General features: G+C 39.5%; 4 protein-coding genes across 7 annotated transcripts; 2 read left to right on the top strand and 2 right to left on the bottom strand.

The window, feature by feature from the left end:
- Positions 1-145533: 145533 nt before the first annotated feature.
- Positions 145534-146511, top strand: LOC103755069 (C-C motif chemokine 4-like). The gene is made up of 3 exons (XM_008920969.2): positions 145534-145707; positions 145945-146053; positions 146223-146511. The coding sequence occupies exons 1-3, from the start codon at positions 145599-145601 to the stop codon at positions 146314-146316; spliced, it is 312 nt and encodes a 103-aa protein (XP_008919217.1). The 5' UTR covers positions 145534-145598; the 3' UTR covers positions 146317-146511.
- A 2932-nt stretch (positions 146512-149443) lies between these two features.
- LRPAP1 (LDL receptor related protein associated protein 1) lies at positions 149444-159160 on the top strand. The gene is given in 9 exon segments (XM_018088969.1): positions 149444-149552; positions 149555-149637; positions 152826-152970; positions 153305-153429; positions 154196-154316; positions 155025-155183; positions 155713-155795; positions 157920-158096; positions 158408-159160. Coding segments are annotated over 9 exon segments (1053 nt in total). The 5' UTR covers positions 149444-149458; the 3' UTR covers positions 158474-159160.
- An 11335-nt stretch (positions 159161-170495) lies between these two features.
- On the bottom strand, positions 170496-228692 carry DOK7 (docking protein 7). Of its 4 annotated transcripts, none has more exons than XM_008920918.2 (12): positions 228585-228692; positions 228405-228450; positions 225998-226228; positions 221990-222190; positions 214913-215032; positions 207151-207258; positions 205676-206547; positions 186845-186887; positions 178218-178283; positions 177079-177150; positions 174164-174316; positions 170496-172285 (listed from the first exon to the last, which is right to left on the bottom strand). In XM_008920918.2, the coding sequence occupies exons 1-12, from the start codon at positions 228636-228638 to the stop codon at positions 172149-172151; spliced, it is 2103 nt and encodes a 700-aa protein (XP_008919166.1). In that variant the 5' UTR covers positions 228639-228692; the 3' UTR covers positions 170496-172148. The 4 variants fall into 4 exon arrangements, with proteins under 4 accessions (XP_008919166.1, XP_017944439.1, XP_017944446.1 ...); XM_018088950.1 differs by having other exon boundaries at positions 225998-226243; positions 228585-228668; XM_018088957.1 differs by having other exon boundaries at positions 178218-178262; positions 225998-226243; positions 228585-228668.
- A 2667-nt stretch (positions 228693-231359) lies between these two features.
- HGFAC (HGF activator) lies at positions 231360-274081 on the bottom strand. The gene is made up of 14 exons (XM_029962563.1): positions 273888-274081; positions 272276-272330; positions 270250-270346; positions 264835-264908; positions 259982-260095; positions 258758-258889; positions 257293-257403; positions 244886-245060; positions 242581-242666; positions 241037-241277; positions 238461-238600; positions 236237-236377; positions 235045-235193; positions 231360-232619 (listed from the first exon to the last, which is right to left on the bottom strand). Exons 1-14 carry the CDS (start codon positions 273951-273953, stop codon positions 232449-232451), a joined length of 1752 nt encoding a protein of 583 aa, XP_029818423.1. The 5' UTR covers positions 273954-274081; the 3' UTR covers positions 231360-232448.
- Between the last annotated feature and the right edge of the window lie 14277 nt (positions 274082-288358).

Here is a 288358-nt window from a genome sequence, read left to right as displayed (position 1 = left end):
AAAAAAAAGACCGGGGTGTGTTTGTGAAAAAAAACAAACATAAAATAGACTGTTTGTTGGTAGAGAAAGAATATGAGCACACCATTGGAATGAGATGAATATTTTATATTGGTATAATTATATATAAATATATACCTATTTTTATGTATCTGTTTCTGTCTTTCCAGATACTTTTTTACAGAAATCAAAAAATACTCAACGTTGATAATATCAATGACAAATACGTAAAAAATGTGGATCCTCTTTCATCGTATTTAGACTGAGTTTTATATCTCAAAGATTCTCTCAATTTCTTCTGACTCATATCTGTGCAAATCTGGGACCAAACCACTGAAGTCAGTTATACAGTCACAGATCTGGTGAATGAAAGACCTGAATAAGCACATAACCAACATACAAAGAAAAAAAAGAAGATTACAGTAATAGTCCCCTTAATAATAGTCCCCTTAATATTAAGTCATATTATGATAGAAGCATAATTTCTATTTCTAGAGTGAATGGTAATCTGTCACAACTAGCAATCTCATAAATACAAACCTGCTTTCAAGGATTTTAAATTCTTTTTCAGATTTTGAGTGAACCACAATGTGGTATATACGTATGTATACAAAAATAGTCCAAAAGGAAAAGAAAGTTGCCATTTAAATAAATAAACAAAACAGCAATCTTTTCTCTCCAAAGAGCTGGTGAAGGATCTGGAGCACAAGTCTCATGAGGAGCAGCTGAGGGAGCTAGGGGTGTTTAGGCTGGAGAAAGAGAAGCTGAGGGAAGACCTTATCACTCTCTACAACTACCTGACTGGAGGCTGTAGCTGGGTGGGTGTCAGTCTCTTCTCGCAAGTAGCAAGTAACAGGACAATAGAAAATGGCCTCAAGTTGCACCAGGGGAGGTTTATATTGAATATTAGTCACAGAAAGGTTTTTCAAGCGTTGGAACAGGCTGCCCAGGGAAGTGGGTGAGTCACCATCCCTGTAGGTATTTAAAAGACTTGTAGATGTAACACTGAGAGACATGGCTTAGTGTTGGATTTGACAGTGTTTGATCTTATTGTCCTTTTTAACCTAAATTAGCTATTTACAATGCATTATATTTTGGATTTTTTCTTGGACAGACATGTTGCTAAAAAATGACCATGTGTCATGCAAGCAATGAAGATACTCCACAGAGGCAAAAAGCAAGTTAGTGATGAAAGCACATTTATCTTTAAAGTTACAATATGAATAAAAATTTTTGTGAGCCCTTAAATATCATACAGTAAGGGGTTGGGTTTTTAAAAAATTTATTCATAATTCAAGGAGTCTTGACAGTCTGAAATTCTCTTGTGTACTTACATGAATTTCTACACGGGTGAACATTAGGGAGCTTGTGTTCAGTAATGCAGATGTAATTGTAAATTCCCATAAAACAAATCGGGATTGGTGGTGGAAATTGCTTATAAAAATAAATAAATAATAACAGGACCAGAAAAATTCTTAAATGGTGATCTACTTGTTTTTTACATATTGATAATCCATGTCTGACCCTTGACCCAAGCAAGAATTGAACAGAATTCTTGAATTCTAGTGTAATTCCCAATAACAGAGACAATACTTCTCTCCTCCCAACGCAATCTATTCCTCCCTTGGGCAGGCATTATCACTAGAAAAGTTTCCCTAATGTCTGCTGTAAACAGTCCTAAGAAATTCCTAAGGAAAATTAAGCACTCTCCTTTTTGTCCTGTGTGCTGTGAACAGTGGGAATGGACAGTTTTCCTCCTCTCCCAGACAGTTCTCAGGAACAATGACATGGCAAGTCTACCTACTTCAGCCAAAACTAGCAACTGGTTGTCTTAGGAGAAACAGAGTTATTGATGAGGGAAACTTGTTACAAGGCTATAGCCTCCTGCTTTATAAGAGATTCCATGATTTCAGGATTTATGCAGTGGCTGGAAACTGTTATTTCATCACACTGATGTCATCCCTTTATTAACTGATAACAATAAACAAAGTGATGAAAAAACGAGTAATCACTCTTTTGATGGTATGAAAAAATTCTCAGTGTACTTCCTAGATTGATGTCAAGCAGTGGCAAACTTGCTAGTATCTCTTCTCAGTCTCTGCCCTAAAACATTCCAAGTTCTCTGATTTTCTAATTGTACTATCTTAGGAAGAGCTGAGGATGAGATATTCCAACTATTTCGCTTTACAGCTTTTCTTTCCAGTACTGCCAATCAATCTGCTTTACCAGAGTTATAAATGATGCCATTTGATTTGAAATTCTGTTGTTACAGCTCCCTGTGCACAGTACAAAGAGGCATGAGAAAAAATTAAGACCCACGATGACAACAAACAAAGCCATTTAAGCCTCTAAAATTTTTAAATGAGCCCTGGGCAATAGCTGTTCAACAGCTCAATTCTGTGTTTTCCAGAGAGACTACTTTGGTTGATTTTTATTTTAAATTTTAGCTATAATACTTATGCAAACAATATAACCTTATAGCTCATGATCCTTTTCTGTGAAAGAATACTGAAACTGAGTCTTCAACAAATTCATGTTAAAATTCAGAGTAAAATTTTAATATTTTAAAAAGTTAGGAAGAAAATACGTTTGCCCAATATAATTTCAGAAGTTCACCTGTCCAACAATTTATATTTGCACTATTCATGGGAATGTTCGAACCTTTTACTGTACTAAGCATGTTCAGTATGCACATGATGTGATCTGGTGATGTTCAACTAGAGCAGAGTGATGTTCGCACATGAAAATGAATGTTGGATAGTGTGATGACACAGTTATAAAATGAAGGCTGATACAGAAAAATTACTCACAGGTGCAAAATAAACCACATCTGAGAGTGTTGGTATGATAGAATTCATGGTGCCAGTGAGACAGAAAAAAGCTGTGAGAAGGGGAGTTGTTCAGTGCATGAGGAACAAAGAAGCAGGGAGACAACAGTGAAGGCTGCGGAGGGAGGGTTTTCGATAGGGCAGCCATGGCAGAGAGTCCTTGATACAGGAATTGTATTGACCCATTACTTTGATGTCATGAGGAAATCTGAGGGACTGGGAGAGGAGTTTGGAAGCTCTTATTGCAGTTCAGTAAAGGGATGGTACTGGTTTCACATTTCTTGAGTCAGTGGCCAGTGTGGGGTGAGCATCAGGAAAGCCAAAAACAAGAGGAGATATGAGATCAGACTAAAATCCTATAAAACCAGCTGTGCTCTGTGCCCTAAAAGGAAAGAGTGACTTTAAAAAAATGTTTGCTGGAAGTATAAGTAGAAGATATGCACACATTTTTTACATGTTAGTTGGACTCTAGAAACCAATGTAAAACACCTGCAGGATGGTTAGACCAGTATAATTAGCTACTCTTCATATTTTCCGCATAATAACAACTTCAACTTTATTGCAACAGAAAGCCGTATAAAAGTAACAGAGCAGGAAATTATCTCCACAGTGGAAAAGATTTCACTGTTGTGACAACTGATGCACATTGCAAACTGTCTGATGATATAACTGTGGCATCAGAGCAGAAAATATTCTATTCTGTATCACCCCTAAATTCCCCATTACAGCTGTTGTAATAGCTCAGTCATATTCTTTTTGGAGATCACAGACAAAGCTGAATGTTATCTCAGTTATTGCTTCTTACTTAATGGTTATTTCATGATGTGGGTTGGACACACTAAGGACAAGTATGGTCTTTGAGCTAAGAAAATGCTTCATCCAAGGAGCTTAAAAGCCAGACATATGTGCAGGCACTTAGTGAAATATCACCATTTTGAGAGATAACTTTATGAACTCAGCTCCTCTGCATAACTTCAACTGCTTTAACTCATGTTTGTGTGTCACTGCACACCCCTAGAAGGCATTTCCCTTTTTTATTCTGAGGTTAAGAGATGCTACAGAAGGTCTCAATTTCTAAGAGAAGCTATGCTGCTCTATTCTCCTTCATCATTACTGGGGCTTTTCCACAGCCAAATTAGGTGTCCTGCGCTACCCATGTTCATATTTCATTATTTCAATGCCAATTAAGACCTAAAGGGTCCTTTATACTTTAAGGAACAGAGAAAAGTTTATAGAGATCTACAAAAGCACAAAAGGAAGTAAATGTTAATCACTGATAGCAAACCATGGGTTTGAACACACAATCTCATTCATCATTAGAAAAAGGTTCTTCACCCGGAGGGTGGTTGGGCACTGGAGCAGTCTCCCCAGGGCAGTGGTCACAACACCAAACCTGACAGAGTTCAAGAAGCATTTGGATGATACTCTCAAGCACATGGTGTGACTCATGGGGATAGTCCCGCGCAGGCAGAAAGGTGGGACTCAATGATCCTTGTGGGTCCCTTCCAACTCAGCATATTCTGTGATTCTGTGATCATGTGCAGCACATCTCCTAGAAAAGATCTGCATTGGCCTGATATTGAGTGAGGGCTGGTGCTGGAGCCATACACCAGATTCCTTTCTTTCCTTCCTTCTTTTCTATCCTCTATATATCTATTTCAGATTTATGCCCTTAGAAAGAGGACTATGGCAGGGACTGGCACTGTGAACCTTTATGTGTTGCTCCACCAAGTTTATGTCAGACTTTCCTTTATGTTAGCCCACAGCAATCCATGTCTTTGTTCTGGGAAGCCACAGCACTAACATAATCAGGGATAAGGCAGTATTATCACCAAGCTGATCTAAACCTTTCTCAGGCTGCCCTCTTCACCTCTGCTATACACGTCGTGTTGTAGCTCAGGGAACTGTTCGCCATATTTCTGGTTCATGGGTCATTATTGCTCTTTGCACAGGTGATATCTGAGTGAAACAAGATTGATCACTGCATTGTTTGAACTGTTCTTTGACTGTCCATCTGCTGAATGTTTCTTGGTATTAATTTCAAAAACTGAAGAGCTCTGAGCCAGAAAAGCACTTTGAAGAACCTCCTCTGGGATATTTATTCAAGCATTACAGCAGAAAATCTGATTTGTAAGATAGCTTCCAAGATGTAGGCTTCCCTTTATGAAACTAGGATCTCGATAAAAGGTGACAATATATGCATGAAAGTTATCTAATTTTCCTTTCACTTCAAAAGGGGTTTCAAAGGATCCATCTTTGCAAACCCCATTTTCATCTCCATGTCCTTAATCCAAAGAAATATAGTATATTAATGTTAGAGTGAACTGAAATAAAATAGGAAAATGTGGCAAATACTCTGAAGCTTCTTCAGGGATTTTTTACTCTGCTTTTTTTATCCACCTCTGCATTATTAAATGAAACAAAACATTGTCATTACCTTTCTTCTGCAATGTAACTGAGGTGAGGCATTGTCTTCTCAATTCTGCTCTTCCTTCCTGCTTGAAGGATGGATTGCTAATTGGACTTTTCCTTAAATGGTCTAACAGAGATTTTGAAAGCTTTCCTATATTTTGATTCTACATATATTATTTGAAACCCCAGTTTTGATGAACATGTGGCTTCTGTTAGATCACCAGTTTATTATAGTCATGCCAAGGCTCCTCATATCAAGTTCATGGAGAGTCTGGCTCGTGATAGACAAGTCAAGAACATCAGGCATGATAGTGAAATGTAAAACCAGAACTGCAGCTTGCATGGCAGAGGCAGTAATCCTGCAAGCTCCTCAGCCTGAAACAACTGATGGGTAAGAATCCACTGGAGAGAGTCCAGAGGATAGCAATGGGAAACAAAAAAAATGTGGAAAAAATTTCCCCTTGAATAAATCTGTAAAGCACTGGGGTTGTTTAGATGTGAGAAAATCGGGGAAGAGGCACTGCAGTAGTGTTTCAGCCCAAGCATTGTCTAAGCCCCTTCTGGATAAGGTGTGAAAAAAGTTATATATTTAAATAACTTCCAGATGGTAAAGATAGTGAGGCTTTGAATGCCTTGCCTTGAGAGACTGGGAAATGACCACGGCAAATCTCACCTTTCAACAGGAAATGAATGGGACTTCCATTGGCTACTTCTTTGCCCAGTTTGTGATTCTTGACATATTTACTGTTTTCACCAATCACAAAATCATAGAATGCCTAAAGTTAAAAAAGACTTTTAAGTTTAGCAAGTTCAACTCTCAACCCAGCACCACCACCATCTTCACCATTATATCATGTCCTCAAGTGCCATATCCACATGTTTTTTGAACACTTCCAATGATGGTGACTCCACCACTTCCCTGGACATCCTGTCCCCTGATCCCCTCCATGAAAAAAAATTTCCTAATATTATCTAATCTAAACCACCCATCACACAACTTGAGGCCATTTCCTCTCGTTCTGAATATTCAATTAATATTTTCTCTTACAAATGTATATACACAGCTTTTACACATTCATCTGCTAAATCTGCTTTTTTCTTTTTTTTTAAAAAAAGGGATAGCTGCTGGGTATCCCAGCTTAGCTTTGACACAGCCTTGCAACTCAGCCCAGGGTACAGCAAAGAGCAGCTCTGTAGAAGCAAACACCACAGGTCACTGCTCCCCTCAGTGGTGTTACTGAAGTCATTTCCTGCAAGATGAAGAGTACTGTCAGCAGGGCCTAAGTAAAAAAGAGGAGAGGATTTCTGTCCCTCACCTGGAGTTGTGATTATTGAGTGATTCTGAGCAGATACCAATAAGTCAGGCCCTGAAGCTGCAGCATATGCTATTCAACCATTAACCAGTTTTATTCCCATCTGGCCAATGTTGCCTGCAGACCTCAGAAACCTTCTACCCAAAAGCCTGCTGTCTAATTTACTGAATTTATTTGAAGGATGAGCAACTGAGGATGAGCAACCTGTCAACTTAAGGCAGCCTGGGTGGGAGACTGGCTGTCCTTAGAGAGGCTATGAATGATGATGGAGCTAAACTTGGAGAGGTAAATTCTTCTGATGCGACAAATAATCATATGTGAGGCATGTATTGTTGGCTCCTAACTGAGAATGACAACAAAGTGCAGTAGGAGTGTTGTAATAGAGATGCACTGAGCCAGGTGTTGAAAACTCAAGCATGTCACCCGGATCAGAGTCAGTGCTCCAAAGGCAAACCACCGATTTCCACTGCTTACTCTCTTGTTACCAGCTCTAGCTCTTTTTTTGTCTCACTGTCAGCATCACTAAGGTTGTGACACAGGTAGTCAGAAAGCAGGAGGTAGAGGCCAGCTGCCTTTAGCCCTAAAGTGGGATACAGTCATTTAGGACTGTCTGTTGTTTCCACAATGAGTTGCAGTCCTCCTCTTGCCTTACTTAGCATTTACAGGGTAAGCCTCATTTGCCCTGATGCTCATGCAACAGTAAATGGATCTTCATGGTACAGTTTTTCACCTTCATCAGAAGCCTCAGAGATGTTTAGCGAGTGGTATTTTTTCCAAATGCGTAAAACAAAGTATTTGTCCCATTACTTTGTATTCCTTCAACACCTTAACCTGACTGGAACACAGCTAAGCATCACTCTCTACCTTGAAACACCACACAACTAGGCATCATCACATTGTGCTAATACCCCCAAACAGTACTGCCATGCCCTGCTGGCTTGTTGGAAGTGTGTGCTTGTGACAGCTTCTAGAAACCCCTTCACAGAGTCATAATCCAACAATTCACTACTGTCTTTGCTGACTCCTATCCCAGTATCATGCTTGCCTGGGTGCTTGCTCCACACATCACAATCCCACACATCTCTAGGCAAGCACATAGCTCTGAGGGATAATATGCAACCAGTGTGTTAAGCCTTAAAATATTTCTTTTTTTTTTTTTTGTCTGAGGCTTAGGGAGTTTAAACACCTTCTGTTTTGCTTTTACAGCATCCAATTTATCCAGTTTGGCTCATGCACCTACATCTGTCTGCTCTGAATGAATTCTGAAGGTTACTTGTGCTTCAGTGTAAGGGAGTTCAGTATGTTCTGCACAGCAATTCATGCCCTTAAAGATTCCTGTTCTACAAGTCCAGTTCTCTTTCAGCATCTCAATCTCTTTCTTTGCTTTTGGTTACTATAAAGCACCAATTGCACAGTCTGATCCTGTTCGGGTTAGGTACTAGTGTCAGTTCTCAGACAGTCTGTGAACTTAATAAGCTCTCTCAATTAATGATACAGCTGCCTTCTAAACAATGCTGTTGTTTTTCTAGGCTTTCTGAGGCAAACATGCTGTCCTTGTGGCCTATGGATAGTTCCTTTAGAAAACAAAGCAATTTCTCAAATTTTCCTTTATAATGCTTTGCACTCTTCTGCTGTTCAAGTAAAAAGGATTTGGTCATTTTACTCTGCCTCCTTTCTGAGAAGAAATGCAAACATGAAAATATGAATTATCTAATAAAGGGTGAGTTTATTTTCTTGACTAGGATAATAGGAGGGTTTCTTTCCAGATATCAAATTTCGTTGAAATTGTAGGAATTGATATTTTATTTTTTCATTGTATTGAGCAAATATTCACCATCATTTCTAAAAATATAGAGAGGGACAGTTATATCCACACACAGAGTTTTCATTTTCTTCGGAAACAAGGCTAAGTACACACAGTTCCTATCCCATGAGCAGAGCTGACAAAAGAGGACATGAGTAGGAAATTAAGTAACAGGAAGGAGACCATAGCCAAACTAGAAAAATGTTTGAGGGATTTTTTCCTATATTTTTTTCTATTTTTGTATTTCCCTAGATCAGTTGAGGGGTTTTTTTTACCCTTATAAAGCCATGTAATAAATAAAAGGTGATGCCACCTTTTTTGTGTGATGAGACATCCCAGTGCACATACCCAGTAACTAGCAGACTTTAACAGGAGATAGACTGCCACAGAGGATTCAGTCATTTTTGATAACTAGTTTCTTCCCCAAAATTAGAGCCTTAAAAGAAAGACCTTGGCACTTTTGACCTGCATTGACACAAATTCTCACCAGGGAGACAAAACAAGTTACAGCATCCATCAGGAGAGCAGGAACTACTTCCCACTAGGGAAAGATCAAGTGTCTCACACTCACCTTGCCTTTCTTTTCTTGCTGGTTTCTCAGAGAACTGTCCCTGCCTTAACATTTCCCATGTGTCCCATCTCCACTCCCCGTGGGTACCCACAGCTTGAGCCCCCTTTCTTACCACACCCCAGTCAGCACAACCTCCCAGCACAGCATTAGCACACACCACAGCAGGCGGCTTCCTACATGCTAGCTGCCTTCACTCCCCTCCACTTCTCTCCTCCTTTCTTTTCATTCTTCACAAAAAATACCTTCGGGCCCCTCAACCCCCCTAACAATCATCTGAAAAAGTGAGAAGTGACAGATTTTATAGTGAAAACTGGCAAAATGTAATTAAGCAGCTGCCAGTGATGTCTGTTTTCTGTACTCCCAGCCTCATTATACATCTTTGCTCTCCCTCTGCTGCTGCCCTATAATCTACCATGATATATTAGGCTGAAAATTGTAGTCAACGTTCCTCAGCAAGACTGAGCCTGTTGGCTTCACACTTAAATATTGCTGAAATCACTCAAACTCTCCCCGTGAACACAAAATGTGCGACCCTCTTAGTGGTCCCACATGCAGGCAGAGGTTGAGCTTCCTGCCCTATTACACAGCACTACACCTGTGTGAGTAAGATTGTATGATAGTTTGCCTTTTTTTTTTTTTTTGACATCACAGACTTCAGCTCCTTTCTTCATGTGCTAACTGGTAATCTTCTGTCTCTAAGGCCATTATTAATTCGCAATTTTTATATCATATTGTGTGAGTTCTTCTAATTTGGTTCATCTTGTTTAGCTGTCTTCTCTCTGCTTCTACTAGTAACTTAACATTGGAACAGTCTTTCATAAAGCCAAACTGCTCACTTAACATTGTCTCTAGTCACCTTTTTCCACTTTATTATGATGGTTCAACAGAATTAATCAATAATTACATTGAATATCAATTATGTCCATGTGTTGTTCTAACTGTGGTAGAATATACCAGATATTGTACTGGGTATTTGCCCAAGCATTCCTCTGTAAAATTACAACATTGCAGTGTATAATGCACTACTCTATACCACTTCCTCATACTATAAAGCAGAGATAATAAATTGAAGAAAACTCTAAGAAAGCTATCACCCTTCTCTCTTGCCAAAGCTATCACCCTTCTGTCTTGCCATAGGACATTCTAACACTTTTTGAGTTCTTAATTAGTTTTTCAGCAAAACATTAAAAGATACAAGCATTAAATAGCATTTATGTGCTTTTTCATTTTTTCATTAGCTAACTATAAAAAATCCACAAAACCCTCAGTTTACATAGAAGTGTAGATATGAAACTTCAGACATCTATGATTATCCCCACAGTTATTTTCAATTTCAGTTGAGGTAAACAAGTGATAAACTGAAAAATAAAATTAAAAAAACCAACCAACCAAAAAAACCCCAAACAAACCCCCCACAAAACAAAACAAAAAACGTCCTCCAAATTCTAATCTTCCTTTTGAGAAAGCAGATGAATCTGCTCAGGGTTTAGGGTTGCCATACTCAGGTTGGGAAGGCCAAGATTTAGATTTGGGGCTTACCTCTCACAGATATTCTTCTCAAGGCTTGCTGAGTCAAAAAATTGGCAAAATGCATCTAATCTCAGATCATCTTTGTCCTTTCAACCCTGAATACAGAGGACATTGACAGGATACAAAACTCATTAGTTCACATACATTTACTTTCTCAGCAGCTGTAGACAGCTGAGTGCATGAATTTACACATATTCCTCCCAGAGCTCTGATTTACTTCAATCCATTTTACCCAGTAACTTCTCTCTTCCTCCTCAGATAGTTCTGGCTTCTCCACTCCATGACTGGCTTCTCTAAGACACTGCCTTGTTGAGATGGGGTTAATGCACTGAATTTTGGGTTTGAAAGTCTGTCCTTTTTCAACCCATTTTGGCAGCCAATATTACTGACACTCCTTTAGGTTCCAGCTACCATAGTTACCGCTCATTTCATTGCTCCCAAAAGATGATTCTTAGGGGAAAGATGTCATACGACCAGAAGATGAGAAGGGAACTGGCAGTGACAACCTGTCCTTATCCACATCTTACATCTCCTCCCTCTCCTCCTAAGATTTTAGTTGACTTTCATATGACCTGCCTGTGTTCCTTGGAGCCCAGTGCCTCAAATCACCACAAACACTGAACATCAGAGACACTCTGACACTTTTGTGCAGAAACCACAAACACATGTCTTTGGTGTTGTAGAATCAAAGAATCATTATGGTTGGAAAAGACCTCCAAAATTATCAAGTCCAGTCTTTGACCAAACCCCTAGAATCTTTTGAAACAGCTTTCTGTCAAATCTCAAAGCACCCCAAGGCACAGCAGCAACTGTCTGGTTGCCTGCTTGTGTTAAAGTGTTCTATGACTGCACAAAGGCAAATCCAGCAACAGACTATCCAAACTGAAGAGAAGTTTAGGGGGTGCTGCCTTGGTTTATGGTTCCTGCTAGGTGGCCACCTGCATGTTTAGTCAGTACCACAGAGGCAGGCTGGCATCATGCTGCCTCCAGTAAAACAGTCCTTAACATCCCACTCAGTTGATTATTCTGGCACTGAGTAAAAGGAAGGCATTGCCCAGGGTTAGAGTCACAGGCAAGCACTTGAATTGAAAAGGAGGACTTAGCAGAATGGCATGTGATCCACTATCCTTATTCCTCAGCATCACTGCATTTTAACGGAGCTCCAGAGCTGAAGGAAATCTGAGGACGGACACACTCCCTATGAAGTATAGGAGGGACAAGGTGGAAGCATGCCTGTATGTACTACACAAGCAAGGTAGTGCCCTGCACTTTAGAGCCTGGACTATATATATATTTGAGATAAGAACACACAAGCGAACAAGTGGTCAAAGAACACCTATTGCTGATAACTGACCCTCTGTTTTGGGAAATCGTGAGTTATATCTTTAGAATATAAGTCCAAAAGAAAAAATACTTTACATTTCATCTTTATAAATCCAGAGATTAAGCATGTAAGAGCTAACTTTTAGAACTGATTCCACTATAGAGCTGTAAAATTACAATCCCAGCCAATTCTGTCCTCTGTATTGTGCTTCGAAGAATAAAAGCTGGCTAATGACTTCCCATATCTCTTTAGACAGCAAGAGATTCTCTGAAGAAGGGTGCTGGAAATTATAAAATCAAGCAGCTGCATCCTCAATACCAACAGCTGCAAAACCGCCTTGCTGAGCCTTTGGTTGTACGTGCCACCCACTTTATGCAGAATTGCTTGGGAAGGAGATTTGTTAGACAGACAGGCTACAGACAGAAAGAGAAACATTCGCCTTCCTGGTGCTGTTTTTAAATCCCTTCTCCCCCATCCTTTCATGGCCCCATTTGCTTTTTCATATTAAACAACAGCAGAAATTCATATTATAATGCCAGTGACACAAAACCTAGAGAGAGAGTTTCTTGAATTATCCCTTGTCTGGGCAATCTCTTTCTCTCTTTAAATGAATTATATAGGATTTTCATATTTTGAAACTCATATGCATACAGTCTGTACAGTGATGGCTGCAGACAAGGATTTATCAAGGCCAGCAGACACAATTTACTCATGACTGCTGGGTGCCACCTGCAAAGGACAGGGTCACTGGTGCAAAGTCCATTTGGAGCTCAGTTTTCCCAAAAGCAGCAGTTCAGGTCTCAGTGAACAATCCAGAAAGGGAACATGAGAATCAGTACTTCTTTCAGGCACCACTGCCTTATTGTCTGTCAAAAAGATCCCTGACTAATAGCAACCACTGGAGAACTTTCAGGGACCTGCTACATACATAGAATTACATAATTCTGATATTTGCAATGATCTGGGCATGTGAGCCCTTGATAATATTTCCCAATAGATTCTAAGGAATGTCAGATCCGTGATGGGTGAATTATTTTAAATAATTTAACTCAAGGTAGGTTATGAAACAAGCAACATCCAAATTCAAAACAAGATAATGGAAAACGAAAATGAAGAAAAAGACACAGGCATACAGAATTAAAAGGAAATAAGTTGCTGATGAATTAGATCATGTTTAAGGGAATCTCTTGCCTTGGATGGTTCAGCTGACAAGCTGATGGACTTCTCACCATCTTCTCAACTGAGGATTTCTCACATGACTCATATTGTCATTACAGAAGGAATTCAGCATCTGCAAAACACAGTGGTTAAACTGGTGATCAACACCATCAATAGATATTCTCTGTAGATCAATACTTACCTTTTATAAAGACCTGCTAAGTGGCTAGCAGGCTTCCATAGAATCATAGAGTGGTTTGGGTTGGAAGAGGACCTGGAAGATCATCTAGTTCCAACCCCCCCTGCTGTTGACCGGGACACCTTCTACTAGACCAGGTTGCTCAGAGCCCCATCCAACTTGACCTTGAACACTTCCAGGGATGGGACTTCCACAGTTTCCCTGGGCAACCTGTTCCAGTGCCTCACCACCCTCACAGTAAAGAATTTTCTCCCAATATCTAATCTAAACCTACTCTCTTTCAATTTAAACCCATTCCCCCTTTTTCCTGTAACTACTTGCCCTTGTAAACAGTCTTGCCCCATCTTTCCAGCAAGTTCTCTTAGGTACTAGAAAGCCACAATTAGGTCACCCCAAAGCCTTCTGTCCAGCACCAAAGGAGACACTCTGCTACACAAATTTGGTATGATAATGTCTTAATCAAAATCAGGAATGTGAGAACAATGAACTCTCTGAATCTTCCATGCCCCAAACAAAGACAATTTCAGATTCTCTCCCTTCATTCCTTAGGTTTTCAGACCTCAACAGGTTTATCAGAAGGTCATGTTCTCTGTGCCTGGGAAGTTGGTGTGAAAATCAGAGCACCAGTGCAGCTGTGTGTGAGCCCAGGCTGAGCTGAGCACACTAGACTTTGAAGAACTGTGTTGAACTCAGATTATTAACAGATGAAAACTCTCTGATTCCCAGACTGTTCTAACCAAATCCATATGATCAGAAAACACAATATGAGTCCAAAACATAGTACACATCTACTGATCCAGCCTGGTGACTGTTTTTCACAGTGTTATGCTTTTATCTGTCAGAAATGGAAGAGAGATGCATAAATAGGAGAGAGATATAAAATACAAATGAAGGAGACACAGCAAAATTTTTCTATACTGTTGAAGGTATCAATTTTTCTCCATAGTTTGCCAACCTAGAACAAGAAGATGCAACTGAGACAGCTTTGCCTGCTATCTTTGTCCAAACCTCTTCTGAAGTGATGATGCTACACTCCTCTACCCAACTAGCTTTTGAATTAACCATTTTATCCCTGATCTCCTGGGAGGGATTAAACATGATAGTCACATTTAATAGGGAGAAACCTAATAGGTTTATTCCTGTAATACAAAGATATCTACTAATTTCTATGTAGTTTCCCAAGGAGAGTACACAGACATGTATCAAACAACTCCAGTGGTGTAATCAGAGATACAGAAGTAGAGAATTTGGCTTTAATAACTGCCACACAAGACTGGCTCTTGTGAACCTTTGACAGCCTCACTGCTCACACCTGATCTCTCAGGGTAGATGGTTCCTGGACCCTTAGTTCTGGTGCACAGTGACAGCCCAATTAGGAGACTTTATTTAGGTGAGAGAAACACCAATTAATATATGCAAAGAGGAAATTGAGATGGTATGAGTGTTTTAATAGACATCTGTAGAACAAAAAAACTAGACATGTTTTCTTCAAAGCTTTCCCCCTCACAGTTTTACATACTCGCATGAAAGGTCTTTGGTTTGGTAGACCATAGTATAATGAAATCATGTTACAAGAATGTACATTCTGAGAACTCGAAGTTATTTAAGAATGAATTTCTAACATAGGCAACCTAGTCATCCTTTAAGGATATGCCAGATTGCCTTCCTTCCTCAGCAGTTTTCTATCTGTCTTCAGTGATGTTACTAGCAGGAAACAGTTTTCTAAAAATTTTCCCAATTCTTCCAAATACTTCTTGTCTCTTTTTCCACATTATATCAACTAAAAATATCATACTCTTTAGGTGCCTTGCTAGTGGTCATCTTCATTAGTGCCTTATTTGCCATATTTTTCACTTTGATAAATAGTTACAGTGTTTGAAAAACAATCTCAGCATGCAAATAAGTCTTACCACTGTTTCTGTCAAGGAAGTGTCCAATTACCTGGTTAGAATACAAATTAAAGAACACCATGCCGGGTAGATTTTAGTCTTCTGCCAGCCAAATGAAAGAAAATGTTCTAGATTTATAGAAGTACAAATCTAATCAAAACCAGGCCCTACCTTCTATTCATACTCCATTTATTCGCCACAGTTGCACCACAGAGCTGTGTTAAGCTCTACCTACCATCATTTCAAGACTGTAAATTAACAAGCAGCAAGCAATTTCTGCTGCTAAGTTTATCTGCAATGTTAGTTTCAAAGTTTTATTGTAACTTAAGAAGAAAAACTACTGTGCTAAGGAGAATGACAGGGAAGAAACATTCATAGATAGAGACACATCAGGCTGAATTATAGCAGTTACCTACAGTTATATCTGCTGGGCAGTAAGAAGCAATAATGCAAGTGTACCAATTTTAATGATCTCCTCATCAAGTGCTGTTCTTCACAATCTCCCTTTCTGTGTATTAAGTCTTGTAATTTTCACATTTTTTAAGATATAGAAATCATATAACATTCAACTATAATGAAAGCAATAATGGAAATAATGGCATTACTTGAAAATGTCCAGATCATTTTGTGGAAGCTCAGGTAAAACGCAATGATTCAGGAAAGAATTTGATCCAGAGTAAGATATTTGCTATAATTCAAGGTTCAGTGAATAAACAGATGGTATTTCTACCACAGTCATTGGCTGAGGTGGAACAACACAGTCTGTTCAGGAGATTGGGCTTGCCCGGATGTTACCATCCACTTTTCAGGATCCATTGTCCTCCATTTATGAATAAAAAGAGGGATTTCATAGTGCTGCTGTAATATTTTCCCAGAAGACTTCATCACCAGGTGAACTGAAAAAGTACGTGTAATCTAAGGGTGATTTTAAACATTGCTACACATCATCTGATGTTTTGACAAGGCCCCATTATAATGGACTATGCTCCCCCCAGCCCCAGCTCCAGCCCCTTACTCACTAGGCTGGCAGAGTTTCTTCCTGAATCTGGAGACAAAGCACTAAATCTCTGTACCAAAGCTATAAAAATGAAAACATAAAATATACCTGAAAAAGGTACATTGGACTTGTCTATTCCAGAAAACATATTAAGGATCCCCAATTCTTCATTCTCTGGTCAGAGGCATGTGCACTTTCTGCTTTGGTCTGGCTCATTAAGGCCACATGTATATTCTTTTTGTCCTCCTTTTCCCTCCTAAATTCTGTGAAATTTAGTCTTTATAAAATTCTGTACAATTAGAGTAAAAAAATACAAAGGATGACATATGAATTCTGTTTTTAAAGAAAGTAACACCCTGAAATGTCAGCCATTTTTCTCTGCACAGTTGCTATGAGAATATCAAAACATCTTCCCCAAGTCCATCCTTCTGGCCAAGGCACCACATTTAATGAAGTGCACCATTTGTTTGCTAAAACTCAGCAGTGCTAAGCTCATTTTATACTTTTAATAAGGCCCTGGCCAGTGGTTGAATGATACAGTAAAAGGTGAAGGCAACTTGGGCAGAAGAGAGGAGTAAATAAAGGGAAGTTGTCTCTTCTGATATCATTTTGCCTCAGTACAGAGCACAGCTCATGAATATGATTCTCTCTAAGTTCCAGCTGTCACAAAGCTGTCAGTGTCTTCGTGCTGAATATGAATTTCTTGCTAAACCACTCACACATCTCAACTCTATGTACTGTTCATGTCGCTAAATGGTTGCTTAAAATGATTTCCTTAGTACTTGTGAATTGAGCTACATGTGGAGCAGTATTCCCACAGAGAAGATCTGAAATTTGTTACCTTAGCAACAAAAGTGTGTTAATTTAATATGTATGTGTGTTTACTTTCACTTATTTCTTCAGATGTTTTACAGGAAGGAAAATATACTGAGAGACATTCCCAGTTCCTAAATCTAGGATTTTAGATTACACGAGTAAAAGTCAGGTTAGTTAATAATACCATAAGCAGGTCACATTGCTATTCACTTCCAACTCACCCAAACAGAATCTTCTCAAACTGAAATGATCACATGTTGCTGTAATTCCCAGCCAGCCCAAATGGGATTTGGCCCTTGTTGAGATTTCCAGACTATTTCTTTTTCAGGTAAAGGTAGTTCTGTGCTGGACCAATTTGCCACAATCTGTACTGATCAGTTGTCCACAAAATACACTAAAATGCCATTTCCAACTGTGCTGTATTCCAGAACCTATAAAATGAATTTAATTAAAAAGGTATGTAAATTACGACTTTTATTTTGGACTTAGATTAAGAGTAAATGAAACATCTTAAGGTCCTAATATTTTCCACAGCACCCATGGGTATCTGGGAGTTATTCAACGCAACAACATAGCTCAGATTGCCTAAGGGCTCTTTCTAGAAGAGAAATCCTCCTATATATCAATAGTTTAACACATATCTTAAATCAGAATTCACCCTGAATTTTAAGATAAGGAATGATACAACATATTTTAGCAGAAATTTATATGTTTCAATCAAATCGACATGTTATAAAGAATATTGATCTTTTCTTTGCAACCCTGGTGAAAGCAAACTATTCCTTCTGTATTCTGTGTTTTTCATATAGAATTGTATATATTAATTTTTAATGTAAAAATGTACCAGGACAGTCTCAAGTTGTTGTAGATACCTCAACAAGCATCTGTTATGACTCAGAGAGATGTAAAACTGAAAGCAGCAGAAGTATGTTGTAACCCTCAGCCCCAGCCAAGTCAAATATATCTGAGCCTCAAGGCCCATTTGTGCAAATCAGAACTGCGTGGCCTTTGCTCAGCTCTGCTGGAAAAATGTCACTTGACTGTGGGAGAGGACATACGCTGAGCCACGTGGAAAAATAAAATCAAAAAACAACAGGAGAGAAGGTAGATTGTTGAGATAATAATAGTAACTCAAGTGAGAAATGAACATGTGAAATGGCATAAAACCCTGAGAAAACATTGACATTTCAGAAAGCGACATTCACCAGATGAGCACATTGAACTGGTGATGGTGGCACACCCATCACGGCCCTGCCCACACAGACCCCTGGAGTGCCCATACAGGGGTGAGTGTTTCAATGCTCAGCTCAGCAATATGCAGCCCCAGCTCTCCCTGTGAGTACCACCAGTAAGTATCTACTGGGTGAAGATGCCCAAACAAAAGCAATCCAGCAGTGGGAAAGTCAGGCTGCAGGACTCTCTGATAAATCCTGCATGCCAACTGTGCAGAGAGTAGAAGACTCCCAACATTACTGAAGTCTTCCTATTCTGCTTGTTACACCTTTGTTGCCTCCATCCAAGAGCATTTTATGCAAGTATATGGTAATATTATGACCTTTCAGAGAAAAAAGTATTCTCAGACTAAGCACCACTCCACAAATTTTAGAAATGGGACAAATAGGACCATGAGATTTGCTGTGCTTGCTTTGCTGTAACTGGCATTTGGAGCCTTGGCCTCACCTGACCCCACAGAGCTATTTTCCCTGAGTTATCAGTGTGATTCCACCTAGCACACGTTCATACGGTAAGTAGCAACAACTCCATTGGAAATTAGTATCACACACCACTGATATTGGGTGTATTTATTTTATTTTTTTTTACTTCCAAGAGTTGTTTCGTTATCTTCAGGGAAATATTGTTTTATTGGTTTCAGGCAGCAATGAAAAGAAAGGAATGCAGTACTCTGATGTGTGCACAGGAACAAGATAAAACCAGAACACAAGCAAAAGGCAGCAACGCTCCAGTGAGTGTCTTCAAGCCATTTAATTAAATTTTGCACTGTCTTGCAGCCATATAATCCCGGGGGTGGCCTGAACCATCTGAAACAATGGAGCAGAATTTGGTGCTCTGTTCATTTTTTTCCACTTTGAACAGAGGACCAAAACCTTCTCTGCAAGAGAAGCAAGAGAGATGTAGACTTTTGGCTTGAGCTAACTGGCAGAGAAAGAAGTGAGGACTCTCTCTCAGTCTGTTAACATCAGCTGAAAACAGCAAGGCTGCATCATGCTTCCTAAATCACTTAAACAGGGCAGACAGGGAAAAAGGAAGTATCACTGCTTAGCAACAGCAGTTCAGTCCATGACAGGTGTGTTGTGCCACTCAGCAGGACCATGATCCTTCCACCCCACTGCAGGCAAGGAGCCAAGCACACAGCAACAAGCAAATGCATAGGCTGTAGTCAAGATTTCATGAGGCTGAATACTAAAGCAAAGCCTCAAAAGTTGGTTCTTGTCTCTTTTTCAAAGATGTCAGATGGTGATTAGATTTTTTCTGTTGGTTTGTTGAGGCCTGTTGGGGGTGGGGAGAAAGTTTGCTTGTGTTACTAATAATTAGGAGATGTGAAGAAAAAAAAATAAGTAAAATCCTGCTTTCTAAAACAGTTGGATGCACAGCATGGATGTACACAGACAAAGCTTCTTGTTCCATGTTGCATGAGGGAAGGCCCTGGAATCAGGAGCAAAGCAGACTAACAGCTATTGCTTAATTCTAAAATCTTAAGTACAGGTTCCCTCCTTTTCCTGGGCCAAATACACCGTTCCCCCCTGTGCATCTATTGATCTCATAAACTGTCCCAGAAATACATATTGTGACTTTGATTAAGGGTGACAAAGTCATCCAAATGCAGAGCAAAGTTGCAGCTCTCTTTCAACTCCAAGCATGAACAGTAGCATCAGCAAGTTCTTAATGCCCCATTGACTTCACTTCTGCATGATGGCAATACAGATGGCACAGTAAAAAACTAGCAGCAAGAAGAGCTACATAAAATGCAGAGTTTCAGGATCATCCTGCAGAGTTCCATCCTGTTAAAACACATCTGTTCAGCTACAGAGACAAGCTGTGCTACTTGCAGATTGATCTAAAATAACAGTCTGAAGAAGGGATGTTACAGTCTGCACTAGCACAAGTGGAGGGTTGAAACAAACAAAACAAAACTAGCAGCAAGTTTTTGATTTTGGACTAACTTTGACTCAAATTAGAAAGAGTAAAGCAGAAAAAGCAGCCTAAACTGCCCAGTGCATCCGAAACCAAGTCCAGCCATACAGCACTAGTCTAGTCAGGGATTACATAGGGAACTATCAAGCTGATTTTAATACTTATCTGTATTCTGCAACACTTACTCTATAACTATTAAAAGAGTTGCTTAGCCTCACAAACATTTATTAAAGAACCATGTCCTGCCATTTATTTATATGCTAAATTTCTTTAAAAAGTTCACAGATATTTAACCTGGAACTGTGGCATGTTTAGGGCTCTGAAAGTTATATTAGGGAAGGAACATAATGATGAATATCTCTCCTCCCAGAAAGAAGAATGTAAGACTACAGATGGGACTAGCTAACAGCGGCTCCTACGTTCTGCTGCTACTGACGGCTGCAAATAAATATTGCAGATTTTTGCCTTCTGTATATAGGGAAAAGCATGTCTGCATCTCTGTTCAGCAGGGCCCTTTGCAGTCCTGCCATGTAACTCTTGTGCTGCCTGAAGAGCTGGGCAGATCTGTGGTACTTCGCAGGAATATTCAGCCAGGCACAGCCCAGAGTTCAAATGTTGTAACAGGCCAAAGGCGAGGGAAGGCTCTCTCTCAAAGGAGTGCAATTTCACTGAGGCAAATCCCTGATGTGTTGTTGGGATTTGTCTTAATTTTTCAGAGCAAAGAAATGCTAGAGAAAAAAATAAATGTTTTAAATAAAACAGCACACACACACACACACACAAAAAAACCCCCAAACCAACTAAGCAAATAAAAAAGTGGAATCTCTCATCTCCTACCACAGACTAAAAATCAGAAGCTATGAAACCCAGTAAGAACAAGGCATTGCTTCCCATAATAGGAGAAAGGTTTTAATAATAAATTAATGCTATTTGAGGGAAAAAATGAAACAGGAAATTTGTACTCAGCTGAAAATCATTTAGCACAAAGGCCAAAGGAGGGAGGAGAAGGGCCCCTTCTTCGGTCGAAAACAACAAATTTAATGCACAGAAAAGGCACAGTAATCTCTGTGGAAAGTAATGATATAAAGTCCTAGGAAGAGTCCAAACAGACTAAATTGCTATCAAGAACACCAAAACAATCTTGTGAAGAGCCAGTGAACCACATCATTAACAGAGTATTAGGTGATGTGGGTAATATGTACCTATATACACACACCGGTGGATAACATCTTCCAATATTATGACATTATTTAAGCCCTTCATATAGCTTCATTCATAAGCATGTGTTGAGTTCTAATCACTTATTACTTGAAAAAAGTTTCAATGGAAGTGGTAAAAAATGTATAAAAATGGCTTATATAGAAGACATTAAAAAGAAACTTGTCAGAGAGAAGAAATGAATATTACAGATACTGAAGAGGTGTATCAGATACTTCCAATTTTTGAAGCAGACACTCATGTCTCCTACTAACTAACTCGAGAGTAACTTAATATGTATTTAACGTGGAAATTTGAAAGAAATTTATTTTAAAATCAGACTTATCCTATGCAGATCACTACCACAACTTGAAAAAGGCAGATGGATTTATAGAACAAAGGCAGAAGTGGCCTACTTAAGATTAGAAAAAAACAAACAAACAAACAAAGCTTCAGATATTCAGGCAAGGGTATGATTTAGGACTGGGAAAAAAACTTTGAAATACTTATTTAATTAAAAGTTGTGCAGACAGGATTTCTAGTGCCTTCCCCTAAAGAATCTGACTGCTTAGATAATGCAAGAGCAGAGTGACAGGTTTCCCCTTGAGTGATGTCTGCTCTTTCTGCCTGTGCTCCTAAAGTGGGTAATTGGGAATTGACATAAAACTCATTGGCATTAATGACGAAGAAACATAGTGTGTATTCTGCTAGTTGTTCTTAGGTAATAATATAACCAGCTAAGATTGTGGGCAAACTTTTTTGTACTCAATTTTTAGTCCCTGCTGTTTTCAGAACAAGAATAAATATACTGATCCTGCACTGGACAATACCCTGCCCCTAAAAAATGTTCCCCACCACAGTGCATTATAAAAGAAGGCTAATTTGGGTCTCCTGTAGCCCCATATACCACACAGGAAAAACACACTAAGGATTTTTTTTCAAAGTCATCAGTTTCAAAGATGCAAGAAAAAGGCAGGCACTGATTTATGGACTGCAATAACTTGGAGGATATTTCATAGCCCTCTAATTTAACAGCGAGCTGAATTTTCCATTTTTAAAAACCTTTTTAGGAATACATTCTCATTTTCTCACAAAAAGTGTAAGTGAAAATTAAGGGGGAAAATCATCCAGGCAATTCCAGAAAAAAAAGATCATATATATATATATATGGAAAAAAGTGCTATTAGTTGCTAGGTGACAACATTTTTACCTGTTCTGTCAGAGTATTTGCAAAATACATACAGCCAAGAACATGAATTTCAGCTTCTCATCAATTCTATATCAGGTGAATATATACAAAAAGACATAAAATCATGTTTGAGAATCAAGCCAATACTGCAAATACCAGCTAAATAATGTAGGACAATCTATTAAAGTTAAACATGCAGATGGAGGATTATGAAATGAGATTAAATTTATTAACACGTCATGCATATCGTGGAAGAATAACCAAATGGAAAGATAAAACTGCTCAAAAGCCCTCATGATCAGAGATAAGTGCTCTGACTTAGTTTGCAGTGTGAGATGAGAGCAGAAGATACAAGTTCAGGCTTCACACACAAGTTAAACATCATGAAGTCGGATGCTAGCAGTTCTCCAGTGCAGTAGCAAATAAAATACAGGGCAGACTTGTAAGAAATACATCACCTGAAACAAAAAAGCAGTGGGAAGAATTCTGAAAAAGAGCAAAGAAATGGTACCATGGATACCAACAGGGATTTATGCCAGCAATTAAAATCATTACATATACCTTGATTAAGGGATTACAGAAGCGAGACACAGTGAAATGTCAACATATTAAAGCAGAGAAAAGTACAGAAATCAAACTGTAATGAAATTTTCTTCTTCCAGAGGATTCTCTTAACTCTGAAAGCAAAGACAAAGTTTTTACATGTAAAAATCAACTAAAACACTCACATTTTTTATTAATATACATAAAAATTAATATATGAAATTAATATTAAAACAATTTTTGCTTTGATGAATTATGTACATTACCCTTACAGTTATATTTTATCTAGTCATACAGACCCAGAAAAGAGGAACTGAAAAACAAGAAGAGTAATTTTCATACAAAATGAGATATGTGCTGTGGCAGTTACTCTCCAGACCTTCACCTCAATTTGTTACACCACTACCACATTGCTGGAAGCTAATAGTACAGAAACCAAAGCCAGTCACCGTCCATCACAGTAGGGATCAAACATCATGACTGCACTGACCTACAGGGAGGTCAGAGCCTTGAACACATGCTGACAACTTTCCTGGCTGTTATACCTGCTTGCAGAGGAAAAATCACCAGTGTGTTCCGCATGGCTTTACAAATATAGATACTAGAAAGTGGATATTGAATAATCACCTTTTTCAAATTATTTAGGACAATTATGGTAGTATACTTCACCTAAGCAGTATGAGTTGTATACTTGGCAGTACAGGAAAATAATTGCATTCTCTTGGCTGTCCAAAGGGAGCACAAATAAGACGAATCATAAACCAGGTATTAAATCTCATTTAAAACAGTGCAGTACATTAGTGTCTGATTGCTTTCTTAATCACATTTGTTCTGTGCAGAGCATCTTTCTTAGTCATTCTTTTCCCCTATACATAACAGCCCCCATATAATTATGCTGCTTTAACATTATACTCTTTTGGATTAAGGAAGTGCCTCCTCTGCTCTTAGTGACAATTATTCTACTCTGTGCAAGAAATTGGTTACTTTTTCCCAGCAACAGAGCTGACGTCCATTGTGGTATCTAAAGTGTTGCTTGATTAGTTAAATGGTGATCATTTTCAGAAATCACTATGTGATAATTATCTACTTTTTTGATACCATGGTTTTAACGAATTTGTCTCCATATATGGAACCTGAGAATTCCTTGCTAGGCTTTAAGCCTAAATCTTAGTAAGATAATGGAAACTATACCAAATTTATTTTCCTGACAGAAAACTCAGATCTGTTTATCTTCACTGTCACTTGCCATCTATGAAAATGGCTCCCAGTGACATCTACCCTTTTACCATCTTTGAACGTAACTTTTTAACTCTGCAGCTCTCTTAATGCTCACAAAACCTTACCTGTGTATAGCTACATTGTGGGGTTTGATGGTCCTACCACAGTTCCAAGCAGACACATGTGCACTGTGAAAGCACTTAGCATAGTGACAATAAAAAGAAATGCCTCTGCCAGCATCAACAATTAAATGAATGAACAAATAGGTGATGCCTAAGTGTCTCCTCTCTTTGGATGTTTTCAATGTTGAAAAATCAGGGGTGCTCTAAAACCTGTGTGTGGAGTATTAAATGACTGAGGCTGCACTGCTACTGACTGCACTACTCTGCAGTTGGAGAGCCTACTCTCTCTGAAGTAGTTTTATAGAAAAAAAAGAAAGATGAACACACACTTACAAAAGTAAAAAAAAAATGCCTTTACTACCTACAAAGGAAATTATCTAAATTACAAGATTTATAGAATGGCAATCCATGAGGCCAATTTTTCCACGGCTCATAAAAGGCTGATATATTTTGTGCAGAAGCAGAGTGACTTGGATCATTCATTTAAATGTCATTGAATCAGTATACGCTGGTTTCAGTCTTCGAGTTGTGACTCCCAGGGATTTACAGCTAGTGATAATTCATGGCTGAATAGTACTGGTCCAGAACAAAACAAGCAGAGAAATTGCTATTTTTTCACAGATCTTACTTTATGGTTCCGCTCGATGGAAATATTTCTTCTTTAATGAGGAATATTAATATAACAGCTACGGGTCATTTAGTTAATTAGTGGGTCATTAATCTGCTGATCTCTGCAGAATGTTATATCTCATTATTCCAAGAACTAAGTTATTTCAACAAACTTTAACTGCTGAGCTAATCTTTCAGTGATGAGTTCAAACTATTTGTTCCAACATCTGTGTTGCTGTTCCAAGACTTCATAGTAAACAAATATGCATAGTAAAATCTCTTCATCTCTGAGTAATTATTTCAGCGTTTTTTAAATGAACTAAGCACTAAATGCATCTGACTGAGTCTGCCAAACTAATCTTCAATTATAAAAATTCATAAATAAAACAGAAAATATTTTCATTAATGGCAAAACAAATGTAGTGAATATGACAGAACTGCCTTTGGATTTAAGTTCTTAAAGAGATAAAATGAGTGAATTTTTTTTCTTCTTAGGTGCTACTTATCTCTAAGTTTATCCTTAAATACCTCCTCAAATTTTCTCATGTACAGAAATTATGATGCCACCTATACCAACCCTTTTATTTAACATGAACATGTTCCCATTTGGAACACCCCTGATATTCTACTTTATATCTCAGGGAATCTTTACACTTCTCTCATCTTTTTTATGTCTTTTGTTTTTTCTTACTGTCCTTGAAGACAGTACCCTCTGGGCAAAGCAGTGTTACCCTCATGGCTCATCTTTATCCATTAGTTTCTATCCCACTCTCAAACAGAAAATAATATTCCCAATTGTTTTCCTGCAGCTGAAAACATTCCTAGCTAAAAGCTCATCTTTTCCAAAGCAAAGTATGAAAAGTAACTGCAACAGTCACAGTGCAATATTTGTTCCTGTCCTGAAGGTGATTTCTTCTCTCTGAGCCAACAGCTCACAATCTACCACTGCCCTCACCCTGATGCAGTATTTAGGTTTCACTGTCATTGCCTCTCATTATGAACTTCTAACCAGTCACCTGGCCTGGAGCAGCATAGTTTGCCAAAGCTTTGATCTGAAGAAGGAAGTGTCTGGCCTCCAATAACTCACCATTTGCTTTTCTTTTATGGGGTACTAAACCGCTTAGCCATCTCTCAGAAGAGGCTATGGAGCAAAAATTAAAGAGGGCAACCGACCTCATCACGCACCATCTGAATTTCCTTCCCAAGGAAACTGTACTCAGCATCCTGCATGTCCCTGAATAAGCAGGAACCGTGGTGAGGGCCTCCTCTATGTTCTCAGGTGAGTAGGAAGCCAAATCACTCAAAAGTGTTAATTGAAATGGGCATATAGTTTTCTTTCAGCTCTTTCAATATCACAAGATGAGCAGAACAAATCTCTCGCTCAGTTACATGATTCTGACAGAAACCAACAGCAGAGGCTTAGAGAAAACAAGAAATGAACAGGGAATAACACAGTGAAGTTTTCCCCACTGCATACTTCCACCTTCTGGCAAAACACAATTCAGAGACTTCCTAAACCAAAGTTTATATCTGCATCCTTATTCTGAATGATTCTTTTTTTTTCATGAATATATTTTTGAGCCTTTTTTAGCTTTCAAGGTCCACATCACACTGTAGCAATGCAAGAATGGCAGTGTTTCTGCTGGGCAACAATTTTCTTTCTTGTATGTTCTTCAAACTGTATGTGATCATTTCAGTTGCTGCCCTACAGGTCTCATCCTGTGAGAAATAACAAACAGTTGTTCCTTATTCACCTTCTGTATGGTATTTATGGGTTTATATGTTTCTATCTGTTCAGCCTCTCTTTATCTAGCAACTGTTAGGCATTTTTTATCATCTTCAACAATCTTCTATATATAAGATCAAAGATACAAAGTATTCAAAACATGAATACACAGTGGAATTTAGACTGATATAGTGATATCTTCTGATTTTTTCACTGAAGTTTTCCTACTAATTGTTTAATACGCCATCTGCGTTTTTGACCACTGCTGATCATTGAGTTGACATTTGTTTGAACTATGCACAAAAATGCCAAGATATATTTACTGAATGGTAATATGTAATTTACAGACCAATTTTCTTTAGTTTAGTTAGGGTTGATTCCCCCCCCCTTACCCTTTCTTCCATTACTTGGCACAAATCAACACTGAATTTCATCTGCAAGGGTATTACATATCTTTCAGCATCATTAGATTCTCTTGCAACTTCTCATGGCCAAATTTTGTGTCCTCCACCTGTATCAAGACCTATAAGCACCAGCATTGGGGCATCAGAAATACAGTAAACAAAAAGGAAGATTTGGAAGGGAAAGGAGTGATCAGAACTGTTGTGCCTGAGACTGCTTTTATCTGCGATTATGCTTTATTTTCAACTCAAATATATCAGGTTTCTCTTCTCTCTTTGCAACTGGTGATCTCAAGTATATCTAGCTAAAGTCTAAACTGCTGATAAATGTGGAAACTGAGAGAAAAAAAAATGTATCTAGTTATAGGAAATTCACTGGCACCACAGTGCCAGCTCCATTCACAACCAAAATCTGAGATTAAATAGAAGAGGAGAGAATCAATGCAAATTGCTCCAGACAGCAGTAAACTTAGTCATTGGAGGTATTGCTGGTCAGGAGCCAAATGAATCCGTTTGTTATCTAGTAAAAATGTTGCCATGTGAGTTATTAATCAAGGTTAGAAAACTATTTCCCTCTTTTATTTATAGCTCCAGGTATTTTGTGCAGCATGTGAAAACATTCTTCTAAAAGTAGAGGAGTATTTCTTTGGCTTCTTTGGTACATTACTTATTTTACTGCCTGAGCTTCATTCTGTCTATGCATCCATTTTATAAAGCACACTTTATTTAAATTATGATATAGCATTCTCCTCCTCCTATGAATGCCTACTTCATTTCATACAGAACACTTAAATGGTTCAGGAAAAGGAACAATGTTCACTGGGGGGGGGGTGTCACTTTTTTTCTTATCACTTCAAAGCAAAATTCCTTTTTTTGTTTGTTTTCCCCTTACAGATATTCCTGTAGTTTTGAATTCCATAATCTGTGAGCATTTCATGAGCCATAGTGAGTTCTCGTAGTATCATCCTGGGAGATGCTGTAGAATTCAGACTCCTCCACCAATCAATCCCTTTCAGGCTCCTTCCAAAATGAACAAGATTGTGAAAAATAAGGTAATTATATAACAGCAGTTCAATATTGTGCAGTATGTTGTAAAAAGAAAGGAAAGAAAATCTATAACATTCAGCTCTTTGGTGTTCTGCAGTGAAGTGCATAATATTTGGAATGCACGAGGCAGGTCTCAATACACAACTCTGGAAATTACAAAATTATTTGCTCTTTAATAGTATGAGCAAATATTCACATTAAAATCCATTATTTTAATCCACTAAAGGCCATTAAAAAAAAATCAGAGAATGTTGGACCACTCCTAACCAAAGCATTTACAGAAATCCTGTAATTGAGAAACCCTTAAATTTCACTGAAAAGTTCAATCATGCCAGAGAAGCTTTCAACTGCTGACACACCAGAGTTATTTGGAATATTCATTTTATGGTTCATTTTTATGCTTTTAAAATTTAATTTGACTTAGGGAAAAAATGTTTGGCTCTAGTGTGAATTTACAGGTGAACTATATAAAATTGATGGCAAGTCACTACAAAAACCTTCTTACTCACAGGGCCCATTTCTGAGTAACTCTTTCCTTTACCTATTTGGGTAGATTTATCAGTAAATATATCAGCTGTTAATGTCTCTATTTGTGAATGCAAAACGGACAGTATAGACCATACATGTTTCCCAGGGTTTCAGTGCCTATTTCCAGCTTAAAAACGAACGAGCAAACAAAAACCATCTTATTTCCTCTTATCTTTTGACTTTTAAATCATAGTCTCTGCCTACTTCTTCTGGTGCTTCCTCCCCTCACTCATCTGTTAAAAAAAAAAGCTCAAATCGAACATTTGCAGTCTGTAGGTCTCACTCAAGTCTCAAGCAGATATTTGCATATATAAGACATGTAGGAGCAGCTCATCCAAAACAAAGCTTCTGCTTGTGTCACCTGTGAAAGCATTAGTTTTGTTAATGCAAATAACAGTGCAGTGTCCATGCAGGTAACATGGTACAAGTAAGCACAGTTCATAAAAGATGCAGAAAAGGCCTGCTCCAAATTTTGAGTTACCTGAGCAGTAGTCTGGGTCACATTCCCTAGTACAATCAGATCTTTATTACTCTTTTCCTATTCACTGTGTTAACTGTTTCTAACCATGTAAAGGTCACTTAATGTTCCCACTCATCACTGCTTACAGGAGTGTTTTGTTGCTTCTCTGAGAACTTTCCTACTGAGAGTGTTTGTCAAGTAAGAGATCTCCTCTACTTCAGTCACATATGAGTCTTCTGGCTGAGTGTGGGAAGTAAAAGCCTTGCTGCTTACAGATGGCAGGAGAGAAAAGATACAAATCTCCTTCTGCCCTACCTCTGCAGCAACTCAGAGAGTCCCAGGAACCCTCAGATTCCTTAGCAACCACGTATTAGTGGAGAGAAACTCAATATGTTTAGCCTTCCTGTAAATATAGTTGATATCTTGTGAAGTCTAACAGTTGAAGCAAAATGGGAACTCTTTCCCAATAGTTATTTTCTAAGAAGTTTTTTTGCTTTGTCTAGGAGCACAGGACTCCACACACAGACTGGACAGTAATTAGATCATTATCAGCCCATGAAAGATAGGCTAGAAAGGTGTCGCTTCATACATGTCACCCAAAAAGAGACTTCTCCTGCCAAAGCAGAGCACACTATTTCCCTGGTGAATAAACCACAGGAAAGGATGATTGCATTTGATACGAGCAAGGAAAAGAGACAGATCAGCTATCCAGGTGTGTGTCTGCATACACACATACAACTTCACAGAAACACAAAAGGTGGGGATTTGGCAACACTTGTAGAAGGGTCAATTCCTTTCCTCCAATTCCTTTCTTTGGCCTAAGTCAAAGATGCCTGTCTTGTGAGGTCTGCTGTGGATATCACTGAGGCACGCTGTGAGTATTCTGACCAGGATTTCTGCTGCCGTTTGAAAAGTATGATGCTGCTTTTCCTGAATATTCAGAAGAAGCTGATGAGATAAAGAGGAATTCAGAAAGACAATAGCTGATGGCTTTCTGACTGCTCAGCATCTGCTATCATCAACTTAAGAATATCCTCATTTGATAAGTGTGGCAGGACATTCTACTAATATTCATTTGAATTTGTGACTCTTACCTCATTTTTCCTCTCCTTTGCCACCTCTATGTAGCTCCACACTAAAAGGTATGAAGCACTTTTACCTAGTTATTGGACTTGCTATAAAAATTGCCATTTTCAAAAATGAAGAGCTGACAAAATACCTTTGAAATCAAATTTTTATGCACTTGAAAAGGTTTAGGCATTTGTGGGGTTTTGTTTGCTTTTCTTTTGTTTGTAAATTGTGCAGATAATTACATAAAAACCTAAAGGACACTATTCATACACACTAAGGAATTGCATTTTACCTGTCCTCTGTAAAGACAACAGTGTAAAATCCCTGAAATTGCTCTAAAGTTAATTTCCAAGAAGAGAGGGATACTTATCCTTATGAACATTAGCATATATAGTAATAACTCTTTTTAATACAGTATTATAGTTTTTATTCTAAAAATTGATCCCTGTCTAGACATGCACTAAATCTCTAAAGTAGTAGTTTGTAATGCATGAAGGGTGTTTATAGCTCAACTTTAGACTGGCCATTTTCCTGCTTTATTGAAATACTGTGAAGTAGAGATATACACAGAGTAAATGAAAAACACTGTAGTAGAAGGAAAGAGCTCTGAATGCCTTATTGATTCCTTGATTTTTCTGATCCTTTTATTATCCACCTTTGAGCAGTCTAGTCTGAGGTGCCTGTAATTGCAGGCTACATAATAGTATAGATTTCTAAAGTTTACACTGTAACTGCCAATCTCTCCCCATGCCATCTGCTTTTCTCCCTCTTTCTTCTTTAGAGCACACTTGCTAGCATTGTATCTTCACTATTTTGCACAGAAATGAAGATGATTCCAGCTGGGATATTTGGGGACCTAAATATAAAATACAGCAGCTCCCTCTCTGGGAGGGTTGAGCTCTGCTGAGTCCAGCAAACAAACTCTGGTAACTCCAATAAACACTGCATGCAGTTTGGGGTGTCTTGAGATGGAGAAGAGGTAGAGAAGAAGTTAATAGCAGCAGGAGGGATGATCAGGCAGTGCTGTTAGATCAAGGACAGTACTCCCAGGCATTACATTGTGTCAGCATTGCTGAACTATTTAGGTAGGAGAATAAATGGATCAAAACTGGCCTTTTACAGATTTTGCTTTCTGAGGGTCAGACCAATCTGCCTGCCCTCCAGTACAGTCCTCACCCTCATAAACCTGTAATACATGTATAAAAAAGTGTCACTTTTTCCCTGATCCAGAAGTTAAATAACTACATAAGGGTCAATTTTATCTCTGTCAGGCTTAATGTAAAAGCCTTCCCACACTTGGGCACAGGCAATCTGTGAGGCTGAGTTTGCTTAGACTTAGGTTATACAGTAAAAATAATGACAAATTTCCCTACAACTTTTTATTTCTTTGGAGACCTGGGAGAAAATAAAGATTTCAAAGAGGAGTTGATTTCTTTTTTTTTTTCTTTTTGTACTTAATTATCAGTGTTGCCTTTTAAATTCAAGTCAGTTAAACCCAGAAAAAAACCATTGAAATAACTGAGATGATGCTGAGGGTCCAAAGTGGCATGGGAAACCTTTGCTCATGCCTCTGATGCCTAAATTGCAAATGACTGACCTTGTGGAAGGCAGCATGAGGGAGAGAAGGTAAATTTTTAGTGAAAACATAATTAAACTCAATATTTCTGTGAAAGCCGAGTGCTTTTGGTTAGGAAAACACAAAGGTTCCATGAGTTTAGGACTGTGATACATTTCTGCAGAGTATATTCAAACTAGAAATCTCTTAGACCTTAGTTTGATTTGATGGAAGGATTTTCTACTTCCAGAAAACATGCTTAATGCAATAGGTCTGTATCCTGGTGATATTGTAGGGATCTCACTATTTATGGACTTTTTGTGTACAATTCAAACGTTCCTGTTTGTACAAAAACTTATTAAAAATACTGCTTATCCTTGAATAGCAAAGTGTGTATATAACTTCTAAAATAGACATATTGGACAACACACTCCCATCCAGCTGCCTAATTCTCTCAGTTGCTTATGTCATTATTAACCTGGAGGTTGCCACCACAAAAGGCAACTTTCCCAGGAAAACACCAATCAGCTTCACCCACTTGAGGAAAAATTAGTAAAATTACTGAATAAGTCAAGGTGATTCAAGATAATTCCATTAGAAAGGCTGATAAGGAGATTATAAAATTAAGTATACCCAAGAAGAGGTGACAGGAGAGTGGGCCAGTCTGCAAACTTTCATCACTTTGACTATCACTTACGTGGGGCTGATGCAATTAATAGTCAAGAATTTCATGTAGCCAGCTGGGCACTAAAGCAGGTTTTGAGGAATACACCGTCCTTCAGAGCTGAACCACAGGCAGTAACCACCTGCTCAGTGGTGGCAGGAAAGACAGAAGGAACACTTTTATCTCAGGTCATTACAGCTATTTCTCTGCAGTGACTCTGCATTTTAATGATTGTTCTTTGACAAACAGCAATTAGTATACTGAAGAGCTTGACAGACACCTAGAGAAGTAGTATTTTTCTTATCTATCAGAAGGAAAGGGTGGAATGATGAGTGATTTGAAATCTCCCAGACAAGAAGGAGAGAAAAAGGTAAAAAAAAAAAAAAAAAAAAAAATAATATAAAAAGTCATCAGGGAATTTAAAAAGGCATCACAGACATGAACCTGTGAAAGGCATGAAGTAAACTTTGTAGGAGAAGAGAAAACAAACTTTAGATGGACTTCTCAAAAGAAAGAAAAAGACAAGCAGAGGTCAGGAAAGATGGATGTGCACATGGTCCAAGAGCAGCCTCCAAAAAGTAAACCCTACCCAAAGTCTTCTCTAATCAGTATGACAGCAGAGAAAGAAAAATAAATGTGTGCAGGCTTTTGTTTGTGCAGAGAAAGCAAGAGGTGTTTCCGAAACTGTCTGCTCCTCTGTTGGAAACTGTATCTCTTACAAGAGATACAGGCTTTCCAAGATACCTGAACTTCTGAGTGAAAGGAAGTTTAGATTAAAGAAGTCCAGGAGTGCTCTGTTATCGCAGCTCCAACATAGTTGCACTGAGGTCTCCGCTCTGACTCCTTCCTCATCCTTACTTTCAGTGTGATTTTTTTTTTTCTTTTGCGATAGTCTGATGTTCACATGCTTGGTGATGACTTAGTGCTTTCAGCTGTATTTCAGCAAAGTACAGAAATACTTTACAAACCCCAGGAAGTCCAGAAGACACCACATAAGAGCCTACATACGATGATTTTGTGGCAATTCAGAGAGTCACTTGGTCCTTAAAAGCCTGCCTGAAAAATTTGTTTCCTGTGATTTTTTTTCTAAGCTTTTTCTCTTTAAAGGTCTCTCTACTCTCCCTGGAGACCTCTGTTTTCTCCAGACTATACAGGATAAAGAGAGAACCCTTCTTCTGCTACCTTCCTTGAAGTGAGGCACCTGGTACATGTGTAGCAAGTTAATATGTTTCCATGAGCTACATGGTTTGGAAATCATACACACTGATGTTTTGAATACTTTTTATTCAGCCAGAGCTGCATAACACTATGCCCATAATAATTTGTGGTAAAAGTTTTTATTCTAAACTCAACATCTGCATTTGCAGTGCAGACACTTATGTCTGAGTGCTGCAAGAACACCAATATGTGCCCACCTTTGTCTGGGTGGATTGTCCTTTAGCCAGCACCCGCACTGGTGTTTTAGTTCAGAGTTGGAGGATGAAGTAAATCTCCCAGGTGTCCCCATTTCCTGTGCTTTGTTTCATGTGGTGGAGAGGGTTTTGAGGAGGTGGACCTCATGAAAGACCAGCTGCTGAGCTGATCCCAGCCACACCTCTGTCTCTGTGCATGGCCACTTTAACACCCTTCACATCAGCAAATCCACACAACGATTTTACAGTTCCAGTCTGAGTTTTGCTGGAATGACTCTTGGAACATGGATATGGACACCAGGAATGAGCTATGCTGTGTTTCCCACCAGGTGGGTCATGGTAAAGGGCAGATTTCAAGTCCTGTCCCTAATTTCTTGGTTCTCAGGTTATCAGTATTGCCGTGTGCAAATTCCCAGATCAGGAAAGAGAAACCTAGTACTTAGGCATTTGCACTTTGTGTTCTGTTCCCTGTCATTTCCATTCTGAGTCCGATTTGTCAGACATACCCCCAGGTCTGCATTTTTCTTTAGGGCTGATTTTACAGGAAACCTTACAATACTGTAAAAATATTGGTACAGAAATGTTACTGTGAAGAAAATAATTATGCAGATAAAAAGCAGCACATACAGGCAAAAGTAAGGTAATGCTGTAACTGACAACACTCATTATTTGAGATTTTTTATTTATTTATTTTCTGTAGTAGTAGATTATCTTTTTAATCCTTTACTGTTTGAACAATAACTATTTTAATTCTCAATTCTCAAAAGAGAGACACCCTAATGTTATTCTGTGTAGTTTTGAATATCATTAACAATACTATTATACTTACTTGGCTACTCATGGAATAAGATAAAACTAAGAATAATGTTATCAAGGTCTTTTCCTTTACATATCCCTTCTTCAACCGGGCTAGGCCACAGTTGTTCTTTCTTTTAATTTCTCTCTGGATCATAAAGGCTAAGACATATAGGTGAAAATGAAAGTGCAGCCTATATCATCTTCCATATGTCCTGTCACAGGAAGAGAATTTGTGTTTCCATCTGCTTTCTCAAGGGCCATAACAAACTTCCACCACCGAGACAGCTTCCCAGTCTTTGCACCTTGATGGGCATTACACCTGTAATGTGTCACATTTAGGTGTAAAACTCACATTTGCCTTATGGAATTGCACTCAGGTGAACCTCTTCAAGATCTGTGTCCTGTTAAATGTTAAAGTGCCAATCACCATGCAGGAGTTTAATACAGAATTAATTAACAAAAATAATATGTAGCCCTGGATATCACCTTTTGTTTGAGAAAATATGACTAGGATGAACAAACCAATTCAAAATTACTATTGATTTAGTTTCCCCCAAATAATGACAGCTTTAAACATCACATCTATAAGGTCCTTTAAGGAATGCAACACTTTAACTCCCTTTTCTCCTAGCTTGAGACAGGTTATTAAATTGAGTTCTTTACACTGTTTAAATCCCAAGCAATCTTTTGAACTTATGTGAGTTTTGCACAGCTGAAAATCATTTAATAACCCTACAGACCTCCAGTCGACTATTTTTCCCTCTCCAATTTAACAGCACTAAGTCCAAACATTATAATCAAAATCCTGGATCATAGTTTGCCTTTGAGCTATTTGAAATGGAGAATGACTGAAAAGTACCAGGGCATGGAGTGCCACCATAGAAGAACTAAGCTGTAAGCAATTCAGGCGTAATTTCTTTACAAGATGGGCATTATGGAATAAATTGCTTGGGCTATTCAGGCAGCGAGGCAGGCAAGTACCATAAATCAGCTCTGAAATATAAACTGGGCAGCTGGAAGTGGGAGTAATGACAGGGTTTGATCTCGCTGGTTAGGTGTGTCATTTCAGTTTGGGTTAAATAAACGTTCTGATCTGAAATTGCACAATGGCAACTGGGGGAGCAGAGGGAAAACCTGGGGTTGGCCAGAGGAGGAGGAAATAACAGTTCTACTCTAGCTGTATTGCATCCAACTGTGAAACAATCCTGTTTAAATACTGCCAGTGGCCAGAACCACAGTTGCTGGACAAAGATAACCTGTCTTACATGCTTCTTTTGTAAAAGCAGTTTTAGCTTTCCTTGCTCATTTCTCATCTTATTGGAAAGTCAGGCTGAAAGGGGAGGTTTGGGAACTTTTTTGTTTGGGGTTTTTTTGTGGTTTTCTTTTTTCTCTTTAAACTAAGTTTAAAAGGACATCATCTTTTGCCCTTTTAGCTCAGCAATTGAATTCCAGAGCATAGTACATTACCTTTCTGGCCATTTGGTCGTGGTCAGATATAATTGTCATCTGAACCCTTCACCACCTCCTCAGATGAGTAATGAGTAGGTGTCAGGAAGAAATCAGGCTTTTTACTACATGTGGAAGTTGGTTGAAAACTTCAGTAAGGAGTCTTTCAGGGAAATACATGAGCACAGAAAGCAAATAAAATATAACCGAGAAAACAAACATTTGAGGTGTGTTCAAATATTTGAGGGAGAAATTATAATAGGAATGTATAAACATAGAAAGGACATGACAATATTTTTATGACAATATAAAAAAAAAAACAAAAAAAAAACAAACCAACCATTAAATGTGAAATAACATGGATATGTGCTTGCTCCACCCTGGTGTGATGAGGAGGAGAATCAGAAAAAAGGTAAAGCCCACTGGTTAAGATAAGAACAGTTTAATAATTGAAATGCAATAAAATAAAACACTAACAATAATGGTAAAAACAATGTAATGAAAAGGAAGACAACAAAGAGAGAGAAATAAACCCCAAGAAGAACAAGTTATGCACAATGCAATTGTCCACCATCTGCCAACCTCTACCCAGCCCATCCCCAAGACACAATTGCTCCACCTTCCAGGTAACTCCCTCCAGTTTTTATAGTTAACAGGACTCTGGTGTGGAGTATCCCTTTGGTCAGTTTAGCTGCCCTGGCCATGCCCCTTTACAGATTCTTGTACATCTCCTCACTGGCAGAACAAGGGAACCTGAAAAGTCCTTGATTTAGAATAAGCACTACTTAGTAACACTCAAAATATTAGAGCGTTATCAACATTTTTCTCATACTGAACCCAAAACACAACACTGTACCTGTTACTAGGAAGAAAATTAACTCCATCCAGCCAAAACCAGGACAACTAACCAAGCTTTGCAATGTTAGAATAATTTTTTTTTCTTTTGTATATGTCTGACTAAATACTTAAATGCTCAAGTATTTAAATGCATTTCCTGGAACCGGCTCAATTTATTCTCTAGCTGATTCCCCTTTTACTTGTGTCTTACAAGGGACATGGAGTAAAAATTATTTTAAATTCTTCCTTCTTGTGCAGTGATTTACCATACTAGCCCCAAAGAACCACTTGCAGCACAGTAAGAGCATTTTTCAGTCCTTTGGCCCTGGTGAGGTCGCAGCTGGAGTACTGGGTCCAGATCTGGGCTCCTCAGTATAAGACATGGAGAGCTCCTGAAGTGGGTCCAATGGGGGGCTACAAAAAAGATCAGTGCATGGGAGCATCTCTCTTACAAGAAAAGACTGAGAGCCAGGTCTTTGAGAAGAGACGATTGAGAGGAGACCCAGTGACTGTCCATAAGTATCTGAAGAGAGGGTGTCAAGAGGATAGACCAGGCTCTTCTCAGTGGTGCTGAGCAATAGGACAAGGGGCTGGAACTCATGCACAGGAAGTTCCACTTGAATATGAGGAAGAATTTCTTTATTGTGTGGGTGCCCAAGCACTGGAACAGATTACCTAGAGAGGTTGTGGAGTCTCTCTCACTGGATATATTCAAGAACTGACTGGACACAATCCTGTGCAATGTGCTCTAGGATGGCTCTGCTTGAGTAGGGAGGTGCTGAGGATCCAGAACTGAACACATTCCTCCAAGTGGGGTGTCACAAGGGCAGAGTAGAGGAGCAGAATCACCTTCCTCAACATGCTGACGATGCTGTTTTCATGTAGCCCAGGATAATGGTTGGCTTTGTGGGCTGCAAGCACACATTGCCAGGTCATGGCTATCCACCAGTATGACACTTTTATCATGAGAAATACAGCATATGCACTTTAACTCACCATGTTCACACAGCTCTTCCCAGAGCTGACATATTAATAAAAGAATTGGTATTAAAAGCTATATTTAAATTATTTTGTATTCCCCTCATCTATGTACTCATACAACTATCATTAGTTTGGAGGAGAGGCAGGATTGCTGTCAAATAAGATTTGCATGCTAAAATTGTGATAAACAGCCTTACAGTGATGTCACAGAATGCAAAATCCTTCACATCTGCTTTCCCCAGCTCTCCCTTTGCTGTGCTCGGGGTGCTCTGCTGAGTGCTGTCTGCCAGAAGAAGGGTATCAGAGTTGTGATGGAAATTCACTTCTCTGAGAATTAAAAGATTCCTCTTCACTTAGCTTTGGGATGTGAACAGTAAAATGGTGACGACCGACTCTCACCCAGGAGCACTGCACTGCACAGTGCACACAGCCTGTGTGCCAGAGGCATTTTTTGTTAACTACTAAGTTATATCATAGATGCATAAGCAGTCACAGCTCAAGGGCTAAAAGAACATCGTATAAATTCTTATAATTATTTGTAATGACAGTAAGCAGAGAACAGCTTAAACGCAGGAAATATTTATGGGACTGGGTAGAGAGCACACAGGCTGGTATGCACTGTTCACCTACCAGGAGGGAGGATGAGCAGACTCTGGGGGCTCAGACAGAAAAGATTGCTTCTTCTTTCCTTTGAGATGAAAAACTGCCACACAGCCAAGTGCTTTGGCCCTGTGACCCTGCAAATTTCACCTCCGTTTCCGCCCTGGGCACAGCATCAGACACAGAACCCCTCTTCTTGCCCATCTCCCATGGTTTGTGTCAAGATATTCATGGAAGACCTTAAAAACATAGATCTGATCTCAACTTACCTCTGCCTCAATTCCTTTCTGTCCTGAAGGTATTGGTACTGCCAGTATGACTTCTTCTTCATATGCATGTACTAAAAAATTACTTCTTCCATCTCCATATAAGCTTAAAAAAAAAAAAAACAGAACAAAAGGACAGTTCTCCATATTGAAGATACGGGAGCAGATTTGGGGCAGGGATTCCCAGTTACGTAATGGTCATGAATTCAGATACCAGAGGAGACCTAGACTGTGAACTAAGATACTCTTTTTGCAGGAAGGCTGTTTGGTTTTTGGTTTTGGTTTTGTGTTGGGTTTTGGGGTTTTTTTAATAGTAAGTTTAAAGGAAAATATCTCTTTCCACTGCCAACTTATCAGTTTCTAAAGTAGGAAATTCCTGTAGACTACAATAAGTTTAAAAAAATTTTAACATTTTGGAAGTACTCTATTCAAGTTTTCTAAATTAATACTCTCTCAAAAACTATATTTTTAAACGAAATTAAATCTAAGTACACAATTCAGAATTTTTTAAACACTTAATTTCTACGCTTTCATAAGGCCAATTTATTTTTCCTTTGGATTTCTGTTTGAAAACTATTTGTGAGATTTCAGATTTTTACTTCAATTTCAGACAGGATAAACATCAACATTTTAATTATTCTTCTCTTGAAAATGTAGGAAAATTATTTCCTTAACTGATTTTCTGAAGTCCTTCATCTTGTAGGGCAACTGCTAAAGAAATATTCATTGTCCAGACCTGTCCATGCTCCTAGTTAAGAGCAGTGAAATTTATTAGGCAATGAGGTGACTCTGAGGGATGCCTCTCCCTGGCAACACTGCAAGTGAAAGAATGAATTGCCTCTGAATCCACATTTAATTGAGATACTATGGAGCACAGCAAAATGAATGAAATTTAAATCTGCAGGGCATTATTTGCTGCAGTTTTTGTCATATTAGTTCCAGATAAACAGAAATCATTTATATTTGAGTATGTGGTTTACATACCCTTATATATACATGTTTACATAGCCACTTTCTGTGATACATGTATTCGCAGTGTATACAGCAAATACTTTCCACCACCCCACACCACAGTGGAGCACACAGAGGTCTATATTTTTATGGTGGATTGACAGTAGGACTGATTATTCCTAATTAACAGAGCAATCACACTGCTGCCAGCTTGGAGAATTTTATACTCGCAATGCAGAAAATGAGTCCGTATAGTGCACCCAAGGGCCTGAATAACAAGAGCAATTTGGGTTTAGTGGAGAAAAAATGGCATTTATTTACATTAGAGATATAGCAGACACTGACATGCTCTGGGTCACAGAAGACTGCTTTGTTTGAACACCAATGCATTTTAAGGTGAGGGCAAATTTAAACAGTATAACTGCACAGAAACAGCAGCTGAGCCTGATGGTGTGACACGCTGTGATTTGCTGCTAGGGTGGGAAGGAGTCCCCCGTCTTATAGCACATGCAATTTTTTTTTCTTTTTTCTTTTTTTGCAAGTTTTGTTTCCAATTACTGCAGATATAGGAGAGCAAAATCCTCCAAATTAGTGAATGACTGTTTAGGTGGATTTGGTATTTCACTTTGTAATGGGACTGAAGAAAACTTCAAGCTAAACAGCAAGATCCCTGCCTAAGAATGCATGTGAACATAAACTAATAATAATAATGATGATAATTACATCCAGCTGGAATTCAAATTCCCTTCTAAGCTCCTCAGTGCTGTTCATTAAGTGATGTAGAGTTAAAGCTTTAGAATTCTTCAGTTAGGCAGCAAATGCCAGCACAACCTCCAGAGGATATGTGGCTATCGTTACCTCTGAGGACAACAGCTCCTCAAAATATCCTTGAAATATGTGTGTTTGTAAAAAGACTTGAAGCTTTTGATTTCTGGTGTCCTTAAGACCTAATCTCCTCTAAAATACCTGAATCTTCAAATTCCCTGTATGTCTCCCTTATGCATAGCTAAATATTAAGAATGCAAAATAAACTTAATTAGCTGGTATGCTAATATACTCATAGCCCTTTGTAGTCATTGGAAAAATCTCATATTTTAAAAAGGGAGTGAAGTACATAATTTTTTCCCTAACGCAGCAAGAAAAGCTGTGAGAAAGTAAATATGAGCTCTCAAGACAGAAGCTGTTATAGTTACATATTAATTTGGTCTTTTTTCCCAAGCCAACGAAAATTCATTTCTGTAAGTATGTGAAACGTTAGTGTACTGCTGTAGCAAAGCTTCACCTTTCCTGATGACAAAGATGCTGTTGGCATTTCCCTAAGGTCAGCAAGTTAAGCAGATAGTCAGTCTTCCAAAGTATCCCATTGCTAATTTTCCAGCTGTCCTTGTTAAGCAGAGAACAAGCGTGGAGGATAGATCCAGAACACAATCTACATTATCTAGAGCTTTCTTAGATGCCATCTGAGCTTCCATTGAACAGAAGAAATGAAGTTGGTAAATATAGTTTTCAGAATAGTTTTTCTATGTTAACATGATAATTTCCCTTTTATTTGTGGGTGATTTTTTTTCTTTTACATATTGATTGCTCTGATTAATTTAGGTAATTGCAGTTCAGTTAAAATAGATGATTGTATCTCAAGGCATAAAAATTGCATGAAGAACTCAACTGCAATCCAGTCTAGTTTGGTCTGTATGATCAGATGAGAAAAAATGAAGCTATAGTATTAAATCCAACAGAACTGAAATGAAAATAATGAAAAATTCTATAAATGATGCATTTTTAATTGGATGGAATTTTTTTTAAAAATTAGGACATGGAACCTGGGTAATTTTATCTTCAAATATTTCTCATATTGTGAAGCTGAAAGAAGTTTATGAGCTTCAAGCATTTTATAATGCTTCTTGTTTTCTAAAAAGAGAGAAATATCCAACCCTGCAGACATTTTGCTTACAATATTGAAACCCTTGGATGTGTGAAATCTTTTATTGTGGCTAAATTTTCCAGCAATACACACATTCACTATATTAACTTTAGACATATTAAACACTGGAGACTAATATAAATGTACACTGTAATGCTAAGCTTCTGAAGTTAAAAGGGCAGACACGAGAGAAAATTCAGGCCAGAGAGTCTTTTAGAGGGATTACAGCTAAATTTTTCACAAAACTACTTGCTTGGTGTAGCCTCACTTCTAGACATAAATCCTGATAGTTTAGGATCGCTCACAGATATAGACCCCCTGGTGGCTGCCCCACATTGCACCTCTACAGGGCACTCTCAGAGTCACTGATCATGCATTTTTGAGACCCATGATGGGTGGAAGAAGAGGCACCTGATGAGACTGAGCGTTGTGCTGTGTGGCAAGCAGGGAGTGGAGTGACAGGGACTCACCAAGCATCTTCAAAGGAAGATCATAATTACAGATCCTCTGAAAGCATATATGCCTGAGATGGCCCCAAATCCTACATAAGTTCTTACTGCATTTGTCATATAATCAGTGACTACTCTTTTTGTAGAGAAACAGTGCAACACGCAACAAGACAGGATGTTGGGTTTTCCCCGCTTTCAGCTTGCACACACAAAACCAGGGAGAAGATTCACTTCTTAATCCCCACATCTAGCCTACTTCTCTGCAAGATCTGAAGCAATCCACATAAATTATTTAAAACTTAAATATCGTACTGCAGGAGACAAGGTTTAAGAAAGAGAAGTCTGTAAGTTTTCTTAACCACAGAAGATAGGAAACTTCACAGATACCAAGGGATACCTAATCTGTGAGAGAAATGCATAGCAAGAACCACCGACTAAATTGAAGTCAGACTCAAGTTCAGACGAGATACCAGGCACACATTTTTCAGATCAATACAATATGCTTTTCTGGAGAATATACTTCAGATAAACATGAGTTGATGGTTGAATAAGGGGCATAGTAGGAGAAATTCAGCACCAAGATAACATGAATTAAAGTTTATTATTTGTAATATCAAAGATATCTTGCAAATATTAAATATTCAACACCATCCATTTAGAAAGAAGGTGATCTTGTTTCCATGGTAACTTGCTTGTGGGCAAGCCAGTAGTTGGTCACAAATTCTTCCTGAGATGCTACATGTTTGTCCCTTGAATACTTTAGTTCCACCAATTTTACAAACTACATAATTAAAAAAAAATAACTTTTATTTAAGCCAAACATAACAAATCTTCAGTTTGCATAAAATGTAATAAGACCTATGCATTTTAATTTCTTTCTCAGGATGATGAGTTTCTCTTTTGTGATTCATAAATTCCAGCAGATGCGGCAGAAAGTTACATAAAAAGCTTTTTAGTGTAATTATGTCTTCAGCTGGAAATTTTGACATTTGTGATCTCTTTCTTTGATCTCTACTATTAATATCTCCTTAGCAGCTAAGACTTGTAACCAAGAGTTAACTAATTGATAGAAAAAACTCCTCAGAGTTGCAAGAGTTTTCTCTTCTTTATTTCAATTCAGGCGACAAGACTGCGCTGAGATGGATCATTAGCTTTCCAGTTAATAGAATACTCAATAGATAGCAGTAAAAACATGATGATGACTACTGAAAAGCTGGGATTTTTGTCTTTAGCTGGTACCTAGGTGTTTATTTATGGTGTACAGGTATTTGCCTTAACATAGCGCCTGCAGCTTCACCGCATTTCAACACACTGTTGCTTTAAGAGTGAAAGAGGTGCATGTTAACAGCCTGAACAGTTGGTGAACTAGAGAAATGAGACAGAGAATAAAAATACAGAATTAAAATTACTGTACTGATAGTCAGGGAAGTGACAGCAATGGAGCACCTACAGAGATAAGTTGTACTGGCCTTGGCTGGTCCCGTACTCTTTTTATTGGCCATCCAGGAAGCCTAGGACATTAGAAGTCTTGGGCAATTCAAAATTAGGTGGCATCAATCCACCCCATAGAGGTTAAGGCATTTACCTGGCATCATACAGTAAGTCCTTGGGTAAAGTGCAAAACTTGCCCACACATAATTTTGCTCCCAATTACAGCCTAGTCTAAGCTCACATCAGAAATCCTCCACATCCAATCTGCAATTCAGTTTAGTACATCATCATCTCTTCTGATTTAAGATTTTGTAGAACATTGACTGCCCCAGGAAACTACCTAGATTTACTTTATTGAGAAGTATTGTACTAAATTTTCTTTAAAAATAGATTATAAAAATGTCAACATTTACTATGATGTGGCACAGTTTTTCTTGTCTCATGACTGGGCTTTGCGAATGAAGATTTGGGAAGGGCTCTACCCACGTTTGTTACAAGTACACTGGTGGCTAAAAAGGTCAATACGAGATAGACACGTCCGGTTGCAAAAGGCACAGCAGAAAGACTCCTTAGGTGGTAAATTCTGCAAGACACGATTCTTTCTGCTTTGCCTTTTCTCCTCAAGAGTGATCCTGCGTGCTTTCTCAAAAACATCAGCAGCGTTGTAGATGGTGTGTCTCCAGACCTCCCGATTGGAGGCCAGAGTAGACCAGTTATGTTGATCAATATGGCCAAGGCTGAGATGTTGTTTCAGGGAGTCCTTGTATCTCCTCTTTGGGGCTCCTCTCTTGCGGCAGCCAGTGGCAAGTTCACCATAAAGCAAGATCTTAGGGAGGCGGTGGTCCTTCATCCTGGAGACGTGCCCTGCCCAGCGCAGCTGTGTTCTCAGCAACATGGCCTCAATGCTTGTGACTGCTGCTTGTTCTAGAACAGATGTATTGGTCACATAATGTGACCAGTGGATGTTTAGCTAGAGAACAAATTAAACTCTTTTTTGCTTTACCTAAATTGAAACACACCTATTGTGGCCTTCAAACTTTGAGTCTATCAGATGAGTGCTACTTCTGATTAAACACGGTCTGTATGCAGCAGTTTACTATCACGTGAGGTATACTATGCACTGTGTGCACTAAATAGTTCTCTTGATGATTAGAACTTCTGATTAGCTTGAACAAGTAGCCTTCTTTCTCTGACTATCCTAATGAAAGAGCGTCTCTGAAGACAAAATTCCCATGAATGCTGTACTCCTATCTACAACTTTATCCTTTCTTAAAGACAAAGAAGAGCAAGCTTACATTTTCCCTACTTTGTATCACTCAAAACTTGAGTGAAGGAAACCACTGCCTCATTAAAGCACATAGGCCTATACACTCACAATCTTGCCAACATCCAGATAAATGGGGTATGGAAATGATGTATCACTAGCCTAACAGTTATAGTATGTGAATTGGTTAGATGTGACATGGCATATCCTTTTGCTAGCACACTTTATTACTTTTTTTATGGTTGAAACATCAGCTTCTTAATAGAAGTTATGCACCATGAATACAGTCTATTTATTTCCACCTCCACAAAAATCACAGATTTCAAATCTGTCCTCACTGTCACACATTCTTTTTTGAATAGCAGAGCAGAACTCTGATATCAGAGTTTCCACTTATTTATAAAACTGCTAAGCTGGTCATCATGATTCCCCTTGCTTACTCCCTTCCTCCAAAAACTGCCAAAAATAGAAATGGAATTACAAAAGAGAGATTTCAGAGGGAAAAAACAGAGGCATTAGAGTATGTTTCTTTGGATTAGGGAGTCAGGGTCAGAACAAGGACAGGCCTCTGTTATCAGACCTATCACACCCTGCCCAAGCTGGACAAGGCTAATCCCTTCTGATGTGTGGATGAAGCACCTTTCTCTGAGGATACCAGGCCCATCCATATACTGTGTGCAGCAAAGCATCACCTAAATTCTAAGCTGCACAAGAGGTTTGACAGTGTCCTGACTTCAGACTGAATTAGATTTGTATTTTTATGCCATAAAATTTCTAACAGAAAGTAAAAATAAAAAATCCAGGTTTCGTAATCCTGCAGTCTATGGAAACTATTTGTGCTTCTTTTCAGTTCAACTTCTGCTAAAGCTCCTGTTGTTAAACAGCCATCACTTAGGCACATTTGGGGTAGGAAAAGTGTCTTTTTTCCCATATAAAGAGATTCCACGGGAAAAATTAATGTAACGTTGGAGTGAAAAGCAGTTATTTATTGCCTAATAAGCAGGAAAAAAAGCTAGGAGTGAGGTGTTATGAGGCTAAGCTTTACTAGACTTCCCATCCTGATGAAACACCAATGAATCCCTGATTACCAGACGGCCAGGAGGGGAGGACGGTCACCCTCTATTACACCTTGTATTGGCTCATCTACCTTCCATTGAATTTGCATCTTCTGGGTGTCTGCTTCTCTCGTAAGGTTCTATATTTTCTCACTAATTTTTACTGTCTCAGCATTTCCACTTCAGTCTCTTTCTTATGTTTATTAGCATAAGCATTCACAGCTTGCAAACTTCATCACACCTTGACAACTTCCTCAGTAAAAGTGAGCCAAAAATTGCATGGCTCAGCTGCACCAGATCAGGCCTTGAACCCTAAACAGCTGAACTGGCTGAACCTTGGGCCAGGGCACACTCTGGGCGTTTCAGTTGAAAATCTATATGACCTTAGAGCAGTCTTGATATTTATAAGTCTTTTTGTCCAAAATTATTTCTTTTAGTTTGTCTCCTCTAATACTTCAGTTAAGGCAGTTGCTGGCCAGGGCATAAGACATTAGCTGAGTCTCAACTACTTTGAAAGCCTTTTCCAGTGCCCATCAGGTCAGTCTGTCCCACTGTCACCACAGAGATCATCTCTGATGTAAACACAGCAAAATCCACACTGTCCCACCTGCAGTTGCCAGAACTAAAGGAAATGCAATATTAGGGAAATTCAGGCCAGAAAATGATTGAGTGGGAGACTAGATAAAACATAAATCCTCCAGGAAGTTTTCAGCAAATACGGAACAATTTACCTTCACCTCACCTGCAAAGGGTTGAGCCCTGCTCCTTAGAAACCCATCGACACCTCCTTCCAGCACCAGCAGGGAAATGTCTGCCTTTATTTAGGTAATTGCTGCCTTGGTGCTGCTTAGCAATTCTTCTCCTCGGGTAGGAGAGCAATCATTCTCATTAGATGTCAGAGCACGACAGCAGAGTGCTTTTGTTTGGAGTACAGCATGCAGAATGATGATTACAAGTCTGAGAGCTGGGGAGAGCACTCCTCCCTTTGGAAATTAAGCAACTGACAGATGTTAGAACATCATTATACATATACAAGAGCTCAGGGCCTTCTTGCAAAGTTCATTGCTCTATGCAGAATTGGCTAATTCAAGGAGGAATTCCATGCTGCAACACAGGTTACTCAAACATATTTCGTATGAAAATGTTGGACTGAAAGCAAAGGTGCCAGCTATAACCTTCCAGGAGCATTGTGCAAATAATCTCAGCAGCAGAGACTTTTAAATGTCATCCAAATCTCATCTGTAGGCCATGCCAAAAATGTTTTGTGCTTTTTATGAGCTAATTCTGCTTTATGCCCAGTGCCTTCTTTTCTCATGAGAGCAGAGGGGGAGTTCTGTCTTTATGCTTTGTGAAACAAGCAGTTATTAATCAAGTATGAAATTTTATTGACAAGTCAGTATTAAAAATTAGGTTCATGCACAGAGTTTCAAACACTAGAGATGATTGAATTGTCTAGTTTTGTCTTCTCTACATCTAGTAAACCTAGTGTGATAAATAATTGTGATTCGTGAAACAAATGGGGGATTACATCAAAATAAAACAAACAGATTGTAAAACTTAATTACACCCCCATAAAGAAATAAAACAGACCCTTACAAGGTCAAGGGGCCCTAAGAATAAAATATGGTAGAACTTTAAATCTTTTAGGTGCCTGTTCATCCAAGAATGCATGAATTATGACCTGTTGTAGAGATAACCATTTAGCTTTAGCTGTAAGAAACCCCATATATTAAATACTTAGCAAAAAACTGTAAAATGTATATGTATATGATATAATTAATATGCATGAAGTAGCTAAGATAAATGCCAAATGTACACTGTAGTAGGCGTGCAGATTTGGGAAACTTGTCCCCATTTCTGTCACCCAGCCGGCTGCTTGCTTTTACCATATAATAAACTCCCATTCAAAAACTTATAGAAAATCGAGACTTTGTTTATCACACCTAGTAAAATATGAAATCTGTATCCAGAAATAGGAAAGATTATTTACACAAGAAATTCAGATAGCTGCAATAGTGCATACTTGGATATGAAATAAGAATAGGAAAGGACAGTACTTAGACAGAATTCCCATATGGAGGTACAAAGAGTGACTGGTAAAAAGATTGTGACAAGAAAAAATTAAGGAGAATAGACTAGGACAAGACATATAAGGAAAACAGGACCTAGCCTTAGCAGAGACTAAGAGACAGGAGCAGGCAGAGGAGGCAGCAATGATCAGAGCATACAGCCTGTGATGCCAGACTTTATGTCTTTTCCTCCTGCTGGTAAATATCTCTGCAGCCCTTGACAGAGTGTGTGCAATCTCATCCCCTGCACTGTGGGATTTGACCAGGACGCTGCGGTGGCCACTAGACTGCCGTAGGCTGCCACTTTTGTCACTACTCCCCTGCACGCTCATCAGAATTACTACCCCAGGAATCTGTCACTTTTGCACATGCAGTTACAGCATGAGCTGGTTTTAGAAGCATTGTGTCTTTGCCCGCAAAGTAGGGAACAAGTGTGTTATTGTGTTCCCTTACCTCATTGTGCATGATTACTTCCTTGAAAGCAGAGGTTACTATTAAAGACGCAACAGCAAGAATTCTAACCTAATCCTTGAAACTATGGAAGAAGTTCTAGGGAAGAAAGTGCTGTTCCCAGATTAGGAAAGTTTTTTTTACACATTTTTCACATTTATTGTTTGGAAGGTATTGCTTTTTTTGGCATCCATTTGCATTGCAAGTGTTGTGGTATCTTCTTCCTAAGTGTTATTTTTATTGTTGTATTTTGTCATGATCTTAATTTATCACTTAGACTAAAAAAAAAAAGTGTCATTATAAGACTTAAGAAAACTGCATTCTGGAAAATAATATAAGAAATATTAAAGTTTAGCTCCAATCTCTCCCTCTTGCAATGGCAGTTATTGGGAATACAGGATTACCTATTAAGGAGCAATGACACTGTGTAGACTTCAGTAACAGTTACTAGGGCACAAAGCAATAATATTTGTAGTTCAATGGCCCTTACATAAAGCATTTTTTTAATTTAAGAGATAGGAGATGGAAAACTATTCTGTGTACACCTCTTCCAGTCAGAGTGCTGCCAGGCTGAACAGCTCATTTCCCCTTCCTCTGAGGGCAATGACAGGTTTATTTTTAATCCAACTATCTTTTCCCCTCTCACTATCACATAGGCAAAGCTTTTTTCTTCCTCAGATGAATTAAGCCTTATCTCATCTCCATCAAACATCTCCTCACCAGCTCATGTATCATTAACAAGCACCTCACCACAAGTAACAAAGCTTCTACCAGCAACCCACAAAACATCTTTCCCTGCAGAACGGAGCAAATCCAATTAATATGTTCAGCTAATGGAGACAAACGAGCAAGTCCAGGCCTGGCAGCAAGCAACCAGGGTGATGACTGGGTAACAGATGGTGAAGGATTTGGCACAGATGGTGAAGGATTTGGCACAGATGGCTCCGATCCAATTTCCTGAAGGGTCTGCAAGAGGCCCTCAGTCTGACAGGGTAGTGATGAGCAAGATGCAGATGCAGAAACCTGGGGCAGTGTCATCCAGTTCTTGCCATACTATTACCCCAGCTGAAACACATCTGATCAGCATCCCATCCTTTCTCAGTTCTAGGGATGAGTTGAAATAAGACAGTTGGTAAAACCTCTTTTTCCACTCAAGGAAAACAACCACGAGTTAAATAAGCCTAGGGAGGAGAAACAAAATAACACTCCAGCTCTCAACAAGTGAAAGTGCCTTCTGAGGACATTCAGGAACCCTCACTGAAAGATTGTCCTCAACATAAGTTTTCTAAAATCACTTCTACATCTTTGAAATGTGTCAATATGGATGTAGCAAAAGAAGTTTCTTTCTCTTTTTTTCACTACATATTTCAGTGAAAATTGCAGAAAATATTTAATCCCAGACCTAAAAGTGGTGTGTTATTATCAAAAGTACTAAAGAAATAAAATACACCACTGAGCTACTTGAAATAAAAACATTAGCATCACAAGATTACCCCTCAATTAGCTCAATCTAGTCAAACAACTAAACCACCCATTTATCTAGCATGGAGTTATCTAGTTCCTATTTCTCATTAGAAATAATTAGCTATGTTGATTTGATTCAATTTTTTTTTCCATCATAGAGAATAGAAATAGTTCAGGCTGATGTCTGATAATCTGATACTGTCATTCGCAACTGAGATTTTAAGTAAACTTAAAAGAGATAAGGTTCTTTATTATAAGTGTGGAGCTGTAATTAATAGTGAGCTCCTATTGAAATTGTCCTTCCAACTTTATGTCACTCTTTTTGATCAACTGCAAACAGTTGAAAAATCAAATTTTTAATATTTAGGTAGTATAACTGTACAATTATGTCTGTATTAGTAAATCTAGTACATAAAAGGACATGCCCAATTTTGTATTTCAGATAAGTTTTATTTTCAAGATATTTCTTCACTCAGAGGCATGGAGCTTGCTTGCTTAAATTGATTTTTTTTTTAAAAAAATCATATTTTCTGCACTTCAAAAAGGAAATATGTGTCATTTGCAAAAGACACAAGATGGGAAGTAAAGTCAATGCAGTAAAATAGTGAATTGATGTACAGAAGTACATGTAATGTACTGTGTGACCTTGAAAAGGAGTGTAATATTAAAAATGTTATGGTCATGTCCATAGGGAAGAGAAACAAGCATTTTAAGCACTTTTTTTGCCATAGACTATGGGCTTCCTGTCTGTAAGTGACAATGAATGAGAAAGAAGTAGGTGTATCAGTCAATCATGAGATGACTACAAGCTATCAATGTGATACAGACATAAAAAAGACAATTGTAATTCTTAAATATATCAGGTGAAGTTTTTTCCATAGAGACAGGGAGTTTTTAATGCCATTTTACAAGGCACTGATAAAACTTCATTTGTTACAGTATATGTAATCCTGGACACTGATGTTGAAAAGAGATGAACCAAAATCAGAATAAGGCAGAAAATTAGATATTAGCATGTTCAGAGTAACAAGCAGGTAATTTCCGAGAGAAATCAGCAGTTTTTTAACCTTATAAAACCACAGCTGCAAGGGGTAAAATGTTGTATTGCTACAAATACATCAACTAAGTAAAGACAAGATGAGGAAAAAAGGTTAAGGATAATAATGGAAGAAAAAGATGACCCTAACTTGATCATGAGTAAGTGTAAACTGGAAATAAAAACAAGCTTTTTAAGCTTTAAAAAATTCAAAATTGCCTTCAGCTGAATTTTCCAATAGTGCGAGGTTAGAGCTCATAGCATCCAAGCACGGAAATGCCAGTCTTGGTTCTCTTGCTAATTTATTTCTTTCAAAATCTCTATTAAAATGCTGTCATACCTTTCCTGGAGGCTACAAGGAGCTCTATAAGAATAGGAGGAAGGAAAAAGTAACTAGGAAATTCTGAGCCTGGAACTTGCCACGACAGATGAAAATCTTTGCCTTCCTCTAACAGCCACTATCTGTCTGCCAGGGCAGCTGTCTCCAAGGCAGTCAGCTCAATTTTCCTCTTGCTAGAAATCCTGCACAAAGTCTTTCATACTGGTCTGGTTCCCAGCCCTAGGACAGCAATTGCATGACAGAATGAGCCAGCCTGAATCTGGGTGCTGCTCTGGCAGTCCTCTGCACAACAGTGTTGATCTGCACAGTGAGCAGAAGGCTATCCCTCATTTTTGGTTTGCTTGGTTGTTCTGACTTACTTTTTCAGCTGCTACATCTTCCCAGTGTAACTTATACTGAGATCAGCTGAAATCCAGCACTGGATGGAGGAGATCATGTCTAGGCTGGAATGGGAAGGGTAAAACTAAACCAGCATCTTCTTAGGTTAACATAAACTGTGTGCTGGTACAACCAAATGAGGGGGGAAAGTGCGACCTATAACCTTACTGCAGACCATGGATTTACTTGTTATTAGACAGTTCTCTGAAGAATCTACAACCTCTGCCGGGCTTCAGGTTCCTGAATGTCCAGAAGGGATAGAAATGATACTGGGGAAAATTTCTGCATCTTTCTCCCTGTCAACAGCTGATAAACAACTGTGTCTCTTTCCTGCTTTTCTTAGGAACACTGAGAGAGCATTTCTGAGAAATGGTTTGGTATTTTTTTTGCATCTGCACAGGATGGTGGCCAGGACCCTTATTTTTGATTGCTGGAACATTGTTCCCCGAAGGCCAGAGCTAAAATCTAGACCCAAAATTTAAGTGATGGAGAAGCCATTTCAAGGCACTGTATGGATGTCAAGAGGAGTTAAAGTTGTCTGCATACACAAAGCCAAACAGATTCTTGGTTCATAGGCCCTTTTTCTGCAACCATTAATCTTTTTGGAGGCTTCCTAATGATGTCTTCACTGACAACCTTGGGAGCTGAGTTTTCCCACCACCACTGCAGCATTGAAAACTGGACCCCAGAGCGTCAGGTGTCTTTTGGAAGCTGGCAATCCTCATTTGTTGATTTAGGAAGTCTACAGCTCAGACTTTGGCTAAAGGGCCAAATGAAAAAGTGATGAGGAAGTGGTTGTACTCTGGCAATGTTTCTTCTTCTCAGTGAGCAAGCACAGCAGGGCCCCTCTGGGCACAGGCAGCAGGAAGCAGCCAATTCTCAGAAACCATGAGACAACACTGCAGAGCTAAATTTCAAGATATAACTTTAAATTTTTAGGCTACACATATTCCTTATCCAACAGCCATCACAGTCCAGAAATTATTCTCTTCCCTGTCTAGAAATCATATCTGAATGCATTGGTTGTTTGATTATTTCACCAGATTCCTGAGATTCCTTGGCAAAGGACTATTCAGATTCTGCTTAGTTTAGGTGATCATTACAGAGATATAGTGGCTGCCTTAGACATTACAGCATGATTTTAAGATTGTTTGGTGAAATAGATTTAATCTTAACAAGCAGAATCATATGCATATTGTATTCATTTCCAAAGGAAAACTGGGCAAATCTTTTCTCTGTAACTAATAAATACAGTCTTGGAAAGATAAAAGATTATTCATAAAATTTGTTTGAAGTTTAACGAGTTGGAAAAACAGGGAAAGAAAAAGAATAAATTCACAAAATTTTACTTTTGACTTGCCAGAAAGAAATATTTTGGATACCTTCAAAATATTTTCTTTCAAAGTGTTCTTGTTTTTACAAAATGTAGAAATCATTCAGTGATGTTGCCTTTCAGGTTATACAAGACGTATCAAGCCAAGACCTGATTGTTTTTGTTTCAGGCACCAATCACTGGAAGGCCATTATCCACTCAGCCTACACCCCAAAAGATTGACCTTGCTCGGTCTGGGATTGATCTACCACTACTTGAAGGGCAGGGAGATGACTGGGTCATTGCATTGTCTGCACTGAGAGGAGACAACCTAGAGGAATTGCTGCTGTATTTGAGAGAACTGCATGACATTTATGTGAGGAAAGAACAAGCACAAGGGCAAAGTCTGGTCCAGGGTTAGGAACTAGAGCTGCTGTGAACTGTGTTAGAAGAAAAAGCATAAAATCATAAATTGATTATGTTTTACCTGTGGGATTTTTCCTATGTGGGTTTTTTTATACCTGTAGACCTCATAGAAGTCTTCTAACTGACAACTCACATAATTTTATGGGTAGATCCAGTTAAAACAATTCCGGTGTTGGCTGCCCATCAAGCAAATGCAAACCTTACAACTGATCTTTCATCCACTGTGGTCAGGTAGCCTCCTAGAGCTCAATACTCAGGTAATTCCTCCAGAGTAAATAAGCAGAATTACTTAGTAACAACAGTTTTCTCATATCTATCCCATTTGTAATTCCATTTATAAGAAAACCTTGTGTCAGGATTAAAAAATGCCATATATTTTTTTCCTCACTCCTGGGCTATGCTGCCCTGGCTTATTAGTGTCAGCAGACGCTTTGGAGTACAAGAAGGAAGGACAGGGTAGCACTCTGATCCTGCAGTCCAAATAGATGGGCATGAGGCCAGACAGCCAAGAGAGCAAGCCATGTACACCTACATAGGAGGTGCAAAAACTCAGTCCTAGATTTACAGTACGGCATTGATCGATATCAGTATGCACTTAGAGTATAGAAAAGAGAACCACTTAGAAAGAAAACCACTAAATGCGCCTGACGCATTTACCAAACTAGTTTTTGGTCTAGTTGCATTATCTGCAATGCAGCATTTTGATTATATGTTCTTTTAGCCAGACAACTTGCTAAAGGTCTTTGTGAAACAAGTCGGCAGCCTTCTGCAGGCTGGCTGAAATTCAAACTAGTATAGAGCTTGAAAAGTGTACAGAAGTGATACTTAATTATACAACTGCCACAGAACCTATCCAAGCAAAGCAGCAAGAGGCAAATAGCTTTCAAGTCACTTTTAATGGCTGTCAAAAAAAAAATGCTTTGATACATTATATAACATTAGGTCAAAATTTCTAACTACCCTTGCTTCTCCAAGGGCTTGAAGAGGCAAGCTAGCAGATATATTAACGGCCTCTCAAAGTTATGATACCCTTCTCTGAGCTGATTTTCTTGGCCAAATATTTGCCAAGTGAAGAAAAGTCCAAACTGTGACTTGGCCTTTGTATTGCATGATCTCTCTAGTCTTTTATCAAACTGGCTCATCTTGGCTTTCATATTTCCTTTTCACAGCTCTTAATCTCTTTTGCCTACTTCAGCATTCTTTATTATTTCCTCACTTTGGCTAAACTTTTGAAAACAAAAATCAAGATTCAGCCTTAGCGATACATGAGAAATTAATTTCTCCACGTGCATTTACTACAGGAAATATTTTATTTGGCTTTTCTTTATGAGTTAAACCTGAAACCATTAATTTTTGCTATTTGTACCTACTCTAATAGTCACTGCAGCAAGTTACCAAAAGTCATGGCCAATGAAATTTTCTTTTATGTATTTGGCATTGAATTTCTTCATAAATTAAACAATCTCTACTAAAAATGTTGCAACCAAGCATACCCTTTCTGCATTTAAGAATGCAGAAAAGTACCTGAAAGAAATAGATATGCTGCATACTGAAATTGTTTTCTAAGAGAATGGTTGCAAGCAGTGAAACAGTTAAACAGTTTAAACGCCTAAACAGATGATTACACATGAAATAAAGACAAAAATTCCAGCATAACTGTGGTGAATCTATCAGAGAAAATCCTTCAATGAAGAAGTCTCCATCCATTTTTGCTCACACCATTACATTTTCTGATACTAACACTACTGAGGTAACCTGTAGGCTGTTTCTTTGTTCACTGCAAGATAAATACATTTTATCTTTTTTTTTCAAGTTGTTTATACATTTTAAATCTTGCCATTATTCACAGTGGTAAGCTTTATCTTTGAGTTACCATTCAAACTGCAAAGGCAAAAGTCATAAGGAATTCATTGTATCTCGTTGCAGTTATCAGTCCTGTTTTCCAGAGACCAATGTTGGTTGCTGTCCTATTTCTTACCTTATAATTTACTAATTGAGTCATGCATCAGCCACTTTATTATTTAACTTATATAGGCTATTAAGCTATTACTTAGGCCTGAAATTACCCAAGTCTCCTGTACATCATTTTTCAACATTGATCCAACATTAGTATTCTGCCAATCTTTTGAAATTTCATTACAGACCAAAGCTTATTGAGGATAATTCCTTGGCTGACTGTTTAAAAACTCCTGCATTCAAGTTGCTTCAGACTGCTTTTAAAAATAATTGGTTTTAATAGTAACTGTTTTCAACTCCAGTAGTAACTGAGGAGAATAATAAGTGCCTTCAAATGTTCAAATATTCAAACAAAGGCAAGAAACATTTATCAATTAGATCTTTGTGATCTGTATGGTTACTAACCTGACTATTTTTCCCATTTCTGTCTAACCTATGTCAGAGCTGGTATTTCTTATTTTTCTTAATATATATGTTTCTGTCATTTCCTTGAGGTATCCAGCAAGTACCCTTGTTACTGTTTGCTCTAGGAAGGCTGCACTCATTTTAACAGTATCTACTACTAAATAAAAATATTTAATCTCCACCATCTACACTGGAAATGGAATGGTTCTAAGTGTGTACCTTTCTGGACCTACCACGTCTCCTTGGAAACCAGAGGTTTTCTTTCTCTTTGATTTATTTCCACTTTGAAGTCATATAAAAACAACAACAATAAGGGGAGAATTCAGATCAGAATCCACAATAATGCCCTTATTTGAAACACCATACAGTTTAACATTTTATAGTGGAGGAAAAATGCTAAAAGTAAATCATGGGAAAAATATATAAAGTTAAGAAAAACGAATGGTTATCTTTTATTAGTAAACTTAACACCCTAGGGAAGATATGAATGTTTTTCACCTTTAGTCTAGACATCCTTGGATTCCATATGCTCCTTAACGGGTAAGACAGACTCAATTTTTGTGTCATTTAAACAAGCTGAAAAAGCCACAAAGTTTTGAAATTCCCTTACAGTAAGAGTCTGTTTCAGTTACAAAAGAAATATGAGCTGTGTGGTAAGGTCATAATGTACAGATCCCAGCAATGCTGCTAGAGATGGTAAAATGACTTCTGACACTGAAAATGGTGAAAAACACTATGAGGTAGAATCTTCCATAGAACAGTTCTGTAGTACCAAGAAAACATGAAATAATCCTGCTTTCCTTGCCCAGCAGTTATAACTAACACTGGATAAAGAAAAACAAGGGACAAGAAGGATATTTAAAGATAAACATTTCTGACAGGAATGATCCAGAAATATGTGTTTACAGTCTCAAAAGAAATTCCTGTATTTCACAGCCCTATAGATTTGAACTGTATGTCTGTACATTTATGTTTTTCAACTTATCGACTAGAGTCTTAATACTTTAATGAACTTTGGCCAAGGACAGGCTAAGGGATGTGAGGTGATGAATATCACAGGAGCAGAAGATGTAGCAAACCCCAGTAGCGACTGCTTTTCCTGCACTCATGTTTTAAATGCAAGGAAACTGCAAGGTTTCCCTGATACATCGGAACTAAAAGAGAGTTTGATTTGGGGCAAATACAGCTTTCCAGATACTTCTGAAGTTCTGAATCCCCCACTGGGGCCTTTTTTGCCAAAATAATTCATTCTTTGTAAGCTATGCTCTGTCAAATTTGTACAGCCACCTTTCTAGCTCAGGAAATGTCGATACAGATGTAAAAGATCATTCATACAGAGAGGGGCTGTGAGGAAAACCATAACTTTAAAGACAAAACCAGAGGTGAATTGAAACCACTGTGCTAGAAAAATCTTGGCCTCAACTGGCAAAAAAGACTCAAGTTTGCCTGAATCATCTGAAGCACAAAGAAAATTATTCATTAAATAATATAACCATCATCCCTTCTTAGGTTTGGACAATTTGATAGAAAGGATGAAGATAAGAAAATATGAAAATCCAGTAAGATATATACATATAAATACTATAGGCGTTGTTTTGGGGCTACTGTTACAGTTTGGAGATCTGGAAAGGCCAAATACTACACTAAAAAAATCTCTTCTTGATGTAGTGTCTGCTAAATACAGGACAAAACAGCTTCAAGATATCCTCCTTCATGGGAATTAAATATAGGATAGTCATCCTTGATCTTGTTCTGAGTAAATGAGTTTGGACTACAGGTAAATGATAACATTGCCGACAAATCCCGGCCTGAAGTTTGATAACTGAGAATGGCAGGGAAAACTCTCCCAACCCCACTTCAGAAACAAGATGTACTGATAGGATTTGATCCATGCAAAAAAAAAATGAAATAAATATTCAAGGAATAAATATAGTTTTTAAAAAAAATCCTTTCTAATCTATTTCAATGAAAACAGAAAAATGGTGGCTCTTTTACTTACTACTCCACTCTATACTCCTTTTAAATCCTTCTCATTAATCTTGCACTACCTTGCACTGATGAAGTAATATATGACGCATACTTCCTGAAAAGTAATTTATATTGCTATGAGTTCAAATTGTTTCTCTGGAATAACTTGTCAGTGGCTGCTGTAATTCTTAAATAACCCAATTCAAAAGGCGTTTTTCTTAAATGACACCTTTAAAAGTATTAGAACTTGCTATTACATACTGAGTATTAAGAGGACAGAATATATAAAACTGACTAGACTAAATAGTAGATAAAATAGACAGTATTACTATTACTGATATTTGAATCACTAATAAACACTTGAGTTACTAGTTTGATGTATAATCTAATATGTAAGTCACCAGAAATAACTCAGCCTAAGCACAATTTAAAAACAATTTTGTTCAGAAATCTTAGTGAAAATTTTTTTCTTCCCACTGTGCCTTGATGGAAAGTTATCTCTATCAAATGAAACAGCCATCCCCCTTGTAATTTTTTTTGCTTGCTTCTCATGTAGGTGTCTTTTCCACAACCTATATAATGCGGTGACTCAATTTAAAAATAATCTTCAAAAAGTGAATGTCCTTTTTCAATTTTACATGTAGTTTGTCAGAACAAAATCTGAGAAGCCTGTAGGTTTCCTGTGTGATTCTGAAAAGTTTAATGCAGTTTGAAAGTGAGCTCCACAACTTCCTCAGCCTGCTTAGTATTAACTTTATTCAAAAGATTTGCAAGTCATTAAGGTTTCTTCATGCTCATTGCTGCAAAGAGCATTGGTAAAGAGAGTCAAAACAGGAAACTTCCTTTAATTCAGAATAATTGCTAGCTTAGTCACTAAAATTAGTTCTGTACAGCGCTTTCTTCAGAATATGCAAGTAGTTGATGTGCTTGTTCATACAGAAACGAAGAAGAAATGTGCACTTAAGAGGCAAGTGAATGTGGATCCAGTCTGAATTTACTGAATTTCCTTTTCCTCTGCTACCTAGGCAGGCCAGAGGGTTACAACAGATCACAACCAATAGTGATCCCTTCGATAGATCAAAATCAGATCTTCTACGCAATGATCCACTATGTAAAACTGTAAGTATTCCACCTCCCCCAGCTTTGAAATGGAGGAAAAACTTTCCACAAAGTATTTACTGCCATTACCTGAACTCTCTAGTGTGTGTGAAGCTTTATTCCTCTTTCTTGTGATCAGGACTGGATATTCTAACACGGTGTCATTAGTACAGATAACCCACATTGCGGAGCTGTGCTGGTCTTGAGCTTCCTCTGCTGCCAGTGACTATGGCATATGTCAGATACAGTACATCTGCTTTTGCCTGTCAGAAGATACAGAGGTCTCTAAGAATGAGCCAAACTCTCTATGTAGGCTACAAATTGAGTCTCTCACTGATAGAAGAAACAATATTGAACGAGTATTAAATAGGTGGGTTGGGTTTTTTCCTTACAACAGTTGCAAAATTAAATTCCTTTAAAAGCCATTCTTTTTCATTGATGAGCTATAAGCCAGTCCTGCTCCCTGAAGATATTTGTTCATTTCCCCCTCCTTTCCCACTGCAGGAGGATTAAACTATTTCTCAGTGCAGTGAGCTGATTAATTTTGTTCAGCCAGTGCAGCTCCTTTCTGGGCAGGGAAGTATCACAGATTTACAGTTTTCATTACCTAAGGCTGAAACTTAATGAGGTTTATGCTTGCTGCAGGAGGCTGAGGAAAGGCACTTCCCATTTGCATAGCTGGGCTGAAAGGATCCCTTGCAGAAGACACCACACGACTGCAGATCCCCACACATGCTAGAAATGGTTATTTCATTTGCTCAATATGAGTACTTCTCTCCTGATTCACAAACCATGGTAACACCCTGGGGTTCTTCCTTACAGTTGTGAATCTTGATGCAGGTTGACCTGACTGTTTTCTCTAGCAGTTCTAAATCCTGACTTTAGGATATGATCATAAACCCACTGTGGATCTCAACCCTGAATGCCCTCTCATGTGCACTAACTGGACTAGTGTCCTTTAAATTGTAGTGATGAGTACCCTTTTTCGCTTTTTTTTTTTTTTTAATTACGTGAGGAGAAGGAAGGAATCCCTTTTATATAGCAATAGAACACTGCCCTGAGAAGTGACATGTCCATTCCCACCCTGGCTCCTCTCCTAATCCCCAATCCTCCTAATCCTCTGGCTAAAAGGCTCTGGGTTGAGCACAATGAGAAACATTTCATATATTTCCTGCTGAAGTTGTGCCATCATGGGAAAATAGCTCACAGGGCTAGATCAGAAAGTGTGAGGGAAGCCAGTATATGTGCTCAGGCTGTACCTCTGGACCTGCACAGAGCTCATCCTTGTAACTTCACAAGTCCCACCTGCAGCTCTCCACAGATCAGCAGCTGCAAAAATGGAGCTCCTCTGGACTTCAGGTGTCTCCTAGTTACAGAGAAACTGAAACAACTTCTTTTGAGCATAAGATGAATGTATCCCACTGAGAGGGAGCAGGATGTGCTCCTCTGCACACAGAGAGGTGTTCTTGCAGCCCTCATCCTTTTAGTGCTGGAGATGAAAACGGTCCTAGGCAGCTCTGGGGCCATGGGTTGTCCCTCCTGTGTGTTGATGATGCACATCAGATGCTTAGGATTTATGGCAAAAGGAAACCTGAAAACATTAACTAATTCCTTCTAGGTAGGAAAGAATTACTTCTATTGAGGCACAGGAGCAGTACATTTCTATTCTAAGTCCACTTTACACAGTTAAACACATTCTCTGGGCTGTTGATGTAACAAGTGAGAAAAGACAAATTGCTTTATGAAATAGGATATTGGACAGGTTTTTTTGTTTTGTTTTGTTTTGTTTTGTTTTGTTTTTTCCAAACCCATCCAACACTACATTGTATCCATATGTTTAATTAAAACCTAATTGGAATAACAGTGTTGCCCTCTTTTCATCTTTCTAGTACATGACATGACTAAGGATATGGAAATATTTTGGTGTTAGTTACTGTTCCTGCCTGAATAGAACAAGAGTGACAATAATTTTTCATTATATAACACACAGGAAAGAGCACTTTCATGAGACAGATTATATTGCTGATTTCCAGATAAGGACCAGCTTCTTCTGCTTTTTAGAGTAACTTCCAACACAAACTTTGAGTTCTTGGCTCACTAGTCACAAGGCTCTTTTGGAGCCAAAGATCAGCACATTCAGTATTTGTACTGAAGGTAACACAAAAGCATTCAGTAAGTTAATTAAAAGAGTCCAGAGAAACAGGGAGCTGCAGGCATGGAGACACTGCTAGGAATAGCAGAGGGGGCAAGGAGCACTTGGGAATCCAGATTTTCTTTATTTACACATCTCCAGGTTTACACTCATGTATCTGGAAAGTCTGTCTTTCACAGACTTAGAGCTGTGAAGGGTTTTGCAAGCTGTTATTATTTTAGTCTGGCAAGTCACCTACTCAGAGAATTCAGAGCACAAAACATTGAAAACCTCTATCAACTGGGTTTGGGTTGTTCTTTTTTTTTATATCAAATGAGCCTAAAAGATACCTAATTTGTGCAAGTTAGCTGTGCAGCAAATGTGTTCTAAGGCAAAGCACTGGGCTGAAATGCTGTGAAGGGAATTTTGCTTCAAAGGATGTAATAGCCCAGCTGTGATCAAGAAGAAAACATGGTTAGATGTGAAAGCATAACAAACATGGTATCGAAGTTCCTTGAGTACAGATCTTTAGAGAATAGATTTAAACAACTCAGAACAAAACCAAAACCTCTTTAAGTCATTCTGATATAACATAGAAACGGATGTTATACAGTGAGTAAAACATTAACAAAACCTCCTTAAATTTCCTATAGCTAAAACATCACATTGTTCATAGTTCTGTTGATTTCCTCGTGGCAAAAATATTACCCAGATTTATTAAACTAAAAATCAAGTAGGATGTCACTAGAGTTATTCAGCATGGGAGAGTAAGGCTGAATGTTGTTTGATACCACCAAGGCAAACTGTCCTGGTGGGACCAGCCCTTCAGTTAGACTTTCAATAATGTGTTTTTATTCCCTGAGAGTGGAAACTAATTCAGCAAAATGTAATTTTTATTCAAAGAATAGGCTTGCCTTTGCTTTACAAAAGCTCATATCTGGGTTAATTTACAAACTCCCTCTGGGTTATGCTTTGAAATGAAGATTTAATGGAGACAAATATATTCACCCACCCAGAAAAAATATTTTAATTGCTATATCTCTGATATTACCAGAACATTGAGAATGCTGGCAACACAGAAAGTGCTTATATTTCATGCAAAGGTAGAAGATTAAAAATGGCAGTGAACAATATAAAAATTTGAAGTGCCTGATAAATCAGTCCTATTTGAAGTCAATGCAAACATTCTTCTTGGACCCAATATATTTTGGCTGAGGCCTTAAAGGGTTACACACCTGAGCTGTGAATCAAACATATGTCACAATCCATTCAAAGTGTGTGTGTGTGCTTGTGCATGAAGCAGAAATGATACTGCTATAAGCTCCTGTTTGTTTCTGGATGAGTTGCATTATGGAGGTAATTTAGATACTGTGTTGTGTGACATTATTGTCATAATGAATAGACTCACTCCTGGGTAAAGGATAAAATGAAAAAAAAAGCTGGATGTGCTAGAGTAAGAGAAAAGAACCTAAAAATTTGTGATTTCATTTTGCATTTTCATGATGCAGAGATATTATTGAAATTAAACAAATACAATCCAGAAGGTGAATAATTTAAAATTCCTCTGTTTTACAGAAGAAAAATAAAGAACATAGGTCTCCTTAGTATAGAAACTGTCTCAAGTATGGCTCTGAAGTATGAAATACAGCAATTCTGAGAGCTTAATTAAGATCTAGAGGTATGACATAGATTGAAAGTATTAAAAAGATTCAGACTGAAAATACACACCTGTATTTGGGTAAAGGATACCAAAGAGATACCTTATATTGAAGCCAAATTGAAAATCCTGGAAGAGTTGATGATGGCAGAGAAAGAAATAAATAAGACAGTGGTAGTCATCCCTAAATGCTTGGCAACCCAATATCTTCTGGAAAATTACATTATATCTCCTGGAAAATTACATCCTGATAAATTATGGTAGAAGAGGAGATAAAAAGTGGTGGGGTTCAGCTAATATTTTTTTTCCAGAAAAGCATAAAGAGACCAGTGGAAGAAACTGAAAAGTGGGAAATAAGGACAGGGAGAGACTGAAAGCCAGTCAGGGTAGAGGTCAGAAAGGTTTTGGGAGAAGCCTAATACATGGGAAGGATTGCTAACAGATTTAGTCAGAGGTGTATATTTTTATCAAGTGATGTTAAGCATTGTTTAACATGCAACTTAACCATGTAGGATTTCTGGTGCCCTCTTGGTCTTTCTTTCTTTGTAATCCAGTGCTCTTTGTTCATTAAGTGCTTGAAGAGGGTTTCGAATCATCTCTAAGGCAGATGGCAGAAAGGAACACACCTTGTTAGTTTAAGCCTGAGTTTGAATCAATCAGCATTTCTTGCAATCTTGATTTCTGTGTTGCATCTTCACTTTATTATAAAAAAATCACAAAGGAGGGACTTCATCAACCTCTTGGTGATCAGAGGAAAAGGCTGTACTAAGAGTGTACTACAATGATGCTGAGAAGATGCACCTTCTGCCATCCTCCTCTATATAATGTTTCAGTCAGTTAATTTTTGCCACTTAATGCCTCTGTTAATTCATATCAAACACATGGCAAGAACACTAACGACAGTAATAAGTCTTGTATGAAGACAGATGTCTTACCTCTGTGTTCTTCTGTTCCTCCTAAACTTTGTACAGTTGCAGCTACATTCAGAGGAAACAGTCAAAGAAGTAATGCCACAAGATGCCAGACTGTAGTTTTCAGACTCACAGCAAATGCAATAATCAGCATCTTATTAATTTAATAATATTCAAATTCATGGAGGGAGAATAACGCTATACATTTTGGTAAGCTTGCTTCTCTGGGGACAGCAGGATCTTACCCAATGCTAATCACCATTCATATCATTTATAATGAGACTTCTCCAGGCCATACTGGGAAGGACACACCAAAGCACGCTGGGTTTGCTCAGTGTGTGCAAAGTTGTTTCAAATCCTCGTCCAACTCTCAGAGGATTATGTTACCTCATGTTGTACACGGTCCTAAGGAATCCATGTTCCACCTCACTGCATTTTGGCTGAGAGGGACGCTCTCTTTGCCTTTTCTAGCATCTACGTCCTTTGTCCTCATGTCTGAAAAAGAAATAGGTGGTTGAAGAGCAATGTACTTTTTATAATAAATTGCCCATGGTGAAAATTCACCTTTCACTTGCAGAATCTGTTACCCAGAATATGCAGTGGGCAGGGTTTTCTTGGAAATGGAGTATCAAAGTGTGACAGCACAAAAGCAACACACTCAGAATAGCTCTAACTGCAGTCTGGGAATAGTTCCTGTTCCTGTCTGTAGTGTGGAAACCACAGGTCTTGCACACTCCTGGCATGGGAAACCTCATCCCAGTAGAATAGAGATGGCAACAGCTTCCTAAGAAAATTCTAAAATGCTTTCAGCCTATTTCTCTATGGGAGGGTTCTAATTTTGTTTTTACTTCACATCTTAATTCCACTGCTCAGCCACAAGCTAGAGGTCTAAATGACAGGAAACAAACCTAAAATCCCATACGAATTTTCTAATTTTCTCCAGTCACTGTGCAAATCAGGGCTATTTGTTCCAGCATCACTAGGAAATAAAAAACATAATTCTTCTGTACTCTAACTGAACCTCTACTAAAGCTCTTAAATCCAGTTCTCTGATGGAAGGAGTTTCATTAATTACAACACACAGTTTTGACATAGTCACTGGAACAATGTTCCTGGTTTCTGAGCTACCAAGGCCCCAATTTGTGCGTGAACCATTGCCCTGTCTGCATCAACTCCTTCAGCAGTCTGTGTCTTCGTGCTCTTACTGAAATTTCTTACTAGGACACATGCACTGAGTCATAGTGATTATTTCCTCACTTAAATTGTTTCTTCTGTCTCTATCTGCCCTTGTTAAGTGAAGGGAATACAAATGGCAAAACACGTTTGCTCACTAGAATGGAGGAAATAACAGCAATATAGAATCATTTTATTGTCTTTTTCATCCAAGACATTTTTATGACCCCAAATAACCATGACTTCAACCATCCACAACTACCATAAACTGGGATGCTTTTAGTCTTGTAGAACAGGGTGTCATACTGGACTAGGCCCTGAATAACTATAATTTAGTCCAAAGAATCTCTGTCTGCAGCCCAATCCCTCAAAGTTCCTTTTTGCTTCTTCCTCCCATCGTATTAACCACATTACTGGAAAGATCACTGAGTTAATCAGCTAGGTAATATAACACTTGCAAAAATGAACAACAAAACAGGTAACATATAATACATATATCCTTACCCTTTGAGGAGCAGAGCAGCCGTATCAAGTCACACAGAAGAATAATTTCTTGAAAGCAATGAGAAGAACAATGTTGTCACAGTCTGATGGAAAAGTAAAAACTTTAATTGGAATATCTTTGTAGACACTAGAGGCAGATTTTCACTGTGACAACTTTGAATTCATGAAGTAAAATGGACTTTTTCACCATTCCAAGTGCGGTAAAGTCATAAAATATCTTTTTCCTGGGGTCTGGCTTTTGGTTTTCTTTGTTGTTTGGATTTTTGAAAGGATTTAAATGGTGTCTCTGTTATTACGAATAATTGTTTTGTGTGGAAAATACCAAAAATTCTGTAGACATCATGCCTGGAAAACAATTTCCTCTTTTGAAGTGTTTTGGATTTGTGCTGGAAACAGCACTGATAACAGGATTGCTTCCATTATTGCTGGACAGACCTACACACAGTCAAGGCCTTTTCTGCCCCAGTAAGGTGGCTAGGGGAATACAGGAAACTGGGATGGAACAGACCCAGGACAGCTGACCCCAAATGACCCAAGATATTCCAGACCATACGGCATCATGCTCAGCATAGGGGGAAAAGAATGGAGGAGAGGGAAGTTCTGAGTGATGGAGTTTGTCTTCCCAAGTCACCGTTATGTGTGATGGAGCCCTGCTGTCCTGGGGATGGCTGAGCACCTACCTGCCCATGGGAAGTGGTGAATGAATTCTTGTTCTGCTTTGCTTGCATGTGTGATTTTTTATTTACTTATTTAGCTGTCTTTAGCTCAACCCATGAGTTTTTCTCACTTTTCCGATTCTCTTCCCCCTCCCACTGTGGGGGAACTGAGTGAGCGGCTCTATGGGTTGAGTTGCCATCTCAGGTTAAACCACACTTCTATAAAGACAGTAATAACAAATAGTTGTTCTGTACAGGATGAGCTATTTATGATTCTAACATAATGTTATAGAGAAGCACAGGTCTGGTTTGACAGCAGGGCTTGTCAGTCTCCTGGGTAGGGACTACAGGATGACTTGAAGAGGACTATGGGCATGGGATGATAAAAGATGGGACACAATCTGACCTCAAGGCTGTAAATCAATCACAGATGGTCAGTTAGCAGAGTGCAGATCTGGAGCTGGATGAAACTCCAGCTAACACAGAAAACAAAGAAATAGTATCTAGCATACCAAAAAGGTAGCGTAGTAAGATTGGATGCAACATGGAGCTGCAGACAAATGAAGATCAAGGTGTAAAAGCGGTAATAAAAATTACTCCAAGTGGATGCAAGAACAGGGAAGAAGAAACCATTAACTTGACATCACTGTTCTCTCAGCAATGGTGTCATGATGCTGATACTTCATCTTTCCCCACATGTGCAACAGGCTGAAGCCATCAACCTTGGGACCCAGTGGGTGAACATAACCAGGGAAAGTCGTAGCTTTTAAAAAGAGGGAATATCACCATTATTACTGAGGGGGGTTTTGTGTGACAGTATTAATTTCCTTTTTCTTCCTTTTTTTTTTTCCGTAGTAATTAAATTGGATTATAAGCATTCCTGGATGAGACCATTAAGACTTTCATTATACAAACAGCAAAACTTGTAGGATGTGTTTCTTTTTTGCCCTTAACATTATTATGACTGCAGTGGTGCACCTATATTCCTTCTCTACATTAACATGATGGAAACTTCACATTCAGTTTACACATGCCAGCAAGTGGTTTTCTTTTCAATACGGTTTTAAAACTGATATCCCCATCCATCCCATTGGTAAGAAATATTCTACCTATGACTTCTGAAGAAAATTTTTTCCTTGCACTTCCCTGCTGGCCCTTGCAATGACACTGCTTGACAACAACTACCACAGCACCTACTACTGGATCCTTTGCACCTTTCCCCCACTGCATGCTGAGGTAAGAAGATAAGTAGTCAAGATACAGAACATTTATTCTGCCTTCCCAAAGGTCTACATGCCTAACAAACTGGTCCTCATAAAGCTGAAACAGGCAAAAGCACATCTACTGTTGATAGTTTGATGTGTCAGTAATCATATTTCAAACAATAACTCAGAAACTGCGACAGCTTACTTGAGAAAGAAAAATTCAGCAAAAGGATTTCACCAATTTTAAAATCAAATTAACTTTAATTGTAATGTTAATTTTTTTCAGACAGTACTTTATTAAACCTTCTCAGAGAATGAGTATTCATAAATATTTAAAAAAAAAAAAAACAAAAATTAAAGTATTTTAGTATTTTCACTAAAACAATACCTCTGTGGCTGCAAACATACCCAAGCCTTGAAGGACTTGTTCTTCCTGATAATTTGGTAGTTTTATCGTGGTTTTGTCAGACTGGGCACCATCTGTGAGATGCCACCTCACTTGAGAGAAATATGAATTGGAGAAAGAAACAACAGCGCCACCCATGAGAAAGGAAGGAAACCTTTCTATACCACTGAAAACAAATCATACAAACAAACCTCCCACTGAGAACAAACGTGTCTACTTGCTGATATGCTTTATTCTTGCCAAGTTGTATGCAGAGAGGTTCTGTGTCATTAGCTAACACAAATCCTGGTTCAATGAGATCTTTGAAGTGACAAACATAAAATGACAGGGGATGGAAAAATAAACTGTGTACCCAGCAAGGTAGAGCTCTCTTTTAGGACAAGTGTAACTGGAATACACAACAGAGCTGAAATAGTAGCTTTTAGGTTCGTTATACAAACAACACTCAATGAGTAGTTACAAGTTAATGAATGATAGTGCAGGGATAGTACAAAGGATGCTAAATGCAGACACTTAAGCCCAGGACTTCTAAAGTTAAAGCCTTCAGATCATGGAGACTGTTACAGTTCTTTTGCCAATAATAGTGCTGTGACAATTTGCATAATTAGAGGGTTTAGCTTGTTGATTTTGTTGGGACACCTCATGTAACATGCAACACTGGGACTTGAATTAAAAAATGTAGGTCCACAGCAGGTATGGTACTGCAGTCATAGGAAATGGCAGGAACAAATTCTGTGAGGGCAGGAGTAACTCATGGGATTAGACTAGAAAAGGTCAGGAAGAAGGAAAAACTATTTATGCATGCAGACAAGTTTAAACCTCATATGATATTGAATGGGAGCCATTTGTACCCTGAGCTTGTGCAGTTGTTCAGGCAGTGGCCCTCCACCTCTCTGCTGCCAGAAAGTAGGCTCTGACAGGATTCTCATATTGGGGCATTTTCACAAGAGCTGATTTATCTGGGTCCCTTAAACCAGATCTTACTTTACACAAGATTTTCCCAAAATCTATGATACACAGCTGGGATGTGTTAGGATCAGAAACCAATCCAGAGGTAAAAGGAAATTTTATGGCTTCAAGTCCTGAGGCTATGGGCACTGGGGTAAGTACAGCCTGTTCTCAGCTGTAATTTGTGAGGCCCAACACTCAAGAGTGCCTGTCAGTCTGCTTTGAAAATCTCCTGTGCAAGTCAGGCTCCCAGACCCCCAGTGGCACCTGAATTAGGGGGTAATCTGAACATCAACGGGCAGAAACGTCAGCATCTCTTAGGCCAGACAGCAAGATCTGAGCAAGACTTTTGGGAATTCCGGTGGCATATGACCTGTGGCTCCAGTGGCTAATATGGCAATGATTTACCCTGGTCCCTCTGCAGATTCAGTCCAACACATCCAAACACTTCCATGAATCTCAGCACTGACCTTTGATCTGCATTCTCTTTTCCTCTAGTTGTGAGTGCCTTGTGAATCATTTTCATCAAGTCTACAAGGACTAATGTCAGTTATTGTTTTATCTTGGGCACTTTAAACTCAGAAATTAAAGAAGTTACAAAGGGCACATAGTATACATTTGAGACCTGGAAGCCAACACCAGAATCAAGGGGCTTAACAGCATTAACTCCTTGAAATCTCCTACTGAAGCATCAAAAAGAGGCAAACTCTGTGCTTTTTAAAAGAAATTTCAAGGCATCTGGGATTTAAAGATTACCTAGTTTGACTTTGGATAATAATAACTGAAGGCAGAACCATAAAACATAGTTACTAACATTACAAAAATTTACAAGAACTATTTGTTCTGTTTCAGTAAGGAAGAATGTAATTAACAGCAACCAGGAAATAATAGGAGGAATTCCCATTTATGTCTTCTGACAAAAAAAGAGGTAAAGAACATTCGATTATAACATACGGCAAAGCATTTACTCAAATTCAAAGACCCTACTGTCCCAAGATCTCGCCAAGATCAAGAGCAGAGGCTGGTGTGACATTTTTCAGAGCAACATTTTTTTTCATCAGAGAATGGCTGCTGGTCGAAAACTAAAACAAATTTTCAGAAATCTGTTTTGACAGAACTGTTTTCTCAAGTCTAAGCTGGAAATATTGATGAATAAGAAAGAAAGAAACATCATTTTTTACCTTCTCTCCCACCAAATTGACATGCTGGGCCATGCATCTTGTTGGCATGTAGACCATGTTCAAAACCTCGCCACCACTTAGAATTTTAATTTCTTTCCTCCACTTCTTAAGCAAGTGGCATATGAAATGACCTGTGAGCTCATTCTGTCTATCCCAGCAGGAAGCTTGCAGTTACAGAAAATGTCTCCTAAAGGAGAGATCAACACAGGTTTGGAGGAAAAAATTCAAACCACAACTATGCATTAATGTGCATACTTCACCTACAAAGCAGAGGGTACATTCCTGTTCACAAAATGCTCAGAAAATTTTTGAGCATAAATTTGTTTTTAACTTGACATTTTTTTCTGATTTTCAGCCACCCACTTAATGCTAAACAATGTTGAGAAACAATTAGCAATGAAAACAGATATTGGAACCATTAGCAAACATGTTGTATATGTTTATAATCCGCTTTAAAAATACTGAGTGTACTCAAAACACAATGACCAAAGACAACAGCCTTTGGTAGCTTTTATAATATATCTTCCTTCATACTGATGCCCATTTATCTGCTCTTGCCTCCTGTCAAAAATGGAAGCAGACGTCATTATAGGTCTAGTGAAGCATGGCCATCTGTATACTAAAATATAGGTACACAGGGAGTAGAAAAACTGTCACTGTGTACCCAGAGATGCAAAATACATGTAGTGCCAATATCCTGGTTTCATTACTATTATTATTATCATTTACCATTGTTACCATATTTTATTTCATTTTCAATTATTAAACTGTTCTTATCTCAACCTACAAGTTCTATTTTGATTCTCTCCATTCCACCAGGGTGGGGGGAGAGAGAGGGGCTGAGCGAGCAGCTGCTTGGTGCTTAATTTCCAGCTTGGTTTAAACCATGACAACTAACTGAAAAAAAAAAAAAATAAATAAATAAAATTTGAATTCACATTTTTCATAGCAATGTTACATGAAGTGTGATATATTAGGCCTTTTTATTCCTCGACAGAAAGTTAAAATCAGAATCAGAAGTATCAACTTCATTGGTATCAATGATGCCAGACAGAATACAGCACTGCATGCAAATTGGGAAATATCTATAAATTAATGACCTCTGAAAACATATTTCCCTCATGTAGTTCATGTAACGTGTAAACAAACAGACCTAAGATTATTATAGTGAGAATTTTGGTTGCATTACAGGTAAATTGGACAGGAAACACAGAAAGACAAATGATTTCTTTGAAATATCTTAAGTATTGTGGCATTCTCTGTCTATAATTACCAACCTTTCTTTTTAATTACTTGCTAGCCATGACCAGGCTCTGCCACACTGACATAAAATTAGCAACATTTCATTGCAATGAAATTGAGTGGTTCACAATCTTTCTTTCCCAGAAATATGTTGACTTCCTGAAGAATGACATGATCTTACTGTACAGTAATATAACTGCACTTTTCTTTGATGTGCTAAAAAGTGTCATGTGTTAAAAGAATAAACAACCCGGTAATTGCTAGTTAGAACTAAAGTAGGTCTAGAAGCTGCATTTTGTCATGAAAATTGTGACAAGAGAAGTAAAAAAATTCCTTTAACTCAATCATCTTCACAGACTGTCTCAGAAAAATGAAAGCCTGAAATCTCTGCTCTAGATCTGAATGTCTCTAATGCTTTGTGCTAAATGGACAAATGTGGGTGTGAAAATAATGTTTTAAACACTGTGTTTTCCAGGTGAGCGGCTCAATGCTTCTCCAGGCAATTGCTCATATGCTTTTTATCTAAGGCAGATGCTATTAGTGCTCTCAAACCATATTTTCATTGCCTAAAACAAATGCACACAAAAAAACAAGTGTCCTTACTAACCCAGGGTCAGTTCCTGCCGCTCCATTTAAATTGATGTAAATCTCTCCGGAATATGAACTTCAGCAGTTTTTCTTTATGTTCAGCATCAAATTGGCTTTCATAGTGGAATTAATGATGGGAAGTCAAATATGAAACTCAGAAGTACATGAAGAAATGATTTAAACTACAAAATACTCTAAAAGGAGCACTGCTGTAAGATTGTCCTGCAGGGTTTTCCTATCAAATATGTATCAATAATCTCTGCTATGTTACATTTTCCAGATGTAAACAAGAGAGAGTATTATTTTCTCATTATCAGAAGAAAACTACTTATTTATGCGACACGGGACCTATTTCTATTCCTGAAGCAGAATGAAGGCATAGGCAAAGTCCCTAGCTGGTATCCAAAATTGACAGAGATTCCCTCCTCCCCTTACAATTTTCTCAAAGCCTTTGCCAGGAAGTTGGTTGGCACCGAGATGAAGATATATTTCTCTCTTCCAGTTGGTTTGTAAGCAGCTGAGGGAGAAGGCAGAAGCAAAAATCTCAAGGACTACTTCAGTCCAAACCAGGATCTAGTTCAAGCCTTGGGTAAACCTTCACAAGAGCCCAGCATCCAGGAACATGAAGAACTCCCTACGTTGTCAAGGTGTGTGGGGACCCATCTGGAGACTTTGCTCATTTTCATTTTTCATAGCTATTTCCTAAAAAATGTTTATTTTAAAATGTGGGCTTGATGTTAAATGCCATGTTTTGCTTAAAGATACCAGCTCTTAAATGTATCTCAAAGAAACCAGACACCAGAAAGATTTTACCTTCATAAGTTTATTTCTATTTTTCTTCATATTTTTTTCTTTTTTTGCTTTATAACCCAATAATTTTCTTTATATTTTCAGATTTTCTTGGTTACCCGCTCACCCTTCCAACCTGCATTGCCTTTTGTCAACAATGTAGTTTAACCCACCAGACAGCCTGTTCTAGGTGGGAGAAACCTCCATTTTCTTACTGGCCAATCAGGCAACTAAGAATACAAAAGGCATGAAGACTGAATAAAGGTCAAAGCAAAAGGGGAACCTGACCATTGCTCAGAATTAACTAGACTGTATCACTGCCCTGGCAATGGACATTGTCACACTTTATGTCCATATAAAGCAAAAGAAATCTTCACAAAGATAATATAGAGATGTCTTTGTATATGTACTTAAGTCTACTCAAGTCTGACTGTACCAGGTGGGAAACACGAAAAATACTTAAAAAATATAATAAACAGTGGATTCTGGTAAGGGATATTTTCATATTGAAATAAAAGTGTGAAATAGGATTGAGAGATGCTGTGGAGAACGTGAAAACATGTGAATTGTATTTGGTCCTACCAGAAATAGGTACCCAGCAAATAAATATGTCATCTCAAGTGGTGACAGGGTCAATGACAAGAACTGAATTCCAAGTCTGAGTCTGAATTTGATATTGATGTGATGGTGATACACTCTGTGCTACAGGGAAAGCAGGCAACATATTGAATGTGGATAGACAGACAAAGCTGCATTACTGGTATAAATGGCATTTAATAACTGGTTTCACAGTAGAGAAAGCTAAGGGCAATAAATTGCCCAGTCCTATTTTTAGCTGCTGAGGGTTTTGGAAAAAATTCAAGTACAGCCCTAGATGGACTGGGCATGACCCACACTGAAGTCACTAGGATATTGCTTAATAAAGATGCGTAACCACCACAATTTATGAAGGACCACAACTGTCTCACTGAATTTTGTTGGCACCAGAGTTCCTGATTCCTTTAAATTCTCCTGAAATCCCCAGTACACAATTTAACAAAGTGTTACAATAGAATGCATTTCCAAATTATGTCAAATTGAAATTCAAACATGGCTGGCTGCACTAATACATACTAATGGAGCAAAACACTCATACCCTTAATCCTCACTGACACTTCTGGTTTACATTCTTCTCTCCAGTGTCTCATTATGCACAATTTCACTACTCTTATAAATTTTCATTGATGTCTCTTCTCCCTTACTTAAAATGCAAACATCTGGATTAAATCAACTGAATTCACCCTGTCAGTTTTGCACATACTCAATAGTTTTTAAACAGATCTTCCAGCTTGTCTGTATTTTCAAACCTCCATCATTAAGAAAACATAAACTCTCAGTTGGTAGTTTCACTGTCTGATCATTGCCTTTGAATTATTTGTGCTGGAATGTAAATGTAATCACTCAGATTTGGTATTTGTTAACAAGCTGCAGATTCACAAATAAATACAGATATGTGGCCACACAACCTACACCTTTTGTTAACAAGAAATTGAGCTGAATTGAGCCTCAACCTGAGTAAGCAATTCTTTCCAGCTCTGAGGCAGGCAGGTGTAACTTGTGTTCCTGTGCTGAGCTTCTGGTACCGGAAACGTTGTTGGGTCTTAGCCCCACTTAGCATGGAAAATTTTGTCCAATTGTAAGACCAGCTCCACAATAGGTTGTTTGGGTTTTTTTTTTCCACCAATGGATTATCCTTCCTTGGTGTGTTGAATTATAAACGACATCTCTAACCTCCTTTGCTGAGCATTCCTCAACAGGGCATCTACAACGCACTACCAGAGCAAGCAAGCTGTGTCACAAATAATTAGATGGCAAGTATCTCAGGAGCATTAAGGATTGTGGAAACTACTTGTGAAATAAAAGATTAATTAAAAAAAAAAACAACATGGGAAAATTCCAACCAAAGAGAAGAGTGGATCACACCTGACAAGCATCTTTACAAGAAAAGGTGTTACCCCTCTCCCACATCACCCTACAAAAGGAAGTCTGTGCACCAAAGTGTGGCAAAAGGGGGTCATGTAAGCCAAGTCCTGATTAAAAACAGCTGGTACATAGAGAGTTTTGATGGAAAAATTTTGGTATAGCTTTACAAAAGCCAAATGTATCCTGGCTTTTATATCTCTCTCCACTACACTTCCTCAACAGCCTTTCTCAACAACTTGATATCTTGATATGGCTCAAAAAACAGCTTTTATTTAAGGCCCCTGTATACCCATGGATGTACAAGGTAACAGAGTGTGTCAGAGCAGAGCTACAGCAAATCTAGACAGGGTGTACAAGAGCAAACTGCAAGGTATGCAGCCAAGAACTGCTTCTTGTTCCAGAGTGGCCCTGGTTTATGTTACCCTTTCATGCTGGGACCTGTGGCTGTGAGATGACCCTTCCTAGATGCAGCAGGCCTTGAAATAGTATCCACTTAAATTATAATTCAAGTAGGGGAGAGAAGCAAGACCGTAAACATTGTTTCTACATCTAGTACATCACTATCCCTCTTGTCTAGAGAGAAGTGCTAGCCATCATTAGTGGCTCAAAGCCTTCTCCTACTACACAGCAGTATTTATAGTCCCTATGAATGTAGAAAGTGGTTTTCCTCAAAATATCATTTTTTTGTCTTCAGACTAAGAAGGGTCTTTTGGGTAACTTTTTTTATTTTTTATTTTGGAGGTGGAATGCCCAAACTGGAAGATGATAGCCACCAAATTATCTAAAGCTTATAAATTATCTAATTTAAATGCCTAAAAATGTTCTTACCACATTCTTCACTTGCCACAACGAATTTCAAGGATCTCTAAGATGTGACTGCATATGCCATATTTATATAACCATAGCTTGTAGACAAAACAGACATTCACATAACCCAAAATAAGCACCCACCTGAATGCTGGATTTCTGCTCAGTCCAGGTTTGTAAGGAGAGGTGTAAGAGCAACATTCAGAAGGCCATATTGCATCTTCTGCCCCTCTGCTGTGTTAGCATTTCGTGTGATGGTATCATGCAAAATCCTCCCCAAAGCCCTTTCTCCCCTTCTCAACTCAGACCAGAGCTGTTGGCAACCCTTGGCTTTGAGGGCAAGAGACAGTAGCAGTAAAAGCAAAACTGTACATTGGAAAACAGGTCGGGAAACACCATCTGGTTCAGCCCACAGGAGAGGTCTGCAGATGCCTTGTTCGAACTTCTCTTTTGCCTGAGCACTAATGTTGGAATAAGCACTGGGAACAAAGACCCGATTGCCTCCCACTGGGGACATTAAATAAACAGGACACCACCAAAGAGACTGATTTTTATCATCTTAAAGAAAAGTAAGCAAATCTGCAGGATCTCCTTCTACAGCCACTTTTGGTTTCAGCTGATTATTGCCAGAAAAATGAGCGGAAATGCCCTGATTAAATCTTGTTATAAAATGTCAGGGAAGTAACGTCTGCAGGAATGAGAAGCAATTAAATGTTCAAATAAAACAATCAAATGCAGAAAACTGCGCTCTGAAAGTCAAAAATCATAGGGCCACCAGAGAAAATTCAGAAAAAGAGCATAGGTGACTAGAAAAAAGTTAAAAAGGAGACTTTTGGGAACTCATCGGTATGAAGAAGTGATTAGTCTCCTTTGTGAAAAGAGTAAATGGAGGAGAAAATAGAATTTAAATACAATTACCAGAATGAAGATCTAAGAGATGTGAAGTTCACAAGATGTAGAAAAGAGATCCAGAGAAAATCACAATTAAGAAAAATCAAAGGCACCAGAATAAGGCATCTTAGTTGTATTTCTCTGTAAGAATGATGAAGTTCTTAAGACAGAAGAAGATAGCTGCAGTTCAAATGTCTCTAGTTTAAAGGCTGTTGTCATCAAACTGCCAAATGTTGATATTTTTAAATATCAACACCCAATAATGTCATGTATTTAGGCCATGAAAGGTACTTTACAATTTTTAATGCATGCCAGAAGCAGCAGATAATTTATTTGTTGAAAAATTCAAATGGAAGTGATTCCTTTGTGAACAGAGGTTTGCTTTCAATCAGACCTCAAAATATGGAGGAGAAGGTACCAGTTCACATCCAATAGTAAATGAAGAGTATGGATTTTAAACAGACATCCCTCTAGTACAGACGGGGATAGCAATTATTCATGTTCGGGTAACATTTTACTCTTCAGAAAAGGAAAACTGAATATGTAGATGGATTACCCACTTCCAAGATTAATTGAATGAAATCCAGTCTGCTAAAATTTTTGCCATCAGATATTAAGCAGATGAGAGAAGTAGGAAATTAAAACAAATTCTTAAAATATTGATAAGCCTAGAGTTGCTGGGATGAAGCTTCTTTGCTTTTTCTTTAAGTTTATATGATGGTTACTCATATACCTCTGGTTCTGTTCGTTTGTGTGTATATTCAATTCTTACCAAGACTTTTGAAAATGTATGAGTTCCACAATTTGAATAAAGAAAATCATGTATAGAAATGTCTCTTCCACTTTTTTTTGATGTAACTGTAAGTGATTTTTCTTCAGCTGTATTTCTTCTTTCCATCTTCTGTGAAACATGAAGGATTCCCTTTGATCACTCTACATCAACCTTTTTCAACTCTGTGCTCACTTTACATTCAAATACTTTAGTTGTATCTGTTCTCTACCATAGCAACAGTAGATTCCATTTCCTTAACGCTAACATCAGTTAAAAAGCTTTGAAGATCTATAACTGCCGTGGTAAATAGGAAGTGCATGTCTCACCCTCTCCCTCCAGTCTGTGTCATGCTGAATGGATAGCAAGAACTTCTTAAGTATTAATTTTTCCATACTAACAATACCTGTGTGATTTATACCATTACACCTTCTAGCAAGACAGCTGCCTTTAATCTCTCTGCAGTATGTGCACAGGAAAATAAGTTACTTTTCCTCTCCACTTGAATGTCAAACTAGTGAAATACGTGGAAATATTCTTCCTTTAATGAGTGTTTTACACAAAACCTGCTGCCTACCCTCAGCTGAGGCCACAGAACAGAAAGATGTGAACATGGGGGGTGACCCGAAGTGGGGAGTGACATTCGCACCAAGAACCTTGTTAAGTTTCCTCCTCAGCTAATTTGCTGCAAATTGATTTGTTCCTCTTGTGAGCAGCCAGGGTGTTTTCTGGCACAGAGGGGGAACAAGGTGGATAATGTGGAGGGCAACACAGTTCAATCGACTAACCCTTTTTGTATGTGTGAGTCGGAGACTCTTGCTTTTGAGCTCTGACACTCATTTTCCTTAAGGAGAAAGTCCAGCACTGCCAGCCACAATCCTACACAGCTCCAGTGTGCTCCATGAAATGGGAAAGGGGCCTTACAGCCTTCCCTCAACAACACATAATGGATTACAGGTGCAGATGGAGGAAGGGCAGGTACATGCTCCTCTGTCTCCCCAGAAAGCAGTCTGTGTATAACATCAGAGGAGGTGATCACTAGAAGCAAAAAACTTTCTTTCCCCACCATCAGTAGTCACTCTGACAGCCAGGGCTCCCTGGCTGCAGTAAGGTTTTCCAGGAAGAGAGGTGTGAACAGCAAAAAGTGGAAAAAACTCTACAAACCCCTGTGTTTTCTTTTCTTTACAGTTACTTTTCAAAGCAGATCTATCCTGTTTTGAGACAGAAATCTACAGATACCTGGAACAGTGTCTGTAAATCAAAACCTTATCATCTATTCATTAAAGGTGCATCATTGTTCTTTATCTCATATAGAAAGTCCAGGTACGTTCTCTGACACTGCCCAGGAGATCATGCTTAACTTGCCACAGACTATTTCAATTTGTTATGAGCCACTGCAGTTTGTCAGGATCTACTATTGTCAAGAAAGGGCAAGCAGAGTTTTTTCAAACTGTTAGGTTTTTTTCCTTTACTTCATGAGATGTCTTGTATGCTGGTACATACCTGGAGCAAAACAAAACACGTGGTTCTGCTGGATTAAACACACTGACAGGAGAGGCCTTTTTAATCCTTTCACTGAAGGTCTGTTCCAATTGTAGTGCCATTATGGGTCCATATTTCCTTTTAAGTTGCTTTTTATTTTGCAGGTAAACGGAAGCAAGCTGTAAATTTCTAAAAACACAAGCAAGATCTTGCTCACAAGGATGGCAGTAATTTCCCACTTCATGTTGTGCACCAAACATAAGCCAACCAGCAATCATCACAACAATCTGCAGTGTTTTCTAGGTATTGCTGTTAGAACTAATCTTGCAGCAAGCTGAAAAGCATGGCAGTGGCTAAGTAACTCCTCTGTGGGATTGTCAGAGCATAACAGCACGACATTTTGCAGTTCAGAGTAGAAAGAGAGAAAAAAAAGAGGGAGAGGAAGAGAGGTAGTCTTGGTGCTAGGACAGCTCTTGAAAAGTACTCACCTTTCTAAATTGCACTGGACTGTATGTGGAGACAACACAAATGTAAAGATAAGAATAATTTTGTGCATATAAATTCTGAAATGAATGTGACACCTTGCAGCAAAACTTAATCCTCTCTGAAATAATCTCCAATACATTTTTTTGTGACACCAAAGAGTTCATCTAGGACCACCTTTTACCAAACTTTAGTGAAATTCAACCATGATCTCAACAACTGCCTATTACCCTTACTGAAGAGTGAGAATACTAAGAAAGTCATAAAGAGCATCATCTGCATTTGGTGTGCACGTTCCCAACCATTGCATTGCCTTACCAAAACAACTCTCACCCCAGAAAGATTGGTTGATCAGAAGCTCTAAGGACTCTAACCACACCTTGCTCTCCAAAATCAGCTGTTCACCCACTGACTGTAGGTGCTCTTTCTAGAGTTTTGTTTTCCATTCTTACTCAAAGATAAGACTGATTCAGGGTTTTCAAGCTGTACAGCCCAACTTACTGTCACACTTTTCATGTGATAAAGTTGTTCCGGAGTTTAAAGGATTCCTACCATTGTGTACAGGCAACGAGACAGCATTTGGCAGTGTTTAATTGTTCAGCAGCTTCAGTAAAAAAAAACCCAAGCTATAACTTTTTGTAACTTAATAAGCTTCTTATTTACTGTAATAAGTATTCATCAGTTAGGCAGCATCTCATTGCACATGCCACCATCTACTCGCCGTAGTGATGAATCCTTTAAGGATGGAGAGTAAGTACTTTAGAGGTGCAATTTTTCAAAAGTTTTAAGTCAGGTGAATTGAACCCTGAGGATGAATCAGCCTAGGTCACAGAGCTGTAAAGCAAGATATTACTCAAGCTGCACAGCCTCCTCGACAAATCACCACAGGTGTCTCATGCATGCCTTTGTCAGCCCTTTGAGGACTTCTGTTATCTTCCTCTTTAATGCAGTGCCTGACTGCTTAGGGTGCACACTCTCAAGCTCCCCATGCAATTGCATAATTAAAACAATTGAATTTCTTAATTTTTAGGCTTTAATACTATTACTTTACCCTACAATGAGATTCCTAGATCAGTGAACTCCTAAGAGCTCATTAATGTCATTACAGCACAGCCTTGAAGAGAGGGAAATAAAAAATATATTTTTTAAAAAAATAAAGAAATACAAAGAAAAAAGAAGAGGTACTATTTCAATATTTTAAGAGCCTTTTCCCTAAAATTATTTTACTTAGTGATTTTTCATCTCTCACCACATGTACTCTTGGTCTGGCAACTCTTCCCTACATGCAGCGTAGGGGAGCTGCTCTTAATGTGTGACAGAGCTCAGAAAGGGCTGTTTTGTCACTGGCAACTGCTGGGTCTGTGTTAGTATCTCACTGTTCCTCTGTCTTGCTGCTGAGAAGATGACAAGGTTTAACAGTGTTAAAATGCAGAAAGGATTCCTCCACCATGGTATGCCCAAATAATGGAAGTTTGTGCCTGAGGGGGTGTTTAATGTTGCCCCAGTGCTGGGCAGCAGTTCACTGCCATTCTGTTAGTGAAAGGAAAGCTGAATTTCATTTTTTATTTAATCCCAGCAATGAAGAATCCTGCAAGACATTAGAAGTGGTTTGTTATTTTTCTTTTTCAGAAGGGACAACAGATACCCATAGTTTATGCTTTGGGATTATGTTATGGTGTTATGCTTTATATTATGTTATTATGTTTTCTCACTTGTGTTTAATTGACAGCTGTAGTGCTGAACGTTTGTGTTGCAAAGTCTTTGAAAAATGATTTCCCCTCAAAAAAAAGAAATAGTTCTTGCAGTCCATTATCCCCATGCAGTGTTTGTAATAAGAAATGTTTTTTCAGAAACTGCTGTGCATGTTTGGCAGATTTATATGCATTTACGTTGACAGCTTCCTTGAAATCCCCATAGAAAGAAAACATTGTTTAAAGCCACAGTTTAAGGCTATGCATCTCTCAAAGGTTGCCTGGCACTAAAAGGTTACCATGTTTCATGAAGACAAAATTTCAAAGAATGAAAGCAATGACTGTAATCAAACCAAACACCCAAATTACAACATCAATTCATCCACCTCTCACCTCAATTTTGTTTTCTAGGATATTTCAACTGCAACTACAAAGACACAAAGAAATAACCTGAGATAACTCAAGGTTTATTTTGTAGTATGTTCCTAAGTAAACAACCTGCTGTTTAGAAAGTAGAGCTCCAGCACTGCACCACAGCAGATGGTGATCACTTCACATCTCTGCAGCTATCAGCATCTGTAGCCCCAGCCCTGCAGATCCTTGACATATTTAACTTCAATTATTTAGGAGGTGGGGTTGTGAAACCAGCGCAAATGTGATTCCAGCAGGTTCTCAAGTGAGTAACTGGGTACGGGCCTTGGGCTTCACTGGAGCCGTTTAAATGGTTCGAAGGCTCCTCCCTCCATCCTGCCATTGAATAACACTTTGGTTGTGTCCACATAAAGTGTCAATCTCAGCTTGGCAGCAGCCTAGAGGTAGTTGGAATCTCTCACAGTCACCCATGAGAAAACCCCTGGCAAGATTTTGTACTTGCACCTCACAATGCACAATGCTTTCTTTGGATAATGGGAATAATCTTGCACATGAAAAACATCTTTCGATAAGCAGAAGTTTACCATCCATCTTGGAGCTGGACAGGCTGGTATTCTAGTTCAAAGTGAGCAGTTTCTACTGCACTGTTTCTGTGCATGCCCACTCTTCAAATCTGAAAGACCTCCTGTGTTCTTCTTTTCCTTTTCAAGAATTTTACAGATTTCCCAAAAATTTTGTGAACCAAATTATGGTCCTGCCATTTTTTTTTCTAAATTCCATTTTCATTATCAAGGAATAAGATGGATACATGGACAAATACAAGAAATGAATTTATTTTTTTTAGCTATATTGTTTAGTCGCCATGTAGTTATACTGGAAAAGAAGGAATTATACAAAAGTAATTGTTTTCTCCAAGGGAAATGTGATGTATAGTCACTAAAATGTTTCTTTCTGTCTTAGAAAACTTCAGCGGTCTAAGCCAAATACTGGGTGGTAACAAGTCTTATCAACAGTAGCCAAATAGATAACATCTAGCCAAGGAAGACTGGTGATATTTTATTTGCATATATAACAAAGATATTTCATCATGAAAAGGGTTTGTCATCTGTTTTGTCTCTGTCCACAAATAAATATATACCTCTGCTAGGTGTCTGAGAAAGGAGAATCTAGGGCTAAGCCCTTGAGTTAACCTATTTATTCAGATCCCTAAATACAGATTTAGGTGCCTTCACAGATTCTTCTAAATTTGGAAGCAATGTCCCAGATGTCTGGGCTGGTATAGTACTGTAAATAAGTCAATTCTCCCTCAACCCACTACCAAAAAGGAGCAATATCACTTTACACTTCCACACTGCTTTTCCCTCAGGGGTGATGTACTTCAAGAAGCTAATGGCTTTATTTCTGGCTGGGATACTATCTCCATCTCCCTTCCTTCCCTGCTCAAAAATATTCTCAATATCTGAAGGAAGATACGCTACCTGCAGAAAGCCCTTTGAATTTCTTTCATTATCTCAATTAGCATTTTGCATCTTTTAAGCCTTTGATTCATGTGTAATTGGCATTTTCCTCTTTGTTCTCTTCAGTTAGCTGTGCTTACCCCTCCTTCTTTTATCATCCTCATTATGCCCCATGTAGTTTTCCCCTTTCTGTTTCACTTCCTGCTCTTCGACACTTTAATATTTCTTTATTTCAGCTCACCATTCTCTACTTGTCAACAAGGCTTCTATTTTTTCATGCATGCAGGCACACTACAGGCAGTCTGATTTCAAATGTCACCTATAATCTTGGTTTTTATTCCAAGCATCTTAAGAATTCTTCAAAAATTTGGAGGGCCGGGTTGTGCTCTCAGTTTGGTAATATAAGTCCAATTTTCCTCACAATAGCAATTACAGATTTACAATGGTATAAAAAAGAAAAACCCAGAATTTTGAACTAAAACTGAATTTTCTAGGAATTAGAGTAAAAAATTCTCGTCCTTTAAAAAAAAGAAAACATAACCAAAACCAACCAAACAAACAGAGAGTGTAGATTAGGGTTTTTCCTTGTTTATTATATGGAAGTGATATGGAAGAATAGAAGCTCTGAAAGATAATGCAGGAATGTATGTGTATATATATTTATAATAATGCCCAAGATGCCTAGCAAAGATCAGGAATCTCTTTTTGCCAAGAACACCAACAACTACACATACAAAAGGAGAGGTAGTTTCTAATCACAACATCATAAGTAAAACCATGCAAGTTCAAAAAAAAATTTAAAATCAGTTGCTCAGGAAGTCATACAGAGTCCTTGAGGGGGACGTTGTCTCCAAAAAGCCTATTCCCCATCTTTGCTACCTCAGATCTCACTCATACAGAGTCTGATTTAAGCTTCAATCCGTATACACCAGAGGGAGTTTTTATTGTTTCATCTCTCTTCTGCCATCATTTAGTAATGATTTCTCTTTGAAACTGAAACTCTTGCTGAATTACTAAGGGAGCCATCATGTCATGCTGCAATTTTAGTATCTGGAGAAGTAAGTTAGGGAGAAAAATTTCAACAGTCTTTAAAACGTGTACTGTGTTACATACTGATAATCAGACAAATAAAAATAAAATAAAGAAAAAAAATTAAAAAAAAAAAATAAAAGGCTAGTGTGTGGGAAAATATTCAAAATCCTTCTCTGTCTTGGGCTTCCATAGTAGGAGTAATCTGAAGCAGTGTTCTAACTCAGTCTCAAACGGAGGAAGACAGGAGTAGATACATTGTCAGAGAAGGGTGTCAGACAACCCAAAGCAGAAGGACAAGGTTCCTGCTCTGACAGGACAGTCCCACTTTCATCAGTCCTGCGCAGTGAATATGAACAGGCTGGGAATGCACTGAGAAGCTAGAATTTTATTCTCAATCCACGTGAATTGTATTAAAATACCAACCATATGAAGTTCAACAAAGGGAAAGTGCCAGATCCTGCACCTGGGATGGGGCAACCCGGAATGTTCCTATAGACTGGGGAATGAGAGAGAGCAGTGCCATGGAAAGGGACCTGGATATCCTGGTCGATGGCAAGTTTGAGTCAGCAGTGCCCTGGGAGCCAGGAGAGCCAATCATGTCTTGGGGGGTTTCAGGCAAAACATCACGAGCTGGTCCAGGGAGGGGATTGTCCCGCTCTGCTCTGGACTGGGGTAGCCTCACCTTGAATATTGTAGCAGTTTTGGGCCCCACAATATAGGAAAGATATTAAGCCATTAGAAAGCACCCAAAGGAGGGCAACGAGGATGGTGAAGGGCCTTGAGGGGAAGCCATATGAGGGCATTTGTTTTGTTCAGCCTGGAGGAGTCTGAGGGGAGACCTCATTGCAGTTACAACTTCCTTGTGAGGGGAAGAAAAGAGGTAGACATTGATCTCTTCTCTGTGGTGACCAAGGGAATGGCCTGAAGTTGTGTCAGGATGAGTTAGGTTGGATATTAGGAAAAGGTTCTTCACCTAGAGGGTGGTTGGGCACTGGAACAGGCTCCCCAGGGAAGTGGTCACAGCACTAAGCCTGACGGAGTTCAAGAAGTGTTTGGATGACACTCTCAGGCACAGGGTGTGACTCTTGGGGATGGTTCTGTGCAGGGCCAAGAGTTGGACTGAGTGTTCCTTATGGGTCCCTTCCAACTCAGCATATTCTGTGATTCTGTGATTTTGGACCAGAAAGGCTCTAATTGCAGCTACTTGCCCAAGAGGATGTCCCTCTGTTATCTACAGTTTTACAGTATGTTCCTCCACAGATACAGAGACTCACAGAAGAAATCATTCCAACAGTACCTCAAAGTAAATATAATCCTGAACAAAACTTTCTGAAACCTTTCCTGACACAGCTGTAAATCAAACAAAGGAAAAAGAGGTGTAATTAATTTTAGAACCAGAACAGCTGCTTTTAAACTAGAAACAAAATTGTACAGGATTTTGGGATTTTAACTGTCTGATGGACAGCAGAGCCCTCAGCGGCAGTTCTTAGTGTTGGCTTCATTTCATTACCAATAAGTGCTTAGCCAAACATTCATATATTTAGATTCATCCAAACCATGCCATTAAACCTGTAGTTCAGTTATGTGAAAAAGGAAAAACAGGTCAAGAAAGAAAGCTGGTGTTTAAACTTTCAGGGGTTGCTTTACAATGCATTTGGTGTTTTTTTCTTGGAGTCCAAGCTCCTAAGTCATGTCTGTACATAATAATCTCAGCTTTCATTTGGGGAACAAAAAATAAGTTTCCAAGTTCCTATGGCTTAGGAAGATAAGATGAAATATGTACAGCCTAAAGGTTTCCACATCAGAGAAACAAATTTTAAAAATCTCAGAGGTGATCTGCTTTAAAACCTCATGATTTATAATCTGTTCTGGCACCATCTTTGGCCTCTGACTTAATTACTTTTGCAAGCAAGGTGTTGTAAATACTTCACTTCCCATACCAACTTTTAGCAGGGATGCCAGTTCTCCTCATTTTTTTCTAGTCATACAACTTTTGACTAATTCCACTGTAAAACTGGCCTATACAATATTTTTAGGAGTGTTTCTTTAACATCTGCTTATTTATTACAAGACATTTTAATATACAGTTGAGGGAATATAAACTAGCTGTAATTTATCACTGATGCAAAATAACACTGTGGATAAAAGATCTTAATAGGATGTTTTATTCTTATTCCTGATCTGAGTGAATATTTGGATTTGAAAAACAGAAATCATCATAATTGTAATGCAAATGTAGCTACCTCATTCCCTCTCCATAGTCACACAATCAAATAAAATGGCAAAGGAAATTACTGCAATTCCCTGAACTTGTTTTGCTATGCACTGAAACTTCTGAATACATATCATGTGAGGCAGTAATTAAGTTCCTAACTTATTTACTTCTTCTGTTGGGGATACATCATCTGAGCCACAGTCTTCTGGCAAGAAACTCACATATTCATCTACTGTGAGATGCAGAATATCCTGAGCTGTTCTAGCTGCTCACAGTTTAATTTGGAGATTAACCATAAACACATCGGGGATTAGACAATGGCTATACACTACCCAGAAATAAAAAGGCTGTAAAAATCTCTGTGAAAAATCTCTCATGAAGACATAATTGTTGTTCATGAAGAACACAAAACAGAGCTTACTTCCAAAGGGGTTTGAAGTAAAAGCAGTGTGAAAGCAACAAAGGCTGGAGAACTGCCTTTACTTTATACAGGTCCCAAAGAGGGATTCCAGAGATTGAGTGGATTTTGCAATTCCACAGGCTCTCAGCATTTCCTGAAAGGCTTTAAGATGAATATTTCCAAGCAAAAGAGAGAATAAGATATTTTCCTGAGGGTTATTATCATGACCAGTCATGTAGCCCAACAAGGAATAGCAGCAAAGGATAAGAGGCAAAAGTCACTGGGTCACAGCCACCCACCTGTGTACTCTGACCAGACTGTCCCAAATAGAATATTAAAAGTTATACAACAATCAGACCAGAAATGTAACACTGTCAAATTTCACTGGAGGAATGCTACTTTGATAGAGAGGCCTTATATTTTTTCTCAATTGTCTTGCTGTTCTGTCTGGGGTTTTTTACATACATGGACTGATTTTAAGCAGAGGTTCTGCCTTCAAGTCTTGCACAGACATTTAAAACTTGACTAGAACAAAAAAAATCTGCAACAATGATTTCAGATGTGGAAGCATTTACTTGTGTTTTCCACCACTACCTACTGCAAGTGCCAACTTATTAGCTGATTCGAAATTTCATCTCAAGAAGAAAGTAGTATTTATCATTAAATAAAGGTAGCTATAATAACTATAATATAATGACTCTATTTTAAAGACTTGTCCAGCCACATCTCCTTTATTTGTTTTAATTCAGAAGGCTATAAGGGTATTTAATCTTATTAGTTTCATATTCATTGTTTTCTTTCATGCTTAAATTTGTGCCTGTTTTTTATTGAGTTATCTAGAAAACAGAGGCTGAGAAAATCAGATTTAAATACTCATTGATACATAAAATATTATTAACTAAAACCTATGAAGTGATGAAATGCTGTATGGTTCCACTAATACTAAAAGTATAATTTGCTACTTAGTAGTTAACTTAGCTACTTTGCTTCCATCACAGATGTTCTAGACAATTGCATTAAGAAACAGCCCCATTTCTTCATTGTTTAGTCCAATTGCCAAATGTGTGTTAGCTGCTAAATTGTTAGACAGATATGAATGAAAAGGTTATGATAATAGAACATTCTCAGGCTGAAGTCCAGTGGTATCAGTTAAAATAGCATCTGGAAATGGAAGTAAAGACTCTTGAAACAGGAAACAATGTCACAGACGAGGTTAGCAGAATTCAGTTAGAAGAGCTATGGACTTTGGTCTGTTACGGAAAATATTCTCTTAGATGAGTTTTTTCAAACAAACATAAACAGCAGTGAGTTCAGTGGAAGATCACCAAGCTGGCACTGGGACAGAGACACCAGCCCTTTGAGAAGGGGCTGAGGGACTGGGCTTGTTCAGCCCCCAGAAGTGACAGCTTCAGGGGACCGGACAGCATCCTGCCTGGAGGCTCTCCCCAGTGGTGTCAGGTGAGGCAATGGGCACAACAGCCTGTCAGAGAGCACCAAGGGCTGGCTGCTCCCAAAAGGAGGGCGAGCTGGGAAGTTAGGGTGGTCTCAGTGCAGGCACTGCCCTCACCAATGGGACATAATCCCATCTGACACAACAATCAGAGCCAGGTGCTTCTAACAGGACCCACTGGCAGCCACAGCGAGGGATGGACCACATCCAGGTTCCCTCCATGGAGTTCAGCCAGGTGCAAAAGTAGACAGAGACAGAGACAGGGCCAGAGGCAAGTCTACCACATCTGTTCAAAGTGGCACAGACTGAGTGACAAAGTCTGAGCTTAAATGCAGCTCCCAGACCCACAGACAGGATTGTGGCTGAGGTCCCAGGTGAGACCAGTCATGAGCATTAAGGCCTAAGAGTGGCCCCAGAGCCTGGACGCAGGCATACACTGAGAACAGAGAAGTTCAGACTGGACACAAGGAGAAACCTTTTCATTGGTAGGACAGTCAAACAGTGAGACAGGTTGCCCAGAGGGGCAGTGCCTGTCCTGTGCAGGTTTCCTAAACCCAACTAGATAAACACCTAAGCATCGTGGTCAGACCTCGCAGCTGACCCAGTTTTGAAACGAAGGTGTCTTCCAGTCTGATTTCTAATGAGGTCCTATATTTCTGTAAAATTTGAGTTACTCTAGGTTTATCTTCGTTGTCATATTTCATACATGAGTGCAAAAATATGTATCAATGATATTTAATTTACATCACTAAAGATACTGAGAGTTCAACACTGATTTACTTGCTTCAAGAGAATTCTGCTTTATATAATTTCTACAGGCAAGAGATGGTGCAAAGAGGAGTACAGACCAGACTTGTACCTTAATATTAATTTTTCTTGCTCTGTACATGATACAGTGTTTTTATCTCCCCATCTTCATGTTGCAAATAGATTTATCCTGTTGCACTTAAGCATCTTTCCTATGCCTCTTGTACTCTCTGTAGAATACTGTTGTTTCTTTAACAATTTAGTCCACTATCAGATGCTTCAAAATATCATGTATTTCCCTATCAAGTCTATCATTTTTCACTTGGTGAGACAAGTGTTACAATGGCTATTTAATTATAATGAAAGGTAACTGATCAACTTCCTTGCATTTACCAGCACAGAATGGAAATGTTTCTATTAATTTGCTGCTTTGTGCTCTGTGCAAAGAGATCTGATGAGAATACAGAGAAACCTGCTACTTCAGTGGATAGGGGAATGCCAACAGGAAAAAGAGAAATGTACTGCATGCCCATGATTTTTGCTTTTTGATAAAGCAGAGGAGTGTGTGCTTCCCTCCTAACACTATTTTATTGTTAATGCTGCTGTTTAATTTCAGATGTGTTCAAGTAGATCAATACACCAATTCTTGTGATATCCTCCAACAGACCAAACCGAACTGCTTTAAATACTTTAGCAACAGCTGGTTAGAAATGTGTATCATTTAGCCCTCTCTTATTCAATCATTTTCCTTTCCTAGGTGACAATGTTGTACTCTTACACTTGCAACCATAAATTTGTACTACATGAATACAATCTTCCCCATCTCTTTTCTGCCTCATCCTCATCCATTAACATCATATCTGATATCATTTTAGAAATTTATTTAAGATTTTTCTAGAACACTGCTAAATGTTGAGGGAAATAATGTGAATCCATTATTGTGGCAGGTGGAAGAGTATTCCTACATGCATTTTTGACAGTGTATGCAACCAATCCAGTACAACCAATAATTATAGTGCAGACTGCATATACCATAAAGGAGCACACTAGATTCACTATGCAGTTATCAGCCACTGGACCTAGTTATATCTCTAATTTTATATATGGGAAAATAATGCTATGTATTGTCCAATGTTAGATATAGGCTTCTATACCTGATAATCTGGATATCTGAAACTTGAATGACACACAACCTTGACCAGTTTCTCTGCATGTGTTGTTTTTCCTAATTTTTTTTCTGTAAAACAGCATCGTATTTCTTAATGCATGAAGAAAAGAGCACTCTAAATCTGTGCCTTGCATGTAAGCTTCAAAACAGAGCCTCACCTGCTCCTCCTGTAATGACTTCCTTGGTTCTTAGTTTTGCTTATGAGAGACCCTTTGGAGAAAAGGAACAAACTATTTTGGGGAACAGCCATTTTTCATTGCATTCCAGTTACTTACTAAAAGATTTTTAGTATGTTGCTTCTGTAGAGGTTTTTCTTGAGGTAAACAAATCCTGCTTTGCCACTTTTTTCCAGAGATGGAGGTTTTTTTCACAATCTTTGTTACTGCTCTTGTTGATATTCTTACAGAGTCATGCTGCCCCAAACTGAATGCAGCACTCTCATTAGAGCTCAATAAAGCAGAAGGACCTAAACTTGTTTCATATGATATTTTACCAGGCAAAATGTTTTTTTCCAGGCATGCTTGCAATATTGATTCATGTCTGATATGTAGGTTATTCTGTGTGATGGATCCTTTTCCTGGGGCCATTTTTGTTAGCTGTACAGAATGATAGAATTATAGAATCATCATAAGGTTGGAAAAGAACCTTAAGATCATCAAATCCAACTTTTAATCCAGCGCTGCCAAGTCTGTCATTAAACCACGTCCCTAAGTACCATATCTACAAGTCTTTTAAATACCTCCATGGATTCTACTTCTTCAAGACCTGCTTTACTAATGCCCTGGTAGACAACATCCACAGCCTTTCCCTCATCCACTAAACGGGTCGCTTTGTTACAGAAGAGGATCAGGTTGGTCAAGCAGGACCTGTCTTCCTTAAACCCGTGCTGGGTGGGCCTGACCCCACAGTTGTCCTGTTTGTGCTGTATGACGGCACTCAAGATGTTCTTCTCCGTGACTTTCCCAGCACCGAGGTCCAGCTGACAGGCCTGTATTTCCCCAGACCCTCCTTCCAGTCCTTCTTGTAGACAGGCATAAAATTTTCTTAACTTCCAGTCAACAGGGACATCTCTGGTTAGCCAGGAAATACCTAACTACATATAACACTCTAAAGGACTATATCCAAATGAGTGCAGAGCTTCATCCTCATCAGATTGCGTCCTGTTCCTCAGTACATCAGGATCAGCTTAAATTCTCATCCATTCATCCAGAGAATCTGCAAAGTGAGCAAGCATCATTTCCATACTATCATTCAGTCCATTAATAAAAGTGCCAAACAGCATCGTAGCCAGGACAGATCTCTGAAGGACCCTCAAGACACAGCTGTGCACTACTCAGAGCACAACTCATATCTACTTCTTTAAAATCTTCAGTTGGTTTTTCACCCTTCAGAGGTCTTTTCATTACAATTCTCTATTTCACAAAGAAAAAAAGCCTGAGTTTTGAAAAATGGGGTGGGGAAAAATTTTTGAATAAAATTTGAAATTTAGAAATATGAAAGACAAGTAAAATTACTTCACAGTCACACAGTTGGATCTCAGGTATACAAATAATAATACATACTGGTTCTAAAACCCTAAACCTTTCATTCAGTAAATAAGAGTTGCTTTTCTCAACCTCAGAGAAGACAAGCTTTTAAAAAACAGCTGGCTTATTAAACATTAGCTCAGGTGTATTTATGAATAAGAAACCACTTACCTCCTTTGTGATTCTATTCACAATAAGCACAACTATCATTATATTTTATCATTAAGCTATCATGAGATTTGGAAATAAAATCTGTTAAATGGGAAATGAGGCTTTCATAAAGACATGGCTTATTTAAAGTTCATTATATCCATAGATGGCTTTTTCAAATGTCCAGGTTCAGTCACGCTGAAATGACAGGGATCATCTTTGGAGGAACTGCTGTTGCTAGGAGACTCAAGCATCAAAGTACCACAAGTTTGTAATTTATTCTTTTTGTCAAAGGATGTTGAAGATAAATGTACTCCCAAAAATTGCAAGGTTTTAACCAGGTCTGCATCATTTTACATGAAAATCGGGCACTGCAACCTCACCTTATTATGTTCTAACCACTTCCCAAATCCCTGAATTCACAGTATAATGGGAGTTGAACATTTCCTCCTCTTGGAGCAGAAGTGTTTTGCCATACCCTTTTCCCAAGTCATCCCGCTCCATTAACAACTCTCAAAGGCAACTGTCCCTAACAGGCAAGATAAATAGGCCTGGGGAATGAGAGTCAACATTTAAACCTCTGGGACTTAAAAGGTTGCCAAGTAGGAGGGGCAAGGGGAGTTCAGAAGGAGCAGCTTCTGATGTAAGACTAAACTATTGCCTAACTTGAAAACAGCCCACACTCGATGAGAGGGTTCAGTCTTTTATATCTGGTGGAAAGTGTGTTTGGGGATTTTTGCCTGGATGTGGCTATGGATCACCATAGCTCTAGATGCATAGAAGCACCAGTTGGACACAATAACCTATTTTTGTTGACCCCAGGAATCTGATATGAGCAAGCACCCACCTGGTTTGACTGGAGGAAAGCAAATGTTACTCCCATCTTCAAAAAGGGCAAGACAAAGGACTTGGGAAAACTGCTGGCCAGTCAGTCTCACCTCCATCCCAAGAAAGGTGATGGAAATAACACTCTGGAGGTCACTAGAAAGCATGTAAAAGAAATTAAGGTCATCAGGAATAGCCAGCATGGATTCACCAAGGGGAAATCATGCTTGCCCAATCTGACAGCCTTCTGTGATTACATGGCAGGATGGGTGGACGGGGGAGAGCAGTGGTTGTTGTTTACCTTGACTTCAACAAGGCTTTCAACACTGTCTCCCATAACATCCTCATAGGTAACTCAGGAAATGCAGGTTAGATAAGTAGACAGTGAGGTGGATCAGGAACTGGTTGAATGGCAGAGCTCAGAGGGTCGTGATCAGCAGAGTAGAATCCAGTTGGAGGCCTGTAGTCAGTGGTGTTCCCCAGGGATCAATACTGGGTCCAGTCTTATTCAACCTGCTTATCAATGACCTCAATGACTGTGACCTCAGCGAGTGTGCTGATGATACGAAGTGATGGGGAGTGGCTGACACACTTGAAGGTTGTGCTGCCATTCACCGGGACCCTGATAGGCCGGAGAGCTGGGTAGAGAGAAAGCTAATAAGGTTCAACAATGGCAAGTGTAGGGTCCTGTTCTTGGGGAGAAATAACCCCAATTGCCAGTACAAGTTGGGAGCTGACCTACTAAAGAGCAGCTCTGCAAAGAAGGACTTGGGAGTCTTGGTGGATGACAAGTTGACCATGAGCCAGCAGCGTACCCTGGGGGACAGGAGGGCCAATGGTATCACGGGGTAGCATGGCCAGCAGGTCAAGGGAGGTGATCCTGCCCCTCTACTTGGGCCTAGTGAGGTCACATCTGGAGTACTGTGTCCAGTTCTGGTCTCTACAGTTCAAGAAAGACAAGGAGCCACTGGATTGAGTGCACCAGAGGAGCACAAAGATGTTGAAGGGTCTGGAGCATCTCTCTTCTGGGGAGAGACTGCAGGAACTGGGCCTGTTTAGTATAGAGAAAAAAAGACTGAGAAGGGATCTCATCAATACCTGTAAATGTCTCAACATCAGGTGCCAAGGGGGTTGTGCTGCACTCTTTTCAGTGGTGCCCAGAAATAGGACAAGGAGTAATGGACATAAACTAGAACAGAAGTTCTACCTCAACATAAGGAAGAACTTTTTATTGAGGGTGGCAGAGCACTGGAACAGGATGTCCAGGCAGGTCATGGCATCTCCCTCTCTGGAGGTATTCAAAACCTGCCTGGATGCATTCCTGTGTCACCTGCTCTGGGTGACCCTGCCTTGGCAGGGGAGTTGGACTAGATGATCTCCGGAGGTCCCTTACAACCCTGACTATTCTGTGATTCTATGAGCAGTGCACACCAGTATAATGCTTTCACTTCTAAGGTGCAGTCCTAGGGCACTGTCAGCCTCATTATGAACAAATACTTACAGAACTTATTTTGAAGAAGTGAAATGAAAGTGCTGAAGGCAGTCTGTCCTCAACACTGAAATGGCTGCAGAGACTTGTGGGCACCTTGACTGCAAGATTACTGAGAGGGTTTCAGCACAAATGAACTAATACGAAGTAGAAAATAATGGAGCAAGGACATCTTCATAGGGAACAGTTATTCACTACTTTCTGTACCTGTAGACAGACCAATTCCAGGAAAATTCTAACTGCAATTTGAATTTAAAAAAAAAAAAAAAAGCCAGAAAATGTTGCAGCTGCAACAGAATATCAACTGAGACACTTCCATGCCAAGATACTGATGACGTGACACTGAAACACACTGTTCCCAGGAAGGCCTTCAGGATCCAAAGAACAGCACATAGCAGAAGGGAAGATGGGGAAATACCCAGAGGGAGATGTGCACAGTTGCACAGGTGACTACCAGTTTGAACAAATCCACCTGGCTGGGAGACTGGCTGGGGTCAGTTAGGGTCAGCTGTATGTCCCCTCTCAACCCTCATTCACCCCCAGCCTCCTCGCTGGTGGGGTGGTTCAGGAGCAGAAAAGACCTTGACATTGTGTAAACACTGCTTGACAATAACAAAAACAACCCTGTGTTATCAACACTGTTTCCAGCACAAATCCAAAGCCCAGCCCCAAACCAGCTACCATGAAGAAAATTAACTCTGTCCCAGCTAAAACCATCACACCCAGCTTCTTCAAGTCTGCTTACATGTTAACTACATAGGAAGGGCCCTAGGATGATCATCTTGTCCAAAGAGTGCATCCTGTAAAAGAAAATCTGCAGATACCACTTCATAATTTGATATCCACTCTACATGCTGCTCTAGAAGCCAGTAAATGCAGATATAAACACCATACAGCTAATAAATGGGTAATTTACTTGCTGCACTAAAATATATTACTAGTTCAATTCCTAGAAGAAAAGTGGTTACTGATTCATTGTTCACTGATGGGTTTGAAATGTCTCTGATAGCTAATATTGGGAAAGCCTCCTATAAAAACTTAAAAAGAAGTCATACAAGGAGACTCTTTTCCAGAACAGGACAGTGAACTCTCTTATCCACTTTTCATCTTAACAAAATGAAGCTGAAAATCTATACACAGTGTAGGACTGTGACAGTCTATAGCCCTGAATCCATTAAAAGCTTGCTTTAAAGCCACTCCTAGAATAGTTTCTACAATTTAGTCATTCTTTGCTCTTTCAGACTGATACCTCCAAGTCTCCGGTGAGTGCACAATGCAGCACTTTTATTCCTTGTAATAACCATAAGACTTGTAAGACAATAAATTCCTGAACAATAATCTGAGGGGACATTTATTGTGTCTCGTATTATACAGTCAGGAATTCCTCTCAAGGTAGTGTGTAACTGCCTGTTCCTCAGAGATGGCAGATTAACAGGTTTGCCTTTCACCTCAGTGTTTACCTGTCCCTGGCTCGCCAACTGCAGACAGCTGTCCAGAGCAGGAACAGAAGAGTTCTGCTGTTGACCTTGTCTCTGCCCACCCATCCCTGTGATCTGCAGAGCACAGTGTATCAGTAGCAGGACGATAAGATCTTGTTTCTGAGGGATGATGTCCATACCTCAGATTTGCACTGTCTCAGAAGCCCACCTATTCAAGTATATGCCAAATTACATTTAACAATGCCAGAGTTATAAAGAAGTTGAACAATTCCAGCCACGTACTCTATGAAGCTGAAAACACACTTGAGATATCTATTGGCGTTTGGTTCCCCATGCACACACCAATCCTCTGTCCCTCACTGTCATTCACTGGCTCATTTGCATATTGAACATAATTATATTCAGACCAAGACCGAAGTGCATGAACTCATTCCATATTTACCTTCTGGTCTCAGAGAGGTCATTACTTTGAGTACTGGGAACAGCTTTAAAAGTGCTGCCACTTCAGCACCTCTGTGTCAGGTTTCTTTTGACCTCACAGTAATTCTGTGGGGACCTTGGGTTTTGTCAGCATGAGGTTCTCTGTCAGACATTTCAGCCTACCTGTAATTATGAATCCATTTACTTAGTACAGTTCTTGACATGTATTTTCTAATTTATAGGAGCCTTAAAGATAATTACTTAATTTCATTAAAAGTATATCTGAAATGGGAATACACTAGACTGATAAAATTGTCATATTTCACTTTAATGAAAAGAGATATCGACATGTTTTAGACATAAACAAACCATAGAGATATAATGAGTATGGCCACTTAGGCTGATTGAAAAATGACTGAATATTGGCCACATTAGTGTGCACAAAAGTAGATTCCCTCTTGAAGAATAATTATGTTTTTCTGACTAGCTGCAGCAAAGTAGGTGGGAAGCTTAGATTGTTTTGTTTGGTCAAAAGATGACAAAAGTATGGATGTAAATCTGTACATTTATTTTAGGTGCATTTTTAAATAAAAAAATGCCATTTTGAAACCAAGCCAAAGTTAACTTCAAATCACTGAGATGCTGGATTTGGATATTTGAATATTTCCTCCCCTTTTTGTGGTCTCAACTATTTATGAAATTGAATTTGAACTGGAAAAACTGTTTAGTTCTCCTGCTACAGCTCAGGTTTTAACTGAATGTATTTCACCCACAAAATAATATCACTCTGACTCTACTGGAAGTATAAATAAATAATTCAAAATTTCTTGTGTTCACAACCAATCATTTTCATCAGTTATACAACCATACTGCATTTTGCTCTAAAAAATATGAGCTATTAGTCTCCAAGAATAAGGCATCAAATGACCAGGCTCTTTCATTTCTCTTGAGAAATCAAAAAGCAGTAATAATGGTCTATTCTCCTCAAGTGGTCAGGAGTGAAGTTATTATCTGTGTTCACCCTTCTGTTACCGTCATTTTTCCATCATATGTGTTTCCATTTCAAGCAGCTTAAAAAGAGAATATTTTATATTGAGGCTTCTCTTTTTCTACACCCTGAGCAAATGCTAAACAAGATTATGTCCTGCTTCAAGAGCTTACAAAACAAATGAGACACAGTGGAAGGAGAAATGGCACTGACAGACTAAGAGACGTGGCAAGTCAGTAGCTGAGAAATTAGTCCTTTTTTCTCCCGGCTTGCAAGCCTGGTATCTCACATCACACTGTTTCAGTGGGGGCTGTCTTCTTTCCTGTTTGTTAGCACTGGGACTAGATGATTTCAGGTTAAAATCCAGGTGGCTTGGCTCTGTAACAGCTTTACAGAAAGTGACATTAACGAGGAAACTACACTAGTAAAACCACTGATTCAGGCAATGAACACATAGCCACTCTGCTGTCCCAGTGCTATATTAATGACCAATTGATGCAGCATCTCACAGCTGCATCAAAGTTCCTCATTTTGAATGGGGTTAAAGGTGAATTAATTAGTTTAGATGTAGAGGAATTAGAAATTAATTCAAAAGATCCTCTAAGACCAACATACCTGAAAACATTGGAAATATTTTAAATTGCTCCAAGCAGAATGTGAACTTTGTTTGTATAATGATCATGATAGATATCTTACCTTTACAGTCTGATTTCCAAAACCGTTTGAAATGCCACAGAGGATCTGAAATGTCTTGGTTTAGTATCAAGAGAAAATGAGCACTGAGAGGTCACCGGAGGCATAGAGCTCTAGCAGTGTGCTGTCCTCCAGAACATGTAACTTGAAATTATTAGGCAAGCCTTTGCCACTTCAGAATTGAATGCCTGGTAGCAGAGTGTAAACAAAGAAAGCATGCTAAAAAGCAAGTTATTGAACAGAAGCTGAGCATCACTGAGGCAAGCTGCCATTCTGTCCTCCCCACTGGAGGTATTAATGCCATCCAGCTATTCATCCATTTGGCTCTACATGGTAGGGAAGGCAATGCCACACCTTCAAGCAGCACCCCAAAGATTGCTGATTTAGACAGAAGAGCTTTGATCTTCCACTACAAGACCCAAGGCAGTATAAAGACTTGTCCAGGAGGTACTTATGAAAGGAAAGCTGAAAAAAATCTGCAAGAAAAAATCACACATGACCATCAGGAATGATCCTCCAGTGAAAGAATGCTACTACCCTATTCTGAACAGTAATTACAACAAACACGATACAGAAGTGCTATGGCTATATATGTGGCAGGTTGTGTAATACCTGCATGTCAGAGTTACCAGAGGGTTTTATTCCTGAAAGTCAATGCCAAACAAATGACTTTGTCACTTATTCATGGTGCAATATCTATAATGCAAGTAGGGTGAACACCAGTATTATGGACATAATACTCTGTTCCTCATCAGGAAGAAGGCCTCCCTGCCTTAGAGGAAACTGGAATTGTGTAATCTTTGCAATCCCTGTTTGAAAACAATTTTGGTTTCAGTCCTTTCTGATTTCATAAATACTAATCTGTATTAGCATACTTTCTTCATACGAAATATCTCAACATGCCAATTGTTCTGGCAATTCAATTATAAAAAAATTGTATATTCAAATATGCAAACTAACAGATATAAAATGTAAGATAACATTTTCAAACTCACTTCTACATTTCAAGGGTCACCAAACCTTGGGTTTTAGGTGGTGTTCAGATTCCATATTATCCCCTCAGTGCTTCTGATGCTGTGCGTCCCCAGATAGGTTGTAAATACAGCCCTCATATGTTCACCTTCAAATTAGCACCCAAACTCAGTAGTAACAACAGTTTAATGTCCAGTGGGTTTCAGACACAAGATCAGATCTCAGGAACTGAAAACTGTTCAGGCTGATTCCACACATTTCTAACACTTCCCCAGCTGATGGTTACAGAAGAGAACAGATATTTATTTGCACTGTTTAGCTCTCCAATACAATACATCAACAGGGATTATACCTGTGGATGATACAATCTATAGTAACTGTATTTTAAAGAAAGAAACATGATCTTTATCCACCAATTAATCATTTGAAGACTCCAGTGGAAAACAAGTCTCAGCCAGCCTCTCTTACATCTTACAGGATTGTCTGTGAATGAACACATCAAAGCAATGACCCAAAGCAGTTAATCATTAATGTCATTGCCTTGTTAGAACATAGTGCACCTGCAAAGCTGCACTGCTCATTTTAGTCTTAATGTCTTGAGAGATAAAGCTTTGTGCTTTGTCAAAGTCGGATAGATATTCTTACGTGTACAACCCTATCAACTGGTTTACTTAAATGCACTTTACTCATCCAAAGTCTGAAGTCTCTAATACAGTAACATTTACTGAATGGCACCTGGAAGAGAGAAAGCATTCACACTTGTTTATTTTGCTCAAAAGCCCACAGGTGTAGAGGATGATCCTAACTGCTTTGTAAATTAAACAGCAGCTGTGATTTGATTGAAATGGCCCAAGTAATTTAACCTATCACTAAAGCTGTTTATTAGAATTACAAAACAACAAAGATTCAGCATGGCTGAGAGGCCAGTACTCTGTGTATGTTGTCCCTCTCCTAAGCTGTCAGGCATATGCAGAGTTCATGCTGTAGAACACCTATTCAGAAAATATCTAATTTGTTTGCATCAGCCCTGAAGATCCCTTCTTGTTTGATAAATGAGTTTTCCAGTTGAGCCAAATAAAGAACATTTGTGAAATGTTCATTTATAAGAACAATAGTCCTCTACTCATCACAGTGACAAGTAGAAGAATTAGAAATTAGCAAGAGATTACCAGGTAAAATGTCCCCACCTCATGAAGCCCCTCAAAATATTTCAAATATGGCACAGTCCTCTCTTACAAAGTGTGCTGATTTTGATTAACATCCTTCTTCATTTTTGCAGTATAATTCATTATTCTGTTCATATTTGAACTAACACATTGTGCTGGTTTAAAAGTTAACCAGCAGGGGGAATGAACTCAACTCAAAGGAGAGATTATAAATCAGAATAACAATTTATTAAAATAATACAGTAAGTACAATAATACCAACAAACAATTGGTCTCAACCCACAAAAACCCAAATGTATAACCCAGTACCCTGGGGCATGAACAAAGTGGTGTTCCTTGGGCCCTGTTTGAGTCCAAAGTAAAGGGAGAGGGGAAGAACCTGCTGGTGGGAGAGCTGCTGCAGTCTGGGCAGAACTGGTGATCGCAGTCCAGTGGTGGTCTAAGTCTGGTTGAGAGCGATGAGATGCAGCCGTCCTCTGGATCCCACGAGTGGGTTGAAAAATGTTCCAAAACTCCCAGATTATATATCCTCCAGTTCAGGCAGGAATGTTCAGTGCTCCCCTCAGGGCGGGGAGTTCACAAAGGGTGTGAGGACAGAAACATCCTCCTATCTCACAGGCCTCTTAACACCTAGTTTATAGCCTGAGGAGTCAGGCTCTATGGGCAGAGGGTGCGAATAGTCTATTGACAACAATAGTCTAGTTTCTGGGAAATGACATGGAAGGCTATAGAATACAGTTTTGGGTTACACCCACCATGATGAACTGATCTCAGCTGTCCTAACTAGGACACACATGCAATACTTTACAGTCTTTTATTCTTCCTGCAAGGTACAAGGACTGTTTTTCCTATCACTTACTCATAGGTGATTCTACCGGTAGCTAAGGAGACATTTTTGTCTACCAACACAAAAAATATCAGAATCAGACTTATAATTTCCTCAGTATTATTAGATTTGTGATCTCCTTGGTTTTCTGAATATTTCTACTAAGCTTATATCCATTATTGCCCTACATTTATTATTGCTACAATATCATCTTTGAAGGAAGGAATTCAGTAGTGCCCTGTTTGGCCATTCAAATGAAGCTTTAATAACTCTTCCAAGGTTGTACTTAATATTTCCATTAAGAGCATAGTTTCTTGGATGCAAGCTTCTTGTAGAAAACAATGTTAAAGTTTATTACAACATGAAATAATGATGTATTTTCTGCTGTTATTCAGGGCACATAAAATATTTAATTTTTTTTCCACTCTAAGTGCTAAGGCATTTTGCTAATCTGCTGCAGTTTTGTAGTAATTTGAAAAGGTCACAGACCTCTTTATAAGCTTGATAATACAGTGCACTGGCACCCTTCCACCAGCTGATACAATGCTGCCCTCTCTGAAGTCAAGTGAATCAATGCCTGGTTCTAGAAAACATTTGGGGCTCTCCATTATATGAGCACTACTGTTCTTTATTGCTCTGATTTTCTTATTTCCTGGAGTATTTAATGGAACAGCCAGGGAAATACTCTCAATGCAGAATCTCACTCTAATACTAAATAGAAAGAATTTGTCATTTCAGTTAGTGATTTGTTATTTCTTGCCTTTTTATTTCTGTGCTGGGAGAGTAACAACAATTTCTCCATATGACCAAAGTAGCTCTTTAACAGAGATTTCCTAAGAAGAGAGCTTTGTCTTTCTTACTGGTAATACATTGCCTGTGAGTTTTGTTTTGTCTTTTGGTTTCATGCCACGAACTTTAAAGCCAGAGTGAAATATTACAAAGGCAAAAAAAAAAAATCCAAACTTTAAGTGTATCTAACATACCCTCCATTGTAAAAAAGAGGTATTATGAAAAAAATAATAAGGTATTATAGAGCCATATGATAAAATATAACACAAAGTAAGGCCTAATAGGTGAGTTATTGGGACACTTTTGCAATGTACTGTTAGCCAGGACTCTGGTGTCCTTGTACTTTGTGCTGTGCACATGCAGAGTTGCTCTGAAACCCTAACTGTAAATGCTCCATGAACTGGTACCCAGCCACACAATCACCAGAGCGTTGTATCTTGCTCATCAGCCCTTCTTTGGGCAGACCAAAAGGAAGACTTGCTAGAAACTAGGGCTGTCTCCTTGCAAACCTGACATCCCTCTGATCTGTCAGGAATACCCTTGCAGCTCATGTGGCTGTAGGATGGGGTGTTGGATGGGGCAATAAATTCCCAAACTTGGCACTGCCAAGATACTGCAGAGTTGCCCCTCATTCGATGCAAGGCTGGGTTTATCCTGGTCCTCTGAGAGAGAGGGAAGAGTTATGATAGAAACTGGAGGCCCCCTAAAAAGGCACTTTGAGAAGGATTATGGGTCTGGTGAGTGAAAATTTCTGGGCACTTTCCAGACCAACCCCTGCTCCTGCTGAGAACTAGAATGTCAGCAAGAACAGCCCTGGGGATCCCACTGACCCTGCTTTGCTGAAACACAGCACTTTGTCTTCCCAGCCCTGCTTCTGTCCTTAACACTCTCTTAACAAGATCGATGTTAATTGAAACAATTCCATTCCATTATGGATCTTTCTATGTCTATTATTTATTTGATTCAATTCAGAATTTTTTCTACATTATTTAAAGGGCCCCTCTCTACAGTTTAAATGAATAATACAGTAATACAACCGTAGAACAATCTGAATTGATTTGAAAACGGATAAAACAGTTGTATTTAACAGAAATTATTTTGTTTCTGAACTGCCATACATATGTCACTACCTTTTATCTGCTTTCTATATAGCAGCTAAAGCATTAATATTTGCATTAAATCATCTTGCACCTAGGAATAAGAGACACAAACACTTCTGGTACAGATGGATGGAAACAACAGAGTCATCAGGAGAGATGGCAGCCTCTGCCTGCCAGTGGCCCAAACATCAGTGGGATTCAGGAATAAAGGGTTGAGATGTGCTCACGAAAGTTTCCTGGGAATCATTTAATTAGGGGCAGTTTAAATTACCTAAACCAGCAACTGTGTGCAAGTGATGCATTCTGAACACCATGAATTAGAAACACAGCTGAGTAAACTACTCGGCTGGCAAATACACAGCAGATCATTAGCAAAATTTTTACATGGGTAAAAAAAAAGCCTTTGAGAAAACAAATATTGAAGTTTCTTCAAATGCAGTTGCAAGTAGCTTAATATTAAAACCTGGCTTGGGGGATGGACAGATCAAAGCAAACTGTTACCACCTGTTCATCACTGTTTTCTAAGGTCCAGGAACAATCATCATGTTTGGTTTGTTGGCAAGAAATTAGTTCTTAGGCTATGTTAATGTAAATGAATATAGATTATAAAATAATTTGGGGACACTTCTCTGAAATGGCAGAAAGAAATGCAGTGTTTGCATTTCATCAACAAAAACTTTGCTTAGCCTTATTAATTAGCAGACAAGAGAGGCAATGAGTCACACGAAAAGAAAAAGTCTAAGGATTACATGCTTTGGTAGTCAAACATCTTGCTAATTGAAAAAAACCCATGGTTCACACAGAAAGAGTGAACTCACCAGTGAATACACCAGTGGCATGAAGAAAAGAATGTGAGGGGATTCACACACCTACTCCCTGACATTCTGCTTATTGCAAAATTCTTAGTGCCACAGAAGGTAATGAAATTTTTAAATACCTCAAATTCAACAGCAAAGCTGAAAGCAAAAGCTGTGCAGCAACTTCTAGAAACAGCTGAATGAGATATTTTATGGGTGATGTGTGAATTCTGTCCCTCTGGATCTGTTTATTAATCTGAAATAGAAATTACAGAATCCTACAGAAATAGTTTCCTGATCAATGCAGATATGAAAGACTGCCATTTCCTTTAGTAGCCTTGCCATGAGGCACTGAAATAATTTTCTCTGGGTGCCTGTTTCTATCTGCTACAAATATTCTAGCTATTCTAGGATTGAGAAATGAAGTTAATACTGAGAGAAAGTGAACTTTGAGTCTAGGTTTGTATAGGCTCCAGAGGCACTACAATTTTATACCAAAAATTGTATTTCTTTTAATTAGGATCTAGGGAGAAAAAGATTGAGATATTGCTGATAATCTCAAACACACACTAAAAAAAATCAGAAACCAGTTCCTAGCTGCCTCTGGGGAGAGCCCAATATCCAGCAAACTATTTGGTATTGAAATCGAGGCCAATAGTATGGTCACATACTATCCATAAGCAGAAAATTAGTTCTTGCTTGCTCTGACTTATTTTCCTTCTTTACCTAATGATTTGACCTGGTCAGTTTACAGAGTAAAGTCCCTAGGTTTTACTTTATCCAGCATGACTCACATTAAATTTTCATGGTTAGAGCAAGTTTACATTTTGATACTGACACTTCTGGCCCACCAGGTCACATATACCCAATTTAAGACCTTCTTGTTGAAAGTACTGCTACAGATGAAAAATAAAGAATTTATTACACTGTGATTATAAAGCTGAAGAAAAACATACATCATTATATTCCCTTGTGAAAAGGTGAGATTTGAAAGAATACCGATTTTATAAGAGAAATGAAGACCTTCTGGAATTTGGTATTTCTTTTCTCCAGCCAATACATATGGTGGTGCAAATTCATTCTGAATGTCTCAAGTTCTTCCACCGACTGTAGGGCTTCACAAACTCCTGTGTTAACATACAGTCAGTGGATGCATCTCTGCCTTCCAGAACAGCCATAGTGTTTGTCTCTGTGGGAAATATATTCCCAAATGCAAACAGCAATTTTCTCAGCTGGTAGGAAAAAGCAGGCTAACATTTCCACACTAGTCTTACTGTGTAGTTTTGATCCAAATTTACATTTGCAGCCTAGTCAATTTATATAGTTGAAAAGGCATTATATACATTATATTACAGATATAGTTTTAAAAGGCATGTATGCAGTGTTACATAATTCCAATGGCCCATAGATTGCAGAACAGATATAGTTTTAAAAGGCATGTATGCACTGTTACATAATTCCAATGGCCCATAGATTGCAGAAAAAATATACCTTAAATAAAAGGCAAATGCTTCAGCACCACTGTCCAGTCACTACATTGTTTTCATGTGTCTTAATACCTTACTGACAACATCATAACTTCCTTAATTGGAGATTATTTTGGCTATTTATTATGGAAATAATACATCATCCTCTACTGCCCTGGAAATAATTTTGCCATGAGTGCATTGGGAAGAACACAAGGCTCACGTTAGAAGAGCATACAGAGAATTCCCAATCAACACTGGAAAAAACACAGACAAGATCATGAAGTCTAATAGAAAGAATTGCTCTAAGAGGTTCTGTGCCAACTCTTAGAAAAAACTCTTTTGTTTTTATCAACAAAAATGAGAGAAAAATACAGCAGCTGTAAATAATATTTCACTGAATTTGATGTAAGTAATATCATATCCCAGTCTAATAATCTCACCTAACAAGTTTTTTTGCTATAGTGTGCAAAATATCCTATGTTATCTGTACTCAAATCTCCCAGCCGTTCTCTCTTTGACAGCCTTAATGCTCTCCCTGTTACATTTGCCAGTTTTCCTGGTGGGAATATATCAGCCTTCTAAGTTTTATGACTTTCTATATTAATACCATTTTCTATGTATATTTATTGGTTGTTTCAGAACTGTCCTATGAAAAACAAATGCTATTCTGTTTCACTGGTGATCAGTTCCAACACTCAGGTGACATCAGACTCATCCCTACTGTTTCCAGTCTCTGATTTCTGATATCGAAATTGCTTTTGTTGGTACTGATGCTCATGATCAGAAAGACAACCAGGCTCTGACTGCTCTGAGTGTTTTTTTTTTCAAAAAGTAGTTCCTTCTAATAGTGTTTGAAGCCATTCACTATATATTTAGGTCGCAATGTACAATACCCTTCTTGCAAATGACAGACCATGACCATGTTGGACATAATAAACCTATTCTTGAAACACCTTATTTGAAGTGATTTTCTAGCTAGAATTTCTTGGAAAAGGTTACTATTGCTAACAAAAGACAAGCTTCAAGGGCTTTTATTTATCTCTTGGGGCTATAGCTATTTACAGCTGTGGAGAATCAGGACTACAGCACTTCTGCTACTGTCATTAGTAAAGAATTCTGCTCTCTTATTTGCTGTACCTACTCCTCCTTCCCAGGAAGCTATGCTCGATACGCATACACACTTTGTTGTTCCTTGGTTTTGCAGCTTTCCTCCTCTCTGCAGATCTTTTCCCCTGAACTGTGATCCTGCTTCAGATGTGAGTTATCTTCATCATCACATCCAAACCTTCTAGCCATCATTTCCATCCTGAATGCAATCGTTAGAAAGAAATAAAATCAACCATGCTCAATAGTAAATTTATTTTTTAAAAAGTGCATAATTTTACAAGCCATCAAGCTCTGCTCAGTGCTTTCCAAAATCTCTGCTATGCAAAGTACTCCTTGTCTGAAAATCCTTGTATTCTTAGTAACAGCATAGTAACCTGCCCTAGGGAAAACAAACCTTGGTGCTCAAAGAGAAGATACCCGTTAAAGGAAGAGGTTGTTGATGGATGGGGCTTTTCTCCCACATTTCAATTACCCAGAGAATTGCAACAGGCCTAGATTAACCTGCACAACTATAATAACACCACAGCTAATGACCCAAGCCCAGGGAGATAGCAAATTCAATGCTTCATTGACTTAAGCACTCACAGCAGCAGCTTCCTATTCTGCAGAAGAGGAACAAAGTCCTAGAAAGTCCCTCCCCCTTCCCTGGCTCTCTCTGGTCTTGTCTCATAAAATAAGTTGCTGCTTTGTAGAAACCTTTGTGCAGCAGTGAAGGCACGTAAAAGAAACTTGACAGGGGAGCCTTTGGAGACCAGACTCTCTCCGATAATCCCCACAGTGCAATGTGTATTGGAAGAGGATCTAGCAGACCATGTGGAAGGATGTTGAGCACTGTGCTTGTGCCCTTCCTCCCCCAACCTACCATACAGACACTGCTGACTGCATCCCTTGGCACATCAGGGTCAAAGGGAAGACAATCTTGGTCACACTCACCTTGAAGTAATGAGGATAAAACCATGAAATAGGAGGGTGATTAAGCACCTGTGAGCAAAAGATGTTAAAAAATTAAAGCTAATTTTGTATCATTGGAAATCTCAGAAAATACATGAAGAGTCAGAGACTCTGCACTACCTCTGAAATTGCCGAACGCAATAAATGACAATGCAAAAGAAGCAAGAAGTCTTATGTCAACTAAAACAGGAATAAAAAGATATCACAGAGCACACATGCAAATATATTTTAATCTTGCATGTTTTATTTAGGAGAAAAGCAGTGGGGAGTTTTATCTACAAAGCCAACCAGGAAAAATTCAGCTTCTGAAATATTTTCTCTTTCACTTTGGTACAAAAGCTTTCTCCTGGTGAAAAGGTCCTGCAGCATGGAGTGTGGCTATTTTAAATACCTGCAGTGTTAGGAGTTGAAACTTGTGATATTCAGAAGGGAAAAGAAAAAGAAAGAAAGAAGTAAAACTTTCACTGGTTTGGAAATGCATATTGCATTTACCTGTGCATTATTCAGTTGCTTGCCTTTGTTTGCGCTAAAGTGGTCTCAAGTGGGATGCTAAACTCATGCCCACAACTACTTGTCAGGACAATCAAAGGTCACTAGACCAAAATAACAAATTAGATGTCCTGAGTTGTCCAGGCAGAAGTGGAGGTTTTGTTAATGATGGTACCTCCTTCTCCCAGAAAGATACGGTAAAGTAGGTCCTGCTCCAACCACACCTGAATTTCACGAGTACCCAGTCAACTTATAACAAGAAATAGTCAACATTTACCATACTCAGTGACAAGCACCACCTTTGGAAATACCCCAATCATTCATCCACTTTCCACAGCAGAATAAAGCCTTTCCCATCACCTGCATAATTCCACCACGATTGATTCCACATTTGGTGCTTGCTCAAATCACCAGATAAGTGGTACTACTCAGCCAAGCTGCCCTTAAAAATATACCTGAACCAGTTACCACTGACTATTTCAGTTCTCTCATCTTTCATATCTTACTCTTTTCTCCCACCTAGAGTTTTGTTCCAGATGAAATGCAGCCATTTCCCTGCAGGGAATGACCTCAAAGGACAGGACTAGCTCATGGTGCAGAACTACACTGTTAGTAATTTCCTGGGTGGACAAGTCATTGAGGCAAACAGTGGCTGCAGTTCCTGTTATAGCTTTTCTAACCACCTTTGTGAAGTGTTTTACACTCATAAAGAACTGGATAAAATATGTGTCATTGCTATTATTTTCAGTTAGCTGCCTCAGGGTGAGTGCAAATGTGGCCCTAAACTCAGCAGCCATCACTTTATACCCTCACTATGTCTTCAATTACTTGTTCCTACCTTAATACCCATTAGAGATCCCACCTGCAGATTTCTATTCCCACATAAGACAGTTTCTATCAATGTAGGACTGAAGGTAGGAAGGAACAGCAGCACATGAGATATGAAGTACATCACTTCTACAGACACAGATCTGCATAACAAAGAGCTTTGTGCCTCTTATGAAAAAGGAATTGTATGAAAAAGGAATTGTATGAAGCTCACACAGTTTTAACCCTCCCAGCTATAACATTTCTTTTATAGCCTACATGTCAGTTTGGATAAATGACTTGGGAGAAGTAGGAATCTTGTGAGTCTCAGCACTTCTTTCTGGGGGTGTCAGGCTGTGAGACACTGCTATGCTACAACAGAGTAAAGAATGTGCACTTCTTCTCAGCTATGAAACAAAAAATATATTGCATTCAAACTTGATTTCACTAGGAGATTAGCAAATTTGCTCATTAGATAATGGAACACTTGGATGCACATTTTAATAGTATAAAATCATAACACTCGTGAGTGTCTGGTAAAAAATATTTATTGCAAAAGAATTTTTAAAAAGAGAATTTAGGAATTGCCAGACCATAAGTCAATCTTTTCCAGCATCACTGCTCTGAAAGGAGCTCATTTCAGAGCCTTTAGATTAAACACTAAATTATATCTACAGTATGGTATACCTAGATGTTATACCCTGATGATATACCTAGTTGATATGCATAAATTATAAGGTTATACCATGACACACTTAGAAATCTAAATATAACATGTCGTACTGAAGCATGTATCTATGTACAGCAAGTAGACAATCAGCCCCATGGGATTATCTCCTCCCAGACATCTGTATAACCTTCTCTGTCAGATGTTCCATTATGAACTCCAACAGGGGTTTGATTTTGCGTAAAGAAAACAAGAAAGAAGGAGGGAAGATGCATCATTCTAATAGCAGCCAGCCAGAACAGTCCAAGGCTCAAGACTTCTAATGTGAGCAAGAATCTGTCAGAAGCCATGACATGCATAAAGCACAATAGTCCAATGGCTGATGGAGGGGCAGTGACATTCTGCTGCTGGAAAAGGTGAGAGGAAGCGTCATGAGAACTGTCTGAACCACTTGTGTTGCCATGGCTGCAGGGGAGCCTCAGTTCTGGCTCTTCCAGACTACGCTTCTCCAGGAAACTACATTGCCCCTCACTGCCTCTTCATCTTTACCTATATAATGCTATGTCTATCCCAATGTCCTCTAGCACAGTTTTACAATTAAAACCACTTCATCCTCTGAAGTATATATTTACTCAAAGAATGATGTTCTATTGCCACCATCTTATTTATCCATATCCCAGAGCATGCTTACCAATACTTCTAACTTGGCAGCTGTAGGTATTTTTAAAATTAATATTAAAAAAATAGCTGAGCCGGGAGAATGTGCTGGCAAGATTAAATAAGAAGAATTAAAAACTGACAGGACACTGTGACAGACTTTAAATTTTGCTATAATATATTTTATAGTGCAAAAAACCCCACCTAAAACTAAATCCAAGGAGAAGACAAGAGTGACTTGTTCTGTGTAGCTACTGGATCAGAGCTAATAATTTTAAGGCTAAAGGAAATACCTTTATCTACATGAAATGTTCTAGGAGCTACTTTGTTCACTGGTTAAAATAAATAAATAAAGATAAACAAATAAAAACACACTTTATTTCTTACCTGAAATCCTCCAGTTTCAGCCTGCAAATCTTGGATCTTGCTATACCTTTCTCTGCAAGATTGAAGAGTTACCTACAATTAGATGGCTGCTCATGGTAATTAAGTCTTTAGCCTTCTGGATAAAATAAGTAGGATGGACTTCTCGGTCCTTTTACAGTCAGCTATGGTGAACCAATATATTGTGAAGGGATAAGGTGAAGTTAGAATCATAGAATCATAGAATATACTGAGTTGGAAAGGACTCACAACAATCATCAAAGTCCAACTCCTGGCCCTGTACAGGACAGCCTCAGGAGTCACACCATGTGCCTGAGAGGGTTGTCCAAATGCTTCTTGAACTCAGACAAGCTTAGCACTGTGTCCACTTCCTGGGGAGCTTGTTCCAATGCCCAACCACAAAGCAGACGAGTGAATGGTGATTTCTGAAGAGCATTAAGGAGAGGTTCTTAAAGGAAACAGGGGCTGCTCTCTTCCCCACTATTCCTGTACTGTGTGTGGTGCAACATACAGACTCAGTTCGCTGATATGGCTGTGGTTGCATAGCTGTTTTCTGTCCCATTCCCACTAAAGATATCTCTAACCTATTCCCTAACTGAGGCTGATTGGCCTCTATATATTGCTGACACACCACTAGAGCAAAATCCTTGCTTGACAAAGGTGTAATATAATCATACCAGACATGTCAAGCACATTAACCCACTGTTCAGAAGTATCTACAGTGTTAGAAAAATAGCTCCATGTATAAAACAAGTCACAGGATAGGGGTGTCTTCTTGATTGCTTAGCAGTCACAGAACCATCTCTGTGCATCACACGATTTCTCCAAGCTTATTTACAAAGCACACATGTATTGGAAATGTACACCAGTGTGCCATATTGGACCCTGATTCACCTCCCACTGAAGTCAACAGAAAGAGTGTTTTAGGTTTGACAGATCCCACCAAAATATTCAGGTTTGTGCACTTTGACATGGAGTCACATTCATTGGAGTGGTTTTCAGCCAAGCCAATATTGCACTAAAAAACTTTGTCAAAAAATAAAATCTGGAATCAGAATCTCTGTGAGGAACTGAAAACCATACCAAATGTAAGGGAAAGCTGATGGCTTTCCATACTGGGAAGCAGAATTCTGAATCTTCATAACAAAAACATTGCTAAGCCATTTAAAGATGGCTTTTCCTTTTAGCAGTATTTCCATTCCTTTCAAAACTGTTCAGATAGAAATAAATGAAACTTTTTTTTTTAAGTGATGTTTCCATCTGATTTTAAAATAACAACTAAATTTCCAGACATAATAGAGAATAATTTATTCCGAAATAATATTTGTAATATACTTACTGTATTCTAAATAATCAAGTTTCCTGATATTTGTATATACAGCACTTCTTATGCACCAGGCTCTGCCCCTGGACTGGATTACTGAGCACTGTTTATAGAACAAGCAATACATAAGAGCAGTTGCTTACTTCACATATCTCTGTACATGTTTTCACTGCAGATACTTATCTATATATATCATGGCTTTATGGCTCTTGTAGAGGATTAACTGGAAAATTGAAGTCCTACTCTGGGCACTCAAATACTCATGCATTTTCTTGTGCTGCCCAAGTCCTTTCTGGGAACTGATGCAATCTCATTATGATTCCATAAAGCTTTAGAGTCTTTACTAAGTGTTTAAATTGCCAGTAAGTGACCCAGCACTTTCTTGTATTTCGCACCATTTGTGACACTTCATACAGTATCTGGTCCCAGGAGTGTACCCAGTGCAGGGGAGGGGCAGTGTTTGTGCCATAGGGTTGCACAAAAATTTTGTATCTTCCTTAGAGGGAAACATGGTTACATCTCTGCGGGGTATCAGAGCTCAAACTGCAGTGATCAATGTCACAATCAGAACAAACATATGAGGTTGTCACACCTCAGGAACAGAAAGGGCTTTTAGATCAGAATAAAGTTAAACTTACAATTAAGTTTCTCCATATGTAACACCATATCTATCTTCTACAATAAAACCATTAATGGGGCAGCAGTGTCAACTCTATGAAAATCATTTCTAGAATCGACTGCCATTTGCTGCCCTAAAACTTCCACTTTTGACTAGAATCTTGAAGGTCTCCCAATTGCTCTGGTTCAAAAAAGGAATGAGATGATATTACCATGGTGTGGTCACAGTAATTTTATCTTCAGAAAAATTTTATTTCTATAATAATGTTTCTGTGTTCAAATGTGATAAATCAAAATATTACTCTAGTTAAGTTTGTCTCTGAGAGTCGCCATTCAGGACATTTGTTCTGTGCATTTGGGATAATCTGATTAACACTGTGCTGTACCTTGAATTTTGCAATATTTTCTCATAAATTTCAGCATCCTGGCAGGCTTCTCAGTTACAGTGTTTACGTCCCTGAAAATTTATTGTGGCTGAAGCTCTGGGAATGAAGTGCTTATCTGTTGACGTCAGTGAGAAAGTCTTCAACAAGCCCAGAATTTCATTTTCATCTCCTCTGAAGAAGAAATATTGGTTGCACCTGGCAAAAATTCAGTGCACTGTTCTGAGTTTAGGAAGCAAGGTAGCATTGGATAACATCAAAGCTCCATGAGGCCTAATGTTCTCCGCAAAACACTAGCGCCAAAATTCAGCACGAGGAGGTTTTATCCTGATTTCCCACCCTCTAACTATCTTCTCCAGGAGATTCCTGGGCTTTATGCTTCTCTGTGTATTTAGTTACTCTTAGTGAAGCTCTTTTCCATGAAATTGTCCAGTTTCTCTCTGAGCCCATGGTAAATTCTCTTGCATCCAGCAACCACAATATCCTGGACAAAAGCGTACATAAGTCTACAATGAAACATGCAATATATTGCTTCCTCCTGCCTGATTAGACCATGGTTCCCATTATTTTTGTACAATACAGTGACAGAGAAAAGTCCCCATTTTTTTCTCCAAGCTTGCTGTGATTTTGTGGCTTTCACCCCAAGCACCTCTTCTAGTCCAAAGATTCTCCAGTTACAGAACTGCTCCTTTTACAGGAGCCATTTAAAGCCTTTGATCCCTGTTTGCCTTCCCTGAACTTGACCATGCCAAACCCTGACCTTCGCACCAAGTGGAAATGCTAACTTGGAGCCCATCAGGAGAAGTTCACACAACTTTTTCCTGTATTCATCAACTTATCTGCACTACATTCTATGTGACATTCTGTTGACTGATCATTCAGGTCATTTTATTACCATGAATAACTTACTACCTCTGCAAACTTTGTTAATTGTAATGTTCATGTCCTTGTCCAGATGACATGAATAAGAATCCCCAGTAACAACCTGGTGGGAGTGGATAAAGGACAAAGTTTGCTTTGGCTGTGGGTTTTAACATACTGTGAACATCAAAATGCAACTGGCATTTGGATTTCTTCTAGCAATTCCATGCACTTTATTTTGCTGGCCTACTGCCACCATATAAGCAAACATGCCACTGGGAAAATGTTGTCTTGTATAGAGAGGAGTATTGTATATAACGTATAAAACAAGAACACATGAAAGGACTGGGCTTGTTGTGCATAGAGAAGACAAGTGAGAAAACTTAGTGGTCTTCTAGCTTGTCAAAGATTGGAACAGAAATGAAGGCAACAAACCATTATTCACATCCACTGAGAATAGAACAGAAAGTAATGAGCACAAATTGCTGCAACGGAGAAAATGTTTTATTATTCAAGATAATTAAAAACCTGAAAAGGCTGCCTGGAAAACTGGACTTAACACTATTGAAGGTTCTTGGAAAAAGCTTAGTCCAGTATCTGGTAGGGATTAGTGTAGATGTATTTTTCATTTCAGCTTAGGGAAGTAGATGTAATGGGGTTAAACAAGTAGGTTTAACTGAACTCATCATCTTGCCAGTGAGGAAATATGACAGAAACGTCCAAATTTCCATGCTCAACAGAAGGATTTAGGCCCTCAGTGAACAGGATCTAGTTTTCAAAAGGGCTGAACTCCTTCAACTTCTACTAGAAATAAACCACATGTAGGTACTCACAGTCTTTGACACCCTGGACTTTTCTCTTGCTTTGAGGGCTACCTAAATCTGACTCTACATAAGAATTAACTATTTCTTCACTGATAATATTCAAATAGGCACCTGTGAGATGTACACACAGGAATATTTCAGCCTTCGGCTGATATGGTGTTTGGAGCTAAGGAAGTGTGGTGGGGGAAAACAGTTTTCCCCCTGAAGTTATAAAATGATAAATCCCCAGGGGCTGGTGACCCTTGAGGTTTGAACCAATGAGCGCTTTTGCAATATATAAACATATCACAAGCAGACCAGAAAAGAAAGCAGTTGTAGTTGTTGTAGAAGAAGTAGCCATGTTGTGAAAGCCACGAGCTGAGGGGCAGGAGCCCCGGTTGGGGGGCTCTGGCCCCCCCCCAGCCCCTGGCTGGGGGCTACAGGGACTTGGAACAGTGTTAAACTGGGCCAGGTTCTGTAGCTGAGAGCTGAAGGAGTTTTCTCCACCGTGAGCAGCAGAAGCAGCGGCAAAAACAACACTGGCCGGCGAAAGTGGCAGAGAGACAAGAGATAAGAACTGAAGAAGCAGCAAACGAGCATGCAGCCGAGCAAGAGAGACACAGAGTTGTCCGAGAGAAAGAGAGCCAGCAGCAGAGAGAGAGCAGAACTAAGCTCTACAGAGGCAGAGTTTTGGGGTAAGAACTGAACCAAAAACCCCCCAAACTCCTTGTAGACCTCTCCTAGAGAGAGGAGGATGATGGACTCTTACTTGAGAAGAGCTCTGGAGTGCTGCAGCACCAGAGAGAAGAGCTAAAAAGCTCAGAGAAGGAATGCAGAGGGGGTGACCTTGGCCCCCCCCGCTGCTTTGAGTCAGAGCACGGGAGCTCTGCAAAGGGGGCTTGAATCCCCTGAAGATACAGACCGTCACAAAGGCTTCTGTACTTCGTTGATATGACCGTGGTGAAGTGACCTTTGTCCGGGTGAACACAGCCCACGGAAGATAAGACCCTCGCTTGGAGATGAAGGGCCAAGAGGGCTTGGATACTCCCCTCGTGTGTACTGGCAGAGATCCAGTTACAGCTGCTGCATGGAAGAGAGAGAGATAGACTGCTACTCTGAAGAGAATGCTGCTCTGAAAGTAGAAAGGATCTTTTTCTTTTTCCCTCATGGATTTTTATTTGGAAGGGAGGAGAGATTTGATCCATTGTAAATACTGTAATGTCATGGTTAGAGATAGTTAAGATTGTGTATAATGTACTATAGTATTTATTTTGTACAGTCATTGTAATATATATTCCCTTCCCCCCATTTTGAGTCTCGTGTGGTGTCTGGAAAACCCATCTCACACTGGGTTGAGATGAGGGAGGGGGGCTTGGACTCTAGAATTGGCTGAGGCTCTCAAACCATGACAGGAAGAAAGAGTGTTTTCCACACTTCAGCTTCTGAGTTAGAAAGGGGTTGTAGTGAGTTTCTGTTTTATAGGGATGGTTTTGTTACTTTTCTTATCCTGTTTGGACTCCAGAACTCAAAGTTCCTTAAGAAGAGAAGGTAGCCTTTTTTTTTATTGATCAGTAGCTTCTGTGGTGCGGGGAAGCAGACAGAAAGGCTATATCTGCCTTTGTGGGTGTATGACATCAATAATGCTAAATGGAAAACACATAGATTGTGCTGAATGCCAACTGAACAAGGACTGAAAACCTCTGTGCCTCGCAAGCACTTGTCAGTACAAAGGCAGGAAAGTACAATTATTTCTGTTTTGAATATCCCGGACAAATTCAGGCACTCGACCTGGATATCTGTGTGTTTATGTGATAACGATGGGTAAAAAAAAAAGCTGTAAATTTTAGACATTTCCATAAACAAAGCACAGCAGGGTATCTCTGCATTATGCACCGGATGCCGTGGGTTCCTCTCCGAGATTAGGATTCAGTGCAAGGAAGAAAACAGTTCAAAGTTTGTAATGACTTCATTTGAACACCTGCAGTTTCAGGGGTGGGGTAAATCTTTTAGATGAGAAGTTTAGATGAGGAGGGGTGAAAAACAAGTTGCAATCAGAAGCAGAGCCAAATATCCAGATAGTGCAAACTGAACAGTGATGATGCAGTCAATCAAGCTCTGACAACTTGCAAAAGCCAAACTGCTGCTCTAGAATATTCTCTGAGCACAAAGCTTATGTATTGTGCTGTCTCCCCTTATGAAAGCAGGAATTGCTCACAGATTCAGAAAATTTTTTAGCTCTGAAACAAACAGTTCCAGCAGATTTGAAAAGGTTTTGGCCAAGTGAATGCTCTACAACTATGAGAACCCAGTCAGCTGTTTCTGAATCAAAACTTTTTTTTTTTTTAAAGTCAAACTTCTGACAGGTATTAATGAAACTGTGCAACATTCCTCTGCCTCAGCAAGCAAGCTAGATGGTCCTAGAGATGTGATACAATTTAAGTATGTGAAATGAAACCTATCTTCCAGTTCATCTGTCAGTTACTGAAGCAGTGTATAAAAGGTCTTAGCTCCTGAAAATGAACATGCCATAGATATAGTTACGCAAATGAGTGCCTACTTTTTGAGAAAGACAGGTTAATGCTTCAGTTAGATTCAAGAATTAAACTGAAAAGCTATCCTGAATTTTTTTTTCTCTCCACGGAAGCTGGAAGTTGTGAATCTGATAGGATGCGTGGTCCTTGACAAGATTTTAATCTCTCTGATAAATGTAATCGTGTTGACATAATATGTTCACATCTCTGCAAAGCATTTAACTTAATACCATATAGCAGTCTGATTTTAAAATTTTGGCACTACTTACAAATTAATGTTGTCTATATCAAACTGATTGAAAACATTCATATGGTCAATGGAGCCACCAGGACATACAGATGTTTGCAGGAGAGAGAAAAGAAAAAAAAAATCCTGGATGATGTTATTATGCTATTTCCACATAAATGGAAAAGCAGTAACAATTTTGGCAATGCAAAAGTTTATCAGACACTAAGCCAAAGCAATTAACATTATAAACAATCAGCTCATTATTGATGCAAAAATGGCCTTTGATTTAATGACAACAAAAAGGTGCTCCTACTCTGAAAGACCAGAAAGGACCTTTGTGAAATCAACTTCTAAATTTCTGCATAAGGTAAGCTAATAAAATTCCCTATTTTCAATCATGACTGACACAGGGTGCTTCGGAAAACCTGCGTTCTCGACTTAAAATTGCCAGTGATGGAGACTCCATCAAAGACTTCATAAATTGCTCTATTGACTAATTGTCCTCATTTGTTTTAACAAAAAAACCAAACCCATACTCTCTCAAAAGGCAGCAATGATACTCATATCTAGCCTAAATGGAATTATGTTGAAACCTCCAGCTTTTGGTCTGGCAGAGTTATTTGCTTTACAGGGGAGCTCTGGCTACAGTTGGTGGTGTCGGAGCAGAAGTGATGGAATTAGCACGAGGCAGTACATAGCAGCCTCTGTGACTTCCAGAGTGGGAGTCTCTTGCACTCTTTCTGTCTTCTGCAAGGCAAAATAAATATGAGTGGATGAATCCTACGATGCATTTGCTACAGCAATTGCTTCTTGAGAGGCCAGAGCCACACCGCAGGAAAAAAAATCCTTCACTTTGCCTTCCCTTAGTGTCAGAACTCCCCAAATGTGGCCAGGAGTGTAGAGGTCTCATATGATAAAAATTGGTTTTGACACTTACACAGGCATGCTCTTTTCTTTGTCTGTTGTACAGGCAGATGAACTAAAGAACTGAGTATGTGAGAGCCAAAATATATGCCTGCTCTTACTAGAGGAACATGTGCCAAAACAGTGTAAACTTCTTAACTGATCTAAATTATATGAATAATTCCTCTAAAAGCATTGTGTAATCCACTGAAATCCAAAATCTATACACTCATCTCAGAGAATAAATGTACTGTTGTAACCCATCCTTTTTAGATAAGGAAATAACAAATATCCAATAATCAAATACATTAACAGTATAGAAATGCTCACTGTGAACTTATTGATTGAACCTCAAGATGGCAAAACCAGCACACCAAAATGAGAGACTCAAAAGCCTAGAAGAAAGAGCAAACAGAATTATGTTAATAACTATTGACAGGGGTGAAGAATTTTGTATTGCACAGAGATTTTCTAATTTGTTAACCCAGCTTGGCAATATTGACAACAATTACATTACTAGACAACATTATCTCATGTAATGTCTGTTATGTTGCTTTGAACCTCACACATTTGACTTTTCCCTTCTACATAACAACAAAAAGGACATTTATTTAAAACTCCAAGTACTATTTTGATCTTTGTGTTACCAAGTTAGAAGAAATAAATTACATTCTTTTAAACTACCATATTTGCAGTTATTAATGGACATAAGTAAGCCCTCAGCATTTTTAAATTGGTTAAAAGCAACCATAAAACAATGTACATGCATTAAAGCATATTCCTGCAAATTAAATTTAACATTTCAACCATAAAAAACCACCTTGAACTCAATGCACAACAGCTATGGTGATCTAATATGTTACCATATTAGACTCTTTTGAAGTCTTTAAATATTACCCAAAGGTCAAAGTCTTTGACCTAAATTATGAGTACATTTGGTTTTACATTGATCTTCAGTAAAGCTGGTTATCTACAAGACAGTATAGTTTAAAGCCTTATGAAGAGTTCAAATATACCAGAGACCTCATTTTTTGACTGGCAAAATAGCAATAAAAAAGTCGTAATGCTTGTTGCCTCTCTGAAATTGTCATGTGCTTAGACTTGCATAGATTGGTTTCCAAAGCTCTTAGGAATTTAATAGGCCCCATTTCTGTGAGTTGTAAACTACTGCCTGAGCTGATTTTTGGCACGTTGTTCTGAATTGTTAATAATTTGGCTCGGACAGAATACAATGAATGGTAAAATGGATGAATTACCAGGGAGGCAATTGCTCATAACGGATTAATGGGCATGCCTAATATTTCTATAAACTTAATGTCTCTCAGTGCATATAAAGTGTCAGCAACCTATTTTTGCCATACATTTTTTTCTCTGACACCCACTATGGAAGTGGGTTCAGCCTTGCTGCTGGAACTCCTCTTGTAAGAGCAGGAGTATTAATACATATGCCTAGGTCTTTCCTCGGGGGTCTTGTTTTAGACATAGAAAAAGAGAGGTGATGCAATGGCAGATAGCACAATGTACCATGAAATGTTTGCAATTGCCCATTTGGTCAGTAGCTCACACAGCTATCTGACACTATCCTGAAACCTTTGAGGCTTTTTATATGTGTTGTTTCATACATCTGCCAAATAGCTTTTTTAAAGAACATCCGAGAGAAGCAGAGACCTGACAAGAAGCAAAATGGTTTCAGATGTGTTCCAGTTGAGAGATTGAAAATTGTATTTTTGAAGCATCAGAGGAAAAGTAATACATTCACATATCTCATTTTCAACACAATTGAATCCTCGTCAATATAGTGTTCTCAAATCTGTCTTTATGGCATTTCTTTCTTCTTGAAGAAAGCCTCCCTGTACATTTTCATGATGTTTTCTGCCCCTCCCCACCAAATTCAGGCAAGAGAGAAGGGAGCTTTTGGTTTGCTGTGCTTGATTAAGAAAGCACCCTTCTTCTCTCAAAACTGCTGCTGCCACCCTTCAAATCTTAAAAATTCTCAGAATTCTGTGGCATACACAGAACAATCACTTTGGTGTGCTGACCACTCTGATATCATGCTGCTTACTAATAAACAGCCCACTCTGATGTAAATTGAAGTGAACACATAGTCTGCCAGGAGATTAAAAAAAAGCAGAATTATTTGATGGCTTTCAGTCAAACTATTTATTTCAGCACTTTCTACAGCAATTTAAGTATTCACACTGGTGTGTTTTCTCTGGCAGCAGTCACTTTGAAACAGGATGCTTTTGTGTAAAAAATGATTGCTCTAAAAAGGCATTCACATAAACAGGTGGGAAAATAAATAGGACAGCACTTAGATGTATAACTGGTATACAACGAGAAGTTGTGAAAGGCTGTGATCAGCTTGGAGGTATTAAAGCAATCTTGAAATTGGAGCTGCCAAATCATATTATGTTTGTGGTCATCAGCTGGGCGTCATTTAGGGTGATCTTGACGATACTAATCCTTTTGGAGATGTTTGTTGAAAGAAGAGGCCAAGCAAATTTATCCATTTTGAATTTAAAATTGATGAGGGGAAGAAATAAGCACACCTGCTATAAAGCTATGTGGAACGAGCACTATGGGATGGGCAGCAGAGTTAGGGTTTGGGGCATCTCAGTATCTGCCCAACTGGCAGAGAATAAGACAAAATTCTGGACACATGAGCTCCCCCTTGAAATACCCTTCAGAAAACTAGGCTCTATTTCCTTATGTTCTGAACACTCAATTTTTTTTTTATGAAAAGCTTTGAGATTTTTAAACTATAGAGGAAAATTCAAATGCAGCTCAGGGGCTAACATTCTTTTAGGTTTCTTTGTGAGGATCCAGAAGTGCTACATAAGTGCCCATGAGTTATTACTCATCAACCCTTATGAAAATAATTATGTATTAGGCCAGTTTTGAAGATGAGAAAAAGACAAAGGTTAGGCTTGGTTTATATTTCACTAATACTGGTGTATAATGAGTTTAACAGGAATACAATGCCCTTTATATAACCAGGATAGCTCTCTATTAATGTTGTTATGCAAGCAGACATTCAGACAAATTCAGAAGCATGATGGAAACAATGAAACATTTAGTCCTGAGTTTCTTTTTCCTAATTTCAGGTAGAAGCATTCTCAGATTAGCTGGGAAAAATAAGTTACAATTCACTGTGTGATAAACACAAACAAATATTTCCTTTTCCTTTGTATCTTAGGCTGAGAAATTTGGTTTTATCTACATGAAATCAACCACTACAATAACTATTCTTGGGGTTTTTTTAATTCTAACTGAGCCTGCTTATGCTTTCTCTGCTGTTCTGCAGCCTTCTCAAGCTTAGATTCTTTTCTTTAGTATACAGAAAGAAGGTTGGATTTTACAAAAAAGGAATCATTTCCTGTTGTACACAGCTTGTGTTGACCCCAAATCCACAGCTGAAACAGTTCCATTTGGCCAAGTAGCTAAAACTAAATAATATATCCTAACCAACTCTCTCCTCACAAAAAATAAAGCTATAAGGTATTGATGTAGGCAAAGACTGGTAACAGCATAATACCATTATTGGTATACCCCACTACCATTTTTTCCAAAGAAGAATCACACAGGTTTCTTATGGACAGAATATGCATATCTTGTGACCCGTTTGACTAGATAAACAGCACAATTTGCTATGACAGTTCATTAGAACTACACTACAGGATTTTTCTGTCTGTGGTTGAAGTGAAAAGCAGATTTTTGCCATGAGGCTTCCACAGCTGTGGGACAATATCATATGTGAAAACTGGAGGAGAGACAAATTCAGAACCAGTGAAGACCTGGGGATTTCAAAAACATTGCCCATCATCTCTGCTGGAGCTCTTTCTTAGAGAAGTGCTATTACCAAACTCAGCATAAACAAATCATTCTACGAAACTACTTGCAAGACATGAACCTTCAGATGTGGCTGTAAAATCTGCAATTGCAATTTAGGTTGAAGAGTTCTATGATTGTAATTAAACTCTAATTCCAAGACAGGAAAGGCGAATTGTCATGTTCTCCACATGGTATTTAATTTTCAGATGCTGTTCCTTCATCTTTTTCCTCTGGAGGAAAAACTCTGGAGTACAAATTATCAAAAAAGAGCTATAATTTTGGATCTGACATTAAAAAAAAAAATGGGTGACTCATAGACACTGTGCATCTGTTATCATAACCCTAAACACATGATTATCTGGTAGGTTGAACTTAGAGTTTCCAGGAGAGAAAGCTGCAGTTTCTCCTTTGAATTACCTTTAGGTTTGGTAAATAATCACAAGCATACTTTTTCAGCTTATTACTACAATCAAAGTAAAGCATAAAGCACTTGGCAAGTGGCAGGTGTCTTTTAAAGAATCAAAATGATGTAGGTTTAAGAGCTAAGACCCAAGAATTTCACAATAGGATAAAAAATAGATCTAATCTTTCAGTAAAGCGCTGAATATGATGTAAAGCCCATAATATTGTCTTAAAAATGAGACTCAAAAATCGAGGCAAACTTTCTAAGATGTGCAAACAATTGGAGTGTTGACAGGGATAGCAGGACTCCATTTTTAGAGTTTTTAAAGAATCAGTCTTGGAACTGATGCTAGCTAATGTTTTTACAAATTACTTCAACTAAAAGAAAATTATTGTCAATGAAGTTTTTTGTTGACACAAAATTTAAAGAGAACACACGTGTACATCAGATGTGAAGAAAAGTGTGAGTTCGAGAAAACAAGCAAAACACAAATTTCAGACAAAATACACATTTAAATCCACAAAGTAAGATTTTAGGGACAATGACAAAAATTTCTGAAATTTTCTGAGCTGTAAACAATATAAAAATAAACTGACAGTCTGAAACTAGTTAGGATATGTACTTGTTAGATACTTCTGGAAGTAAAACCAGTTTTTAATATTCTAGTGATTATTATTGATATAATTTATTTATACTCTGAAGCAGTAACAGAGCTTCATACACATCCAGTGATTAGTGTTTTGGTCTAGTTTTGTAACAGGAAATTGTAACTTGAACATTTTTAATCACAGTTCATATCTATTTTTTGGCTGATTTTCTTTGGAAATAAGACTTATGTGATAATGTGATCTGAGTGTCTTTCCTAATGAACTGTGGCACTATTGGTCATTCTTCTGTCCAAGAAGAAAGAAGAGTTGACATTTCAAAGATGATTATGCTCTTACTGCCATGACAAAAAAATAAATGGCCAGAAAGAGAACAGAGTTTCTTGAAGTATGAAGACCTGATCTCACACAGAAAATCTGCAAGGCAGAAAGACCTCATAAAATCTCCAGCTGTAGGAAAAGTTTCATGTCGTACTCGCAGTGAAAGTACCTAAGACTCCAGTCCTGTAGAAACATCACTCATTTTGCAAAAGATACGGTCAGTATGTTAAAACACAAGAAGACATACAAAATCTGTGTATCAGTAATGCAAAATTGCCATCAAGAGGTGAGTGCTGGTGCTCATTCCAGGTTAAGTGAAGCATTTGGCTGTGTGAAACATTTAAGAAATTGTGATTTGATCCTCACTTGGAAGAGAGCATTTCAATGTTTTAGTGCCTTAGAGGGGAACAGTAACAGCAGACTGAACAATGTGTATCGTATATCAACATGTTCACTGCTGTGCCTATTTGTATTCTGTGCACTTTGCATGCTGTTTTCTCCTAACCATTCAAAGCTGGAGACCTGCCTGGGGCTCTTTCCTTCTTCCCACATGACACTGGAAACAAAACATGGCAGGGAGGGTGGGAGGATGCCTAAATTTTCTGTTATTTAATCTAATATTTACACTGTTGACTTACAGTGTTTGTATAAGAACCTCATAGCTACTGTAAACTATACAATGCTGTGGGATTTCTTTTTAATTATTTTTTAAGTGGTACAAAACTAAGAAAAAGGATTTTGTAAAGTATATTCTGATATCTGAATAGGGAGGAACAAGTTAAAGAAACAATTTAATGTATATCTTTATTTTGGAAGGTAAAAGGGTGGACAGGAAGGGTCAGTATCAGCTTCTTACAGCACAGAAAATACAAAAAACAATCAGCCAAGTTAATACTTTCTAAGCATCCAATCAGCCTTCAAAGTTACAGGACAAGTGACTACCCAAAACAGAGACTGGGATTACCAGGTAGCTTTTTAGTAAAGGGAATATTTCTAACTCATCCTCAAAAGCCATAGTTGCATATAGAGGGAAGAGGAAAACCTCATGAGTGTATTTTGTGAGGTGTTTACCCAGAGATGGGGCACAACTGAAAAATTACATAGTGAAGAGTTCTTGTAGCTTACCAGCTAAGAGATCTTTTTACAAGTTTTTAGAATTCTGTGTGGAAGGCACAGGAACAGCTCATGAGATTTATGTTTTTAAATATATTTGAAATTGTGTTTATAACCTGTAATTAAACATTTTCTGTACCTGTAACAAGCATCATCTTTTCTTCCTTACACCTGACAGGTCTTGAAAGAATGTCCACGTAAAGGTAAGAAAGTTATGACACATACCCCTTCGGGGAAAGAAACCTAATTAAGGTAATGTCTTGATGATGATGGTGGTGTGGAAATGCATATTAGTCCGTCAATTATCACTGAGGGGGTTTTTGCCCCTGCAAAGACTAGGGTAGAGATCAGTGCTTCTGGGGATCTGAGGCAGAATTTATTTAGAAAGGCTGATTCAGAGTGTATAAATTGACATAGCGCAGGGACATGATCTAAGAGAAAATGCAGGTTTATAATGGTGACACAGTCAAAAAATAAGATTAACACACTGTGGAACACTTTAAAAGAGTGGTGAAGGTCCCACAGCTAGCACTACAACAGCTTGGTGAGGCCAAATACTATGATTTGTGTTGAAATGGTATGAAAAGAAGGTGGTGTGGTGGTACTGATACCAGGCTGAAGTTAGGAACCTGTGGAGCAATTCATAAATTCGGGACAGATTCCTTATGTTTGCTTTGGGACAGTATCTATAAAAAGGCTGAGATGTCTCCTTCCAAAATTTGTCCCCTCAAACTAATCCTGAGGGTTCTTAATAGAGCCACGACTTCCTATGTCTTGATGAACACATGAAGGTAAGTACCCGTCCCAGCTCTTAGCCTCATTCAGGCTATAGTCGAGCACAGCTCCCTCCCTGTCCCACCTGCAGCATGGCAGATATTCTCAAATAAAACCAGTCAAATACCAAAACCATGCCACAGAAGGATGCAACCTCTGCTAACTCACTGGTCTGACTGTATCCACCTAAGATACATGGAATTTGTCTTGCTTACCCACTCCTGTATGAGGGTACCTTTAACACACAGCTCACTTAAAATTTCCATAGAAATTAAGGACTTCGTCAGATCTTCTTACTAAATCTTTACTTTTCAAGGAATAACTTAGAAAAAGGAGACCCTAACCCAGCACATGTTCCCAGCATTTTCTCTTGGATACTCAGCAACTGGAGTCTAGTACTGACCTCTGTCAGGGAAACATCAGAGGTATTAGGTTATAAAATCATTCTCACACTTATTTGCCATGGTCTAGCAAGCACTTCATTAATTTAAATACAGTGGAAGTGTGATACAAGGAATTCAAAGCTATGCTCATACTCAGATCAGGACAGCTCTCCTGAGGGCTCCTGCTCTCCTCACAAACTGCTTTTTCCCATGTCCTGCAGCTTACAGTGAACTCCCCAGCACAGAGCAGTGAGCTGCAGTAAAGCCACACAATCCTCTGCACAGATGGCCAGTAGCTCCAGACAACTTTGCTGGGACAGGACTGGGGCATAGGTAAATGTCCCTATATTTGCTGCCCCTACTAGTAATACAAATACCAAATAGGTATTGCCAGATTCCACTGTGCAACTGCATTCCTTATAAGAATCAGTTTCCACTGAAAATTTTTGGATGGCCAATTCAGACCTGACACAGTTCCTGAAGGATTCATTGTTGCTATTTTTTTTGTTCCAGTTGCTTCCTTGTTCAGCACAAATACAATGAGTAGGCATCAGGCGGCCAAAAAACCTTCATCACCTTTAGTAATTGAGTTCTATCTCTTAGGCACCTTGGTACCAGTCACCTTGGGATTAACGATTAGCCCACAACAAAGTAGCTGAACTTTAATTCCCTTGCTCATGTGAATAAAGCCCCTGAGTCCATGATTAAATCAACCTGTTTTTCAGACACTCAGAAGCTGTGAAGCACATTTTATAACACCAGCTAAGCAAACGACACAAAGGTTTCATTTTCAGTCAAAGCCTCTGTAATGCGGTGTTTCTTTTTCATGGGGGAGACTGAATTGCTAGCTATTCAGTCTTTACTTGCCAGTGTCAATATTTTCTTCAGTTTAGAAACAACTGCAGCTCTAACTAATTGGACAAATCTGATGAACATCCTGTGTGTACCTCTGAGACCAGAGATAATTAAACATTTCCTTTTTCTATAATAAAAAACATCTATTTAAAAGATAATTCTGATTTTTCAAACATACTGAGAGATTTTTCTGTATTTTGGGTATATTCATAATCAGCCGTATTCTTGCAAAATACTACAACATCACTACATGTGTCTTTGTACTTCATAAGGGTCTGTACAAGCTGATAAACCAGAAAGACAAAGCTGAAACTTGAAATACATGGAGTTATCTGTCTGTGGCTCTAAACATCTTCCACAGTGAATATTTTCCTGCTTAATATGATCCAAAAGTCCACTAATCATGAAAACCACATCTGTACTTCTTTAAATGTCACTCTCTTTTACTAGGGAATTAGGCAACAACACCTGCTCTTAGGTGGATTCGTAAAATTAGGTGGACAGAAACTGCTACATTCACAATACAAAATAAGCAGATTTTTCCAGATGTCAAACTATATTCTTGGTTTCTCATCTTTGCATTAATACTTCAAAGCAGTAATTCAAGTGTCAATAAAGACAAACATGACCGCTAGAGATAATGCATACCCCTTCTTAAATTGTTTGTGGTTGGTGGACTTTGTGTTTTCCCCACATACACAACTCTCACAGCTCCAAACATCCCGATTCTCTGAAGATTGATTATATCACAGCACAGCTACAAGGATAAACTCCTACAGTGAACTTCACCAGCGTCTTTGGATCATCATTTTTAGTCCATGTTCTGAAACCGTTCCTTGCAAAATTCTAATGTCAGTGAATAGTTATTTTGCTTCATGGAAAAAATACTCTGTGTTCCCCTATTGTTATATTTAACTATACTGTAAATTTCTACTACAGAAAAATCTTTCTGGGAGATACAGTGCAACAAGAGAATTCAACCAATTAATTGGGTTATTAGCCTGGACATAATCCAGCGCTCTGCAGTTTGGGGTTTTTTTGCTTACAGGAAACACACAAAGTATTTTTCTGTGTACCTGCTTCTTCATGGTCCCAAACTAATCAAGCCAATGTCTCACAAATTGCCTAATTGGCTGAACATTCCTAGCCTTCTGATTTTAATCAGGGACACATGGTGCATATCAATAGCCTACTTCATTACGCCTGAAGAAGATCCAGACTACTGTCCAGTTTCAATTAAATTGTATTTTAAAAGAACAGCAACTTGACCTTTTGGAATACCGCATAATAGGTTTAAGGACTTAAACCGCTTTTTTTTCCCCCTAGAATAGCTAACTAACAAATAGGAACAAGCACCCCTTATTGCAGTGTATCACCAAGGAGCAGCCTTTGACACGGTGTTCCATCCATTGGCTACATCCTGTGATAATAATAACACCTGAAAAAGAATCAACTGCAGGAGAGTACAGACTTGTGTATCTCTACAGCCTTGGAGCTTCCTATTAGCATTTTTTTAATAGAAGGACCTAAAAGCCACAAAAAAAAAAAACAACTGGGTGTGATCAAACAGCAGAACATGGATCTTTTGATTTGTATTACACCAATTTATATGGTCAATTCTATTAATTTTCTTTAATTCAGACACTGACTGAAACATTTATTATTCTAAGACTCTTATGACATCCCTGAAAGGCCATAAAACAGCCAAGACTTTACCATCAGCATAATTTTCCTGTCCTTCAGATTACAGGGGTTCTTTTTGTCTGTCTGTGGTGACAGCAGTTGTTAGTCAATATATCTGTGTGTGAGGTAAAAGGAGAACTGAATTAGGAGCAAGACATTAGGTAGCCAAAGACAGCACTGGTCAGGAACTTTTAGCTACTATGTGAGATTTCATAAGCATCCTGTTAAAGTCTGAATAGAAAACATGAGATGTTTTTACTGTAATATATCAGCAGTTCTGGGGAAGCTGAGACAAAAAAAATGACAATCCCCTCCAGCCTGTGCTGGCCATGTTGTTGAAAACCTCTTTGGTCTCTTAAGTTGATGTGTTGTGTTGAACAGCTGGCTCACTAAAGTACACTTATCTTTGTAACAATATATATATCTGTAATTCATGTGCCCTGATGTTTAGGAATAATATTTTTCTCCAGATTGAATGTCACTGTGGCTCATGTAAGTGAAAAGTGACAAAGCGCTACCACATCTCTAGAGCTCAGAAACAGTCCCACACACAGTGTGCTTGTTCATCACCAAATGAGATGGAAGCATAAAACAAAAGCAAATATAACAAGAAAACTCAGGGAAAAAAGATAAAATTATTCATTAAGAATAATAGCCTAAACAAATGGTACACATCATCTCTGCAGACTGAAGTCAGAGGTGATTTTAGTTTACATAATTGATTATTAGAGACTTTAAATGTCCTGGACCTATATCAATACAACTATTCTCTCACCTAAAAGCGTAAACAATCCCCTAACACTCTCCAGCTAGGATTTCATCTGGCAGAAGCAAGAAAACTACATTTAATTCAGGTATAAATCATTTTCTCTTTATTAACAGGTTCTTCAGTGAAAGTCAATCCTTTCTTTTTGGAAGTACACTTCCTTCAAACAGTCCCCCAGATGTAGCCAAAAGGGCTACTAAAGAAAAAGGGAATAAAATTAAACCTCTCAGAAGAGTATATTGTTGACACCTCGGAATATTAATAGAGCATCCTCTGGGGATCTGGGTAATCAGAAGCCTCACTTTCAATATTCTAACTTAGGTGCTTGGAACTACAATTCTATTTTGTTGATGAGAGAGGAGCATTTGGACTCTTTTGATAAAGTTAGCCTTTGTGAATGCTAATTCTTCTGTCCCACCTGCCTTCAAAATACAGACCTTCAAAACCCTGCTGTGGATAGTTTTCCAAGCTTAAGTCAAAAATATTTGTAAATAGTTCAGCTAGACTGCCAAAGGCATCAGGGTCCAGGAGGAACAGCTATTCTTTTTCATTCTTCTCAGGTACTCTCTCATGAGCAACTAACCAGACATATCCAGATCCCACAGGAGCCAGATGACACTAATTACATCCAGGCTAGACAGAAAATGCAATTTTTAAGTGAAAGTAATTAGGGATTTCAAATATTTACCAGATAATATAGTGATTTTTTGTCACTAGAAGTCTTGAAACAAAATGTAGTATCATTCTAAAAGCCATGTTTCTTGTCTAAAGAAGAATTTAGGCTGGAATTATGGAGTTCAGTTCCTTGGTCTGGCTTGTACAGCAGGTCAGATGAGACAATCCTAATGGTCTCTTCTAGCCTCTAAACAAGTGAATAAATAAACAGCAAATTCTCCATGATTAGCCAGGAGAAGAGGTTGACTATATTAAAGAGAAAGAATTAAAAACAAAAAACTTGGGTTTGCCTACTAACAGTCAGAAGTGGGACAAAAATAAAAATTCGAAGTAATAATCATTGTAAATTGTTTAAAAAGCAGAAGAAAAATAAAAACAACAAGAAAGCAGAAGACTTCTACCAACACTTGGCCATCTGCTTCAACCCCGCGCAGGGCATTACTTTCTATGTGTTTTATTGTTTTGTCTGATTTGTCCTAAAGGTCACAAAGCAAGTTTTGTCTTCTGCATGAGGCTATTGGACACCCTAATAGATTTCATTATAAGGGCTGTTTCTCTGACATTCAGTTGACATTTGACTGCTCATGACTTCTTCTGAGTAACTTCTTGTGACAGAAAATAGGTGCAGACCTATCTAGGAATACACTGCGTGCGTGGCAGAGAGTAAGAAAAAAATCTCAGATGAAAGCAACATCAGAATCATCTCTGACGTGACCATTTTCACACTTTGTAAGTGTTAGAAAACATCCTCAAAGACTCAAAGAAGCACTACTTTAACTCTTCTTCAATACTTAAGTATAAAGTCAACTATGAGATTTTTAAGGTAGTGTTTCAAGCAGAAAAAGTGACCATGGAGAAAAGTGAGAAAGGGATTTAACTAAATACATTAAAAAGCACGCAATAGACTTGGGTGAGTGGCTCCACTTCTTTTATCCTCACTGCATATACAAAATAAGTGATGTATAAAATGAAATAAAAGGAGTCTTACCCAAGTGTTCAATTGCAAAATGTACATTTCCACCAGAAAAACAACATACTCAGCCAGGAAAACTTCATCACATTGTGGTTTGTATCATCACTGCCCATCCTTTGCCAAAGAGACATTGGCTGTCACTCACTAAAATTCATTCCCCTCCTTTTCCGAGAACTTGAGGACATCAGCTTCCAAAACTACTCCAAAAGTTTGGAAGATGATAATTGCCAGTTTGGGCCACAAGCCCTGCATAGGACTTGCCATCTTCCTTGGGTTCTTGGTCTCCTTGACAAGTCAAGCACCTTGAAACTGTCAGATTTGTTTCACTTCACCTTAGACAAATTTAAAAATAAAAGCCATGAAATTTATCTCTGCAAAATAAAACATTATGTTCTTGATTATGAAACTGAAAGCACACTTTAAAAGTAAAGCATAAAATAAATAAATTGGCATTAAAGACAAACCTAACATCAGTGTTCTTTCTTCCTTTAAATACATTCTGTTAAAGTTTAGCACCTTCTAAATAAAAGCTAAATACCTGAGTTTCAGCATTCAGAGTCCCATCAGAAGCAGTGTACAAGCTACAAACTGAAAAACACCACTCAGAAGAATTATCTTTCAGAAGGGGACTTTGAGCTATTATTCAGAAATAGAAACTAAAAGGGCAGCAGCTCAGTAGCATGTGTTCTTGTGTTCTCTAAAACATTTTCATTTCCAGATGACCTAAAAGGTTGGGAGCCAGTAACATATCCTTCATAAATATGCCTTTCTAACTTTTAATATTATTTCAATTTTTCTTGAAGACTATTCCTGTCATATTAATATCACTGATGAGAGAGCCAGTCCTTAAAAAGCTTCCTGTTCTTCTCCGTTAGTTTGGGAAGTACAGTTGTCTCCAAACTCAAGAGATACCCAGACTGCACAAATTACTTTCATATTAGTGTTTAAGTACTTGGAGCATGTTAAGCGATGTATTAAGTACTCAAAAGTACTCACATTTCTTACTGGGCCAAACACCACTCTTAAACTAAATTCTTAGTCTTTGTAAACCAAGTATTCCCCTCCCGTTAAAACTTAAATCCACCAGTCTCAAAGCGCTCCTAGCAGATTAACCTTCATAGAGAACATAGTGGAGTTTCCATTTTCTCTCATAATACCAAACAGTGGTTTCTCTTATTTTTCAAAGGGCCACAAAAGGCACACTCAGCTCTCTCAACTGCTTTGGGGATTTAAAACCCACAACACCTGCTTCTCTGGAGAATCTTCTAACTAATAAGATTTATTTGCCCAGCTAAGAGCAAGGGCATGAATCAACAAAGAGCAAGGGCATAAATCAATAAGCTAATAAGTTAGGACTCCTGCTCCTATGCCTGGATTCCAGAAAAGAATAACACGTCCTCGGCCACCAGGGAAAACACAGAAAATTTCTTAAGGAGAAAAAGAAAAATAAAATCCATCCTTTCCATGGAATACTCCTACCACTATTAGTGAGGTTCTCAGCATTTTCAGTTAAAATTCTCCTTACTTCAGTTTGAAATAGCTGCAGGACAAGGGACAAAGAACACTCCCCCAACACCATGGGGAGCTGCCATACTCACTGTTGTATTGTTTGTGCCACCTTCCAATTTAGAGGGTGGAAGGGAGGATGGCATCAACAGGTATCAACCTAAACCAGGGATGGAGAACCAGTAGTTCCTTAGATGTCATCACAGCTCTCAGATTCTGTGCTGCGATTTGCTCCTTCTGGAAAGGAGGACTGGGAGAACCAGCTGCTCAGCCACTGCAAATATAGCTAAAGGTGTGAATCCACTTCTTGATCAAAATGACTTTGATGACTGTTCACCATGATCACTCCTATTACTCCCTCAGGTACCTGTTGACAACCAGACTTTCAGTGAATAAAGCTTGCCAAATTTATTATAGAACAGTATTGCCCTCCTGTGGCCAAAGACTATTCCAAATAAACGAATCTTACAAGGGTTCCTCTTTGGTTTTTTGGTTGGTTGTTTGTTTCTCATGCACAGCCTCAGATACACCACGCACTCTTTCTGAAGGGAACTGACAACTACAAGATTCACCTCCAAACCCCTCCAAAACCTAGATCCAGAGCTGGTTTTGGTATGTTAAGGCATGGCAGCTGAACAGAAAAAACAAGCAGTAAACATGATGCCAATCCCTCTGGCTTCTTACACTTCTCCTGATGATGCTATTGACATCAAAAATTATGATTATCTGCATTCATCTGCAGTGGTGATGTTTAATAGTGACAGCATTTTTTTCTGTCCATTATCAATTAATCAGTCCACTTCTACTTTAGATTTACTGCCTTTTTTAATAATCCAAAAGTAGAACCTGCTCACTTTCAGAGTAAGAGATCCTCTATTCCTCTATGGGAGCAGGCATGGGCCTTCCAGACCTTACCCAAACCCATATAAGTAAACTGATTTTCTCTGACTTAAAAGTCTTTTGGATCAGGTCCTGAGTGACTTAGCAAACATAATGTAAGAGTCTGCAGCCACACACAGCAATAACAGAGACTACCATGCAGCTCAGGGACTGACATGCAGCTCCCCATGGCAAAACCCAAGTCCCCAGGCCACAAAATTGATGTGTAAAGCAGAAGAGATAATCCCACCCTTGAATACATAAAGTTCTCTCTAAAATCCCTATAATTTAGCCAAACGATATAGCTTAACCAACACAATTACAACCTTTTCACGGGTAAAACACTTGGAGATAATAAAAACTTCTTAAATGTTGATCCATCACACACCTGAGAGAAAACTGTTGAAATAAAGAATTTATATAAATGACAGGATATATGTTGCTTAAAGCAGTCTAAATTCTTCACCATTATGTCAAAGTGTTGTTGAAAATCAAGTTAAAGTTTCTGTGAAATTGCACTTTACCTATTCCATGGAATGTGCTTGACCCAATCTATCTCATCTGCCAATAATATTTCACCAGATAATACAACTCAGCTTTTCTGTTCAGCTGTCAAGGCTGAATAAATAAGGATAAGCAACTCCATCTTCCTTTTCTGATTGCCAGACATGTAGTACGAGAATGACTTGCCTTTCCTTCTCACAAATGGTCTTTTTCCGACAGACACTCTTAGTTCTGCAACAAATGTATACAGAGTACTGAAAGTAATTACCATGATGGAATTTTAAACTTTTCACCATGACTATGCCTGTTCAACCCTTGTGGCTTTTCTGAGGCATGGAACAGAAATAATCCCATGTGATTGATACCCTTGTAACAGCAAAAGAGTCAGATTTTATCACTAACGCTAATTACAAAAAATGTGACAAATGCCCACGTTCTAGAACAGATTTATGTCATTTTTAGGGTGCACTTATAAGGAAGAAGCCCTCTATGAACTTTAATAGGTCAGAATCAATTCCAAAACAACATATGTGTCTTTAATCAAGTCTTACTTCAATTTATACATATGTTTCAGTATTTTCTACACTGGATTTTTGTGTTGTACACTCAAGCTGAAGAAACCAGTCGCAAATAATCCATACAGCCAGAGAAATTTAGGGAATACGTCTGTGCTCAAAATACTCAAAAATATTATAAGCTGTTTCTGAAAAACATACAGCCCAAAACAGAGGATGAATAGGAATCCTGGGCCACAGCTAACTTCCTAATTTAACCACTTTTCCCCAGAAGAGAGTTTTCTTGACAATTACACTGATTTCTTTTTTTATTGGTAGTCCATCTTGCAGAAGCAACACAATCCAACTGAAAAACTGGGGATAACAGGATGCCACGGGCTAGTGCAGGCTTTCCTGCCTTTCTTCTTGCTTTTTGGCCCAGATCATAGCAAAGAAAGTCAGTTTATCATCCCTCCCATTGCTCACACTCACCATTTATCTTGTATTTGTACGCTCAGTACTTCTTGCTGTGTTGTAAAACCCTACCTACACTTCTTCACAGCACATCTCTACCTGGATAGTCCATACTTCAGGCAAGGAGTAGGTCTTTTCTTCCAGGTCATAAGTTATTTTTCAGGCTGTTGTACCAAAACTACGAAAATTGCTCTCATTCTTGAGAATAGTGTGACCTAATCTCCCTCTACAATAATTGTCCTTTGGGGTTCATTAATCTTGAGTGGAAGTTCAGCCGCTGCTACTCAGGCTTTTCATATTGGAATGCCTCATAGCCAATAAGGATAACAAAATACCCTGAAATCTGTGTTTGACTGGTAAAGTCCTTCTAACTCAACAGTGGTCTCTCCCTCCTTGAGAATGTTCACTATGAAGTACTAAGATCTCAGACATAGCAGGCGATGTAGATTTTTTTCTGGCTCTGAAATCCTCTTTGAACCTTCCACAAGAAGAGTAGTTCTTTCACCTGGACTAGAAGATCCCATCTGTTTATTTGGTTTCATTTTCTATAGTTCCCATGATCCTTTTGCTGCATAAACAGCTGAAACTTCAGGAACAGTAATGAGAATGAAAACTACTTCTTTTAAATTCTCAAGTGCTCATGTCAGATCTTGTAATATTCTAAAATGCCAACCCATCTCTGAAGGCTGCTCACCAAACATTCAATTCCCTATTTAACAGTAACTTGAAAAATACTGCTACTTCTCTTCAAGAGTTTTGATAACAAACATGCCAGAAAATAATCAGTTTCCTGTGTGTCTCAACAGATATGAAAAAAGATACTGAACTACATCTGAATAACGCAGAATTGCGACATACAAGTCTTCCTTGAGTATCTAGGAAAAGAGAGCCAGGAATTTTGAAAGGTATAGGTATTGTTTGGTAAAGTTTGAAAACTATATACACAATGGAGGAGAAATGGAGGAAAATTATGTCTGTATTATGAATGTATACTTATAAAGTTGTGATGTCAACACTAAACAAAAAAAATGAAGGGAGCTTGTGAAGATATGTAAAATAATAACATAACCCCAGTTAGATGGGAAGAGGAAGAAGAAGCAAGAGAGGCAGAGAAGCAAGAAGCAGAAATGATTCAAATTGGCAGCACAGCCAGAGATGAACACACAAGTACACTTGCTCAATACTGAAGACCTCCTACTGTCACAGCTCACAGTGACAATCAGCAGTGTAGAAGCCGCCAGGATTGCTGTGCTACATTTCTGAGGAGAAACTCACATCAAGTTAAACTGCAACCATACTTTTAATGAGTCCTTAACTAAATTCCTGATAAAAAGGACACAGTTACACTGACAGAAAGCTGATGTAAAGGAGCACATCTGTCAGGTTTGCTTTTACACTGCACTGCCAGATTATAGAAAGGATGATTCGGGAGGAACAGAGTTACAATTAATTACCTATAATAGTTTTCTGAGAGAAAAACGCAGCACTGAAGTATATTGCATTCAAGGGCATGGCACTTGGCATTTCTCAGAATCCTTTTTGCTATCTCATATGCTGTTTCACTGAACTGCTCTTGCATTTTTTATTGAACTAGACTCAACCATGAGTTGCACTGATGGGTTTCATCTCAAAGGAGCAGCATTTCACAGGCAGGTGAGATGTGTTAGCAATTTATTTGTTTATTTTACATTCATTGTTTATTTTATACTAATAATCTACAGCCCAAATTCTATTCAAAATTTACCTATTCACTTAATATTTAAAATGCAAGTAGTCTTGCAAGAGTAAAGTTTGTGGATTATAATGCATTAGTACCAGAATTATAAAACAAAGATAGTTTCTGGGATTCTGAATGCTTGAGAAACCGCCTCTCATTTCAAATCTTGAATTTATTCAGTATCTAAACTCTGTCTCATTGAAACAAGATTCACCTACAAAATCCTTATCCCCTCCACACTTATGAAGAAAGAGAGACCCTATAAAAGTGCATGTTGGGAATTAGATAGAAAGGAAAGCTGGATTCACCCCTGCAGCTAGAAGTCATCTAGAGCTGTAGTCAGGAGCATCAAAACAAAGAGCTAAGAATGCCAGTGAGTTCTTTGTTTCTTCTTAAAACAAGTCATGTTTCACTTTAATCAGCCACAAAGATCATTTCTGAAAGGGCAGAATTCATAAGTTGGTTTTCACACATCTTCAGCATCAGCCTTAAATAGTTTAGCTAAGGAAGTAATTTCAGGAGGATAATGGCAATAGAAAGGTGTTACCACTTCTGAGAATTAACTACTCTAGAGAGATGTTTTGCAATAATATTATATCAACACTTGCTTTTTTCTTTCACTAAAATCAAGTACATAGAAGAAAGGATCCACTACATGAGAATACCTATTTAAAATAAATCCCAAGCTGATTAGTTTTTTTTTACATTCCAGTAATTCACATTAAGGACATAGGTAAGGAGGGAATGGAATAACAAACATTTCCCCAGCTCATCTTTTCAGTGTGTTATGCAATTAATTTTCTTCAGTTTGACATTGTTTAACTTTCTGCTTGAATGCATAGAATTAAATTCAAGGAAAAATAAAGGAGCTGTTTCAGAAAAAGGAAACAGTTACATAGTTTAACTTAATTTAAATGCACAAAAAAATAAAAAGTTCTCATCCCCACTACAACAGAAGAGTTTTCCTATGATTCAGACTTGGAACAAAGCAGACCTAAAACTTCTGATGCTGGAAAAGGATGCATTCTCTGGGTTTGCTTGGACAAGGAAGCGAGAGTCAGCCCTGCAGAGAATCATGGAGACAGAAGCTGTGATGAAGGCTGCCCCTCTGAACTGAAAATGGAATTTGCACAGGGAAGGCAGGTTTACAGTGATATCTCAAGTACAGCTGTAAGCCCTTGGGCCATTTGAGGAATGAGCCTGTAAAGTGCTTTTAAGACAACTGTGATTTTCAATCCCAGTGAGCTATTGCAGATGCCTTAAGGGAATATCAGAGGAATCCAGGTCCCATTAGCCCTGCTGAAATAGTCGAAATTGATGTCTAAAAGCTGACTCCGACTTTGGTTTGAGATTTCCAGAACAGCACACAGTGAAGGAACAGCCTTAATCCCTTGACAAACAGGATTGTGTCTTTGATGAGAGAGTTCAGCTCAGTCCAGATACATATCTCTGATTGTCTTGTCCTGGAAGACTTTAAGCACATCTGAAAAAATTCTCTTTAAATTAATGTGAATTAGGATATAAGAACTATATATCTCTGTAAAAAAAAAAAAAATCAATGTATAAGATGCTTTCTCCTCTGTTACTAAAAGAATGTAAAAGAATTAGAAGAAATAGGTTCCCTCCATGTTTACAAAACCATACCGAGAGGTGGACACCAGACACCAAGAATGTTTTTTGTCACCAACCAAGCAAAGACAACCAGGAATCTCCAAAGCCATCTTGATTTGGAAGGGTCCTGTGCTATCAATTCCTGACATCAACCCAAGAGTTTTTGCCAAGCATGGATCTGGATCTTTTTAGGGCCAAAAACACTTTAAACTATTAATACCCAATCCAAAATATAAAAAAAAAACCTGCGAGTGAAAATAAAGACAGTAGGATTGTATATAGTGTTAAGGTACTTTTGTGGCTCTTTGCAAGATCAGCTTATAACTTGCTCCTACGATAAGTACTGAAGGAAGCTTTGGTTTTCCATTACCATTCAAATGGAATAGACAGATATTTTTAGGACAGTTTTTCCTTCCCATCATATTTATTACACTTTTTTGGGACCAAATATTGTCATTTAGATAGCCTATATAGTCGCTTGCTTGTGCTCTATGGTGAACTTGCCACCGGCTGCCATAAGAGAGGAGCCCCAAAGAGGAGATACAAGGACTCCCTGAAACATCTCAGCCTTGGCCATATTGATCAACATAACTGGTCTTCTCTGGCCTCCAATCGGGATACATGGAGACACACTATCTTTAACGCTGCTGGTGCTTTTGAGAACACACGCAGGATCACTCTTGAGGAGAAAAGACAGTGCAGAAAGAATCGTGTCTTGCCAATACTGCCCAAGGAAACTTTCCACTGTGCCTTTTGCAACCGGACTTGTCTATCTCGCATTGACCTTTTTAGCCATCAGCGTGTTTGTAGCAAGTGTGGATAGAATCCATGATAGTCTCTTGCAGAACAAGACTGTTGATTTTAGTCCATGGATGGAGTATGTCCAGTTATTTTAGATCAACCTTGGCTAAAATCTATTGTTTAACCAAGGGAAGAATTCAAAGTGTTCAGGAGGGTGAAGTCTAGACTGGTTACCCCCAAAATGGTGTTATTCTCCCACTGTCAAAAACAGGCAACAGACCAGGACTGACGTTGGTATGAAAGGGTACTGTGGTATCTTAGATGAAGCTACAGGCAAACCTGGACTAGTTTGAGACCCATTAATATATCCTTCTCTGCAATTTATTCTGTAATATTTAATAATCGCAAAGCTCTGAGTTTGTAATAGATATAAGATTGGCTGCTAAAATAAAACCTCCCCAAAATCCAAAGAGTAAAAAATGCCAGACTTGCAAGATGAGAGGATAATGGTACAGAAACATAACTGGGGGAAATTTTGAATTAGATAGCACTTTAGCTTATTTTTTTTGTTTTGTTTGCTGCTTCATTCTGCAGAAAGGCTTTATACTATTGATTCTCTTCCAAATGGATAGTGAAGGAAAAGTTAGTCTTTGATGGAGGACCTGTCCAAGACATCTGCTATGATATGGCTAATTTACTAAAGCACTAAATAGCGCTGGGATCTAGATTAATCTTCTTCTAAAGGAGGAAAAGCATAATTAAAGCACAGATATAATGGGTGACTGAAAACTAATCTTAATCAAATAATTTAAGATTCGTAACTGCTTGTCATTCTTAAAACTTAAAACAGAATGGAACTGTTCTTTCTGAATGGAACTATAACTGCAAATATATATTATAGTCAAGAGCCAATTATTATTGCATGCATGGTTTAGACACATTTGTCCAATTTAGATAAGCACAAAGGATATATTTATTATATTATCTGAATGAAGATAAAAGGTCAGTCAATGGGTAGCTGCTATCTTAACTAAAAGGGAGCATGACCTGAAAAGCAGTCTACAAATAACCAAACAAAAAACCCCAACCAGATAATGTTGTTTCACAACCATTTGCCTCCCATACATAAAAATGTCCTAAATTTACTTAAATTAGGACCAAAAGACAAGTGTACATGTAATTTTTACCAGGACAGACAAGAAAGGGAATGTTTAAAGAGATGCTTAGTGGTGGTTTACAATTAATTTTCAGTTAAAGAGGAGGAGTAGGGCACAATTTGTTGCCCAGCATGCTGTTGGATGCTTTCAACAGATACAAGGGTAAATTGTATTACAGAAATTAAATCAGTTTTGGAACAGTTATGAGTCACCTAGCTCAGGCTTTGGCTTGTGCTGTTTTCTAATTAAACATTTAGAAAAATAAGAATTTATGATTGAAATATATTGTTGAGGTACTGCAGACTTACAAAACCAAGGATAGAATCAGGGTCTGCATATACTAATAGCTACTGTCATTTTTTGGTCTTTACAGTGATCCTGAGACCATGCTCAAGGTTCTGTTAAATACATGTAAGACCTTTCCATGTTTTCAAATATAGAGAATTAGGTAGAAAGTTAGCAGAATTCTGGACACTTAGACTACAACAGCACAGAAGGGAGTGTTGATCATAAAATATACTAACGTAATATCTTTTCAAATATGTCCAGGTTTGCCACAGTACAAGTTAGGACTTTCTTATAGCATGTATTATACTTAAGGAAAGTAAACATCAGCAGTTTCATTTCACTGGTGGATTATGCATATCTGCAAAACTAAAAATCAGTGAACAAGGATAACAGATATATTTAGTTTGTATTTAAGCTACAGTTGGGGTTGTTTATAAACAGGAGTAGGAACAAAGAGAACTGAGAAAGCAGAACTTGCATTATTTGTTAATCTTCTTATCTCCAGAAACAAAAGAGAGAAGGAGTGACGAAAAGAGGTGATAATTACATAAAAGTCTGATAAAAGTATAGATCACGTAATTCAGGCTTGGGCCCAGAACAAAGGGGAAAATTAAAACTTTATGAACTTAAATCGATGGATGTTGCATTCCTCAAAGACTTAAACAGGGGATGGAATTGTGCAGATACAATTGGTTTTCCGTTTTCAACTACAAACTGAATTGCAACTGGTGTTGCAATTGTATCCTGGGCTGTATTAAAAGAAGGGTGACCAGCAGGTCAAAGAAAGTGATTCTCCCAAGTACCTGGCTCTTGTGAGAATGCACCTGAAGGAATACTTTCAGTTCTGGAATCTCCAGCAGAAGAAATTCATGGATCTGCTCAAACAGGTTCAGAGGAGACCATGAAGATGCTCAGAGGGCTGGAGCACCTCTCTTATGAAAACAGGTTGAGAGAGTTAGGGTTGTTCAGCCTGGGGAAGAGGCCTGGGGAAACCTTAGTGCAGCCTTCCAGAAACTAAAGAGGACATACAAGAGAGCTGGAGACAAACTCTTAATCAGGGGTGTAGTGATAGGTAAACTTGTTACTTCCTTCTTTTTTTTACTTTTTCCAGCCTTGTCCTGATTTTCCTCAGCGCTCTTGTTATGGATCTGCATGCCCCAGCCTGGCTTTTGGCCAGTCCGTGCCAGGAACCAAATGGAATCTCAAAGTCACAACACTGTGGCTGGTCCTTCCCCTTCTGTGGTTTCCTTGCTTTCACCAACTCAGCAAATCTGGGCAATCCTGACAATTTGCCCATTATGATGCATTCATTTTCTATCAATTTCCCCATCTGAGGCCCATCTATGTGACCCCAGCATTCCTGAGTCCTGCCAGAAGCCAGGTATGTTCTTCTTTTCTGGGAGACAGCCCCATGCCCCTTTATGGGACCCCCAAGTCCATGTGGAGGGCTGGGAGTGGGTGGTCCCACAGTGCTGCCAGAGGGGCAGACAGGACCCTCCTGTGTACCTCTCCCTCACCAAAAATGAAGCATCAGGTCCCCAGGGAAGAAGGTGAGCACAAAACATCCCCTTGGGCACCTGCCAGAGCAGATTTTGGCTGGTGCCCAGCTGTGCAAGCAGAGGCCCCTGCACTGTGAGAAGATGTTCTGGCCTCTCCCTCATCCTGGTATCGCCCTCACTGCCACCCCAGCATGGTTCTAGGGTTGACAGTGCTGCTGTCCCCTGGCACTGTGCAGGCTGTGCCAGTGAGTTGAGTGTGACCCAAGGTCACTGGGCAGCTGTGCTGGTGCAACAGGCTCAGTATCCACAAGAATGGACAAGTAAGTCCCCAGAGCTGACATTCTGAGCCCCCAGCCCTGCAGTGCAAACAGCCCTGCACTACCAACAGCACATACCCTCTTTTCCCCTCTTGGAGTACCAGACCAGTGGGCTGAGCCAGAGAGGGGCCAATAAAGAGGGATCCTATGACTTCCTCTTCCCCAGTATCCAGCAGGAGCTGAAGCAGGTGGCACACAAGGTGAGGTTGGGGGTTACCATGCCCCATGTCTAGCAGCACATGAGCCAGCAACACCCCAGGGATGATCTGGCAGACAGATGCAAGTGAGCCACCAGATCCTCATTTACCCAAAAAGGCTCATTTCTAGAGAAATTAGGCATTTTGAGAGAGTATGTGATTTTATCAGTGGTCTGGTCTCACCAGCCAGGTAGCCAACCAGCAGTGATGAGCAAGGGCTAACTGGCCTCCCTGGGGACTTTTGGCCCTGACACCAGGTGTCTCTGTGCCATCCCCAGAGGGGCTGCATCTGCCAGCTGGAGGGGCATCTCAGCCACTTGCTGAGGCCAGCAATGTCCTAAAACTTCCACTTCTTTAGTGGTAGCAAGCGATGCTGCATCTCCCAGTCTTCTGGGGAATTCAAGTGAGTACAGCCACCCCTCAGGGTCAGACAGGACCAGGGTGGAGGAGAACTGGTGCTGAGCTGTCACCTCTGTCCTGAAGGTTATTCTACTGGAAGCACCAACCAGTGCAGTAGGTGGGCAGTGCAGCAGGACCAGACTCCCTGCCTCATCTGCCAGCAGGTGGTGGTGGAGTGGCCCTGTCATCACACCTTGATCTGTCCCACCAGCCCCAGCACCTGGTTCCACCACCACTGCATCCAGTCAGGCAGCATTGCCCCCAGCTCCTGACATCACCTCTGCTGTCACCTCATTGTCCAGCTCGGGTGGAGTGAGCGGAACCCCCACTGCTGACACCAGCTCTGCCCCAGGGTCTGGCACCGTGTTCTGCCCTGCACCGCTTCTGCTGCCCACTCTGCCAAGTGGTGCAGACCTTCCAGGCATAGATGCTTAAAATTCCCAGTAGGCTGGTGGCCTCCTCACTGCCTTCCTCCTGTCCCACAATGGCTGGTCTCCCTCCTGGCTGTCCAGGTGCTGCCAGGGGATCCCTTTCATCCCTGGTGCTGAGCACTGCCCTGCTTGTGCAGGGATGCTGCCTGGGAGGATGGGCCATCAGTGAGCATTTCTAGTAGCCCAGCTCCTGTAACACTGTCCAATGCCTATACCTGGCAGGACTGGAGTAGTCAGAGAAGAAAGGATCAGTGCCAGTGGCCCTGGTCCCCACAGCTCTTTAGTGGGGACCTTTAAGCAGCCTTCTGCTATCTAAAGGGTGCTTACAAGAAAGATGAGGAGGGACTCTTGATAAGGGACTGTAGGGATAGGACAAGGGAGAACAGTTTAAACTGAAAGAGGGGAGATTTGGATTAGATATTAGGAAAAAATTCTTGACTGTGAGGGTAGTGAGACACCGGTACAGGTTGCCCAGAGAAACTGTGGATGACCCATCCCTGGAAGTGTTCAAGGCCAGGTTAGATGGGGCTTTGAGCAACCTGAGCTGGTGGAAGGTGTCCCTGCCTATGGCAGGGGAAGTAGAACCAGATGATCTCCAAGTTCCCTTCCATCTCAAACCATTCTAGGATTCTATGACTGGACTCTTGTCCTGCTCCAGAGCCGTAGGCAGCCTGCAGGCTGGCCTTCCAACCTTCCTGTCCCCAGGGTGAAGCAAGGATTTACAACTCTAAGGATTTTAGTTTTGGCTGTGATCTGCAGCCTCTTGGCAGTTAAGTTTTTGCCATTACAGTTTGCCCACTTCTTCCCAAGCAGGATAGCTTCATCCAATTTAGACTCTCTCTACTGACTTAGCCCCCCCAAAAAACAAACACTCCAGTATTAGGGAGGAGATGGTGCATTAACAGTAAGAGCTGGAGGGAAGACAGGATTCTGCTGGCACCCACTGAGACCAGCTTATTGCAGTGTTGCAAATGAAGCCTCAAGTAGGTCCTAGCACAGCTGGAAAAGGGAAGCATTTGCAATTATAGAATCACAGAATATCATGAGTTGAAAAGTTGGAAGGGAACAACTATTAGCACCAAAGTCCAACTCCTGGTCCTGCACAGGAGAGTCCCAAGAGTCATACTGTATGCCTGGGAGTGTTGTCCAAATGCTTCTTGAACTCAGACAGGCTTCGTGTGACAGAAGTGTGATATAATCAACTACTGAACACCCCAACAATGCACACGCAGAAAGAAGCCAGCAGGTCACTGTAGCAGCAACAGTGTAGGTCTCTCAGGGTTTTGGGCTCTGGCCATTGCCTGTCAGACACTCAAATGGAATCTGAAAGTTGCAGATCTGTGGCCAGTGTTTCCCCTTCTGTGGTCTCCTTGATCTCTCCAGCTCAGCAAAAATGGGCAATCCTGGCATAATTTCTCTGGATGCATCCCTGGATGTACTCATTTTCTCTGCTTGAATCTCCGGGGGAATAGAAGGAGGGCAGTGGCAGCAGGGGCTGAGCATTGTGCAGAGGAGATCCCTGCAGCCCCCACATGGTCCCCATGCCCATTGTCTGGTACTGCACAGGCCAGTAACCCCCTAGGGATGCTCTGGCAGACAGCTGCAAGAAACCCATTAGATCCTCCATTACGCAAAAAGGTTCAATTCTGCAAAAATTCATGATTTTGAGAGGGTATGTGTCTTTATCAGTGTTCCAGTCTCACCAGCCAGGCAGCTCACCTGGGCAAGGGTTAACTGGGCTCCCTGGGGGCATGTGGCACTGACACTAGTTGCCTCTGTGCCATCCCTAGAGGGGCTGCATCTGCCAGGTGTGGGGCACCTCAGGTACCCACCAGAGCCAGCAATGCCCCAAAACTTCCACTTTCTCTGTGGTAGCAAGCAATGCTGCATCTCCCAGATTTTACCCAGCATTACCCCCAGCTCCTGATATCACCCCTGCCCTCACTCCATTGACCAGCTCCAGGGTAATCAGAGAATGATTTGTTTGGAAAGGATCTTAAATATCGTCTCATTCCAACCTCCCTGCCATGGTCAGGGACACCCTCCACTAGACCACATTGGTCAGAGCCCCATCTAACCTGGCCTTGAACACTTCCAGGGATGGGTCATCCACAACTTCTTTGGGCAACCTGTATCAGTGTCTCAACATCCTCACAGTAAAAAAAAATTTCTTTCTAACATGTAATCTAAACCTCCCATCTTTCAGTTTAAAGCCATTCCTCCTTGTCCTGTCACTGCATGCCCTTGTCAAAAGTCCCTCTCCAGCTCTCTCACAGGCCCCCTGTTAGGTCCTGGAAGGTGATAGAAGGTCTCTCCAGAGCTTTCTCTTCTCCAGGATAAACAACCGCAACTCTCTCAGCCTGTCTTCACAGCAGAGGTGCTCCAACCCTTGGATCATCTTTGTGGCCTCCTCTGGACTCAATTCAACAGTTCTACATCCTTCTTATGTTGGGGACCCCAGACATGGACACAGTATTCCATGTGTGAGTTTTTAATCCTCCTTGGTCTGTAAAACAGAGAAGTTGTTCTGCAAGAGCACCTCAGGGTTTTGGGGAAGTCTCTTTCTTTTGCAGGTCTTTGCCCTTGCAAGTTTCCATTCTTCCACCCTGATCCCCCTCCCTTCTGCGTGTGCCATCAGGAGAGTTTCTCTGTGCATCCTCAGGGGAGTTTCTGGCTGTTTGGCTGCAGGCAGTGTGTCCACTGCAGACTGCGCTTTGAGCCAGCTTTCTAACTCCTTCTCAGCCTCCCTGATGGTATGTAGCCTTCTCACTGCCTCCTGCAGCTCAGCCACCTGCTGGTGCGGGTCCTCCACCTGGGCACACCTTCACATCATCTGTGGGCAGGTCTGTCCGTGCCCCGGGAAAAGTGTCTTGGCACTTCCTGCAACTGAGGTCTGCACTGCAGTCTCTCCCCTCAGCAGCTCCATTTGGGTGCAGGCATCAGCCACCACCGGGGTAGATGGTGCAGGCCCCCCAGTCAGAGCTGCAGCCTTTGCTCTCAGACAACTGTCCACCATTCTGCTTTGGAGTTCAGGTGGGATAAGTGCCCTCAACCTGTGCAGGAGGTCACAGAACATGCTCGGTTGCTGGGTTATGTGGACTTAAAGTCTCTCCGCTCAGCCAGTGGAATGCCCCATCTTCCAAGAGGTGCCCTTTTGCTCCCCAGGGCTGCCTTTTGTGGCAGTGGGGGTGGCTGCCATGATTCCTGGTGCCCTTCTAGTGCTACTTTGATATCAATCCTACAGCAGCAGGAAGTGTTTCCCAGGCTGACATTCTTGTTAGTCCCTTGCATGCTGCATTTCAGACACCTCCTCAGTATAAGACGTGTCCAGTACGAGAGTAGGGCAGCATTGGGTTACCCCTCTGTGCCAGCTGCACATGGGTGCTACTTGTGTTAATTTCAAAAGATTGTTCTTTTATATCCAGAAGACTTGCTTTGTCGTTTCTGTGTTAGTTTTTATTTTTTCATTCTGATCTATTTGTAAGATTCCTTTTTCACTTAATGGTTCATTTCCATATCTAAAAGATAGCAGATGTAGATTGCTGACCTCTGTAAGGTCAACAACGAGAATTCAGGTTACCTGAAACAACTTATATACCCTCATAGATCCAGCAGGAAAAGGCCAAATAAAAAGAGGTTAATTCCCAATTCCAGAAGGTAATTCCCAAATGCCCCCACCAGTCCACATTCAGAAAGCAATCCACAAAACTTGCTACTTCTTCCCTCAGGGGGAAAAGCCCCCTGGTTAGGGAGCTTTGTGGCTCTGCTTGGCTCTTGGCCAGTGGGATCACTGCAGCAGTAGGGTTGGTGTCACAGGGGTTTAGGCTCTGGACTATCCCTGTCAAGCACCCAAATTGAATCTGAAAGTCACAGCCCCATGGCCTGTGCTTACCCTTCTGTGGTCTCCTTGACTTCTCCAGCTCAGCAAAACTAGGCATAATTTTCCTGGTATGATGCACTCATTTTCTCTCCTTGAAACTCAGGGGGAACAGAAGGAGGGGAGCAGCAGCAGTGCCTGAGCATCATGCAGAGGATAACTCTGCAACCACCCAGCTCCAGCCCCACTTGTGTTCCCTCGGCCCCTGCAGCACTACAAAGTCCACCACTAAACCAATGTCCCTAAACATAACATTTACATATCTTCTAAATGTCTCCAGGGATGGTGACTCCACTACTTTCCTGGACAGGCTGTTCCAGTGCTTGACAACCCTTTCATAGAAGAAATTTTTCATAATGTGCCCTGGCTCAACTTGAAGCCATTTCCTCTCCTCCTGTCACTTGTTACTTGGGAGACTAACCTCCACCTCACTTCAGCCTCCTTTCGAGTAGTTGCAGAGAGCAATAAGGTCTCCCCGCTGCCTCCTCCTCTCCAGCCAAAACAAACCCAGCTCCCTCAGCCACTCCTCCTAAGACTTGTTCTCTCTTGAATCTGAAAGTTGCAGACCTGTGGCCAGTACTTCTTCTTCTGTGGTTTCTTTGCCTTCTCCAGCTCAGCAAAACTGGATGATCCTTACATAATTTTCCTAGAATGATACACTCATTTTCTTTCCTTGAAACCCTGCACCCACCCAGTGGCAGGGGTACAAAAGGAGATCAGCAGCAGTAGGGGCCAGGCATTGTGCAGAGAAGAGCCCTGCAGCCACCCCAGCTCCAGCCTCACTTGTGGTTCCCTCAGCACTCCCAGCACCATGAAGGTCCTTGCAGCTGCCATGGCTCTTCTGCTCCTTGTGGCCATCTGCTCCCTGGCTGAGGCTGCTCCTGGAGACTCCAGCATTGGCACACCATCGCAGCCGCAAGGTATGCTCTCCTTCTCTGGGAAAGAGCCCCATCCCTATTGATGGGACCCCTGTGTCCACGGGGAAGGCTGGGAGCAGATGGTCATCACCAGTGCAGGGACTCAGTCTCAGAGGTGGAGGCTTCCAGGGGGTGTCCCCAGAGGATACAGCACAGCTGACAGCGAATCCCCTGGGAGCCACAGGCAGAGCCTCTGCCACAGTGTGGGGTCTCACTAGGCCTGCCTCTGTACCCTCACAGACATCATCCCCACCTCTTGCTGCTTCAAACACTTGTCACGCCCCATTCCACGCAGAATGATCGCCTCTGCCCACAGGACCAGCAACACCTGCCCACAACCAGCCGTGATGTGAGTACCCAGCATTGCCAGGGCTCGGGGGCAACAGCCAGGGCAGCACTCCAAGGATGTCCAAGGGTGTACGGGAGGGACAGGAACACCCATGGTGCTGCCAGCAGAACCCAATACAGGCACCCTGCTGCCCTGGCTGAGCACCTCAACACTGCTTTATCCCCGACAGTGTGGTCACCAGGAACGGGAAGATGCTCTGCGCAGACCCTGAGACACGCTGGGTGCAGCCATATCTGAAGGACTTAGAGATAGTGGAGTCCTGACTCTTCCCCACTGCTGCCCCAATGCAATGAACTCGACCCCCAGCACCAGACACACGACAAGAATGCTTGAGCTGCATCGTTCTTCAATAGGAAAATTTATTACAGTTGACATACATTCGCAAACTAAATTTTGCTTGCTAGAGTGAAAATACAAAAGCTATTAACATGCCTAAATAAAGTGTTTGGCTTGTCAGACCCTTTGGGTGTCTCTGAAGTCCCTGTTGGATCCCTGACAAGACAGAAGAGACCCACGGAGAGCCCCTTGCCCTCCCCACTCCGTGGTTTCACTGCTCCCCCTTTGGAGGGTGGCCCCATGACAGTGTTGCCGGTGTATTTTGGTTCTGAAAAAAATCTCCGGAGCAGTTAATTAGGGGTGAGATAAGAAAGGGTTTATTTGCCAAGGCAATAGGTGATATAGACGCGCGCGCCGGCCGTGCCCGAGAGGTTACATTTTATAGCATTATCCATCCAATCCCAGATGTGTCCACCCTTTGGCCCTTCCTCTGGACCGCCCCGGGCCCTCCCCCTGAGAATTGGGTCTGGGGTCTTTTTGGGACCACCTACTTCATCATCTTCAGCTTCATCAGAGTACAAAGGGTATATTGTCACCTAGTTTTTGACCGTACTCTGTGGTTTAGGCCCTGATACGCTGTTCTCCAAACAGTCTAGGCCTTTACCTTGACAAAAGACTAAACACTGCTACTGGATTCAGGGGTAGGTTGATATAGAAGGCATAGAATGGGGTAAAAGGGTTAGGGAATGTATAAACAAGGGAAAGGAACAAGGGACAGAGGGGTTTCTGCTTTTAAAACCTACCTATAAAATTTACAAGTCTTATAACTATTAGAAAAATAAAAAACCATTAGGGGCTTAAGGCATCAACAGCTCCCACAGTACTTCTCCCTCTCCAGCCCAGACTCAGCTCCTGCCCTCCAGCATGACCCAGACATACCTGTGGGGTGACAATACCATCTCACCCATTTTTTGGGACCCTCTCCACACAGCACATGTGGAGCCCAGTAACAATCCTCCTGGGCCAGGCAGCCCTGCTGGGCATCTGCCACCAGTTCAGTGACATATTTGCCCCAAACACTGGAGGATCAGGACAGTCTTTGACTGCACCAACATCCCCACTCCTAGACATTGCCCTCGGGCCCTGACACCACCTCTGTCCTCACCCCATTGCCCAGCTCTGGGGAAGGGAGTGGGACATCTCTGCAGCTGACACCAGCTCTGCCCCAGGGCCACTCTCTGCCCTGCACCACTTCTGCTTGGACCAGGACACACAGAACAATACCAAACAGTCACTTGATAGATATGTAAGGGCACTGGAGAATGAGATCCAACAAGCCAACATAAGCAAATTAATAGTGCTGCAGCCCTTCTCTATTTCTAAAAAATTCCACAGCGTAGCTCAAAAACTCAGGCAAAAAAATGCATAAAGCTGTGCACAAGTACACTTAAAACAAGAAGAAGGGTGGGAACCTGTGTGAGTTGATATAGCATGGAAGTTGAATTTATTTGCAGAGAGCCTGAAAACTCAATCAATACTTCAAATGGCAGACAAGACAAAAACACCTATTCCAAAGTGATTCAAAAATATATATATTCATTGTAATAATAAGAATAAAACAAGCTCTAAATCCTAAAAATGATGTGTAGAGCTCTGCAAGATTTGGGCAAGGCTCATTGGTTTCTTTCCCCACCACTAGTTTGCTGTACTTCAGTGTGTACTTCAATGCTCACTTCAATTGCTCTTCAATGCAACATATATTGCAATGCCTTTACCCACTTGTGCCATTTAGTCTTACAGCCACAGCTTCTAGATTAGTGACACTGAGAATCTCTGACTTGGGAAAACGTGGAAGAGAAAAGAGACTTTTATATTGCTTACAAGGCAAAAATGAGAGTCCAGCAAAAATCTTCCCTGGAGCATTGTTTTCAGAAATCTCATTATATTTTAGGCAATCTATTTGTCCTCATAGAACTGATTTATAATTCATGAAGGCTTGGTGTTGACAGTACTACAGAGCTACTCTTTAATTTGATCACGGTCACACATGAGATCTGACGTGAATTTGTGAAGTAACCTTTTGCTTCCACTGCCAGTTAGTCTCACGAAAGTTACTACATTGCTAAATAAGCTCAACATAAAATTGTCCAACCATGCTGAAAAACCTGTACTACACAAGCTTTGAAGTGTGCAGAAGAGGATTCATCAAGAAGACAAGACAAGGAACATCTTCCTTCATCACCTTCCTGTCAGAAACATCCATGGAGTTTGCTGTATATCTCCTGCACTTCTTGCATAGCAGCATTATATTTTAGTGCATTTTCTTAAAACTGGGAAGGATATATACCTACCCTGGATTAAATATTGGGCATTTTCACAGCACCATGGGGTTTTTTTGTCTAAATAAAGGTTGACTTAATCCTGTCCAAAGGTTTCCTGTTGCCCACTGCAGGTCTTGGCTGGCTCCTTGAGGAGGGAGCACTGCGGTGGGAGGCTGGCACGATACAGGACAGGCTTCTGCCTGCACTCTGAGCACTGACCACCGAACCCAGAGCCATTCCCACAGTCCGCCCCTCGATAGCAACCCAATCTACTTGTTAATGTGTTTCTCACAATCCTTCTCCCCGCACCATCATCCCTCTCTGCAGTCCCGGCTGGAGATGTCCTCCACTGCCACCTCCAAGGGGGAAGAGTCCTTCTTCCCCTCCTACGGTGCACAGGGGGATTCATCCCGTTCTTGCCTTCCACCCTCCCTGAGCTGCCTTTTCTTTTTCTGTGTAATCTTGAACATTATGCTGATATCTGGAAACTTTGTTTAATCAAAATCAGTGGCGTTCAAACACACCCGTGTCCGCTTTTCCTCGCACAGCTGACAGCAACACCTCGCTGCGGGACGCGCAGAGCGCAGGAGAGCGTTCGCTGCAGTCACTACAGGCTGGAGGGGAAGAAACACACAGCAACTGCTACACTCAGCACATCTGCTGAAGCAAGCGCTCGGGAGAATGACACGGAGCGCTCCATTTTCGACCTAAACTGGACTCCCAACCAGTTTTCCAGCACCGACATCCCCTCCCTGGCCGAGGTGCGCGCGGAGCATCTCGGGACTTGTAGTTCCCGGTGCGGCGCGACATGGCGGCTCCCCGGGCTCTGGCGGCTCTCGCCGCTGCGCTGCTCCTCGCTGCCGCCGGCCAGGCCAGCAAGTACTCCCGGGAGGCCAATGAGGGCTGGCGGCCGCCGGCGGCAAGCGGCGGGAGGCCGGGGAGTTCCGGGTGGTGAGGCTGAACCAGATCTGGGAGAAGGCGCAGCGGGTGAGTGCCGCGGCGCGGGGCGATGGCGGCGCCCGGAGGGAGAGCGGGGTCGGGCCAGGCCACTTTGGACACTCATTCCCCGTCAGCCGCCTCAGGAGATGGAGTACGGGGAGCTGTGTGTGAGGAGAGATCGAGGCTGTTCGGCGCTGGGCCGCCGGGCTGCCGTGCCTTTTGTTGTGTTCTTGGTCATGGCTGTCCCCGGCCGGCGGCGCCGGGGCCCGCTCCGTGGGGGCTGTCCCGGCGGCGGGGAACAGCCGTGCTGTGCAGTGTTCTCTCGGCAGATGAGATACGTATCTGTACCCTCCGAAGTGCTGATCTTCCCGTGTTTAAATCTTGCAGTTAAACCACATGGCCAGGAAGTTGGAAGAGGGAGGGAAGTCCCTGTGGGGCCATGGAGGATCTGAGACTGGCTCCAGTGCTGGTCGAATGCTTCAGCCCTGTCGTTCAGGGCTGTGATGCTCTCATCTGGCTGAAGGCCTTAGTTCCCATTCTGCACAGGACAGGATCTCACTGAGAGAGGAAGAAACCCTCCACCCTGCTAGTTGTGTCACCCTCATTCACACCAAGTCATGTAGACACATGCAGGGGCAACAACAAATGGCTATCACCAGTCCCAGATGAGAGCCTTAATTTTGACAGTGATACTTGAGTTTCTCTCATTTTGAGCTACAAAACAATATTTAATTAAAGTGAAAATACAGTAAAAATATTTAATCACAGTGGAAGTATTTGCTTAGAAATAAGCAGAACAGCTCCAACAGGAGAAGAGCGCACTGTACATATCCCCTGGTTATTGTGGACCTTGGAAATTAGGCTCATGACTGGCAAAGATTCAGTTCTTTCAGGCAAAGAAATATAGTTAATATTAATTCTGGATCTTCTGTATCCTGAATAGACATTCCTCATCTCCTCCAGAGCTACTGAATTAGAGGTAGGGCATCCCTGGGTTTAGTCAAAAACTAGAACCCTGCCATAATGTTGCTTCCCAATGTGCCAAAAGAAGGTATCAAAAATATTCCTTACCAAAATGGGAGAAGGATTCAATGGGACATAGGGCAATGTGTATTAATGGAACTCCAGCTGTGAACTGAGCTGAAGAAGAAACAACATGGAACTAGAAATAATCTATACTAGTATTGTCAGTTTCCTCTTACCATTCCAGTTACAACCTTTTTTAATTTTCATACCTGGATCTTCTGCAATTAAAATTTAAGATGCTTTACATCATCTATGGTAAGATACTAAACTATAAAATTAACTCTGTCAGTAAAGAACTAGGGTTTAGTAAATTCTGCGTGAACCAGATTTTAGAGATGCAACACCTACTTGAACTAAATTTGCCACCTTCTGAATTTCACCTTTGAGTACAACTGACACACAGTCTGTGTTTTATAAATCAATTTTTCAGTATGTCTGGGCAATACATGAAATAAGAGGAAAACTATGTGTGTTACACCTGCACTGAAATATTTGCATGTGCCAATGCTGAACTCTCTTTCCTTTGTTTTGGTAGTGGTAGAGATAGTACTGAAAACAGGGAACTTCTCTGTTGTGACATAAAAGATAGATGCTGCAATTCAGCATTGCAACACACAGCAGGACAAGCAGTCCTTAGGAAAGCCCCAAAATGTTACTTAGTGGGACCAGGAGCTGGCAAGCCAGAATTCCTTCTTGTTTCCCTGAGAGTGGGAGGGGTGGTTCGATCTTTCTCTAGCATCTCTTTTCATAGGTATATGCTTAATATAAAAAATTTTAAAAGTTATTTTATCACAAGACTTCTGCTTAGTCAGACCCTAATTCTACAGTTGTTTGAACCAGTAGCAAATACTCTGTAGGTTTCATGTGTGTGATTTGGCCTGTTGGTCTTTAACAACCCACTGTGCCTTGGCTGTTGCCATTGGTGCTGGTCCAGCATCACTTGTTAAGAGGATTCCTGGCCATCCCAAAGCAGCACTGGGTTCCAGCATCTGGGCAATGTTACACAAAAAATTTGTAGTAAAGGACCCTTTCTTTGAGAAGCAACTGTGTAGGTAATGATGTTGCAGGTAGTGATTGTAGCCAGGCAAACAGCAAATGGCTTTAATTGTTGTAATGTTTGACAAATTTCCAGCAGTCATTTCCAGAATTCCCAGGTACCTAACTTGGATGTTAATGTCCAGGCAGCATTAGGAATGAAGAGTAAGGAATGAATGTAAGGAACTTGTTGCTTTGTTATTTAATCATTAAACTTACTCTTGCACCTCTCCTTCTAGTTAGTTATCCCAGCATATAGATGGAAGTAAAGTCCACTAACACCTTATTCCAGATGTTAGTAAAGTGATCAGGATTCTTACCCATTGACATTTTTCACCTGGTGTTTTTTAGGGTCCTATGTGAGATGACCGTGAAGGAAGCAGTTCTTGAGCTGAATACTTTAAATTAACTTATGTATTCACTCTGTGTTACATGAATGAGACAGGCAAGGGGCTTCCAACAGGTTTCAAAGGATTTATAATGATTAAAAGGACAGTTACTTGAGCTTTGGACTAAATTGTAATGAGAATCAGAAAAATATTACTGGAATTGGGAGAATTTTAATAGAATCTTTCTCTTTTTTTCCCCTTAAAGAGCAGTGGACTAATGTAGTTCCTTAGTTTTTATTAAGAGTGTCCAAAATCTGGAAGTTCTGAAGTTCAGGTTCAGCTTACAGCAGTGCAGCTTAGCCAGCTGCATAGTAGTCATTGTCTCTGTTCCTGTTTTCTCTGTAGTTCACAAAACTTCAGGCTGACCTGGCATTCATTTTAACTTTAATTTTTTTTATTTTCCTATCTTTAGCCTCAATGTTTTATCTTTTTGTTCTGTTATGCCAGACAGAAATACCTCTAGGTTTTGTATGTTTTAATGCACATAAACCATGTTAAGAAGTGATCTGAGAATTTTTTTTCATTTTGAATCGTAGTAAAAATTGCTGATGAAGTGTCTTTGACCTGCAAGGCCATTGTCAGTGACCTGGTAGTCTGAAAAACTGTACTAACCAATGAAGTTTACCATATGTTTGGAAGGTGGTCCACAAGAAAGCACACATGGTGACAATGGCACCTTGTTTGAGAAAAATTGCAGTGCTACAATATCTGTCCTGGCTTCTGAGGTAACTGCAGCAAGAGGTGACTGCACTTCACTGAATACAAACCTTTCTCTGTTCTTGTTAGCTCCATCTTTCTGCTGTGAAACTGGCAGAGTTGCATAGTGATCTAAAAATACAAGAAAAGGATGAGCTAAGCTGGAAAAAACTGAAGGCTGAAGGGCTAGATGAAGATGGAGAGAAAGAAGCCAAACTCAGACGCAACTTAAATGGTAAGAAAGAAGTTTAAGCATTGAATCAGATACATGCCCGGTTAGACACCTGTGTTTGTGTTCAAACCATTAAATAACAGGTTCTCTGTCTGGATACTGAGCACACACAAGCTCTTTGGAGGTCAGTAGGGAGCTGCAGCAGGCTAGCAGATTCCTTTGCTCCTGATATTTTCGGAAGAGGTCATTAAACCTGGGAACTCTGTGTCTTAAACTGTTAGGTTTTCCTCCGTGAGCTGCAAAATCCAGCTCTACAAGTCAAGGATGTAGCCAATCTCTCATCTTTCATACATCCATAGTTGATTCTCGTGTTTGTGTATCTTCTATTTCTTTGCAGTCATTATGACTAAATACGGAATGAATGGAAAGAAGGACTCTCAACTTGTCGATACCAACTATATTAAAGATGGTACAGAAAGTGACACACTAGATGATCCAAGACTGGAAAAGTTATGGAGCAAGGTGAGTACGGTTTCCAGGAACTGGAGTATTGGAAATCAGTGTTTCTTCATTGAACTGTTGGCTGTATCTTCTGAGAGCCCCCAAACTTGGAAGTGATAAGCTTTACTACTGTTCTGTAAGTACTGGCCAAGCTTCTGTGCTCTGTAGCTCACATCTTCGTGCCCTGAGGGTATCCCACCTGCATCCAGATCATCCAGGTGTGGCAGGTTGTCTTTGCAAAATAGAACACCCACATTGGTCTACACGAAGGAAAGAGTCTGGGTCCACTGAGCTCAAATGGAGAATTTCAGTCAAATTTCATTGAACTCATGATTTCCCTGAGTGTGACTATCACACTGTGTATTAGTATATCTATGGTGTTTTTCACAGTTTTCTTATTGTTGTTTATCAGCTTTTTTAAAAAAATGCATTTAAAGTAGAACCATTTCATAGGCTGCTTACAAATGAAATATATGAGGGGAGGGGTTTTAAATAAGAACTTTCCCAGTCTAATATTCAAGTGGAAATTTCCAGGATATGCATTCATGCTTAAAAAGTATGGCTTTAGAAGTCTGAAGAAAACTTCTTTTTGACATGATTAAAGCCACCTTATCCATCAGTGTCTAAATCCTGACCTCATACTAATATTAAAAGAATTAAAAGATCTAAGGAAAAGCTGCACTTAATAATTTTCTAAATGTGGTGGGAAGTGGAAGGACGTTTTGGCATGTGAGTGCACTTAAAAGCACTTGGCCTGGAAAATATAATCAGCTCATGTTTCTTTCAGGCCAAAACCTCTGGGAAGTTCTCTGATGAGGAGTTGAATAAGCTTTGGCGAGAATTTAAGCATCACAAAGAAAAGATTCATGAATACAATATTCTGTTGGAGACCGTGAGCAGAACAGAAGGTACCTGAACATTTCTCTGATGTTTCGAGATCAGTACAACTCTCTTCTCTGCCCATTGCTTCTATCGTTTCCAAACTTCTTTGACACTCCTGACATTTCTGTCAGAACTGCTTGCAGATGCTGACATTTTCAAATACTTACTGGGTTTAGTTCTGCATTAGCTTCCAAAAATCTTGCCAGCTAATGAAAATGTTGCCATTTTAGTTTTCCGATTCTGCCTGCATTTCAAGCAGCTAAGATACCATCAGATTAACAATGATGGCCATAGTAGTTAACTGGAAATTGTGCAGCAAGCTACTGCAAAATGTGGTTCTAAAGTCTGCAGAACATGCATGTTTTATCTCACCGGCTGGGATATACTCCTCCACCAAGAGGATATACTCAAATATCTTAGGCACCGAGTGTGAGGTATATTAGAGCATCAAGGATCTGAATTCAGCTTGCTGTAGTAATCTGAGCTAAAATTCTGAGAGCTGAAGAATTCTAAAGCTGATAATTTGATGTTTGCATTGTATAGTCCAAGCTGGAAGCTACTGAAAGTCATTTCACTGTCAGATGTTCTGGTTGGTCCAGGGAAGAAGGCAAAGGACTCATCAACCATCCCTATCCCATTTCCTTAGCATCTTTTATTCACCTTTGATTTGGTGGATTTCTATTGACCTATAAAGATTTGACCTACAATCAGTAATTCTCGTTCTTCTTCAACAGATATCCACAAAAATGTTATCAATCCATCTGAAGAGAACCTGGTGAAAGAGGAAATCTTGCACAACAAGCACAGAGAACTCAAAGAGAAGTTAAGAAGCATCAATCAGGGGTTTGAGCGTTTGCGTAAAGTCAGTCATCAAGGATATGACACAACCAGTGGTATGATACAGTGGGGTTTGTGCTTATTTGGGATTAATTTCATTTTAAAAAAATAAAAATCATTGGGCAAGTAATAAGGTGTAGCTACAGTATCACAATAATAGTGTACCACAGTGGGCTGAAGAGATAGATACAGCCAGACTGTTCTATGTGGAACCCAACACACGAAGCCTAATAAAAGCATAGTAGCAATGTGTTGAGGTGGTAGTTCTGTCTTCCACACCCACATGAGTAGGGATATTACACTTTCAGCCCCTGGAGGGCAAGCAAAACAATGTGCAAAGCAAACAATGCTGTTATTCAGTTCCTGTGGGGATTTTTTTGCTTTTGAAAAACTAGTTGCTACAGCGGTACTGTAGTTTTATCCAGTACTTGTATTTTTTCCCTTTTCATCTAAATAGATCTATTAGTGATGCAGTGTTTAATGTCTTTGTGTGTATGTATATCAGAAAGCATGCTCATACTTCCTAGAAGTTGGGCATGAAAGCATTGTGTCCAGATTTTCATTTAGTGGTATGTGTTTGTTTAGAATTTGAAGAACCAAGGGTGATTGATTTGTGGGACATGGCCAAATCAGCCAATTTCACTGAGAAAGAACTTGAGTCTTTTCGGGTAAGTAGAATTCCAATGAGATCTCTTATGCAAAGATATTTTCCCACATAAAGAAATACTCGATGTTACTCTGATTGCAGCCACTTCTGTATTACCCTCCAGCCATCATAAAAAAAAAGTAATGCTTCTTTGTTAATACTGTATAAACATGTATGTAACTAGTCATATGTATGGTTCTGTTACAATCAGCAGAATGAAAATTCTGAATCCTGTCAGAACAAGTGTCACATATTTTAAGTCTTTGAAAGATTGAACCCTGCTTTTTTGTTTCCAACACACCAGATTTACCTCTTACCCAGTGTCTTAATTACTTCTTTGGGAAGCAGTGCAGTCTGTATAACCAGCTATTTGCCTCTCATGCCCACCTCTTGCCCTGTTAACTTCCCGTTGGAGCTATGTTGAACTAACCCAAAACTCCTGTGACTGCTCTTCAAGGAAATATAATAGAAATTAATTCCTATGTGCTTCATATTGGTTTTATTCAATTCAAGTTGCAATGAGAAAATGTTTGATTATCTTTTCATCTGACTCTTCGTGTTTATCAGAATGGATTTTGATTGATAGCCTGAAGAAGTAACTCTCTTTAGGGCTTCTTCATGGAGCTGCATGTACAAAAGATGTTATCTTATCAGCCAGGCTGGGGACACTTTGAGCTTCTTTTCCAGATAAGGTAATGAGAGAGTTTTAACTGCCTGGGACCAGGTTTGAAATCTATCTCTCTGAGATATTAAAGATCTATATTTATTTATTTTAACTCACGTATAGCCCAATTCTCTTACAAAGCAAACATTTTAGTTACACTGATTTCAGTGGCCCTGCTTCTAAGAGTGTCAGAGGAAAGGTGCTGAAGTCTGCAACAAGGCTTCTACTCAGTGGGACATTTTGATCAGGGCTGTACAATTGCATGAGAGGTAAATTTGACCTTTCTATCTGCCACAGTGAAAAAGAAAAAACCAATTCCATAAGCAAGAACACATATCTGCTTATTAATTCTACTGTTTTAGTAGAAATCTTTCATGCAGACCCTCATCACCAGATCAAACCTGTATTGTTACAGTGATTGTTGGGACATCCTAACAAAAGTAAGATGGGAAGAATCAGTAAAACATCTGCAGCTAAAATGATTTATCAGACCATGAAAACCTCAAACTGAGGTCCTGAATGGAGTATGTAAAACAGACTGAAATGTTCTGCAGCGAAAGGAAACTATTTTCTTGTCAGAAATATTGAAGACAAAACCTCCTTCCTTTGAAAACTGAAAAAAAGAACTATTAAGATGATGGATTTTAATCTTTTTTTTTAATTGTCTTGAAATGAGAAATTTTGCCAGCCACCAGGACTGAAACACGCCAACGAAAAAAATGAAGTGGGCTCTGTCTAAGCAGGATTTTACTGCAGGGTTTGGTTGGGTATCTCTGGATGTAATGCATAGACCTGCTGCCATAAGTGGCATAACAGTTTGAACTGTTCATATCCGCTTCACAGAGGAGGTGTCCTAAGACACAGAGAAACTGAGTCTTTTGCCTTGAATTAGCAAAGCAAGAACATGCTTTGGTGGGTAGGGACCTTACTCACTCCCCCTTATCAGGCTATCTGAGGACTGTCTCTGATACATCACTGAACACCACAGGCTGGCCACTCTCTTTGGGGCAATTTAAGACTTGCTTTTTGTTTGTTAGCTAATTCATCCTATTTCAGATTCGTCATAGCACAGTGTAAATCCAGAAAACATTTAAGTCTGAGCAGAAAATAACAGATTCAGGACCTGATTTTGAAAAGAGTCTTCTTTTAAAAATTGTTTGTCTCCCTCCCCTCTCCCCAGTCCACTGTTCTTATGCAAAATTTTTTATTTGGTGTTCACTGCTTTCATCTCCCAGCACCTCACAGCCATCCACAGTCTCCTTTTAAGGACTCCGCAGTGGGTCATTTTCAGCATCTGCTTTCAAAATCAGGTGTCTGGGTGGTGATGATAATGGATTGTCCAGACCTTGTTAAGAAGCAGGGAATTGAAAAAGCTTTCTGTGCTTCACTTAGTAAAATATCCTTAGGAGTGTCTTGGCAGGAAAAGAGAAAGGAAGCCTTGAAAAGAAAATCCTGTGAAGCTGTTTGTATTTGTTGTCATAGGAGGAGCTGAAACATTTTGAAGCAAAAATTGAAAAACACCATCACTATCAGAAACAATTAGAGATTTCACACCAAAAACTGAAGCACGTAGAGGGAACTGGAGATAAGGAGCATCTGAACAGAAACAAAGAGAAATATGCCATGCTGGAAGAAAAGACAAAAGAACTAGGATATAAGGTCTGTATAAATCCAGTGTGCATACATGTTGAAAGCTTAGCTCAGCAGTAGAGGGTAAGTAGATTGTCCAGTGCTGATTTTGCATGCAAGTTGAATGACTTCCAGAGGGGGAGTTCAAGGCACTTCTGTTCTCATGTTTAGTAAAGGGTACATATAATTGTTTTTTATGGACCTAATTCTAAAAGGCCTGAAATCTCCCTATTCTCTGCTCTCCCTGTTGTCACATATACTAATAACATCTAATATATTAATTATATTGATAATTTCTTGTCTTACTGAAATTTGTGTCATGTGTTTTGTTTTCCTGATAGGTAAAGAAGCACTTGCAAGACTTATCCAGCAGAATCTCTCAAGGTCTTCAACACAATGAATTATAAAAATTCGTTCTACTTCATGGGATCAATCTATTAAGACAAAACAGATAATGTGATTTTTTGAACAGGGCTTACTAAGGACTCCTTCTGAAATAGTAAGGATTGAACAGATTTGTCCTGTAAGAAAATGTATTTTTTTGTCTCCTTAATTGCCAGTTTTGTATTTGCACTACAAAATTAAATGATTAGATTATATATTTAAGTTGCACATCTTGGATCATATAAATATCACATCTGAATCAAGTAGCAGCCTTTGAAATAATCAGTCATGTCAAAAGTAAAAATATGTGAACTCTCAAAAGATTCCTGCTAGTAAAAAAATACTAATCTTACAGTCAGGTAAGATATTCTTATCAGTGAAAACAAACACTGAGATACAGGCAGTTAGAACAGAGACCAGAAAAGTCTTTATTTCAATGCTTGTCCTATTACATTTCCTACTTAAGGTAACAAAAATACTTCTACTGACTTTGAGAAATGGCTCTGACTTTGAGCAGTGGCTCAGAGCTGCACTGTGTATGAGTCTTTCATGTGAGAGGGGGAGGAGGAGTAAGGAGGGAACAAGCACTGAGGTCAATTAACACAGTTTACTTATTGACTAACACATCTGAAGTTACTCAATATTTGTGTACAATTATCTTGTTCATAGTTGCTTGGTTTTGTTACACTTAGTCATTAAAAAAATCAAAACAAGATACTGATGTGGCTTTTTTTCTTTTCCTTCCCTTTCATATAGCGAGGAGTAACCAGACCTGAGTTTTGAGCATGCTGCTTATTCCTGTAATGTTCATTCACACAGTAGTTTTTAAGGAGTGGCTTTGTACCACAAGAATGTGTTTCTATGCTCTGAATAGGCAGGAGGCTCCCTAAAGCAGCTTCTCTCTGAGCACAGATTCCAGTGCAATATCCAGTAAAGGTTATTATCGCTCTCCCTTTCAAGACCAGATTTTTCTGGTCAGAACTTTGGCAAACATCTGGGTTGAAATTGTCTTTATTTCAAATGACACTTTTCAGGAACAAGGCTAAGGCAAAGGTCCAGCATAGGTAAACTGTTACAGCTGCTTGGTTTAGGAACTCTGTGACTTGCAGATTGCAGTGCTGCCATGTGCTACATGAGGAAGCTGAGCCTCGCTCTCCCTACCTGTTCCATGAGAAATAGTGAAGAGATCCATTCAGTCAGAATAAGCCACTCATCCTGGGTCCATCATGGGATAAAAGTAGCATGATTCTGTACATAAAGACTAATATTATGATGGTGATCTGAACCAAAACTGTGGTAGCAGTCTTACTTTGAGATTCCGAATCTCTTTCTTTGAAGCAGTAAGCTTTTTTTTTTTTACTTTTTTAATTTTATGTAAGCTAAGAGTTAGTTATATTTCAGAGACTCATTGTCCATCTTGATAGCAGGCTACTATTAATATTATCAGTCTCCTTAGAGATGGCTCAGTTCACGTAGTTTATGGTATACATCACCTTCGGTTGGTAAGCTAAAAAAAAGTAAACCCAAAAATGGCTACAAGCTATTTATGAGAAAACTGGTTTGTTTGTTTTTCTAGATGCTACACACTATTTCTTCCCCAGACTATCACTTGAAGGGCTGTTCAGCTTCTATATCAGAGCAGTAGCTGTATTATCTTACAGGTTTGTCTTCATTATTTTTTTCAATTTTTAAAGGAATGCAGAACACTTTGTATTCTATACTGTGTTAGAAAGTGCAGACTTCACTATGTCCTTCGGTTTTCCCTTGGGCAGAGTAAGAATTAAATCTATGTGCCCCAAATCAGTTTGGTGGCTGTAGCTTGGATGTGGAGAGGCCCCCAGCACTTGGGTGAAGAACTTGCGCACATGCACTAAATACATCAGCAGAGGAGAGGAGCTAAGCAAAGCCACTCCTGCTTAGCAATCCTAACTGGGTTCTGTGGGAGTGGAAGAGCTTTTCCTGAGCATGTTCAGACACTGCTGCTGAGGGAGATGTGCTGCATTTGGGAAAGCAACGTGAGTGTCTCAGCCTACACTACAGGCAGGCAGAGCAGCTGTGTGCTCCACACAGGAGGGCAGAGCAGAAAGCTGGATTTCGTCTTCAGCATGTACCTGAAATAGAATATGCTTACTGAGGAATTTCTGAAGAAGTTCAGAGCAGCACAAGGTGCTGGATTCATGGAACAATAACCAGGGTCTGAACACTTACTGAACACTTACTGCACTTACTGAACAAGTGCAGAGCTGCTTCAGCACAGGATTTAAAGAGCAGCGTTGGCTGAACCAGGCAGTGGTGGGTGTACCTTGTCTTTACCCACCACACCATGACAGTAATTGGGCTCAAAGGCCAGGAAAGCTCCAGCAGAGAGAATGTTTGGCAAGCACGGCGAAGTACAAGAGGCTGACAAAATATTTACATGTCACAGTAATTTAAAATTGGGAACGAGTCACAGATCAACAGCAGCAAAGGTTGGAGACTGGGGTCAGCGCAGTCACCTCACTTTAGCTATTGAACATAGCTGTTAATGAGTCATCAGCCCTAAAGATTGTTCACACAAATGTAGAGGAGAAAAAAAATATAAAGGCTTTTGCTGCCCCTGCATCCAACTTCTCCCTGAAATAGTCTGTGGCTGAGGTAGAGTCTACAACAGCCTAGGGAAGACATGAGGAATAGTCTCCATTCCTGTCAAGACTCCTTGGGGCTTTCCCTGATTTTGAGATTTGGGGACAGAGTAGTGTACAGGCTAGTGAGGTGTAAAGTCTGATTTCACTCTAGTTTCTATAACCTGCACCTCACACACAACAACGTGTGTACAAGTCAGTTAATTATTTCAGTTTTTAAGCCTCCAAAGACAATTCATATGGCCAAAATAACAAGAGTGGGTAGTGTTTGAGACATTAAAGATTAAAAAGTAACTTGAGTCACCACTGTTGTGTTTCTGTAAATAGCAACAAAAATTCAAAGCAAAGAAAAATGGTATGAATGAAATACACATACTACAGTCCTGTACCCCATGAGAGGTGAAAATGGAGTTCATAGGTGAGACTGCACAGAAGAGGCATCTGAAAAGGAAAGAACTAACAGCTTTTAAACAGTGGTTGAACCTTATCTTCCTTGATAGGTATTTTATCTGATCCTTTTGCAATTATTTAAATTACCAAATTTTTCAAACCACTCTGAGAAACAATTTGAAGTACAAAAGTGGGACCAAAAGAGGGAGGAAAGAACTGCATTTGTTAGGAGAAAAAAAAAATCAGAAAATTTAATATTTTATGCAGTTAGTCAAATTCTGCCCTGAAAAACAACCTCAATTTAAGTAAACATGTCAGTGACTAGAAGTAGGACAGATTTTATTTGTTAAAAAGTTTGGGGGTGGAAATGAGAGGAAAATAAATACTTAAGGCATTAAATACAACAGAAATAACCAAGTCTTTCTTAAAATAAGCACAACCTACATGTTAGTACAACAGCTAAGATGGCATCATTCTACCAAGACAAGGAACAGCACTACAGTAGATGTACTGCTCCAACAATCTCTGCCTCCCAAGGGATCCTGATGCCTGATAGATCCACAATAGCAAGAGTATTTAAATTCACCAAGTAGAGATCATTTACATTTTGTGAGCTGAGTTACCATGTGCCTTTTCAGATCCAATTGCTGCAGATGGGGATCTCGGTGCTCGAGAGCTGGTGGAAGCAGGATCCTTGGCTGGGCTCTCCTGCTTGCTGTGTGCCCAGCTCTCTCTGTGGAGTTCCCTCAAGCCAGGGTTAACAGAGCTTTTGCACAGAAGGTGATAGAAAGCAAGAGACAGAGAAACCAGCTTAGCTTCCAGAACGTGGCTGCCTTGACAACTCATCTTGGCTGAGCATTTAGCAGGGCCTCAGAAGGGCTTCAAGCCCTGACTGAATACCAGTTCAAGGACAGGAGGCACATCTCAGTGGCTGCTGCCTTAATCCCAGCTCAGGGTCTGCAGCTTCACTTCAGCAGCCATCTCACCCCATTGACCCTAAAGGGAGCTGAAGGGGCCCTAACACACCATATTTTCAGTTCTGCCATTTATTCAACATATGGGTCCAGGTGAACTAGTGCAGTTAGTTACACCCCATGAAAGAATGTAGGTCCCCAGCCAGGATCCAGCGTGCCACAGTGCCCAGAACCAGAGCCTTGCACTGGGAGCCAGGCTGCTGAGAGCTCCTCTTCAGGCCCTAACCCAGGGCCAACCCAAGTACAGTGTTCAGCTCTGGGCTAACCCAGCCAGAGATAAAGCACAGTTCATATGTTTCATGCCAAACATACTCATCATCCACAGCCCTTCCCTGCCATCATTTGGTGCCACTTCAGAGAAGGTTTCAGCCTGTTGGTTTTTTTTATAGGTGCCATTTCACATACAAAAATCTACTAGTAAGTAGTAAACAGGCAGTTTCAAAATAATATTTAAATGCAGTTTTTCTTTCCATAGTATTTGTGAGAATAGAAGAAATAAAGTAATTAAATAAAAGTCAGTAAATAGAATAGATTGTTACTTTCAATACAAACAGACCTACCTTAGTAACTGAGAATGGAGTGCTGCATTTTCTATATGCATTATGTTATCTAACAAACTGCTTCTAAATACCAAAACAACATTTCCTAATACAACAGACAGTTGACATGTATTTCAGGCCATTCATATAGCACCTATGGGGAAGCAGGATGTTAACCTATAGAGAAAAAAAGACTGTATGGATTTCTTTTACTGGTAGCCAGAGGCATAAAATAGAAGCATTCATAAAATCTGTCCAGTAGAGCCAAAAGAAATTCATAAACTTTCCTCCACAGCAAATATTTCAAGTTGAACTGTATTTGGTACAGCAGTGATTGCAACCCAAATGCTTTTATCAATAGCCCTTAACACACTTTCATATCCAAACCTTCGTGTAATTTCCCACTGCTCAACAAAAGAGCACTCTGCTAAATCAAAAAGAAAACAGTACACAGACATTAATGCTTAACATGTGAACTTTGCTCCTTCACTGATGTGTTAATTTATCAGAAAGCTGCACACATCCATTTTAATAAAACTAACCATTTCAGTCTCAAAGGTTGCCTCTCAATAACTGGTCTATGGTAACTTTAACATGGTTATTTCTATAGGCAAAGTGAGTGTTGAATCACTTTGAAATAAGCCTCCTACTAAAATAAAATGGTATTTAATGTTCTACAGTTATAATTTTCCAGGCAGTTTAAAGAGAGAAGAGAGCTGCACTATTTTAAGAATAAACACACCAAGAACTGAAAATCTGAGTATGAAAACCAGTAATTTGCAATGCCTGGCATTGGATCCATTAGTCCAACTGCAAAATTCAAATCTCAGTTTCTAATTTAAGAAGACATCTGAACCAAAACCATTAACTAAATGGTCCTTCAGTGGGGAGTCTGTTTTCCAGCCGATTAGGTTCCAGGTTCTGGGACTCAAGTTTGCAATTCCAAATATGCCCAGTCACAGTGTAAAGAGTCTTCATTCATACCAGTTCCTGGGGCCATGGGTGTCCCTTTAATTGTTCTATTTTGAAGTTCAAGAAAACAGAAGAAGAGTAAGAATTATGTGCAAAAAGTGACATCTCTCAAAGATGAGTGTGCCATGGCAAAAGCTTAGGAATCAAGGGATACCGCTCTTTTTGGTTCAAGAGCAGACTGCTGGTACTGGGAAATGCAGCAAATTTCTCCCTGTTTTGGTAGGAATTTTTCAGATTATACCTTTTTCCTAATCTGTACTGAACTGACACAGATTCTTACACAAAACCCACATTCCAACAGTCTGAACACCTTCCACACTGGTAACTGCAGCCTGGAAGACTCCAGTTAGCTTTCTCCAAGCCTTTCTTTGAGCAGCTAATAACCATGATCTATCTGGGATGCATATGTCTTAGGCAATGCTAGCATTAGCCTCAGTTTGCTGGTATCACTAAACCCTTACCACTGATCAGTTGTTTCAGGTCTTGTACTAATGGACCCTCATTCTCTGCAGAGCTGCAAAACAAAATTTTCCTTTATGATTTGTTATTAATTCAGAATAAGAACACTGTTTTCCAGAGATGTTTTATGAATTGTTTGAAATTTTGAAAGAAAAAAATAGCCAATGTAACCAACTAGGACAGTCAGAAGTCCAAAGTATTGCCACAGTATGTGTCTGGGATCACAGAAGAAGCAGAAGTGAGCATGTTTAGCCAGAAACATACATTGAGAATAAATATGAATTCTCTGCAGCTCCTTCAAACCAAGGAACAGAGCGACTCACCCAGTTCAGCTTTGACCACTTACAGCAGAGACTGAGAGCAGAGGAAGGTAGTGTGGCTCTTCCCACACTGCTCAGGGCTGATGGACAGAGGGACAGGGTTCCCATCACAGTCCAAACTGAAGACATGGCCAGCTGCAGGCTGTAACCTGCACCTTGACAGCTCCCCAACCAGAAGGACAGCAATGAGGGGGCCTGACCATGTTAAATGTCGCCACTGTAAAGGAGGGTTTGGACAGAGGTAGACACGCTGAAGAGCATCTAGTGTCTGCAAACTCCAAAGCAGCACACCTGGGGCTTCAAGTCCAGTCACCACAGGAAATGCATCCTCACAGCTCTCACTTGTGGTTACTAGTATCATGCATTCACCATAAAATAGACAGACAGCAAAAGTTAATCTAAGACCAGTTCCTGGGCTTTCAGTAGACCTGATCCATCTCTATCAAATATCCCAGCCACTGTAAATGACACCAGCATAGCTGAATGGAGAACTAGGTGCACCTTCACATCAGGTCAGGGTGCTCTTTTGTTTCATAGCATGGCCCAGCTCTCACCATCCTTCATCCAAATTACTTACTAAGCTTTCATATACTTTCCACAGAGGAGAAAAAAGCAGACATGGAGGATAATTCTGTCCAAGGTCTAGACTGTGTATTCAGTACAGGCCTGAACCGTTTGCATGACATGACACCAGGATAATGAGACACACCATCATACATGGAGCATGGCAGTCTGCCTCTTTAGAGAAGACTCCAGCCTTTAATCATACTGATGTTTTATTCCATTCCTGGTGGAGGCAGTACCAGCACATCATCTATGTGAATAAGGACACAGCCTCAATTTCAGTCTTTTCAAGGAAACTACTTCCTTGCTATAAACCACACTTGTACAATGCCAGCAGATCTCCAACACTGGCACAAACTGCATTTTACAGACACATACACTCTTCTGGTGCTGCCCTTCTGTCAGTGTAATAGCTGGCAAAGGACAACTGCTGCTTTCTGGCTCGTTGCTGACACCTACCTATTTCATGAAATTCCCAGTAAGACTTTTTCCTGTGCTTCCCAATTTGTGTCTAGTACTACTGGTTGTTGGTAGTAAAAGGACAAAGTGTTATAGCAGCCAAAGGCAGGCCATGGGGTACATCCTCCAAATGTGGCAGAGACACGGGGAGTGAGGAATCTGAGTGATTCATTACATAATAAAACTTCAGTATCCAAAGGAAAGGTTCCTTTCTGAACATTCAATATGCTCTATTTTCTGGATACGAAAGGTCCATAAATTTCCAGCTCAGCCCACAGATAAGTAAAATTTAACTTATACAATAGCAGATGCTAGGGGTTTTTTATTTATTTATTTTTCTTTTTAAGGATTTCACAAGAGTATAATGTAATGTAGAGACAAATTACTGTCATACTAAATCTGCTTTTGATCCCGCCCCCCACACTGCACATTTCTCAAATAAGTTGACACATGTTATTTCAGTAAAATGGTGATGTTACATACGCCTCTGTGTACACAGTGGGATAATAAATTTGAATTATTTCTAGATGCTCTGATGCAGGGAAATGTTTGAAAGCTCATAAGCTTTAAAGTTCACTCAACCTCAAGTTTTTACTAAATGCAAAGTTTACGTGTCACTTGCACTTTCCTAAACTTGCTCACCATCTTATAAATCTATTTATTGTATCAGAATCCAGGAGAAGAATTACATGTATTATCCTGTCACATATATTCCAGCCTTTCAGAGAAAACTTATAAGCAACTGATTAGTAACCAACTGATATCATTGCCCTAAGCCTCAGAGTGAGGCTTCCCTGAAGCCTGTCATCTTTAGGATGGCATGGGATAGAATAGAATAAGAAGAAATAGAAAAAATAGAAATAGAATATTATATTTTAGTTGGAAGGGAGCTACATCAACCATCTAATTGCACTGCCTGACAAATTCAGGACTGACCAAAAGTTAAAGCACGTTATTAAGGACATTGCCTGAGTGCCTCTTAAGTATTGACAGGCTTGGGACATTAACTGCCTTTCTGGGAAGCCTGTTCCACTGTTTGACCACCCTCTTGGTAAAGAAATGCTTCCTAATGTCCAATCTAAACATCTCCTGGAGCATCTTTGAACCATTCCAGCACATCCTATCACTGGGTACCAGGGAGAAGAGCATCTTCCTCTCTGCTTCCTGTCCTCAGGAACCTATAGAGAGCAATGAGGTCGCCCCTCAGCCTCTTTTGCTTCAAACAACACAAACCCAGTGTCCTCAGCCACCCCTCAAAGCACAGGCATTCCACTCCTTTCTCCAGCTTTGTTGTTCTTTTCTGGATGCATTCAGGGACCTTCCCTTACTTTTTAAGTTGTGGGGCCCAGTACCACACACAGCACTCGAGGTGAGGCTGTACCAACGTTGAGTACAGGTCACCTCTTCTGCCCAGTTGGTCATGCTGTGTTTGATGCATCCCAGGATGGGGTTTTCCTTCTGGGCTGCCAGGGCTCACTGCTGACTCACACTGAGCTGCTGTTGGCCAGCACCCCCAGATCCTTCCTGCTCTCCAGCTGCTCCTCTCCCCATTTATACTCATGCCCAGTGTTACCCCATTCTAGGCACAGAATCTGGCTATGGACATGTTAAATTTCATCCCATTAATCATGGCCCAATGCTCCGATCTATCTAGATCCCTCTGCAAGGCCTCCTGTCCCTCAAGAGGCTCAACAGCATCCCCCCATTTGGTGTCATCAGCAAACCTTCTAATGGGGCATTCACTCCTGTATCCAGATTGTTGATAAACTTATCGACCAGAACCGGCCCTAGGATTGAGCCCTGAGGAAGCCACTGGTGACTGGGCACCAGACAGATCTAGTCCAATTCACCACAACCCTTTGAGCTCTGCCCTTCAGCCAGTACTTCACCCAGCACACCATGAACCTGCTCTGGAAAACTTGTCCAGAAGGATGCTGTGAGGAAAGTATCAAAAGCCTTACTGAAAGCAACAAAACCTACATCTACCACCTTCTCTTCATCCTGGAGCAGGTGACCTTATTGCAGAAGGATATCAAATTATATGAACCTATGTTTACTGAGGCTGATGAGTGCATTGTTCATTAAATGCCTTTCAATTGTACTCAGCATGATCCTGTCCATAATCTTTCCAGAAACTGAGGTTAGACTAACAGGTGTGTAGTTCTCTGGGTCTTCCCTTATGCCCTTTTTGTATACTGGAATAACACTGGCTAGCTTCCAGTCATCAGGATCCTCCCCAGATGCCCAAGACCTTTGGCAGATGATTGAAAGGGGTCCTGCTATAACATCTGCTGGCTCCTCCAGCACTCTGGGATGAATCCCACCAGGCCTCATGGATTTGTGACCATTCAGCTGATGCAGCTGGTCAGGGGAAAGCATAAAATTGAATCCATGAGAACCCATATAAATTTTAGAAAAATGGCACTTAATATTCACCTACACTGAAAAGACAATGTTTGCAGACCTGCTCCTTACAAACTTCTTTTTAATAACTACTAACTCTCCCATCCTTACTCTGCTTTGCTTGTTCCTATTGCTGCATGGTGTTAAATTAACTTTTCCTTTCAAGCTAAATTGCAAAACACGGTTTGTATGACTGGTCGAATGAGAGCTGAGGATCTCCCCAGAGAAAAGGTGATACAAAAATAAAACAGCACTGTCATCTGAAAAAAAATTCATAATTTTTACAGTAACTCATGAAATTCTGTGTATTCCTCCCACGGTTATTTTAGCAAGTATGTGTGCTATCCCAGACAAACCAGAAGAGGAGTTTACCAAAGGGTGCATGTTTCAGCATCTCACAAAAAAGTGTAATCACTCATAATTCAAGTATAGCTTTACAAGGGACACTGATTTAAAACTGCTTTGTTTAAAGCAGAGAGGAAAAATGAGGAATTTTTCCAAGACATTTGCTAAAAACAACTCTCAGGGCAGATTTTCACAAATATTTACATGCCTAAAGACACCTACTGGCATTTTCCACAATTAGGTGTCGGGAGTGCTATTAAAACCCAGACGACTATTTGCATTGTTGGGCAATTAAATGCCTCCAAACTCTAGCCCTCCATTACCTTGGAGAAATTCCATCACCCAGACACTTGCATATAAAAATGCACCATAACAGCTACGAACAATGCCATAAACCTCACTGATGCAGTAGTTACATTTGGTGCCAACCTACTGAGTAGGTCCATCAGAAAGAAAGAGGTACATACACAGCACACTAATGCTTATGCCCAAACACTGCTCTTGCTGACGGCTTGTTGTCATGTCACCAAGAGCAATTCTGCCATGTTAATGTACTTCAAGAACATCTTACAGAAGTATCAGCTACATCACATTGTTTTGTTCTTCTGGTAATTAATTCCTGGTAAGAGCGGGAGGAGATCTGACTCTGATAGAATGCTAAATCAAAAACAAGCAAATCCATCTTTTTATCATTAGAGTTATAAGTCTCATTTATCTCAAAATCTGGGAGATATTTTGGGGTTTTTTACAAAGAGCTCTGAATCTGGAACCATCCTATAGTAGTCACAAACTATATTTTAGATCACTTGTGCACAAGTTGTATGCAAGGTGTGTGCATAAACCCCTCACTATTTGGACATTAACAGCAGTACTAGAGTTAACCCATGGAAGCTACACGGTGAGCACAAGTCTGCTCATAGGATTATGGTTTGATTTCCATTGTCCTCAGTTTGCTAGTGGAAGTTGAAGTCAGGTGATTTTACATATTTAGGAAAAAGGTTTTCTATTTCTGTGACCTCCTGTTGTTCAAATGAGAAAGCTCTAATTTCTCCAACAGAAATGCCAACCCTGTAACTTGACAGGGAGGCACTAGCAGAAGAACTAACCAGTTTTTGATAGCTGCAACACTATGGTTTCTCCTTCTGCTTCAGCCTCCTACATACAAAAAAAAAAGAAACAGAAGCCTAAAAAGTAAAATACTTCATTTGTGGAAAGCCTCATAGGATAATTGAGTTGACATTAACAAAGGCTATTAGTGCAAATTTATATACAACCATCTAGCTATTCCTAGTTGAAGTTACTATGACATACCCAAACACATGTACACAGAGAACCATGTGCATGCACAAATTCAAAGCCTCTTTTCAACCCAAAAAGCATTTTTTTTCAAACTGTGATTCCTCTGTGAGGCCAGCAGCAACTTGATGACCTTTACTATTGTGTCAAATCCTTACCCATGCTACAAGTCCCAGATTCAGTGCAAACAGTTCTGATCAACGCACAGAAAGACAGCCTTTGCAGAGACCCTAGGTAATATATTCTCCTGGTAAACAGATTTTTACAACAGAAATATTGTAGTTTCATTATATATTGTCATGGAAAACACTGCATTTCAATGCATCAGGGAAGGTATGCGCATTTTAAATATTAAATATAAATAGGCACATAGCAAGAGATTTAACTTTGCAAGTCCTCCAGTGGAGGATCCTTGACTGAAGAACAGTCCAGTTTAAATAAACCTGACCCCAGGAAGCCCAGGCCATTCAAGCTATACTGAGCATGTGTTTACAAAGTAGATCACCCCCGTTCACTTGTCAAATAAGAAAAATCTTTTAAACCTAGAATCTCATAAGAAATGCTTCTTTTCCTTTCCCTTCAGAAATAAGCAAAGTGGATTAACAGAAATATACATCTGAGCACAGGACAGATGAGAATGGAAATTGTCAACTCTCAAACACATATTTTTTATTTGAGAGATTTCTGATATTTTACATTAGTATTGAGGCTACAGTCAAATAAATTTATAGGTTAAATTCTGCCTCAAAAACAAACACCCATCTCTTATCCTAAGTCATTTAGTGAAACCCTCACTGGCACAAAACTTCCAGTCACCAGTATAAATTATGACGTATATCTAAAAATTTGGCTGTGATATTGGATCTTATGAAGACACAGTCAAAAAATCATAATACCCAGGATATCATTCCTGGTAATGTCTGGAAGCCAAAGCTGATATATTATCAGAAAAAAAAATTGTTTTCTTCATAAGTACACTTCCTTGTTAGTCTAGTGTCACTGCCATAACATTTTATATAACATTTTGTTTAAATAACATTTTATTTAAATAACATTTTATACCAGGACAAATAAAAATAACAGAAGAATTACATAGGCAATGCAACATGGGAAACCAGGTTTTGAATCATACATGGGAAAACAGGTTTTGAATCATACAGCCTAACTGTACAAAAGCAGGATGCCACAGACTTGTGGTTAAACCTATTTTACAAGATAACATCCTGTTGTGCCTCAATTCTGTAGCATCTCTGGAAACATCATCCTCTTACATAGAACTGGTTTTATGTTTTTAGGGACAGCAGAGAATTATTCAATGAAATTTTTAGATGTAATGTGGATGCTCTGCTTTTGATGCTGGTTGACATTCAGGATAGGGGTTGTGATATAAAGGACTCAGTTTTCAAATGTGAATGTTTCTTTTTAATACCCTGATTTTAAAATATTCTATCTGAGAAGCCTGAGGCATGATTTTCAAAGGGATACATATGTTCCACTCCAGAAAAATTGCTAAGTATTACAGGTACTCAGCAGCTATGAAATCAAACTTATGGTTTGATCTAGGGTTTTCAAGAACAGAAGCACCCAAAATGGCCCTTCACATTACTGTGGCTTATAGATATAATTAAATAACTTGTTTGTGTGCTCTTTTCTGTATGCATACACATATGCATCCCTGACACTACAGCTTTTAAATCTGAGCAACTTTAGCCAAAGCTGCAGGATTCTTGATGAGGTATAAAGCTGAATTATCCATAAGTAAAGTTAAGCATGTCCATAAATAAGCATATAAATTGAACAAAATTGTGCCTGCAAAAAAGTAGGCACTGGATTTTCTTGCTTTTGTAAGAGTCCATTAATATATTAATAGAAGTTTTACATGTTTTATACACTCAGATATATACATATATTTTATCAGTAATGTGTGTTTACATACATACATGTGCACATATGCAAACATATGTGCACACTTACCACACACACTTTCACATTCTCTTATCTACACACATTCAATTTCTTTATTTTTAAAGAAAATGCCACCATTTAATAAACACTGAAATTGGTTCCAGGTTCTCTATGATTTTAGAATTATAGAAAAAGGTAACTTACATATGTCATTGCATATGAAAAAAAAAAATCTGGACTCTACAACCAAATTAAAATAAAAAGAAAGACCAAACACACCCCTCATGCTACCAGCTTTCCAATTAGGAATCAAGATATTGGAATGAATCTGGTATAAATGCAAGAAGCAATGGCAGCATTTTGTGTGACTATTTCTTACAATTAGTGTGAATCTTTTGGAAGATGAATTAGTATCAATTTGTGGTGAGCAAAAAGTTCTTTCCTAGACAGGTCACTGCTGAGCCCCTTTCTTCTTCTGCTCCAGCTCCTGCAAACGTTCCTCCCGGCACTGGGCGTGCTGTGTCCCCACTTTGTGGGCTGTCTCGGTGGCTGCAATGTCAATCTGTGCATATCGGGATGATCCACTCCCTGAAACATCAAATGAAACCCTGTAAAAGACTCTGCCCCTCATATATTCCTGGGTAAAACTGGCACAGGGTTAAGTACTGAGACACTTCTTCCACTGATTTCCTGGATGATCTTGGCCTGGTCTTAAAGCAAGCTGTGTAAAGCGAGTAAGATTATAACCATAGCTAAACAAGGCTTTTTGAGGTGCTTTGTATATCTACATATTTCAGCTATCGGGTTTTCTTCAAATAAACACAAATGAACCCACTCGCATTTCTGCCCCAGGTTCAAATCTCCATTCCTACTACTCCTAGTAAATGACAAAGTTGAACTCAGCATTCCCACTTCTATGAGGTTTCATCACCAAGCTACTAGTCAGTAAATGAACAACATCTGGTATTTGAACAGAAAACATTTGTGGCAGTTGGCAGAGTTCTTTGGATGGATTAGGCATCCTGTGAACATTTACCAGAGCAACCACCTTCAGCCTCAACCAGAATGACACTTTAGTTCATTTTTTGGCAATGGGGGGGGGGGAGATAAAAGCTGCTCAGTCTTCTCTAGAGTAAAATAGTTCTGTATAGGTGCAGACATACAGGCTGCAGGCTGGGAAAACTCTAATACGAAAAAAATAAAGTATTTATGGTCATTAAAGGCACCTTCAAAGTTACACCATTTGAGCTTGAGAGGGTGGTTGACATTTAGGAAAGTTTATGGAATTTGACTCTTCATTCTTAATGCCTTGGTTCATTGTCTTTAAAATGAAGATAAAATATTTCAACAGGAGAACTACTTTTAAGTCTGAGAGAAGTTTAGAATTACTTAACTAAAACCATATAAACGTTTAAAAAAAAAACCCAATGGGAAAAATCCTAGCATTTCAAAGTTTATAAAATTGCTGAATTTAAAAGTATAAAAGCTAAAATCTTAATAGCTGGAAACTATAGATGGAAAAACCATCAATACCAAATGTGAGCAATTAAATGCCAGATTCTGATTAGATGCTTTCTGTAACAAGGACTGCATCTCTAAATGTCAATATACGGTAGATATATTGCATGCTTATGTACTAATTGTTCAAGGTAAGCATTAGAAGTAAAATACCCAATCCAAAGTATTTTTAAAAAAATCAGATAATTGGGCTAGCTTTCTCTTTGTAGCACTTTCAAACATCCTCATGGACAGCAGACAGAAGAGTGCTGTGTTCTGTTCTTAATCATTTGCTGCATGGCTCCAGAGTGTCTTCAGGAGCAAGCTGTACAGCTACACCCACAGTCCCATTTCTGAAGCCAAGCAAGAAAACTTAAGTAAGTTTAGTCCTAATACGTGGGGTGAAAACCTTGAGAACACAAGCAAATTACTGTCTTTCAAACTCCACAGACATAGAAATGTTCACTTGAGAAGGAGCACATATACAATGCACCTGTCAGAGGGATGCAACATCTTATAGAACACCATTACTCAAAAATCTTTCCCAAAAAAAAGATGCCAATTAAAAGAACTGCCTCACAAACATACCAGAGTTCAACTACCGGTTAGCAAAAGCCTGTGGGTAGATTATTGAGTCATTAAGGTTGGAAAAGACCTCCAGTGCCTGACTACTCTTTCAGTGCAGAAATTCTTCCTGATGTCCAACCTAAACCTCCCCTAGCAAAAGTTGGCACTGTGTCCTCTTATCCTGTTGCTGGTTACCTGGGAGAAGATATCAACCCCCACCTGGCTACAATCTCTTTTCAGGTAGTTATAGTGAGTGATGAGGTCTCCCCTGAGCCTCTTCTCCAGGCTAAACAGCCCCAGCTCCCTCAGCTTCTCCTTATATGAAATTAGGATTCCCCATGCCCCATATGTTCTGCATTACTGTATCCTTTGCTGTTTAAATAATATTGTAGACTTCCTTACCTCTTATGCTTGTGCTAGGTTCTTGAAGTTCCAGTTCCATGTAATGAAGCTGTTTTTTGGAAGTAGGGCTGACAGGAATATTAACATAGGTAGCTGTCTCACTGTGGGGTCGATCTGATGTAGGGACATCAGCTGAATAACCTACTGCCCCTTCTAAAATAAATAACATGTTATAACAGATCTATTTGCAATGACTAATTATCTATTTCATACAAAAACACACTGAAAGAAAACATTGAGCAGCAATAACTCTGCTTGCCAAGCAGTACATTCCTCAGTGGTAGATGGGGCATGAGAAGACTACAGTTTATTCCTAAAAGATCCTGAGACACACTGATCAAGTCAGGATCTATGCAGAAGACCACAGATCAGGATCTTGCTGTGTTTTGGCAGAAAATAAACACTATGCAGACATTTCCCAATAACAGCAACATGTGCAGCACTATCTCGTAAGGTTTCACTTAGGTTAGTGAAGCTTTATATGAAGTGATCTGTTCGAGGAAGATGCAAACTACTACATCATCTGCAAGACAGCAACCAAAATCACTAGAGGTTCAAAAAGCATATCCCAAAAAAGGAACTGAAGAACTATTTCAAGTAAAGGGAAAGCAAGCTTGAGGAGACAATGTTGGCTGCTTTCCTGTACTGAATTGCAAAAGACAGGAATTATGTCAAGTAGGGACAGACCACGTAATATAAGACTTTCATTGCAGGAAAACACATAAGAACACTAGAGCAAATTCCACAGTTTTCTAGAAATTTCTAAAAAAGACACAGATTAACACCTACCAGGAAATAGCTCCTATAAAGTGATTTTGACTTAGAGACAACTTTTTTTGTTTATTGGATTAATTCTAAAGACCTCTTCAAGCCCTACTTTCAGTTATTCTAATCTTGTCTGCCAGTCCAGTCCAGTTGGAGTCCTTACCCTTAAATGCTTTCTGCTCTTAAGCCAGCTGAAGACAAAGAAGTGCAGAGGAAAAATAGTATCACTTTCAGGTTCTCCCTTTCCATGAAGTTCTCCCATTAAGCCCTTCCTTGTTCCCACATAAAACTCATCTCAAAACTTTGTTTGTCCAAACTGCTGCTTTTCTCTTTTGCTGTTTAGACACTACTGGGATGTGAGTGGAAAAGCAGTAGAATATCAAGCCATTTTAGACCATAGGGAAGAATGACTTCTTACATCCAAACAACAACAGCCATGAATAATCATTGAGAGAAACTTTTTCATCTCCTTGGAAGTATTAAGAATAGCAGAGATAGTTCATACAAAGTTAGGCAACAGTAAGGGCATGTTCCAGCATAATGGAATCTCCCCAGGCTTAAGCTGTCTAAATCAAAGGAGTCTACTATGCAGTCCAAAAATTTTAAAGCCTGCAAAGTTGGCCAATTTTCCCACAGATTTTCATAAAGAAAATTTAGGAACATCCACAAAGTTTACAAATAGTTTTCTGACAGCCAGACTTCAAGCTGTTGTTCCAAAGCCAGATGTTAGGGAAAAAATGGCAAAATCAATGCAGAATCAAACAGAAGAGATTTTTATATCTTCATTAAACATCATTCGCAGAAATTATTCTGTCTAAAATATTTCAAAGGAATTTAGCCTGGCTGTGCCAAAAGGAATTTAGCAGAATCATACCACTGAGAACCTGCATCACAAATAGTTAGAAGTTATAAGCAAATGACAACCTTAAGGGCTAATACAGAGTCATGAACAGCCATGAAGGAAAAGTTAATTTTTGGAGTCTTTCTGTACGCTGTTAAAGTGATGTAGCAGGAGCTTAAGTGAAGCATCCTCAAAGCTGGCTAGTATGAAAACTAGTAATCTTCTCTATAGAGCTAAACAGTTGACAGGTTTAAGGAAGTTGAATATCATACCTGATCCAGACAAAACAAGGGATTTTCCTGAGAACTAAAAAGCCACATATGGAGAATATTGTATTAATTGGTAGGTCTTTGTGCAAGAAAAACAAAAGAAACACACAGAAAAAAAGAAGCCCTTGGCAACTGCCAAACATTCTTCTCAAAGTGGGAAGAAGAAAAAAACAACCAAGAACAAAGTTTGGAAATTGGAATGGAAGGAAAGGAAAAGTCTTCTGTTGTTCAGTCAGTGTTGTCTTAATAGAAACTGTGCTTTCTTTGTAAGCATAGAAATACTTTGCATTTCATTTTTCCTTCAGAAAAAAACCAAAAGCTCGTTAGACACTAAAAACTGGCTCATATTTTTTTAAGATAAAGGTTTATTTAAAAAGCACAAAAGAGTCAAAAGCTCCTACTAAGAAAACAAGGCCCACACAGAGAGCCATGGACAAAGACAGTGCTTTCAGCAGTCTGTTCTGGGTGGATAGAAGCAGAAGATGCTTATAAGAGGGGTCAGAAGACCAATATTTGAGAGCATTGCGAAAGGAGAATTTGAAAGAAAAACAGATGAAAATGCATGGTTACAACATTCTGCATGCTTACATATGACAGAATTGGTAGAATATCATGATTTCTCAAAGAGAAAAGGGGAAAATGTAAGAATCAAAAAAGATAGTTAAGCAAGTAACAGGAGAAGAGTAAAGCTGAAAATTCAGTGGCCCTGACCTGATGGGGAAATGAAAGGGAAAGAGTATAACTGGGGAGGGAAGAAGAAAATTATATTTTAAACTGCCTTTCTTTTAGTAAGTGCTGTTCATATTTTCTACCCTATATAGGCACTGTTCTCAGAAATGCACAATAAATAACACAGAAATACAGCACAAAGTGTGTTTGTGAGAATGCACATAAAGCTGAAGTTCAAAGAGCAACACTTCAAAAATAAACACTTAAAAGAGATCTAAACAAAAACAAACAAAAAAAAGAAACAAAAAGGAAAAATAAACTGGAGGTGTTAGTGTCCTCTGATGCAACTGACTGCAAAAATCTGTACTCACCAGGTTCCTCAGAGCCAGTTGGAGTTCCAGGTTCTGAAGGAAGTGTTAGCATCTCATATCCACCTTTAGGACCTAGAATACAGGGACACTGTTAATGGCTTTGGATTTAGGATTCTGTACAATATAATCAAAACCTATAATTTTCTGGTTTTGACTTGTAACTGTCTAAACTAAACAATCATACAGAATAATCTCAGAAACAGTGGCTAGTGTTGACTTTTCTGTAGTGGTGATGCCAGCATTTTCTAATGAATGTAACGCTAGGAAATAAACTTCAGGACATTTTTACAAGTATTCACACTGAAGGCCACTGAAGTCAACAGTGGGTTTTGCTGTACATGGATGTGGGAGCAGAGCTATCTTGAATGCGTGAATCAGGGAGCAGTGAGTGGGTGATCTTGGGAGCATCTGGAAGACTCTTGTTAAAATTCCACCTCCAGCATGATGGATAACTTCTTGATTTCTGACAAAGCTCTGTAGAAAATGCTTAAACTAGCCCTTCCAAAGATAACTTGGCTTTCCAAGTGCAAATCATCATCTTTAGAAGAAGCCAGGTTGCACAACATCATTGGTCCTTCATGAGCACTAAGCTGAAAAAATATGCCCAGGCTTCTTCACGGTCTTGGACTCCACCCCAGTTCAAACAAGGCAAGCAAAAATGCTATGTCCATAGAATGAACACACTGTAATTAATTTAGTATTACAAACACACATAATTTTATCTGCTGGCAGTGTTCTTTTTCTCCATTATCATGAAAAAGTATAATTAAATGTGGTGGGTGTTTTTTCTCAGCATATAATTGTTAGGGTACAGGATTTCTCATGGCCTGAGGTGAGGGTTTTTTTGTGGGTGCTCTTTTTTAAGGTGCTGTCAGCATTTTACCACTGTGAATAAGATTACTGCTTATACTCTGACACTTATCTCATCTGTCACTGCCTCTTCTAAACTTATCCCATCTGTCAGTGCCTTTCTAACAAAAACTCTGCAAAGCAAAAAAAACCCAAAGAAATACATAAGCCTTACAATAGGGAATCAAATCATACTTTACCTTCAATATTTTCTGATATTTAAAATAATTTAAGTTTAAATTCATTTAAATTTACATGCACACACATACCTCATAATCACTTTTACTTACCAGCTTGGAGACTGTGCCCTCTATGCACTTTCAAAGACCCAGAAGCTGCCATGACAGAAGCACCACCTTATTTAAAGACAGAGATTCTAAATTCTAAATAGCTATTGCTATTATTAGGTATCTGCTGTGCATCAGCATTTTCAGTAGATGTTTTTGAAACAACTAGAAAAATTTCACTAAGAATTCCAAGTCATTGTAACTGAGTGGGGAGTTGCCTTTGCAATCCATAGCTTTAGCAACAACAAAATTTAAAGTGTTCATTAAAATCTGATCAGACTGGGTCCAAAACTTATTGAAGTGAATGAGAAAAACTGTATCATGCTTCACCATCTGTGTTTAGACAAGCATAAACTGGAGCAGGGGAAGGGTACACAAAGGATCTAAGCTTCCATGGGGTTCGAATCCAGGTCATAGCAGTTCTTGTGAAACACCTTCTCAGTGTTACAGCCAGGAAAGCTTTACCACAGACATGCCAGATGGCACAGCCACTCTCCTGTCCCCAGCCTGATTCATAGAATCAGAGAATCACAGAATATGCTGAGTTGGAAGGGACCCACAAGGATCATCGAGTCCCAGTCTTAGCCTGGTCCTGCACAGGATCATCCCCAAGATGTTCCAGGTGGAGTATTAAGCAAATTTGAGGAAACAAGAGCTAGCAACTCAGAAACCTACAGTGTGGTACACATGGGATGTGCTTTGTCTACAGGCACACATTCCTTCTTCATTTACTAATCAGCATTACACCTTCCTGTTGGGTTAGCACTACCCCCATCCAGCCCTGCATCTCTTCTCTCCACTGCTGTCACTGTGAGCACCTTAATCAAGACGAGTGGCACTTACTTCCTCACATGAATAACTGTGAGGGAACTTCTTGTACAAGTAGATGGCACTGAACAGAATTCAGGTAGGAGGCTGGGCCTATGAGCAACCCTGCCACTGCTGACAGGGTGGCTGTGCCACGTGCTGCTGGGTGCTGGGGATCAGGTATAAAAATAATACTCTTCTAAACTGAATCTGAGCAGGTGAGACACTTCTCTGCACATTGTTTTTAAAATAGCATCCAAAAATTACCACAGTTCTTATGTAACAGGGAGAAATCATGTAAAATAAATAGTCTGAAATACCTAAGAAAACTGCATGGCCTGGGAATCTAAGGAAAATGTCAGTTTATTTTTTTTTTCTCCTGCATAAAGTATACATACTTTTTTTTTCTAAAACTAAGAATTTCCAAGCTTGTAAAATGAATCCTACAGTTTAATAAAATAAATCTAGAAAAATACAGATTATTTCACTCAATGAGGACAATGGATTAAAAAATAATAAAAACCTATTTCAGAAGTTAACAGCTGAACTAAAACCTTTAGTTTGTAGTCTTTGTGTACATAAGAGCATATATGGGGTAATCCAAGGCTACAAAAAACAAGTTTAAAGCATGCCATACTGAGAACCTGATTTTGTATTTTAACAAATGAGATCAGATTGTAGAACCTTTACACACACTGGTGAGGACTTAACCACTAAAAATGCTATTTGAAATTTTGTTTTTAACAAGACTGCTGATAAAAATAAATGTAAAAATAGGACAGCCCCGGGGTAGTTGATTTACTTATATTTTGTCTGTAACTGATCTTCTTTTTTCTCACCCAGTGCATCCTATCTGTGCATTAAGAATGTCAGAATATGTTTTATGAAGCTAAAAGCCTTACCTTACTTTGAAGGAAGATTACAGCCTTAGGCTAATTGCAGCTTCATCACAAAGCAAGTGTGGGGTGAGGGTTTTTTTCTCCCTCAAAAAATCATTGCAATTCAACAGAAATAATTCCAGTGGAAATGTGGATTTTTAAGCAACATTTTTAGGATTTGTGAAGAGCACACAGGACAGGAAAGAAGATTTAAAATAATAAGATATTCCAATCCATTTATGGTCAAGTTTAAATTTTCCCATTCAGAGCTTATTTAGAAGAACTATGTTAATGTTTCAGGATTTGACCTGTTGCATTTTCTACACTTTCAAATCTGGCAACTAACAAATATTTACATAGTCAAATCTCTCAGGGAATTTTTTCAAAGCTTTGAACTGCATTGTATAAACACATGTCAACAGAGATCGACCTAGATATTTTCTTCCTTCTTTACAGCTACCATATAAACTGGTTTGTTTCTTATTTATGACTCTTAGGATAAAACTTGCGGGAATGGAAAAAGCAAGTTAGCAAGACAATTTTCTGAGCAAATAAAGTATCCAGCAGGAAACAGATGCTCCCTTCTGTCATTCTTCTCATTTTACAAGGGATTATTAATAATATTTTTCTCAGTTTCCCCTGCCACCTAGTTCTATGAGGCTGACTTGCTCAAGTCTTTGTCAGAACTGAGTAGTTCATCATGAGAGTTTTTTCAGTTCTCCTTTCCTCAATGTGTAAGAGGAAGAAAATATTCAAAATGTGACAAAATTAAAATAATCTGCAGGATATTTTGCATTCCTACATATGATTAGAGTCAAAAGTCTGATGTAGCTCAATGAAGACAATCCCTATTTGAAATATTTGGAATATTTTTATAACTTTACAGTCATTGCTTTATGCCCACTCTTCAAAAATAAGCATAACAGTTTACAGCATATGTGCTACAAGAAAAAGCCACGAAAAAAAAAAACTAGAGGGAAGATGGAATATATACTATACACTGAGCCCAGACAGTTTGTATTTTCAACTCTTGTGACCTATCATTCTGTGACCAGTGAGGAGACACAAGCAACACTACACTGCATTTACCAAGAGATCACTTCTCACTGCCCAGCTTCTACTTTGCCTTCATGGAATAGGTCACAAACCCTTCAGGTCTGGGCTATTAAATTTCTTGAGAAGTAGTCAGGACAGAAGACAACACCACATTCTGTGAAAAATTCCTGCTTCTTGTTGAATTAAAACTACATTTATTATGAAGAACTTTGACCCACTCAGCCAAGCAACATTTCCATCTCCTCCTTTGAAAACAGATACCTTGTTTGAAAGAGCATCCAAAGGCTAGAGTAACTAATTGAGAGGAGAAATACTGCAAGTACACCAGGAGGTTTTTCCATGTAAATGTAATAAAAGACTTTCTGGTGCTGTATATTTGCCCTAAAAAACTTCCCTGATTGTCCTCTTCAATTTTCAAAGTAATTCCACATATTTTCTGCTGTACAAATGGTATTATCTGTAATACAGAAAAGCTGAAGGGGATACTTTAAAAAACTTATTTGCTCTACAGATTTCACCATATTCAGAAATGCCTCCTGTCTCTTTAACAGAGCACGTCAGAAGGGGTGGAATCACTCAAAATTAGAAATATTTTCCAATATTGCTCCTCCAAGATGCCTGTCTAGTGTGTTCAAGAGAATCACAGAGCATCTAACTACCTCTAGCTATTATTCATCTTCCCACACTATAAGGCCATTCCAGCCCAGCTTTCTATCCTTAAAAATGCAAAAGTGTTAAACTAGAATTCTTACCATTTTCCTGTGCCAGGAAACTTGGTGTCTGCTTTTTTGAAAAATATACCCTCAAAGCTGCTTTACATACATCTAAAGCTCAGGATCTACACTGGTCAAGAATGGAGTTCACATAATGTGTTTCTTTAATGGAAAAAAAATCTGAAATAATCACTATATTTGCAAATAAGGTTCCTCACCTTTGTGTTCTAGAAGACTGGGATATGTAATTTCCCCAGATTTCAGAGCCAAAGAAGGCATGGGAAAGCAAATCAGGAACACAGAATAGACAGGACTAGAGGGTCACTGTGGCATGAACTTACCACCTTCTGTTACCCCCAAAAGAGGGAACAGGAACCTACTGGATCTGCTCAACGCAGAGGATGAAGCAGCAGCATTTGGCTCATTCACTAATATATGGTTTTCACCACAGTGACTTTTTCCTTTCCCCTCCTGGGGAAAGGCCCCTAGTAATTCAGACAATCATTAAAGTCAAGGTTTATCTTGTAAATGCAATATGTATTTTAATCAGCTTGCTTTTTCAGAGGATCTGTGTTTCTTCCGCTACATTTTGAGTGCACTTGTAGAATAAAGCACGACCAAGAAAGAGCATGTCACATTATGACAGGGTTTTATTAATCGGTTTCTCATTATAATGATGCTCTTCTATTACAGTGTTTAGCCCTATAAGGTATGACATTACATATTTATGGTGGCCACTGCTCAGCACAGTCCTTTACTGGCTCAATAAAAATATCAGAGTGCATTTGGTCTTCCAAGAGCTGACAACGTCTCCTGAAAAAAATTGTGAATTATAAATTATTTTCAACCTAAACAACAATAACCATAGTATGGCCCAGTTTCTTCTTTCTCATTGCTCTCAATTAACTCCTTGAAAACTTACTCCTAAGCTTGGAATAGAAGTATCAGGCTGCATAGGTTTGCAATAAAAAATTTTAAAAATGCACAGAAGAAAGCCTATTTTTCCATCATAAAAGATAAGCTGTCAGACAGCTGACGTCATTTCAGCACCTATCACCTGTTATATACTTAATTTTATTCTTTCTTTTTGTCTTCGTGCCTTGAGTCCCTATCTACCTAAGAACTATTTAATAGACATACAATGTTCATAATCAGAACATTCAGCTGACATTTCAGCTGAATTCCAATCCACAGCATTGTTTTATGTTTATTCCTTAATTCATCCTCTCAGAACATTTCCTATCAAGCATTGTGTAGGTTTGGTATTACAAGCAAAGTGGCTGTCAGAGAGCAAGAGTGTCTGTTGCAATGCTGATGAATTTGCTCCTGTGGAAAACAAAAAAAAAATTGAAAAGAAGAGAGAGAATTTATGAGTCACAAAACAATAACAAAGTGACTGCTTCCATGGAAGGATATTTGTTAGCTTATTTGCCCATTGAACTGTTGACTTTTGCAAAGCCAGAGCCTGTGACACAGAAGTACAGGGAGATCAGACCTCCCACTACAGACGTTTAATTGGAGTGTTGAAATACTCTGGGTTGGGCCTGGCTCCTGGGAATGGCCAGGCAACCATTTTCCCTGTGGGAATTGGGAAGGGACAAAAGTTTCTGATATACAGTGCATAGAGCTGGCATGAAATGGCTTCTCCAGGGATTACAGAGTGTCCCTAAGCACTTCTGCAAGCCACTCCACTTCTCGACTTAGCTTCTCTAAATAGGAGTCTTGGGATTCAGACTGCTCAGTTCACATGGAGCGGGTTGGCAATTAAGGACAGAAATAGTGGCATTTCCCTCAGGACAGAATTAGTGGCATTTCCCTTCCACACAAAATAGCCTCATGGTTTAAACATCATTCATAAAACAGGATTGTTTTGACATAGTTCTACTCAACTGAGAAAATACAATCATTTTGACGGAGAATATTCTAAGTAAGAGCTGGAGGTTCCTTAGCTAAGCTGTTGCAATGGAATAGAACAGAGAACAAGATTTAAATAAGAGGCCTAAACCACAATGAGAAACAGCACAGCTGCTAGGAAATACATTCTTAATGTAAGAATAGCAAAGGACTTTGGATGATTTAAGGTGCATTAAGGAGTTTCATTGCAGAACATGCTAAACACCTGTCAGACACACACAGAAGTACATCCAAACCTCCAGGCAGAGGCTCTAGTTACACGACAGCTTCAGCCCTGTTTTTCCAACAATACTTTGATTTATAGTACCAGAAAGATAATGAAGATACTGACAAGCTCTTCATGCCACCATTTGGGAAGCAACGTGCTTTCGTTTCACCTCTCAGCACTGAACGTGCATCTCATTCACGATCCCTTAATTCAAAATATACAAGCAGTTCCTGAGCAAAAGACCTATATACATATCTCTGAAATTGCAATCAGAAGATCAAACTACAGAATTTCTCAAGCAGACATAAGAATTTCTGTAAAGGTCCCATGAGAAATTCTCACACAAAGTGTACCAAACTGAGGTGCCTCCAGAACTCAGCAGTCTCAGAAATCAGGAAATCTGAATCACATTTTTGAACCTCTATCCTGTCATAGTATTTTAAGGTCCATTATAACTATAAATGCAGCCTATTATACTTAAGAGCACACATTCTCACATCATACAACTCCAAAGAATCCCTTACCTCGATCTAGTACAAAGCTACAATAACAATGGGAATATTTTCCTCCTACAAACACAAGTAATCTAATTCATCTCTTTCTAATCAATATTTTTATTATTTATAACAAAGCCAACCAAATTATTTAAACCAGAACTGAATGATTCACACCTTGTTTTTTTCCATCTAGTAATACAATTCAGAATTGTTGCAGCATTTATGAACACTTTTCGGCTTGCCATTAGAATTAAACACATTTCTCTACAGTTGCTGAGGCTGTTGCTCAGCATATGTAACTAAAACTAGAAAGAGAATATCATCACCCACATTCACCACCAATAAACTGAAAAATATTTAAACAACTGATCCTGACTCTTTAACTCCATGTCCTTCTACAGAACCGAAATACTCAAGACCAAAAATATTGCATAGAATATGTGGGCACCTATAGCACAGGGAGGAATGAGTTTGCATTCTACAGTTACTTGAATAAAAATACTACACAGTCCTCTCTGTGATAAAAAAGAAACATGTTTGTGACTAAGTCAACGGCTGCACTAGCAAAACATATAACTGGGCATTGGGTTATTGTACAACCATTCATGGTAGTAGAGGTATCTTGCCATGTATAAGACAGGTTTTGAAAGTAGCAAATTAGTGAGCCCTTATGTTATCCTCAACAATGGATAATAGCCTCTCATAATAGAGAAACATAGAAAAGTTCTAATGATGTTTAGTCCAACAGAACTGTGTGAATGACTGCTCAGCACCCTGGCACCTTCAGTTAACAGCTTAGATTTAAGAGTCAAAGACTGCAGAACTATTTTGAAAGCTCTGCAATGCCAAGTTCAATTATACTTGAAATCTTCACACATATACAAGAAAAAACTTTAAATACCTAAGGACAAGAAAAATGCAATGAGACAGAGAAAACTTCGGTTTCTTTTGTTTTTTTCTGAAACATAGTGTAGTGTTGAAGAATAAAGTTGTACTTGTATTAGAGCATTTGAGAGATGGAACCTCACAAAGACAGTTAAAAACTTCAGTCACTGGCTTTAGATGCTGCATTTGCCTTAAGCATTTATACTTATTCCAGTAAGTGTTCAATTCTTTTCTCACACAATATTTTCCCAATGTATCAGGAAGGAAAACCCACCTACTTAAATGTCTTCAGTCTTGTACTTCTCTTTCTGTTGATACAAAAAGCTGCCCTGTATTTCTACAATTCCAATCTACTTAATGATAGGTTTTCTCAAAACAGCTAACTCTCTCATATGCGTGAATAGACTAAGTTTTTTCAGCCATAATTGTTGCAACCATAATTAACTTGACACTGAAATTAATACAGAAATACTATTGTACCCCCCACATACTGGTTTCCCTGTATTTACACACACTTTAATCATAAGTGCTCTGGTTTCCTTGGGTTGATTAGAAGACTTGAAACCTGAGTGCCAGAGGGAAAGATAAAATCCTACCTACACCTCTATAAATCAAGAGTAATTCCACTGACTCGAGTGGAATAACTAGAAACAATATCTGCTAAATGCTTCTGGATTTTCTCCTGCTAAGATAGACAAAGGAACAGAGTTTCATATAACCTTCTCCAGAGACAGCTCCTGAACCTAGATATCTTACTGGATTTGTTCACACAAGTATCAGTCAGCTACACTGCTTTACATATTTAACAAGGTTTTTTAAAGTAATAAAGAAACCCAAGTACAAAGAGCTGTTGTTCTGTCTATCGGAAGCAGGAAACCTATGAAATTTAATGGATCTGATGAATTATCTGGCAAGGAATATATTAAGGAGTGTAAAGGCATTTAAGATATTAACCAAATTCTTTTCCCAGATCTCTTCAAAGACTAAGATGGAGATGTTACACAAAACCAAATGCTTATGAAATGTTATCTTTGGTGTAAAATGATAATTCAAAGGTGCCAGACCAGTTTGGCTACATTAGACAGGGAATTCAGATGACCAATACATCTTACTGATAGGAAGGTCTACAACACAAAGATGGTCAGTGTGTTACCTTTGCCTAAATAATTTTTCCAGACCCAGATACTCAGTGTCCTCTCATTAGTGATTTTTTTGGTCAATTAGTAGTTCCAATGACATGAGAGAAGTATCTCCGTGTCGCCTCTGGTAACATTCCTGTTGTTTTGTGTTATTTAGAAAACTGGCTATACACATACAAATAAAATTTCCTTTTGGTGTTAATATAGCCTAAAAAGAACACTTTCTTGGTGTTCTTCAAGTATGTAAGTAGAAAAAGCACTAAACAGCTTCATATAGAAACTGACAACCTTGAACCTCTTTAGATTAAAAAAAGGAAGGAAAAAACAAATATATTAATCCTTGCAACCAAAGTTACTACAGATTATAATGTATTTCATAATTGCCAGTCATGAATTGCAGCAGCAAAATCAACCACAAACAGTATATCTCTCAATATAATCTTTAGTTCTGCTTCCATAAATTTGTTTTTCTTATCACAATTTGAGATTTAAACATTATCCTTTAACAAACCAAATAACTAAATGACTCCTACCTGATGTAGCTGGTAAGACTCCAGACTGTAATACTGCTGTTCCCTAAAGAAAACAGAAAATTTTAGAATGAAAAATCTTTAAAAGATATAGAAACTTGACAAAATATAGGAAGAATGGCAGAGAAATCACTTCACCATCATTAAAGTTTAACAAGTGGTTTAAAATCCAGAACAGATGCAAAGGTGCTCAGACATGAAGATGTTCAAAACACGTATAAGTTGAAAAACCTTAAAAAAGGTTTTGGGGTATTCTTGTGTACATGTCTTACACCCCTTAGAAAAGGCTAATGAACTTGGCTTTAGATGCTTTGCAACTGTAGCAGGAACGATGAAGCAAAAAAAATTAATATTGAGACAAAGAGGATATCAAGCTGGAGTAACAGGATTAACAGACGTAAATTAAGGTCAGGCCTATATTTGTTTAAAATGGTAGGTGCTGCGAGCAGACAGAAGCCTCATGTCCTCCTGACTCAGCCCCAAAAAAACAGCATAGAGCTTTCCTCACCTAAATATGCAACTTGTGACCTGTGATATCTCTCCATTTCCTATGCTTTCCTACAAAGTGGTGGCTTTTCCGACACACATAGGACTTTACATAGACATCACATACATCTTCTCCCCATATAGGCACTGTGTTGACTTCCCACACACAAAATAGATTATTTACTTATTATCCACCTAGAAGTTCAAGTCATACTATTTCCTGCACAACATTTCCTTAGGGAAAACACATTAAGATGTAAAGCTTATTACATGTGACCATCACAAAATACTGTCAGAGCCAGCAAACAGATCCAACTTCAGTTAAAGTTCAGTGGAAAGGCTTTCTTTGATTTTGATGCACCTTGCAATGAACCAGAAAAATATTAGAAAATATTACCCTGATACTGTTTCACCTAATAAAATGAACATTAAAAGAGTTTACTTGAACCAATTGGGGTGGGTTTTGAACCCTGCAACACACAATTTACAAGATGTTTCTGCCTGATCCTGTTGCAAACATGGAACATACAGTTTCAGTATTTACTTGAGCTTTTACACTAGCTATATATTTTAATACATAAAACACTGAATTTGAGCACCTATTTGGAGTAAAAGTAGAAGGGAGGGGAGGAAATCAGAAATATGGTCAAGATTCTATTTTTGAAAGAGAAAAAGCATCCCATAGCATTTCAGAAAATATCAGATTATACTTGACAAAGAAAGATGCAAAAATACAAACAGAAGTTTGATGTGTGAAATGACATCAGATGTGGGACACTGTTAAAGTATCATTGAAATTACAGGAAACATATGAAAGACAACAAATAACTACAAGAATCAGCTGTGATTACGTGAGATAATAACAAAAATAAAACCAGTCTTTTGTTATTAAGTGATTTTTTTTCAGTCTATGAGACTGTTGTCCTCATCTCCATTTCAGTACATCTTATTCTATTACTTCTGCAACTCTGAGGCCTCCTGCTGCAATCCTCTATAAGGCAGAGACTACATTAAACAACAGTGGTAACCGACGCAACTTGGCAGAAAAAACAGTAGAGATGCTTAAAAGATATCTTTTATAATTCTACAAAACACTACTTTTGCCTGTAAGAGAAACTCTTAAAGTTATTATGTCATCATTTACAAATGTAAGTGCATGGTTTTCAAATGCAGAGTATAATACATATCTCAGCCTACCACAGGATTACATCAAAGAAGAAAAGGGGTAAGTGACCTCACTCAAATAATATGCTTTTGTTATGCGTACAATGATACTCAGAAAATAACTAACAATGTGATTATCTAAATCCTGCATATCTCATAATATTACACATAAATATAAGTTAAATGTCTTTCCAACATATAATCTTTTATGTGTGACCCAAGAGCTGAGTGCTGAAGTATGTGATGCATGGTTGTTAGTTCAAACCACCTCACCACTACAACACCCACAGTAAATGGATATGTACCACTTGCATATCACACATCATGAACTACATGTCCAGGGCTATTTTAACTCTGGTAGTGATCTGGCTCCTGTCAGATGACATTCATTTTTTATGTTCTGCTTCCAAATATCTTGGGCAGGGTTCAATGACAGATGTTAGGAGAACCCACTAGTTTGATGCTGGGTCATTATTCACAGATTAGCTCAATTGCCCTAAAGAGCTAAAGAACCTAAGCCTTGGTATTTATTTCTGTGTGTACAAATAACCATCATAATACATAATTCTTTTTACAATCAAAATGGGACTGTTTTCCCCCCCTGTATATATTTGTCATATCTTTGCCTTTCTCTCACCTTTTTTTCTTTTATAGTTTCATTTTATTTCATTCAGACTTTTACTGACTTTAAATTTCATTAAATATATGATTTATCACACTGTTTTCCATTTAAAGGAAAAATAGCAGATAAAAATACTGTCCCATATGAAGAGCAGCACGCCTACCTTTCTCTGTAAAACATTTTATGGACTACATACCTAATTCTGCTCTGCTGATGATTATGGAAGTTTTTGGGCACAAGATCCACCCAAAAAGTCTGGATCATCCAGTATAAGCACCACAGTAAGGAGTAAAGATACTGTACTGCACGGTTTCTTGGTTTTAGAAGAATTTTTGCCAGATTCATAGTGACAAAAGGCATCACAACTGCTTTGTAAGCTCAACTCCATGGTGTAAAAAGGAGCCTGAAGCTTGTAAGTTAGATGGGTAGAAACAAAGAAAGGAAAATATTGTCTTAAGATTATTGCCTCCCATTACTGACTCTAAGGGTAGGAACTAATGGACAGCTGTTCCACATACAGCAGGTATTTTAATGGGAGCAAAATACTCTTGTTTCCTATTTTGCCTCCTAAAAAGGGGGAAACTATACTTACAAGTAGACCAGCTTCTGTAGGTTTTAATGCCAAGCAGGCCTCCATCATCACTGGCAAGAGGAATGAAATGCCATTCGCCTGATAACTGTGTCAGCATTTCAGACACACCTCATCAGTCACGGCTTATGTAATTCCCTTGGTGTATCTTTAGAAATAAAGCTTTTCTTTCAGCTCATCTAAGTTTGGCAGCTTTGTACAGTTCCATTATTCTGCACCTACTGACAGTTAGAGTTCTCAGCACAGAAACACATGAACCTGTCGGAGCAGGTCCAGAGGAAGGACACAAAAATAACAGGGTTAGAGAAATTCTCCTATTTGGAAAGCCTGAGAGAGTTGGGGCTGTTCGGCCTTGAGGAGAGAAGGCTCCAGGGAGACTTTACAGCAGCCCTTCCATACTTACAGGGGATTATAAGAAAGATGGGGACAGACTTTTTAGCAGAGCCTGTTGCAACTGGACAAGGGGTAATGGCTTTAAACTAAAAGAGGGTAGATTTAGACTGGATATAAGGAAGAAATTTTTTACTATGAGGGTGGTGAAAAACTGGCACAGGTTGCCCAGAGAGGTGGTGGACGCCCCATTCCTGGACACATTTAAGGTCAGACTGGATGGGGTTCTGAGCAATCTGACCTAGTGGAAAGTGTCCCTACTCACTGCAGAGGGGTAAACTAGATGACCTTTAAAGGTTCTTTCCAGCACAAAATATTCTATGCTTTTTAGGTGTCAGTTGCCTTAATCTAAGCATAAGTATGAAGTTTTGCCCCAGTTTGAACAAGAAAGGCTTAAAATAAACTAGAGGCTCTCAGATTCTTCTTGTTATGAAAGAGGACTCAGTACTTGACAGTAGGAAAAGCAAATATTTGCATTCTGAGATTTTTATTCTGCACATACCAAAAATGCACTCATAAACAGTGGCTCAATTGCTACATTGGTCAAATGCTTAATTTTCACAGAGGAGATGATCTAGATTTTTTTTTTTCTCTCCCATCCTTTATTTTAAAGCTATTATGCAGTATCAAGACTGTGCAAAATATCCAGTTTTTCAAGAGGAAATCATCAAAATCATGACTCAAAGTCCCTGAGTCCTTGAAAATCAAAAACTGTGGAGCAGAATTCTCTAACAGTGAACACTCTCCTACCTGCTGTATATAGCTGGTAGTACTTCATCGCAACTCCCTAGTCGCTTAATATAGTTGGTGTGTAAAGGGAAGCAGCAGATGAGTTACATTATATAATTTATGACAAAGTTGAACTGTCAGCAACTTCACAAAGGAGCAAAGGACTCAGTGAGAAATCCTGAATGAAGATTTTGAAATCAGCGTCACAAGGAAAAGTTTAAAGTGCTTTTAGGAAACGGAAAAGAAACAGTGTTGATCATGTCAAAATTTCTGCAAAGCTTAGATATTTCAGCAAAAAGAAACCAGTCCTTAATAAAACTGACACTTAAAGTACTTTCCTCATAAGGATTAAAGACTATGATTTATTCTATTTTTCTAAATCACCAGAAAAGTTTAAAGCTTGAATGCTTAGGCTACAACAAGAAAAAAATAATTAAAAAAATTAAAGGAAAGGTCAATAAATACAGACTAGTGGGCCAACCTCTAAAGGTCATCTGTGTTGATGGGCAGTTTCACCATGCCCAGCAGTTGATCGGGTTCTGAACAAAAGATACCAAATTATTAAACTCTATGATCCTTCATAACAACTCCAAATGAAACAGCAACTCCTGCCTATGGCATGCTTCAGGTGCAGGGGTCCAATTTCAGCCACAAATTCTTGATCACTCAGCTTCATCTGTTGCAAACCAACTGTCGGCCTACAGAAAGATTGCTGAAGTGAGTTCAGAAACACCTCTGTTTGCTCAGCCCAAGCATCAGCTATTTTATGAGGCATGAAGACGGCAACTTCAGTGGTACTGGCAAGCCACGGCCTGTGCCACATTAAAACACACCCCTTAAAACCTGTGGAATAATCACAGCTCTGCTAAACTACAAGTTACAGGTCTCGTTTAAACAACAGGATGTGAGAAAAAAACAGAAGTATTGTTTAGTTTTGTGTACCCATCTTCTCTCATGTTTTTACAGAGGCCTCTTCAGTCGTGATTTTGATATGCCTCTGTTGAGAGGGGCCTCCTGCTTCTTACTCTGGGCTTCCCACCTGCCTGCAGCCACCAGCCCTTTGTCACACAACCCAGAATACAGCCATTGGCATCAGAATAAGATCATTAGCTCCGAAAATGACACGACTTGCCTCTAGTGTACTCTGAAGCTGTCCAGTCATGGGAGAGAAGGAAAAGCTGGGCTAAGTCCTCTGACATGACCAACAAAGGCCAGTACCTGGATCCAGCTGCCAGGTAATAGCAACAGCCAGAAATTCAGGTGGTCGAGTCTCGGTTGCAATACTGAAAGGTCAAATTTCAAGTTCTGCTACTGATAATATATGAGCACATGGGGAAGCTGACATAGCAACAAGGCACGTGATTTGCTGTTGTCTTTGGCTTTTCATAACCAGACATAGAATTACTACACACTGGACAGTCACACTAGGAGTGTGCTGAACAACTGGACTGCAATGCAATTACATTGTCACATACCATTTTTTCCATGGGACATCTGTCTCATTCACTACACAAGAGAGACACATGTGTGGGTACAATCAAGATGGCATGAGCAACTGTAAATCTGTCAATTCCTTAACAGTGAGGGGCTTAACTTTTCAACCTAAATAACATCCTTTTAACATCACATACATATCTCATTATGTACAGAAGTATTCACACAGAATTCTAGAGGAAGCAACTATGCAATACCATCCAAAGCATATAAAAAACCTGGTGTAAACACATCAGTGGTGTTTGTGTCTGTTTCCAGGCACTACTGCAAGCCAAGCTTGTATACTTTCTAGACAAAAAAAACAAGTCAAGAGCATATACAGCTAGCCCAAAGCAATAATGCATTCTAAGTACACATCAAAGTCTGAAGGCACACAACACCAAGGTATGTATTTGATAAACACAGCCAAAACTGGTGGAGGAATTAGAAGACAGGTACTAAAAACAATACTTCACGAAAAATAGAAACAACTACACCTGTGAATTGATGCTAGGTACATAATAAAATGTATTAACATCAGCCTTCACTACCTCATTTTTCACCAGGTATGTCTTATAGCAATCATTCCACCATTCAGGACATGAAAGATTCCTTACACAACTGCCATTAAACCAAATCATCAAATACTCTCAGCTCAGAAATGATAACTGCTTTTTCTCCAACTATGAGGTCTAAGAACCAAGGCAAACACCCCCGACATAACTGAAAGTTCAGCATGTCCTATATTCTTAGGGCCAAAAGAAAGACAACGAATTCTTCCAGGTAATAAGAATCAGCTACACTGTTCCCCCTAACTCCTCAGTTGAGCTGTCCTGATTTACAGTAGCAGATGATGTTCTGCAATTTTATGAAAAGGAACAATTTTAATTTAAGCATTAAGACACCCAGCAGATTTTCTGATTCAAAATAGTGTTGGCAACTTTTTAGAGATGTTTTTATAGTAATGTTACATTCCCTTTACCCCTTCTCAGAGCCTTGTTCAGCTCCTCTCCTGTCAGTTAAACCATCTCTCCTAAGGCACAAACAGAAACTCCTGCTGCAGTGCTTATGCAAAAGAGTTCAAACACATTTTCCCAGACTGTTGAAGGTTCAGCAGTGCACCCACAGCATTGCTTTAGCCATTCATACTTTCACAGGTGAACACAAGTGCTGGTATTCAGCTTGCAGCTGAATCATAGTACATACAGTAGTTTTAGCCATGCAAAAAAACAGGATGTGTTTCTCTTTTAGAAGTTGTAAGGCCTTTAATTCAGTTCTGATAACTGGAAGAAAAAAACCCTTTCCTATTTATGACCTTTTTTTTTAATAGAGACTGGCACTTTTAAAATCTTATCAAGTACAATGGAAAAAAAAGTAACATACACAAAGAGGTTTCAATTCTATGTATTCTGGTTTACGCTTCATATATCCCAAATTCCAACAGGGGGTAGCATTACCCTACTGCAAGAACATTTGATATTTAGAATACACTGTTTCCCCACATTTGCTAGTCTGAGCTTCTTTGTACAATAGATCTGTTCATTCCCACTCCTTCTGCACCAAGTGAAAACCACTCAAGACTCCAGCAAAACTACTGTAATACTGAAAATTAGGCTCAGATGGGCTGAAACTGGTATGAAAAACAGCAGATTTGACTACTGTGCAAACAAGTGGTGTGCAGTTCTCGGCTCATTCTTCTTGCTCAGCATGTAGCACAAACAGGAGAGGCAAGGTGCACACAGATGGGACGCAAGACCTCACATGATCCTTTTGCTTTGTATTTGAAAGTTCACAAAGACTAACTGTGCCATCACTGAACATCTCAGTGCTGCAAAAACTTGACCAATGGGAAGTTTTGTCCTATATTTTCTTAGAACAGAACATCCCAACAGAAACAAGAGTTCTGAGTCAGAGCATCAGCCCGTTTCAAGATTTTCAAAAGTCAACACAAAAGTACTATTTAGCAGGAAGCTTGGAGAGACTGAAAATAAATGAAAAGGACAATAATTAACTTAGAGATATATCTATGCAAGTACTCACAAAGGGATTCAGATGGCCTTGCTCTTTTGGTTTAGAAAGGAGCGATTTACGGAAAATTTACACCAGCAGAGACATTCAAGACAAAAGGTCCAATAATCCACTCATTTGCTGACATTGAGACATTCCTTTTCTGATAAGGAAAAAGGATGAGCTTCAACCAACATTGTATACTTTTAAATTAAAAGATAGCTCTTATGCCACTGTATTGAGAGTACCCTAACTTATCACACCTCTTCTTGTAAAAAGAAGTTCCCAATTCACTGAAAATTAATTCCACTAACTATACAAAAGTGCATGAAGTATCCCCTTTACTCAAGTTTTCTACTTGCAACAAGATTTAAAATAGAAGAAAAGGGATTCTTTGCAAATAGAGAGTTCAGCTCTACAGCTAAAGTGACAGTAGATAGAGAAGGGCTCAAACAAAAATATTTCAAAAGCTGGCAAAGTGAAATCTCAGATCTTAGAGACAAATTAAACCTGCCTCTACGGCTTCTTAGAGATGGAGAAAGTTTATGTTAAGTTGTAATTATCCTTTTGAAACATTCACCTGGGGACTGCCCTAAGAAAAGTCTTTTCCTTCTTCTACTTCTCCCAGAGAGTGTTGTCCAACAGTGTGAACTTAGCTTCTGCTTGCACTAAAAATATACTTGTGCCTATTTTATAGCCGATGGAGTCACGCCAATTTACATTAGACTAGTTACTTGATTCCTTCCTTCCAGCCCATTCCACATAAAGACACAAAGAAAAGAATCCTTGTTATAACCTGTGCATCCTGTTCCACAGAGAGAGAACTAGAGTGGGCTTAATTATGGGCCTATGAAGAATAAAAATGAAACCCTTGCAATATGATCTTCACATTCATCTTCCTTCTTTTTCAGCCTCACATTTAGAGCTATGGTTAGTCAACTTCTTCCAGAAAAAAAAATTATTAACAAGATAATCAGTGATCATCAGTAGAAAGAAATGGATGGAACTAGAAGGACAAATAAGGGAGAGAAAGCTTAAAATAGTAAAATTAAGACAAGTGTTTTTCTTTATCCCCAGCCCATCACTGAAATTATGGTTTGTCAAAAGTAATGAAACTATAATTAAGCTGCACAGCTTCAAAGGATACAGATACTTAGCTATGCATGGGGGCTGCTCACAGGCTTCTTCTATATCAGAGAGCACTGCTATAAATTATTAGGTACAATTATTTCTGTAGGTTTTTTTCCAAATCTTTCTATAGTAGTTATCTCCATAGCACGTGTGTTCTGCTTGACTTTGTGCCTCGAGGAATGAGATGAATTGGCAAACTTCATCTGGAAATGTTTTCCTCGTGCTACAGGGGATTCAAGTATACAGTTACTAGCCCTGATATAGCCCACTTAGCACTTCTCTGCCCTTGTAATAAACCAGATCTGGGAAAGGTTTATATTTCCTTAATATTTTCCAGGCTCAAATTTCTTGTACATTCAAAATTGCTTCCAATCAGCATTGAATTAACAGAAGATTCCACAGAATCCAGACTACTACAGAGGATGTGGCTAGGGGAGAGAGAACACAGCCAGAGTTCATGTCCCACTGATTCCCAGCTGTTGAAACAGTCATTTTAGTTGACAGACAGCTGGCTGCTGCACTTTATCCTGTGCATAGCCTGATACCCTCATGTGACAAGACTTAGGAGCACAAACTCAGCTTTAAAGCCCCTTTGCTATCTACCCTTTTGACTTGTGCGGGATTGAACTGTTTCAGAGAAAGTCTCAAGGTCTGCTTTATTTCATCTACCCTGCTTTGGGAAAAGAAACATGGAAATACATAAAAGATAACACCAAGGAAGACATACAAGCAGAGTTTGCATGTAATAAAGGCACTTTACTGCAGCCCAGAAGCCCATATGTAAGACTCTGGTATTAACTCACCCCATCCTGGTTTTCATTTTTCCTATGGATCACAGTCACTTGTTTTGATCTTAACATCTCCATCCCACCCAAGGAAGCTCAGTTTAACTTCTACACACACAATTAAGACAGAAATTTTGTGTCATTAGAGACATATCGATGTATCAAACTTCACTGGAGCTGAACCAGAGGGGATGGAAAAACAACAGTAGCTCCAGACAACATTTTTCCCCACACTTCCATCCTACATTCATGGGTTGAATTACTGCCTGAAGCAAGCTAGTTTTTGAAGACACAAAATGCTGTTACACTAGCAAGGATGGCCAGAATGCAAGGAAGTCCTTCCCTCTGCAATGTCATTTAGGAATGGAACAGAAAAGTTTGTGTGCAACTGGCAAACAGTGGGATAAAGAGCTTTATTTACACTGTAAAAAAGATTTGTTCAGTTGGTCAGGTGCAGTAACTTTGATGTCTCACTTAGCCACGCTAGTTCTGACCCAAAGTTCCTACATTTCAGACCTGAGTTAAAAAAAAAAGGCACTGCATCAAAAAAATTTGCAAACTTAGATTTGATGTAATCCATAAGGATTTGATGCAAATTCAAAAGGATTTTAGAAAAAAAAAATAAATTAAGAGCACATAATACAGTTATGGGGTTTTTTTCTCCCTCTGTCGTTACAACTTGGCTTGAAGTTCAGTCATATCCTCAAGCATGTTCTTGATAACTTCTAAATACTAAAAAACTTCTCAGCCCTCAGGCTAATCCCATTCTTAGAAAGAACTGATTTTCAACTGCCATATCCTCAAGTCATAGACTTTCTGAATCCACTGAGTGTAAAAGCTCCTGCATTAATAACTTCTTTCCAGTAACTCTGCAGTTCTTGAAAGACACCATTATTCAAGCTCAATTTCTCACACAAAAAATTTCTCTTGAAATTAGCAATAGGTTTACCATCTTTTAAAAACAAAAATTGTGGAGCAGCTGCTTCACCCTTGCAGGTTGATTTTCTCCTTTAGCTACTCTTATTAAAGATTTCCTGTTTGGCACACAGTTCACTTGAAAGGCAAACAAGAACTTTCTGTCTCTCTCACTGCAGCCTGGAAAACATTGTATTTAATCTAATCTCTAGCACTTGGATAGAATTATTGTCCACATCCAAACTTCTGTAGAAACACCATCCCATCAGTCCTGACAATAGCCTTGGGAAGCAAACAGGATCCAGATACAGATATTATGCAGTTAGGTAGACTGAGGTAAGCGGGTCAGAGCCACAACAATAAAATCCTAACTCAAAATCCCTAGATCAGTCCAAATCTCAAGCTTCTTACCACTCTTTATGTAAAGTGAGACAGGGCCCAAAACACCACTTTGCCTGCACAAATTCCTGCCAGGAATCTGCCACAGACAACCAACTCTATAGCACAGCCAGCAGGTTTGTCAAATGCATCCAAAACTGAGCCAGGCAGAACACCAGATTTCAGTACAGATTCCTTCTGTATTTCCCGAGGTCCAGAGCAATCAACTCCACTCTTTCACTAGGGGACAAGGTTTGAAGTCTGCTTCTGTTAGCTATTACAGATCCAGACCAATTCTCTTACAAAGTGAACACTTCAGTTACACTGATTTCAGTGGCCCCACTTCTCAGAGTGTCAGACAAAAGGTGTTGAAATCTGCAACAAGTCTTCTGCTCAGTGGAACATTTTGGGCGGGACTGTACGGTTGCATGAGAGGTAAATTTGGCAGCCTTATCTTCTGTATGGACTTACAAAGAATTTGCTTTCTTTTCTCCCCCAGACAAGTTCCCTAGCATTTCAGCAGAAGCATTCAGAGTTGTGCATAGTAAAGGAACACATAAAATCATGAAGCAACTTTAAAACAGCCCATCCTGAAAACTGGTAGGCATTTCTTATATCAGAATGGTTTACACATATTTACTAACTGCTTTGCCTAGGGGAGTATTCATTCAGTTCTGAACAAAAAATATCCTTCAGTGATTCATTCCTCAAACTGGTTCATGAAGCAGGTTCAGTGGAGCAGGCAGTAAACAATTTTCTATTCAGGAGATGTGTTACCACATATTTTCATGCTAACAAATGCCAAAACTTCATTACCTATATGAAGATGTTGTTACCATATTATTAAACTTTACTAACTAATATTGGGAAAAAATATTTGCTCTTTATGAGCAAAGTAATACCACTTAGTATAGAGTTGCAGAGTTATATGAGAAACAGTAAGGATTTTCCTACATCACAACCTCTACACAACTGATAACTTCAGATTTAATCTGATTAAAAGTCCATATGGAATATTATCAGACATATTGAAAGTATTTCCATAAATATTTTGAAGTAATAAGTATATTGGGAATCTTGAATTACAAAAACTAATTCCATTCCTATGTCTTCTTATGAGTTGTGGACAAGTTTAAGCAGAGTTTGTGTAATTTTTTTGGAACACATTTAATCCTTCTAATTTGCATGCTTCCAGTTTTAAGTGGTTCTGTCAAAAAAGGTTGGTTGGAAAGGTCACACCCCTACTGAGCATTTATTTTAAGTCCTCTCATCTACTCACAGTGAGTTGCTGTCAGCCCTCCAGACATCCCATCCAAATGATTGCTATCCTACTGACACTCACCAATTCCTTCTGAGCCATGCAATTACTTTGATATCAGTGACTGTTAATCAAAACAAAATATTTTCTACTTAGCCTTCTTTAATCCACAATCTTAAAAATAGAATGTTAGTAGACATTACAAACATTGTAAATGTTTGTAAGTCAAGGAATTTAGGTTTTTTGAAAGTAAATCTGTTTATGATCTTGCAGAAGGAGATGAACAACATGGGACTCAAACTTGGGAATCTTAATCCAGGGCTGCCACTGGACTTATTTGCTTCCCCTGAGTTTGGCTCCATGTAATCTATGCTTTCCTTATGTCTTTTTGTGTTTTCTTCCTCTGCAGGTGAAGTCTACTTTCTCCTTTTTAGCAAATAAAGACAGAAAGTGTTTGCTAGCACTTTGTAGGATTCTGTTGAATTTTTCCAGAAAGAAATAGATTTCTATTTAGAAGGAAAGAAAAAAAAAATTAAAAAAAAAATACAGAAAGAGAGAAAAAAATTCCTTTTTCCCATTTTGGCCCCATTCCTAGTGATCAGAACAGCCTCCTCTACAACTGGATCAAAAACAAAAATCTCAAACTCTGCATTCCAAAGGGTGTAATTTTTTCCAGCTTTTATTGTTAGATAAAGCATTCTCCTTCAAAGCATTTCTTTCTCTCTCTTCAGAAAAGTTACTGCTCTCAACAGAGGAAGAAGTAGCCATCAGTATTAGTAACAATAAAAGCTATTATCCAGCTTGATTGTATTTAGAGGAGGAAGAAAATTTTTCCATTTGATCATTCTGATGGGTATAGAAGGTCAATACTGTGGTTTATCAATATCTTCATGGGTCTCTGACAGAAAAGCAAACCAGCAACACTTCTGTTTGGTACAGAAGAATTAATTCTGCTGAGCTACATTGTCTATATCCCCTCATGTACAAAAGATGTTCTCTTCTCTTGACATTATTATCTTTTCACTTACCAGGGCTTCTGTGGCAGGCACTTCTTTTCCCATTACAGACCATTACAGGCTTTCTGTTCCCCATAGTGCCTGATCCCAACAAGTGCCAAGAGCTTAATTCGTATTATTCTGAATTTAGATTAGAACCTTTATTCCTTGCACAAATGATGAGAGGATTCTTTCATTATAGATGAAGAGTACCTTGAGTACAATTTTTTAGCTAAAAGATAAGGCAGCTTCCTATAGGGCCAAAAGCAGACTTGCACAGTTCTGGTAGGGTTGGCATGTCTCGTGTTTTACTGTGACATCTCAAATCCAGAGTCTTGCCCATTAAAAGTGACCTTCTCTATGCAAACCTTTGGAAGAGTTAAGTCACATATGAGCCCTTACCAGCAACAGCAATATAAAAGGAAGCTGGATCTCTCCTTAATTACTTGAGAGTGAAGCCTGTGGTCAAGAAGCATTATAATATTCAATAAAATGACAGCGGTAAACTGTGGAGAAAAAAAATCTTCCTTCCCTGTAAGCTGATGGTAAGCAATATCACAACACAGTGCATAAGCAGACCAGACAGCACCTTTATAAGAGACTCTACAAGAGACCTGTGGTCCTGGCCAAAACTACAGAAAGGAAAACAAACCAAATCCAGCTCTAAGCCTGATAGTACCCCGACCTGTTTTATGCACCTTTCCTCTGTGAGTTTCAACTGGAAAACATATTTTTGCTCCAATCTCTGACCTGCAGTGCTGTGTGGTTTTGTCAGCACAAGCCAGCTCCAGAAATTACTGCATTTCATTGTCAACAGCAGCAAGGGTGACAGATTTCTTCTATTTCAGAAAGATGAAAGATGAAGAATAGGCGGGATTTAAGATGCTTTTGAATCCATGAAAATTCAAAAAAAATAACACTAAACAACACAAATTTTACTTTCAAAAAAATTCAGAGCCTTCAGAGCCTTTTACAATAACTATAGTGTAAGTAAAATGCCAGATTGCCAAATCATTGTCCAGTGCAGACATCTTATTTAGTGCTGACACATGTGATGGAAGATGTCACTGCAGGTTAATGTATCACAGACAAGACTAAAAGAAAACTAACTGGAATTAAATCTTAAAGGAAGAGAGCACAAGAGCAAGTTTTCTAATTCACACCAAAAGCCAGTAAGACTTAGAATCAAGGGTTATCAAAGTACACAAGAGCCTCACAAACACACCACCACTCAGGTTGATATGACAACTGACTTCCTGATTCCTCTGAGATGCAAACTGTTCCTGTTATAGTTTTAATAGTATGTGTGTTCCCAACTGCCCAGAGCTCTCAGATTAGAGCAGAAGTACAAGTAGCAACAATGTCGCAGAAGATGACAAATGCATCCTTCTCAGCTGAGAATTTAGACAGCCTTTAGCTTTTTTAAAGGTGGGAGGAAGCATAAAATGTTACAGCATCACACACTGATACTGTAAAAAAAAATCCTTAAAAAGAGATGTAAAAGGTATGCAATTACAAATAATCATTCCCACACTTTCAGAGAAAGCATGGCAATAAAGACACTACAAGATAAACACATAAGGTGTTTGGTCTCATAGGGAAAGAGGTAATGACTCCAACTGAAAAATAAAGTTGTAGATAGATAACAATATATTGTGATTTCTTTAGTATCTGCTTTAATACTACACTAGAGAAGGACATGACTAAAAGCCAAAAAAAGTTAAAATATTCTCAGTTACACAGATGTGGCCATGTAGTCTTGAGGCTGTTATTTCTCACATCTTGCTATACAAGGTAAGACCTTATGGCCCTTCTCTTTCACCACTTTCAAAAGCAGCATCTACAATGAAAGGAGACACACTAGCTGACTCCAGGGTTAAGGGGTTTGTATGGGATTTGGAATACCAAGGCTATATTCCCAACCCAGTTACAGGCTGCTCATGACCCCGGTAAAATCAGTCCAGGCAAGACCTCAAAAAAGACCTCAGCAGAGGATGCTCTATAAACTTCAAGCCGCTTCTCTCTAGGCTTAGTCTCTCCCTGGTCTACAATGCACAAGGGACACACAGATATTTACAGTTGCTCTAGATCTACACAGACTCTGCACTCACCCAAGGTTGCAGGCGATTAACAAACTCTGAGAGGGGGACATGGTGCTGCGTGACTAGTAAAGAGCTCGCTCAAGGATCACAGTACAAACATGCATGTCTTCCTTTAGAATTGCAATGCAAAATAAAGCAGTTTCTACAAGACAGACTAAAAGAGTTAAATATCCTATCGCCTAATCAAAGCAAATCCCTGCTTAAACCAAGATCCACATCCCCCCAGGGCCCAGTTCTCTGGATACCATGTATGGAAGGGTTCTTAGCCCCTCTGCACTGTGGATCCTGCTGCCTGACAAAACCCCTAAACTGTTTTGTCCATCATGACCACAACATTTCCAGCTTTACACTTACTACAGATATGCTGGAAGATTCAAAGTTTGAGGCATACAGCTACTGTGGTAGCAGGAACCATACAAGTACCTCAGAGAGGATTTGAGTAGCTCTTAATTTGGGACCATTATCTCCCAGGAGGTTTTGGTATTTTAAAAAGATCAACTAAAGTAGGTGGCTGAATACTAATACAGATTGATGACAACAGCCACACACAAACTGACAAGTTCTTTTCCTCTCTATCATGGCAAGTTAACTACCAAAGCAGTAATCAAGACTATATTTCTACATAAATAAGAACTCCCACTGACATAAATATGAGTTTACCATGGTCCAGACATACATAAATGTAATTCCTACAAATAGGCACATTTTGAGCTGTCAACAGTGATTTGAGTATTATGCTAAGTAGTATGAAGAGACAGCCATAAACATTCCATATTAATTCAACTTGCAAGGAGATGAAGGTCAGGGGACAAAAAGCAAAGCAAAACTAAAGCCAATACTTGTCAGATGGAAAAGGACAAAACCAGTTGGAAAATAATTTTATTTTTCAGACTTCTAAGAAAATTTACAAACAATGGTGGTGTAAAAAAAAAAAACAAGACACCCTATAAAAAATGTTGACATTATGTCTTAAACTATAGCATCAAACGAAGTTACAGAGCAAAAAGCGTACAATGAAATTCATCAAATTAGTATTAGTTAAGTAGTTGAAAATGTAATAAGTCCAATAATAAATCTCTACAGCTTACTCAGAAATCCCATAACAATCCAACATTCTGAGCTTAAATTATACTTACAATACACAATGAATTCATCTCTGTAATCATCTACAGCACTGAAATCTACTAGGCAAAATTACATAGCAAAGGCACACCTTGTGAAGTTTGTAAAGGAGCATCTTGAGCACACTACAATTACGTACAATGGAAAGCAAAACACCCTGCATGCTTGCTTATTAACCTCCAATGTCTAATATGAAATACAATATAGAAATCATAGGAGCAATATTTAATGACTCTTTTCATGCTGGTTCTATTCGTCATGCAGAGTGAAACACAAAGGCTTCCTTGCCCTGTTTTCTGTTTGAGCCTTGGCGCTTTCCCAGGGTATGTTGTCCCTATGTTCCTCATCGTCCTTGTCATTAGTGGAGCAGGTGGTTGTTAACAAGTCAATCCCAATCATGAACACCACCATGCTCTCCACATATGCATGTCTTCATCCTGCAACCTGTCTCCAACTCTTCACATGCTGAACTCCAACGTGCACACACAGCATGCCCAAACCTAACCTCCATTTGCCAAAGTTTATATACAGAGCAGAAAACAAACAAATGTATCCTTAATTATCCTTAACTACTGCTGTAGACTTTCCTCTATTCAGGTCACTTACTCGCTTTACATAGCAGGCATTTAAAAACCATTAACACAATTTAATTAACAGCTTAACTTGAAATTGCAAAGGAACTCCAAACACTGGCACACTAAAGCTTTTTGAAAATGAATTTTAAAGAATGTGAAAACCTGGTATCTTCATTAATCCATAAATCAACTTCTCCTGGCCCTAACTGCATCTTAAACATGTCTTATTCAGAGCACAAGGAATAAGAATTATTTTTTAGTTACAGCATATGGATTTGTGCTTTCACTGTATTCACCATGAGAAAGGCCAAAGACAGTGTCCATTATATGCTGCTAAAATAACTTCTCCTGACAGTTCAGGAGAATGTATCAAAAGGTTATTTTTTCTTTCAAAAGTAAAAACAAACACATGAACCAACCCATTTAATGAGACTTCTTTCCTGACTGCTTATAAATAGGTATTTAAAACAAAAAATAGCAGATGTGCACATCTCATGCTAAAACAAAAGTTAGTAAGAGGGTTGCAGCAGTGTTTATCACTAAATTTTTTTAAATATTGACAATACCTGAAATTCTTGCCAACTTATATTATTAGGGCAGCTAGAAACACTGTGAAACCTGACAGCAGTTTGCAATAAAAGATGTGGGTACCTATCTTGTTGGGGTCAACAGGCAGTGAAAGAAGTAGTCACATAATTTAGCTTTTTATGGTTTTGAAGATATACAATGGAATATTCCCTTTCAGTTTCCCTCTTCCACAGATACCCAGGGTAAGATTTGATAAATTCATGTCTAAACCAACAATTCAGATCACCCACAAACATTTAGACCATGTGAGCTAATTGTGCTTTATCTAATTCTTTCTTCGCTGCCCATAACAAAGACACCTTTGAGTTTTCTGATCCCAACCCAGAGCCCTTCTAGAAATCAAGGCAGTCAATGATGCAAATGCATGAAACATCTCATGAGAAGAAAATAATCCCTCAAATTTATAACCTTTTAATTTTTCTTTCATCACCTACAATACATTCAAGCCCTTTTCACAGCAGTGATTTATGTAATCTCACATGCTTAATTAAATGCACACACTTCAATGGCAGTATTTAATTCCTGAAGCAGAAGTCTCTTTTCCTGAATCCTTGCTTCGCACATTCTCTAATTTGAGCACTCTTACTAACCCTCACAGCCTTTCAACAGCTCACTAATACAAGCAGCTTTACCCAATTCTAGTTTAGTAAGCACATTCACAAAAAAAAGTCTTCTCCAGAATGGATAAAAACAGATATATTTTCTTCATGCAATGTATAATTGATGCATAATGCTTACTGCCATAAAAAGACAAGAATGTAGCAGGGTTCAAAAAGAATTTTTAACAATATCAAAGTCACAGATACTGGCAAATGTGGTTATAAAGCCATATGAATCTCCATAGCTTAGGTTTAAGTCTTCATGTGACTGGTGATAAAAATAATTTTTCCTGCAAATAATCTGTCCTGGTCATAGACTGCTACTGAGCTTTTGTGTCCCTCCTCTAAAATATCTGTCATTGGCCAATCACAATACTGGATTAGTTGATCTGCTATGGATTACCATGCTGACTTGACTATCTTGTATTTCTCCAGTGAGAAACTTGGCTAATCTGTCTGCTTGTGCAATGTTCAAATAAAGAAGAGGAAAACCTCAATGAAAAAAAATATGCTCTCTGGTCACCTTAAGAGCAGCACACACTATTTGACCTCCTTTCTTTCTTCTTTGTAAATACCAGGAGCAAGACAGATCAATGTCCTTCATGACTGCTTGCTATTATATGACAAATTCAGTGGCTGCAAAACTTCTCTCTCTTTCACTCACATATACCCACAGCCAAAATTGGCCAATTTAAAAATAACAATTGGTGGCCTATACTGTTCAGTGTTTCCTTGACCAGGCCCAGATTTTGAGGAAACCATATGCTAAGCATCTCCATTTGACAATGAACAACACAAAGAAGTTATCACCTGTTCAAATTATAAAGGAAACAATATTACTTATGACCTACAACTTAAGTAATTTTAAATTAATCATGCTATATCAACTAAGGTTTGTTAGCATCTGCTCAGTCTTAGGTATTTACCTTTAGTCCACCACAGATTGGACAAGCTGAAAAAAGAGCTCTTGTCATCCCAAGGTGGGGGCTACATGTGTCACAGGGGTCAGCTGAGGCCCCACCAGGTGGTGACAACTCACTACTTTTGGAGTCTGACACCTGTCCTTGTGGTTTTGTGTCTGACAACCTTGAAACAAAATCCACATATGTCTCATCACTTGAGTCCTTGCTGCTTTCTGCAAGTAAGGATGAAGGCCTCCCTCTGTCCTGGCTGTGCTCAGGTGCCCTCCGTGCTTCCAGGTGTGGTAGTCTCAGTTTTGGGTCACTAACACCTTGAGGTGGCAGGGCCTGGTCCTTGGGTAGCGTAGAGTCTGCACTCTTCTGTTGCACATCTTTAGAAGCTGCCTGTAACACGCTCCTGGGTATATCGTAAATATGTCTGAGAGAGCTGGGAACCTGATACTCTGATCCCACACCTCTCTGGGACTCGCTGTGAGGACAAGTACATAAACTCTGATCTGACGGAAAGTTCAATGGCAAGCTTAGCAATGATCCAAACTCATCACCGTGGCAAATGTCCAAGCTCCCAGCATAGGAAGAGAAGCTTCCAGAGTAAGAAGAGTGACTACCAGTAGCTATTCCACTGTCAGAAGAACTCTGACGACCTATTTCCTGCAGCTGTCTGGATCGGAGGGGCTTGGGAGGTGGTTTGGTGGTGCCACGTGCCCCTTCTGGAAGGGTCTTTTCTTCCCCAAGATGAATGCCCTTGGCAGCTGCCAGTCCATGGCTCTCCTGGGAGGTGCTGGCTGAAGACTGCTCAGGCCAAACTGTCAACCTGCTCCCACTGACGTCCGAGTGGCTGGTGTCTGAAGACGAGCTTGAAAGACTCCTGTCATCTCCTTCAAAAGAAGAAAACACATCAATCTACATTTAAAACACAATCAAGAGACTGAAGCACGGCAAGTATGTACAAACAGGAAGGACCCTGGGATTCCATCTGCTTTTTGTAAGCGGAACTGCTGTCAGAAAAGCCAGAATTCCTGCAATAATTTGTATCCCCACAGGAAAAATAAAATGCAATAGTATGTTACCTTGCCATAACCCTACCACATTGTGGGACATAATGCATTCGAAGCTAGATTTTTAAGGTTTATGCACCAAGTTCCCCCCTTTTCAAACATATTTTACTTCCGTAGTTAGTCAGGTTACTGTACCAAAATACAAACATACCTAACTGTACAAATAAAAATGGGAATACTACTGTTATAAAAATGTTCACACATCTATATACAAAAAGATCTTCTGTGATTCATTTATGCATATATTGCAAGAATTTTTTTTCCTCACTGATACTTGCAAGAAGGGCGCTTTTACAGGTAATCAAATGTCTTGACCATTTCTCTATTTTTCTTGTAAGTTACACATATTATAATTATGCTCACTTTTAAAGCCTAAGAAGGAAGGAAGATATTTATTTTTATTTAATTAAAGATATTTCTTACCTCCACTGCCTTGGCGACTTGTATGGGACAGCAAGCTCAAGCGCTTTTCTAATTGCAAAGCTTCATGAGCCAATCTTTCTTCTGAATAGGCTGGATTTGTACTTGGATCTTTAAAAAGGAAACAGAAAATAAATAAACAAACAAATAAAGGAGGAAACACGGAAAATATATTAAAAAAAAAAAGGAAAGAAAAAAAGACATTCTTATGTCAGATATTCTTATGTTTGAAATGCTGATTGGAAAAATGTATGGGGCAATCTGCCTTCAGCACATCCTGGAGATGTGCTACACACTAAATTAAAATTATAAGTGTCAAAGATTTTCAGAGATTATACCCAATGTCTGTAATAGTTACCACCAGGGACAGAACACTGAAGAACACAGTACCAAAGGCAATAGCTACAGAAATAATTAGCATCCACCAGGTCTAGAGGACTTGAAAGCTAAACTGACCTGTAAAATGTGTCCTGAATTCACTGAACTCACTGGGAATTTTAACATTGAGAAAGACCAAATTTTTCATTCTACAAATTTACAAATCTACATCATAAAGTCAGAGTCATAGCGATTAATCTGACACCTTCCAATCCAGATCATCTATTTATAAAGACTTCACTTTTAAGTTTGATTTTCAGAAGGTCATTAAGATCAGAAGTCAGAGATAAAATAAGCAACCTTTTGGCTCTCTGTCTTCATATTTAATAAAAGACAAGTCAGAATAATATAAACCACTCCTAAAATGTCCTATCAGGGATTTTCCCCATACATTTTAGTGAGTTTGCCATTCTAGGTGAAATTATTTCACTGAAGTAGGCTCATTGTATTCCAGCAAAAAAAAGAAAGATCAAAAGTTACACAGAATGTGGAAGAAGTTTCCTCAGTAAAACAGGCCAATTTCCTTCAAATCATTTGTTTCCAGCCAGGCACAACAATAAAACCAGATGCTGGAAGTTATCATAACCATTATCCCAAAAAGAAACCTTATGGATTCTTTCAAATAGCACTGACAAGTGTGCCGTGTTCAGCAGTTGCAAAGGATATGGTCTGCTAACTTGTTCAACATCAGAAGTTTCAGTAGTTCTTATTAATACATAGGGAAAGTAATTAATGACAGATAAAATAGATTAGTTTACTCACAACTGCTGTTCTTGTACATCTGATCAACTGAGTAGTGCTAGCACACCACAAAAACATTGCATCATTTAATAAGAGTCAAAAAAAAGGATGAAAAATGCTATACATTGCCGTGGTTGAGTTAGTAAGACAAAAACCAGTTGTAAGGATGAAAGGAAAGATTCATTGTCATCCCAGGTCTTTTAATTTTAAAAGACTTGGGTTTGATGTTGTCAACACAGCAGTCAAAGTAAACTCACAATCAGGGGAAGGAGCACTGCCAGATGAGCTGAAGCTCCATGGGAGCTCCCTACATTTTTAACTACTCTGAGAAAGAAGCTGCCACATCTCTCGTCCCTCACCGTGTTCACTTTCTGACCTGCCCTGGGTAGATCCGAGTGCGTCACAGGAACAGAAGTGGCAATGCTGGAACTTCTAACTTTCTTTCCCATGTAGAGGAAAGTCTGCAATCTGGATAAGATTAGCAGAAAAAGCAAGACACACAGAGTCCATCTGTAACAACATACATTGGACACCCATGACAAACAGAGTCTGTGACCTCTGTGTCTCCCAGCTCAAACAGTGCTTGACACCTTCCAAACATAAGAATAGAAAATGGGACTGTTTGATGGGGATTATTTTGTTAGGTCTCTATTCCTATTTACACTGCAAGACAACTCATATTGAGCATTGACTAGTTCAAACCTGTGTAACTGATTATTCACACAAAACCCCCAGTGCTTCCATATGGATCTCTGCCATAGGAAAACACAATATTTGGCCATCAGCACCTATGGTGCAACCAGACAGGTCTATGCAAGGATCTGTTCAGTAGCATACAGTATTACAAACAGCTGCTTGAGACTATTTTTTAATGTTCTCTGGTTACTCTGCTGTATCTATTAAATGTCCTTATGTCCAAAAAAGGTTCAACACAGATGTTCTAAGAGCACTTTGAGTATGAAGTTGGCATAACAGATCAGCAAACTAGTCAAACCAAGATGCAACAGACACTAATCCTTCCCACAGCAAAGAACTGTCAGTAGGAAAGGTCCTTTCACTTTCCTCAGAGAATGATTGTTTGACAAGTACAGATTTTCAGAACATTACTAGGGCACATACACAACAATTAGTTTTTTAGTAACTGGTATCCCTCTTACAGACAGCAAAAGATACAATTTTAAGATATAATTTTTAAAAATTGGCCAATATAAGATGAGGAGGTAGGAGGGAAGTTGAAGTCAGTAAGTTTGCACTTCACATGTTCAATAACTTCCACAAGCTCAACTCCCTGTGAGCTACATAGCCACAGAACACAAAAGCTTTCACCCAACAACATGAAACCCAAAGACATACTGTATGTCCAACAGGACTGATAATTTTTTGGTTAAACTTCCCCCTAAGGATTGCCTACGTATAAAAGGTGCGTATAAAATCTGGTTCATACTTATGTACTGCAATCTCTCATTGCCCAGTTTTGTGGAAGATTGAGTAGAAGACCCTTTCTCAGCAAGTACTAGGAAATATCTGGAGAAAAAGCTCCAAAACCTGCCAAACATATAGACTCTAAGTCTTGGGTATATATTAAAAATAATTGTCTATCTGTCTTATCTAAGTCTTTGTTTTGCCTTTAATCTTCTCTGCTAATAAGCCAGACTTCTATGGAAAACACAGATACTACTATTCCCCAGAAGCAGCAGATTCTTATACCAGTATTTTTGGTTACAGACTTCCAAGCTCTAATCAGAAACCCTTGCTACGAGATCAGATTATGGACTGAAGTCACTGGTAGCCACTTTTTAGGGACCAGTCCTTACTGGAGTGTATAACCTATGACCTCCTGTCATATGAGTGTAGAATTATGGCTTAAAACTTATAAAAAGAAAGGTTTTTTCAACAGCAAATTGGATTTGTTGGCATCATCCTATACCTTGTGCATGCACAATACACAACCTCTAAATAAATGAATGGCAATCAACCATATTAGGAACTCGGGAGGACAGAAGCAGCATGACCAGTACTGGGACAGCTGTCCAAGGAAGTTCACTCAGCCTCTGCCCACACAACGTCCAACAGTAGCTCCAACAACTCTAAGAGCAATTAGTACCTTCGTTTCCCAAGTTCCTAACAAATGTATCCTGTCACCTGATTTTCTCCCGTAAAATTTAGGTGTTTAGATTCACTCAGGTCCTCCAATTAATAAAATTTTTTATCGTTTTCCAAATAAATATGGATCCCTTGCTACGAGGAAAAATTCTTTTGTATGAGGCAGTCATTGAAATCTTCTTAAATGATCTTTTAGGGCAAAGGGGAATGATTACATCAAATTTAGCTGGACTAAAAATGCCTCTGATGGAGATTTTATTTTTATATTACGTTGGTGGGTATTCATTAAAGCCACATCAGCTGCTCATCGTGGGAGATTCCAAGTACTTTGGTAACATACGAATAAAGTGTCACAGTAATTCAAAGCTCCAGGGTTGTTCAATAAGCACCTGTCAGGAAAAAACGTATTGTATCCAGTCAAGTCAGCAGCTACCTAATTGATTATATGCATCTTTAAAATGCAACATTAATTACTTCATTAAACAAAATTAGCTAAGTTAGGCTAAAAATCTCTCCTCTCTTTCTTCCTGTGTAACTATAGGCACATTTGTAAACCAGGCCTGGACCCTCACCTTCTTGCTAACATCTCCACACCTTGTAAGATGTCTGGAGGAACAAAAAGATGTCCTAAGAGTTTGAGGAGGATCCACTTGGTACAGATAATGCAGAAGGCAGCCACAGAGCTGTCTTGTAATGGCCAAAGGTATATCAAGCTTCAACAAAAAGAAAGAGCATCAGATAGAACCTCAGCAAACAGCACTGCACACTTCCAGTCAGTCCCAAAGCAGTCTGAAAAAACTTCCAAAATTAAAAGACAGCATCAAGACTATCCACATTACACCTGGGGTCCTTCCAGATTGCAGGACTAGACTGTCACATAGTCAGATTTAGAGAGCACTGGTCTGCCCACTGATATCTTTGGGCCTTTGCTGTGTTCAGGTTTGGCACTCAACATGAATCTTGCTAGGGAAAAGAAGGAATTCAACACATCCTAGATAAACAAACATTTCTCAAATAACATGCATGCAAATTCAGCATAGATTACAAACCATGCAGTCAGTGACTCATTACTAAGTCAATATCTAGACTTCCGTCAAGATAGAATGTAAAATTCTCTGGTCTGTTTTCTAAATATCCTTTCAAGCTAAAAAAAAAAAAAAATAAATAAATAAAAAAATAATTAAAAAAAAAAAGACCATGCTAGTAGCCACGTATAGCAGTTATCTTCCACCTAGTAGCTGAGGAAAACAAGCCATACAAAGATATCACATCACTCATTTGAGTCCTTTATTTAAAATGTTACACTGCCTAAAAACATTTACAGATACTTATACCGACACTACCTACACTACCTTCACATTCCCACTCAGTGCCATATGTCTTCAGGTTTTTTTAATGAGACCTCATCATGCAGCTTTTAATAAACCAAAATCTCCAATCTGCTAATGGAGCTATCAATAGGACTATTCTGGTACAATTCTGAAGAATTAATGGACTCCAAAAGTAAGTACCACCAGTAATAAAGTGTAAAACATCTAATGTTGTTTTCCTTTTCCATTCTATTTTAGATGTACACTGAGTTATTTTTTACCATGAGAATAGTAATTTGATACCCATTTCCAAAACATCACAGAATAATTCAGTTTGGAGGGGATCTCAGTAGTTCTCTAGTATAACCTGCTGCTCAAAGCAGGGTCTGCAATGAGAGATTAGACCAGACAGTGACACTTTGCAATGTTCAGTCAAGTTTTTGAGTTCCACTGCACTTGATCTTCATCCCATATTTTATAGATGACATAATAAAATACACACAGTAATCATATATCTGTGTGATAAGAACACCATGCTTCTAAGAAAATAGGGTATATTTTTTAAAACTAAAATCCCAAAAAGAAGACGAGAATATTGCCCTTGAGCAAGTATCCCTTGCACAGGCAGTTTACAAACTCCATTTGGATACTGGTATTTTACATTTGTTTAAAGAATCACTATGGCAAGTAAGAAAACTGATCATTTTCCATCTTCTTCAAATCAGTCTCTACCACTTCCTATTAATTTTATGCTAACATAAATATTTCAGTACTCTTTTTAACCATATGGTTGAGCTGCTTGTATACGAAGCAACTGGCTTCAGTCACTACTCTTTTTTACAAAGACAGACTACTCAGATGTTGACTGCTTTAACATCTATAGATTATACCTGTCTTGTGGGCATTGGTGTCCAACACTGTCAGTGTGACTTTTTTACCATATTACGTCCTTCTCTGTGCATCTGCCCTTTGTGTGTTTTCCTTGCCTGAAAATACCAGAGTGCTTCAAGTATACTTCATGTTTAAGTTGGAAAGGTACAGACAGCAGCAAGAAGCCAAATTCAAACAGCAAATGTGAAGAGGAGGCTGCTTTCTCTAAAAGCTTTTAAATTACACAAAAGCAGAACACTGCATACATAGAGTACAGTTGAGGGTGTGTAGCATTCTGCACTGAAGTAAATATGAATAACATTGACTAGGTCTGTCCTAGTAGAATCCCTAATCTGGAAGTCTTGATCTAATTACGTGACGTGTACAGATATTTAATCCATTTACTAGCTAATCCGTGACGTGTACAGATAATTAATCCATTTACTAGCTAATCCTTTCAAAAGGTTGGGTGAATTTCAATACTTGAGAGAGACAGTATGCAGCTGGTAGACTTGACCTTTTCAAGCAATACCGTATATTCTGTGTAACAACATACTTGATAGGAAAACTAGTTTATGGATGAATCACTAGTATTGTACATGTGCATGTGCCTTAGATCTGTGCAAGCCTCTGCATGGCAAAATAAATGAAGGAGAACATAAAAAATAACTTTTTCTATGAATACGTACATGGGGAGTGACAACAAACTAGAAGAGACAAGGGTAAAGTAAACAGGAACGAAAGTTAAAGGGGTCAAGGTAGCTTGGAAAAAGGCAGAGGAGTCTGCAAGGAGTGCAGTTCCCTAAAAAACACTTCCCTCTGGGGAGACAAGAGGAAATCAAGCGGCCAGGTATCTCTTCACCTCATTTCAGTGGTAAGTCCATCAAGCACAGAAGAGAAACTAAAAGACCCCAGAAAAGAGGTCTTTTCTTATAAAAAACCAAATCATCCCCAGGATGATCCACATCCACTTTATGCACTTAGGTGAGCTCAGAACTCTTGAAGGAGGGAAGGGAATGTGGTATGTGACTGTGCACAACAACCCACAAACACCAGAATTGATAACTAAAGATGTGAGAGCAGATTCATTCCTACATGCTTCTAAAAAATGATTCATCAAAGACTGAGCCATCTAAAATTTAAATTTAAAAAAAAAATTAAAAAAGGACAACAGAATAGTTGCTTGTAGGCCTAATTTTTCTGGACAAAATCTTTTGTTAAATGAAAGATTTAGGAGTTGTATATATGTAACAGAGTTTTAGACATGTACAAAAATGTATTCAATAACAAAGCTTTAAGTATCAACACTGACTTTTGTGTTTCTGTTGGTTTTGCTGTTTCCTTTTTTTTGAACACTACAATTAATTGAATGCAAACACATACCATCATACAAGAAGAATGATTTTTCTGTCCACTGTTCTCCTTGATTATTTAATTTACTTCAGTCTTAAAACAATGAGAAAGAAGACATGAACTGAGCCTCGTGTTTACTGCATTTATGTTAACTAACTTTTCATAATTTATTTTCACAAGCTTCAGATCCAGATCTAATCTTCTCCATCACATTTCCTTCCTGCAATTATCTTAATCTTACAACAGCAATAAAACCCTGTCAAACACTTATTAACTGCCTAACACATAAACAAAAACTCTAAGTATTTTCCAAAAATCCCACCATTCTTGCAGCCTATTCCCACTGTATTCCACTGCCAAGTCACAGATACTTTTCTGCAATCACATTTCTACGCTTTTGTCCTGTTTGACACAGTAATTCTGACTCAATATTGTATTCCATCTGCTGAAATCAAAAGGCAATAGGGCTTACTATGATGCCATTCAATTTCCTCTCTGAACATTACAGTGCATGCAGCATCTACTGTGAAATGGGAAAGGGAATTTAACCAGAAAAAAGCTCAAGCTGCAAAACTGAAATGTGATGTGGAGGCCTGACAAAGTTTACCAAGGTTGACAAGACTTGGTGTTTCAGATGAACTCAAAATGCTCCAGAAGTTAGTTTTCTATTAAACTATCAAAATAGCAATGCAGAAATGGATCCAGGTTAAATGTGTAAGTTCAAAACTAAAGATTAGTGTTCCTTTCAATTCAAATTGCCATCTTTCAGTACTGTTAAATAGGAGAGGGCTAAAGTTAGCAATATCACCAGAAATATGAATGAGCCGGACCAGCAGGGGGAAACTGGGTACATTCAGCTTATAAATCTGTGCTGTGACATTTCAGAATGAAAACCACTTTGCACTCTCCACACCCTCAGCGCCTGCAAGCTGTTCTTACAGTCACAGCAGCAAGTGCGAGACACAGCAAGTTCCTACTCCGCTCGGTTACTTTATACTTCCTATATTAACCTGGTAGGACTGGACGCAAACCAAAGGGGCCCTTCGTCGGGGAGATGCCACGGACGATGCAGTCGAACAGAAAGCTGATCTGCTCTCCTTCAGCGCAAGAGAGGAAAAAGACACCAGCCCCTGCAAGGAAGCACGACATAAATATGTGGTTTTCACCTGGATACATTAGAAATATATTTAGCTGGAACTATTTATAAAGTAGCAATCAAAAGAGTGTTAAGTGCAAGCCATGAAAACAAGTCAACGGGACGTTCTCCAGGGAAAAGGAATAAAAAATTCAGGTCAGCACACACACACTATAACAAAACACATAAAAATTCAAGAGCTACCTAATAATTTATGTTAATTTTCTGAAATTCAGGCACTTAGAGTTATGTCACACAATCATAAAATGGCTTGGGTTGGAAAGTACATTAAAGATCACTTAGTTCCAAACCCCTCTCAATGTCAAAATAGAAGACTTATTCTTATCAGCTGTCTGGGTCTCTTATTTACCCCTAAAATTTTGTAGGCCTAATCTTATGGCAAATGTCAAAGATACTTAGAGTGTCTCCAGCAAAATGAATTAAGTTAATTCTACTTTTAACCAGTTTTAACCAAGAGGAGCTTTTTATATACCAATGAATTATGATTTGGTTATATTGCTGGATTATAGTATAAATTTTCCTCGACTAAATCCTATGTGTCTATTATTAACAGAACGTAATACAACTCCACAGGTTGTCATCAGATCTTTACCCTTTGCTCTATTCTGATATTTGCTTTCCATTCATTAAGAATAGCCCCAAGCAAGATTAGAATGAGAATCACTAAACAAACAAACAAGTTATGAGCTCCATGATATATGACTACGTGAACAACACAAAAGACTAGAAGGGTTCCACAGGATATTTTATTTGAGAATTATCAGTCCAAATATAAATCGCATCAGGAAAAAAATATTATCTTAAAATATCAGACAAAATTTCAGGGACATAATAATTCAATACCAGACACAGAAAGAAATGAAATTAGCATACAGACCTTGAAGAAGCACTGCCACTTCCCCAGGCCCATGCATATAGAAAAAACTACAATACCAGATCTTAGACCTGCAGTAGGGTTTTGCACATTACTTTCCTAGGGACTTGAGCCTCTAATCTGGACATATGTGTTTGACTTCTGCCTGTCTCTGGCCAATTCTGAGTTGCATACATATTGTTTCCAATTTTACTGAAAGCAGAAGAGCTGGTTGGTCTTGACCAGAATTACTGCATCCCCATCACTTTCCACACATGCCCTGTCATATCCAACAGGATACTCACATTTCACTTAAACAACAGACACACTTTTAACAGCTTGACGAAGGGCTATGGGATCCAAACAAAAGGGATAATAGAGAGTGGACCACAAACCACATTAACTATTTTAGTAAATTAGATATAACCAGCAAGCAGTAAACTGGAAAAACATATTCTGGTCCACACTCTTCTGTCATTCTCAATTTATGTCACATCTAAGTGTCTGCCTGTTCTGCTTAAATCTATTCAAGATAACATTGTTAGCAACATCTTCATAACTTGATTTGTCACTCCACCACATTTGCATCTCTTCACATCTTGCTAATCAAAAATTCTTCAGCCAAAGAAACAAATACACAACCTGGCTTCAGGATCAGAGACCATCTAGGAGATTGATTACAACACTAATCACACAGTTTGACAAGTATGAAGGTTTCTTGTGGTGACTCATTTGCATTCTTGCCCCATTTCCCCTCCCCAAGAGATGCCAAAGTCAGAGAACACTGTATTAGGGGGAAAAAAAAAACCCTGGCTGCAATGTATTCAGGAATGACTTGAAATTCAGCTTTTTCTTTGAGCTCACTTCTCCCTGCACAGAGTAGAGGGAGTCTGTGGAAATCAGTTTGCCTAATCCTGCATGGTATGACTCTTCCCCCATGAATCACATCAATGCCAGAAGCCACATCTTTCTTGAGGGAGCAGGGCAGCACAAGGTTTTGCTGGATGACCTTCGCATTCCATGCACAATAAGCAAGCAGGATACAGAGAGAACATAGCAGAGGACATTCCTATCTCAAGCACAGTGATACACTACGTGGCTTGATAATTCAGCAGAATCCTACACATGCATGTTGCCATCCAAGAAGAAAATGATACCTCAAGTAGATACCTCAAGTACTTCTGTACATAAAGAGTATACCTGGGCCACTTTGTTCTTTTATGACTATTGTCAAGACTTACCTAAACTCCTAATGGTCTCTACAAGCCTTTGACTTTAATGGAAACTAAAAAAGTAAATGTGCTCATGCAAGCTGGCTGCTTAATTCAAATACTTATTTCAGCAAAGAAGTATCACTCATTTGGAAATCCCAAAACCAAATGTGACTGCCTTCATTTAACAGTGCATGTCCATGCGCGTGTGGATGCAAATCCAATATACACATAAAATATTTCTTTGTAGATTCTATTATTCACATGAACACCTTAATTGTTGATTGACTCTCACAGGAAACATTCTCTTTCTTGTTTTGCTAGACAGAACTAGACTGCAAGTGAAGGAAGAAGTCCGAGGGTCCTCGCTAAAAACATCAAGTGAGATGAACAAGTAGGTAAGGTTTAATTAAGTAATGTTTCAAAAGCATACATAAAAACAAGTAATTACATTTCTTTTCTGCTTTCTTCAGAAAACTGACAAATTCACTACCAGAAACTACACATCCCAGTCACGTGCTGGATCAGATTTGGTGCACAGGCATTTGGAAGCTGAGGAATATGTGGTATGCATCCCTGTAATACCACGCAGCTGTTTACCAGACTGAAGGGCTCACTCACACTCTCCATGGGGTAAGAGACTTGGTGAAAAGCAGCCTGCAATCACTTGCACAAGGCTGAAACACTAAGCCAGTCCTCTGTGTCAGTCAGTAAAGCATTGTACAGTCCCTCAAACGTTCAAGAGAAGTTGCCGATTTCATAAAACTTCCAAATACTACTAAATCCTGCTAATGTTTGATTTTAATTTATCATACTAAAACAGCAAACCCATTTGCAAACACGCCCTCACAATGGACAAAAATTACCTCAACCTCTGTACTGTGTGTGAAAGCAGGGAGGAAGAGTCAGTCCCTTCCATTAATTACTACTCCTAATGGCTGCCAGACAATGCCAGAGCCTGAAGACTTTTAGCTACAGGACAGGTATGAACCACGGCAGTTCATTCCGTGGCCATCAGCATATTGTCCAACCAGTACATCTCAACCCTGGGCTTGAGAACCCCCTTTAGGGGGTATTTCAGGCTGTTTTTCTCTCTGGGGAAAATGACAAAGGGTGTTTGTTCCTAGTATTGCCAACTAAGATATGGGCCTGACTACTGAAAATAGGATAAAATTGGTTGTTGTCTGCAGTACGTCTAAGAAGGAGACAGCACAGAGCAATATCTGCATATTAGCAGAAGTTTTAATCTACACAACTCAAAATTTTTCAAGAAATTCCAGATCTTGCCCCAGTTTAACCACTCCTACTACTTTTCATTTTCAAATAAATGCAGAAGTGGAAAGAGGGAAGGAAAGATGGAAGGAAAGACGGAAGGAAGTACCTAATTTTATCAAAATACCAAAACAATCACAGAAATACTCCTGCTTATCTTGCAGTTAGCAGCATCAGCATTTGTTTTTCCAAAGGACACTAAGGGTCCTACAGGTTCCTTTCTTCCAGGAGACACTGTCAGAAAACATGACACAGCTTTAAACCAGGCTCTGGAAGCTAATCCTGAAGCACTTGAACATTAAATTCTCACAGTATTAACATGCCCTTTTATTACCCTACTTAAATTTTTTCACATTGACCTCCAAGTCAAGATTCTCCTGGCAACTGGTCATTTTTATCAGTGCGCACTGATTAAGCAAGCAGCTTAGGAAAGTGAGAGGCTCCTTTTTTCCAGCCTGTTCCTCTACGTAAACCTCTCAATTGACTCCCAGGCCAAGATGCCTGCTTTTTTGCAAATGGTACATGTGATTAAGCTTCAGCTACAGAGAGAGCAAAATTTTGCCCCAGAGAATAACTTATCTGCAGCTTTCGGAAGCAGAAAAAGTATTTTCTAATCTCTACCAGTACAGTTGTGATGTTAAAAGTAAGAGAAGTTCAAAATGTAAATGTTCTTTTTCCTATTTATGAATAAGCCTGTGTTAACCATCTTGAAAATGCACCCCGATTTAATGTTTGGAATCTCAGCATTATCTCAGATGGTTTCTCTCCACCTGGATCGAGTACCAAAGCCTTTGGAGTTGAACAAAACCTGTACTGAGCAACTAATTCCAGAACACAATTAATTATTTTATATTTATGAAAAATTTTGTAAGGAAGCAAGAATCAGAAAACTAAAACCAAGTCATGCCCTTTCAGACCTCAGTTTTACCACAGATATATCCAAAAGTAAGCTCTGCTTCTGTTTGGGGCTTCATGGGTTTTAATATGGAGAGGAGAGGGAATCGAACCACAAGATCACTGGTTCCTTTTATTTAGGTATTTACTACAGTGGTATTTAAACCTTAAATTCACTAATCCTCTGCATTCAGAGCTCCACAGGAAGAATGTGAGCAAAGATATGGTTTAACCTGTAGGAAAGTAACATTAATAATAGAGTCTGCATAATGTTATGCGACATTTTGATGACAGGGTAATGGAGAGTGCTTTTGTTTAGGAAATAAAACAACTTCCGTAATAACATATTTTTTCCTGAACATTACTTGCTTGCCTATTCTTCAAGAATTCCAGAAGATTGAGGTAAGAGAGTCAAACACCTGAAGAAAGATGGTCTTTCTCTTTGCCAACACCCTTCTGTCAAAAATAACCAGAGTTACATTTTTATTTAGGTTCTATTTACAAAAAGCATTTTCTTATAGTGGCAATATTAACTCAATTGTTTAGAGTAAACACATATTTAAATGTTGTTATGCTTGCAGATATGTTTAGGTGCTCAGTTAAGGGCAACATCTCCTTTAACAAGATAAGCTTGAACTTGTAAAGAGTTTCCAACTGTGACAGGCTATTTTGCACCTGCAGGAGAAAGGCAAAAACACCCTTTCATGGCGACTGAAAGGTCTGAGCTATCAAGACAGATGTTTCTTATGAATGATCAACAAACTGGGACCCTTTCCAAAGCACTCGTCCAATTCGCATCACCTGCCAACTAAAAGCAAAAAAAGATAATTCATACTTAAAAAAAGCAGGGACACAGGAGAGCTATTGATGACCTCATGTTTCTTATCAGAAAGTTTAAGTTAAGTTTAAGGGAGGGAAAAAGAAACCAGCTAGGTAAGCCAGATTCCACCACCTGACCACTAGTTTCACATTTCACAGAATTACAGAATCAATTAGGTTGGAAAAGACATCTGAGATCATCAAGTCCAATCTTTGACTGGACATGTCAACTAGACCATGGCACTAAGTGCCACATCCAGTCTTAAACACCTCCAGGGATGCTTACCTCACCACCTTCCTGGGCAGTCTGTTCCAATGCTTGACAACCCTTTCTGTGAGGAAATTCCTCCTAATGTTCAACCCAAATCTCCCCTAGTGCAGCTTAAGACAGCGTCCTCTTGTCCTGTTGCTGGTTGCCTGGGAGAAGAGGCCAACCCCCACCTGACTACAACCTCCTTTCAGGTAGTTGTAGAGAGCGGTGAGGTCATCCCTGAGCCTCCTTTTCTCCAGGCTAAACAAACCCAGCTCTCTCAGCCATTCCTTATGGGACTTACTCTCTAGACCCTTCCCCTAGCTCCATTGTCCTTCTCTGGACCTGCTCCAGCACTTCAATGTCCTTCTTGTAGTGAGGGCCCCAGAACTGGACATGGCACTCGAAGTGTGGCCTCACCAGTGCCGAGTACAGGGGCACAATCACTGCCCTAGTCCTGCTGGCCACACTATTCCTGATACAAGCCAGGATACCATTGGCCTTCTTGGCCACCTGGCCACACTGCTGGCTCATGTTCAGCCACATCAGCTGTTGACAATGTATCGTTCATCCACATTTCATACTTCATGTTCCTTATGCACCTGGTCTAGTGAAAGGTGCCCCTGCCCGTAACAGTGAGGTTGGAACTGGATGATCTTTAAGGGCCCTCCCAACCCATACCATTCTGTGATTCTATAATCTGGCATCCTGGCCCATGGATTGAACTATTTAGGCTTTCTGCAATGTGGGGGTAAGTTACAGCAATACTCAGTAAGCACAAACCAGTTTAAATTCTTGGAGCATAGCAATTGTATCAGATTTAGAACAAGCTACAGAAGAAATGCCACAATTTAACTAAAGAACATAAATGAAGGACTACATATACATATATATATATGTACACACACACACATATATATATACACGCATCCTACTATTTCTGGGCTTTCTTATACAAGTAATAGCTAATCTTGGGAACTAAGCATTTAAGCTTAGGAGCAGGGATCTAGGGTCTCTCCCTTGCAGTTGTGCTCCCAGTCTCAAGGCTTCAGACACATAGTCAGTTTTTCTCTTCTGATCTCAGTGACATTTCAATGCCTGGTTACACAGTGAGACACCTTCAAAGCCTTGTACTGGGCTGTTTTTTATGGGGGCACCAAACGTTCCTCAGGAAGATAAAGATTTGAAGCCCTGCATATTGAAGGGGGCCAGGAACTTGGGTTTCCCACTCCATAGAAGTATGGCAACCAGAATTAACATGCAGAGCAACAGCACACAAGTCCCAAGGAACAGGCAGAACAACTGTAAAAAAGTCCCAGGATCACCTGGGCATTTGGATCACCTCTGAAACCTTCTAATTTTTCAGTTTGTTAATTGAAGAAAACCATTATTTTCACATTTCAGTATGCAAGTCAAACAACTTCACATTCAAACTGGCAGTCTGCATACCCACTGAACACCAGGGTTTTAGCCTGCAGAAGTCTACTCAGAACAGATCCTCTGATATGAGGCTGCCTGTGTGACAAAGCAGCACAGCTGGTTCTGCAGCCTCCACTTTGAATGAGACTACATTTTCATTTCTACAAGAGGTATCAAGCAACTTTTAGAAGACAGGTTTCCATTTGTACTTACAGAAGCCGCACCTGGTACCCCCTTCAAAGATGAATCCGTTTGGGACAGCTCCATACCGGCGCAGATCTGAGAGCTTCCACTGCCCCATGACACTGGGAGGAAGGTCTTTTGCAAGGACGAGAATGTCATTGCAGAAATGCAGGGTAGCAGGCCCGCTCTCTAGTTTGGTGCCAGGTGCTACAAAGACTTGAAATCTATGAACTATCAAATAAGGAAGAAAAAAAAATTACTGTACAATATACAATTAAGGTACCATGACTTAAGTTACATAGGTCATTTCTGTTCAGCTGTGGTTCTTGGACCAACCCCTGCCCACACCAGGAGACTCTAAGATAAAGATTCTACATGGAGCCCAGACAGATCCATGAAAGTAACTGTAAGCTCCCTACTCTCTATTATGCCTGTTTAGAATTGGAAAAAAACCACTGTATCTTGGCTGGATGCTACAAATTATTACTTGTAATGCTACATTAATTAATACTAAATCTTCCAGGCTACTCCCTATCTCAGATTAGTCAGTTATCCAACACACACTTCACTTACCTCTTCCATCCTTGCATCACTACATAGGTTTCTTTCTGTCTTCTCATCTAAACTGTCTTACTGCTTTCCTACATGCATGCACACAAATAACATGATGCCCAAAACCCAAGGCTCAAAGAAGTAGGCAAATTCTAACCAGATCTCTATCACTGACTCATTTGTAACCTTTAATAAACTGCTTCATTTCTTCCCTAGCTGTAAAACGGAGAAAATTACATTTTTCCACCTTTGTGATTCTTTCAGGAGTTGGTGATGGTAGATGCCCAGACATTCAAAATTACTAGGAAATTAAATGATTCATAGGTAATAAAACACTTTTAGATGTCAGTTAATTTTTCATATTTCACAGCCTAAATTTCAAAGGAGTGGAGAAAAAGAAAAGAAACACCTAGCTCATTCAAGTTTACAAACTTCAGGTTCAAACTCCAACTCCAGTATCCCCTATATTGCAAGGGTCCTTACCTAAAGTAGCAGTCATTCTAGGCTGGTCTCCCATTCTGTCTTGCAGAGCCATTGCATTCTGAATAATAAGTTATTGGGATCACTGCAAGGGCTCAAATCTCAGTGTTTCAAAGGGGGCAATTTAAGTAAGCAAGCATATAATTCTCAAACAATAATTTCGACCTCCACTAGTCCTCTAGTTTCTTTCATATTGTGATTAGATAACAAAAGAAGAAAAAATAACACAGAAAAACAATTATAATTTAAAAACAACACCACCCAAAAACCCCCACTTGTCTTAGCAGAGAGAGGCATCAAGACTGTTACATTTCCAGTAGTTTTTTAGTAGAGTGTTTATCAAGAAGCACATAGATTTAGCTTTTGGTTATGTATTAAAGATCATACAAAAAGCTCCTTGCCTACAAAATCTACAGGGCAACTTCCAGGTAGTCTCAGTTCTTACAACTACTCTTCCCTGTTTCTTGCCCAGGCCTCTCCAAGCATCACACATTTCATCTCGGTCTGAGTCTTGCTTCTCATCTAACTACTTGCTGTATTCTTAGTTACGATCTGAGCTGTAAGTCAACTCCTCATCTATGACATGCATTTGGTAAGTTCCCTGAGGCTCCAGCAGAATTAGCCACAAAGTCATCCGAGTGAAATGTGCAAGGAGACAGAGATAGATCTAACTAACCACAGCTCTACTTACAGCTCTGCCAGTAGTGCTGCTAGGGAGCAAATCAATAGTCACACGATGTCCCCTTTTGGGCACATGGTTGTTATGCAACCTGCTTAAACATAAACTATGAAAAAGATAGCAAAACCATCGTGATGAGTAACGCTCAGTAAGGAATCTTCAGTATCATTTGGACCCCTCTGCTCAGTTAACTCTGCCCAGGACTTTGCTGACAATTAAACTGCGGGAGCAGAAGCATCAGGGTTCTTTCTGCTTCATAAATTAGGAATGGAGCCCACCCTTCACACAATCAGTTGCAAGTTACAGCAGCTGCTGAAAACAAAGAGCTCCATCTCAAATTCTAGACCACTGTCAAAACACAGCATATCCAAATCTGAACAAAGCCAAAGTAGAAAAAAAAGCATATCTGAACATGAAGCTTTTTCCATATGCTGCTTTCTTGGCAAATTGGATTTTTTTTCAAAATTCTCCCCAGCCATCAACTTCTCCTATTCTACGAAAGAAAAAAAAATTCTTGAAGACATAGAGCTGAATATACCCTTGAACAGCAGGTACTACTTAAATTCCTCATTTTCTTCATCTAATCTTTTCCTCTTCACAGCTATTCACTGACCTGCAGTATGCAAAATTCTCAGAAAGAGTTGAGGGAGGGCTCAAGCACATTCCAAGAATCACATTCACCTCATCTGGCTAAAAACTGAGAGAAAACACTGGGAATTCCAGTGCGAATGCTTCCATTCTGTGGTCCTCATTCAAGAACAGTGTCAACTCCTTTCACTTTTTTTTTTTTTTTTGCTTCCCAGACTCTGAGGTCATCTGTCCCTTGCCTATTTTTATCATCCAGCCACCTTACTTTCAAGGCACACAAAGGCACTCTTACTACGCTTTAGGAAAAAACACTAGTCACCATCCTCTCTTCATATAAGTCTCCTCTCTTTCATTTCTGTCTACTCAAACTAGACTCACTTTAATTTGACTTCTTTCTCCTAACTGCAGCTTCACTGAAAGACATAATCTTGGAAAAAATTCTATGTTCTGGTTTAGTCTCCTTCCCCTAAGCTTTTTTGCAGTTAACTTTCTACAGATTATTGTCATTTCAACCAATTATACTTGTCTTACTTCCGCATTTCTCCACTTCCACACACATGTCATCATCCAATAGCCTCTATTCCTACCTCATTCACAGTTTTCCTTGAAAAAAACTCTTCACTACTTTTGCATTTCCTCCAATAACAACCATAACCCTCACACCCAGATTGAGATTATTTTGTTCATCCCAGCACTGCATCAGTGCAAGATCATAAAAACCAGACCTACCCTGTCAAATTCAAATTCTCCTTGAGGTTTTAGGACAAATTTATGCTATATATAGATCTGAAATCTAAAAAAAAAAAAAAAAAGAAATAGAACTGGAAGACAATATAGTTGTATCATCAAAGTGTACCAGTGACTCCAGCTACCTGTGCTGGTATTGTTCAGAAACCCCCATAACCTTTCCTGCTATGCAAGACTTCATATTTGATAGCTCTGAGAGGTACATCCACACATCTCACTTCTGATACTTCTACATTTTTTTACTGAAAAATTCCCAGGCCATCTTTCAACATACATACTGTAAAGGAACGAGCCACAAACCCAACAGATGGCACAGCATATGTAACAAATGATAAAGATGGCTAATGTGTGTCTCCCACACACCTACCCTCCTTCCCTAGTTATGACTAAACAAACATAAGACAGATACTATGGATTACCAACATCATCACTCTTTGTTCACTACTGTACATTTTAGAGCTGCTATCCAAGAAAATAAAATAAAAGGTGCAGAAAAGTGAAGTTAGCTGGAGAGAATGTGTCTGATGACAATCATTATTGCAAGAAGTCTCTTTCTGAAATGGGACACTAGCAGTAATAATCATTATCAATGCAACACCTAGCGGGCAGCTCAGAAAAATGGGCCTGAACTAGCCAAGTACAACTCAGAACTCTGCATCTCTTAATTCATGTTCCCAGAATCCCTGAGTAAACTGTAGGACCAAGTTTGATCACTTTGTTTCAAAGCTACACACTGTCAGTGCCAAAATCAAAAACCTAAGTTAAGAGGGCTCACAGTTATCCATCAGTATTGGGCAGTACTGTAGTCAAAACCTATCATAAGGGACACCTGCTTTAATATCTAAGGGGAAGACCAGTCTCTTCACTCTCAGATGAGTGACAGTCTTTTCCTGTACCTTTTTATCTGCATTTTAGTTCTGCTTTTCTTTGTTTTTTTACCCCATGGGGGCAGGGGGAACTGTGGGGGGAAGGTGCAAGAAGACAGAGGTTACCTTCCCCCAAACTGTAGCGTATTCGTACATCCCATGCGTACATTGTTTCCTTGTTCTCAAATCCCAGCATCACAACTTGAGAGAGACAGATGATTGCGAGTGTGTGATTCAGGCCCTCATAGGAGAGCCCAGGCTCCAAGCCACAGATGTCTTCTAAGGTCATGCTGCTCCTCTCCTTGTGCCCTTTTGCTCGTTCAGATTTATCCTTGTACACCAGCATGAGCAAACAGTCTAAAAGAAGCAAAACTGTCAGAGATGATGAGGCAGAGCATAAACCATAACACATTTCTCAGCACTCTGCTGCAATACAAAGGTGCTTTAGAAAACTGCATGAAGTCAATGTAAGAACTCGGATTCCTTTTCCCACCCCACCCCCAGGTAGTTTGTAGCCCTTGTTTTCAGGAAGCAAACACTGAAGGCATGTTCCAAGAGTAATCTGCAATAAGGAAATAAGGAAGCCAGTAATAAGTCTTCCCTATTTTACTCATCAAAGTCCAGTGGCTTTTTTCAGATACTCTCCCGAGTCTGGCAGGGACTGACTCATTAATTCTGAACATTAGGAGTTATGCTATAATACTGTTCACATTACAAACTCTAAGGATTGAGAGGCTATTGTCACCTGTATTTCCATCAGAACATACTGAACCACAAACGAAATTCTTACAGTAGCTCACAGATTACCCAACTCCTAAATGGCGAGCACTGCGAGATTGTTCATGCCGGCTCAGGTTTCCCAGCTAAATGCTACACAGTAGCCCTTGCTAAAAATCATTATGTGCCACACCTTCTTTTATTTATTTATTTTTTAGTGTTTGCTTGTCTCACTAGTTGTTTTTAACTCCTTCCTAGAGGTGTTTATTACACAGCAACTGTGCAACAGAAGGTGGCAATTCAAGTGTCACAGTCCTACAGGAAAAGCATATTTCACAAGCAAATGCAAAAAACAAGAAAAAGGGAAAGAGACCTCTCCCACTTTTTGCATTTATGACAAAAGCAGCCCTCTTTCCTCCAGGTTCCTCTCCTATCACACAGCACTCAGCCGTAAATTAAATTAATGGTCAATACCAAAGCTGCAGCATCCACAGCTTAAACTGAGTTACAAACCACAGAGAGAAAGACCCCCTGCACCGTTTTATGAATGTTGGGGTGGGGTGCTCTGAGACCTGGGGAGGTGCCCTGGGACTCTCAGCTGGGCAAGGACTGGCAAATCTCCAAACAGATGAAAAATGACTGAAAGACTGAACTGTCTGCTAACTAATGCAGAGCTTTGCACGGATCCCCAATTCTCTTTGTGCACCTGTTAGCAAAAACAGCTGCAACCACGATGTTTAAGCATTCTACAATACAGTTGTGTGTCTGAAGAAACAACAACTATGGTTTACGTAGCAAGAAAATCAAATCAGTGGGGGCTTTTTTTTTTGTAAACCTGGCTAATTTAGCTAGAATAAAAATACTACTTTTGAGGAATAAGCTACATTGAGTTCATTGATAGATGAGGCTCCCTCACCTATCCCCTTCAAACTTGGCTTACTTGCGTTAGAAATCCAGGCCCACATTCACGTGTCCAGATACCAGCTCTAGGATCAACACATGCCCTTTCACACAGAGAAGTTTCACAGATTCAGATGAGATACCGGTATTTAAGACACTAAAAAATTACTGTAACAGCTCAGGTAGCAAGAATTAGGTTTGAAGAGCTTCGATTACTATGAAACCTTCAGTCTACCAGCAACAGCCTAGAAAAGACGCTGTAATCCATTCTGCAGCAATGCAGATTCACATTTTCTAAGTGACAACATTTAGCCCTGAAAAGATATTCTTTTGGGCCCAAATGTTTTCCCTGTTGGGAATAGATGGGAAAACCTAAAACCCACTTTTCCCTCTGCAGCAGTAAAACATCAGCTCTGTGTAAGATTTTCAATTTCCCCTTCAGAAGCATGGAAACTATCTTTTTTTCTTTTTTTTTCCCCTTAATTCAAAATGTCATTTTATTTTTAAATTGAAGTGATATTTTCTGTCAAAACACTGATCAAAAATAACTACCAAGCTTACAATGCCAGCTTTTTTTTTTTTTTACATACACCCAGCAATCACCCTGAAGAAAGAATAATAATTCAAAAAAAAAAAAAAAAAAAGAAAAAAGAAAAAATTTCCATTTTAAACGGGCACCAAACCCAATAGCTCTGCTTTTGAAAGTCACTTTTCCCGTTGGTTTTAGCCTGGCATTAAGCTGCACAGGAGCTCGCCCCGAGGCCGGACAAAACTTCTGGAGAGCCCTGCCATGGGTGCGCACCCCGAGGGGAGCCCTGCTAGCCCCAAGGGACCCGAGCCCTGTCCCCCACCGCCGGGACGAGGAGGAGGAGGGACACTCCGGCCCTGACTCCCCCCAGCCCAGGCCCCCTCTTACCTGCCACCGGGGAGGGCTTGCGCAGCACCAGCCACCTGCTCTTCCACTGCAACGAGAGGCAAAGGGACAGGGTTAGCCAGGGCCGGGCAGGGGAGAGCGGGCTCTCTCCCCTCGGGGAAAAGGGGCGTCGGTCGGGGACCCCCGGCCCCGCAGGGCCGAAGGGGCGCTCGGAACGGGGACCTTTTTTCCGTCCCTCAACTTGACGTGACCCTCCACCACCACGGAATCCGTCATCTTCAGTCATGATTCCGGACAGCTGCGCCGGCTCGCTGCGCCCGCCCCACGCTCCGGCCGCCCGAAGGGTCACTTCCAAAATAGCCTTAGGAGGGCCCCGCGCGGGCGGCGCGGCACTGCCCGGCCCCACCGCGCTGGGGGGAAAGGGGGTCCCGGGGACCGTTTCGCTGACTTCTTTGTTCACGTATTTTACTGTGCGCGTGGTTTTGGTTTGCTTGTGGGTTTGGGGTTTTTTTTTTAATCATTATTACTTTTTTTTCTCCAGGGTTTCAGAGCGGGAGGCGCGGGCCGGCGCATCCGGAGCGTCGCAGCCCGTCGGGCCGCCTCGGTGGATCCGCTCCGGGCGGGACCCCCGCCCGATCCGGCTCCGGGCTTTGCGGCCGCCCGGCGGGGCAGCCCCGCTCCGGGCTTTGCCGCCGACCCGATCGGGGGCTGCCCCGCGCCCGGGCGGCCGCAAAGCCCGGACCGGAGTTTCCTCGCGGAGCGGGGCCGGCAGAAGCACCCCCTTACCGCACCTTCCTTATAACGCCCAATTCTCACTTTTCAAAAGTGTAATTACAGCTCTCCTTGGCTCCCAGAAGACATGCAGCCAAGTAGCCCAGATAAAAATAATCTTCTCTTTTCTTTTTTCTTCTTTGCAATGCAACTGTCACGAGATAACAACACGCTTATGCCAAGCCCACAGCAGCTACAATTAATGGAATAAGATGTGTTAATGATGTCCTCAGATTTACTTCCACGAGTAATGGACTAATTAGAGTCCATTATTCCAAAAATACTCCTGCTGCATCTTATTTGATGGTAATTAGTTCTTCAGCTTTTTTGAACAGCACCACAGCACATTTTTCTTTCAATAGCATAACAGAAGTGGTTTTTAGATGTTTGCATTTATTTCTTTCCTTTTAATCGATCAGTTTGCATGGAATAACACACAATTTAATAAAACCATCTTTAAGTGTGTTTTGTAATGAATTAGGAAAGTGTTCCACTGGCTTTGCATTCCAATTCAATTTCAATATAAAGTTAGGGAAAATATCAGATAAAATTTCACTAGTACATCTAAGTTGGACTTTCATTTTAACCAAAGTGATAATCACTTCAAGGAGGTGAAAACTATGGAAGATGAGTTTCCATGGGGTAATGCTCAACAGAAAGACAGAAGGCAGAAGGTACTGGAGTGCCCCGCAGGAATGTGACTGATGTCAGGGGTGTGAGAGGTCAGGCAAGGACATCTCACTTATCCTGGTCATTTCCTTTTCACTCCTGCTGTGGGTCTGTGCATTTAATACAGTGCTAGTCACCATACAGCCGATGACAAATTAAATGTTTTTAATTTAGTTCCACGAAGTCAATGCAGTAACAGTGGACAAACAGGCTGCTTTGAAAGTCAAAAATTGATTTTAATGCATTCAAAGTATTACAGTATCATTTGGAGATTTGCTATTTAGACCTTTGAGGGCAGAAAACAGACCATTCAACATACTTTTTTAAAAAGGTGTTATTGTTTGTATTGGTGTTGCTGTGTAGTGATACAAGCAGCATGGATTTTGAAAACAGGACAGCTAAAAACCTCTACACAAATTGTCAGAAACACAAGTGTAACACCCTTCCAATCAAACAGCCACTTTCTTTAATGCAACAGAAGAACAGAGAGAGAACACATATAACACAAAACCAGAAGATCATAGGTATGCACAGTGTGGATGGATATTAATTTCAAAGTGAAACTGAAGTCACAGAACAGACACAGACATTCTGAATGGCTTCAGCTTTGAATGGAAACCTGTTCCTGATGAATCCCTCCCAAAGAAGAGTAAATAATTCCTTCATGCTGATTTAGTACTTGTCTTTCAGCAGCAGGTACAGTTAGTCTTGTTACATGGTCACATTCATTTCAGGGAGTTAAGCAAGCCAGACTCATACTGCAAATGGCCAGGAAGGCAAAGCCAGACAAGAGTCTTCAGCTTGTTTTGGAATCAAGACCCCAGAGGTGGATCTCAGTTTTTCAAGCTAGTGTTTAGTGCTTCAGAAAAACAAACTAAAGACTTTGATCTTAGGATTCACAGTATTCACAGCTGAAAAACGCAGCCAAGCACTTACATCTGTCTGCTGGAAATTTGTGTGGCACTTGCATAAAACTGGGAGCACCACCAGCTGAAAATGGTCTTTGTGCCCAACTTGCAGATGCCTTCCAGCACAAAGTGTTATTTCATGTTTCTATCAGCTCTCAACCTATAGAACAACCTACAGAGGGATTCAAAGATTTTCCTGTAACTTTATACATAACAGACTAAGTCCCAGAAACAGAGGGTAAATGTTTTTATTAAACAGTTTACATCATTCTTCTAGATTAGCATTGTTACATATTTGTACTTACACAAATTCAGGGTTTGGTTATTTTTCCTTACAAAGTTTCTTTTAACTGCAAATATCATTCACCACTACTAAGAAACCCATGAGGACAGTGCCAGCACTATAAAACAAAACACGTGTCTGAGTATCTAGGCACCACTTTAAAATTCTGTATCTTAAAGCACAACTTTGCTTGAAACACTTAAGAGAGTTCATAAGTGTTCACTACCAGGGGAGAAATACATTTCACATCAACACTTCAAATGTACAGAGCTGACATGGCTAAAGGTTCCATGTATTAAAAAAAAAAAAAAAAAAAAAAAGGCAGCTGGAATTTTCTTTGTTGTTGTTGTTGTTGTCATTGAATAATTTTCTTTTTTTGCTAACACAGCTGAGTCCATGGCCTCTAAACAGGTATATATTTTAATAATTTCTTTGATTGTTCCTGTAACAATTCCACAGACCATGACAGCAAGGCCTGTGATTTATGATACCACCAAATCCCCAAGGAAAATTTCAAGCTGCTCCCCCAGCCATCCAGTTGAAAAATCTATTAAGAAAAACCTCCTTTTTGAATTATCTAAACAGTTGAACAACTTGTTAGTACAAAATCTAAGACATCTTCACTGTCAAATTTAAGAAACGCTTAGGGATTTATCATCAAGGTAAAGTATTTCCATTGCTATCTTCAGGACAAGGAGCAGATCACAGTCTGAAAAAGGTCCTGGCTGTATCAGCCTAAATCAGGTGCTCCAACTTCCAACACTTTTCAGTAAGAAATGTTGAGCTCCCAGGAGGGGAGTTGAAAAATTGCACACCAGATTCAGCAGAGCTCTGAGGCACATTCTCGGTTTTACGTCAGTGGAACATAGTAATATGTTAACACAAAAATATGCTTACATGTTTGGTTGAAACAAAAACTAAGCCCTCTGGGTTTTTTCCCCAGAACTGGTTTGTTGCAGTTAGCTGAAGAGCAGCTTTACCTACATTATTCTATTGGTGTCTCCTGACCTGAACTTCAAGAGGGAGAAGAAATTTCATTTTTGGTGCTCCTCCTGTTTATTTCTCTATCTTATCTGAGAATACAAGTACAATGTTGTTATGGGTTGGTTTGGGGGATGACCAGAAACCGCATAAACACATCAAATCACTTTTTATGTAATCCACCAGGCAGACAGAGAGTTGTAGATTTTTGTGCACCATCTCAACATGTTTGGGGTTTTTTTTTTATTAAGACAAATAAAGACAGTCATGTATGTTGAGCAATCCACAGCCCCAGAATTCTAGATCAAGGCTGCTGACATCAGATTGATCAGGCCTACTTTTGGTGATCTGGCTTGGAATTGCTATGAATTACCATGACAGTTTTCATACCAGCTTGTAATAAAATACTTATGCCACTTTAGCAAAACCAGAAGACTCCTGAACCCTGCTTCAAATGCTAGCATATTTAACTGTTCAACTAGTTTTTCGGGGGGCTATTTTCTCATTAATCCAGTTTACATAGTTTGTCACTCGTGTATATACTCCGGGTTTGTTGACCCTGCCACAGCCATCTCCCCAGCTGATAATTCCATAGAGGTAAGAGATTTCATTTTCCTCACAGGCCAGAGGTCCACCAGAATCTCCCTGTATTAAAAGTAAACAAAGATTATCTAATTTGATAGAAAGCAGTCAGAAAAAGATCAGTTTGGGAAAGTCCTAAATTAGGAATATTTGCATGTGAGATTTAAACTTTAAAAAAAAAAAATGGAAGCATCAGTGTACTGAAGTTTTGTTATAGAAAGCTTGTTTAGCCATATTCATGTCTAATATAATGGTGGATTTTTTTAAATACACATTGAACAAAAGTATCAGATTTTGTTTAAAAGTAGCAAATTCTTTTAGATTCAGACTCTCATGAAAAGCAGAGTTGATTGAGATCACTTTCAATGGGGGTAAGCAAGTCTTTAGGGATTGGCACTATGCTGTAATATCAGTACTGTAGGGATGGGTTACATGGGTCCATTCGGAGAGTTTCTCGATGCAGTTTACTGTAACTGTCAGAGAACATGATAGTTTTCAAAGAAAGGTGTTGCATTTAGACACACTTTTCCATGTGACTGTGGGATGCTGTAATTTTATGTGGCATATGGGGTTTTGGCATCTGTTGAATTTGATGCTACTGAGCATTTACCTTGTCACTAAAACTATAAACCAAAAATCAGCCCAAACTACACTATAGCAAGGATCAATTTGGAACACTTTTACTTATTTTAAAGCTTGCAAACATTCAGGACATGGGTTTTTATTGTTGTTATTATTATTACTACTCTTAGACAGACTTTCTACAGGAATTAAAATGTTAGAAATGAAAAATGTGTACCATTAAATGGTACTGGTGAAAGAGCCACCACTCTTATTTGAGACGAAGGAGAAATATATTTTTTTTTCCTATTTCAAAAGAAAATTCCTTGAGCGCAAAATACATAGGAAAATTGTGTTGCCTTTATACTAGGAGATTTCTGTGATAAATGATGGATGTCAAATGAACTCTTGCACCTGAGATCAATTTACTTCTCAGAATTTTGCTTATTTTCCACAATTAGTCTCATTGATTGCAATTTTGGTATCAGTGCACTGATCAAAAAAAAAATTTCCAAGAAAATCTTTAAAAAATAATCAAGCAAAACAAAATATCTGCTTGGCATTTCTTGGTCTTAAAATATTTTTATATGAAACACATGGTTTACAGGTTAATACCCTAAGTGTACATTGAGAAAGCCTGGAGGTCAGCTACATCTGTTGTGACGTTAAGAGGTCCACACTATTTCTCCTCAGACCACACTACAAGTCTGACAACAGGGAAAAAGATAATTATTGATTCACTAATAATGATTTCATGTCATGAGCACTGTTCTTCAGCAACATCTGTGACTCTAAATTGCTCTTTCTCAGACTTTGCAATTCTCTCCAGATGACCCATCTTTGTGCAGCTCCTTTCTCCTTCCCTCTTTTTTCCTCTTTCTCCCTCTCATTCCTGATCTCTGTTTTTCCAGGACAGGGAGAGAGAATCAGCTGTGATCCTGCCTCTTGTGTTTGCACTTCCAGGGTAAGGCAAGGAAAGCTGAGCAAGCAGGGTAGTGTCCAGGCTATAGTATGAACACTTGCAGACAGTAACTACCATCAGTATTCAACCTGGAAATCTTGAGCCACTGCTGGCTGCTGCCATTTCACTCTTGACACCTTTCTTTGGATAGGTTTATGACATATGTATGGGGCTATAGGGCTTCCAGCACACATTATGCATGATATTCTTTGCTGCACTTAATCTCACTGCCAACCATTAGCTGTGTGTTGCCTTTTCACAAATTTATGCTAATACAGCATAACCCTCCTCCTTCAAAATGAACTGAATATAAAATCTGAAGTTTTATGTAAGGAATAAAATGATCCTTCATTTTAAAAAGTTTCATCTCTCACCACAACAATTCTGCATCCTTGTTCAGAGCAGTAAGAGCATGCAGTTATGTGATCGTTCCTTGAAGGACTGAGGTTGTATAACACAGTTTCCAATTGACTGATGTTCTACACCATTCAATCCCATCCACTGTAGAAACCTCAACTCTTTCCTTCTCTAAACTTCAAGACTGCTCCTCATCTCCTACCCAGGTGTCCTTATTTCCCCTCAGGCAAGAGGTAGCAGCTCAGAGAGTTGGCCCCACACAGGTTCCTGCCGGTTGTCCTGCCAGCACGTCCCTGCCAGCTGGCCAGCAAACCATTGCCACCACGTGCAGGCTCACCCAGGAGCTAAAGCAACACATCCAGTGCATTGCCACTGCCTTTTGTGAAGGTAGGAGTAATACAACACCCTGTAGCTCTTCTTAGTTGACATGGAACAGGTTAAAAAATAAAGGTGGAAGCAAAGAGTGCAGCCACATAAGGTTCTTTTCCTTAGGAGCATTTCTTTTCTTTAGGAATACCGTAATATCAAAAGTATCAGTTGTAACACTGCAACATTTCTGGCCATAATACACATTTCTATCTTCTGCCTAGAGGTGACTCACAGCATTACCTGACAAGCATCAGATTTGCTATCAAAGTAGCCAGCACAGAACATATTTTCAGTGAGTTCTGTTCCATAAATTTCAGGACTTCTGCACTTCTCCTCAGGAATAAGTGGAACCAGTGATTCTTGCAGGACATCTGAATAACCAGTTATATCTTAAAAAAACATCATAGGGAGGAAAAGAAAGTCACTTTTATAGAATGTCAATAACATGAAAACACAAGGCACAATACAACATATAAACAGACTTAACACCTCTCAGTAATCACGTTGTGGGTATCTTTAAAAGATAAAAAGATAATAGTCTTTATAGTGATCTTTCTGATCCTCCAGTCAGACTCTATGCCATGTCCAGACATTAATCCACTTCGGATTCTCTCATTTCCCAGAGACTCAGTCCCCTGGCACAGCTGTCCCCTGGCACAGCTGTCCTCTCCCCTTTCCAGATGTGGTAATAAATCATCCATTTATCGAAGGCTCCATTACTTCTTTCAGCCTTAAGAGTACACATTTAGACCAGGACAACATTTCTCATACTACATCTCTTACCAAAATGAGGCAGCCAACCCCTCAGGCCTTCTCATCTATCTACATATGTCTCTGCATCAAAGCAGAATGATCAAGCCTCATAATCCTGAAATTCCCCATCTAAAACGATAGGATGGATTTTTCCACCTTTCTCAAGCTGGATGTAAGCACTAATTAACCCAAAGTCTATCTATCCCTCTCCAGTAGTTGTTTCCAAAGTTTCTTGATGGTGAAATTAAAAATCCCCTCCATCGCAGACGAGTAAATTGATTGTGTTTGGTTTGCAGTCCTTGATTTGCAATCCTACCCCTGGAGAAACCAGGGGTAGGATTCACTTGACTAAGGTGCCAGGTGGTTGGCACCTACAAGCAGCTACCTGCTCCCCTCCCAGGCAACATAGATCTAGTTAGCTCATAGCTCATCTCATCCTAAAATCAGTGCAAACATTTGGTCAAGGGAACTATACTCCAAATTCTAAGGACTATAACGGAAGTTCAGGATGACTATTTCAGATGTAAGTGTTGTAAACATCTAAAGGCAGGTAAAAAGAATCTCACCAGAAGTCCCTTGCAAAATATTTTACCAAAGTCTCAGTTGTATAACATATACTTGAGCATTATGTTTTTATCATCTTCTTTTTTCTACAGACACCAGCTCTCATTTTACTCACTCTCATGCTTGTGTCCCCATCCAGAAATCTGACATTTCAACTGGTCAGGGAAAACAGTGTTACTTTCCGGCAAGCAGATGGGCTGAACAAACTGGGATTTGACAGCACAACGGGTGCCATTCTTCTTCAGCTTAATCAAAGCTGCAGAACAGAAAATACAGGAGAAAGAAAGTGACTGTTCCCTTTCTCTAATGGGATTGGCAGCAATGGGTCTCAGATACAAATTTAATTATCCCTTAAGCCTCTCTTAATTAAGATATTTCAATCAAAGACAGACAGACTCATCTCAACAGCACCTGATTTCACAGCAAATTGAAGGCTGAAACATTCAGCTACTCCCCTTTTGGGAATATTTATTTTATGCTGTGCTCACTGAGCACATTTTGCTTCGCTGCCTTTGTAGAGAAAGGGGAAGGTAGAAAATACATGTGTATCCTCCCACCTTATAGTTAAATAACAGTGACATATCCCCAACTTTCAGCTGAAATAAGTGGGATGTGCAAGTACTCACTGCTTCTGAAAGACTGGCCACTGGCCTAATTCCAATTCCATTTAAAAAATTAATTACACCAAGAGGTGTATTTTATGCTCTGTTATCACTGAGTTCAGCAAAATTCAAGATCTTGAAAATAAAGGAATAAAGGAATAAAAAAGGAATAAAACCCCAGCATATTTCAAAACCAAGCTTCCAAAAAACCCTTATTAACCCCTCAAGGGGCTGAAAACAGTGTAAATATGTAGCTGTGCAACATCATGAGATTGATACTGAAAGATTTTAAAACCCTGTAGCAGGTTCCCCTGTAGCAAATCTCTTTGGAGATGGAGCAGCATAGGGAGCTTTGTATTTGGTGGAACCAGGGCAGCATGTTGGTTTGGCCACACCACTCAAAGAGAACAGAGCTGAGGTACTGTTGACACACCTATTAAACCTTCCCATCACACTTTTTGGAAGCTCAAGGTTTTGTGAGCAAATCTATGGAAAGCAAGTGATCCCACTGGATAGTCTTATTTCTCTACCAATTACAATTGTTGGCCTTGGTGGAAGAGTATCGCACAGGTTGAGAAGCCCACACAAACCTTGCTCCGATACTCAGCAGCTTGTTCGTCCTCTCCTTCCTGCTCTTCCACACCAACTCTGCCTGTTTCTGAATCTCCCAGACTTCCTAGCAAACACTCATGTGGTAGTTTGTTTCCCTTAGAAAAGTGTTCAGCAGGAAACAACTCTTCTGCTGGATCAGTAGAAATCACTGACTGGACAGAGCACAACCCCACATCTTTCGCCCCAGTTTCTGCCTGCTTGTTTGTTTTTGCAATTGGGCTCGTCTTAGGCACTCCACGTTCAGCTCTCCCTCAATTTGGACATTGCAAACTTGTGAGGCATGCCAAATTTCAGAGGCTTTGAGGTGGTTTACATATGAAATGGTTTACACCAGGATATTTCAGAGCAGAGTAATGCCTCAAATCTAGTTCATCTGCTACCCTGTGACAGAGCTCCCACCAACACAGAATCTGAATGCTTTTTGCATTCAGAAAATATTCGCCATCTGGGTGCAAAAAAGCCAGTCCATGCCTGACCTAAAATATTCCTAATGTCAAGCTATTAAAGTCTCATAGACAAAGTGCTCACACAGCTTGATACTCTGGGGTGATGTGCCACCTTTCACAAGAGCAGATCAGAAAATAAGGAGTGAGTTGCTGTTCCATTGTCATTCTGACTAATATTATAAGGTCAATCAGAAGGGCATTTAACTTCTGACTGATAAGACAGCCAATTTTTAAACCTATCTCAGTGTAAAAAATGATTCTTAGTAAAACAGATTTTCAGAGCAGATGGGGTTATTATATTCATCTAGTCAGATCCTTTATACAATACAGACAATAGAATTTTACCAAGTAATTCCTGCATCAAGCCCACAGTTTCTGGTTCAGTTGAAAAAATGCCTAATCTCACAAAGACTTGAAGTGATGATGAATCTGCCACACATCTAAGTAAATTGCTCCAAAGGCTAATTATCATAATTATTTTAAATTTGCAATTTATTTTTCATCTGAATTTGTCTAGCTTTCAGATGCTGCTATAACTTGGGTAGAACTAAGAACCTCTGGAATCAAAAGCCTCTCCCAGTATCTATGATTTTTTCACTAGGAAGGCAGTTTTTAACACACCAACTAAACTTGAAACTGAGTATACAGAACATAAAACTGTAGGAACAAAAATACTCACCAATATCATGGTCAGTAGGGTTGAACACGGAATACTCAGGATGCAAGATATATTTCTCTATTTCAAATGTCTGTGTTACATCAGTTGTTTTGTTAAATATTTGCTGACCCAGAACTACTGTGATAGTGGATTTTAGGGGGCTGTAATACAAAAGAGAGAACAAGCAGTTCTGTGACTGACAGGACAAATGCAGCCAATTTTCCAATGGCTATGTATCCCATGAACTGGTATAACCTCAGCCTTCCATCACATCCATTATTCACCCTCTCCTAACACCTTGACCTGTTCCCCAGGCTTCCTACCTACTGGGAGCAAGGAAAAAGATACCTAATGTTACAGTGAGACCCAGGCTTTGTGGGTCCTGATTAGCCTCATGAAAGGCTTCTGCTTCTTGACAGAAGGGAAAGGCAAGCACAGGCACTGCTGCCCAGCTGCTGTCTGGCTAACAAGCATCTTTGGGAGCTGTAAACACTTCTTGTTCTAGAAACTTAACTGAGTCAACTTCAACCAGACTTTGCCAATGAGTACAAAAATTACGGAGAAAGAAATGAGGGATCAAAATATGAGTCAGTGGTGGATATCTCATTTCTCTGGGAAACCAGTCTCCTGAAAAATTAGCAGTCATGGGCCAAGATTTGAAAGGTGCTGGCACATTGGCAACTCGGGAACATCTGGGCAGCCTCCACATAAAATATATCACCACTTCTGCTCTGAGATTAGATTGATCTGTGTTAATTCTGTTGTCCAGAATCAAAAGCAACCTGGTGAAGGAAAGTTCCAACAATACATGAATCTAATAGCAAACACCATAACCAGAGGAGAACACAGTTTTTGCAATTCACATCATCTTTTTTGACTCTCAGTTTTTGACTTAAAAAATACCATAGTCCTCTCATATACAGTGTCCTAGGACAGAAAACTGATAAGGACCAGTAAGTACAGCACTTGGGAAGTAAGGGACATTTGGGAATAATCAGGAAATTATCAGTGTTTGGGGAAAGCAATACATTCTCTATCTTTGAAGCAACAGAATTCACATTTTAAAATCAATTCAATCTGCAACTGCATAATTCTACAATGAATTTAGTTAGCAAGTGTCTTCAACATTGCAGCTCTCATATGTTTTGTTATCCAGAGTTGTAGAGAATATCTGCTGTCACACATCATCCATGGATGTAGAGTGGTTAATATCATTGCAGTTTCCCTGCAGTCATGGACTTAGAGGAAAGAGATTCTGGCTCATTGCAATGCAGAGAGCCAGCAGCAACCCTTCAACAAGAACTATGCTTAAGGTTAATAAAGGAAAAGGCAATGTTTATTTTATACATGAGGTATGAAGAATACAAGAGGACAATAAAATGTTCTTTGATCAATATGCAAGGCCATGATTTTCTCAGTGTTGTTGCAGTAGTAAACCAACCTCCTTGCAAATCAAATTTTGGGCCTGTAAGACAGAATGGAAGTCCACATAGATTTTAGAAGCACTAAATGGTTCTACTGTGATTTACAAATGGCTCATTCAGGAAAAGAAATAAAACAGGAGGGGTTGCAGAAAAGGGAAAACAAAGAAATAATTGAGCTGCACAGGTATCTATTGTCGCCTAGTGGAAAACAGTTGGAATTGTGACTACCAGAGGTACTAAACAAACAAAAGAGAGCCAATTACAATGCAGTAATTATGGAAAATCTTTATGTACCAAACCAGCAGCTGGAAGTGGGTGGAAATGTCCTGAATAGCTGCCAAAGTTAGTAGCTATTTCACAACATTTGAAAAACAAATGCATTGTGGCTTAAGTTCCAAATGCTTCAGTACAGCATTCACAGTGGTATTATTAGCTCTACAAGCTATCAGTGCATGTATTCTGGCACAAGGTTTCTGTTTCTCTTGGCTTCTTTGCTATGCAAAGGAACAATAGGTATGAAATGATGTAATATTTTTCCCTTCAATGTGATGAAACTGAAATCAGGGAAAGTGTTCAACATTTGTAGACAATTAAGTATTTACAATAAAGTAAGAATATCCTATAGTGAATATTTTCTCCAGTGTCCTACAGGAGAAAAAAACCCATCTCTTAAGAAAATCAGCCTCAAAAGTTTAGTTCTTCCCTGTGGCTTTTTGTAAAGCCCAGTCCATTATATTTGTGTCAACCAACAGTAATTTATTGTCTCCAATAAATCATTGCTTGGCTGTTTCAGTCTTTTTGAACAAAACACAGCAGTGAGCATAGTCACCTCTGTTATATCTCAAAATAGCTATAAATATTTGAACAGGTAAGTAAGAAGCAGCAAAATACTCCTATCCCCCTGCAGATTCTTACACGTGCAAACTCCCATTCTATGTCCTACTTCACCCTACCTTTTTCCTTTAGTCAGTTCATTTAGCTTCTTTGAGACTCCTTAAGGAACTAGATTATGAGATTATAGAACTCCAAGCTATTTTTTAGCTCATTAACAGCATTCAAATTGCCAGAAATTCCTTTTGATACATTGGTCCTTTATAATCTCATCTTTTTTCTTACTTGTTGCAGTCCAGGTTTGTTATGAGGACCCACTGTCACATTAAGGGGTCAGTTTACCTGTTAGCAAAGCAGTGTGCTGCTGACACAACCCAACAAGTCTGAACCAGGCTTCCACCGCAGAAACTCCCTCCAATATATATAGCTGCTGTCCAGGGATGAGATCCAGGCAGAGATGAAGATCCCCCAACAATCCTAGGTCTCACAAAACTTCTTTTTTTATGTCTTCTCCCACATGGTCTTCTGGTAACTGTGTAAGTACCTACGTTGTCTGGAACTGGTGGCCTCCTTTCCCTGCTTGCTGAGATAAAAAGGGATGTGACATCAGACTGTAAATCTGTGTGATATCTGAGGACTATAACTTTTATAGATGTTTTTAAAAGAAAGATTCATTAAATTATGGAATCACAAAATGGTTTAAGTTGAAAGGAACCTTCAAGATCATCTTGTTCCAAACTCCCTGCCATGGGCAACAACACATTCCACTAGACCAGGTTGCTAAAAGCCCCATCCAATCTGGCCATGGACACTTCCAGGGATGGGGCATCCACAGTTTCTTTGGGTAACCTGTTCTAGTGTCTCACTAACCTTCCAGTAAAGAATTTCTTCCTAATATTCAATCTAAATCTACCCTCTGTCAGTTTAAAGCCATTACTCCTTGTCCTGTCACTACAGGTCCTTGTAAAAAGTCCCTCTCCAGCTCTCTTGTAGCTCCCTTTAGGTAGTGAAAGGTTCTGTAAGGTCTTCCTGGAGCCTTCTCTTCTCCAGGCTGAACGTTATCCACAAACATTCACATAAAACTGAATTTTATTCAGTTCCTCGGGAGACTTGCAAGACAGAAGGCTATGCCTATTCCCAACACTGGCTACATGTGTACTAGTGTAATTTAAATTTATTTATGAACATTCCCAGACACTGTTTCATTTACCAGTACAAATACAACCTTCCCATTATACATGATACATCACATCTTCATTTTTTGATTCTGGACTGAGGTTTGACATTGAGATAGCAAGGACCAAGGCATTTGTGTTAAGATCATTTACCAAATGCTTTAGAACCATAAAAGAGAAACAAAAGGAACACATTATAAACCAACTTCTCAAATTAAAACTCTGTTCTAAAGGTTGGCTTCAACATTATTAACAGGTAAATATTATTTGAGGGGAAGAGCAGAATATTTAGTTTTTGGAATTAAATACTATGTCTCATATATCTTCAGAATACAGACTTTTCATTGCTCACAGAGGCCCATTCCCTTCTCTGGGCCCATAATTCCTAGAGCAATGACAATTTGTACCAAAGCATCAATCATTTCTGACACTTTGCATGTTCTAGCAGAAAAGTCGAGGATGTGGGGATTATTGTGACTGAAAACAGTAGTATGACACCACTGCTGATTCAGGACAAAAATCACAGATTGTATCACAACTCCAAAAGATGCAAAAGAAGTCTGTTGTCATTTGATTAACTGCAAACAGTATAATATTAAACACTCCTGGGTACAGTAGAACATTCAAAATTATACCACGAAAGCTTGTTGTTGTATCAATAAATCTTCTTCATTCATTCATAACATGGATTTTAAGAAAGTCTTTACATACCACAAGTTGGAATGTCACAATACTCCCAAGACAAACTGTTGTTCTTCATGATGTAACACCATGGCTTCTCATCACCATCTGGATTTCTAATTAATTCGGGAGGAGAGAGAATTACAAGCACTAACTACAGTGTTGTTCCAAGCTTCCCAGAGGTTTTCTGCTTTTTCCTCTTGCCCCATACAGAGCACTGACAGTACTCTCAGGTTTTGAGCCATCTGACAAAGCACTGAAGTACCTGCTAACCCCTACAAGGGGAATTGTTCATCTTAAAGCTAACCAAGCCTAAGGTTCTCTAGGACCTGAAATACAGACACATGACTAAACACCTATAAAACTTGCCTACAAGTATTTGGATGCATGAGCATGTTCACAGGGTTTAACTACAGCCCACACTGAAGTGCTTTAACAGATATGAGCTCAGCTATTTTCAGAATTAAATCCCATAGGAGAGATTCCTTTTTTTAGGTTATTTTTTAAGTGAGGAAATTCCAACACAGGTAGATTCATAGAAAATCCATACCAAGAATAGCTATCAAAAATGAATTTGCAAAGCTTAGGTTCCCATTCCCTGGAGACTCCGAGGAAATGAAAAACTACCTCAAGAAAAAATTGTATTCCTAAAATGGGGGGCGGGGGGGAAGGAGTAAAGGAAACCATTTAGCCTTTTGTTACCTTGGTGTCAAACAGGTTTTGGTTTGATTCCATTAGGATTTTTCTGTGGTACAGTGTGATTATCTTTATCAATGCCTTATAGGTTACCAGAAATTTGCCCAGTTTACTCCTCCAAGAGTATAAGGGGACTTTGAAGACCCAAAAAGATCTTTACTAAACCAAGAAAAATAGACAAGGTAATTTAGGGCTCCAGATAAACAGTAATTCTAATTTCAGTTGGATTTATCACAAGCACTATCTGTTATTGTAAGGTTCTTCAATAATTTTTTTCTTTTTCAAACTGACTGCTCTTCAGAAAAAGATTAGAGCACTTTCAAATTCTCAGAACTGAAGAAGCAACACAGGTTGAGTCATCTTCTGCCAACAATGTTTCTAAATTTGACTATTTGAAGAAGATATCTGCAGGATTATATAGTGCAGCAGAGATATCCCCAGAAATTGTAACAAGCTGACAAAAAAGTGAAAAGCTTTTTTCTCAGCTCTACAGAAGATGAACACATCAGCTCCTACACCATTTTGTTCTTTGCATTTCAAATCTCAAAGTGAATATTGGGCATAAATGATGTAAATCAAAGGGTTCAGGTTTTATCAAAGCATAAAATATGTGCCAGATAAATTTCCATGCTGTGCTGGGACACCATAAATCAAGTACTGAAGTGCTTGCATGAAGCAATTTGAGAGGGTTTAAAGGAGGGGGTAGAAATTGCTTATTGTTAGTTTGTGTTAGATAGAGAAGAGTTATTTCAGCATGCATGCATGCTTTTTATCATCAAACAAATTAGAAAGTGCAGTGCATTCTGATTTTCCTGACACACTGGTCTAACTTCTGTGAAAAAAACCAAACAAACAGAAAACTAACAAACAAAACTTTATACATCAACCAGTAATTTATGGAGAATCATCCAAAGTTTGCCAGTTTTAGCATTTGCTCATCTCCAGGATGAGAGATGTTCTCTCTAAATTGGCCTCATCTAGACCTCAGAAATAGGGGGAACATAAGGTGACTGAGGAGAAGACATAAACCTATATAGCACAAGCTATTTTCAGTATAGCTCAACAGAAAATTTCAGCAGAAATATAGTTTATCAGTATGTGGTTCAGTCAAAATTGGAACACTGTGAAATCTTATTTGGCAATATCTTTGCTTTGTAAGAAATCCCTTCTCAATATTATTTCAATATAGTGCTTTGATTTTTCATTTTCAAATAATTTTTCTCTTTTGAAAATATTTTCCTTTATGATACATCTTTCACAAGCAAAGAATTAGAATTTAAATTTAACCATTTCAATTTAGCTACTGCATTGCTTTCTCCTTTTGGACAGTCATTGACGAACAATTTCAAAAGTTTTGCATTATGGTCTCCTTCAAAAAAACAAACATCCCCCAGAGAAAAAAGGACTTGGTATTTCCAACATTATTTTGTGCCTGAGCTTCTCTTGGCAGACCCAGCTATTGATTTAGCCTATTACCAGATCTTGTCTTCTGTACAGTCCCTCTTGTCAGGCTGCTGAATTCAATCTAGATTTTCTGAGACAGTCAAAACACCTGCTTTGAGACTCCTGGCCTTTCTTCTTTCCACAACACATCCACGTCTTGCTGCACAAATGCAGAGCAAACAAGAACTTTCCTCACCTGCAGTAAGGGAACGGCCCCAGGCCAAGCTGTACTGCTTTCCCAGTGCTGTCAACGTGAAGCTCTTGGTAAAGCAGGTCTGAATTCCAAGGCAAGCAGCTGTGCCCAGAAATGGTTGTCTTGGCCGTACCTCTGTACTCCGTGCCATTGCCAACGTAGCACCGATGGCTTGGAACTGGCAGAGAGAGAGACTGGTCAGGAATCAATGCTAACTGCATGGTCAATACTTACTTCACAGCTGTGAGGTCCTAAATGAGAGCCAGTAGGCCTAGTTCTGTAAAGAGCCTTTGATGTTCCACAGGAACCAAATGCGTCAAATGAGGATTTTTCGATAAAGTAACCCAAGCAGTTAAAACTTCTGCTTAAAACTAGTAGTAAGTTAACCTCATTTTACACATGCACAGATAATTACTCAAGAGGCGGAACAGCAGAAAATTAGACCTAAAATTTGTACTATGTATGGAAGATTTCAGTCAGCAATCTGCACAAAGTCAGCAATATGGATGGGATTCCTCTGGTCTAATTTTAGACACAACTGAGCTCATCGCTGGGGACTCCCTTTTTAGTCAATTAAGAGAAAAGGGATTGCTAGTGCCAAACTGATCCAGCCTGTTTGAGGAGACTTTTTTAAGATGTGGTGGATCCCATACACTCCTGTCCACATTGACTGAATCTCCAATGACAATATAAAATGCTTAAGGCAACCAGCTCAAATAGAGATGTATGTGTTGAAAAGTACTGAAAACAATCCTTCCCTGCTAGTAAGAGATTAAAAGGCCTGATTTTTGAAAGTACTTATTATGGCCTTATATGTACCCATATATATATACACTATACCTGTATATATTACATACATGTAGCTACATAATGCAAACATATCTATTTTGCAAAAATTTAACTAGTAGGTTGAATTTTCTTATTAGAAAGCCATTTCTTTGTCACCTGCATGTGGGTTATTTCTTCAGATAGGTCTAACACATACATATTCCATGACCTATATACTCAGCTGCCAAGATCTATCAACAGCACATACCAGCATTAGGCTGAAAAACATATGGGGATGCATTTGTATACAAATAACTCCACTGAGCAGAAAGCCTACACCTCAAAACACAGCTCAGAGTATCCCAAAGGAAACAGAAAACCATCTAATGCACAAAGAGGATTAATTGTGACCAAGCCTCAGAAGGTTTCTTATCCCAGCCATGTCACTGTGACTTATCCTTGACATCTGCAAGACTGGCAGAATCTTCTTCTAAACTTACAGACATACTTAAAGATATAACATCACGATATTGCCTGACTGTTGAAAAACACACTGTGAGGATGATCCATCATACTACACAGTGTAGACAGCTATTGACAAGGATCTGTTTGTTCTGACAGAATAAGGTGACACATGAACCAGGGCCCATAACCAGCACTGAACTGGTGAATTGCAGCACTGAACTGCTGATGTCAATTATTCTTCCAAGTCATCAGTGTAGTGACAGACCCCAAAACCACAAGCAAGCATATGGCAAAAATTTGAGAGCTGAAAGTCAAGAAGTTTGGTGCAAGAACTTCAGTGTGAGTTAGCATACAAACACCTAGCAAAATTCACTCTCTAGCTTGGCCTGGCAGACACTTTTGAGATGATGAGACCACAGTTTGTCCCACCCACACCCTGAACCAAATTCCCTTTATTTCAATTACTATGAATAAAACATTAAATCAAATTTATATTTTAACAAGCATAATCTAGGAGCTCACAGAAAATAATTTGTGAGCTATCATTTGTATTGCTAGCAATAGTAACCATGTCTTGGCAATCCTGCCATGTATTTTCTGGGCAACTTGCAAGTTACGCTGCTTTGTTTGCCTGAAACAGTGTCATGAAAATACCACCATCGTGCTATATGCTAAATTCTTTCATATTTCAAGTGCAAAATGCTGGTTTTATTTGTACCCTACTTATTACATTCAGAAACAATTTAGAGTTGACTATATTTATGAGGATGAAACGAGAGATTCTGTTTCAGTATAAACCAGGGCCATGTTCTGCAATACCAATGGTTTGGACATCTTGCAGATAGTGTTTAAAAGTTGTGCTCATCCTTGTCAGTCTTAAAATCCAATGTATCTCTGTTTCATCAGGTCTGCCAGTCATTGCTAAAGCTGCCAGAATATTTTAACTGGAAGAGTTTGGTTCCTTTTTAAACCATTCCTCACGTTCTCCTTCTGTAACTAAGAAGTTTAGATTACATCTTGCACTTGTTGACAGGAACAGTAATATCTGTCAAACAGTTTTTTGTTTCTTTTTGGTTTTATAAGGAGTATTTTGGGCACAGACATAACATGACTTAATCTCATGTCTTGTGGAGAAGCTTCTGAGTTAGTGCAGTTGTTTCATTAGTAGCTTTCCATTGATCTGTGCTTCACTCCAGCAACCTTTACCTGACTGGTTGGCAGCAACACCCTGGTACCCACAGTGGCTCTCATTAATGGGTTCTTCATTGTATAACTAAGGCCATGAGAAGTATATGCAAAACCCAATGCATTTTATCACTTATAATTCAGGACAAACAGTTTTCCAAAAAAAATCTCTGCAACTATTGAAGTCATATGGACCTTTTTCCTCTAATTCTCTTTTTGAGCTGTTACAGCACTGAAAAAATCTCTTTTTCTCTCTTTGTCAGAAATGGTGTGTAGGTGATCTGCTTTCAGTAGTTCTTAATGGGTTGCTCTGATTGGGAATTTTTCATTCCTAAATCTGTATAGGTTGCACAATGTCTGATAACTCTGAAACACATTTATTTTCTTATGTGTAAGAAAGTAATGGAGGACATAATATGCATTTTTTTCTTCATTCACTTCTCTGTGCTACTGCCAATCACTATGTTGAGTAGAAATGGCCTAAACATTCATATTATGAAAGTTTTAATGCAAATGCAGATTCAAGTTACTCCACAGTCCTATGCCACTATCACCTATTACTCGTTTCTTTTGGGGAAAAAAAAATTAAAATTTAAAACTAGAAATAATTTCCTGTCGTGTTTTATTTTTAAAATCCAAGATATTGCAACAGTTCACATAAAACATTCCAATTGTGTTAGGGTGGCATATTTTATCAGCATGTCACACCAAGTCTTTGCCTTTTAATTTTTCAATAAAAAGCAGGTTTGGACCTTAAAATTAACATCAACCTGAAATAGCAGTTATACAACCAATTCTAATTGCTAACTGCCTGAAAACATTTCACAAACTTTTTATCTCCAGATCTTTTTTCAAGTTCTATAGTTACATACCTGAATATTTTAGGAGTTTGCTTTGGAAGTCTTTCTGCAGAAAACAATGTATCTTTCAGATTTTCTTTTCCTCAGAACATCTCATCAGCAATTTTCCTAATGTTTTTGAGCTTTGAATGTATTTTCCTTCCAGATACACATAAGCTATTTCATTCTGGTAATAAAAATACATTTTTCCCCTGATAGTCCTAATTCTGGGACAGCAAAGTTTTAAGTAACCCTTTCATTCAGAAACACTTTGTTTTTTCCCTGACAAACCTGTAACGCTTTTATTAAATACAATGTTAGAATTTTTTTTTTTATTGCTCTATATAAGCTGAAGACAGGAAGGGAGGGGGGGGGAGAGGAAAAGGACATACATTTCCTCTCTGCTTACAAATGCCTTTACAAGTGGTCTTCTCCAGTGCCTAAAATATCAGTTACCCCAATGGAAGAGTTCTTAGAAAATCATAAACTAAAACAAAACGTTGGTGGAATTAAGAGAATATCCTCCATCCAGAGCTTTCCTGGAGCACACTTCCACTCCTGTTGCAGTGTCTCAGGAAGCTCCAGAGCTGGAAGCTTCAAAGGCTGGAGTGCTTTGAGCCTAAGCCCTGCATCGCCTGTGCTTGTCTGAGAAAGCACTCCAGCACCCACTAGGTAGCAACTGGTTTGCAAGACAAGGGCACTCATATATCTCCAAAGTCTTCCTAATACATCTACAAATGTATATTTTCACCTAAACCTGTTTCATTTATTAAAAATCATAGAATCATAGAACATGCTGAGTTGAAAGGGACTCATCAGGATCATCAAGTTCAACTCCTGGTCCTGCACAGAACACGCAAGAATCATACCATGTGCCTGAGAGCATTGTCCAAACACTTCTTGAACTCAAACAGGCTTGGTTCTGTGACTGCTTCCCTGGGGAGCCTGTTCCAGTGCTCAACCAAGCATCAGACGAAAAACCTTTTCCTGATATCTAACCTAAACCTGCCCTGACTCAGCTTTATGCCATTTCCCCAAGATGAAAAGCAATGAACAATGACATTTTATGCCTCTGTGTAAGTTTATTGCTTACACAGCCTCAGCACTGCAGGATGTGTTGCTCTTCAAGGCATCCTGTACACAGATAATTTCAAGTTTCCTTTCTGTGTGAGCTCGGACTCATCAGATGCTTGCGGAAGGTCTGTCTTTTCTTGATTCACCTAGAAGTTCCCTGACCCCCTTTCCTGGGTATCTGTGAGATCCCCTCAGAGATGAAAGACGTGAAAGCCTTTGATTTCAGGGAGCTGCAAACACAGCTAACCACTAGTCTGGGCTGGCAATAAATGTGTGACAGAAAGGAGTCCCCAGTATTCGTAGAGATTGCTCTTACAGGCATCTTATTTCATCAAATATCACACTGAAACACAATACACACAGACATACACCCTGCCACTGAAAATCTCTGTAAATATCTGGGAAGGTGCCCAGGTGGGCGTAGGCATCACAGAAGAAAGCAGTTGCCTTTTTTTTTCACTCTTTAATGATAAGAATATGAAGTTCAATGACTAGGGGCAGAGGACTGCAAGGCAGCAGCCTCAGGACTCGACTGTTCCTGGCTTGAAGCAAATTGCTTCACATTTTAACTCCTGTCTGTGAAAGTGAGAATAACAGCACCCTCTGTAGCTTTCAGAGTTTGAAAATGAAAGATGATATGCCACAAGTGAAGTATAAGGGAAGCTATATATCTGTTTGGCTATATTTCTGTATCATTCAGTCATACACTTATAACATTTACCTAGATTTCAATGTTTCTCTTTGGGCTCATGATTTCATATAACAGTGGATTGCACTGATTTATAACAAGTAATTGATTCCAATAATTGTGCCACTTTCTGGTTTGTTGAATAGCAGTAAAACCTCTAACACTGAAATGAATCCCTGCTGAAACTGTAGCCTGATTATAACACATACAAACAATTTGTCTGAGCCAAAAACTAGGCAGAAAGGTGGAAAAATTGGCATCATTTTGTAATGAATTAAATCTAATAGAAACTTACCATGTAAAACAAGAATGGATTTAAGATGGGGGTAACAAAGTGATTTACATAGCACAAAAATATCTCTTCCAGTTACATTCTAACATAAGGATGGGATACTTCATTTACTGAAACTAGACTTATTTTTTAATATATTTCTTCTTCAAAGTATCTTTGTACCTTCAAACTTGCAAATGCTTAGATCAACAGAGCTAAAATTGAAGAGATTTATGTTTCTTATAAAAGCTAATGTACAAAGCTACCTTCTGAGTAAATTGAATTCTTTAATATAAAAGTTTAAATCCAGCAATCTATAAACTCTACCAGTATTTTCTGACAGCTTGGAAAAGTAATATTCTAGATAAGAGAAAGGACTGTCTCTTCCATTTCATTTTTCTATTGATTATATTCAATTCTAGTACAATAGTTATGATTTACAGAGTCATGAATGCAATCAAATAGGTAGGTATATAGAGCTGAAAGGAGCAATGTATTTAGGAAATAGGTTGTCAAGAGGTAGAGGAAAGAAATTCCAGCAGCAAAAAGCAAAAATTCCAGTGCTATATTACTTCAACAGTGAAACAACCTATTGCACAAACTACCCTACAGGATTTTCAAGAGTTTCTGAGTGCCTAATGCATAGTGAAAGCTTTCATTCTATACCTATACCCCTAGGTCATTATGTGTTTAGAGTATGAGCCAAAATAAGTCTCTGGACAGGAATAGAAACAGACTGTATAGTAATTAATGACGGTCAGCAGATGAGCAGTTGCACTGTAGAGGGACAGTAATGAGTGGGGTGGTCTCTGGAGCCCCCGAAGCACCCAGTGTGGGCTGGGAGGAGAAAGCAGGCAATGGGAAAGACAAACAATACAGTAATCCAAGGATGAGCTGAAAGTCTGTGAGCTGCTCTACCATGTCTTCCACATCTTTCCTTCAACCACCTTCCTAACTGACAATTATACAGGAAAACAGATTGTATGGATTAAGAGATGTCAGTCCCCTCACATTGCAAGAGAAGATGTGCCCTCTATAAAACATAGTGAACTGGTACCACTGTCAAGTTTCAAATAAAGCAAAAATAGGATTAAAAACACCCTTATGGCTTTGAATTAACCAGCATCCAGTAACTAATACTGCTGCCAAGTCAGGCATTCAATCACAAGAGTAAGGACTAAGCAGCTGCTTCATATTAGCAGCTGCTGATATTAATCATATTAGTTTATACTAGGATTACAACAAAGACTTGTGATCTAAAAAGGTACCTCTGTAGGAGCACAGAGGACACCACAGAAAACCTATTGCCCATCAATATCTGGAAAATGCATTTTTTGTAAAAATAGAGAAGTCCTCTGTTGATCTCAAACCTACTCCTATCTGGAAATATAGACTCTTTCTTGAGAAATTTTTGCTTCTTTCTTGGAATTTGCCTTATCACTCAATCCTTCCAGAGTTAATCCTTGCTATATGCTTGCTACCAGTATAGCTCATTATCTCCTCTTTAGCCCACATTTGCCAAGGTCTCAAATGTAAATGACTAATCCATAACCTCCATGCAAACAATGCTTCCTTCTTCATTTATGTTTTATTCTGTATTAGCCAAAATGTTTATTATTATCCTAAACCTATAAAGAAAGCTGGGAGATCAGAATAGTCTTGCTATTATTGCTCACATCTGTCACCTGCATAAATGACACCTTATAGTTGTTTTTTTGCAAAGCCACAGTTATCTCCAGTCTCCTGTTCACCATTCCCTAGATTGGCACTATCTCAGTGCAATGAATCAGAGGTGGGTACTTGCTTAACAATGCCATGCTCACTTATTTCTTCATCTTCCAATCCCCCCTTCCATTTATCACTGCAGGTGACAGTCTACTATGTAACTTCTTTCTCCAGCATTATTTGAATTATTTTGGAATAATTCAAAATTGAATAAAAATCCAACCCACCATTACTACTTCTGTAGTGGAGCCCTGGGCTTTCTCTTCATTATCCTTGCATCATTATTCCATGCCTTCCCCTCATGCATCTTCCCAGGGGACCCATAAAACTTTACCTCTGCAAATAAAATAGTCACCTCTCCAAGCTATATTCAGCCATAACTGTGCTTTTTTATCTGCTGTTCCATAATAACTTCATTCTTTTTCAGCCTAGTTTTATTACTAATCCCAGTTCTTCAGACATGCAAGCAACAAGCACCATCTCAGCCCCACTTAGAAATCCTCTTCAAGTCTTAGTCACAGACATACTAGTCCAAGTTCAGTGGAGAACTGGCTGACTGGTTGAAGACTCACCATTGTAAGCCAACAGACCTCGTTATTGTACTTCACCCTATTTCTTTTTTTTTGTCTCTTGTGATCCTAGAAAATAAAAAGTTAAACACTAGTCCAAAAACATTCTAGTAGATAGTAAGTATAAACCAAAAATTAAGATGCATTATCTTCCGTCTTCTTCAGAAGAAAAAAAGTTTTAAAACTTTCCTTCCAGCCTCCAGTTGAATTTACTTTACTAAAGTACCTTTTTTAGTAGAAAACTGCAAACACCCTATTTCAGTAAAAGAACCTCTGAAAAGGTGGGTTTGCTGTCATTTTTACTAATTCTATTGCCTCATACTCCCCCAGTTTAACCCCAAAAGCTGTGGCCAAGAAGGTTTTTTTCATGTATGTAATTATATACTCAGCTATTCTGTCATCTTCCTTTTCTAAGAATCTTCAACCTACATCTGACATACACCACATCTCCTTACATAACCATAAGCCTTCCACAATTAGCATTCCAACTCATACTTTCTTTAAAGCTATGGTGCCACTCTAATTCCAGTACCCATAGCCTAATTGGGGGGGGGGGGGGGAACCAAGAGACCAAAACCAAACACTAGAAAACATAAGGAGGTTTCAAAAATATCTTCACCAACTTCACAGTTCATCATGACCAAAATACTCTCAAACCAGTATTGCTACCTAAACCAAGCTAAAGAAAACTCAAAATGTACAATCCTCCGTGCAGTCCTCCCAATACTCTCAAAACTACTGTAACCCACAACTACAGCCACACAAATCCAAGCAGGCTTTCCATGTGAGACAGACTTTCTATGTGCTGCTTTCTACTTCTTCATTAGTTTAATCATGAAAAGCACCAAAATCTGCCTTTAGTACATGGTTACCTTATTTTCACAAATAGTTCCACAAGAACATACCTTAAACTGTTGCTGAGTCCTGATAAAACAATTGAGCCATAAATAAACTCTAGATAGCCATCAAGAACAATGTACCACCCAATGATTAAGGTAATCCTACACCATAAAAATCCAGTTGAAACCTGACACACCATTGAAATACGTAGTATTAAACCCCACATATTTTTATCAGCTATTCCTCTGATAAACAGTAGCACAACAAAGCCACTCAAAACCACTAAAAGTTTCAGGAAAAGACTTGACAAGTAAACAGAATAAAGATATCCCACTAACATATCCTCCAATAAAACAAGAATAAATTTAAAATACAAATAAGTACCCCAAATTTACTGAAAACCCACACCCAAAAAAAGCAGTAACAAAGAAATTGTAAGGAGAAGAAAGTGACTTTACATGGAAATTGGGCAAAATACATATATCAATTTCCACTCACATATCAACTGAGGCAAATAGTGTGAATGTAATGGTAGGGTTTCAACCACAGAAAACAAAAAGAACCAATCCCTTGAAAAAAAGTTCTACATCTCTACCCTTCAACTCCCTTTAACTTCTCCATAAATCTTATTATAATGAGTTATCTGTCCTCTGGTCAAATAACTCCTCCTGTTTCTTTAGCTATGTGTCCCTCTGTGTTCACCCAACATCTCCACTGTGGCTCCCATCTGTTCAAAGAAACATAAAATGTCAAAGTAATTTTAAAATTACGTGTTTATAACTGTTTGTCATCAGTTATCACCTCCAATGAAGTTAAATATTCTGAAGTTAAATATCTCCCATAAAAATTCCCTCTCCACTCCCTATAACAACTTGGGCCAAACACAAAATATCCCACTCACATCGTCCTCAGGTTTCACTTCTTGCTCACATTTAACACTGCCAAAGTGGCTGGGCCTGGGCCCTTTTTATTACTTTCTCTGTACGAGGAGACAACCATTGCTACTCATGGTTGGATAGTTAATTCTGCCTCTTCACCTAGAGACTGGTTTCAGAGCTCTCTCAATAAGAGCTCTGTTTCCAGAGAGAATGAAGCTACTCTTTTAATACAAAATCCTTATTTCTGAAAATAGGTGCATATTTAAGAGCAATTATTATGAATTAAACTTAATTAACCATGGATGCCTGAAAAATTTTAAACAGCATCTGTTTGGGGAAAGATTTGTTCACAATGTATCTAATTTCCTTTGAAATTAAACTTTGTTGATGCACATAAATCTCAGAACATTTTTTAAATGGCAGTTCTTTCTTTAGCACTGAAAGTTTCTTCTTTAAGGGTAAGAAAATAATGTATTACCACAAAGAACAGAAATCTATATTAGAAACTGTCTTTTGTATATTTATCTCCTTTGTTATGGATATCTCCTATGTTACTTTTATCACCTCTCGTATTTTTAAGTCAGATCATCCTTTTCCAGTAGCTGCATGGTCATTTACAATAATGGCTTGGCAATATATATACACATATATATACATACGTATGTATCCACACACACATATATAATGATTGTTTGCAAGAAAATTTTAAGATCAGTGAAAAGATAATTTTTTAGTGCTGACAGGGACTCTGTAGTCCAAAAAAAGTAATGGACAGATAAATAGGTATCTTTAAAATCACAAAAGTTATGATTATTCCATTACTCACTGTTCAAAGGGGAAGAATGAAATTACCAGGCAGTAGGTTTTTAGTTAACAATAGAAAATACTGCTTCTCATCACATCTATTTAAATTCTGGAACTTCTTGACATGGCATGCTGTGAAAGGGAAAAGCATAAAGGAATTCCAAAGAGTTTAGACAAATTCATGGAAAACAGGTAAAAGCCTATCAGGTATGATGGTCCAAGCATGTGCTAAGAAAATCCTCAACTGGGAGAAGTATTTCTCAGTAATTTCCTGCTACTTTCTTTACTCTTCTGTCTACTTTGACAGTGCTTGAGTTACAGTCAAGTTACAGACTTGTGATCTGCCTCCGGATGGTACATTGTTCATTAATATTTGTGAGTATAATGTTAAGATAAATTAGCTGGTTTTCCAGTTGATTTCCATATCAAGAGTGGTTATTCTTTGTATAAGTTGAGGGCAGAGGACATCAGAGAGACCCCAAACACTTCACAGTTCAATAACAGGTTGGGAGACTTACTGTTTATTAAATTGATTGATTTCTTTTTTTTTAATAAAAATAAAATCAGATATTTTAACATCACACCTTGGGCTTAAGGTGGCCTCTATAACTGAATAATTCAGATTAAAATACTTTTAGGAGACACTGTAACATTATCTGAATCAAGCATTATAAATACAAGCTATTCAGACTAAAGGGTAACTTCACAATTGTGTCCTGTTAAACAAGGAAAACTATAGAAGACAGTAAGAAGGAGACAAAGAAAAAAAGCCAGCTGTGCTTACAGTATCAAATTGAAGGGTTAAACAGAAACGTAATGCAACACATATTTAAAAATGAGTTCTGTGTGCTCTGAGGTTGGTACTCCTAGTGCTTTCACCAGAATGCCATTGCCCTAGTGTGATGATACCATCAGGTCTAGGGACCTGAGCACTAATTCATTTGCATGAATTTAGAATGACTAAATCCTGGCAAAGAGGGTTTTTTTCATTTTTTTTAATCTTGTTTCCAAGGCCCTGACACATAAACACACTCCTTCAGTTCCCATTTTATGTGGGAGTGTTAGGCAGCTGAACACAGATGGATTGTAAGCATCCAAAGCCATTTGTTTAGCAAATCAAACGTTTGCTTTATTATTTTCAAGTGATCAAAGAGCACCTGCTTATTTCTTGTTCTAAGCTAGTCAGACAGAAACCGGTATTACAGCTATAACACTGTCATCCTGATGTTTATAATCCAGGCCCCAGCTAAAATAGTGCTCCTTATGAAGAACTTAAAAGCATCACAAACCCATTTTGCATAATTCATCAGGTACCTTGTGAGTGAAGGTTCAGGACCAGTTTATACACCATCCAATTTGACAATTCACTCCTGTTATTTGTTATTCCAGCTGTACTGCTGGTCTCCCAAATGGATTTTTATTTCCAGCTTGAATAGTTAGCTGCACAGTTTGTTAACTATCAGAATAAAAAAAAGAACACCTGATACAAATTGCAGTGTTCATTACCATGGTTTTTTACCTCACTACCCATTCGGACCAAATAGGTGCCCACCACAGCTACTGGGAGTCATATCTTCAATTTTGATGAGCCATGGGATTTATGCACTCAGTCACTGATATAACTCGAGGATTTAGTGTGCAAACAAGCTTTACAAGCAGATTTAACCCCTGCATGGATAAATGTTAAGTCTTCTGGAGGAATGTTCTATCAAAAACTGTGGAGCTTCTAATAAGCAAAACAGGACTAACACATAGACACCAAAAAGCATATTTTTCTGCCCTAACCCACCAGAGAAAGCAAGTGTTTTTATGTAAGCTGTACTGGGCTAAATGTGCTATTAAAATTCAAGGTAACTCAAAAGGTGTGCATTTTCTCTTTGTCTACTTCCCACAGTAATCTAGTGCTACCAAACACAGTCAGCTGCTAGATTTTGTCAGAGCATAAATTCCAGTTTTATGAGGGGATGCATGGATCTGTGGGGAGGCAGTTGCTCTAGACTACAGCTCTGCGACTGATCCTGCAAAATGGAAGCATGAACTTACCATATGGGCATGAGTAATTGGATTAAAATTTCTGTGATTGATTTTCTATAAAGTTAAGGGCATGAACAAATATTTTTAGAAACAGAGTCTCAGTGTGTGTTGTGTTTTACACTGTAGAAATACATTAGACCCTTGTTCTGTGTGACTCTTCAGTTGTTACAAGAAATGTCCTCAAATGCAGAATACAAGGGGTAAAACCCACCAGCTTCACACCCAGATGAAAACTCCATATTCCATTTACCAGTAGGTTGTTATACTTACCAATATTGCAATACTTTCCCCCATAATTTTCTTTGCAATCGCATACTATTTTCCCACTGAAGGTAACCATTTTACACTCTCCACCATTCATGCAAGGATCATGAACACAGCCTACAAGCAGAAACCAAAGATCAAACCAAAGGTACAAATTATTCAAGAGAGTCAGTCCATTTTATTTTACTTTAGTACATCTTCTCTGTGCATACACATTTTTGGGAAGAATTTTCTTTTTTGCTCATCTCAGACCTACACTTGATATAAATCAAAGGAAATTCGGCTGGTTTCTTCCCACTAAGGTCTGTCTCATTGTTTTTACTGTTATTGGATAATGTCAGCTATTGAAAAATATTATTAATGAACAATAGATAAAATGGGGGTGGTGATTATTATTACTAGTGGTGATGGTATTAACACTTCTTTCTCTGAGAGGGTTCTGCCAGTTCCAGGCTTGCCACTAAGCTGTATTAAAACTTCTAATAACACATCTAGTAGGTAGCTCAGTTAAATATTTTAGATCTCTGATTGGGAAGTATTAAGTCCTATCAAATTTCGCAACTCTCCCATGGACTCCTGATGTCCTAGAAAGCCATTGACTTTAGTTTCCAGTTATGTAAGGTGGGAATAAAAGCACGCACCAATTTCAAAGGGCTTTTATGAAGCTCGTCTCTACTGTAAGTTACTTGGGAGTCTGGGCAGGGTAAAAGCCAGATTGAGTAACAGAATAGCCATACCAGAGCACCTATAGAGGTGAGGCATATGGTTTGCCTTGCAACATCTCTCCTTCCAAATGGAAGGTGATGTGCTGGCTTCATCGGGTAAGCGAGAACCCCAAGTGCATGCCCTGTGCCTGGCCAGTTGTGTTGAGCACCTGGCAGCCCTAAAACAAGGAAGAGGCTTCATAACCTAAGCACTACCCCAGCCAGGAATGGGTAAGTTTGGCCAAAAATCATGGGGACTCTGGGGTCAATGCAGGTCATATGGGATCCTGGAGGTGGGTGAAGTTTACATGGTAGCAACTTGAGAGTGGGATAGACTTGAGAAGAAACACAGAGGTGAAACAGCAATATGAAGGGATTGTAGGTGTGCAGAGGAATATAGAGCAGGGCGTGCCACCCAAGCATGTTACAGTTTTGGAGGAGAAATTTTACCATTTCTACTATATAATCTGTGGCATATTCTTACATGAAGCAGATCAGGATTGCATCCCTCTCAAAGAAAACCCTGAGGTGTGTCCCTAAAATTCATCATAATGCATATAGTTACTTCCTCGGATAAGGATGGACATATTGAAGTGATTTCCTGGGTCAGTACTACTGCTCATGCATGGAAAGGAAAGTTAAAATGTTCTCTTTTAGGGATGGTATGTGAGCTGCAAGAGCAGCACTATGGTGTGTAACACCACGCAGGCTCTAATATCCTCACTGTCCATGCAGGTCTACAACTGTAACACAAAATAGTGCCTTACCCTTGTGTTCAACACGCTCGCACTCGATCTGGCCGTTTACACACATGCACTGCTCCACAGTTCCGTGTTGAACTCTTGACCAGCTCATGCCCACATCAAAGAACTCATAGAGATTGTCGTCAAAACATTTATCTGAAACGAAGTTTTACAAACAACACAAGCTTTCAGATGTTATTCCTTGCAAGAAACAGCACCACAATCTCCATCATTCTCTGTTCATCCCTTCTTTCCTGTTGAGCAGATCTGTGTTTGTTGGCAGTGCTTCTCAAGCAAGCCAGACTCCAGAGTGTGGAGGCACCAAGCCACTCGAGTAGAAGCTCCAAGGACCTGGAGACAGAGGTGGCTTTCTCCTAAAGCATGACAGCATCACCATTACTTAAGCCCTTCCAAAAGTTCGTTCAGCAAACAGAAAAAGTCAAATTGGTGGTATACACTTGTGTCTGTGCCACTTTAATGTATCGTTCACTGAAAAAGGCTTCTTTGTTTATTGTCAGGAGAGAAGTCTAGAGCTTCAGGGAACATGGGCTAGTGGGGGACTTGGCAGTGTAGGGCTAATGGTTGAACTCAATGATCTTAAGGGTCTTTTTCAAACTAAACAATTCCATGTTTCTATGAAAAGTCTTCATTAAACTTCAGCAAGCACAACTGAAAACCCTCAGAGAAAAATCCAGACTCCTTGCTTGATGTGCAGCAAATTGGGAGTGACATCACCATAAAACTGGAACAATAACCCAAGCAAAGCTTTTTGGCCTGACTCTACTCCTTTGAAAATGACTGCCCTGAAGGTGGAGCAGCTACCCAGGTACAAAGCTGACATCACAGGAAAAGTTGTAACAGACCCATATGTGCATATACATAAGGAATAAGGCATCACCTGAAATTGTGTTGCTTTGTCATGTCGTTATGCCCTACCTGCTAGATATAAGTAATTTCCAAACATGTAAGGGTTATTTAAACCTTAAAATAGCAAAGGAAGGGGAAGAGGATTTTTGTGCTTCCCATGCTCAGAGCATACTTGCATTTATAGTTGTACAGTCAAGCTATTTTCAGATGTCCTGTCAGGAATGGATTGTCTGTCACAACCATTTGCAAATCCACCTACACAAACACTCATGCTGTAGTGGTCTCTCCCATCAAGCACTACCTTTTCATCAAGCAAACATTAATGAGCTTTACTTACTACTCATATTTTGTGTTGTAACACCCATGGAAGAAGATACTTACTCAGCTGACAATCCTCGCCTGTGAATTCCTCGGGACAGGTACAGTGGTACATCCTATGGCTATGGGTGAGAGAACAGGTACCTCCATTTTGGCAAGGGTTGCTTGCACAGTAATCTAGAGAGGCCACATAAGAGGTTGTTGTTAATAGGTGCTAGATAAGTCAGGCTTTGCTGTGTTAGGCATCCACTTGATTACATGAACCATTTTGGTTCAATGCATGGTGGCTTTAATACCACATATTAAGCTAAAACAAAGTTTATCCAACCAATTTACATTAGGTTTGTTTTCAGCTGTATAGCAGCTATATTTATCTGGCTTTTAAAAACCATATGGTAAATCACTGAGCTGAATCTTCACCCCTGGAGTGATTGTCCAAAGATGGTAGGTCCAGGCATGCCTGAAGTTGTCAGAGCTGGCACTGCAGTGAGGAAGACGATGGGACAGGTGTCCACAAGATGGAGCTGTGCCTTTACACTGGGGAGGGAGGAAGGCTGCAGCTCTGCCTCTGCCCAGCATTCTGTCCTGCAACCTTCTCATTGCAACGTCAATCATCGGGATTAGGCATCTCTCTTCCAAATTACAAGAAGGACAACCCTTGACAGAAGAATTTGCTATTGCTATTTTTGGATTACATCTAAAACTGATGGGCAGCTAGAACAAAGAGGGAAATTATAAAGCAAAACACAAAGCACATCCAAGTAAATCAGGCCAAGAAAAATTAAATTGGACCAGTCTAGTATATCTCTGTTTACTAAGGAATTTTCTAAATCATGGGAAAATGTGGTGGGAGAGGAGCATATGAGCCAGGATAACCCTCTAACTACTGCAATAGAAGCTTTACATGGCAATGTGCCATGCAAATGTAGTAAGTCTTGCTGTCCAGGCAATGTTCCTGATTTCAGGCAAAGTTGAAGGATGCATCTCCCCTGAAGTTAACCAACAGCATGTTTACACCTGCTCCAGAGCTGGCCCAACAGCTTGTTTGCATTCTAATCCTCTTTTCTAATGCTCATCAAACTCTGTGACACCAACTGTAGAATTATTCAATCCATGTGCTTCTTCAGCTAGAGAGCGCGGTCCTAAGCACGGGATGCAACATATAGAGGCCCAGGCACACACATGCAGGGCTAAGGTGAAGCATAAATGGTGCATCCTGAAGTTTGCTAAAACATTGTGAATGTGAGGTTCGCTGGCACAGATCAAAATATTTACTTCAGAAGAGAGTGATGTAATTCCTATCAGATAGCAGGTCTGGGTGTATTCACTGGGAGTTTCACTCCAGGATAACATCAAGGGAAAGCAAGTAAAGTCAGTGACATTCCTAATCTTCCTGCTGTTGATAGTTAGGAAACTTCTAGTGGTGTAATGTTTCCTCAAAGGAAAATCCTGTATTTCCTATTCCCATTACATCCAAACCATGACTTGATCTCCAAGACATCTTCTGCTGCTACAAGTGCTCAAGTAATTTTTTGTACCCTTGTTAAATCTACAAAAAGCACTTCTAGTCTTCCATTTCTTTCCCTCACTACATCCCACCCACCACTCCAGTCTGACCATCCAGGGGTGTTCAGTGTCCCTTCCCACCTTTCCTGGAGTCCAGCAACAACTTCTGCTCATAAGCATCACAGTTCCCTGCAGGGAATCCTGACCACCATTAACTATCAATTAACTGGGGAGTGCTAAGTCCCTGCCTTCTCAACACTGTCTAAAGCACCCTCATGGGCAAAACACTGCTTGCCAGCAGTTATCTTGACTTCAGCTTCACATCTCTGAGTCTCTGCTGAATGAGCAGTAGCCTTGTCTCACCTTTCTACCCATATCTCCCAACAAAAACTTTCTGTTTCTGCCACCCATCTTCCCCAGAGCCCCTCCTGGGGTGATGCCTCTTCCTCCTGCCAGCACAGCCCACATTGCTCTACTTCTTCTTTCCATATCAGTCCAGATGTACCTTGAAAATACTCACTCTCTGGCACTGTTTTCCCCATATTTGCGCCTCCCTGGGGTTTTGACCATTTGTCCAAGATTTCCAGACATTCAGAGCAGTAGTTCTACCAGACTGCCCAAGATCTGGAAGTCCCACAAATAGGGGCATTGCACATTTGTGCATATGTGTACATAACTGCAAGCTGTGGATGCACAGCCCAGCTGGTCCATGTGTGTGAAGGGGTTCACACTGGGCAGCTACTACACACACCAGAGAAGCTACTACACACACCCTGGGCAGAGGAGGAGGATGTCTGGAAACCTGGGCAAATAACCCCTGAAGGCAGCAATAATGCTCCCACAGATAGTAGAGGGAGTTGAACAAGGGCCATGGCTGTTGATAAAGCAAGCTCTGACTCTGCACAGTGCAGTACTAACAACTCCCTCCAGCAGAAACTACATACCTGAGCTTCACTTTATCCTGAGGCTTAAAGGCTGTCTGGTTAAACTTTCCCTGAATTTGGTAGATGCATTTTTCTGTATCAATGCCTCCAACACTTGCTTAGCATTGATTTGTAAGCACCTCCAAAGTTCTGAAGTAGGATCCCCACATATACATGGTATTCTTGGCCTGGAGAGTGTTTGTGCTTCAACCTTTGCTTTCAAGAAACTTTATCGCCATCCTAGTTGACACACTTCTCACCAACCCCTCATGGCCAAAGGATACTCTCTCCCTGAAATTTCATTTCATCTTGTTTTTCGAGCATCTTTAAAATGTTTGAGATTTCCCCAAATATTTAATATTTTAGTGGATTTTTTCCCAACAAAATCATATTATTTTAAAGATCAGCATTGTTCAGTTTGATTGCTTATTTATTCCCAGCTGTCTTCCTCAGCAGATGACCTTTCTTCCTGTTTGCTTGAAATTCCCTTCATCCATTTTGTCACTTTTCCTTTCAATCTCACCATAAAACTTTTCTCTTTAAGCTATGGTTGATTATCTGTTAAACATTTTTTAAATTCAAATACAGTGCTTGCTGCTTTAAAAAAAATAGACATGTTTACAAATAAAACAGCAGCTAAGACACTTTTATTTAATTTTTAAAAATTCTAAATACTTCTAGAAATAAAGATTTTTTTTCATTTTGCAACAGCTAGCAGTGATCTCTTCCAGGTATCCCATCCATTTTCTCTTTTCTTTCCTCTCTCACACATATAAATTCTATTTGGGCTTTTTTCTGGAGAAAAAACAGTAGCCAGGGAAAGCCCTCACTGATGTTAAGGTGCATTGACAGAGATACCCCTCAGCGAGAGGCAGGCAGACAGGGTGGCTTTCTCGTTCCAACCCACCCTACCCAACCCACCCTGCCTGTAGGTAACAGGCAAAAATGAGCCAAGAATTCTAAAAAGGCTTGCAGGCAACGAAATATCTTGCAAGACAATGGTGATGGGCAGACAGAGGGACAGAGGTGGCACAAGGCGCCCCCAGAAATGCAACACTAGGTTTGGAGAGCTGTTTCAGCTCCTGGAGGAGTCTCTTTGAGTCAGCCAGCTGTCACTGTGACAGTAACTGTTTCACTGGAGGATTAAAGCAGTCACGAGTTGCAGCTACCAATATTTTAAGCTCTGGGAGGCCACTCACGAATAACTAAGTGCAGCCCCCATAACCTGGCTCTTGTAAGGCATGAACTCCTATAAAGTCCACATTCATGTCTGACACACTTACATTGCAAAGGCACATACAGTGCTGCTTTTTTTTGGGTTGGGTCATTTGCCTCTGATCTACTGTTAATCTGTTATAAAGCCGGGCTGGAAAATAATTTAAAGTCAGGAAGTTTAAAAAGGTGATGCTATGCACTGCTTAATTTTAGACTGTCAGCATGATTCAGCTAACGTTGGCTTTTCAAGTGCTCTGGTAGATTGCAATCAGTTTGGCAGTGAGACTCCTGACACTGCGGAGAACTCCCTGAAAGGGGATGGTAGAAAATACCCTTCCTTTGAAAGCGGAAAGTGAACGTCTCAGGGCATCTGGTCATATCCTGCAGACTAAATAAGACAGATTGAGTTTAAAAGTAGTGAGATGGCAAAAAGAGGAACATGATCAGCATTTAGACATAGATCCAAAAAAAAAAACTTCAGGGGCATCAAGTTTAACCAGCGCAACACCTGATTTGTCAGTGCTGGTCTGTGTCTATATGAATTGAGAATTAGATGCATGCTTTCCTTATAAAATGAGATTCTCTAACATCCAGCTGGGATGGAGCTGGGAAGACAGAGACAAGAAAAGGTCAGTCACTGAGGTACTGCTGAGGACAGGGATGCATGTTCCCAACTGAACTTCTTGGGATGTGGTACTTTCACTCAGTGTGTCAACTAAAGTGACTTATATCTATATATAGAGAGAGTCTGCCACAGACCTTGACTTCCCATTTTAGACAAATTTCTGCAATGAGGTAATTGTAGCATTGAAGTGTGATGACCACATGAAGCCATAGCACTGTTCAGCTAAGTAATCCTCTCATTGTCCCTTAGGACTCTTGCGATGAATGTTTATGTGCCTTCTAAACAATTAACAGGTCAAACAGACAGAAAAAGTAGCTGATTAAATGAAGGAAAAGCTAATAGGCACATCCAAGCTGTGCAGGAGGAGAAGATGTGCTCAGCTCCAGCTGGAGTTCAGATTTCCATGTTGGCGTTACCATAATTTCTCTCCATGACTTCAAATTAGTCAACAGAGAGTGAATTAAAGACTGTGTGATATACACAATTTAATATTATGGTTCTGTAGAGTCACAGAGAGATTATGGAAACAGCTGATGTGAAGGCTTGCTCTGTGTACACCAAATAAAAGGCACACTGGAGGCACCATCCCTCCTTACTGCAAAGGAGGAACCAGGTACCTGGAGCAACCCAGCAATGGCTCACCTTACCTGAGTGGTCTTTGTGCAACAAAGCACAGTGTCCCCACCTCCTGTCCCGGTCAAAGTTAGGTGTTGTTGAACACCTGAAAAGAAAATTAAAGGTGAAGTTTAGTGCAGCTTTAAATAACTGAAACTTCATGGCCTTCACACTTTGGCAACCTGGAAATTCATACTTTTTTTTTTCTAATTAACATTACTTTCATTCAAACTCTCTTAACACCAGAGGGAGAAGTTTGCTTTCATTTTTTAAAGTTGCTCTGCTTCATTCCTCTCAAATTAAAAACAGATAAAAATGAGATGTAGAAGCAGGATCTGAGATTTTCGACAAACCCTCCAGAAAAATGCCAACATTATTTCTATTTCTAAGATTAGAAAATGAAAGACAGAAATAAAAATAAAACCAAAGCAAAAAATTATGTCTCCTTTACTCATTACAAAACAAGCAAAAGAGGACCCAGACTATTTTTGATGCCTTATGGTTACTTTAATAATCTGTGGAGGCAGGAGAATGTCCACAAAGGGACTTTTCCTGGCTTTCAGTGACAAATGTATTTCACACTCAGTTCCTTTAAAACATTCTTATTTTGGAACTTGTTAGATGAAATGAGGAAATAACTGACATGGTGGTGATTTCCGAACGCACAGATAAAACCTCCCCTTTTTTTTCAGAGCAGAGGACTGAGTCGCCACGTCGCCTGTGGGAATCCTACCAAGGCGAATTTTGACAACTGCTTTCTGTACACCTTCCTTGCCCTCACTGGTCTATTATCTCCAAGGCTCAGAGCACTCCAGCGTTGAGCTGCTGTTCTTCATTTGCAGAAGTAAACTTACAGGCTTCCCCAAAGTCACACAAGGAACATGTGACTGAAATGAGGCTGCATCTTGGGGGTCCAAGTCCTGTCCCAATGCGCCATCCACCAAAACATCCTCCCTAACCAGTTCTAATGCAGAGAAATAGATATCAGCTACATGGCATTAGAAAAATTAGAGTTTACTTTATTTAATGTGCCTTATGATCTATGTTTATTATGCGTGGTTTTGTCATACCTTGAACACTTGGGTGATCAAATATTTTTTCACCCCGGGACGTCACAAGCTAGATTGAAATTTTATTGTAGTGCATGTGTACCATTTTAACTGCCCTACTTTCCTTCTTAATTAGATGCTATGTGGCATTTAAAACACTTAATTCCTGTGGAGCATTTGAACAGGCCATGTATATTAAGTTTGGTGACCTCAATTATATAAGGTGCAGTAACAAAAAGGTGCTTGGTAGTCTCGTGCAGATTAACTTGGCACATACTTAAAGAGGCTCTTTTCTATAAGCATTAAGGCTGGTGTGACTCTGTTGGGAACTGATGGAAATTTCTCAGTGATCCTTTGGTGGGAAGTAGATTGTGCTTTTTTAAAGGATGGTCTAGTGTGCATGAAGATTAAGATAAGGAATGAGTTAAAAGTGTTCTCAGCACTGCCTGTGTCACTGTTGGCAAAACCATCTCTGACTGAACACTTCATCTGTGCCAGCCATGATGGGGGAGGAGAATCCACACTTTTCTGACTTTTCTGAATGACATAATTTCTGATTTAGCAGAGTGATGTTATACTGAGCAGCATGGAATAGGCAAATGAAAAAGGCTCTGCATAAACCTAAGAAATGCAAGAAAACTCTGGTCATTATGGGGGGAAAAAAACATTTTTGTGCAATTCAATGCTCTCTGGAGTCTGTCCAGCAACAGTCAAGTTCTAAGCAAAGGGGGATCTCAAATTTTTCCGTCTAAAATGTTTTTGTTATCAGAGACCCTGACAGAAACTCCTTCTATCAGCTTTTCACAACCCACTGATCCTCCCACTCAATGCTCTCCACAGCCAGTCCCCTCCTTCCCTATCATCTTGCAGTGACTACGAAGAGGTTGGTCCTACCTTGTGATGCCAAGCTGCCTCCTCAGTGTCAGGCTTCTTACCCAGTCACATAATCCTTCTATATGTTCCACCACATATCTCTCCCTGTCTGGGACAACCTCAGCACATCCTCAAAACTACTTCACTTGTCTCCCTCCTTTTATTTTCAAAATGCCTTCTTTGCTTTGAGGCTTACCAAAAATGTGATGATATTTCAGTCTCAGGGGATGTGACCTCCAGCAGCCAGACCAACCCAATAGGCTTATTATTTCTTTGTGCTATTTGCAAATGCACCCATGCTCAAAATTTATGAGATAGCAAATGTCTTTACGTCAGCCTGTCACATAAAATTGTTAATAAAAAGTGAAAACTTAAAGACACAGACACTGAACTAATTACACCAGAAAAGTCCACTTTCTAGGGATAGATTTAAATAACATTTTAAACCCATGCATGGTAAACAACATAGGAATGGACAAATAAAATGGTATGTCACAGATGAGGCCTAACTGGCTGACAAGATAAATGGAAAGTGGGTTATCTTACCCACTTGGGAGCCCTAACAATAGGATGTCAGAGAGCAAGCAAAGACTCAGGACAGACTGGTGGAAGGAAAGAGCTCTGCCATCACACTTGGTGCTGCTACTCTTTTCAAGACTTGGAGGTTGCCTGAAACCTTTCTAGGTGTTGTCCTGACCATGAGAGATGTCCAGACTTCACCTGACAACACCAAACCTACCACCGTCAGCACCAGAAAAATATCAAGCCTGGTGCTTGACATGTCCCAGCTCAACCCACATGTACTTCTCCTTTACAGGACTGCCATAAACTCTCCAGGTTGTAATCCGGCTGTCCATAAAGCTCTCCTCTGCACTGTTTTCAATCTGTGGCCAAAGTTTCAAAAGTTATCTTCTTGTATTCCAGGGAATACGGTAAGATCATGCCCTTCCTATACATATCTAAGCGTACCTTTGCACAGGGGACCCACATATCCAGCACCCAAGCATAGGATAAGGCTTCTCCAGGGTATGAATCAATCAATACCTTCCAATTTACAGCCAAAATCTCAGGCTAGGTCTGCTCCTGCCATTCCCCTTGAGCAGAATTTGAGGAATCCATCCCACCATGGAACACAGGGGCAGGGTGCTGGAAGCTTCCCTGCAACCACAGCTCGGTTCAGTTCAGACCACTGTCCCCATTTGCTCTCACAGATGTTCACTGCACACCCACTTTGTCAGTCCCCACACTGCTCTGTCTTTCTGGAGGTACCAATGAAATTCAGAAGCAATTCCAGCTGGCTTTTTTTCTCCTCAGCACAAAGGGAAAATTTACATGATATCTTTAGTAAGTTATCATGTAAGACTTGGTAAGAGGACACTAAATAGAAACTTATCTGTGAAAATAGCTTATAATTAAAGGGAAATGCAATACAGGATGCTGTTAAAGGAAGTCTATTATTTAAATACTGCAATTATTTTGTCTTCTTTCCTGTATTTTCAATAAATATTTATAAAGATACAACTTGTTTGTTGCTCCCAAAAAAAGTAGGGAGGGCTTTCTGCAGTCAGGAGCTGATTTACGTTGAAACACAGTATCTGTGTCATAGGTACCACGAGAAAACATAAAATTAAAGCCAATTGGAGAAGGCTTTGGCCCGCACTGTGAAGTCTTGCCTTGAAGTATGACTTGAGTACTAAGGACATGAACTTAAATGCATAAGCCAGCACTCTCCTGGTCTGGTCTCCTTGCATTTGCCCCCAAAGAGGTATGTTGGACCCAGCCTCCCATCATCTCCATCCTTACTAGCAGCTTGCAGGCAGGCAGGAACAGGAAGGACACAAACCTTGCCTTCACCTGCTGTCTGCCAGGTCCCCCGAGATCAGTTATTCAACGTAAGTCCAGCCTGGGTTAGTGCCAAGTCACACAAAAATGCACGGAACAGGTTTCCCAACTGCCATTCAGGGCTCTTTTACCGGCATCTCTGTGCCTGAAGTCACACGTTAAGTTGCTTTTAGCTTATAAGCAATGAGTAAACACTGGCCAGAAGGTCACCCATAGGGTGAAATGGCCTGTCAAAATCAAACAGCTCCAGCTGTCCTCCTCCTCGTCTCCCTGCTTGTAAATGGCTTTTAAAAAATCGGAAGCATGAGAACGAGCTGTCCAAGGTCAGCTCTAAAGTGTGCTCTAACCTTGGATCCCATCTATTCACAGGTTTTTCCATTTCTGTGGCCTAACTGGCTAAAAACAAATACACAGAGTGTCATGTATTAACAGGATACATCTTAAGCACTGCACGAAATTAAGTGGTTCCAAAGGTCAAACTCTTTGCAGCTACAGTTCATCAAAGATGGAGTTCAGGTAGGAAAATTATTCCAGTTCCCTTTCTTTAGTTAAGATAGTCTCAAATTCTTGTTTCCTGGAGGGTTTTCTTACCTGTGGTATAACTGTGGATATTGGGGGAATTCCAAAGTGGTCTCCTAGCCTGGAGCTCTATCTCTATTTGTGTAAGCAGTTGTGTGTTGTTTTGTTTACATTAGACCAGCACTTACACTTGAAACAGATGTGTCATCAGAAAGACACCACAGATCATGAAAAAATTAGACAGACAGGTATAAAAAATGAGAGTTCTGCACTGCATGGGCGAGTAAAATAAACTCTAAAATATTATCTCCGCCCTGAAAACATGCGAGTGTTTGCCTTTCACATATATGCTCATCTGGGGATATATTTTCACATTACGGGTGCCCACATATTCCCTGCTTTGTTGCCTTTGATTTCTGTTAATATACACCTATTATATGGGTTTGTCTGCAAAGTTAATCTTGTTTATTCAATGCTTGCTTCAGCAGGGTTCCCATCTGAGTGCCCCTACCCCAAAATGAGTCATGAATACTTTTAATAGCTTCTGCATATGTAAAAGAGCAACCTTTGCCCAAAAGAAGGAGACCTGGCCTTAAACACACTAGGAGAATAAATCATTACCCAACAAACAGGAGTAACCTCACTTCTTAGTACTGCACTATCCAAAAGGGGCCTGGTGCCAATCTGGATAGAAATTAGAGATACCGCGGGGAGGGAGGGCAGGGAAACCAACTTTCCTCAAAAATCAGATGTTCTCTGCTGCAATACAAGTAGTGCCTGCTCAAATCAAATAACTCCTCAACCAGGTGTCCTCTCTTGCAGGTGTCTGGATCCCTCTCCCTCAGCAGAGGGTTTCTGTCAGGTTCTGCTTTTTCTGTGCAAGCTCTTGTCACTCATGTAAGTCACAGTTCCAATATGAAGGGCAGTGAGGCAACATTTCTGCTGTTCCTGAGCTTTCTGTGGTGTTGGAGTTGCAGTGCCTGGGTTACCTTCTCCCTGAGCACGAGCCTTGACCTGAGGGCCGTGACTATCAGCAGAACTGCACTGGTCTCCTTGGGCACAACGCCAAGCTCAAATGAATTATTCCAAATGCAAGATTAAAGCACTAGAGGGATGACATTTCCATTTGAATGCTGTATTCATTTATAAGCAATGTCAACTTACCATTTCTTTCTGGAAAACGTATTTGAAATACACGAGTGATAAAACCTTCCACCAAACCGGAAAGGAAATTTGCATAAATTTCCATCCTCTGTAAACACTGAAATACAAGAATAAAAAACTCATCATGCAGCTGAACACCAACCCACAGGTATATATATTATATGCTATTATATGGATTTATGAAGGTAGATATCTATAAGTTTTTCAGCTCTACTTTTGACTCCATGTCTCTGCAACTTTTAATGCATAAGAGGCTTAAAATCCTATATAATGACAGAATCAACAAAGATTAATGGACTCTGCAGTAGAATAAAGATCTCAGATCATTTCAGTTCAAAATAGATTGCAATTTCTGGTACAGCAAATGCCAATTATATTCATTAATTGCAATTATCATTTCTAATTATGTAGTATTGTAATTGCATATTAAAATAATTTCTGAAGTTGTATCCTTTCAAGATCCATATCACATTGTAACATCTTTTTAAAATAATTAAGGAACCAGACAGTACAAACTGAAATAGAAACAGTCAGGAGGAAGAAAGTTTCAAAGGTTGAGGGTAGATAGATATTTTTGATCATACCACTCTCCCTTTGGGATAAGCATATTCCTTACAAATGGGGAGAAACTGATGGGACCAGTGTCTAAAAAGGGTAAGTTTTACATTCACCACATCAGTGATGGCAGTCTAAGGAAGGGTGGTGGGAGTCAAAGGAAGTCTAGTGGGAGTCTATCAGAAAAAAATCCTTCAAGACAAGTCTTGAGAATGAGAGAGGCTGAAGATAAAAAAGACAATGAAAATCTGTCAGAGCTTATTTAACCATTAAACTAAAAGCAATCAGTTTTGAAAGCCTGAAGCTTGAATGGGAAGCCAACCACTGCCATAGTAGAGAAATGGGGCATACAACCAAACTGGCAGCACAGCACATTTCCATGTCTCAGAGACAATGTACGGCTGCTCCTTGTCCTGAGCTTACCCCTTCCATGCTGGCTGGGGCTCCTCAAACTCTTAGGATATCTGTTAACCCTCACGAGCCAAGACTCATCATCTCAAAGAGCTGCCAAGGTCAGTTATCAGAATTATGGAAAAAATAACCCCTCCTTGTGGTCCAAATCCTTCCTAATCAGTTGGAATTACGGTCACTCCATCTGCCCTAACTATCCCCTTCTCTGTCAATATGAAATAGCCACTACCAGCCCCTCTGCCATCCTCTTGTTGATCCTAGTTTGCACTGTCTGAACTAATTAAGCAAATGTTCGAATACCAACCTTCTCTATCCAATACCTCTCATTATAAGTAGTTAGGAGAGTTGTGAAAATACATCCCCATTCAGAAGACATATTGCATCCCAAAGGCTGTTGAAGACTGTTATAAGCTATAATGGCACCACTAATGGCCTGATTCACATAATCTTTAACAGCAAAAGTACAGAAATAAAATAAAATAAAATAAAATAAAATAATAAAATAAAATAAAATAAAATAAAATAAAATAAAATAAAATAAAATAAAATAAAATAAAATAAAATAAAATAAAATGGAAGTCTTCAATGCCTGCACACACCCAGGATGTTTGTTGGCTGCCATCAGAACAAATACAACCCAGAAAGCTGCATGGGGCTCAAACCCTTTTCCCACAGAGAGATCAAGGGCTGTGGTAGAAATCGAACCCATACATACAAAGAATTTATGTGCTTTAAAGTGATAGGGAAGACACAGCTCTGATTAAAGGGAGTTACACATCTCCAGCCATTCCGCTTCATGAGTAAATATAAAGCCACACCAGCTCAGACAAACTAAAATCTCATCAGCACCGTCCCATTAATCTGCACCTGAAGGAAAATTACCTGAGATTCCTGAGCTAATCCCAAATTCCCCTTTAAGCAGAAATTAATATTGGCATAACCATTCCATAATCCTTATTCATGTTGAAACAAAGACGGGCTTCCTACCGACTTGCACAGCACAGACACACACAAGCAGATCCTTCTTACTGTCATAAGACCTATTGGATTTGACTTTTACCTTGTCGGCGAGTGAACTCATGTTTTGAGCCTTTTCCTGACCCAGATTTGTGGCGCTACAAAGAGAAAAAGAGAATGTAGATTGGAGACACAAATTCACTCTGGAAACCATCCTATTGGGACAAATGTATTTTCCAGGGTGCCCTGAAACTGCGTTTCTCCCAATGCTTCTGCAAATATCTCATTATTTGCATGTGATTTTTGGTGGGGCACAGTCTGGTGAAAGAGAGCAGATACACGTTGGTTGGTAAAAGATCTCTGTTAAACCAGCACAATAAAACAAAGGCCAAAGCTCTACTCCTTTATATCTTTCTATTGCCAAGCGACACATCTCCTATTTCTCTCAGCAGGAAGCATACCTGCACTCTGGGGCCAGTTCACAATTACAAACAGTATCTCAGTATTTGACTTTTCCTGCAGTTTTGCTGTATCCCCCAGGGCATTAGTTACAAAAGCAACCTGCAGCTGTGTTTGGGTTTGCCGATCAGCAAGCAAAGAGCACTAGGTTGAGATGATTTTAAGCCACAGGAAATAATAAAAAATGGTAATACACATAAAGTGCTGCTGCCACTAACAGTTGCCAGTGCTGGCAACTAAACTATAGCAAAATAAAAATATTAAAAAAACAGCCAAAGAAGCAGCACATCATGAACATAGAAGTGGACAGGGGACGTAACAAGTGAGGGTTAAGAAAAAGCTGTTGCTGGGATATATAGGAAGGGCTTGAACCATTCTGCAGAAAAAAACAATTTTTGCAATCTACACTGACTCTACCAGCACTGAGCAGTCTGCAACTGCTTCAGCCAGGGATGATCTTTTCCTTGGCACCATGAATATTTCTCTCTGTTCCCACGTGTAATATCTGAGGAGATACTTCTGTAATTCTCTGGGATAGTTGGGATTATAGCATTGTTTAAGTATAACTTATAGCATTGTTTAAGTATATCTGAGTTAGCTTTAACCTAGCTAGTGAAATAGGGCTGCTCATAAGGTCCAGGCTATTAGCTGTCCTGCTAGTACATGGTGGATGCCAGGCCATGGTGGGGTTTAAGCCAACTAGTAAAGTCAAACCATCATGGCCATGCTCAGCAGTGCTTCAAGTGCCTAGCAGATATACCACAGAAAAGGCACAAAGCACGTGATAAAAAAATGTAAAAAAATGATGTGGAAACAGGGAGTGGTCTGAGAAGAACAAGATAGCTACCTAAGCTGGCCTGTTCAGTTACCAGACAGCAGTAAAGTCTGTCAGGGGAGCACTCTCCTACCATGCTACTGCAGGTACCTGGCTTGTGTCAATACATTTCTGAGATGTATTTTCAAAGGATTTCAGTTTTTGTGGTCTTTCCTCCCCTCCCATTCCTCGTCCCTGGCAGGGCATGGATGTAAGCAATTGCTTTAAACACAGAAATGTAGAGTACCATCTATCCCCCAGGCCCCCCATTTAGTCAGCACCGCTGCCAACCTTCATCTAGCAAATCCATTTTGTTTTCCATTTGAAGCTCTCATCCTCTTGGTCTGTTTGGTGGCTTCACTCATCCAACCCCAAGGCAACATGGTCTTGCCAGGCAGCACGTAGCTGATCCACCACTCCAAAACAGAAGAATCAGACTTACCGTCTTTGCACAGTCACTGCTCAGAGTCAGAGCCAAGACAACAGTGAAAGGAGCACAGACTTTCATCTTTACTTTCCTCTCATGAAGGTTTTGCCTGGTACAAGGAAACTTCCAGGGCTGGGCTGAAGTGGAAGGGTGAATCAGCAATGAGCTTTCATAAGGGACTGTGATTTACTTCACTTTAGGGTATTTTAGTTTTTTAAGTAAGCAGAGCTGTTATCGTTGTTAATCATTAATGTCTTCATGGATAGAAGGGAAGGACATGTAGGGAGAGACTCTCCCTAAACCACAGGGAGTTAGTTAAGAGTTTACAAAGTGTCTGACCCTCAGAGATGATCCCTGGTATAATCAGCAAATATTGAACACTTCCAGAGGAGCTGATCCAACGCTGCTTGCAACCAGAGATGATTTATTATCCAGATGTTCCCCTTCTCTCTCTCTTCAGGAGCTAATTAAAAGCATGGTGTATCAAAAACAAGGAGCTCAAAGCAAGCCCACTCAGGAGATGGGATTACATTGCAAAATATGGACCAGATCAATGCCAATATCAAACATAAGGATTACTCATTAACAGATGGTTACCTGCCCAGCTGTGACTTGCAACAGCAGCCTTCCAGCAACAGATTGGGAAAGTTACAAAGAAAGAAAATAGTCATTATTCTGAAAACATATTTTGTGTACCAAAAAGCTCCCTTCTGCCACCATCTGAGTAAAACCATCTCTGTCTTGTAAGAGCCTGTCTGAGAAAGCTGCAATGCAAAAGCATTTTTAACAGGGATGCAAAGGGTATTGCTAAAATGGAGATTTCACCAGTGGAGTGTATTTCAGCCCCACCTTGCCTCACAACCAAAATCCACAGGTTTGGCTGGTACAACTGTGCCTGTGCTCGAGGCTTTTGCCAGCCATGTCCTGTCAATCAGGGACCACACCTCTTCACACCCAAAATCCCCAGAGCCATAACAACAGAAAGAATACCATAGTCCTTGCTTAAGTTGTGTGCTACCCTTTGAAGTTTCACCAGCACAGCTATGGAAGGGATATGATTATTTTTAATTTTTTTGACCCAACAAGACCATGGCAGTAGGGCCCAGCAGTGCAGTGGAGCTACTCCCTGCACAATTTTGACATGATGGTTTATCACATTGGAGGGAATTTGCACTGGCTGTGCTATCACACTACTGTGGCCTTCATCACAGTAATAGCTCCTGTTAGTACAGGTAGGCATATATATAGATTTATGGACTAAACTTTCCTACTGTGAGCAAGGCTTGGAACAGTAGGAACCAGGAAAATTTGGAATTTTCTTCCCAAAATCCAGCAAAGACCAAACAAGCAGAAAAAAATCTTTGCCCCTATGCGTTGTTTGTTGCTGGAAGACTTGAAGTAAATAAAGGTTCAGAATAGACTTGTGGAATAGATTTGTCTTATTTTCACTCATTTCAAACGTGGAAATAGGATGTACAGGCATTCTGATCTGCCTGGGGTCTCCTGGTAAAGCTGGAACAGATCTCCACTTTCTACCTTCATTCTTAACTTTGGCCGTCAGGCTTCAAATTAGTAATGCCTGTACAATGGTTTGTAGACATCTACTTACCACTGAGGCTACTGAAGTTATGCAAAGAAAGAGCAAAAGAATAGCATTAGCTGCTGTTCCATTCAGAGTGCAAAAGTTCTGCAGAAAGCGAGGAGCGGGGGAGCAAGGAGAGGAGGAAGATACTTCTTTAAGGCTGTGGAAATACCCTCTTCCACCCACTTCCAGAATGAAAATCATCCACTTCCAGGACCACAAACACCGTGTTTGTATGGTGACCAAGTCACCAGGTTGTAGGAAAGCATTTTTGCATACCTAAAAATAACAGAGAAGAAAAGGAAGAATGCTTTCTGTGTCCGTGTGTATACTCCCAGTTGTAGTTTGTAGGAAATGATCTACATCAAGAGCTGCAGAGTGACTTTCTGGGGAGTCACAACTCTAAGCTTTTAGCTCAAACTGATTCCTTAACATAAGAAAAATGAAGAAGCACCAACACCAGGAGCCACTTCAGTTGATAGGACGGTGCTGGCACAAAGCAAAAGGAAAAGACATCAAAGCCAGGAGTTGCAACAGCTGCCAGAGGAGCACCACCATAAAATGGGAATTACCCCTGAGTAAGGTCTGAATAATGACCAAACAGCGATTTCAGGGCTCAGACAGATCTGAATCATTAAAAACCCTAACGGCTACATGTATGCTGCCTGCCTTGGTTCAGCAGAGAGGTGTCTGAACAGGTCTTATGGCCACAGCGAAAAGGCAGAATTTGAGGTGTGGTTTTTTGGTAAATTATGTTAAATGATCAGTGACTCTTTCAGGTGTTTATAACCAGAAGAAACTCTGCCTGCCTTCTTCAGGCTTTTTGTAGAATCAGTAAAAATGAAGTATGTCACACCTTTTTTTTTTTTTTAAGAAACATTGTATCATTGGCAAGAAACTACTCAGAAAAAACTGAAGATTAAGTTTTGATATTTGAATTCTTATACACTTCAGAGAATGTTGGGCATTTGGGAGTTCATAAGTGTGAAGAGTATGATCTTGGTTAGAGATGTGTGTCACATGTGAACCTTGTGGCCATGAGCAGTACAAGTGTGCACAGAGAGACAGCTGAGGAGCAAACCTGGGGAGAGAGAGATGAGATGTGTGAATGTCTGGTTTTATGCCATTCCAGATAGAACCATCCAGCAGCACGGGCCTGGGTGAGCTGGGAATGACTCCAGAGGCAGAGAGGCACCCACTCTCACATTGAGGTATCACCAGACTACATGTTCTTAAGACCTCTAGGGTGCCTGCCATGAGTGAAATGTCTTCTGCTGCAGGGAGCAGATGCTTTTTGGTTTGTATCCCTGCAGACTGTGAGACCCAGGGCACTGTCCCAAAACCATCGTCCCATGGGTCGGGCTGACGAGCTGCAGAGCTGCTCTCCACAACCTTCTCAAGTCAATTCCTCTGTGACTCACTATTTCCAGCGTAGTGACAGAAACTTCCAATAAAGGGAAATAAGAGTCAGGTGTGTATGGAGCTAATACTGTAACAACAAGGAGAAACACAATGAAGATATGGAAACAATCCGTATGGTAGTCAAGATAAACTCCCTTAGATTTTAGACTTCATCTAGTGCCCATTTCAGACAAGGTTCTGTAAAACACTAAATAAATACAAATATATGTGTGTATACATATACATATATATATAAAAGAAAGAGAAAATCTGGAAATAGGAGCTAGAAGAAAGACTTGGGTTTGGGGGGACAGAATATTTGGCAGCTCTTAGGCAACTCATCCCACAAACAAAACTGAAGCTAGAGTCTGGTTCTTGTTTTCAAAGAAAATTCCATTTTTCTTTTAAAGGAAGGTATATTCTGATTCTTAATTTTGCTGCACATAATATTGAACATTTCCTGTGGACACATAATCCAAATGTATTTGGAGCCAGATTCTGCTACTACTAAAGACAGTGAAAAGTTTCAAAATAAGGCTAGGAATTCTTTATCATGTTTGCAGGCTGTAATCTTTCTATATCAAAGACTAAAATCCCTTAGTTTCAGCAATCATTTTCCCCTTTCTACTGACATCATGGGAAAAAGAAAAGGCAAATAAACCCACAATAAATGAGGAGAAACAGACAGAAATCTTACTGTAGGCCATGTAGTACATACTGATAATGCTGCCTCATACATTTGCCTTTTCTTCACTTCCCACATTGCAATGTTTTTTATTTCTTAAAATTTAACAATAATTAATAAAAGCCCAGACTGAGTCCAGACTCCAAACTGCTTAGTAATAATGACATAATATTAGCAACCATCCTTAATCATTAAGTATCAACAAGAAGTAAATTAAATGAGTCAGCCATCAATATGAAATAGTAAAATTTCAGGGTTTTTTTCCGTCAATTAGTTGACTAGACATAACTGAAAAGACAAGTCTAAACACACACACACCCCTGTTTGCATTCATTTCTATGTACCAGCTACCAAGAAGACTCTGAGAGGGCTGTCCCATGACTGCAAGGTTATGTGTTCTCCATTTTTTCTGACCATTGTAAATGTTTCTGAGAAAACTTCCACTCAGCTACTACAAAACTGAAGAAAAACTATAAACTTTTCTAATGACTGACCCCCCCTGTATTTTTGCAAATTTCTAAGCTTTTTTATAGTAACAAGATAACCCCAACTAACTGGATAATGTTGCCTCCTAAGATGATCTGACTTCACAGCTTTAGTTGGCATTATTGCTATGAAGCCCAGACTCAGCTTCCTGGATAAGGAGATGGTTGCAGGAGCAGTGCTGGCAAAAGGAACTAGAGCAAGATCTAAAGTCTCTGCAAGCATGCTCTGCCCAAGACCTTTATACAACCTGAACTGGAAGTAATTAGAAATATTTCTGGCATTAAAAATACAACTTTGGATTTATATTTCAGGAATGGGTGGGATGCAAGCCAGCCTGTGTGCAATTCTGCTCCTGGTGTACTAGCAAGGGACTCAATACTGACCAGAGTCTGACTCACAGACCAGCTCAACTCTCTTCTCTTTTCCTCTAGGGGACCTGCAAACCACACTACAGACCTTTTTGTCTGTCAGGTGGGATACCCTTCATCTCTGTTGCTTGAGATCATTCCCATCATCCTGGGAGCCATTACCAAAACTCAGCTGTCCCTGTTGCTTAATGAATATCCTAATCACCAGAACTGAGGCTAACACTCCTGGTCTAAAAGTATAGTGACTTTTATATATATATACACACACAAAAATAAGGCAACACAGCAACATTGGGAGTACATGAGGAACCCTTTCTTGTCCCTCCTTCACCCTCCTCAGTTGCCCCAGTATGAGAGGACAGGTCACACCTGCATTGGCATATGGTGCAACCTCAATCTTGTCACTCACATTCACAGGTAAGAACTGAGCATCCACCTTCTTTTAAGTCTCCTGCAGTGGTGCCTTGAGAAAAGCCATTGTGTTTCTTTTGCTAAAGCAAAGAAAGCAAGCTGAAATCACTTTGCTTGTTTGCTTATTTCAGAAAGAAAAAAGAACAATTTTGGCTCAAATCAAACTTAAAAGTTGAGTTATTCATATGGGCCTTAAACAGTGTAGGACCCAGCTACACTGCAACCACAAACATCCCCTCATTTCCCTGGAAGCTTCAGAAAATCCAGGGGGAAAATATTGACATGGTTTTGGCTTTCAGAGAAAGGTGGGTCTCAGTCCATCCCCTCCTGCACTAGACTTTGCTGTCAGCATTCACAGTCCCCATACTGCACATAAACTCTGCCACACTGTACCAGAGCAAACAAACCCTTTCACAAACCACCCTCCCCTCTCCTCAAGGCAGCAAGGCTGGTAAAAGCGCAGCTGCAAGAGGCTGGTTGCTGAGCAGCTGAGACCCAGCAAACACAGATTTGGAGCTGCAGCATTTAGCAGATAATCCTGGGACAGAAAGATACGCCTTCACCCAAATGTTTACTCCTCTTCACTCCCCTCACCTCCCACGCTCCCCCAGCACCTCCAGCAGCTCTCCTGGCTTCCCTCACCTGCAAGCTCACAGATCTGGGGTTTTCTGCACCAATTTCCTTTCTGTTCTCTCCAGGGACTGAAACTGTTCTCAGATCTATTGTGTCTTCTTTTTCCATCTCATTCACTCATCACCCTCATCCCCTCTGACACATTGGCTGTGGATGTCCCATCCTGGCCCATGACCTTGCCATCAGTCTCCAATGCCTCACAGTGTTCAGCAGCAGAGGGATTATCTTCCTTCTATGCCCAAGACAGTCTCATGTGTTACCAGGTTTTTCCTTTTTCCACTGCCTTCTGCAGGGCTTGGGACTCTCCTTTGGCAGTTCTGCAGATCTTCACACTACCATCACATCTCCCTATGGACATGGATTTTCTCCACATGATTCCTCCAGTTGGCCTTGGCATGTTTCTGTTAAATATCACACTTCACCAAACCCCTCATCCTGGTGTTTCTCTGGCACTTTTACCCTCTTATCTCACTGCTGCCCCTCAGACGTGGCCTCCTTGGTTGCTCTCCACTAGCACCTTCTCTTCCCATGCTACTGGGTCTGCACTCAGAGCTATACCAACCTCAAAGTCGTAGACCTCATGAGTCCCTCTCCAGTCACAAGGTATTGTATTCACCTCCCTCAGTCCAGAGCTGCACAGCCTGTCCTGATGGCCTGTGTCACACAGGAGCAGGCACAGGACCCTCCACAGCCCAGCACTCAGAAGCTGCAGCCTCTCAAACAGGCTCTCCATCAGCAACACGGACCCAGGCCACCCCCTCCTCTTCTTCCAGCACCTAGGAAGGCTCTCCTCATTATTTTATACTTTCCCTGTGTCTGTGACCCTGCTTCAGCCTTTCACGTGACAACTGCCAACACTTCCCAAAGAGGCATGTAACACATCGCTCAGGCTGAACTCTGTGAGCACAATCTCCTGTACACTGGTCCCCATTGGCATGGGTGGTTGACCTCAGCAGGATGTGGTATAAGACAAAATCCTGACGGTGATTTTTGTCTTTTCAATTGACCACGCTTGTGTGCACTGGTTTTGTAATGGCTTCATGTGTACTTCTCTGTGAAACCTCATTTTTAGCCAGATACAGCCAGATACAGCCACCGCAGGTATCTATTGCAGGTACATATTTTTAAAGCCTTTCCTGCAACTGTGGTCATGAATATTTTTTTTGATGCATCCAGAAAACTTTGTTTCTGCTCTGAAGAAAACAAATCATATAAAAGTTGCAAGGGAAGAGCTGGGCTTGAGCTGCAGAAACATAACCAACCTGTGCTTTTATACCCCTAATCACACAAATCTGTGAGTGATTTGAAGCTCTGCTACAAGCCACAGTATGCTGAATCTTAATTTATACATCTCAGACATCGATCTAATCTAAGCTTTTAGAAGTCCATTTCATGATAACACTTAGTTCTGTTCATACACCCAGATGTCATGATATATCTAAAATACTATGCCTGCAACCAGTCTAGGATGTGTTTGCATGAAGAGACTCCTACTGTATGAATAAGAGTGGAAAGTAGGTAACTGTATTTTTCAAGGACTTTGGTATAAACCTTTGCCAATAACCCTGGCTGAAACAGTAGGCCCATATACAGAGGCGTACGGGGTTTTTTTAGCTGTGTACTCACTGAAAACTGACAAGAAGAGGTGTGGAGGCACCCACCTTCCACCGATGCCAACACATTTAGGTAACTTCAGCACAGGCTGATTTGCAATTGTTAGGCACGTACATTTTTAGCTGTGCTCAAATTTCTGCTATTCCACCCACTTGCTTCATTAGCATATTAGACGCCCCCATGGCATACTTTAAAATGGTCTATAAGTCAAGCATGTGTGAGGGAAGGTGGCTCCACTTCTGCAGCTGAAGGCAGCTGAAGTATTCCCTTTTGAAGGGGGAAAGAGCACTAACAAGGAAGAGACAGCCCCATGGGAAGCATGCCAGACCCACAGCCTGCCTCAACTTTGGGATGATTTCCTGTGGTAAGGTGGAGAGTAGGGTTCACATATAATGCTCTCAATTATTCTGATTGCAGGCCTAATAATATTCTGTATGGAAACCTGTATATACGTACACATCCACATTTTCTGTATTTTTTTCATATATATATATATGCACACATACATACATACAAACCTGTAAGGGACTCCTCCAGCTTCTCCCCCCAGTCTCCCTGCTGCCAAGTTCTTGTTCCTGTGCTGGAGAAGGACCCTTGGACCTCAGTCCCATGCTCCAGGATACACTTAGGAGAGCTGGTAAGCAGAGAGATAAGGCTGCCTGCTGGAAGGAGGGGCACAGTGTCCCTTACCTGGGCACCCCTCTCACTGCATACAAAAGCCAAACTACTAGCCTTCTCTATTATCTCCTTCTGCTCTTGCCTGTCCATGGTCTCATCCTTTTGGTACTGCTGCACAGTTTTTTCACCAAATCAATAGGGATTCTGTCCCTGACAAAATTCCAAGGCCGTTTTTCCTGTACTCCTAAAGGTAAGGCAGGCAGAGATGTCCCAGGAAGAACCAGGTGAGCAGCCCTCTCCCCACCACACAAATCCTGACTTCAGAAGTGATTGTGCACCCCTCGCTGTCTCATCACTGGCCTCTAGAATAGGCTTAGGCTAAAGATTTCACAGCATGGTCAATACCTCTGCTGTACTTCCTTCTCTCTCTCTTTTTTCCCCCCATTTTCCCGTATCTCCAGTGCCACTCCCTGTAATTGCTGCAGAAATGTCATTGCTGCTCTGTGTAATTGCTGCAGAAACAATCTGAGCTGTCATTGAACTACATTGTTCACAGATCAGGAGGAACTGGCAGATCAGAGTCACCCCACCTAGTTTCAGGGGCCTCCTGCATATGTATTTACATCTGAGGTAGGTATCAAGGTTCACAGCATAAGCAATGGAGACCTTGAAAATATAGAAAAGTTAAAGTTAAGGTGTGAGTCCCCTGTCCAAAAGTATGTTTCTACTCAAGGATGAAGCAAATCATTCTTTATATCCATGGACAGTATTAAACAAAAAATTCTTTATATCCAGAGACAGTATTAATTATATCTGTAGCAAGTACATAAAGTAAAACCAGTGTTTAGGATACAAAGGCAATTTTGGAGTAGACACCTAATGTTAGGCAAGATCCCCACTGCATTCCCCTAAAAGAGAAATCACGACTTTCAGATCAGCTCTGCTAAGTCTATTTTGAATTAAACTGGACATTCTTTTGCTCACAGGAGGCCAAATTCTATGTACTACGGAGCTGTCTAGCAAGGAAAATTATATCTTATGATATCACAGAGTGGGTGCTTTAGTGGTATAAGCAACAAATGGCAGCAGAATCTCATACCTCTGTATCAGTCCCTTTCCCACAACAGCATAAAACAGGTAAGATGCAATGGGAGAACCAGCTTTCTCCAGAAGATGGAGGCAGTGAAAGACCAATGGAGCTTCCCCATCCTGCATCTTCCCACAGGAGATGAACATCTGACTGCCCTCACCCTCTCTCCAGGGAATGAAGTTGTGGCATGCGTTGTGCTTTGGATTTTCTAACACACACATGCTCACACTTTAGTCAACGCTCAAATGAGTAAGAGCAAGATCAGAGATATGTGCCCACCATCATGGATTATCTCCTGGTTGCAAACAAGTTTCAGCTAACTGCTCTGCATACAGAGGGCTGATCTCAGCCAGGCATTGCTTCATCCTGGCCATAGAACCGGCTCTGGAAATTTTAAAATCACAGAAGAGGTCGAGGTTATGTAGCTGTTGTTGATGGATTTCATGTTGTTCGTATACTGGTAAATACAGGCAAATAGCTACTGAAAAGGATGCATGTGTAAGTCCATAAATGAGGGAGAACAGTAATTAAAAGGGTAGTTTCTCCTCATCACATGGTTTCATATTTACAGAAAAGACTCAAAGCATTAAGAAAGACCCCAGTTACCTCTTGCAGGAATGGGGAGAAGAATTAGTTTCATTTTTGTGCCCTGGTCTAAGAACGTGCCACTCCAATAGGTTTAGCTTTAATCAGATGAACTTCTAGCAGACCTTTAATTTCCCTATCAGTCTGGAATTGAGGTGTGAATCTGCACATAACTGAGTTATATACTATTTTGAGATTGTGAGATCTTTGCAGGCAGAGAATGCAAATGAGGTACAGGTTGGTGCTCCCTGGCAAAGCAGACACAAGATATTTAGGAATACACTTCCCAAACTTGGTCTCCAGGGCCTTCTCCAGTGATGTGGGTGAGTGGCCTTTACAGCACTAGCCCTGACACTTGCTGCAGGCTATGGGCACTTGGAAATGCTCTGGTGATTTTGCAGCTCTGTGTACCTGCAGGGATGGGATTCAGCATTATCACTGGAAACTGGGATGAGATTATAATGGGCAGCATTATAATGATGCATGGTAGCATGATAACATCTCCAGTGTTGTCATGGACGTGGAAGATTTAGGTTTCATTCCATTCCCATCAGTCATTATTTTCTACTATTGGTACTTAAACTTCTGTATGCCCCTCGCTCTGGCACAGATCTTTCTAAGCACAAAAAGGAATGTGGATTGAAGGACTGAAGGACCATTGTGTCACTGACACAAGTCAGTGTACACAGACACTGAAGCCCTGTTACCCCCAAGTTTTTTTCCCTTTTTCTCTCTGGTAGGTAGAGCATCTGCATATTTTAGCAGTGCTTCCTGCAAGGGCAGAGAAGTTCTGATGCACCGGTCCCCTCAGACCACCACACAGATCTAGACAACCCACCACGACTATGCAGAAGAGAAGCCAGAGGAGGATTACACTGTACCTGGAAAACATTTGGCTATTCAGGCTTGCAATCCCTTTGTGTTGCTAGAACCGAGCAAAAGGAATTAATTAAAGGCTAAAAACATACCCTACTATTATTAAATTCCAGAGCATGAGCTATTTTTAAGGTATATAAATATTTGGCAGAAATTCTTAAGAATCCTCTTCTAAAGGAATTTCTTTATGTAAGCTAGGTTTTAGAAGATATCTTTGCAGAATCTAATAAAATGCAGGTAAGTCTCAGGTTGTCTCATTCTTCCATTTAAACTGTGATGTCCAAGTGGCAGCAGGTCCCAGAATAACTGAAAAAATCTTTTTCACATCTTTTCCCTACATGGAAATTAGATATCGATGAAACATTATCAGTACCAGTGGCATAAATTATTTACTTACTACATATCCAATTAACATTTTTAATGAGTTTGACACACTTAAGATTCTATAAACATTATTGTGCAGTACATGATTTCTCAATACTTTGGGGAGAAAAGGCATGAGAAACAAAAGTAATGTGCATTTTCATATTAGAAAGTGATCATATAGACATTTATAGACAAAATCACAAATAAAACAAGAATACAAATGAAGTTCTGTATATCAGCATTTTAGACTGTACAACAAAATGATCAGTTGGGACAAAAAAATATAAACAATTTTCTTATCTTTCACACAAGCAATTCAGAGAGCATCTTGGTTCATGTGCAACATCTTGGATTTGCTAACATTTTGAGTAATGCAGGCCAGATTTGCAGACACCTGATCATCCAGTACTTCTCAGCAGATTTTTTTTTCTGAAAAAGAATCAAGACTAAACCAGCTAAAAGTGACAGTTGGTCTAGAGCAAGGAAATATTTCAGTAAGATCAATGAAAGCTTTTCTTGTTATAACTGGCATTGGATTAGGGTTCACAAATCTCACGGTTGTTCAGTGCCCCGTGATGCTGAGCTTGGGATGCTGTTCCAAGTGCACAGAGAGAAGGGTTTGGATGTGCCACCTGTTTTTGCTGAGCACACCCACACTATCACAGAGCAACAGTGTTGTCACACAGGTTTGCTACAATCCCACAAACTTGGAAATCCGCCTGTTCATGCAGAAACTATGGCTGTTTCTAAATCCAAGTCAGTGAGCTGTGGTAGGGAGTTAGGAAGAGTGCCTCAGACCTGCAAGGGTTTTGGCTTCTCACACCCCTCGATAAGGACCTGCCATTGGGCCTTTGTCTAACTGAGCCTTTGGAAACTTTTCAAAGTCTTTGAGAAACTGTGAAAAGATGCCTCCAGGTGTTTGCATCACACTACCACACACTTGCCTGGTCTCCCAGCTACCAAGTACCTTAGGAGAGACCATTTTAAATTACCCTATTTGCTATGGATTCTACATTGGAGAGGTCTGCATGAGCAGCAGCATCACTACAGAGAAACAACTACTGGCAAGGATTTCAGTTTTGTGGCAAAAATCAAGCTACTTCCAAAGAATCAAAATATGCTTGTAAGTCCTGGTTATCTCTGCTACAGTGAGACAAGGAGGCTACTGGCTGAGCCATGTCTTTTAGAAGTTTTCTATTAAGAACAGTAAATTCCAGCAGCAGAAAAGAAGCAAGAATAAAGCAATGCATGCTACAGCAAAGCCACAAAGAAGCCAAAACTTTCAGGCAGAGAAGTAGTGCCTGAAGGACCCAGCATCCTTGAATGACATTAAATAGCCCCCAGAAGACTTTCAGGGGCATGAGAAAGGACACAGTATAGCTCAGGTATTGGCTCCTTCCCACGGAGCAGTAAAGCTCTTGCAAAGTCTCTCTGCAAACCCTATTTATGTGTCTTCACAACCCATTGGTTCCTTGTCACGCAGTCCCCCAGAGCTAAACAGAGCAGTGGTTTATTTTGCATGTGTGTTATATCACAGATTTGTTGACAAGGCACACAGCTACAGTAATCCTATGGGGAAGTCTCGTTGCAAGTTTACCTATATGTATATTTTCTATTCTTCACAAAGCCTTTAAAACTAAAACACAACAAAACTGCGACGTGTGGAGCCAATGAGGTTGAAACCACCACAATTGAAAATCAGATACCATGACAACAAGTGAAATATAAGACAACTGTTAAATGAGATTTAGAATGCTGCAGGGTTTTCCAGGTGTTGGGGTTGGGGTTTTTATATCACTGGGTGTTACAGTTTCAGGTTTGAGTACTGATACAGGTCAGGGGATCTCCCTCTTTCACATAAGAGGATGGAATAACTGAATTCCCCTCTATTTATCACCATGGGATTAGAAAGACATTAAGAGTAACTCTGCAGAAGTGGAATTTCAACAGGGAAAAACTGGGAAAAGTAAAAGAGAAATAAAGCCACATAAAATCTGATTATCTTTAGGAACTAGATGGCAAGATAAAGGATCAAGCTATCAAGTAGGGCTTCAATTAGGCTGATTTTTAATTTCAAGCAGATTTGATTAGTAGTGGAAATCACAGTATGAGGAGGCAATTTAAAATCACATAACAATGTTGAAGTCATACAGTAATTAGAAAGTAGACCACACTCCTAGTAAAATATTGGAAATCATCAGCCAGAGACAGGCTGTCCATATTCCTTTTTATTAACTCCTGATTCCAGCAGGTTTAGCTTTTATATTCTGCCAGATATTGGATAGGAAAGCTAACATTATTAATTATTTCTAAGTCTAAGGAATTAATTTCCATTAGTCCTAGATAAGAAGCCATTCTTTTAAACAATCTGCCAATAACTGGTATGACAGTGTGGTCTAGGGAGAAACGGCTTTTCCCATGTCCCTTTGTTTACAGGGTTTCCAGGCATTATGCCAAGATTTTTCTCTATGTTAAAGAAAACTCTGTTCTTTCACATCCTTCCTTTTCCTGCATGCAGCTTGACTCCCATGCTGTCAAATTCTCTTTGAATCCTTGATTCAGTCAAATCCAATATGTTGCACTCAGAATTTATGAACAGCATTTTTATTTGCTTTTATTTTTCCAAACACAGCAGGCTGGGGAGAGAAAACAGGAGAAGATGAAGAAAGAGCTCTTTGATTTATACCTGGCTTCTATTAACTTCATCTGATGGCCCCTAATCCTTGCATTAGAAAAGTGTGAAAGTCAATCCCTATCCACCCTTTCCATGGCACTCAAGGTTTTTCAGCTGATATTGCATCTCCCCTCAGCTTTCAGTCAAAGAATTCTGTATTGCTCACTACCAGTCACTTAAGAGCACTTGCACAACATGAGATAAGCAACCTTATATCGTGTAAAATACTGATCAGAGATTAATAAAGTCTGTAATTGCTGTATTTGAATTTCAAGTTTTTACCATTAGGATTTTATTTTTCAAGACATAAAAACAGTGCAAAGCATATCACAGGTAAAAATGCCCTCTCTTGAGTTTGACTGCTGCAATGTTAGTCTTGATTAGGATGAAGCTATTGATTTTCCAGACACAGGAAAAAATTGTGGCCATTTATTTGTGCAAAGAAATATTCTCTCATGGGCAATTGTTAGCAAAATGCTACCAAAAAAATACCCCAAAACCCCAACAACAACAAAAATAGCTTTAAAAATACATAGATATTTAAATGTTTTCACATCATTGGGCTTCACCGGGCTATGACTGGTTTGCTACATTCTGCCCGCTGTGTTTCCCAAATCTCCAGTATCGTTACACCACCATGATTTTATCAGGACTCTCAAATTAGTTTAAAGCAGGAAAGTTTTTAAAACAAAAAAGTTTTTTTTATCCTATTTTCACAGGATATATCCTCATTCAGGTCCACAGAAGGGCTTTCCTCAATATTGAAAGCAAAATCAATTACAGTAGAAAAGAATTAAAGTATTAAAGCTAATGGGTGCTGTATCCCTTTATATCACTGGAATATTTGATGTAATGCTTAAGCATTAAGCCTAAGCTTTAGTAATCTTACTTTACGATTACAAAATCTTACATATCCTCTTTCTCACCTTACAGATTTGAGTTTAAGGATGACTGACAGTGTCCAGTACCCTCGGCTATTCAGAAAATTCATGATTCTTGGTATGCTTTAGGAGCAAAGAAAGAGAAGTTAATCAATAATTACTGTGATGCTTTAGACATAGTGCCTGTGTGGATCTGCAGTTCAGGAGCTATGCAGC

This window comes from Manacus vitellinus, unplaced genomic scaffold (assembly GCF_001715985.3).
Source record: "Manacus vitellinus isolate BGI_N305 unplaced genomic scaffold, ASM171598v3 scaffold_0_pilon, whole genome shotgun sequence".
NCBI lineage: Eukaryota > Metazoa > Chordata > Aves > Passeriformes > Pipridae > Manacus > Manacus vitellinus.
This window is presented reverse-complemented; position numbering and strand designations above follow the sequence as displayed.

Excerpts from the sequence above, each read along its gene's own strand:
- LOC103755069 (XM_008920969.2), top strand. The coding sequence starts at position 145,599 with ATGAAGGTCCTTGCAGCTGCCATGGCTCTTCTGCTCCTTGTGGCCATC. Across the intron at positions 145,708-145,944 it reads CACACCATCGCAGCCGCAAG|ACATCATCCCCACCTCTTGC; the intron begins GTATGCTCTCCT and ends GTACCCTCACAG. Across the intron at positions 146,054-146,222 it reads TGCCCACAACCAGCCGTGAT|TGTGGTCACCAGGAACGGGA; the intron begins GTGAGTACCCAG and ends TATCCCCGACAG.
- DOK7 (XM_018088950.1), bottom strand. The coding sequence starts at position 228,638 with ATGACGGATTCCGTGGTGGTGGAGGGTCACGTCAAGTTGAGGGACGGA. Across the intron at positions 174,317-177,078 it reads AACTGGCTCTGAGGAACCTG|AAGGGGCAGTAGGTTATTCA; the intron begins GTGAGTACAGAT and ends TATTTATTTTAG. Across the intron at positions 172,286-174,163 it reads ACCTAGCACAAGCATAAGAG|GGAGTGGATCATCCCGATAT; the intron begins GTAAGGAAGTCT and ends TTGATGTTTCAG.
- HGFAC (XM_029962563.1), bottom strand. The coding sequence starts at position 273,953 with ATGAAAGTCTGTGCTCCTTTCACTGTTGTCTTGGCTCTGACTCTGAGC. Across the intron at positions 270,347-272,275 it reads TGAGTTCACTCGCCGACAAG|TGTTTACAGAGGATGGAAAT; the intron begins GTAAAAGTCAAA and ends CTTGTATTTCAG. Across the intron at positions 242,667-244,885 it reads GGGCCGTTCCCTTACTGCAG|AAATCCAGATGGTGATGAGA; the intron begins GTGAGGAAAGTT and ends CGAATTAATTAG.